Raw genomic sequence first — 288,358 nt, 5'->3', positions numbered from 1 at the left:
GTGACATTTGTAGTCAAACAGCCAAGGCAAGGGTACAAAGTAAAAAAATACAATTTTAAAAAAAGCAACAACAAAAAAAAAAGGCAACCCCCCCCCCCCCCCCCAAATGTTGTTTTGATAAAGACAGGCGGACAGATGGACAGACAGATAGATAGAAAAATTAAATATTTAATATATTTAATATAAATAAAATTAAAAATTTCAACTTTAAAATGTCTCTGACAGCTATCTTCTTTGAGATGGCCCAAACACATGCCTGTACGGCGCAATCATAATTAAGAAACTAAGGGAAAGTGTTTATCTTAGGAAAATCCATAGAACAGATCGGTACAATTAAATTCAAAAGGCAAAAACAGAAAATGGGACCGACAAAAGCTATTTTAATGCTTCTATAAGCCTTTATGACATATAAATAATTACGGGCAACAAAGAACTGCTAGAGATGGTGACCCAAATGGTATTCCATGAACCATTAATTACATTTAATAAAAGAAGTTAGAAGAACAGGAAAAAACTACACCTAATTTTCTTATTTCTTATAATACATCTCTTCATACATTCAGGCTCTGTGAATATAACAGGTGTGATGTAAGACCTTTATAGCTCTACTTCTACATTTGCTATAAATATTCTGTGTAACGCCATCACATTTACATAGGCCCAGTGTTGTTTTTTATATAAATAAATAAATAAATAAACAAACAAACAAACAAACAAACAAATAAATAAATAAGTAAAACAAACGGAGGGAAAAAAAGGAAAAGTCACAATATAAGATAATGGTATCCTGTCACACTCTTCTGCCAACACATTTATTACTTTATTTATTATACAATACAACTAACATTTATTTTTGTGTTAATAATGAACATGAACAATTCGCGCATTTAAAATGTCTCTGAGTGCTACCTTGAGTTGTCCCTGTGTTGGTAAGAAACTGTACCGTCACAGATGAGAGCATTTTTACATTTACATTTATGGCATTCGGTAGAAGCCCTCATCCAGAGCGACTCATAGAACTGCTTTAACGTTTCTATCAATAAATACATCCTGGTACTGGTTTACTAGGTCACTGACTAAGAATACTATCCGTTATAAAAAACCGTTGGTGAGGTAATAATGTATATGGTGCATTTGTCCAAAAACCCTAACAAATCAATTCATCAGCTCTGACCATGAATTATTATTTACGCTTCACCAGAGAGATGAGTAGCAACTTGTATTAGAGGGTATTTTTTCCCCCACAATATTTAACAACACTGCAGAGTTAAATATAACCCAAAGAGAGATGAACTGCATAACTCTATGGAGAATTTATAGACTCCCAAGATCATTTATGTGGAATTCATAAATGTTATAAACAGTAATTAAATAATTTCTGCTTTTTTCATTTTTTTTTTTAAGCAGTGCTGAGTTTGGTGAAAATAGTGCCAGGAGCCAGAAAATAAGATTAATTATTATAAAGACTGGTACTATAGTAGTAATATTGCTATTACTTGTTGATTATTTAACCAACTGTAGTTGGTAATTTAGATAATAGTGTTACACTGGCAAGGAATAACAAGTAGAGTGAAATATGTTAATGCATTCATAGATGCATCAATAGAGTTTTATCCTTTCTGCAAGTAGGATTGGTGGGAAACAAAGATTTTGTTTACCTGGGTAATTTTAGCAACCATTTGGCAGAGCCATGTGGAGAAAAAAAAAAAAAAAGCATATGGTTGCACCAGATTGAGGGCAAGTACCACCTAGTCATCAAGAGTTCATGAATAATTCAACAAATTCACCCCATGATATCATGAGAAAAATGAGGACAGAGAGAGGGAAAGTAGTACTACCTAGGCATAGCATTGTTTATTTTCAGCAGCAAGGTTTACAACCAGCAGTACCCAGCAGTTCAGAGGATATTGTTTAAAGTGTACAGTAATAAAGCAACCCATCAATACAGGATTAAGGCCATAAAAAGCATGGGTAATCCAAGAGCTCTCGCCATGTTAATGCCCTGGCAAATCTAAAGACCTTATGCAAAATGGCCCTATCAGCTTTATACGTAGGCAAACAAAAATCTCTCTGAGGTGCATCTGAATGCTGCAGAGGTATTTCATAGGTATTTTCATGTTTTAAGATTCCAAATTTGGATTTAAACCATGCACATTGCTGTGCTGGGCTGAGAGTAAATCATTAGGTTGGTTGCCATGGCAACAATATAGTCTTTCCTTCTCCTCACACATATTTTAATTTATTATTTATATATTTTTATTTTTAGCTTAATTTAACAATATCTCCTGCCATCTGGTGGCCATCTTAGACAGTACAACAGAAATAACCACCACTGGACCACATTAAACATGGGATTTTATATTGTATAAGGCACAACATTCAAAATCTGCTAAAAGGTCTGTGACTGTGCATGAAATGACAGAGGACAAGTCATAGCTTGAGACTTAAACATTTTACAGGATCCACTTTATCTGGCCTCTCAAGAAACATGTGAGGAAATAATGCATGTGCGACCCAGCCTTGATAAAACCACCAATTTATAGGTTCGGCCATTTAAGGAAATAGTTATTCTTATGAGCACATTATGGTGAGCACGTAATAATTTTATTTTGTTGACAGTGGAGTCGCTGGCCGCTTTTTGTCCCAGGGCACCCTCATGTCTGTGTTACCTTCTGGCGCTCCATTTTAGTTACGTTGTCTTAGTCTCTGTTGCACTCTGCACGTAATGTACACTGTCCTTAACCATTACATGACAATTAGCATACCTAGTAATCTCTCTCTCACAAGCTACACATGCTACTCCTGAGATACCAGTGATCCTGACCCCTCCTGTTCTCCAGACCTGCCTAATCCATCCTGATGCCCACTTGGAAATCACTCACGTCTGCTGTGGATATTCCCACATGGAGAGAACCATGAAGATAGCTTTGGACTGCAACTGTTATGAACAGTTTTGTTATGAGGACTACAATTGCTATGATAGTCTCCATCAGTGAACAACAAAACAAGACTTCATGTGAAAACTATAATGAAATTCCTGGTCACACAATTGCACTTTTTGACCATGTAGTGCACAGTTATAGAATGGAATTATTTATCATTGTAATCTATTGGCACCCAGATGAGGATGGGTTCCTTCTTAATAAGTCTGGTTCCATTCAAGGTTTTTTTTTTCTCATATTGTCTCAGGGAGTTTTTCCTTGCTACAGTCACCTCTGGCTTGTTCATTACGGATAAATATATCAATTAAAATTTTATATCCTGAATTTATATATTTCTGTAAATCTGCTTTGTGACAATATCCATTGTTAAAAGCGCTATACAAATCAAATTGGTTTGAAACTGAATTGAATTGTTTTCTTATTTTAATGGGCCATTAACACTTTGATATCTCTGGGTTAAGTGTTAAGTGATGTGTGCAATAGACCTTCTCATTTATAGCCACCTTCAAGCCGTAATGTTTTATGATTACAACATCAAGGAAGTCAAGGCACAGAAAACTGAGATGCTGCCCAGCCAGATGGGCATCAGTATAGGCAACTCCTCAGTAAGAATGTGACCTAGCTAAGTAGCTTTACCTAGCTATATATAGCTAGCTTGATGTAGATTTTAAGCGAGCTACATAGGTTTGTTAAAGCAATAGAAACGATATATTTCGGGTACCTAGCAAGCTAATTCTTAATTAGCACGCCAACTTCACTGTTAGCTACTGAGCTGAGATGAAATGGGCATTGCAAAGACAGAGCTCCTCAGACCAGTTATCCTTCCTAACTGCCTGTAAGCACAAGCGTGTTCTGTTGGCTTAGAAAAGTGCCCAATTCAATAGTGTGGGATAAACAATGTGTTTATGGACACATAAATGTTTAAGGGCCTTTAAGACAAAATGTCTTCAGTTTAGATCAAGAACAAAAAAAAATGGCTTTGTCGTGCCAATATTTTCAGAGGGGACTATATATGTAGAAGCAGAAAAATGCTAGATTAATTCTCTTTGTTGTTCTATTAAGACTGTAAATATTGCTATTTTCTAATTCTGGTCTGTGTACATCAGATCAACAACTAAAACGTCTAATATCAACATCTAAGCCTGATCACCAAGAATGGAGAGGCAGTCCCAGTGGTGCCAGGCCATCGACCTGTTCATAAACATCAACAAGACTAAGGAACTTGTTGCGGAGTTCAGAAGGAAGCCACGGACGACATACACAGATCTCACAATCAATGGGACACCGAGGGAGAGAGTAAGCAGCTTCAGGTACCACGATGTACATCAGCAAGGAGCCTTCATGGACTCTGCAAACTTCGACTATAATATTGAATTTGAGACAGCGTCTTTACCATCTACATCAGCTGAGGAAGTTAAACATCTACTCAGCTATCCAGAAGTCCTTCTACACTGCCACTACAGAGAACATCTTCACTGGGAACATCACCTGGTATGGGAACTGCAGTGCTAAGGACTGCAAAGCCCTGCAGAGTGTGATGAGGTCTGCTGAATAGATCACCAGGTCAGTCTTTGCTTCAATGAGAAACTATTTTGAAATCATATACAACTGACATGCAATTTGCTGCTTTGAGACAACGCCCATTGTTAAAAGCGCTATACAAATAAAATTTAAGTGAATTGAACATGCAAATTACACATTCATTTTAAAAATTATTCTTTGAGAATTACATACCGTATACTGATATTCACAGAGCACTATACTATATGATACATTTTTAAAGGACCAAATAGACTAAGGTTGAGCTACAGATGTAAATGAGCACCAATGCATAATGCTTAATTGAATGAACAGCCCATGCAAGAGCATGCTCACGAGCCCATTTAGTCCCATAGATTTGTTATTGTGTTTAAATATCAAATATGGCAATTGCAACAAGGTGCAGGAATTTCACTGCCCCAAGGACGAAAGGAAATATGCCTCATGTACACTGTCAAAAATCCACTTGAACATCTCGAATTGCAGGATAAATTATTAAGTTAGCATGGACCTGACAGGCCAGACACCACAATAATACAACAAACTAAGGACATAGGGAAAACTACTTTTTATCGCAGGCTGATGACATCATGGCTATTTCAACACACTTGAAGCTTGTTGTCTTTTTTTGTTGTATTTCATTACATTTTTTCCTTACAGCTAATACTGTTCAGGAGAGTTTTTTGCTATTGCTAGAGCACAACTGCAGGACAAGATTGTTACCAGCAGGTTTCCACACGTATCACATATACGATTGAATTTCCAACAGAGCTGTTAACACAGTTTACGAGATTTTCATGGACTGCTTCAATTCCATTCAGACCTGACAAGATTTTGATTCAATCACAATAATGGAAGTTAAAGGATTTTGCCATACAACAAATTTTTCCTTAATTTGTTCCATGAGATAAGGCCCCATGTAGACAGACATCCTCTATGCACAGCTCCAAAAGAGAGATACTTATGTTATACAGTACAAGGTCTTAAAATCACGACTGGCTTTCCCAATGGCTTTTTAAAAGTTGGTGACTCTCTCTCTTGCTATTAAGATGTGTGACACCATAATTACTAATGCAAATGATTGACTTTACAGTTTGTCTTTAGTGGATTTCTGGCTGACATCACATTATTTGACAGTCAGCAGTTGTATGAATTCTAGAGGCCAACCGATAACCGATTAATCAAACGATAACTTTTTAAAATAGATACTAAATGAAAACATAACACTCAAAGTAAAATATTGCTGAACTTTATTACAAAAATAAACAGTACTGACTATACCATTAAAATGTATTGTACTTTTTTATGAAGTAAATATAATATATATATTAACTATTAAAAATTATTAAAGTAAATAAAACGTATAAATCCAAACACCACTGTATAAATCCAAAGTAATACTGCAAATAAATAAAAATAGAGACATCCTAAATGAATCAATAAAGATTTTAATGTTAGAAAAAAACACGTCAGTGATTTTTTATTTCGCCTCTAGAGGCCGCCCTCGTACTGTATGATGACTGCGGACCCTTCTCAGCTGCTCCCAACAACTGGGAAAAACTATAGGTGTGGATTTTTGCCCTGTAGAGGTTGTTGGTGAGGTCAGTGAGTGTTGTTTTGGGTTTTTCTTTCCAGCTCTCACAATGTCGCTCAGTACACCAGTGGTTTCTTTCTTTTTCATGACATTCCAAACTGTTGTACTGGCTATGCCCAACATTTATGCAATGCCTCGGATTGATTTTCCTTCTTTTCTCCCAGAGACAGCTCTCTGATCTGCAGTTTTCATAAATGAATCTGAAGGCTAAACCAAAAGTAGATGTTCAGAGCTATTTATTGTTTAAACAATCGATGTAACAGGACACACCAGGGTCACAGGAAACACTAGTCAATCACATGTTCCAATATTTTTGCTTGCCTACAAATAGGGTGGTCTGATACAAAATGTGCTATGTTCTATGTCATTTAACACCACTACATATAAATATCGGGAAATAAAAGCTGAAATTCTAAACTCTCTTCATATTCATATTCGGATCTCAAACCCAAATGTCTTGAGTCTACAGCAAAAACAAAAAATGAATTGGTCTTGCCATTCCAGCAGTTTTGGAGGGGACTGTACATTCAGAAATTATCATTATTCTTATTCTATAGTAACTATATTACTGCTAAAAATAAAGTGTCCTTACACTGTACAATGTCCATACTACTAAAATTTGTCTGAAGAAAAGGGGAAAGTGCAAGAGAAGGATGAACTGAAAGCAAATAAATATTTTGGTACTTACCGCCACTTTGCTCCCAGTTATCTGCATGCACCGGTCAGCAAAGGTAGTTAATGTGCAAAGGAAACAGCAAACACAAAGAGTACATCATGAGTAGGCCAGAGTATCATCTGTACTAGTCAGCTGAAGTAGTCGTGAACTATACTGAGCAACAAAATGATTCATACACTCTCTATACCCAAGGTTATGCACAAAAAAATTATGGAATCTAAGAAAGAAAAAAAATAAAGAAAGAAGACACACCCAGAAATTTAAGACAGTGTCTGAAATTGTGATGCCAAAAAATTGTTCTCAGAGCAATACCCATTTTTTACCCAAACATTTTACATTTTAGCACATAGCCTTTTGTGGGACTACATGTTTGAAGAAACCACACAATATGTTCCTCGGAAGTGCTATATCGTGTGTGCATATACATACACACATACGTGTGTGCGTGTGTGCAGTCAGGTCCATAAGTATTTGGACAATGATCATTTTCATAATTTTGCCACTACAATGGATTTGAAATGAATCAGTCAAGATGGGATTAAAGTGTAGACTGTCAACTTTAGGTCAAGGGGTTTAACAAAAAATATTGCATTAACCATTTAGGAATTACAGCTTTTTTTTCTTTCTTTCTTTCTTTCTTTTTTTTTTTTTTTTTTTTTAACCAGAGTCCCTCCATTTTCACAGGTTCAAAAATAATTGGACAATCATGAATATTAGGATTATTTTATTTTTTTTATTTGGATGCAAGTCCTTTGTGGTGAATGCCTGCTTAAATTCTGGAAACCATGGACATCACCATATGCTGAGTTTCCTCCCTTGAGCTGCTTTGCCAGGCCTTTACTGCAGCTTCCTTCAGGTGATGCTTGTTTGTTTGTATTTCTGCCATAAGTTTTGTGTTCTGCTACTTCTATCAGAAATCACATCATAAATAAACACCAGTGACCTAAAGTTTCTGCTATCTCTCTGAAAGGTCTGTTTTGTTTTTTTCAGCCTAATGATGGTCTCCTTCGCTTGCATCAACACCTCGATGAACTGCATATTGAGAGTTCCCATGAACAGCTACCAAATGCAAATTCAATGCTTTGAATCAAATCCAGACCTTTTATCTCCTTAATCTGTTATGAAATAAGGAGGAAACAGGCCAAATCTGGCCATGAAACTGCTTATCAGTCAATTGTAAAAATATTTTTAAGCCTGTGACAATGGAGAGTTTCTTAAAAAAAAAAAAAAGGCTGCAATTCATAAAGGTTTAATGCAATATTTTTGTTAAACCACTTGAATTAAAGCTGAAAGTCTCCATTGTGCTTTTTTCATATCCACTGTGGTAGTGTACAGTGGCAAAATTCTGAAAATTGTGTCACTGTCCAAATACTTATGGACCTGTTTATATATACATACAGTGCCCTCCACTAATATGGCACCCTTGGTAAATATGAGCAAAGAAGGCTGTGAAAAATTTAATGTTTAACCTTCTGATTAAAAAAAATCATAAAAATACTCTGCTCTCATGGATATCAAACAATCGCAGACATATGTTTATACACACACACACACACACACACACACACACACACACACACACACACACAGTGAGGGGAAAAAGTATTTGATCCCCTGCTGATTTTGTACGTTTGCCCACTGACAAAGAAATGATCAGTCTATAATTTTAATGGTAGATTTATTTGAACAGTGAGAGACAGAATAACAACAAAAGAAATCCAGAAAAACGCATGTTAAAAATGTTATAAATTGATTTGCATTTTAATGAGGGAAATATGTATTTGACCCCTCTGCAAAACATGACTTAGTACTTGGTGGCAAAACCCTTGTTGGCAATCACAGAGGTCATACGTTTCTTGTAGTTGGCCACCAGGTTTGCACACATCTCAGGAGGGATTTTGTCCCACTCCTCTTTGCAGATCTTCTCCAAGTCATTAAGGTTTCGAGGCTGACGTTTGGCAACTCAAACCTTCAGCTGCCTCCACAGATTTTCTATGGGATTAAGGTCTGGAGACTGGCTAGGCCACTCCAGGACCTTAATGTGCTTCTTCTTGAGCCACTCCTTTGTTGCCTTGGCCGTGTGTTTTGGGTCATTGTCATGCTAGAATACCCATCCACGACCCATTTTCAATGCCCTGGCCGAGGGAAGGAGGTTCTCACCCAAGATTTGACGGTATATGGCCCCGTCCATCGTCCCTTTGATGCGGTGAAGTTGTCCTGTCCCATTAGCAGAAAAACACCCCCAAAGCATAATGTTTCCACCTCCATGTTTGACGGTGGGGATGGTGTTCTTGGGATCATAGGCAGCATTCCTCCTCCTCCAAACACTTCGAGTTGAGTTGATGCCAAAGAGCTCCATTTTGGTCTCATCTGACCACAACACTTTCACCCAGTTGTCCTCTGAATCATACAGATGTTCATTGGCAAACTTCAGACGGGCATGTATATTTGCTTTCTTGAGCAGGGGGACCTTGCGGGCGCTGCAGGATTTCAGTCCTTCACGGCGTAGTGTGTTACCAATTGTTTTCTTGGTGACTATGGTCCCAGCTGCCTTGAGATCATTGACAACATCCTCCCGTGTAGTTCTGGGCTGATTCCTCACTGTTCTCATGATCATTGCAACTCCACGAGGTGAGATCTTGCATGGAGCCCCAGGCCGAGGGAGATTGACAGTTCTTTTGTGTTTCTTCCATTTGCGAATAATCGCACCAACTGTTGTCACCTTCTCACCAAGCTGCTTGGCAATGGTCTTGTAGCCCATTCCAGACTTGTGTAGGTCTACAATCTTATCCCTGACATCCTTGGAGAGCTGTTTGGTCTTGGCCATGGTGGAGAGTTTGGAATCTGATTGATTGATTGCTTCTGTGGACAGGTGTCTTTTATACAGGTAACAAGCTGAGATTAGGAGATTGGAGAATACATGGCAATGTATCTGAGACCATTCCTCCATACAGAATCTCACCAGATCCTTCAAATTTCGAGGTCCACGCTGGTGGACTCTCCTCTTCAGTTCACCACACAGGTTTTCTACTGGTCTCAAGTCAGGGGATTGGGATGGCCATGGCAGGACCTTGATTTTGTATTTTTGTATTCTATACTATATATACACACACACACACACACACACACACACACACACACACACACACACACACACACAGTGCAAAAGTTTTGTGCAAAAGTTTTGCACACTGTGCAAAAGTTTTGTTTTAGGCACCCTATTTTGTTATAGATTTTTTATTTGATGACTTCTACATTATCAAGTCAGTTCAAAAAACTTTAGATTCCCAAACATTAGTTTTCTGGCATAAAATTAAATGTTACAGAAAAATGTTTGTATGACATCAAAGAAAGCAGCATATTACATAAGCAACCACTTTTCAGACAACACCACAATAAAGGCTGTTGGGTTTTGCTTCAAAAATAAGAAGCGAGCACAAACGTCAAAGTCTCCAGAAGAACTGTGGCTGGTTCTGCAAGATGCTCAATAAAACTTACCGGCTAATTTCCTTATAAAACTGCACAAATTGAACTGGAGACCACTATTTTCATTCTTAGTCACACCAAATATTGACTTTGTTTCATTTACTACTGTTTACAGCACTTTCTAGTATTTTTTTAAAATGTAGAAACGTTAAATTGTATTATTTTGAAGCCATCTTTGCTCTACAGCATTTCTTTGCATGTGCCTAAAACTTTTGCACAGTACTGTGTGTGTATATTATATACACACACAGGGGGGGAAATAAGTACTGGACGCATCAACATTTTTTTCAGTAAAAATATTTCCAATGAGGCTATTCACATGAAATTTTCACCAGACATCGGTATTGACTCAAGAAATCTGGAAATATAAAGAATTCACAACAATAAAGTCCATAAATGAAGTTATGCGTAATAAAGTGGAATGACACGGGGAAAAAAGTATTGAACACGCTAACTGAAATGTATTTAATACTTAGTGGAGAAGGCTTTGTTTGTAATGACAGCGTCAAGATGCTTCCTGAATGAAGAAATTAATGGGCCGCAGTATTCAGGTGTGATTTTGGCCCGTTCTAAATATATCGTCTTTAAATCTTGTTCAATTGGATTCGAGTCAGGTGATTGACTGGGCCATTCTAACACCTTGATTTTTTGCTCTGAAACCAACTGAGAGTTTCCTTTGCTGTATGATTTGGATGGTGGAAGGTCCACCCACGTCTCATCTTCATCATCCTGGTGGACGGCAGCAGTTTCTTCTCAAGAATCTCCCGGTAAAGGGCTCCATTCATCGTTCCTTCAATTACTTGAAGTCTGCCAGTATCATGCGAGGAAAAACAGCCCCACACCATGATGCTTCCACCTCCAAACTTCACTGATGGTATAGTGTTTTTAGAGTGATTTGCATTGCCGTTTCTTCTCCAAACATGGTGTGTAGTAGGACAGCCAAAACGTTCAATTTTGCTTTCGTCTGTCCAGACTACACTCTCCTTTCTCTCTCATTTCATAGGCTTGTCCAAATGAGTTGTAGCAAACTTTAAACGAGCTTCAACATGCCTTTTCTTTTCTAATGGAGTCTTGTGGGGTGAGCGTGGCCGGTTGATGACGGAGTGATGTTGCTTCCACTTGCGGATAATGGCCCCAATGGTGCTTACTGGAAGATTCAGAAGTTTTGAAATACATCTGTATCTAACTCCATCAATATGTTTCACAACAATAAGGTTGCAACGGTCTTGGGAGAGCTCTTTGCTTTTACCCATCATGAGACGTTTCTTGTGTGACACCTTGGTAATGAAAGCCTTTTTATAGACCATCAATTTACTAACCCAGCTGATATTAATTTTCACAGATAGGGGGTATAATTACTTACGGATTTCAGCTGGTTCCTTGCCTTAGAGAACAGCTTTCAATATTTTTTTCCTGTCATTCCACTTTTCTTTATATTTCCAGATTTCTTGAGTTAATACTGATGTCTGGTGAAAATTTCATGTGAATAACCTCATTAGAAATATACTTACTGAAAAAAATGTTGACACGTCCAATACTTATTTCCCCCACTGTGTGTGTACGTGTGTGTGTATGTGTGTATAATGTGTATGTGTGTGTATATATATATATATATATATATATATATATATATATATATATAAATATATATAAATATATATATATATATCTATATATATATATATATATATATATATATATATATACACACACACACACACACATATATACATATATGTTATGTGTGTTATACACACACACTTGATCTGAAGGTGCATGATTCAATGTTAGAAATCGGTGTTGTAGACAAAAATATAATTGTGCAAACATTCATTTCTTTCATTAGAAAACTAATATTTTATTTACACATATATATATATATATACACACACACACACACACACACACACACACACACATACATACATACATACATACATACACACACACGCATTTAGTGTCAGTGTCATAGTATTTTAGCATCTTCAAAGTAGACCCCCTTTTTGCCTAGAATATCCAGAAATGTATTCTTGGCATTTTCTCAACCGATTTCTTGAGAAATTTCCCTGAGATGTTTTTTAAACAGTATTCAACGAGTTCCCACCTACACTGGACAATTATTGGCTGCTTTTTGGAATATTTCACTCCGAGTCATCCATTAAAAAAAATAAAATGTTAGTTTTCTAATGAAAGAAATAAATATATTGGCACAATTATATTTTTGTCTACAACACCGATTTCAAACATTTAAATCATACACCAGATCAAAAGATTTTTAAGATCATGAGAAACATTTCAGTTTCCAAACTTTTGACAGGTAGTGTGTATATATATAGAGGCCTTGCCAATTCATTTGTTTTTGCTGTTGACTGAAGACATTTGGGTTTGGGATCAAAAGATGAATACGAGAAGAGAGTTTAGAGCCAGTCACGTGTTCCAATATTTTTGCTCGCCTACAAACTGGGTGGTCTGATATAAAACGTGTTGTTCTATGTCATTTAACACATCTACATCTAAATACCAGAAAACAAAAGCTGAAATTCTAAACTCTTCTCATATTCATATTTTGATCTCAAACCCAAATATCTTCAGTGTACCACAAAAACAACAGTTTTGGAAGGGACTGTATAACGCAGTAGTGGGTTTAGAAAGCTACTAGTCTTGACAGCTGTGTTTGCATTCCAGGCATTTCTATACATATACAGGGTATGGAATTTTACCATTGTTCGCCAACATATAGCTATGAAATCGTTTATTATCAAAGTCTAAATGGAAAAATGGATTAAAGTACAGGAATGTGAACACCTTATGTTGGGGCCTTTGGAAGTACTGGAAGACATCTTAAACTTGCCTGGTGGTGCACCAGAAAGGCTGACTCATGCAATGCATGTGAATTAGCCACTTAACAACTTACTTACTGTTCCACAACATTTTGCTTATAGTTGCAACACAAAAGGATAATGCAGTGGGCTGTAAATAATTAACAAAAGTAGTAAACTGGAACACTCACACTGCTCTGCCTGTGCAATAATTAAACCCCCAAAAGACAAGTGTTTTAGGCAATTTTTCTAACATGGCGGTGTTCTGTCACATAATCCTGGCCTCTATAACATTCACTAAATTATACTTGTAGTGTCAACACCAGCAAGATAACCTCTTTCATCACCAAACGACCTCTTGAATTGACAGAAAGATGACCCACAACATCCAGAGATGGCCATCATGCTAGAGTTACTGCATACCAATCTAATCGGTACAACCAAAAAAAAGCTAGAATGCAATGAAAATGACTACCACCACCATGAGAAAATTCCCAAGGTGAAAAAAGATCTGTGCACAGGGCAAAATTTGGTAAAACATTATTTGGATAACCCAGGTTAGATCCTCTGCAATCAGAAAAACATTGGTGGCAGGGGTTCCTGAACTTTTGGGGGGCAAATGATGCTAAATGGACATTATGAAGTTTCTGTGACCCCAAGCTTTGATCACCCTACACTATTTAAATTCCAGAGCTATAAAAATCACGTTACAATTTGAACATTTTATTATGTTAGTAACATACAGCAATCAGCCTCAACATTAAAACTGCTGACAGGTCAAGGGAAAAACATTGAATATCTCGTTATAATGTCAAGGGATGTGATATATTAGGCAGCAAGTGAACAGTCAGTTCTCCAAGTTGATGTGTAGGAAGCAGGAAAAATGGGCAAGTGTAAGCAGTTACTTTGACAAGGGCCAAATTGAGATGGCTAGACGATTGGGTCAGAGCATCTCCAAAAGGGCAGGTTTTGTGGAGTGTTCCCGGTATGCAGTGGTTAGTACCTACCAAAAGTGGTCCAAGGAAGGACAAACAGTGAATCAGTGAGTCATGGACACCTAAAACTCACTGTTGTGCATGGGGAACAAAGGATACCCCGTCTGGTCTGAGGCGGTGTGATGTTCCTGGTCATTGTGATGTTCTGCTGGGAAGCCCTGGGCCTGGTATTCATGTGGACGTTACTTTGACAGGTACCACCTACCTAAACACTGTTGAAGATCAAGTACACCCCTTCATGGCAACAGTATTCCTTCATGGCAGTGACCTCTTTCAGCAGGATAATGTGCCCTGGTACACTGCAAAAATTGTTCAGGAATGGTTTGCGGAAAATAACTTCAAAAGGTGTTGACTTGGTCTCCAAATTCCCCAAATCTCAAAGCAATCAAGTATCTGTGGGATGTGCAGGACAAACAAGTCCAATCCATGGGGGCCCCACCTTGCAACTTACAGGACCTAAAGGATCTGCTGCTAACGTCTTGGTGCCAGAAACCACAGCACACCTTCAGAGGTCTTAGAGTCCATGCCTCGATGGGTGAGAGCTGTTTAGGCAGCACAAAGGGGACCTACACAATATTAGGCAGGTGGTTTTAATGTTATGGCTGATTGGTGTACATGTCTGTAATAAGTGATTAAAAACAGTAATTAATCAGTTGAATTGTTAGCGATTTTATTTTATGCTTAACAATTTTATGTACAGTGACATTAAACACACTGACAATCTCGGTCTCATAAAAAATGAAGGGAAAAAAAAAAACTTTCAGCCATGGTTGTGTTTATTATCATGGACTGCATCTCAAATAAAGAATTCTGACCTTACATTCAAAAGTATTTTATTACTCATCTAGACAATCCCGAAGACTGGTATTCAAAATAGACCTTTCAGTAGGTTTAAAGGCAAAATGGGAGTATTTTAAAATTCAAACACTAACTGTAATAGGAAAACTAATTCGTTTTAGTTAATATTGTTCTAAAACGGTACACAAGTATGTGATTTGAGACAGTTAGCAATGCTAGTTTGCTTAGTAAAGGTAACCAGACAGGGGTTAAATTCCTTCACTAGTTCAGCTTGTCAAGATTGCAAAAAAGACCAACAACATTCATTATTAAAGCACAAACTATTATATAACATATATTCTAAATATTAGCACAAAATTCATCTTCGATATGTCTGGTGTTACTTGGTAAATTAAATAAATGAATATATTAAAAGAAGAGATTATGAGTTTCTAGTTTTTGGTAGCTCTGATTTATGTCAACAATCTTGACTATCATGAACAACTATCAACTAATTCAAAAAACAGGTCAACAATTTATGGTTAATAATGCTTAACAGATAAATCAATACACAGTCTGTAAACTGTAGACTATCCTGCTTTTCTTTTACTTTATTTAAATATTCCAGTTAAAGTTGTGTAATAGATAATACTGACTATCAAATTATCCCTTGTGATTTCTCTTTATTTGGACTGTCCAGTTATTAGTACATATCTAGCAGATACAGTTCTATAACATTTTCAAATCCAGTCAATGTGTACTTAACTAAAATCATGTATTGCATTATTGAAAGATGGATGATAATGTGAAATGTTGAGAATTGGTTGAGAGGCTGGTTCATGACAGCCTATAGATGGTTGGTACCATGTCTACAGTAGATTCAAATAAAGTTTCTATTTTATCTCCTGTAGAAACAAGGATAAGATCTCAAGGATGATATTAGCATGTTGGCAATGGCTACTGATATGATACTGCCGAGTGGGGCTGCAGAGTATGAACAAAATATAATACAAAAATATCTGGCATCATAAAATGCCAGACAATAAAATAAAACAAACCAGTGTCAAAGTTAAAGGTTGCCGGCAGAATTTAGTCAGAATGCTCACAGTCCATTCAAAGGCTCCAAGGCCACTCTTTAGCCACAATTAATGTATATTTACAAAGGTACAATTAAGGGGCTTGATTTTTTCACTGTGTTGTATAATATGTGCATCAATTTCATAGTTTAATTAGGGTGGCAACAACTACTCGACATAACTGATTAAAAAATGGTAACCATACAGCACACATGGCAAGCAAAATCAATTTAGTGTTGGGTATTTCAGTTAGTAAGACAGCCTGCAGATATTTATTTTGCCTATTTTTAATTAGACTGGGCAGAATTGAACAAATCAGTGCTTGAAATGCAGTTAGGACATAGTTGCAAAAAGTGTGTGGAGCCAGTAAATAATGTAGCCACAAGGGGATAAAATGTATACATTTTAATGATAAAGTTAAACTAATAAAAACGTTAAAGTAAAATAAAGTTAAAATCAATATATATTAGTTAGAGATGTGTGGCTTTAACAGAAGAAGAAGAAATAAGGAGATCAGGTAAATCCAATTTTCTTGTACGGCCATGCTACTGCTGTGTGTTCTCTAAACAGTCTAGCTCTCTAAAACAAGGCGCAAAAAATATAACACACTTACAGATTTAGCTGTGGCAGAGATGTACTGGACAACCATCTCTCGTTTAGTGCTCAGGTCCTTTTCACGTAGAGGGGCTTTACGGTCTTCATTCAGGTTCATATCCTCCTACAGATGAATAAACACACAGACAAACACAAGTGGATTTAATAGATAGAAAAAAAATAGTAACACAAGCAAAGAAACTGGAAGTGAAAGCATCATAACCATCAGCAACTAGAATAACCTAGGAATGTGAGAGAGCGTATACAATTCATACCAAGCATTAGAGCAGGAAGCATTTCATTCCAATCAATGCTGCAACAATTATTATGAATAATCATTAAGGTTGATGATGAAAATTTATAGACATAGATTTTTTTTTTAAAATATATTTAACAACAGAAACATGTTATAATGGAACAGTGCTTAGTCCTTTAATCCTGTGTAGAATGTAATGCAAAGCTGAGATGCCTTTCATAGCAGCACATCAGTGAGGTGCACAAACATTAAAAATGAAAGAAGCCGAAAACACTTGCTTGGTGAGTGAAATATACAAAAGAGTTGACATTATAGCATCAGATCACATTCATTCATTTAAGGGACTTCATATTTTTGCAGTGTAGTATAATATATATATAGTAATTGCATAGTTTAATTAGGGCGGCAACAACTAATGGACAAAAATAGATAAAACAGGTGATCACACAGCACACATAGCAAGCAAAATTAATTTATAGTGGATACAAAATCTACACACCCCTGTTAAAAATGGCAGGTTTTTGTGATGTAAAAAAATTAAACTAAGTTAAATCATGTCAGAACTTTTTTCACCTTTATTGTGAAATTGCAACAAATAAATATCAAGGTACAAACACCCAGAAATGTTATGGGGGGAAAAAACAAAAACAAAAAAATTCCACTACCCGGCTTGCACAAGTCTGCACACCCTTTTATAATTGGGAATGTGGCAGGGTTTAGAATCAACCAATCACATTCACACACATGTTAAATACCAATTAGTATACATCTGCAATCAATTAAAGTGAATAAATATCCCCAAATAAAGTACAGCTGTTCCTATAAGATTTTCCTGGCACCTTCATGATAATATTAACTGGAAAAGCCATGGCCCGCAACAAGCTTACAAAGCAGGTATGGGATCTCATTGTTTAAAAATATCAGACAGGAAAGGGTTGCAAAAATTTCCAAGGCACTGGATATACCATGGAACACTTTAAAAACAATAATCGATAAGTGGAAAAAATATGGCACAACAGTGACACTACTAAGAACAGGATGTCCCTCTAAAATGGATGAGATGATCAGGAGAAAACTGGCCAGGGAGGCTGCCAAGAGGTCTACAGCAACATTAAAAGAATTGCAGCAATTTCTAGCAAGTACTGGTTGCTCCTTACATGTGACAACAATCTCCCAAATTCTTCATATCTCAGGGCCGTGGGACAGGGTGGCAAGATGAAAGACTTTTTTAACCAAAAAATAAATAAAACATACATGGTTACGGTGGCCACCTTTGAGCATGTCACATTATGTGTTCTAAGACCACCGATCTCAACTCTTAACCAAAGATTGCATAAGTGTCCTTCCTGAAGAGCGATTGTGTCTGTGACAGCAAAATCAGACCAAGTATCGTACAATGTACTGGCTTTAGATATCACACTAATGCTTGAACATCATGGCCAGTTAAAGTGTACTTTATACCACAGTTTTCAGCACTATTTTATTGATGTCGATCCCACAGATCTAAATGTAAATATAGCTGCAAGCAGAAATAATGGGGCCAAGCACGACAGTAATGATCTAAACAAGCATCAGAGCATGATTGACAGTTCATGATTGACACAAAATCCGTAACTTATTGTTGGCATGGACTGAAGATGATCGGAGTTGATTTTGGTGAAAATCAGACAAACGGTACGAAAAGCAAAAAAAAAAAAAAAAAAAAAAAAAAAAAAAAAAAAAAAAAACTTTTTTCCATCTTGTGAACAGTAGGTGGTGCTGCTCTGAAACTGTGCAGGTCCCCTCAAGTCATTATGGCTATGAGAAACACCAAGTTTGGTCTGAATATGCTGAAGCATTATGGCAATATAGCCTCATTGAATTCAATAAATTTCTCTTGGCATGATCTGAAGGTGATATGGTTCAAGTTTCATAAAAATCGGATGAACAGTCTAGGAGGAATTCAAAAAAGTAGGTTTTTAAGCATTTCAAAAAGGCAGACAGCAAGTTCGGCCGACCATTGCATAACTGGTAAAACTGGTCTCGGCATGACCAAAGGAATCTATTAAGACCAGTCTCATGACAATAGGCAAAAGTAATCGAAAGATATTTGCATTTTTTTAAATTCTGTTAGAATTTGACAACAGTGTGGCGCTGTCCTGAAACTTTTTAAGTACCTTCAGGGTAAAGTGCCAAAGATGCATGTATGTATGTATGCATAATGTATGTGTGCCAAATAAAGGCTTCTTCAAATGTCTGTGTGCGCTCATGCATATGGGTTCAGACTGTATCGCTTAAAGTGTATGGGAAAATGTGGTTCCTTCCATAATTATTGGCACCCTATATGGGAACTGGTGGAAAAATAGTATACCAGCTCAAACATACAGGGATTCAAAATTGTCAGCACCCTTAGAATTAATATATTGTAATGTTTGCCCTTGAGAGAATTTTAGCAGTGAGCCTCTTCTGATAATGTCTAACAAAGTTGGAGACATTTGTAGCAGGATCTTGGTCAACCTCTCCATGAAGAACATTTTAAGCGGGTTTGTGTTCTCAGATTTGTTCATGTGGACACAGGTTTCTAGCAGGGGTCAAATCTGACTAAGATTTTGAGTTTCTTTAACCATTCAGTGTTGATTTGGAAATGTGTTGTTGAAAGAAACATCATCTTGTTGAAAGCTCCATCTATGGCCCTGTCTGAACCTCCTGGCAGCGAGAACCAAGTTTTGGGCTGAAATATCCTACTACTTAGCAGATTTCATGATGTCATCAATCTTTACAAGTGTCCATCAACCAACAGCCACAAAACAGACATGAAGCATCAATGATCCACCTCCATAATTTACAGTGAGAATAACGTGCTTTTCCATCTAAGCGGGCCCTCTTGAAAATATTACATTTACAGCATTTAGCACATGGATAAAGAGCAACCTGGATAAAGGTTCCAAGAGCTCTGGGCAAACTCTTCAGTTTTATCAGATCATCAGCTCAAAACGAACTTTGAGAGCAATTTGCATTCAAGTTCGAGTGGCAGCAGCCCCTTTGCTGTGTATCTGCCTCTTTGCTTACATTCACATCGGTGTAGGAGGAAAAGGTGCTTCCACTATTCTATGTATTCTACTCGCAAATGTATAGTCACTGGTTAACAAAATGGACAAACTTAATGTTCTGATTAAGTTCCAGTGGGATCCTCAATAAAATCCAGTTATTACTTATTCTCCCACTCTTTCACTCATGACTCCAATTCCTCCCATACATTGTTAAACTCACTGACAGTTCACAAACACCCATGGACAATTTCTTCACAGGTTTCTGTCACATTTGGGCATGTTGCAATATTTCAAAGGGCACTATTACCACTTTACTGCCGCAAAGGACACAGTCCAGTCCTTGTGCAATATACTGATTATATTTATTGCACACTACAAACACTACTACATCTACTACACACACTACTACTTAGGGTAGTACTACTTCTCCTCCCCCCTTATCTTCTTATGTATATTTTTTGTATTGCAAAGCTGTAGAGTACCTGAGTCTCACAACAAGCATTTCAATGTACAACAGTCCCTGCCATTTTGTGCACACTTGACAATTGAAGTGCTCTGTAGTCTCCATCAAAAACATATACTCAGGGCAGTTCAATAGGTCAGGGACCAAGAAAATCAGCAAGATAAAACCCTGTTGGAATACGCTAGTACAACATGAAAGAAATCACACAAGACAAGGGATTTTTTTAATAAGTACACATGTTAATTCAAGTGGTTGATAAAGAGGTAGGTCTTTAGTCTTCCTTTGAAGATAGCCAGTGACTCAGATCTTTCAGGAGCCAGGGCAAGTTCTGTCCACCACCTGGATGCCAGAACAGAGAAAAAAATTGACGCATGTCTTCCTCGTACCCTAAGAGATGTTTGGTCCAGTTAAGCTGTGATAGAGGCTCAGAGGGAGCATTGTGTAGAGTGGGGTGTGACAAGGCTTTAAGGTAGGAGGACGTTAATCTGCTTTTAGCTTTGTAGGCGAGCATCAGTGTTTTATATCTGATGCGGGCAGCTACAGGAAGCCAGTGAAGGGAAAACAACAACAGGGTTAGGGTGGGAGAGACTTGGGGAGATTGAAAGCATCATGCAGCTGAATTCTGGGTAAGCTGCAGGAGCCGGATGGCATGCAGAGGCAGGCCTGCCAGGGCTGAGATGTACTCCAATCTGAAAATACCAAGGGAATGAAAAAGCACCTGAGTGGCCTCTGTAGATAGAAATGGTCAGATCCTCCTGATGATGTAAAGGAAACCTACATGAAAGTCATTTTAGCAATTTGAGTCAAGAAAGTAAGTTGGTGGCTCAGGACTCAAGGACTACCCGAAGATTGCATGCAGTGTCAGACGGTGTGATCTGAGAAATGTCCAGGGAGATCACAAGAGGTTGATGTGGAGATGCAGTCTTGCTGGCATCTCCAAGGAAATATACTGCAACTCAGACTTGATGGGAATTAGTTTCAGCTGATGAGCTGCCACCCAGGAGGATGTCTGCCAGACACGCTGAGATCAGTGCAGTGCAGAAACATGTGTGTTTGAAGGAGGAAAGGCAAGGATGAGTTAAGTGTCATCAGCACTGAGCCTTGTGAGACACCAGTGGAGAGTGTGTGGAGCAGATATGGCTCCCCTCCATGTGACCTGATATGATCTTCCCTCCAGGTAGAAAGCAATGTTGTTGGAGTTGTTGATTTTCATCAGGCTGGAAAAGTGAAAAAACCATCTCTAACTTTCAAGCACCACTGTATGCCATGAATTCAAAGACTCAAGTCAAGTAGATCATCACAACCATACACAATGAGCAGTACACAGTGAGATGAAAACGTTTCTCCTGGACCCAAGGTGCAATATGACATACACAGTACTTACAGGATGTAAATAAAGTGTAACAGGATTAAGAAGCATGTAGGGAGGGGGTGAATACACAAAGAGGCAGATCACCAAAAAAACATTTAAACTTGACAATTAGACATTACAGTAACTATAAAATCCATAGCTGCAAGAATGGACATAGAATGGAAATAAAGTGTCAGTGCAGTAATCTCTATGATAATAACCTGAAAGGAATGGAGTTTAAGGGACAGTGTAGTACTGTAATGAGTTTGTACAATCATAGCATCTGTTTGCCATAAACAGTATGTCAATGCAGTAAATGAACACCTGTGTCATTATTGATTTAAAGCATTCGTTCAGTGGGGTGGAGGGTGTTACTTGGATCAAGGGGAAATGTATGTGGAGGCAGGCAGCACAGTGTTCAGGAGTCTGACAGCCTGGCATTAGAAGCTGTTACCCAGTCTGGCAGTCCTTGAGCGGATACTGCAGAACTTTCTTCTGGATGACAGCAGAGCAAATAGATTGTTGGGAAGGAGGGATATGCACAATGCTGGAAAAGCTGCGGATACTGCGTGAGTGAACAAATTGTCCTAAACTAACTTAGTCCTGAATAGGCCTTTCGATTTTGTTTGAATACATCTTAAATGTTATATGTTATAGCTGATAGAGCAAATTAAGCTCAGCCATTCAAGAACTGATTAGCATGTGGTGGCAATGATGTTTACAAATCTAAACATGGTTTTGATCATTATTGAGAATCAGACATTCAAGCAATTTAGAGATGTTTTTTAGTTGATTGAAACCGAGAGCTCAATCTGAATAAAAAAATCATTAACATGAACAGCATTTGGCAGACGCCCTAATCCAGAGCAACTTACATTTATATAATTTATAAAACTGAGCAGCTGAGGGTTAAGGGACTTGTTCAAGGGTCCAGCAGTGATGGGATTTGAACTCACAAAATTCAAAGCAATAAACCACTGTTTTAACCACTAAGCTACTATTTTCACCAATCAGGATGAAAACATTCTGAAATGAAATGTGTCCCAAATTGGACATAATATCTGGGTTTATCTGTAAATTTTTTACTTTTTTATTTTAATTAATTAACTTAATTTTTTACTTAAAAAAAATAATTTTAATTTTAAATTATAAATAATTTCCCATATCATTATAGTTGTAAGGGAACTGACTCTGTTTATACAGGAAGCACTGGAAATACAAAAGGTACATACCAGCATACCATGAGTCATGAACCCTAGCTTTGGGCTACTGATTGGAAGGTCGTGAGTTCAAGCCACCAAGCACAGCCAAGCTGCTCAGATGTATGAAAGAAATAAATGTAAGTAGCTCTGGATAAGGGCATCTGCCAAATGCCATAAGTGTAAATAAAATCAGTCTCATAAAAACAATTACTCTCTTACAACCCCAAGTCCAAAAAAAGTTGGGACAGTATGGAAAATGTTAATAAAAACAAAGAGGGGTGATTTGTAAATGTACTTTGACTTGTATTTAAACAAAAAACATAAAGGCCTAGTCCTTCAAGAGCAAGGATGGGTCAGGGCTCGCCAATCTGCCAACAGATGCGTCAGCGAATAATCCAACACTTTGAGAACAACGTTCCCCAAAGACAAATCAGTAGGATTTTGGCCATTTCACCTTTTACAGTGCACAATATAATTAAAAGATCCAAGGAATCTGGTGAAATCTGGGTGCGTAAAGGGCAAGACCAAAAACAACTTCTGAATGTGCATGATCTCTGATCCCTCAGACATCACGGTCTTAAAAACTGTCATGAGTCTATAACGGATATCCTGACATGGGCTCGGGAATACTTTGGTAAACCTTTTGACAATGGTCAACACCATTCGCCGCTGCATCCACAGATGTAAGTTAAAGCTTTACCATGCAAAGCTGAAGCCATACATCAACACTGTCCAGTTGCGCCGCTGACTTCTATGGGCTCAGTCTCATCTGAGATGGACAGTAGCAAAGTGGAATCGTGTTTTGTGGTCCGACAAGTTAACGTTTTTGGACAAAACAGCCGTAGTGTTCCCCGGGCCAAAAAGGAAAAGGACCATCCAAGCTGTTATCAGTGTCAGGTCCAAAAGCCAGCATCTGTCATGGTATGGGTGTGTGTCAGTGCCCATGGCATGGGTAACTTTCATATCTGTGAGGGCACAATTAACGCACAAAGATATGTACATATTTTGGAGCAACATATGCTGCCATCCAGAGCAGGACAACGCCAAACCACATTCTGCCTGTATTACAAGCGCATGGTTGCATGAGCAGAGAGTGCAGGTGCTAGTATGGTCTGCCTGCAGTCCTGACCTGTCTAGGATTGAGAATGTGTGGCGTGTTATGAAGCGCAAATAAGGCAATGAAGACCCTGTACAGTTGCTCAGCTGAAGAAATGCAGAATAGATGAATGGGGGAAAATTCCGCTTGCTAAACTTAACCAACTGGTATCTTCACTCAATGCCCAAATGCTTAATAAGTGTTATTAAAAGAAAAAGTGATGTTACACAGTGGTAAACAGCCGACTGTCCCAACTTTTTTGGAGTGTGTTGCAGTCACTGGATTTGAAATGAGTGTATATTTTCAAAAATAAATTAAATTCACAAAGTAAAACATCAAATAATGTGTCAACAATGTGTTTTCAATATAGTACAGAGTGAATAGAATTTTCAAATGACTCTTTTTGTTTGTTTTTTTGCATTATCCATGCTGTCCCAACTTTTTCAGAATTGGGGTTGTACAATATCTTTTAAGTTTAGAACCTTAATTTTAGCTGAGAACAATAATAATCAATGACTTGGTTTCTGAAGGATTAGCACTGAACAGTTTGTTTTTTTGCAATATCAAAATAATAACCACATGAACCTTAAAAGATTTGCACATGGTGGATGGCCTGCAATAGAAACTGACAAAATATTTCCAATGATAAAAGTTTCAAAGTGCTGTAACGTTAATGGGAATAATGCTCCCGAGTTTGAATCTTATTTCTCCTCAACATAAGCAGAGATCGCTGACTGAGTGTCTGTTTTAGTAAGTACAGAATTAGATCACATGTAAATATAAGAGAGACCAAAGACAGAACGAAGGAGATGTAGCATGTTTTTGTTGGTCTTCAAGTTTACAATTTGCAGGTTCATCCGTCCACGGATTCTCTCCCTGATGAAATTCAGCTTCACAACTCACGGGAGGTCCAACAGTCAACAAAGCTGAAAGTAGCTGTTTCACTTACCTTCAAAAGTGAAAGTAAACTTGCACAAGTTTACAAGCATTTCTCTCATTACAAACTCAGATAAGAGAAAAGTAGGCACCCTCTTTGCACATGTCTATTAGCTTAAGAGAGATTTTTTTTATTATTATTATTAAAAAACAGTCCATCCCGGTTGCCTGTTGGACCCAGAGAGAGCGAACAAAGTCCTTTGGATGGTCTGAGGGGGTGACATTTCTTCTGTACTTCCTGTTGCTGTAAAAATACTTTAATAAAGATGCATCCCCTATATGTGGATCCATGGTAGCTAGATAGTCAGTAATGCTGCGAGAGACTTGTAGTGCGCATGCGCAGTGCATGTGACTGAACAGCAGGCAAGGACGAAATGTGACATTTTGTTGACGGCCCGCTTTTTGTGTTTTATGTTAAAATGTCAGCGCTGGGGAGGACAGTGAGTGTCCTCAGAGCAGGAGCTCAGGTCATCAGACGCGGACCTCAGCACAGTGTTATCAGGAAGTAAGTGTTAAGGTGGAAATTTTATACGAGGCTAGGCTAACTATGCTAACAGGCTGACACAAACCAGAGCACCCTGAGTCACATTCTGTGTTATAATGCGATGTTGACCTCAAAGTTTGCCTTGATTGTTCTAGGTTTTCACTTTTACATTGCACACATTTTATAACATTTTATTTTTTAAATTCAAGAGTGTCTTTAACAGTTATTTATTTAAACTTCATATAAGATATAAGAGAAGATTTCTATTTAAATTCTATTCTGTTTTTGACTGTTAAAACTAAAATTATTTGTTGTTTGCCTTAATAAAGTCAGTAAATTAAAAATACAGTGGTTACAGTCAAACCTTTTTTCCTACTGGTCTTCATTTAAAAGGTTATTAAAATGTATCACCAATTCTCGATACCGAATAATATGAAACATTATATCGGGATAAACATTATATCGGGATAAACATTATATTGTGACAATATATCGTGAGGCCTGAAGGTTCACATGCTGTCCAATTCATGCCAAAGATATTCAGTGGAGTGCAGGCCACTTGAGTTCTTCCACTCCAACCTTGACAAACCTTGTCTTTGAGGACATTGCTTTGTGTACAGAGGCACTGTCATGCTTGAACATGTTTGGACTAGGCACCTTAGTTCCAGTGAAGGGAAACTATAATGGTACAGCATACAAACAATTGTGTGCTTCCAATTGTGTGCAGCTGCAAGATGCAGACACATCTCATTAATGCTCAGCATTTTCGGTAGATGTATTATGAGGTTGCAGAAATAGTTAAAGAAGAGACTTAAAAGGGGAACTTTGATAAAGCCTTTATTTCATGTGCAGTTATTCCTAAACTGTGTCCTTTGAAATTGGTAACACTAGAAGTTGAGTAAAAGTAGCATATTTGTATTTAACAAATGGAAATGTGTGCATTTTGTGTTATTTTAATCAAACACAACATTAGGCCTGAATGTCAAGCAAATATGAATTAATTAATGAAATGCTGATTAACCCTACTGTGGTCACAAACCCTTCTCCTTGCTGTACATTTAATATTGGCTATTAATATTAATAAGGGCTAACAGAGTCTATTCTGTATAACCTATTTAAGGATTAACACATGATGGACAGTGAGGTTATATAAAAGTAATGTAAACCAGGGTGATGGCACAATGCAAAGTGCATTGAGTACGTATAATACACTGTCAGGAGTGTGTTACTCAATGCAAACCATAGTGATTTGCTAACGATTACAATGTTTACTTTAATGTTTTGCATTAACAGTTTATAGTTATATTTAATGTTATGAAAGTTAGTTACTTCCTGTTATCACTCACATAATAGCCACGATAAACAGTCCGTCACCAGTACCACTCTCTCCTTCTCAAAAAATGCAGCTTGTCATTTTACAGAGAAAGTGTAAACTCTTGGTTCTGAAGATTTCCCCAGGCTGGGAAACTTTACAAAGCACCCTGAGTGTTAAAAGTGATTTAGAATTTAGAAGACTCCTTCCCACGTGTTTGGGAAAAAATAAGTACACCCTCTAATTCAATTACAGGTAGAACTACCTTTTAGCAACAATAATGTGAAGGAAACGTTTTCTGTAGGAGTTCTATTTCATTTCTACTGACCGCCAGAGGTGGTGCTTTCAGCACTTGGATGTCCATCACATGTTCGTGCAGGTCAAGTGTTCATATCAACAAAGTCACCTTTTTTGTGATTATTTAACTTCAGATAGTACGCTATCCTGCAAGAGGTAAGTGACTCCACTATCAATGCCGTTTAGGAGTGGGCACGCTCTAATTCGGCAAGCGGCAGTTTACGGTTCGTGATCAGTTTGGTGTTACTCACCTTAACGCTAATATAACGCTAAACACTTGCGGTCGGGGTGGAATCCCCTCCCGTAGTTTTCTGTTTATACGTATCGTGGAGTTATTCCCCACGATTTTTGGTTGTTTCATTTTTTGAAAGCACGCTGTTGGTAAGCAACGCACCCCGATTGGGCTTCAATGAATTGTTTTTCATCCCCGTGATTTAGTTCGTGAATTTATTTAATTATTGGCTACAGTGTGAGCATGTTCGCTCTTAACTGCACCATATCACATCACAGTGCATAGTGATCATAGAGGGATCATTCCCCAATATTGTTTAATTCTCATAAGTGACTCGTTGTCAGTAGGACAGGCTACACAACGCACCCTGAAGGGGGTGATCAAAACGGGTGATTGTTTTTCATCCCCGTGATTTAGTTTGTGGATTTCTTTAATTATTTGCAGAGATAAGGCAAAGTGCATATATTTCTCTCTTCGTGTTCAATTACCACCTGGCAAAATGGTCAGACGCAGAAAACCAGGTGGATAGTAATTACTGCTGGTACCCATGTTTATAACATGCATTGATTGACTGGCCCCTCTGGAACTAGAGTATGGCCATGAGAGATGTCCCTCGTGCTTGGGGGTTGACCAGTGAAGAGAGGGATTGATGGAGATGGCATGCCTGAACTGCAGCTCCATGAGCTTAGCAGCACAGGCAGCCAGGCTGGCCCAGCTAGAGGGCAAGTTGGGCACTGAACCACATCCTAAACAGTCCATGTCTCCCAGCTCTCATAAGCGCCATAAGACCAAATCGCGGGGGGACCCTGGTAAGGGGAAACGCAGAAAGGTAGATCCCCTAGCCCAGAAGGTAGACAAATTGGCTTCTGAGTTTGCAGAGATTAATTCTCTCCTCCTTAATCTGCAACCACCCAGTGCACAGCCTGCTAGTGGTCCTCCTGCAGCTGCACCGCAGTCTCCTCCCAGGGTGCTGCCTCCAATACTGTCACCAGCCTTTGAGACCCAGGAGGAGGATGCACTCTCCTCTAGGGCCTCAGAGAGCCTAGTTATTATGGGAGGTTATGACAAGGAGGGGGCAGATGAGAGCCCCCATTCATCTCATCCCAATTCGCAGGGGACGAGTCACAGTACACTGAAGGGCTCGGAGACCAGTCAGGCCTGTGGTAAAAAAAAATGGCCTTGGCATGTCTAGGGTTGGATGCAGCACCTGTCCTGGTGACTCCTCAGAGCGCCTTTTTCAGGAAGACCTCTCAGTCCACAGCTCTCTGTGCCCCACCCTCAGCTCCAGATATCGAGGAGCTGCAGAGGTGCTGGGCAGACCCCAGACGTTTCTCTCATCTACCGATAGACTGTAGAGCACTAGCTAATATGCAGGATGCATCCGACCATGGCCTTGACCGCATGCCCAATATAGAGCCGGCTGTTGGCACCCTTATGCAACGACCTGATGAAGCACTTCGGCCAAATGCACGCTGCCCCCAGCCACAGTGTCGGTTGACAGAGGACTTGATTGTGAGAAGCTATGACACAGCAGCACGTATGGGACGTATTGGGAATTCCATGTCACACCTTATGCTGGCCCTGTCCCAGACACTGCAGGCTTCGGAGGTTGACCCTTCTGCCCAGAGCCTGAGTAAAGCCTCTTTGTAGGCATCCGCCTATATGACCAGGGAGTTGGGGAGGCTAATGTCTTCTTTAACCCTCGCCTGACACCAAATATGGCTGGCCCTATGGCTGGACCACTTTTGGAACCCTACAGGAGAGCCCTCCGGTCTATCCCTGTTATTCCTGGGGAACTATTCGGCCCGGCTGCACAGCAAGCCCTGGAGCGCAGCCTACAGCTTACATAGGCCAGACAACAGTTTGCTAGTCTGCGTCGTGAACACCCCGCTAGACAGAGATCCTCCAAGGCAACAAATTCGGCCCAGTACATACCACAGCCGATTACCCAGCCAAGAGCACAACGCCCAGAAAGGTTTCGTCAGTGCCTCGCTTGGCACAGAGAGGCCAGATTTTGGGCCGTCGCACCTCAAGAAATTAAAAGGGGCGAAGGGGTAGACAATGACTGTACCACTCCCGCAGTCAGGTGCTTCACCAGCCAGTAGCTCAGATGCTGGGAAGCGGTTACATCAGACCCCTGGGTTGTATCAACCCTGTCACAGGGCTACAACATTCAATTCAGACGTCGACCGCCGAGGTTCCATGGAGTCAAAATGACCAGAGTCAAGGACCAAAACAAGGCTTTGGCCCTACGCCAGGAGGTCTGGTCTCTCCTGAAGAAGGGTGCCATCGAGCAATTAGACAGAGCTTTACAGAACAGTGCATTCTATTCCACTTATTTTATTATCGCAAAGAAAGACGGAGGCCAGGGGGATTCGAATTTTCCCATACCTGGACAACTGGTTGATCTGTTCCCAGTCAAGGGTGTCACTGTCCCATACTGATAATCCTCAGCTTTCTCCAGTCCCGTCTTGATGGAGGTCTTGCAGCCTCAACCATCAAGGTATACATAGCTGCCATCTCAGCCATGCATAAGAGAGAAGATGGCATGACGATTGGGTCCCACACCCTTGTGACCCGCTTCCTTAAATGTGCTCAATGACTGAAACCTCCTCGACGAAACCCAGTATCCTCTTGGGACTTGCCTCTCGTGTTAGAGGCACTGTGTCAGCCTCCATTTGAACCTCTAGAGAGGTCAGACTTGAGGTGGCTGTCTATGAAAACAGCTTTCCTCTTAGCCACGGCATCGGCTAGACGAGTAGGTGAGTTGCACACCTTATCAGTAAGGCGAGAGTGCCTACACTGGAGTTCGGGGAACACAGGGGTAACTTAATTTCTTAACCTTTAATTTCTCCCAAAAACCTTTTCTTCGTCTTATACAAACCAGCCCCTCAGTCTGTCAGCTTTTGAGCCCCCAACTCAAGAGGATGAGCAGGGGTCGAGTGCGAGTCTGTTGTGCCCAGTGCGAGCACTAAAGTGTTATATGCAAAGGACTGCTGAATTCCAGCAGTCAGATTCACTGTTTGTCTGCCATACAGGGCATAGGTGAGGTCACGCTTTGTCCAAGCAGCGTCTGTCAAAATGGATTGTAAAGGCTATCGTTTATGCCTATAAGGGCAGGGGTCTCCGGATGCCTCCTCAGGTTCGAAGTCACTCAACCAGGAGTGTGTCTACTTCATGTGCAGCCCTACGAGGGGTCCCTCTTTCAGATATTTGTATAGTTGCGTCATGGGCATCAACCTGCAAATTTGCAAGATTTTATAGGGTGTATGTGATCTCGCACAACCCAGTGGCTACAGCTATTTTTTTCCCATTGTTAAGGGGCACGTAAAACTTCCTCGTCATCTTCTTGGTATTAGTTATCAAGGTGCTGAAAGCACTGCCTCTGGCGATCAGTAGAAATAAATTAGAATAATGGTTACGTATGTAACCGCGGTTCTATGAATTTCAGATGACCGCCAGAGCTTGGCAGTCACTCGGAAGACTCGCGAGAAGATTGCCAAGAGATTGTTGCTGGGGTGAACATGCCTTTAGTACCGGCGCAAAAGGCACGTGTCACCCAGGTCACAGGGTGATATAAACACTCGAACTGCACATACACGTGATGGACATTCAGGTGTTGAAAGCACCGCCTCTGGTGGTCATCCGAAATTCATAGAACCGTGGTTACATACATAACCATCGTTTCTCAGTCTCTCACATCATTATGTCTATCACTTCTTTATATCATTGCTTCAGTTTATTGATATTTGAGGGAATTCGTTTATTCACAGCTTTCTTAAGATCCTGCCACAGCATCTCAATTGGGTTAAGATCTGGACTTAGATCTGGGGTTAAAGTTGGCCATTCCAACACCTTTTCTTCTTATTAAGCCATTAAGACATCCATTTGCTGGTGTGCTGGGGATCATTGTCCAGTTTCAGGACCTAATTTTGGCTCAGCTTAAGTGTAAGACAGCTTAAGACAGATGGCCTCAAATTTTTCTCAAGAATATTCAGTGTTTCCCATTAATTACCTAGACTGTAGCAGCCCACCACAGTCTAATGTGTCCTGCCAGCATTTCAAAATGAACCAAAAATTTTTTTACACTCATTATAATAACATAAAAGATCTCTGTTTTGCACTGTTGCTTCGGCAAAGCAATTGCTTCGCTCACTCCAAGTCAGTCAGACCCTCCCCCAGTCAGTCAGACCGCTCCCCTTGAAAAACTATGTATAACAATGTTATATCTAGCTAGCTAATGTTAGCTAATTATCAAACATAACGTAACTATTTCAGCATCTGAGAAGCAAGCTGGCATGTAAGGTTAGACTATCTGTAATGTTAACTTGCATGATAAACTGCATACTCTTCTTAACTAAAAGAAGAGTACAAACAGTGTGCTCGAAATGCACCTTTTATTTTCATTCATTTGGCTAATTGTAGTTACCTTCATCATCAGGTCAAATCAGACCTTTGTAACAGGCTGCAAGGAGAGCACCTGGCTGCCTGTCTGAGGGTCTCCATCAATGGGCCAAGCCCAGAGGAAGTCAACTACAAAAGTGCATTACAATGTAGAAGGAAAATTAAATGTCCAAATTCAAAGTGAAGTTTGCCACCAGGGATGTAGGAAAAGTTGATAAATACCATGTGCTCTTCATCCAGTATATGATTTTATTTTCTCAAAAATAAACAAGTTCAACACAGGTAACCACTTTTGCTTCATTTCTTGATGGCTCACATGTATGTTCTAGCCAATCTGGTGCAGAAGACCACTTGCCAGCATATTGGAGGCAGGAAAGCCCCTCCCTTCTTCCTCTCTCTCTCTCATCTCTCCCCCTCCTCCATCCCTGCACCATGGAAATGGGGGCCAATTCCTCTGAAACCAGCTGCCCGAACCCATGCTTTCCCTCCCCCTCCCTCTGTGTACGTCTATTCTCTCCCCTAGGTGGGTGAATCCAGGGCCACACCAGGGTGCCTTGAAAGAGAGAGCAACCAGTACCGAGCTGTCTGTGTGTGTGCATGTGTGTGTGAGAGAATGAAAGCACTAAAAGTGAAAGTTAAAAAAATAGAGCGCATTTTGAGTTGTCCCAAGCCTGCCTCCAGCTTCCTCATTCCCTTCCCAAACCTGGAAAGCGTTACAGTCGTGAAGTAAGAGCAGTTGGAACCAGAATGCTATAAGCAGTTAATCGGTTCACACTTGACTTTCAGAAAAAGAGGGAGAGAGAGGGGAGGGAGAGAAGCACCTCAGACTAACAGAACAGACGCCATAACACCACTGAGAACTGAAGTGTTTCTTCGCCGCCATGAATGAATGACTGCAGCCAGGTACAATGCTTCCAGCTAGATCAGTAAAACATAGGCCCACACTTAGCTTTGTATATGTATCATTAGTTGTTAAAAGAGAGAAAAGAAAAAAAGGAATGGACGATGGAATTATTATAGCGAAGCACTGCTACCGCTAACAGTGAGAGTACTTGAAACAATAACAGTGAGTGCTGGTGAAGACAACAGAGGTAAAAGCACTTGAGCAAAAGAGGTTGAGCACTACTTTTTACCTTATTTAGATGACTGTACTTCGTACTGTGTTGAGATATAAACACAGACTGTACAACAAGAGTATAATATAGCCTTGAAAACGGTAACTTACCATCATCTTTTCAAACAAGTCAACAATCTCTTTTTCAGAGAGGTTCAATGAACGCTCATCAAAAAGTGGCTGCGGTACAGGTAGCTCAGAAGGCGTGGAGACGGGGTCTGTTGGGTGCTGGATAACGGGCTTCTCCTTCTTTGTGCCCTGCTTTCGAAAGCTTGTAATCCTGTCACGCTGTAGGGAAGAGTTATATCAAAATTTAACAAACAGAAATTGTGCATCATTTTGATTTCTTTTTCATGTCATGTTTCTCTGAAAGACAATGGTAATATACCAAGTACAATGCAGTCATTATTGGAAACTATATGTTATACTAAAAAGAGCACACACCTACCAATTTATTAGGAAGACCTGTAGACCTGCTAAGTTATCCAATTAGCCAATGTGGCAGCAGCACAATACAGATACAGGACATGGGTTTCAGTTAACGTTCAAACATCATAAATCAGAAGAGGCAAAAATTGTGATCTAAGTGACTTTGACTATGGCATGGTTTTAGTGCTAGACAGGGTTGGTTTGAGTATTTCAGAAACATCCTTGGCTCAGGTATGTGATTTTCTGGATCCAACAGTCTCTAGAGTTTACAGAACATTGCATGAAAAACAAAAAAAAACATCCAGTGAGTTCTGTAGGTAGTTTTGTGGGCAGAAACACTGTTGATGAGAGAGGTCAGAAGAGAGTGTGCAGACTGTTTTAAGCCAGCCCGTCTGGCACAAACCACCATGGCACGGTCACTGAGATCCCATTTTTCCCAACTCTGAAGTCCAATGTGAATATTAACTGAAGTTCTTGACCATGCTGTTATGGACTTTTATGCATGATTTATTGCATTGCTGCTACAAGATTGGCTGATTGGATAATAGCATGAATGAGCAGATAAAAAGCTGTTGCTAATAAAATGTCTCATGAGTGGATTATTTTCAATACAATGTCTACTTAAACTATATTACTTAAATTGAGGCTTTGTTTTAAACAACTACAATTCATGTCAAACTACAGAGAGACATTGTTAGTATGGGGGAGGGATTTTAAAGATGTAAAAATTCTCAACATTTCCTTACAGTAAGGTCCATAAGTATTTGGACATTGACAAAGTTGTTATTTAGTGCTCTAATTCCTACATACTCACCCGATTTTGATCATTTCAACTCAAATCTACTGTAAAAATAAAATAAAAATAAAAAAAACCCTGACTGTACCTGCATCCTTACCATTGTACAGGACAATAGCATGTTCATCATATTTGGCTCAAGTATAACAAAACACTGAATTTGGCATAGGAGCAGTAACAATACACAGCAAACATGTCAACACTACATGGAAGAGCAAGGCATAACTATTAGAACTAGAAAGTAGGAAGTAGGAAGAAAGTCTAAGCATTAAGATGTGTCTGCCAGTGTTTTAGTCCTGGAAAAATAGACCATGCAGTTAGTTTGTCATGTGCAACTTTGTTTTGAAGATGAGCATGGTTGTATGGTTAAAATAATAATTAAATAAATGGGTAAATAAAAAACAAACAAACAAACAAACAAACAAACAAACAATCAAAACCATCACAGCACACACTGATGCAAAAATGAAACTGAAATTGGGAGATCAAAGTCTGTGTCTGTCTGTATACAGTGGTGCTGGAAAGTGTGGAGAAACCTTCAGAATTTTGTTTTATATATTTGCCTAAACATGATCTAAAACATCATCAGATTTTCAGTCCTAAAAGTACACCAAGAGAAACCAATTAAACAAATGCGACAAAAGTGTTATACTTGGTCATTTATTTATTAAGGAAAATGATCCAATATTACATATCTGTGAGTGGCAAAAGTACGGAGCCCTCCACTAATATTGGCACCCTTGGTAAATATGAGCAAAGAATATCATCTCATATTTATCTGTATGGCAAAAACAAAAGAATTGGCTTCAGAGGGTGCAGTACACACACACACACACACACACACACACGACGATAAAGATTGCTTAAACAAAAAGATTATCATGATATTATTAGATTACAACATCATATTACCCAGCATTAACCTGGATCAAGTGACAAGTGCTAATCAAATAATAAAACTGTTTATCTATATGTGCTTTGATCTCTCCAATTTCTCAGGTTCATAACTGCATGTGCAAGTATATGAAGATGGAAAAACAAATAAAATGTAAATGAACAAAATAACATAAAATCAAAGAACACCTTACCATGTCATCAGCCAATGTTTTAATTTGTATATTCTGTTGAAGGGAAGGGACAACACAGAAATGAGACCAAAGTAATCACTCATTTTAATGTGCCCAAAGGAAGTGGCTCCTTTTGACAGACACATATATAATTTCTTTACAGCTTTCCTTAAACAAATATTTTCCAAAAATTTTATGAGATATTTGGACTTTTTGCAGTATAATACAGATTAACATTTGAATGCATGTGTCACATGGTTTGGGAGAAAATTCATATAACCTGTGTTAATCACTGATCAAGCTCCGTAAAGTTGGCACCCCATGAAATTAAATAATCCTCAAAACTATGCCATTCGTTTGTGCTGATTTGTGCAGCAAATATGAACATTTGTGCCGTATTTTTTTTTTTTTTTTTTAAACAGCGCATCAGTCACTTATGCATTAAAAACTGCCGTTATCTCACGTCACTTTATCTCATGCACTCTCTCTCACACACACACACACACACACACACACACACACACACAGAGACAGACAATTGCGCATACCCAGGTCGTTACCATGGAGATATAAACAAACCAAGTAGCGAGTGACTGATCTAGATTGTCACATTAGTAATCAGAGTTGGGGGTAATGCGTTACTGTATTCTAATGACTTTTTCTGATAACGCAGTAATGAAACGCATTACATTTTAAATTTACGTAATTTCATTACAGTTACTGATGTTAATAAAATTATGTTACTTGCCGTACAAATTTATTGTTAAGAAAACAATATTAAGTAAAATTCTTTAGCCCCGGATAATTCTCCACATTTGTCACTACGTAACTGAACAACAGTAAAAGAAGACCACCTGTAATTTTATATCTTCAGTCAACGGAGGCGAGACCAATCAGACAGTGTTTACAGGAAAATACATGGAAAACTGAGTTCCAGTTTACATGAACATGATATGAGCAGAGCAGAAGGAAGGATAAATGTACTTTGCATGGCTCTGAGCAGCTAAACCCATACAATGATAGCTTAGCTGTGCCTCCCCTTAGCTAGCGATACCAAACTAGCCTAGTTAGAAAAATTTTAATTTTATCGGTCTGGTAATCCTACAAACAGTTACAACACTGGAGGCAAATTTTATGATAAATCTGACTTTTTCTGATCATGTCCCACATTGACACGTGCGGAAATTACTGAAAGCGCTGAGTTTCACTTTGTAGTGTATTTTTGTAGGTTTGATAGGTTTTGAAAGTAACGTGAAAGTAAAGTAATTAGTAATCTGATTACTTTTTACATACATAATCAGATTACAATTTTAAAGTAGTAATTAGTATTCTGTAGTGGATTAAATTTTTTGAGTAATTTATCAAACACTGTTAGTAATACTAAGATAATTGCTGGAAGGTTTGAAAAGGAGAGGATGGACGGTAAAAAAAAAAAAGTAAAAAGAGGCTGCCCAAGACCAGCCCTTTTAAACAAACAAACAAACAAACAAACAAACAAATAAATAAATAAATAAATAGATGACTCACATGACATGACTGCGCTCTGATTTTTGACACAGATTTGTCACCATAAGCATGCCCCCGGACCCCCTAGAGGGTCGGAGGTCCAACCACCACAGTCTCTTAAAATCGTGTGGCAAACACTGATTGTTTTTTAAAATTGGATCTGGGTTACCCCCAGGGATCCATGACGCATACATAGGGGGCCAAAGATTTTGTTGTTGTTGTTACAGTATAGAAATCACAACCTATCCTTGCCAATGTGAACTATATATATATTTCACTTATTGGTCATTTGAATTATATGGTTTTATTTCCAAACCTTAATGACTATAAATAATGTCACTTGTACCTAATGTGTTGTATCAGTGGAAATTTCAGGAATAAAAAGCTTAGTGGCTACAACAAATAATCAGAATATTTTGGCACACATTTAAATAAGGAGCTTAAAATGTAAATGTTAACAATTTACCTTTAACAATGTATTTTTAGTTAAAGGCAGCAGAAAGGATTTGAAAACCTTTGTAGTAAATAACCCTTTTGGTAGCTCCAGTTAAAAGAAAAATAATTGGATTGTACCACACATAGCCCTTAAAAACTGGCCGAATACAGTATCTCGATTTTCATCTCAACACACCAATAAACCACATCTTCACTGACTCACTCTCATGCTTTCATACAGCTCTTCCTAAGCTATGGTTTCTTTCTAGCCACCTTCCCATGCATACCCCCATGGAGAGCTCTTGAAATGGTTGTCTGGTCCACCTTCACTCCACTCTCAGCCACTGTACTCTTTCAGCCACACTGTGGCTTCCCTCATCAGTCTCTGTCTTGTTTTTGCACTAAGTATTGGTGGATGGCCTTGTCTAGGTAGTGCTTGGGTGTGATGCAGCATTCACTTTCTTACTACTGATATAACATTGCATACTGGGATGTCCAACCTTAGCTTGCTGCGATAACCGGTTTTCGGGCCGCACACTGATTACATCACTTGCCCACCGCAGCACTGCCCCCACTGTCTACGTTTACTATACTGTTCTATGTTTAATATAAGCGAGTTTGTCATTGTACTGTTTTGTAATTGTTGTGTTTTTCCATTAAGAATAATAATGAACCCACCATTCTAGCAATTTCCACCCCCAAATTGCCGCCAATTCAAAAGCGAAAGTGAAATGTGCACAGCCACAGGAATTCATACGCGAGTGACCTGTTTTAATATTTTACATTTGAAGTGAAACCTGGGGGGTTGAGTACTTATACAAGAAGAATCTTTCAGTTTTTGATTTTCTTTGAAATACTTGCTGACCAAGAATTCATTTTGACTTTAACTATGAATAAAAATACTGACAGGTAGAATATATGTATTTATCATTTGTTATTCAGACAAATCTGATCAACTCCAGAAGGGTTGAATTCTTTTGCAAGCCACTGTATATGCAACTTGGTATGTCGTAACAAGGTTTGACTTTTTTTAGAATTCACTTAAAACCCCCGTTTTCAATGGTTTTGATGGGTACTTTATCCTTTGCAAAGTAAAATGTCCTGGCATCAGTGATGTCTTTTCAGCACTTACCTGCTTTTGCATTTTTCAGCTAATCTGTAAACTCATTTGTTTATTTCATGTGAGCTTCCTGTGCTATCTATCTTTAACCAAGTCATCTGTGCTATTGTGTTGCCAAGGGAAATGAGGAAGGAAATTAAGCTAAGGTTCTGCCTACTTCTGGCTATTACTGTTTATAATATGAAAGGGAAAACACGAGCTGAACTAGTGAATAAAGCAAAGATTGGTTCATAAAACAACATGGGATGCCATGTCTGAGCGTTTTCAATGCAACTGACAAAATGTGTTTAATATCACAATACACACAATCTCTCTGTGAAAACAGATTGTGGAGATATTTTAATTGTTCATTATCTAAGATTGTTATATTGGCCACCCCTAGATAGAAGGCAAATGTCTGAAGGATAAGGACTGCAAGTCTAACCTAACAAGCTACACACAAGGCCAATTCCAGTTTCTAAATAATTATTTTAGAGCATACACTGGGCAAAATAAATGTTGTACATCCCTTCTATGGTTCTAATTTAGATACAGGCCTTTACTCTAGGGTCAAGGCTTGCTTGATTATGTTTCATCTCTAGCTGATTATCACAGAACAAAATATTTTGATGCAAGTACAAATTCTGTTGAAGTATGTGTATATGTCTAATTCTGTTGAAGTATGTGGTATACAGCATTTTTCTTGTGGTTTACAGGCTGCTCTTGTGCAGTTCATGGGGTTAGCAGATTCCAACTCCAAAGGGTATAGACACTCCCCAATGCCCCTTCACTCTGCCCCCATTTGAGTCTATTCAGTAGGGATGGGCGATATCTTATCGTTTGCGATATACCGGTAGAAATTCTGCCCAAAATTAAGAATGTATTCCCATGATAATAATGATAAAGCTTAGTTGATGATGTATTTCTGTGTGCAACCATGTGTGACCAATTCACAGCTCATGTGCAGAGCAAAAACAAGTATGGTGGAAGCAGAGGAGGAGTTTATCGCTAAATGAAGATTTACCTCGTAATTTAATTTTAAAAGTACAAAACAATAAAAAAATCTATCTATCTATCTATCTATCTATCTATCTATCTATCAAATAAAGATTATAGATTAGGTTATATAGAAATCATTATATCTGGTCTCCTCCAATATGGGGGGGGGGGGGTGCTTTAGTTACAAAAGGTTGAGACCTCTGTTTTAGTTCAATGTTTGTGTTTCTAAGGCTCTTAAGACTGCATGCAGCAGTCACTTGTAGACAAAAACAGTGGTGAATGGTACTATATTTATATTGTCACTGATATCGTTATCGCAATAAATACCAGAAAATATCGTGATATAGTTTTAAGTCCATATCGCCCATGCCTACTATTCAGAAAGAAAAATATGGCTGAAATTGAAAAACACATTGTGCTTACAAAAAATAATAAACTACTGAAAGAAATGCAGTAAAACCTAAATAAAGTAAAGTATGGCATCGGTTTTCCAAGATATTCCAAGAACAATATTTTCACTGGTGCGGGGGAGGAAGCTGCACGTGGAATCAGCTTTGTTGCTCTTAGACAGGTATGTAAATTCAATCCGCAGAAAGCTTTGAATTGTTTAAATGGCCGACGTTGCATAGCTAATCAAGTAAATAAATTTTTATCACAGAGAGCAAAAGGTAAGGCAATGCTCTGGATGAACCACCTTCATACAAATGTTATGTTAGCTAAATCCCATGCAGCTCATTACAAAGAAAAACAGGACAGCAAAGTCACTCTTGACTAGGGCTGCAACTAACGATTATTTTCATAATCGATTAATCGGCCTATAAATATTATATTTAAATTAAATAAGTTTATAAGTGGTGTATATATATATGCTTTCTTGAGCAGGGGGACCTTGCGGGCGCTGCAGGATTTCAGTCCTTCACGGCGTAGTGTGTTACCAATTGTTTTCTTGGTAACTATGGTCCGAGCTGCCTTGAGATCATTGACAAGATCCTCCCGTGTAGTTCTGGGCTGATTCCTCACTGTTCTCATGATCATTGCAACTCCACGAGGTGAGATCTTGCATGGAGCCCCAGGCCGAGGGAGATTGACAGTTCTTTTGTGTTTCTTCCATTTGCGAATAATCGCACCAACTGTTGTCACCTTCTCACCAAGCTGCTTGGCAATGGTCTTGTAGCCCATTCCAGACTTGTGTAGGTCTACAATCTTGTCCCTGACATCCTTGGAGAGCTGTTTGGTCTTGGCCATGGTGGAGAGTTTGGAATCTGATTGATTGATTGCTTCTGTGGACAGGTGTCTTTTATACAGGTAACAAGCTGAGATTAGGAGCACTCCCTTTAAGAGTGTGCTCCTAATCTCAGCTCGTTACCTGTATAAAAGACACCTGGGAGCCAGAAATCTTTCTGATTGAGAGGGGGTCAAATACTTATTTCCCTCATTAAAATGCAAATCAATTTATAACATTTTTGACATGCATTTTTCTGGATTTTCTTGTTGTTATTCTGTCTCTCACTGTTCAAATAAACCTACCATTAAAATTATAGAATGATCATTTCTTTGTCAGTGGGCAAACGTACAAAATCAGCAGGGGATCAAATACTTCTTTCCCTCACTGTAAGTATTTATGCATTATTTTTTTATGGATGCACAAAAAAGCACTGATAATTAAAGGAGACCTATTATGCACAATTCACTTCTACATGCTGTTTTTTTACTTTTACATAAATCTGCATCGGAGGATGTGTACACAACCACCCTACAATGGTAAAAATCCACCTACTACTTCTTTTAATATTCCCAATAAATCATAAACAGTGTCTCAAAATGAGTCGTTCACGTTTTCTATCCAATGTGACGTCACGTTAGAACAGGCCCCGCCCAGGGACTCTGACCCTGAGTGAGCTGCACACAGTCCACCATGTTCTCCCCGCTGGAGCAGTTAAAATGATGAGAAGAATGTCTCAGCTTTGTAAGCACTGGAAGTTGTTGGCTGTAATAATGAACGGAATTCTTCATGTACTCCTGGCATCAGAGCCACTTAAGATACAGTGGAGTAGTTTTATTTTTGAAGGAAATGTGCCCCAAAAAATACCTAAATTCGTATATGTTTGTGCGAATCGTTTTACACCAGACTGCTTTGTGAATGAGGGTCAATATAAAGCAGGATTTGCTAAAAATTTGATTCTCAAGCATGGATCAGTACTAACCGTTCGTGATCCAGAAAACACAAGTATCGCACTTTATATATTGTGAATGTTTGCAAATCGCCTTTTCAAATAAACTTGTTTGCAGATTCGACGGCTAATGCGGCTAAAGCTATCACTGTCTCCGATTGTATTCATGACCAGAGATATGTTGTCATTTTTATTTTTAACCCGAAAACCCTTACTGTATAATTCATAACCGCACAATATTATAACATTATCTGGGCTGAAACAAAAAATTCAGGATGTACTTGGCCAAAAACCGAAAAAAAATATAGATATTTTTAAACCCATTTAAAAAAATTTTTTTTAAATAATTGCGTTAATGTTAGACTTTTTAATTCATTTCATGAATTTAATGAATCTGAATTGAAAAACTACAAACCAATAAAATGATCACATTTCTATTGAAATTAACACACCAAAACAAGAACAATAATATTCTTCATTCAGTTCTGTAACAATCAAATGTAACAGATTTTTTTTTTTTTATCCAATTATCCAAATAATGTAATGTTAACTATTATGATATGCAAAACAGCAGTCAAGTAATGAGCAGCATTTGGTCAATGTTTGAAAACTGACTGTTTTGAAAAGTATTGGCAGTACTTAAATTATTTTTATAAAAGACTTGTTGTTCTTGTTTTTATGTTAACATTGGTACTAAATCTGATTCCTTGCATGTGCCATGTTTGGATTTTATGCAACAGACACTTACGAAATGGACACTCATTACTGGATCTACAACTAGTAATCCATATTACTAGTAAAGCACTGGCTATGTTTAATTAATTAACTATTATTGAATTCCCTATGTAGTTAGCTGCTCGATTTTTTTTTTTTTAACTATATGCCTCTTCAACAGTTTCTGTCTTAATCTTGCCTAAAAAGGACAAAAACGGTCCAGCATCTGGGCTGTCTCTGTATTATTGCTGACTTCCTCCCTTGTGCATAAAATTGTTTCACAACAGCCAGAGCTCAAATATGTGCAGCAAATTTCAGCAACAGGGAATATTCCTGGCCTGGAAACAGAACGCCTACCTCATTAGCTCATTATGGAGGAAATGAGAAAGAATGCCTGAATGACATCAGCACTCTCAATAAGGTAGCACAAGAGAGGAAGTTGAAAACACTTGTTTAGACTTTAAGGTTTAACTGAAGTCAGGGGGTTCTACATAAAAAATAATAAGAAAAAGCACTGACATCAGAGACTATTTCTATAAATTTTAAAGTGCACCTATTATTCTTTTTAAACATGCATTCAAGTTCAAAAAACACTTTTTCTCATAATTCACATTGCAGCATCTCCTCTTTTTCTCAGGGTCACAAATGACTCGTTCAAGGATCCGGTCACTCTAAACTCCTCCTTTCAGAGTCTACTCTGCTCTGACTGGTCAGATGTCCCAGTCTGTTGTGATTGGTCCACCGCTTACAGCACGTGTCGGAAAGGAAAGGCCCATTACCATATCTGAATTTCAGGTCAGTAATAATGTCACTTTTACCTTTTCGATTTGAGCCCGAGTCCGACAGTGATACATCGGACGATCCACGCTTCACAGTGGATGGTATTCTTCAGATTAAAAGGCTCACTCTTTTTCAACATGTAGAACACTGATCATTATGGGGAAACAGTTCAATTTGTGTTTTATATGATAGAACACTCCAGCAAAATGCTAGGTCTTCATCCTGGTGAACACCTGCAAACCTATGGCTTTTTTTCAGGCTTTTTGTGTCGTTCTAGTAGGGGATTCTATCTTGCACAACAGCCTTTCTGTCCATTATAATTTAGGATAGCCTTACAGTGCACTCCACTAATATTCGCACCCTTGGTAAATATGAGCAAAGGCGGCTGTGAAAAATTGTTTTTATTGCTTAACCTTTTGATCTTTTCTTCAAAAATACTCTGCTCTCATGGATATCAAACAATTGCAAACAAAACAGGTTTATAAAAAAAAATTAGGTGTGCAACAATTATAGGCACCCTTTTAGTAATACTTTGTGCTACCTCCCTTTGCCAAGATAACAGTTCCGAGTCTTCTGCTATAATGCCTGATTAGGTTGGAGAATACATGGCGAGGGATCCGAGACCATTCCTCCATACAGAATATCTCCAGATCCTTCACATTTCGAGGTCCACACTGGTGGACTCTACTCTTCAGTTCACCCCACAGGTTTTCTATGGGTTTAAAGTCAGGGGACTGGGATGGTCATGGCAGGACCTTGATTTTGTGGTCAGTAAACCATTTTTGTGTTGATTTTGATGTATGTTTTGGATCATTGTCCTGCTAGAGGATCCAACCACGGCCCATTTGAAGCTTTCTGGCAGAGGCAGTCAGGTTTTCATTTAATATCTGTTGATATTTGATCATGTTTGATACATGATACCATGTATCCTAAAAAAATGTAAAGGTCCGCTGGCAGAAAAACAGTTGAGTTTGTTTTTGGAGGAGAGTAGAGGCTTTTTTCTTGAAACCCATCCAAACAACTTGTGGTGATGTAGGTGACTTCGGATTGTAGTTTTTGAGACTTTCTGACCCCAAGACACAACTAACTTCTGCAGTTCACCAGCTGTGATCCTTGGAAATTTTTTGGCCACTCGAACCGTCCTCTTCACAATGCATTGAGACAATATATACACACGTCCAATTCCAGGTTGATTCAAAACATTTCCAGTTGACTGGAACTTCTTAATTATTGCCCTGATGGTGGAAATGGGCATTTTCAATGCTTGTGCTATTTTCTTATAGCCACTTCCCATTTTGTGAAGCTCAACAACCTTTTCCCATAGATAACAGCTATATTCCTTGGTTTTACCCATTGTTATGAATGACTAAGGGAATTTGGCCTATGTGTTACCTTATATTTATACCCCTGTGAAACAGGAAGTCATGGTTGAACAATTTCCTGTTCCTAGTCACCCAGGTGTACTAAAACAATTTTAAATATCAATGGGAATATACTTCAAATATATTTTTCTCATATGAATTCATAATTGTTGCACACCTATATTTAACAATTTTTTTTTTTTTGGATAAACCTGTGTTGTGTTTGCAATTATTTGATATCCATGAGAGCAGAGTATTTTTTAACAAGATCAGTTAAACAATAAAGACAGTTTTTTACAAAGGAGGTACCTGATGCCTCCAACTCATTCACCAGTTCCATTGTTGTTGTATTGGGGTTCAGGTAAACTTTTGGACAAAAGTTAATTTATCCATGGGAGTTAAACTGAGTGATACAGTGTCTCTTTCTGGTCTCAAGACTTTTATATTTGTATACATTTGTTTGTACAGATGCTCGTCGAACCTTCAGTTGGAAAATGCTCCTAAAAAGGAATCAGACTTGTGGAGGACCACAATTTTTTTCTGAGGTCTTGACTGAGTTGCTAACCTCTAATTAATTCCTAATTATGACAATTGGCCAAACAGACGCATCTAAAATTCACTGCATCCATCACATTTCAGGGAAGCTCATGTTTGCCCAAAATTACTTTCTGAATACAGTTCAAAAGAATAAGAGCTTTCAGGTAAGCATAATGGTACTAACTAACAATACCACTAATGTAGATATTGCACATTTACATGTATGCATCATATGTACATACTAATTTGAATCTTTAAAAAGGGACACACTGGCCAAAATCTAAAATTTACCCATCAACACAGTCGATGATATCGTGCCTACTTGCACTTTACCATGATGACACTCTGTAGCAACATTTCCATGTTTGAATACTGGGGAAACCCCCTCCTGATTACGTATCTTGGAGGCTGACGGAAAATAAATTAAAAACTACATTATAGTGTAGAGGAGGGGGAAGGGGGTGCAGTGAACACTATATAACAGTATGTTCAGGCATTAGAGAAAGCTGGATGGCTACTGCTTATAAGCAAATGGTTTACTCAAGCAACAGAAATGACTCAGTGGTTGAGTATTTTTTGAGTTACTGTTACACAGTGGCATCCAACTATATATGTTTTAGGTAGACTATATAGAAAATGAACTGCACCAGCGAGAAGAGGCAAAGAGAAATTGTAGGACTTTCACAATTATAATGAGCCAAATAACTGATCAGCCATAATGTTAGCTAGTAATGTTACATGATTATATACCTTTGTGTTAGTGATCTTACTTGCCATCTACTAGTGTCTACAAGGGTAAAGACAAGCCTTTTCTCTAGATTATCTAGTTCTTCTACCTCAGTTCAGCTCAGTTTGTTCTGGGCATGGAGGTTCTCTGATCTCCATTTGGTTCTAAAACCAGACAGAATCTCTGTTTCCTTTAGCATCTTTTTCAGACTCAGTAACTCCACTTTTAAATCTCTTTTATAGTCCTCCGGTTTGTGGTGTGCTGACTGGTTGCAAACTGACTGAAGCACCTATCGAGAATTTTATTTAGGAATCAGACTCAAATTAGCTAAAAAGTTCTCCACTTATTATTATGGATTAGCCCTAAATGACAAGGAGTGCTATTCAAGTGCACTAAAACCTGTTAGTCTTAATGGTAGAAGATTCTTATGGATTGGCATCCTATGAGTGGCTAAATGATGCTTGCGGTGCCCTAGCCTGCAGTGACAGGTCATATATACACACATCTCATAGAATGAGTGTTTATCCTAAAGAGTGTTTATTAATTTTATGATTAAAACATCGGTTACACCAAGGTGCTGCCCAAACAGATGCAATAAACTCTTTTGTAAGCTAAGCAAAGTTAAATAACCAAGTCTTTTACAGGCAGCTCCTTAACTTTCACTGCGTTTACATGGACAAAAATGATCCACTCTTAACCCGATTAAGACCATACTCTAAAAGAAACTACCATGTAAACAGCAATTTTTAATTACCTTAATCTAATTAAGGTCATACTCGAAGTAAGCAATAATCGAATTAAGACATGTGGAGTATTCCTGTTTTAGTCGCATTATGGACGTGTATTACAGACATGTAAACACCTTAATAACATTATGAACGTCGTGTGAGAGTTTTCACCGCATTTTGCAACAGGACACGATCACACACGGCAGTTTTACGTTTTACGGCGCACAAGAGAGTTTGGCTGCGTCCCAAACCGTGTACTTGCCTACTATAGGCCTGTAGTGGGGAAAAATACATGTATCTCGGCTACTATATAGACGGTGAGTACGCGGTTTGGGACGCAGACCACAGCTTCAAGCAGTTGTCTATTTGCACGTACAGCATGACAAATAATTAACTGCACTTAAAGCGTTAAAAACTGTATACGGTACCATAACGAAGACGAACTGTATGTTGATACGTGAAATTCTGGAGGGACGTTGGACGGCGTGGCGCGGTGACGTAATGACGCGGGCTGTTAATCTAATTATGTTCTAAAACCTGTAAAACGGGAACATGACAGGAGTATTCTAAAAGCGACTCATGTAAACACCTTAATCACATTATTATCTTACTCAGAGTAAGGTCAATAATTAGATTACTGTTGTCCATGTAAACGTAGTCAATGACGCATTGATGTAGAGCTACATAGGTTTGTTAAATCAACATAAACTAGGCATGTTTGTTAACTAGTAAGATAAGACTGTTAAATTCTTCTCTACCTACTACAAAATCACACAAGCATATCCGGCATTGAAGGAACCTTAAAATAAATAATAACTGAGGTTAGTGAAATGACATGAATCCAATTGACAAAAAAAAAAAAGAAGAAATATGGAGGAGCACTGCTACATGATGGAAACCTCTGAGGCCTAAAACAAAAGAGATCACGGCACTGAGTCTAATCCAAAGTCTATGCCATGTGGGGAAAAAAGCAAAAAAAAAAAAAAAAAAAAAAAAAGGAAACCTTCTGAGCCGGAGTGTAAATCTGAGTTATCCATCTCGACAATCCTCAATCCAAGCACCTGGTGCCAAAGCTGACGAGCGACACGAGGAGTTAAGCACACAAATGAAACAGCAGAGTGCCATGATCAAAGGCGTAGACAAAACTGTCAAAATAAATTTGGAAGAAATAAAAGAATGCAAAGAAAAGCTCAAAGTGTTTGATAAAGAAATGGAAACTCTCATTAAAGAAAACATTGAGTTGAAAAGTCGCATATTGGACCAGGAAAGATACAAAAGAAGATGGTGTCTTCATATAAAAGGGTTGAAAGAAAAGCCGGACAAACGGGTAAGGAAAGAAGTCATTCAACTTCTCACAATAATAACCCTAGATTATGCTGCCATCGTGGGTGAGGCCATGGATATCATGCACAAAGTGGGAAGATGGCTTTCTGGTTGTCACAAGGAAGTGATCGTACTCTTTGCTCGCAGATCTGTACGGGATGAGGTGTGGAAAAGACCCCAGAGGTCAGGGGTGTGTAAAGAGGCCGGCATCAGATTCGGACATGCTGACGAGATGTGAACTATGGCCAAAAATTAAGCAGGCAAGAAAGGGGGGGGGAAACAGCAGGCTTCCAAGGGCCGTTTGGTTACATAGACGGTGAATGTATTACATGATTAACAGTATTAACCAGTATTATCAAGTTCCATGTGTGATCACGTGAGATGGGGAACTGATGTTACGGGACACTGAAACTGCACTTTTCTTTTTATTCTCTTTTGCACTACCTGCTGAGTTGTAGGTAACAGAATTTTGTTGCACTAGTTATATCTTGTGTTTTAATTGTTCAACAGGTTTAATGTTCTCATTGGATTTAAAATATTTCTTTTTCTTTGTTAAATTGAAGGGGTCTAAAAGAAAGGACGGCAATTTTTCTGTTTGGCAAAAAATCTAAAGTCACAGATCCTTTTTGTTTTACAAGAAACTCATACAGAGGTTTCTGATACCATTTTTTGGCAAAGACAATGGTGAGATTGCTCTCTGTTTAAACAAATGTCCAGGGAAAAAGATAACACAGAGTGGATAAAGATGGGCATTAGACTGCTATGGTTCCTAACTTAGATGGAATTTTCCTAATTTTGGTAGATGTTTACGGCTTTAATAACCGTTTGCGGAATAAGAATTTATTGTTGACAATAAATGAGGTTATCAAACACTTTAAAACTAACTTTCCCACCAATCATGTTTTGGTAGAAGGAGATTTCAATATAATGCCTGATGAATATTTAAATAGACTTCTGTCCAAATATAGTAATTTGCAAGTGAGATATTTTACAAATTTCTGTCTCTCAAATTTACTGGTAGATATTTGGAGAGAACTAAATCCCACTTCCAGACAGTTCTCATGGATTAAACCAAATGGAAACGCTAGATCAAGAATCGATTATTGGTTAGGTACAAGTGAGATCTCCAATTTGGCTACCAATTGTATTATTTCTAACGCTCCTTTAACACACCATTGTGTGATTAATCTTGATTTAAAACCAAGGGAAAAACCTTCAAGAACAAAAGGCTACTGGAAGTTTAACACTGAGCTGCTAAATCAAAAAGACTATTGTTCCTATATTAATGATTACTGAGATTAGATATAAAGATATGTCAGGTGGCAGTAAATGGGAATATATTAAATACAAAATTAGAGAACACTCAATTACATTTAGAGGGAAAAATAATTAAAATTAATTCAGGATATGAATTACTGTTGTTGCAAACTGTTCTTAACTGATAGAGACAAGGGAAAAACTCATTTATTTACAATCTGAGCTAGATCAAATATATATTAGGAAAGCAAAAGTTGCATGTGTAAGATCCAGAGCTAAACGGATGAACAAGGGAAAAAAGAACAGTTCATATTTCATCAGGCTGGAAAAAAAGGAGACACGAAAGAAATATGATTGGTAGCTTAATAGTAAATCTGGTAGAAAACTCTAATCAGAGAACAATTACTAAAGATTTGTTTCAGTTCTATTCTAATTTATACTCTTCTTCGCAAGCGGCTGAAGATTCTTATGCTTTTTTTAAGGACGTGAAGAAGGCTATCCCAACAGTTGACCGTACTTTTAAAGATCTATGTGAAGCGGATATTACAGTATAAGAGCTAGAGCTTGCTTTCAAAAAAAACGAAAGCTGATAAGTCACCGGGACCTGACGGGCTAACCACAAATTTAAAAGAAAAAGAAAAATTTGGGAGGAGCTGAAATTTCTCCTATTAGAACCTAAACAGATGTGCATAAAGCAAAACAAACTATTACCCATCATGAAAAAGACCTTATTATTTTGATTCCAAAATCAAATAAATATAAGAGGGTGTAAAGACGATCTGCGTCCCATAATACTACTTAACAGAGATTATAAATTATTTACAGGAGCTCTAGCATCAAGATTAAAAGAAGGTTTACAACAAATAATAAGTTTCTTAAAGGGAAGGTCAATTCATAGTAATATCTGATTAGTTCTTGATATATTAGAGTATAGTCATTTAACTGAAGAGGATGGTTTCATATTATTTTTAGATTTTTATAAGGCCTTGGATATGGTGGAACACCATTTTATGTTTCAATCGCTTCACCATTTTGGTTTTGGAATCAAATTTATAAATATCATTAAAATGCTTTATAAGGACATAAATAGTTCAGTGGCACTTATGCATGGGACAAGTCCAAGATTTCAAATCAAAAGAGGAATCAGGCAAGGCTGTGGCAGCTCACCCCTGCTGTTTATTATGGTAGCAGAATTATTAGACATCTTATTAAAAATGGGTAGAGTAGCAGGGTTTAACATGGCAGGAAATTACTTCATTATTAGTCAGCATGCTGATGATGCAACTCATGTTTTAAGAGACAAATTGCAAATCCCCATAGTAATTAATTTTAAAAAATTTCACAAAAGCTTCTGGGTTAAATCTACATGCATCCAAACTAATGTCTACCCATAATCATCCTTGGAGCACATTATACAACATTCCAATTAAGGATGAGGTGAAATGTCTGGGCATCTCGATCTCTAAGAATTTAGAAAATGTAGAAAATCTAAATACTGATAGTAATTTAAATAAATGTAAATTAATTAGGAATAATTGGCTCCAAAGAGACGTTACAGTATTTGGAAGAATTTTACTCTCTAAAGTTGGAGAGTTTTTCAAGAGTTATTTATCCAAGTTTTTCCACTAGCAATTTCGGCACAAAAAAAAAGTTAATCAATGAGATGAATTTATTTGGAAAAACAAATACTATATACGGAAAAGTGACACGTTAAAAGATTATGAAGATGGTGGACTAAACACAATTGACTTTGATTTTATGAATGGAGTGCTTAAACTAAAATAGTTGCAAAACTTTATTAAAAATGAATCGTCATATTGGTATAAAATTCCTTGTTCATTATTTAAAAAATGTAGGGGTATAAAAATTTCTTTTACAATGGTGATTTTGACATTTCTAAGCTACTTTTGAAACTCTCAGCTTTTCACCAACAGGTCCTTCTATATTGGAAATTCATTTTCAAACACAATTTTAGCCCACATATGTCATGTCAATTTGGAACAATAGATGTATATTAACAAATAGAAAATGCTTATTTATAGAAGAATGGTGGGATAAAGGAATCTGGTCAATACTACATATTATGGACATAGAGGGAATATCTTGGATTATAAGGACCTCTGTAGAAAATTTTAACTAAACTAGACCAAAATTATTAAAGGTATCCCTTTACCAAAAATCACATCAATAAGAGAACATGTAAAATACACAGTGGTAAGTCCTAAGCTTCATGACCTAGGATAAACCAAGTTTATTTTATAGACAAACATTGCACTAATAAATTTCTGAGGAAATGTCTGGTACAAGAATGATATCTGAGTCCTAGAAGACAAACTTACATTCCTAATCATCACAATAGAAAAGACAGATGTGAAATAAGGAGGAAATATATTTCTTATCCCATAGCCCCCAAATGCAAAGGAGTGCACTTTAAAATTATAATTTAAAATCTAACCCACTAAAGAATTTCTAAGAGTTTAATTTAACATGGAAATCTCGAATGTATGCTTATTCTGTAATTCTGATAAAGAAACAATGGAACGTTTGTTTTTTTATTGCAAGTCTGTTCAAGGTTTTTGGGGTGATGTGTACAACTGGTTGAAACAAAAGATTACTGTTATACCCTATTTCTACTTGAGATGTTGTTAAATGTGGAATAATATTCGATGACAAAAATCTCTTTTTTGATAAATAATAATTTTCTCAAAAACTGTTTTAACCCATAAATGTAGGTACCTAAAAAAAAAACCTCACTCAAACTACACATTTTCAAAAAAAAAAAAAAAAAAAGAAGTATCTAAATATGTCGACTTGCTGAAAATAATGACTATCCCTCAAGCTAAAAAAACTGTTTTCATTGTGCGAAAAGTTTGAATTCATATAACAAACCCCTACAAATGTTATCTTATGTTTATATATATATATATATATATATATATATATATATATATATATATATATATATATATACACACACACACATACTTTTGCTTTGAATTATGCTAATGTGATTGTGACCTCAGTCTGTTATGTAAAGGAGTTCATGAATAAGTTGCCAGTTTTGTTGTATCGCAAACATTGAATCATCCAATAATAAAAAACTTCCAAAAAAGACCCTCCTCACATCAACTATATGCAATGTCACAATGAGGACTAACTTGACAAGCAGTAGGGAAAGTTCTGTGCTGTATAGACAAGTGCTAAAGAAGGAGAAGGAGTAGAAGGCAGATTTCTTATAATAACACAATCAAAATAATAATAATAATAATAATAATAATAATATAGTTATTATTATATATCATTACTGTAATTTACATCTAAATGGCCAGTACAGAAAGCTAAAGCTGAAGCAAGCTATCCAGCTGCCTAACCCCTACAATTTACAGTAAAATACATTCTAAGACCACAAAAAAATGCAAGATATGTACATACCAGCTTTTTGTTCTTACTATCATCATCATTTGATTTCTTTTTCGGTTGCTTATTGGGGTCCTCCGCACCAGCTGCTTGCTGATCCATTTTTATTTTTTTAGGAAAAGCACCCCTTCGAACGTTAAGGTGTCTTGTACAACTTACAAAGTTCCCAGTTTCTTGGAGTTTAGAAGAAAATCAAGTTCTTCAAAAGCCATGCCATAGGACAGGTGGAATCGGACAACTATTCCACAGAATTTCCCACGTTATTAACCGATCCAAATGTTGATCATGCACGTTGTAAGGTTTGGCTCCAACTTCAGCCTTGACCAGTTCAGTTCAGCGCTCCAGCTTCAGTGTTGGGAAATCTGTCCGAGAACAATTTAGATGATTTCATTAGTGGGTAGATCTACATGTTTTCCTAAATCACTGTCACAACAAAGCTGTAGGCTAAGATTAATTTTGGTCACAGAAGATACAGTATGTTGGTCAACCTGTGGAGTGTGTACAAATACAGCACACACATAAGGATTACAGTACACAAAAGTCTGGTCAGGTGATCAAGCAGCTCTTCAATAGAAGAACCAGTTATCATATGAACAGTTAAACGAGTTACGAATCCGGTTCTACACGAGATGGCTTAGTTCATTTGTAATTAGCTAGTTCGTCATTTTTATCGGTTAGTTATTTAATAATTTGCATTTGTTTGTTTATTTCTTATCGTAACCGAATTTAGTTGAGAGAATTCCAAGTGTGTTTCCGAAGGGTTATTTTGAACACAGGAAACTGTTTATATATATATATATATATATTCCATACACCTCCAAGTACGACCAGGAAGGTTTAGCCAGTATTCATGGGTTAATGCGTAACCAAAGGAAAATAATTAATAAAAGTAATAAAACAAAACAAATCAAAATGTTAACAACTCATAAAATATCATCCAAAGCTTACCATAATAGTCGAACAAGGCCCATAATTGTTCCGCCTGCTGGCGTTTCTGATTCGCCCCATGATTCAGAGTCGCCCCACAGACCGGAAGTAGGTGTTTTCAATAGGCTCTTTCCCAAGAAAAGAACGGAAGTACGTAGAAAAAACGCCAGACCCTAAACTTACATTTAAAGTTACATCACCACAAATGATTGACTGGGAGTATTGTTCTTACTTAAAATTGTTTTTACACTTTCGGTTGAAATTGATATTTCCCCCAATATCTTTCCTTACGATAAAGGAGTTATCTGTTGAAAAATAAATAAATGCCCGTGGTTGATGAGGTGATTGACAGTTCGGGGTTTTGCTAGAAATGACAGTCAAGTAGCCTCATAAAGCATGGAGGCTTTACCCTGACTGCCCCGGGAAAAGATTAAAAGCTTACAGAGTGTCGAAAACAACGCCATCTGATGGTTAATAAAAAAAAAAATAATAAAGCAGCCTAAGCCTGTGGAAGAAGCTCCAACTGATGAAGCAGCCACCACACACTCCATAGATAGTTTCAATGTTATGTGCACAAATAAAAGCCTAACACGTGTGTGTGTTTGTGTGTGTGTAATTTCTCCCTCTTCATTTACCAATGAATACCAGTATGAACTAATATAATGTACCCGTATAGAGCTAACAGAATTGCTTGCAGCAAGTATTTTGCCTGAAATTATTTGTTTTCTTCATATTACGTATATGACTGAGTATTTTAAATTGTAATTGAATAAGTATGACTGAAGGGCACAAGGTGACTTAGTGGTTAGCACGTTCGCCTCACCCCTCCAGGGTCGGGGGTTCAATCCCCACCATGGCCCTGTGTGTGGAGTTTGGATTTATTCCGGTTTCCTCCATGAGTCCAAAGACAAAAATGGTATAGAAGATGGATGGATGAAAATCATTCGTTTCGACATGAACAAAATGTGGGACTAAAATGTGAATATAAATAATAAATTTATAAAATAAATGTGCCTATGAGACTTGCTTGTGGGAATGATGGAAAGGTGACAAAGAAGTTTGAAATCATAATGATGCAACCAAAATCATGAATAAACTTGTTAGGGAAGAAGCAATCCTTGCATGCATGTAGGATTATTCTTGCTCTGTGCATTCTCATGAAAAGCTCAGAAATGCCTTACCATGGATGAAGTGTTGTTTCCATACACAAGTTTCTTGTCACACACCAAGCATATCACCTTCTGAATAAAGTTTTAAAAAATGAAGATATTAAATATAATAATGAAATTAATTATTGAAAGCAAAGACATGACAAAAATTGTGATATGTAAATTATTTTTTCTTTGAAAATACCATACATACATTGGGACATTGTAAGATGAAAATGTTCCCAAACAGGGAAAATCTTTATTTATTTATTTTTTGGCTGATGCCATTGTAATATACTGTAAGTAAATAGTGAATGTTAAACTTTTGTGAAAACTTAACATTCACCCCTTCACCCAAGCCCAGCACCAATCTCTAACCCTTAACCCCCACCCTATCCCAAATACCAACCCCAAATGACCAAAACAAAACCAAAAGTGCACAATTTCCCCAAGAAAACAAAACAAAAAAACAACAACAAATAATTATTGATGATTTAAATGTAACATATTGATTATACAACTTTCAAAGTACAACATGAACATTCTGACACACAAAGCAAACCGTGCACATGATTGGACAGAAAATGAGGTTGTCGATGATCACGTGAATCTGTGAAACCAATACACACCCTGATTCAGGGCTTCACTGGAGATTGTGTTGCATGCTCAATACGTACATTGAAGCTTCAGTGTAATATACATCACAACAGTCAAGCCTCATGAATGCTCACGTACCTCCCAATATGGATCTGAAGCTCTTACTGAGTTTACAGCACAGCAGAACTTAATTTATCATCTTTAAAACTCTTTGAGGTTTTTGATGTCTAAGCTAGTTTCTTGTATTGATACACAATGCAAACCAATGAGAGAACGAACTGATGGCAAAATACTAGAGTTGGGGTACTTGATCCCAGACTCGAGTGCAATTATGAGCGAACTCAGAATTGGCATGTACTCTGGTAAATTTGTACTCGAACTTGACACGGACCGGGACATTTTGGACTCTGAAATTTTTCCGAGTACAGTCTTCTGCATCATGTGTAATTTTACATTGCATTTGGAAATCAAGGTCCCAGAGTCTGGAGGAAGAGTGGAGAGGAACAGAATCCAAGTTGCTTGAAGTCCAGTGTGAAGTTTCCACAGTCAGTGATGATTTGAGGTGCCATGTCATCTGCTGGTGTTGGTCCACTGTGTTTTCTCAAGTCGAGAGTCGATGCAGTGTCTACCAGGAGATTTTAGAGAACTTCATGCGTCCATCTGCTGACGAGCTTTACGGAGATGCTGATTTCCTTTTCCAGCAGGACTTGGTACCTGCCCACAATGCCAAAACTCCTAGTAACTGGTTTACTGACCATGGTATTACGTGCTTGATTGGCCAGCCAACTCGCCTGGTTGTTGCATTGACATTTATTGTCAAGGGGAAAATGAGAGACACCAAACCAAACAATAAAGATGAGCTGAAGGCTACTATCATAACACTTCCATAACACCTCAGCAGTGCCACAGGCTGATTACCTCCATGCCACGCCGCATTGATGCGGTAATTCATGCAAAAGGAGCCCTGACCAAGTAAATTAACATACTTTTCTGAAGGTCGACATTCCTGTATTATAAATTCTTTATTGTAATATTTTGAGTAATGACAGATTCAATAATGCTGAGATTAGGAAAATTATTCCTCAGTCACTAATGTCAATAACTTTGCAGAATTTTATGTTTTAGAGATTTTAAACAGTTTGATAAATATGGCGAAAGAAATTATTTTGTCAAAAGACGCTGTCACAGTTGAAATTAGACTTGTCATCGCGCATTCAATTGTTCAATGGGGCCATCGAATTGCAGTCTTTTCTAATCATGCCTTAAAATACCATTCAGAATAAACGTGAAATGTTTACGGACAATAAGCTTGAAATATTAATCCAAATAGAATGAACACCTTGCTGTGGTGCATCTATAAGGAAAGTAGGTAAAATGTTCAGTTCAGGAGCTGTTCAGAAAAAAATGAGGCATCTATACATCTTCCACAACCGAGACAACATGTGCTTTGCATTATGCGTTACCTAACTTTTGAACCCTGAAAAAAAACATTTTCAAATTGAAAAGATCGCTAAACAAATCAAACATGATGTGGGATTACCTGAAAACGCAGCAGTCACCTTTGTTGATGTATCGAAATTTGAGAAACATTTGAACTGTAAAATCGTAATCATATACTGTTCTAACAACAAAGCTGGATACTCATTCTTTCAAACCTGCAAGACTCCCCATAAAATAAAATAAAAATTTACTTGTTTTTGTATGACAACCACTATTATGGGGTTAAAAGCATCACTGGTCTTTTGGGGTCTAGTTATGTCTGTCGTTTCTATCACTCAGGGTTTGATGATTCACAGAAACACATGCGAATTTAGCTTTAATGTTTGTCGTGATCCTGACTGTTACAAACACCCTAAAAATGTATCTAAGTGTCCAGATTGCCAGAGATTATGTAGATCACAATATTGTTTTGAGAAGCATAAAGCAAAGCTTCAGTCGAGTGAAGGTGAATATTCTATGTGTGAATCGGGATTCTACTGCGCTAAATGCAATTGTGTGATAGTACAGAACCCTTTGAACCATCAGAAACACGTGTGCTCTAAGGGAAAGTGTTAACTCTATGGTGAAAAAGTCAATATAGACACTGAACATAGTTGTTTTATACAACGGTTAAGAAAGAAGCAATGGATGTGAAATGCATATTTCATAATTTCGAGACTAGACAGGAAACAGGAACTCATATAGCTAATTTCTTATACTGTATTGATTTTCACGGAAAGATGTGGGTGTTTGAATGGGATGGGTGCGTTGCTTACTTTTTAAATAAGTTCCGTCGTAACAAATACAAAGGCTATACTTTTATTGCACATAATGCCAGAGAGTTCAATTCATACCTTTTGTTAAATCATTTAGTGAAAGAAGGAATGACGCAAAAAATGTGTTTCACCGATTCTGAGTTTCCGCAGTCCTACATTGATAGCCTGTCTTTCTTACCCATGAAGCTAAGCAGCCTCCCAAAAGCCATGGGATTTTCAGAAAAAAATAAAGGTTATTTTCCCCATTTCTAGAACATCTTAGAACACCAGGACCACATAGGCCCTTATCCTGAACCTGTTTTACGGTGCAGATAACATGATGCCTAAAGAAAATCAGAATTTTTCAAGCGGTACAGAATGGTTTCTGACAACGTCTTTGATTTTAAGAAAGAGATGGCACTCAATACTGTGTAAACAACGTCAACATTTTGAGAAAGAGCTGCTTAACTTTCTTAAATGAAATTCTGAGTACTAACATTGATCCTTTTAAATGCATAACAATCAGTTCTGTCTGTATGAAAATCTTTAGAACCATGTTCCTTCCCAAACATACTCTAGCTATTCCACCGCTTGACAATTACATCAATAGACAGAAATCTTTCTCAACACCATCCATTCAATGGCTCAAATACATTTCTGCCACACAAAACTCAGCACACGCTGAAGGAAGGCCAAGCCAGGTTTGATGACTATTTTGTAGATGGTTACTGTAAAGTTGATCAGACACATAAGGCTTTTTATTTTCTTGGGTATTTTAATCATGGCTTTTTTTTTTTATCAGCCTCGTAGTTAGTTAATAAGAAAAAAATCAGAATTTGCAAGAGACCCACAATTTGCAAATCACAATGATGTGGGAGCATGAGTGGGATGAAATGGAGAAAAGCAACAACCGTGTAATTTCTAAAAGAGTTTCATTTTCCTGAGCGTTTAAACCCAGGAGATGCTCTTTACACCAGTCGAACAAATGCATTACATTTACATTATCGATTATTTCCATTTTACCTCTCTTTACCTGTATGTAAACAAGACAAAGACATACCCGATCAGTCACCCGATCATCATTTATCGTGACTTTGAGCCTCTGGAAAATGACTTTGGCATAATCAGAGCAAAAGTATTACCACCTAGGGGTCTGTGGGCACCCATTCTCCTGTTTCGTGTATAAAGCAAACTCCTCTTTCCCCTACGTAGAACATGCTGCGAGCAACAACAAAAGCATTGCGATCATGCAGATCAGAAGAGAACTCTTACATGAACATGGGTTTCTATTGAAATTGAAATTGCAAAAGCTGTCTAAAAAGGTTACAAAATTTTTAACGTGTTTGAAGTCTGGCACTTTCCGAATAGGTCTGACAATCTTTTTTCCGATTATATAAAAAGGTCTGACAATCTTTTTTCCGATTATATAAAAATGTTCTTAAAGACCAAATAGGGGCATTCAGGATATCCATCCTGGGTAGTTGCTGAAGCCATTAAACGCAAGCACATTCACAAATATGAGGAGAACGAGGGGATCAAGTTGAATCCAAACCGCATTATCATCAATCCTGCCAAAAGATCTGTGGCTAAACTCGTGCTAAATTCATTGTGGGGTAAGATGTGTCAAAGACCGAACAGATCAAGCACAACTTTGATCATCGATCCTACTGAGTTTTTACAGTTCATGTTCTCGAATATTTACGACATAAACCAGTTCTCTTTTTTAAATGACCAGGTTGCAGTGGCGTTATGCAGACAATAGACTGATTAAACCTGTGAATGCTAATATATTCATCTGTATTTTCATTACACCATATGCTAGATTTGAACTGTACAAATTGATGGATCGATTGCATCAACGTTGTTTGTACACCAACACTGACAGTGTCATTTTTCAAAGTAAGGAATGCGACTGTTTGCTGCCTTTGAACGATTACTTGGGTGGACTTTGCAGTGAACTAGATGATGGTGATCAAATTTTAGAGTTTATAAGTGCAGGCCCTAAAACCAATGGTTACAAAACTATAAAAGGAAAAACAACAATGAAAGCTAAAAGCATTACTTTAAATTATACAAGTTCTGAAGTTAATTTGAAATCTCTGACAGAGCTGGTGGATGAACGAGTGAAAAATCCAGATCAAACCAGTTGACTTATAACCTCGCATAACCAAATCACGTGAGAAAAAATGAGTTTCATTTGAGAAACCGTTCACAGTTAAAAAGGTTCAGGGTTGTGTACGATAAGCGTGTTTTATTACCTGATTTCACAACTCTCCCTTACGGTTATTAAGACTTCTCATGTTTATGTGTATATATGTATGTATATAGTTTATTTTGTTTGTTTCTGTTGATGTGTTTTGTAATAGAAAATATGAATGTAACTGCTTTTGATGCGAGGATGCAACTGCCCTTTTCATGTATCTTTTGTGGACCTAGTAATAGCAGTAAATCATATTTTATCAAAATGTTGCTGGAAATCTGTAAAGAGGCAATGTCAATAGTCCCCGAAAACATTGTCTGGTGTTATACATGTTGGCAACCTCTGTAAGATGAATTGATGACAAGAATAAAGATACAATTTCTTCAAGGAATCCCTGATTCTTTGTGTGATGACTAACTATTTCCATCCAGCAAAACAAAGTGACTTGATGGAATCTGCCAGTAAGAACGATGAAGTAGAAAAGGCTTTTACAAAATACACCCACCACAGAAATCTGAGCGTCATTTATATTGTTCAAAATTTGTTTTTTCAAGGCAAGACTAGTAGAACAATCAACCTGAACACCAACTACCTGGTTCTTTTTTTTAAAAAAAAACCTAGAGACAAATTACAGATCAGCATACTACCTCGTCAAATGTATCCGGGTAACAGCAAGTATTTTTTAGAATGTTTTCAAGATGCCACCGCTAGGCCAAACAGATGTTTATTTGTTGAAAGCACAAACACCAAAAGAACTCTGGCTATGGTCAGGGCTGTTTCCACGAGAAAAGCCAGTTATGTATGTATTGTGTATTGAAAACAATGTCTATTCAATTGAAAAAATCCCCTCCCGTTGCTAAATACATTATCCCTATGGAGAAAGAATATATTACGTAATGCACCCGCAGATCTCATTCTGAGCATATGTAAACTAGCCTTAAACGTCTTGAATATACCACTGACGACCAAACAGTACCAGGTTTTTTTTTTTAAAAACCCAGAAAAAATAGATCAAACTATTTGTGGATAAAAGAGAATCTGTCGAAACAAAAAGGAAAGTTACTAATCAATCTGGAGGATTTCTTCTGCCTTTGCTCGGTGTAGCCGTTCCTTTTATAAGCAGCTTAATCGCATCCCGTAACAATTAACATGGAGACCACATTGGCCCTGCAAAAATTTTAAAACTTGGTTAAACTAGGAGAGCAGGAAACCGCTTAACTGACCGTGTCCCTACCTAAAACACCAGAAAGCAAAACAGAAGCAACAGTGACTGAATGTCCAGATCCTCCCAAAGACAAACTCGTACAAGAGGTGCTTGCTAACATTTCTGTGAGGAACAAAAGAAATGCTTTGTACAATATGGAAAAATGTTTCAAATCGGGCGAAGTTGCTTCATGGAATGATAACAGGGAATTAATTTTAATGGAAACACTATCAAAGGATCTCACATGGTGGATTTACTTAAGAATCTCACGGCTCCTCATAATGTAGGCTATCTGACGATCGGAGACCTTTAGGATGGAAACAATTATTACACCATGTAGCTAGCCTAAATATACCCTTTGTAGCAATACCTAATGTTGGTCTTCGGCGCAAAACATCTGACATAAAAAGATCTAATGATCCGTACCCTTTGACAACCTCCTCTCAATTTGTTTCCACTTCTTCACCCCCTAAAACCAAAGACTATGATTCTTTTAACCCTGAGCCCATTTTTAAATCTCCTGCTCTTAGCCGTTCTATCTGGTTTGATTTTTGACAGCAAATGTTATATTTTGTTACTGTTTATTTCAATAAATAACTTTGCATCAACAAATTTCTTGTGAAGCGTTGTAATTTAATATTCCACTACACATGCAATTGAAACATATCTAGACAGTTAACACATTGTACACAAGTAAATTAATGCTTTTTATTTACTCTAGGGTACATTTTTTTAACAAAAGACACAACCACATTATCATTTCTATTTAAATCTTTGCTATACATAGACATAATACTGTTAAACGACTAACCTTTAGCTCTGTGACACAGAATCAACACACGATGTTGCCGACAGCCAACTGAAGTAAAATCTTCAACTTGTACGGAGTTACATTTTATTTTGCAACAGTTCTTTGTCAAAAAATAATTAATCGAATGAGGATAGAGTTCGCAGTCTGGCAGGTTTCCGTACGAGTCAAAAATGAATGCGTATTTACAATGAACAAAGCAGGACACTGACTCAGTGAATGTATTCATAGGTAGCTCGGCACAGGCCATCACACTGCAAAATATTTTATCTATTTCAGGACAAATATAACGTCCCTTAATTCTCTGGAATCCATGTGTTACTGGTAATCGATAAGCACGTTTCTTCAATTGTTTATTTCTAGAATACTGTCGAAAAAGGTGTACACAATTAGATTCACTGTTCCCTGATGAGTTCCATTTGCATATTTCATGACATTATTAATAACAAATGTTGTCCACAATCATCGTCGGGATTCAGGTTGATGCAAATAAAGTATATCCGTTCAGGTACTCTCTTTATTCTGTTTATTGCCAATGCCTCATCTTTTAGCTGTTTTCCTGATGCTAAAATTAAAGAATGGAATTCACGGACATTACCGGACTGAAAAACAGTCTGAAACGTTTTTGCAGGATATTTAGTTCCATCTACATAGAATGCAATAAACTCTATATCGTAATGTTTCAAATGAAAAGGGTTATTATTATATGTTCCACTGAACATCGTTGTCTACCATCCCACAGATAATGGTTTCAGGTAACATTCCGAGGAAAAGATTCTCTTTTGAACAAATGTGGCTCCCTGCAGCTAGACTGAAGGTCTTCATACAGAATCTTTCGATAGGGTACTAGGCGGTGGCAGTAAGGAGCACTTGCGCATGACCGAGTTTTACTGAAGGAGAGACAGTTACTTTCTTTGTCTTTGTAGAATAGCCTGGTGCATGCTTGGAGATTTTTTGGCCACTAGAACCATCCTCTTCACAGTGCATTGAGACAATATAGACACGTCGTCTTCCAGGTTGATTCATAACATTTCCAGTTTACTGGAACTTCTTAACTATTGTCCTGATGGTGGAAATGGGCATTTTCAATGCTTGTGCTATTTTCATATAATCACTTCTCATTTTGTGAAGCTCAACAACCTTTTGCTGCACATCACAGCTATATTCCTTGGTCTTACCCAGTGTTATGAATGACTAAGGGAATTTGGCCTATGTGTTACCTCATATTTATACCCCTGTGAAACAGGAAGTCATGGTTGAACAATTTCGTGTTCCTAGTCACCCAGGTGTACTAAAAAAAATTTCAAATATCAATGTGAATATACTTCAAATATATTTTCTCATATGAATTCATAGGGGTGCCAATAATTGTTGAACACCTATATTTAACAATTTTTTTTATAAACCTGTGTTGTGTTTGCAGTTGTTTGATATCCATAAGAGCAGAGTATTGTTGGTATTATTGTGATTTTTTTTTTTAACAAAAATCAAAAGGTTAAACAATAAAGACAATTTTTTCACAGCATTCTTTGCTCATATTTACTGAGGGTGCCAATATTAGTGGAGGGCACTGTATGTCAAAAAAGCCAACAATTTCCAAGGGTTGTACTTATTTTTTCACATGACTATGTATTTGATACATTCCAAAAAATCTTTGTAGATCATATTCTACAACACTTAAACTGATAAATTTAATTCTCTCACTAAACGTGCACTAACATTCTCTCATTAAACTTTAGTTTAATAATAGTCTAATGTTTCCTTAATTCCATGTATATTACTGACCTCTTATATTTCATTATTTTCCATTTTATTATTTCTAGATTGCATTTTGTACAGTCGTAAAGTTTGAAAACAACACTCTTACTGAACACTTAGTGAACTTCCAGTAATGTTTTGCATTTATAAGCATTGAAAAACATTGAGAGAACGTTTATATAACAAGAGCATGGAACATAAGGTTGCAAAGAACATTCCTATAAACTAGGACAGGGGTTCCCAAACTTTTCCAGGGCAAGGCCCCTCAAATGGCATTAACATTTGACCGAGGCCCCCCTTTTGCAAGATGTCTTTAAAACACATTAAAAATACAGACTTCTGAATATATCCCCCTTTTTTTATTAATAGTTACATCTTACATCTTTACATTACATTAGGAATTGATTGTGTGTGTGTGTGTATGTGGTTGTCTGAGAGTGAGAAAGAGAAAACACACTAGTGGGAGGGATGGGCTTGGTGGCTCCGACCCTGGCGGCCCCCACTTTGAAAACCACTGACGTAGGAAGAATGCTGAGAAAACGTTTGCATATAGTGAAAATTAAATGTGACAATAATGTTTTATATAACGTTTTCTTAACCATACAAAAACATTGAGCAAACATTTATATAACAAGGGAATGGAACGTTCTAATAACTTTTTGAAGAATGTTTTTATAACCTTAGAAAACATTAAGAGAATGTTTATATAACGACGGAATGGAACGTTCTAATAACATTTTGAAGAACGCTTTTTTAACCTTAGAAAAACATTAAGAGAACGTTTATATATTGAGGGAATGGAATGTTCTAATAACGTTTTGAAGAATGATCTTATAACCTTAGAAAAACATTAAAAGAACGTTTATATAAAGAGGGAATGGAACATTCTAACAACGTTTTGAAGAACGTTCTTATAACCTTAGAAATACATTAAGAGAACGTTTATATAACGAGGGTATGGAATATTCTAACGTTTTGAAGAAAGTTCTTATAACCTTAGAAAAACATCAAAAGAATGTTTATATAACGAGGAAATGGAACGTTCTATTAACATTTTGAAGAACGTTATTATTACCTTAGAAAAAAATTGAGAACGTTTATATAACGAGGGAATGGAACATTTTAATAACGTTTTGAAGAATGTTTTTATAACAGAAAAAAATTAAGAACGTTTATATAATGAGGGAATGGAACGTTCCAATAACGTTTTAAAGAACGTTCTTATAACCTTAGAAAAACATTAAGAGAACGTTTGTATAACAAGGGAATGGAACGTTCTAATAATGTTTTGAAGAACGTTCTTATAACCTTAGAAAAACATTAAGAGAACGTTTATATAATGAGGAAATGGAACGTTCCAATAATGTTTTGAAGAACGTTCTTATAACCTTAGAAAAACATTAAGAGAACGTTTATATAACGAGGAAATGGAACGTTCCAATAATGTTTTGAAGAACGTTCTTATAACCTTAGAAAAACATTAAGAGACGTTTATATAACGAGGGAATGGAACGTTCTAATAACGTTTTGAAGAACGTTCTTATAACCAAGAACGTAATACAAGGTCTAAAAATCTGGACGTTTTTGAACTTTCCTAGAGCATTCAGAAATAACGTTTTTTATAACTTAACAGGAACGTTAGGTTAATATTCTTGTAACATAAAATTGTTAGCCTGGTATAAACTTGACATTTCAAATCCTTGATGCCACTCATATCAGTACACAGTAAGGTACTCTATGCACCAAATAAAAGTTTATTAATTTTATTCTAGAAAGTTAGCATATTTCAACTTCATGTTTAAAAGATGTAAAAGAATTGCAATGAGCCAGGAGAAGTTTAACCTCCTGCAGACTGTTCATTTCAAATTATAAACACTTTAGCGTGTATTCCCGTCGATACTGTGAATTGCTGTGTGTTGGTTTTGTTATTTATTTATTTATTTAAAATGAACATTATGTAGAACGTTAAATTGCTTTGTTTGTGTAGGAGCTCGTGGACGCTCCTGTTCCGCTTTCTGAAGTGTCTAAAAGTGTCTAAAAGTATCTAAAAGCCGCGCCCCTAAACTTTACACGCTGCTAATAACTGTGGATTCAGGAAGAGTGACTGGTTTAACCGCAGTTAATGTTTCTGCAGTCCTCTCTGAAGGTTGCACCTTTGGCTCCTTTAAATAGCACGAAACTCTCCATACTCTTCAGCAAAAAAAGACCTTTATCCAGCACAACACGTGAAGAAATAAATAACTTCCGGGTCAGCGCCATCCGAAAAAAATAACATGTTACAATGAAACCGGACATTTGACCCATTTTCTAATTTTTTATGAGATTGAAAGAACGGAAAACAACCTGTTATTCGTTTCTTTATTCATGTTCTGGATTTCTAAATGAATAATAAAATAACAAGCATTTTTTTTCATTTTCTGATATATGGTTCTTTATTGAATATGAAAAGAACGAATGATACACGGATTATTAATAAGAAAGGCGGTCAGGGTGTACTTCCTCTGTTTAGTAGAGTGGACTATCAGTTACATTAAGTATGTTTTATTTATGTTTTTAATTCCTATGATTTTCCATTGTCTCTTTTTTCAAATCATTTTTTTTCCTTAACCGGGGTTTTACTTTAATGCCGTTTTTATGATTAATTAATTCATCAGCGTATGATGATACCTCGTACATAATATTTAGTGCACTACGCGAACAGTATTTATTCCCTTCCCCCTGGACTTCCTGCGAATTCGAATGTTTAACACGTGATCGGAACTTCGGTTGGTTGTGACGTCATTCCTGCGACAGCGTAAAGTGCGCCAGTGTTCTCGAAGACGACGTTGTACGCTCGCAAGAATGGATCAGCTTTGCAAACTTTTTGTTGGCGGATTAAATGTTCAAACTACCAGCGAAGGACTCCGCTCACATTTCGAGCAATACGGGCAGCTAAACGACTGCGTTGTCGTTCAAAACGACCAGCTTCAGCGCTCACGCTGTTTTGGCTTTGTAACCTACTCCAGCGTTGAAGAGGCTGATGCTGCCATGGCAGCTAGGCCACACATTGTCGACGGTAAAAACGTGGACTTGAAAAGAGCGGTGGCTCGTGAAGATGCGGGCAGACCTGAAGCTCTTGCCAAAGTAAAGAAAATATTTGTCGGGGGCCTGAAGGAAGACATCGAAGAAAAGGACCTAAATGAATACTTTGGTCAGTTTGGTGTAATCGAGAAAGCGGAAGTCATCACGGATAAAGATACCGGCAAGAAGCGTGGCTTTGGTTTTGTACACTTTGAAGACAACGACTCTGCGGATAAAGCAGTTGTGCTCAAGTTTCATACGATAAACGGGCACAAAGTAGAAGTGAAAAAGGCGCTCACTAAACAAGAAATACAGGCTGCTGGTGGAGCCCGGGGCAGCAGGGGAAGAAGAGGCGGCGGCGGAATGGGAAGAAATCAAAATGGCTTCGGTGGAGGACGAGGTGGTTACAACAGCTACGCTGGTGGCTACGATGGCGGTTATGGCGGCGTGTATGGCGGTAACTACGGAGGAGGTTATGAAAGTGCATACAGCGACCAGATGGGAGAATATGGTGGTGGTGGTAATGGCTACGGTGACTTCGGTAGTGGATACAGTCAACAGTCGTCTGGTTACGGGCCTATTAAAGGCGGAAACACTTACCGGAGCGTTGCCCCTTATGCTCGCGGTGGTGCCTCTGGCTATGGTAGAGGTGGATACGGAGGCCCTTGTTAGAACCAACCGCTCGGTGAAAGTCGTCAGGCTGTCCACACATTTCGTCAAAGCCTTACGGGACACAACGCGCTATTTGGTCGCTACTAAATACTACAACAATGGCGGACATTACCCCCACTTATCGGGTAGGCACATGGCTTCCATGCGAGCCTGACTTGTCCGCTCAGATTTTGTTGGAGGACTCGTTTCTGTTCTATTGGAATCAGCGCAACTAGGCGCACATACATGAGCTACATCATACCGTTTTAGTAGTTTAGCTTTCTGATCTGCTTCCTGCTTTTTTCCCCCCCATTATTTGTTAATCATATTTCGTTGTTTTCCATCCTACATGGTGTTTTCCAATAGGAAATTTGTTCAAGTTTTTTCCTCCCCTGCCTGAAACGCCAACATCGACCATGTAGCGCGCCTTTATATTCAGAGTGTGTCTCTCTTTTTGCGGTCAACCTGTAAGACCACCATAACTTCATTCAAATGAACATGGATTTCTTTAATACAGCTTCACTTTGTAGAATAACGTCTTTTTATTTACAATGTGGACGTGTAGTTTAGTTAAATGCTCTGTATGGATATAGTCTAACGTGTTTTATCCCTTTGTCATGTAAAATCTTGTTAAACACTGAAGCAAATGTATGGGAGTATTTTTGTTTTTTTGTTTTTTAATAAAAAAAAAAAGACCGCTAAACCTTGTTTGCTGTGGTGTATGTTTGTGTAGTAAGTGGATAGAGAAAGTAATGAAATTAATCGATTAACTTAAAGGACAATGTTTGTGATGGAATGCATGTACAGTAGCCATTAAATTAAACCACACAAGGGTGTCAGTGAAAGGTTGATTCAGAGATACCCAGACCTTTTAGGCAAACAACCCAAAATGGTCTTTATTGTTACCTCAAGCCTTGACCACCCTACATTTTAAAAATAAATAAACACAGTGAATCTATATATAATCTCTATTGTTATAATTTATTACCATGGTAACAGAATTTTTATTACGTTTATAGCATGTGTAACAAGTGATGTAAAAACCAAAGGAATATACCTTGCACTGGTTTACCTGTGTGAAATATTGTGGTATTAAAAGAAAAATAATCCACGCTGGGGTGGTGTGATGCAGCCCTACATGAAACAAAGGGATCTGGTTTATACTTGAGGGATGATTTTTGTGTGTGTGCAGAATCAGTGGCAATGCGAGCAGTATTGTACACGAACTCGTCTGGGAATCTTGTGTATCTGGAGAAATGGCCCACATCCACTATACCTGGCACAGCAGAGCCACAACATCCCCATCGAACTGCAAATCTAAATGTTTAGTGATTATATGTACAGGGACACTACTGATGAGCTCTGTCTTAAAAAAAAAAAAATTTCCACTGCTGATATGAATGTCATGGGCTGAGTCTCGAATAGAAAACCTTGCCCTTAAATTTAAAAGTACTCATGTAGAAAATCCAGAAGATTGGTACTCTAACCTTTAGGCAAGTTTGAAGATGATGTGAGAGGATCTTAAAATTCAATTCCATAGGGGGAAAAAAAATTTTGCACTCAATAATGGTCTAAAATAGTACACAAGTATGTGATTTGAGACCTAGTGCTAGTTTGTTTAATGACGGTAAATGGACAAGGACTGAATTCCTATGCTAGTGCATTGTATCAAGTATAAATAATATGGGAAGGTTATAAAAGGAAAACACAGGTAGACCAAGGAAGATGTCAAAGCATCAAGACAGAAAACTCAAAGCAATATGCCTTGAAAATAGAAAATGCATGACAAAATAAATGAAAAACTAATGGGCTGAATGAAATGGGATTTACACTGATCAGCCATAACATTAAAACTTAATATTGCCTAATATTGTCTAGGTCCCCCTTGTGCCACCGAAACATCTCTGATCCATCGAGGCATGGACTTCACAAGACCTCTGAAAGGGTGCTATGGTATCTGGCACCAAAACATTATCAGCAGATTCTTTAAGTTCTGTAAGTTACAAGATGGGGCCTCCATGGATCAGACTTGCTTGTCCAGCACATTCCACATGGAATTTGGAGGCCAAGTCACCACCTTGAACTCTGTCATGTTCCTCAAACCATTTGTGAACAATTTTTGCAGGGTGCGTTATCCTGCTGAAAGAGGCCACTGGCATTTGGGACTACCATTGCCATGAAGGGGTGTACTTGGTTTGTAACAATGTTTAAGTTGGTGGTACTTGTCAATATAACATCCACATGAATGCCAGGACCCAAGGTTTTCCAGCAGAACATTGCCCAGAGCATCACATTTCCTCCACCGGCTTGCCTTCTTCCCATGGTGCATTCTGGTGTCATCCTGGTGCCATCTCTTCCCCAGGTAAGTGATGCATGAAGGACATTTTAAAGGGGGTCATATGATGCTTTAAAAAAAAAAAAAAAACTTTGTTTATTGGGTATAATAGAATAGGTTAACATGCTTTGATGGTTAAAAAAAAACATTATTGCAGTACCTCTATTCCCAGGCTGCCTGAAATGCCCCAATTGAGTTCCAGTTTCTCCAAAGCCCTTCCTTCCGAAAAGTCCAGAGTGCTCTGGTTGGCCAGCTGACCTACTGCGTTGTGATTGGCCAAAAACCTCAAGCGTGTGTCAGAAATGCAAGGCCCCTTACCATAATGCCAAGCTTCAGCTTCCAAGGCTTCTAAAGCAATTCTAAGAAAATGCAGATAATCAAGCAGCTCAATCGAAACCAACATTCCAAGCGTGACTTGATCAGAACGTTTCACAGTAGGAAGTTTTTATTTTGTAACTCTTACCTTTCAGATACGATGTTATGACAGTTTAATTTGGCTTATGAAATCGACAGACAAAAAGACACAAAATACAGACAGGTAACTGTGTCACGGGAATGTGCATTACTGCGCATGTTCCTACAGCTGAATATCAAAACTACTTCAACACAATAACTTTAGCTGGCATGTTCTCAGAGATCTACAACTGAGCCCTGAGCCACATAACAAAACTCCGTATTTGAACAGTCAATAACAGATACTTCATAAAATAATCAAACATAATTACAGGTTCTGATTCAGAAGTGCAAGATTGTCCGAGCAAAGTGGGAATTGCCCAATCTTTCAGGAGTAGCCTTCATGTATAACCTGTGGTGTTCTCTCCCAGGTTCAGGAAGTTGTCCTCCGTTAAATGTGCTGTGCACAAGCAAATGTTTGGCTTGTACTGCTCAGGAACAGCATTATAAATAAATGTTAACAACTGATTCCTAAGTTCGTCTGTTTTCAGAAGGCCAAACAAAGGGGTTTTGCTTTCGCATTGAAACACAGCGTCTCTACAACATGGTGCCGGCAGAATTCACTGAAGCGTCGCCTTATTTTTCGTGCCTGCCTTTGGGCAGGATTATGGTAATATTTCAAATAGTGACCTATGACGTTTGCAGAAGTAATATCTGCACTTCAATCGAGGCCTTTTAGGCAAGTATGGAGCAGTGTTCTCTTAGATATAATAAATCCCTTTGTGGGAGACTATGAGCTCTGTAACTTTGCAAATCTTATACATGCACGAACAGATACATTACACACTAAAGGAAAACATTAAAAAGAATCACATGACCCCTTTAAGTTATTTTAATTTTTTTTATGTTGTTTTTGACCATTATCCTTAACATATTTGTAAAGGAAAGCTGGCAACACTTATTGTACTCTCAGTCAAAAGTATATTCATTTCACCAAATAACATGTTTGAGATTTAATGGGAATATACAGTATCTCACAAAAGTGAGTACACCCCTCACATTTTTGTAAATATTTGATTATATCTTTTCATGTGACAACACTGAAGAAATGACACTTTGCTACAATGTAAAGTAGTGAGTGTATAGCTTATATAACAGTGTAAATTTGCTGTCCCCTCAAAATAACTCAACACACAGCCATTAATGTCTAAACCACTGGTAACAAAAGTGAGTACACCCCTAAGTGAAAATGTCCAAATTGGGCCCAATTAGCCATTTTCCCTCTGTGGTGTCATGTGACTTGTTAGTGTTACAAGGTCTCAGGTGTGGAGAAGGTGTGTTAAATTTGCTGTCATCGCTCTCACACTCCCTCATACTGGTCACTGGAAGTTCAACTTGGCAGTTCATGGCAAAAAACTCTCTGAGGATCTGAAAAAAAAAATTGTTGCTCTACATAAAGATGGCCTAGGCTATAAGAAGATTGCTAAGACCCTGACACTGAGCTACAGCACAGTGGCCAAGACCATACAGCGGTTTAATAGGACAGGTTCCACTCAGAACAGGCCTCACCATGGTCGACCAAAGAAGTTGAGTACATGTGCTCAGCGTCATATCCAGAGGTTGTCTTTGGGAAATAGACGTATGAGTGCTGCCAGCATTGCTGCAGAGGTTGAAGGGGTGGCGGTGGGGGGGGGGTCAGCCTGTCAGTGCTCAGACCATAGGCTGCACACTGCATCAAATTTGTCTGCATGGCTCTCGTCCCAGAAGGATGCCTCTTCTGAAGATGATGCACAAGAAAGCCCACAAACAGTTTGCTGAAGACAAGCAGACTAAGGACATGGATTACTGGAACCATGTCCTGTGGTCTGATGAGACCAAGATAAACTTATTTGGTTCAGATGGTGTCAAGCGTGTGTGGCAGCAACCAGGTGAGGAGTACAAAGACAAGTGTGTCTTGCCTACAGTCAAGCATGGTGGTGGGAGTGTCATGGTCTGGGGCTGCATGAGTGTTGCCGGCACTGGGGAGCTACAGTTCATTTCATTGAGGGAACCATGAATGCCAACAGGTACTGTGACATACTGAAGCAGAGCATGATCCCCTCCCTTCGGAGACTGGGCCGCAGGGCAGTATTCCAGCATGATAACGACCCCAAACACACCTCCAAGACGACCACTGCCTTGCTAAAGAAGCTGACAGTGAAGGTGAAAGACTGGACCCTATTGAGCATCTGTGCGGCATCCTCAAACGGAAGGTGGAGGAGCACAAGGTCTCTAACATCCACCAGCTCCATGATGTCGTCATGGAGGAGTGGAAGAGGACTCCAGTGGCAACCTGTGAAGCTCTGGTGAACTACATGCCCAAGAGGGTTAAGGCAGTGCTGGATAATAATGGTGGCCACACAAAATATTGACACTTTGGGCCCAATTTGGACATTTTCACTTAGGGGTATACTCACTTTTGTTGCCAGTGGTTTAGACATTAATGGCTGTGTTGAGTTATTTTGAGGGGACAGCAAATTTACACTGTTACACAAGCTGTACACTCACTACTTGACATTGTAGCAAAGTGTCATTTCTTCAGTGTTGTCACATGAAAAGATATCATCAAATATTTACAAAAAAGTGAGGGGTGTACTCACTTTTGTGAGATACGGTATGTGGACCCATTAAAATATGTATCACCTTTAAATGATGTTTCAACCTTTTTGGAAGCGGTCAGCACCTGTTTTACATAATAGTCCTAGCATTTTTTTTATTTGAAAACACTTTGATAGGGGTTTTCATCAGAAAAAGATGTTACGTGTGAACACAGCATAACTTTGTTTAACTACAAAGCCACCTTAGATACTAACGTTAGTTCGGTCAAGGTATATTTATCTAACATCAACTAACTAGCTTCGCTATCTCATGTCACTTAATTCAGTACATGAATACCTATGTAAATGATCTATGTTAGTGATTTCTTTAGTTGTATTATAACATTCATTAAATCTTTTGCTATGCTATCTCTGCTATCACAAAAATTACTCCGTAACAAAAAAGTTTATACTTCATTTATTCTTTGTTGAGGCTTACCTTATCGATGGTTTGTAACTTGCTTATCCTAGTCGAGGGTTGTAACTCCTATCGTGAGGTGACGGTACAGAGAAATATCCCATCAGTTGTTTGATTAGCTTGGCGATGAGCATGTCACACACCAATCACACAAACACACATCCAAACACTGATTGCTCATTCTTGTTGCCAGCTTACCTTTTAGTTAAAGATTAAGCCATCTCTCCATTTTTTTTTGTCAGCGCATTGAACTATCACAGTTGTTTTTACATTCATTCTGATATGTCACCTAAATGCCTTTTTACTTTCATTCAGCTTAAGACGCTCCACAAAAACACTTAGGCGCTGTACCTAAGCCTGTGTATGTTAGGGAAAACTCTGGTACCAACTACTGCATACAGGGAACACCCCACAAGACCTTCCATTTTGGAGATGCTCTGGCCCAGTTGTCTAGCCATCACAAACTGGTCCTTGTCAAAGTTGCTCAGATCCGTAGGCTTGCCCATTTTACCTGCTTCCAACACATCAACTTAGGCAGCAAGTGAACAGTCAGTTCTCTAATATATCCCACCACTTGAGAGGTGCCATTGTAACAAGATAATCAATGTTAATCACTTCACCTGACAGTGGATTTTATGTTATGGCTGATCAGTGTACATAAATCACAAATCTGCATTGGCAAAGGAGATGATGCTAGAACTTTTGTCTGGTGCTGTTCCAATGAAACATATAAAGATCACTGCCTGTAGAAAAAAAATACGATTTCTCCATTCATTTATGATATGCTTGCATGTCAGGTAAACAGGGCTGGGCTGTGGTATAGGTGACATAGGCAGTTGCCTAGGGAAGTGCGGCCTCCATGTCCGCCCTGCTATCCATACATTAACCCAAAAAATTAATTGTGCCACTTAACATCCTTTCAGTACTCATTAAATTTAAACGGTTACAATAACATTGAGTTGACTTCAACGAAAAAAATGTATGAGTTGACAACATGTCATGTTGCACTGCCTGCATCATGATGTGATAATAATGTGATAATGATGTGATAATGATGATGATACACGTTAGTTATGTATGCTGGCACTGTTAGCATACGTATTAGTTATTCTGTTAGCGCTATGTGATTATATGCTATGCATAATCGTATCATCATCATCATCATCATATGTTGAAAAAATTTGTGAAAAAACCCCAAAATTATTAGGTGCACAACGCAGAAAATGACACAAAAAGGAGCAGGAAAAAAGAGCTATATAGAGGTAAGAATCACAAGTTAACAACTGTTCATTTTAGCCATTAGGTTTATTTACTGTTTGGAAATAGTTTATTCAGAATCTCTTAAATGGCACGGACAATGTGGGCCATTTTGTTTAGGTTTAGTGCAAGTTACGTGCAGTTATTTTCTTTAAAATAAACTTAAGCTTCTATAATGCTGTAATTTCAGTTATATTTCTGCTTGTTTTCACATTACCAAAATACTCCTAAGAGTCTTCTTTTAAAAGATACCATGATTAGATTTGTAGTCTAAAGTATTCAAGAATTGCAATCATTTAAGTTTAGGTATGTCATTTTACAGTCTAGGCTCAAAAACTGGGATGACAGGTAAGAGGCTAAATTGACTCAGAATATTGTTTTTCATTAGTGAAGTCCATGCCTCAAACAATTCTGAGGTGGAACGAACTGTGATTTTTTTTTTTTTTTTTTTTTTTTTTGCTGTTGCTGATAATTCCATAATTTTTTCCTCAACACTGAGTGATTCCAAAAGTTTTCCTCTATTTGATCTGACAAAAAATATGCCATTAATTAAAATTATTTAATTTAATTTGTTGAGCTATGTTTCATGAAGCCAAAATGTTGAGCTATTAAACAATATATTTTTTGTTTCACATATGTGATTTGTTTATTTGCTACAAAATAAAAAACCTAGATGAACATCCTCTAAGTGTGGGGATTCTCAAATTTTTGCCAGGGGTATGCAGTTTGATATGCAGGCCAAGGCTTGTTGACTTTCCATGGACCGTTTGCAAATTTTCCCAGTGAATAGAGTGGAAGTCTTAAACTGCCCAGAACGCAAAACATCATTTCATTACCATAGACTTGCATTTCAAAATGGAAAATTTAGTTCATAATAACATCTTAGATGCAGTGCCCTCCACTAATATTTGCACCCTTGGTAAATATGAGCAAAGAAGGCTGTGAAAAATTGTCTTTATTGCTTAACATTTTGATATTTTGTTTAAAAAAAAAAATCACAAAAATACTCTGCTCTCATGGATATCAAACAATTGCAAAAACAACACAGGTTTATAAAAAATATATATTTGAAGTATATTCCCATTAATATTTTATGTTTTTTTAGTACACCTGGGTGACTAGGAACAAGAAATTGTTCAACCATGACTTCCTGTTTCACAGGGGTATAAATATGAGGTAACACATAGGCCAAATTCCCATAGTCATTCATAACAATGGGTAAGACCAAGGAATATAGCTGTGATGTGCGGCAAAAGGTTGTTGAGCTTCACAAAATAGCACAAACATTGAAAATGCCCATTTCCACCATCAGGGCAATAATTAAAAAGTTCCAGTCAACTGGAAATGTTATGAATCTACCGTGAATTGGATGTATGTGTATATTGTCTCAAATCTCAAAAAATTTCCAAAGATCACAGCTGGAGAATTACAAAAGTTAGTTGCGTCTTGGGGTCAGAAAGTCTCTAAAACAACAATCCGAAGTCACCTACATCACAATTTGTTTGAAAGGGTTTCAAGAAAATGCCTCTAATCTCATCCAAAAACAAACTCAAGCATCTTCAGTTTTCCAGACACTACTGGAACTTCAAATGGGATCGGGTTCTATGGTCAGATGAAACCAAAATAGAGCTTTTTGGTAATAAACACCAGAGGTGGTTTTGGCGCACACACAGAGCAGTAGCTATATGGAAAAGTACCTCATGCCCACGGTTAAATATTGTGGTGGCTCTTTAATGTTTTGGGGCTGTTCTTCTGCCAGAGGACCTGGACGTTTTGTTAGGATACATGGCATCATGGACTATCAAATATCAACAGATATTAAATGAAAACCTGACTGCCTCTGCCAGAAAGCTTCAAATGGGCCATGGTTGGATCTTCCAGCAGGACAATGATCCAAAACATACATCAAAATCAACACAAAAATGGTTTACTGACCACAAAATCAAGGTCTTGCCATGGCCATCCCAGTCCCCTGACTTGAAACCCATAGAAAACCTGTGGGGTGAACTGAAGAGTAGAGTCCACTAGCGTGGACCTTGAAATTGGAAGGATCTGGAGAGATTCTGTAAAGAAGAATGGTCTCAGATCCCTTGTCATCTATTCTCCAACCTCATCAGGTATTATAGGAGAAGACTCAAAGCTGTTATCTTGGCAAAAGTATTGACTGAAAGGGTGCCAATAATTGTTGCACACCTATATTTAACAAAGATATTTTTTGATAAACCTGTGTTGTGTTTGCAATTGTTTGATATCCATGAGAGCAGAGTATTTTTGTGAATTTTTTGAAGAAAAGATCAAAAGGTTAAACAATAAAGACAATTTTTCACAGGATCAAACCATAGACCTGCAGTTATAGCTATAACGGTCCCCACACCCTATTAGTGCTGTTTTGTTTGTTGCTTTGATTTAAATTAGTCAGTTGCTCAGTGGTAGGTAGCTCAGGGGTTAGGACATCGGACTTCTGATCAGGCGGTTGTGAGTTCCACTCCTTGCACCAGCAATCTGCCACTGCTGGGTCCTTGAGCAAGGCACTTATTGTTCAGTTATATAAAAAAAAGAGATAATTGTAAATTGCTCTGGGTAAGAGCATCTGCCAAATGCCATACATGTAATTATTCAGTTGTTCAATAACTCATGGTAACTGTTTTATCTCAGTTGTGTTTGAAGTGCTTGACTGCAAGCCACTAATTTGGTAGAAAACACAAATGCTTTTGGTAAGAATTTACTTTTACGTTTACAATCGAACATCCAAGGTTTATGTCTCAGATGCCTGGAATTTGCTGGCATCCCCATGACTGACAGGGGAGAGAGAGTATGCCCCTCCTACCCAGAGAGCTCAACCATTTTGCTCCCTTAGCTCATGGCCAAGGATGGCTGTGGCGTCGTCTGTATTTAAACTCACCATCTCCCATTGATGGGGCGAAATGCTTTTCTGTTGAGCCTCCCAAAAGCCACAACTATTTCACTGTGTGTGCATGACGTCTGTGCACAACGTTTTGACACGCTTTAATATACATGCTCGCAGAAGTATAAACCAGCCCTCAAGATGCATCGCATACCGCCTTCAGTCCATTCACATCAATAAGGAGCTGTGTTTCTGCGTGCACTCCTGGCAGCAAAAAGAGCAATGGTACACTTTGATTTAATCTGTTTTTTAGCAACTCCAACGGTGTTGCAGCCTGTCTTTTTCAGGTAATTGGAAACACATTGAAACATTGAGAGGTTGGTCCTCACAAATCTAGAATCCTATCTGCCTTCAAAGCTGGTCCCCTACCAGATCACCCATCTTCCTAACGTTACAGGACGAGACTTGGACAGGAAGTAAGCGCAGGAGGGAAGTCTTTATTTGATACTTAAGCAGAGGACATGGAACGGAAACACTAATTGAACTAAGGCCTGAACACTCCTTAAACTAAGACATGAACATTCTTTAATCCAAGACATGAACCCTCCTTAAACTAAGACATGAACATTCTTTAATCCAAGACATGAACCCTCCTTAAACTAAGACATGAACATTCTTTAAACTAAGACATGAACATTCCTTAAATTAAAACATGAACATTCCTTCAACTAAGTCATAAACACTCCTTAAACTATGGTAGGAAACACTCATCTAACTTAGGCATGGCATGAACACTCCTGACTAAGGCATGGCATGAACACTCAACTATGGCATGGCATAAACACTCAACTATGGCATGGCATAAACACACAACTAGGGCATGACATGAACACTCAACTATGGCATGGCATGAATACTCAACTATGGCATGGCATAAACACACAACTTGCTTGGCTTGGTGTTGCTTAGTTGCAACTCTTTAGCTTTGTCTCTCTTAGTCCAGTCCCGATTCGTATGGGTAGATTCAGTTGCGTTCAGGTTAATGCCGCGCGACGTGCGCAGCAACACGAGGGGTTTAAATAACTAGTCACCACTCTCTTAATTGCTGACAGCCAACAGAGCCAACAGGTCAACAGAGGATGCCATCATCACTGCGCTCCACTCTGCCCTGATGTGAGGATGCTATTTATCGATTTCAGCTCAGCATTTAACACCATCACACCAGCCAAGTTGATAAATAAGCTTGGCATCTAAGCACCTTGGCATCAGTACCTCCCTCTGCAATTGGATAATAATGGATTTTCTCACAGACAGACCACAGTTTGTGAAACTCAGCTACGCTATGTAACATGACTTCCTCTACCCTCTCTCTGAGCACTGGTGTTCCACAGGGCTGTGGGCTCAGCCCTCTCCTCTACTCTACTCACACCCACGACTGTGTTCCTACTTATGGTCTAACACCATAATCAAATTTGCAGATGACACCACAGTGGTTGGACTTATCAGCAATGACAATGAAATGGCCTACAAGGACGAGATCCAGCACCTGTCAGAGTGGGGTGCCAATAACAACCTGGCTCTCAATACCCAAAAAACTGTGGAATTTATTGTGGATTTATGATGGACCAAGAAGAGTCATGCACACCTCTATTCACATAAATGGAGAAGAGGTAGAACGTGTGACTTACTTCAAGTTCTTGGGAGTACACATCTCCGATGATCTGACCTGGAGCATTAACTCCACTGCCATGGTCAAGACAGAACAACAGTGCCTTTTTTCCTGAGGAGACTGAGGAAAGCTCATCTATCTCAACAGATAATGGTGAACTTTTATCACCATACCACTGAGAGCATTCTGAATCACAGTGTGGTATGGCAACTGCTCAGTTGCCGGCAAGGATCTCCAGCGAGTGGTGAAAACTGCTCAACATATCATCAGTGTCCAGCTCCCAAGAATTACAGAACTCCATAATAAACGCTGCCTGTGGAGGGTGAGAGGCATCATCAAGGACCCCTCTCATCCCAATCATAGACTGTTTACCCTTAGGAAGGCACTACAAGAGCCTGTACTGTCACACCAGCAGGTTTTGGAATAGCTTCCTTCCCTCTGCTGTCATACTTCTGAACTCTGCACTAATGTACTAACCCACCCCTAAACCCCAAAAGACTTGCACAATTTGCACGAGGACTATATCCTATTTTATCAAAGACTATTTGCACAATGGCTGTTTATATTATTTTGCACATAGAGTACTTACACTATTTGCACAAGGATTATTTATTACTATTGCACTTTCTGCATGACTGTTACATTTTACAACTGCTACTGCTGTCCATAATTTTGCACCTTACTTCTATTGTAAATACTTTATTTAAATTGTCATTTACTGCTATTTGCATTTCTGGTCAGAGGCTAACAACAAAATACATCCCTATAAGTCTAAATTTGGTTGCAAAGTGAATGTTGAAAAGAAACTTCATTCAACCTAATTTCAACCATGAATTCATGATTATATATTTATATTCATTATATTATTATATTATCATATTATATTCATAATTACTGTCAAAAAAGACATCTGACAAAAAAAGTACCAATGAAATATTTATTGACATATCAGATACATCCTCCAGACCATCCAGGAGCATGTTATTGTGTGTACAATAAAAAACACTTCAAAATTACTGAGCACGTCTTGAGTAGTAAAAGCCAGATAATGTCAGCAGACTTACACACCACTCCACCATAGATCCACGAGGAACTTCAGTCTGTGGAAACAAAAGGAGAGAATTTCATACTTAACAGGCTGTAACGTTAAGTTAATTAAAATTAACTTAAAATTAATAAAATGCGGGCACACGGTGGCTTAGTGGTTAGCACGTTCACCTCACACCTCCAGGGTCGGGGGTTTGATTCCCACTGTGGCCGTGTGTGTGCAGGGTTTGCATGTTCTCCCCGTGCTGCGGGGGTTTCCTCCGGGTATTCTGGTTTCCTCCCCCAGTCCAAAGACATGCATGGTAGGCTGATTGGCATGTCCAAAGTGTCCGTAGTGTATGAATGGGTGTGTGAATGTGTATGTGATTGTGCCCTACAATGGACTGGTACCCTGTCCTGGGTGTACCCCGCCTTGTGCCTGTTGCTCCCTGGGATAGGCTACAGGTTCTCTGTGACCCTGAAGAAAGGATAAGTGGTATAAAATTAATTCCAAATAAATTACCCTGTGTGTCTCTGACGCTCTTGGTTTTGATCTAACGTATGTACTTTGGCCTGCCTTTTTTCACTACCCCGCCCTTCTCCTCCTCCATGCCCACCTGCAACTATTTTGACGTTTGAATTTTGAATGACCAATCAGTCAAAACAAGCCACGCTGGTGTTCTGTACTGCTATCACCTGAGGTTCGTATCCTTTGCTTGTGTGTGTGCGCATGTGTGTCATGAAGCAGCAGGAAAATACATTCTTATAGATAGATTTTATATTAAAGAGCAGTAACGTCAAGTTATTTGTATGACATTTTTTGAACATATTTATATAAATATATTTATGGGTAAGTTCTGGAACAGCAGTGATTATGTTAAAAAATGTTCAGAAAGACTCATTTAGGTTTAGTGTACACACCACATTTTCATCAAGATATAATTCCCCACTTGGTGCAATGTGACCTTATTTTTCATGGATTTATTAGAGCTATACTGTATGTTGTCCAAAACAGAAGTCCATCTTTGGATAAACTGGGAATTGGGATAAATTTGGACCAAATCAGATGGTCTAAACAAAGCCCAATTTTCAATGACTATTTTTTGGCTAAATCAAGGCCATGATGGGCTGACTGGATTTATCCCCAAAACATAGTGCGTGTTTAATAAGTAATGGAACAAGTCTAGTTTGAGAACTACCAGAATCCCCTGCCAATTTCCATGCCCCCTCTCAGTCCCCCTCACATAAAATCTATACTCAGCAAATTTATTTTAAAAAGAAAAAGAACAAAAATCTTTCTGGTCTCCTGTGCCACATTTCACAATTTCTATGAAGGAACAGTAAAAGAATAATACAAAAAACGTACTGTTTTTTTTTTTTTTTTTAAACTGTTTACTGCTAGGGCAATTCTTGAAGAAATCAGTTCCAGACTGCAAGAGACTTGAGCCCGTGGCAGGGGTGCAAAAAGAGGAGTACATGTGGTTTAAGCGCAAGCTCAACTGATGTTGCCGGTAGCAGGACATGAACCAAGGTGCTTGTGCACCCCACACAGGCACACTAACCACTGGGCTATTTGCTGGGTTAGCAAGCTATGAGCAGCGCGTGCTAAAGACACCACCAAGCCCCGGTTCATGCTCTGGATGCACTGGCTGAATAAATGGGCAAACTAACACAAGCCACTGAGACAAGAGATGGAACTCAAACTTGATTGGATTTCACGAGGAGAAGCTCTCGCTGAATTGGGGTAAATAAGCCCATTTTAAATAAATGCCTCAGTACTAAGTCCTCTAGTCCTGAACCTCAATAAATATTTAACTCTGATCTAGCTTGTAGAAAATATACCTCTCTGAGAAATTACCACTCCAATACATGGCACAGACTTCATGTCCACACGCCGAGTGACAAAACCTGAGGGTTTAAGTAGCCCACAGCCCGGTCCATACAGTAGTCCCTGATGAACTCTGTGTCCAGGATGTGCCGTGATGGGACCCATGAGCGCTCCTCTGTACTGTACCCCTCCAAATTGACCAGGTACTGGGTGCCATCTATAATACAGGGAAGGGGCAGGGCAGGCACGGTGGGAGCCCCTAAGGGACTACAAAGGACTGGCTTAAGTCTGGAGACGCGGAACATCGGGCTTGAGAAAGCTAACATACTGTTCTGAGGCCTGTTTCATGAAGCCAGTTTCGGTGGTTACCCAGGTAAGTTTGAGCAAACTCTGGTTTTTAGGTTTCAAGAAGGTGGATTGGTGTTTAGCAGGTTTCAGTGCCATAGTAACTTATGCTACCCTGCTCCGGACCAGGTTTTATTTGGGTAAGAAAACTCTAACCCAAATTGGACCGATCAGCTGCTAGCAAAGTGAAATAAATCTGACACATCAAAGTTAACCCTTTAGTGTTTGTAGTGAAAGCTTCACTATTTGTGGGGAATCCTGTGGAGCTCGGAGTGCAAATAATGACACTTCAAAGGAAAATAATTTTTAGGGACAGACTCAATGACCATCTGTAAAAAAGATATCGATTTTAGGCAGATGGTATAGTTTATCTATGATGGTTATTTGAGCTGCACATTAAAGGCCGAAACTACATTCTTACTGTACCACAAACTGTATGTAATTCTTTGCGGTTCTTTTCGAGTGGTACATTTCAATCAGTGGCATTATTCCTGTCCTAATATATTTTCACGAATTTATAAAGATTTTATTAATGTATTTATATTAATACCTGTATCAGAGACTCTCACTTCATCTCTATCTATCTATCTATCTATCGCTTCCTAACAAACACCCAGAAAACCCTTGCAACCACTTAGCAAAAAACCCATAACACCCTAGCAACCACCTACCAACCACCCATAACACCGTAGCAACGACCTAGCAACACCCTAGCAACCACCCAGAACACCCTATCCACACATCTCCTAACCAAGCGATTTGAGGTATGATTAGTGTCTGTGAACAGTGCAGGAATAGCCAAATATTTCCTATGGAAATAGTAAATCTTAAACAGTGTCTCTGTTTGCTAATCTAGACTCGTTTTACATTAGTATATGGTAAATGGTCTGCACTTATATAGTGCCTTTTAACCTTAGAGGTTCTACAAACCGCTTTACACTGTTTACACACACCAGTGGCAGCAGAGCTACCATGCACCTGACATGGGATCAATTCCCATGCGATTTCGTGATTCTCTGGACGAAGCCGAACAATTGGACATGTCATTCATGTCTGTGTCACTGACGGTGTAGGTTTTAGGGGGGGAGGGAGGGTGATTCAGTACTTCTCAATATTCTCTAAAGGGCTGGAATAATGCCATTTTCTGGACTTTCGGAATTCGGAAACACGATGTGTATATGCCAGGTCTACTCAATAAGATGTATGAGAGGATATGTGATACGAGGACATCAGTCAAACAATGTCCGAGCTGTGACACCTGTGTTTTATTCCCCATTCATTCTCAATGGGCTGAAAACGCACATGAAAAGTGCACATAGGAAATAAGAAAGTACAACTCCTGAAATAACTAAATCCTTGTCTGCATCCGCTCCTCCACAACTGGGCAAACAATTAGCTTAATCTCAATAACATTAAACCTAATTTACATGCCGTTTAAATTACATTTATATGCTAATATCCTCCTGACAATAGCCCTCTCTGAGCTTTTACCCAGAGCACTGGAGCCCATGGTACTCCTCCATAGGCCTTCTCTCCACAAATTGAAAAAAGAGCAACCGTACAGTTGCTTGAGTGGTTTTTGTAGATTCAAACTTTTAACCAAAGCCAAAGAGCATCTTCATGTTTAGGGGATGGCTGGGGATCCTTTGTCATCTCACATCCACATTCAACTCTGATGGCCAAAACACAACGGGTCTAAGAAAACTTTTTTTTCTTTTGTAACAGTTGTTATGGCATCCCCTTACTGTGCTACAATAACAGTTTTCATTGAATCCATAACTAATAACATTAATGAGACATTATATGTAGAAATGCACCGATGTATCGGCCAATAATCAGTATCGGACGATAAAGGCAATTAAAAACGTCCGATGATCAGGGCCGATTATATCCTGTCAAACAAAAGAGGGCGGGAAAACACACATCGATTTCGTCCTGTGTGTAAAGATGATGTCTCTTGTGTGGAATGATGACAAAACTGCAGTTTATAATCGCTGTAATCTCTGCACTGATAAAATTTTACACCTGACGCTGCAGCAGTGAAGCGGGAGTTTTGGCATCGAGTCAAAAAATGTTTTTTTTCCACGCTGCTCGCCCTGAATTAATGTGCTAGTACACTGTTGAAAAATTTAAATGAAGATGAGTTGACAAAAAAGTATATATTGCACAGAAAATATATATTTGTAGAGTAGTATATTTCATATCCAGTTAATGTCAATATATAAAAAAAAGTTGATATTATATATTACCAGTTTGATGTTCAATGATGAAGTAGAAATGCTTTTGTTTGTGGTGAGTGAGTGTGAAGCCTAACAGGAGGTTTTTTAGAATTCAGTCAATTAATACTGTTAATATGAATTAATATCATTCAATAAGTTAAGAAATCGTACTTTAATCTTCAGAATTTAGTTAATGTGTTAATGTTAATTTGAGTAATGTGTTTGCTGTTTATGAGACCAGTTACTGTGAAACAACTTGTTGAAATGGAGAGAATAAAGTTTTTATATGCATTTTTTTAAGAATTGTGGAATTAATTAGGCTATTATTAATTTAAATGAAGGTATAAAAGACAGAACTATCAGTATCGACTGATATCACTTTGAATAATCGGTATCAGCTGAGATCGGTCGATACTGATAGTTCTGTCACTATCGGTGCATCTCTAATTATATGTGATAAGTTTACTGTGAACACTCCCCCCTTTCTGTGAACACATTCCCCCCTCCCTCTCTGTTTCCTGGTTCCTGTGTTGGCACCTTTCTTCTCTATGTGCTCAGGTACAGACAGATAAAGCCCCTCACCATTTGTGCATTCCTTTGTCTCACTGAATACCATTTATGTGCATTTATATATCTTCCTGAATAGCATTTGCCCATATTCCAATGACTTAAAACCTGAAAACCATATATGGAGATCCTCTATTCACAAATCCTAACAGTTTTCTGGGGGCTCGTTCCGGGATATGGCAATATGGCAGTGTCAGTGGATGCTGTGATGAATGTAAGTTAGCCAGCTAAAATAACTGGAAATTGCCAAACAGAAGTCTTACACAAAAACCTTTGGACACACCGAGTCCATCTGGATGCAGTTAATAAGTTGGATACTTCTGCATTAACACATATTTGAGTCTTTGTGAGGTAGAAAGGGGGACTGACGTACTAATGCACAGCCCTGCCATTAGCTAACCCCAAGTTTTATGTATCTCTGGTTCTCTTCATTCACCAGTAAGCAGAGAGTCTGGCAGAGAGGCGTGTACCTGAAAATTTTAAAGTTCATGTTACAGCCAGAACTACCTGTGCTATTATATGACAATAATGTACACTTTCTGACCAATCAGATTCAAGCATTCACCTGCACTGTATAAAAAAATCTTTATTATGTGAGGCCATGCATTTATGGCTCAACTGCTGTACTGAGCGCATCAGAATTTTCTCCTTCTGTGATTTCTCCTTCAACATATGAGACAATTTCAAATTCATCTTGTCCTTCCTTAAGCGCAGTTTTATTTTTTATGCACAGTCATACATTGCTTTATGTAACATTTTGTCACAGTATTGTGTTTTAAAAAATACTAATTATTTAAACATTATTCTCAATATTACGACTTCAGGGACTTTATTCTCGAAATACTGCATTTTCCCCTCATAATATCATAGATGACTTTATTCTCGATATGTTACGCCTTTATTCTTGAAATATTGTATTTTGAATTTTTACAACAATGACCCTAAAACGCCACCGTACCTCTTCCGCATTGTTGTTGCCGCGTTACCGTACACACTCCATTACAGTAGATGGCAGTATCAACTTCTTCAGTTCCTTTGCAATCCGCCAATAAAATCACGAAAGGGGGCTGCTTGCTCGTCTTTTTGCTTGTCAGTGAGCCTGCAGTTTGTTTTAGACAAAATGTTGCCTAAAGAAGAAAAATCTGCTGACTAATTTGAGCTGTATTAATGCTTTATTATTGATCAAGCCGGTGCGCGTTTCCATAACAACTTACAACCAGGAGCGTTTGGAGTCTGCCCGAAAACAGGTGAGATATTCCAAATTCTCTCTGTACCAAATTCTTTCTGTGGCATTGTTGTCACAGCTTTCATCTTTGAATTTCGATATCTCCATGAAAGCAAACTGTACCTGCTGCATGTATCTAACATGTCAACATGTAATTTGACTTTGATGTCTTCGTCGCTATTGTCTTCGCTAACTAACGTTAGCAGTTCGAATCTTTCTTCGGTAACTGTTTTGTTTTGTTTTGGGGTTGTTTATTTTTTTTTGGTGATTTGCGTGATGCAATTATTTGGAAATTATCCAAGTTAACTGTTTGAAGAATCTTGTTCGGTTGGTTGGTAGCTGTCCACCCAGCGGATGTAATGATTCTGTTGCTCGGTGCAATCGTATATTAAAGTGCGCGTATATACAGTGTTTTACGGTAAGAGTTAGAAAAATGCAGCTAAAATTCATAAAAAGTACAAACACTAGAGAAGTTCATGTGCACACTTTATTATTCATTTCTGTCCGTAATCTAAAATGTTAAGTAAATGATAGAAAACAATAAAGATCTCAGTTCACTAATTTACAGTAAGTAGGTAAAATACACCTCACAGAGAGTAGGCCCAGCAGCCCTATGGAGAGACCTCATTTCCACCAAATGTACTCTTTTAATTTTTCTCTCAGTATCCACAGCTAATGGCTGTAGGTGAGGATAGGGATCTGGTTTGACCTGTACACAGACAGTCTCATCTGCAGACTGGTACAGTGATTGTAACATTGCAGTACTGTTTCTCTTTACAGTGATGGTGTAGGCGATTTAACAAAACCTCAAGTAAGCAAAAGCAGAGTAATGACACAGCAGGTTTACTGAATTGTAGGTGCCGGTCATGTAAACGTTTCACGCGTACAAAGCCCATTTTACACCAAAAGCTTCAGTGCATGTTGTGAATTGGAGCATTCGTTTCTGTTCTTTCTTGCACTAGTTTAGTAAAAATACCTTACAGAAATAGAAACATCAGTAATGACAGCCAGATTATGACAAACATGTATTATCACTGTAAATGATCACATTATATTCATTCATCTCATAAGATTTTCACTCGTTCACAAAGTTTGGATTTTAACTGATGCCGGAGAGCGAACTGTTACACAAGGCTGAAATATCACCCACGTGCTGTTTAGATTATAGGCATGCACTACAAAATATTGTGTGAATACACAGCTGTACACAGCAAAAATATTTGTTTTTATTTTAAATAGATGCTCTGAATGCTGAAAGTTTCCAGTGTTAAGTCCGCTTTGATTAACATGACCGTTTTTTGTCCTCTCTGACATTGCTGTCTGGTCTAAATTGGCATTCAGGAGGTGTTTTTTAGTATATTGTGATGTACTAGTCTGAAGTCGTATTCCGACGGTGCCAAAGAAATAACAATTTGCAAATAATACGGATGTTGGCTCTAGCTGTAGTCCTTTGCGGTAATATAAACTATATGGCTCAGGGTATGTGGACACCTGAACATCCCTTTGTAAAACCATAGGTGTTAATAGGGAGCTAGTCCATCTCCCCCGGCTGTTATAACAGCCTCCACTCATCAGAGAAATCTTTTCACTAGATTGTGGAACGTGTCTTTGGAGATTTGTGCCCATTCATCCATGAGAGCATTAGTGAGTTTGGGGATTTATGTTGGACAGGAAGACCTGGCATACAGTTGGTGTTCAATTTACCCCAAAGGTGTTTAGTGGGGTTGAGGGCAAGACCCCATGCAGATTTCTTCACTCAATTTCTTCCCTCAATTTCTTCCACTCCAGCTTTGACAAACCATGTCTTTGTGGACCTTGCTTTGTGTACAGGGGCATTGTCATCCTGAAACAGATTTGGCTTAGGCTGCTTAGTTCTAGTGAAGGAAAATATTAATGCTACAGCATACAAAGACTTTATAGACCAGCGGTTCGTAAACCTGGGGGGTTGCAAAGCAGTAGCAGGGGGGTTGTGGGGAAAACTTTTACTTTGAACGAGTGTTCACATAGAAGCCACTGACAGATTTTTGAATATCCGTGTATGCCGAATACAGAGAATTGAGTGGCAGGGCAGTGAAAAAAAACTTTTGCCATATCACATTTACCGTCTCTATGAGGCTGGTTTTTCAGCTCTTGTGTACCTGAAGAACAATTATAGAGCCAGGCTCCTGGGTGAAGATAGTTTGTGTCTTTTCTTCAGCCCTACTAAGCAATGACTGGACTGCCTTGCATCCTCTATACAAGCCAACCATCCCACTGAGTCAGTAGTCTGAAACATTGACGTTGTTTTATGTTATGTTTACAGCTGCAACAACTAATCGATACGCACGTAATTTGACGCCGCTAGCTTTAGCCTAATACCCAGAGTCACTGACAGTGACTTTCTTCAGTTTACTGTTTGTCAGCCTTACCTTTTATTCCCAACATGACCTCAGTCACCATCAGACGGAGGCGAAATCCTCAAGTGACTGAGGAAGAAAGTCCTCTAAGGCAGGGGGGCATTTTATATTAAACACCGCGGAGATCAAACAGTGCTGCACAAGCACAAAGTTATGTTTATATCCAAAATGCTGTGCAAATCCAATGTGCAAGAGGAAGGGAAAACTGGTGCAAGTTGCTTAAAAGGTTTAGTTTAATTTAAGTTTGCTGTCATTATATCCTGTATTTGCACGCTTGCAATGTAAATTCTGTAGTTTATTATAACTGAAGTGATGTGTTAGTAACGAGGCCGTGCAGTGTAGACGCGGTGTTGCAGAGTGGGAGTGCAAGTAAGATCTGTAATGCTAATTAAAACACTATGATCAAACACAAATAAAATATGTCTAAAGGCAGTGAGTAACAGAAACCACAAGGTGCAGTGAAAGTGAGTTTTTATTATTAATTTAGGACTGGAGTTTAATTCTGGGTTTTTTTGTGCATCCATAAAAAATAATGCAACATACCTGTATTGTATGTTTACTCAGGTTGCCTTTGTTTTATGTTGTATTTTGTTTGAAGATCTAAAACTATTTACTATGAGACACAAAAACAGAAGACAACAGTGTGTTTTTATATATAACAAATGTACAATGTGGATCATAACATTTGGAAAATCGCATTAAAACAGTATTTTGAATTAACCACATTACTCATGGAAATTGACCAGCACTAATTCCAGCATAAGAAAGGAAACAAAAATGGAATGAAAACCTGCACCCCCACCAGCCCTTTCTGGATAAGTTTGGACACCCCTGCCTTAGGCCAGTAAAAATGTTGTGGAAGGATCTGAAGCAAGCAGTTTATCTGAGGAAACCCACCAATATCCGAGTTGAAGCTGTTCTGCACTGAGGAGCGAGCTAGAATTCCTCCACACCGATGTGAGGGATTGATCAACACTTACAGGAAATGCTTTGTTGCAGTTATTACCACACAAGGGGTCACATCAGATACTTAATGCAAAGGTTCATATACTTCTGCCACTCACAGATATGTAATATTGGTTCATTTTTCTCAGTAAATGAATTACAAAGTATAATATTTTTGTCACGTTTGTTTAACTGGGTTCTCTTTATCTACTTTGAGGACTTGGGTGAAAATCTGATGTTGGGTCATATTTATGCAGAAATATTAAATTCTAAATGATTCACAAACTTTCAAGTGTGTGTGTACATATTTATATACAGTCATCTGATAAAAATAAGTACACCCCATGGAAATTTTTTTTTACGTTTGGATAAGCAAACATTTCATCCTCGTAGAAACGATGGTGATGGAGTATATCAAATTACACACAATTTATATTTTGTAGTCATTTTCACAATTAAATTTAACAAAAAGCAGATAAGTCACATGGAAAAAGTAAGTACACCCCTACATTTTTCACACCTTCACATCCAAAAAATTGAGGTCAGGTGTTGAAGATTGGGGGCCAGTGATAAGAACCTGCTTAGGGAGTGCAGGTGGAACTTGTCTTATTTATAACCCTCTCATATCTAGTGTCTGGTGTTCCCTTTGTTATTGAGGTGTGTGTTGTCATGCCAGGATGTAAAGAGTTCTATAAGGCCAGAAAAAGGTTGTGGATGCCTGAGTCTGGCAAGGGATTTAAAAAGATCTCCAAATTATTTGAAATACATCATTCCACTGTAAGGAAAATAATCTACAAATGGCACAGATTCAAATGACTGCCAATTTGTCCAGGACTGGCCGTCCCAGCAAATACAGTCTTCAACAACCCCAAAATTTCATCACAGGATCTGCTAGCAAGTCTTGCAGCTGTTGGTATCAAGGGGCATGCTTCTACAATCAGAGAGACTGCACAAATTTGACCTGCATGGGATGTGTGCCAGGAAAAAGCCTTTGCAAGACAACAGTTTGCCAATGAGCATATAGACAAAGACCAGAACTTTAGGAATAATGTGCTGTGGACATATGAATCAAAGATGTTTGTATGCATATCTATTGTTTGGCTACAGTAATAGCAGACATGTTTGGTGCAGACCAAAGACAGCTTTTGAGGAGAAGCACCTCATACCAACTGTGAAGCACGGTGGTGGAAATGTTATGGTTTGGGGTTGCTTCACTGCCTTGGAGACTGGACAACTTGCATTCATTGATTTGAACTATGAATTCTACATGATATCAAAGAATGCTTAAAGATAATGTGAGGGCCATCTGTCTGAAAGTTGAAGCTGAATCGAAATGGACCATTCAACAGGATAATGATCCTAAACACGTAAGCAAATCCACCAAGGAATGGCTCAAAAAGAAGAAATTGGGTGCTATGTAATGGCCTAGACAAAGCCAAGATTTGAATCACATTGAAATGTTGTGGGGGCAGTACATTTGAAACAGGCAGTACATACTAGAAAACCCTCAAACTTCTTGCAACTGAAAGAATATTGCATGGAAGAGTGGTCAAAAATTCCCTCGAGACTGGTGGACAATTATGTGAAATGCTTACAAGAAGTTATTTCTGCTAAAGAGGGCAATACTTGCTTCTGAGCCCAAGGGTGTACTTACTTTTTCCAAAGATTGATATTATATCTATTGATATTTCTGTTGAATACATGGTTGAAAAGCTACTTTTCTTTGTGGTTTTGTTCAAGTATATCGATTTCACTAATAGACACTGTTTCAAAGATGATCAAATGTTTGCTTGTTCAGATATGTCAAAAACAAAGGCAACAATTTCCCTCTGGTGTCCTTATTTTTTCACATGACTATGTGTATGTTTATATAATGAGAAAGTGTCCATTAGCCGGTTAATACCGGTTTATTACCTTTTTAAAAATTCAATATCTAATAAAATAAAAAACAAGGGAAGCAAATGGAAATCGTATGACAGTGTTATGGCTCTTGTAAATCCAGCATACCTGGGAATTAGGGATGTCACGAGAACCGATACTTCGGTACCAAGTCGGTACCAACATTCTTAAAACGTGACGGTACTTGTTTTTCTGGAATAGCGTAGGTACCTATGGTAATGAAGTACAGAGAATGCAATTCTTCCGGAACTGAAGGGGGCAGCAAATACGCGCAAGTGTTTGTCGGTCCACAAGTGGTGAAGAAGAAGAAGAACGCCTACAAGCGCACAGGAAACACTACAGAAGTTTAGATCCGTCCTGACTCGTTGGCAGGAAACGTGGTATGGAATATGGAAATACTTTGCATTCGAGGCGGATGACAACAAACATATAGTTGATGCTCTGAAGCCGGTGTGCAACCGATGCTGTTGTTCATTTCAAACAAAGCGAGAAAACACCTGGAATTTGGCGAAGCCAAAAAAAGATGAAAGATGGTCCTATATTACGTTTGTTTGAGGCAGCTGGCATTGTAGCCGTGAAACCAGCTAACGTTATGCTCCATGTCATGTTTGTGATAGCCAGTTATTTGTTAACGACGCTAACGCATTGCAGTGTTATAAACTACCTCCTAATGGTCCACCATGCATCTCCATTCAGTTAAATGTAGCCTAACGTCACTAATAATTATTCAAATGTTAATGGTTTTAATAAATCTTTTTGGCCTGCCACCATATCAGTGAATTTAAACTAATTCTTGCATTCAGAGTATAAGGTGTGTGTGTATATGTGTGTGTATATGTGTGTGTATGTCAGTGCGTTTAGGAGTGCACCTCCACTGTAGCCACCACGCATTGTCAGTGATTGATAACTAAAATATCCCCCCCCCTCTTTTTTTTGGCAGTATCACCCAGTGGAGGATGTTCTCCAGGAGAGTTTTTAATTTAATTTTATACGACTTTGGTATCGAGTACCGGTATCCAATAAAATTGGTACTTTTGGTGGTATCGGTACCGACTACTAGATTTTTGGTATCGTGACATCCCTACTGGGAACTGGATACAACATGTATGTGGGCAACTTTTATACTAATCCCAGGTTTTTCACAGACTTGTCACAGGCACACTTTGGCACTTGTTAGCCATATGGGTCAACCAGAATGGCTGCCCCCAAACCAGTCAAAATGCTCTGCACCACAAATCCCTTGGGGATCAATCAGATGGAGCAGAGAGATCCCTCTTCTGTTTGTGAAGTGGATGCTCTCGAGAGGTGTCCACAATGCTCCACAATTCACTGGACCTTCTCAGGGAATACTGTCTGAAGGCTGGTGAAAACCAGAGACGAGAACTGGACTATGGAAAATGTTCCATGCAGTTCTGCAGTTATTGCATATAACAGATATGAGTGGAGCTGGCTTGTCTGCAGTATTGTACCACACAAAAGACATTTCGTTGGTACTGGACGTTCCTTTATTAACTTTCTGGACATTGCCACCACAAATGCTTACTGTACTTTCTGCACTGGGAGATCACCCAAGCAAGAGATCAGAACCCGTGACACACAAAGTGTTTATGGGACAGAGATTACTGGGTGTCCAAGCAGAAATGTCAGGCAGACAGTGCAGCACTTGCCTGTGGCCATTTCCAACCCAACATGCACAAGCATGAAGGGTTAGGGTCAGGTCCTGTGAGCACTGCCAAAAGGTGGTTAAAAAGATGATGTGGAGTCCATGGCAGTGCACAGCCTGTGATGTGACACGGTGAAACTGCTTTGAAAAATGGCACAGCAAAAAGGGCACAGACATGGGAGGACTCGCATTGCTTGTGACTGATCTGTTTTAATTGTAAATACTTCACTAGAGATTCTTGTTTCTCATGTTTAAAGTTTATATTTTGAATTTGTGGTAGACTGACCAGACTGAAAAAATGGCTGTGACAGTTTTATTTGTAAGTAGTTCACTAATGTTTTTGACTTCTAAACTTTTAATATTGTAATATTTAACTTTTAAGAACATTTTGTAATTATGGTACTAAAAATACTTTTTTTTTTTTTTAGTAAAAAAAAAAAAAAAAAGTATTTTTAGTACCATAATTACAAAATGTTCTTAAAAGTTAAATATTTAAGTTAATACTTTTTTTTTTCCCCTCTTGCTGATTAGTTCATTTTCTTAAAGGGAACCCTGACTATGAAGACTTGTATGGCTTAGTAGATTAACGCTGACATCTATGGCATATGAATCCGCTATACAAAAACATTCTAGATGTCAGTTTAAAACAAACAAACAAACAAACAAAAAAACCACAACCTTGCACGTGTAGGCTGCCATTGCTGTTTATGCTGCAATGCATTCTGGGTAGTGATGTCAAATGGTTGCAACAATCTTGATTCTCCAGCGACCCTACAGCGATATAAACATGTCTTCAGCCTTTTCAATTTGAACCCGAGCGTAACATAAGCGAGGAGGCTAATATAGAAGACATTACTCAAAATGTACAGCAAAATGAAGACTATCAGAGAGGTGAGGAGGCGAGAGTGGGGCAAAATCAATGGTGTGTAGAAAAATGCACATCTATGCCACCCGAGAGCATTTGTTGTTCAAGGTAAGCATATGGATTAAACTATCGTTTTATGACAAAACGCATTCTGATATCAATAATTTGAGATTATCAGCCATCTCACCATCGTATACCTTATGCTGTTAATATTCCGACGGCCCGCCAGCGCCATGTTATGAGCAAATCTATGCTATCTACACAGCTTCTGTTTGTACAAAGGTACTCGTATCTTTGGAAAGCTAAAATTCTTGTGATTTGGTTGATATAAACCGTTTTGAGATAGAATCACGACAGCAGCTACAATCCATGTCTCTGTCAGACCACCAACATACAAGGCAACTCACCTCATATGAAGCCTCATAGTAATCCACTGATCCATAACATCCTGACAGTGTGGCATTCATTTCCTGCTGCGGGGGCTAGTAGCTAATTCTTTTGAGTGCTCAAGTGCAGCCATTTTACGTCCTCGACTCAAAGTGCATTTCACATGTCAGGTAATGGCAGCCTCCGTGGGTTATAATATGTATTAAAAATTAAGGATGTTTAAAGTAATGAAGGTATTTCATGTTTTTCTAACAGCGTGTTTTAGTAGGAGAGGGCAATTACTACGTGTTAAGGCTTACAGGTCTTTCAGTAAGGTGAGGTGATCTTTATCACTATGGTTAAGTCGATCAAAAGATCTTTTTAATTGTTTATCCTTATTGTTGTACATTTTTTACTAACAGCACATTCAACACACTGAGAAACATAAAGGAGGTAGACACTGTGCTTCTTATCAGTATTATAAGTTCAAATTTGATTACAACCATCTAGAGCATTCTCTTCCACTTCATGACCGTGCAATATGCCAGCTGCACAGTTGCTGAGCGGAAGGATCTATACCATGTGGTGAGGGCAGCTCAGCTGATAATCAGGCCTGGTCTCCCAAACATTCCTACCTCGATAGCATTTGTCTGTTACTTCATTCAATAACTAGGGCACCCGCAAAGCCATCAGTATTGCGGACAACCCCTCTCATGGACTCTTCATCTTCCTGCCGGCTGGCAGAAGGTACAGGACTATCTGTGCCATCACCAGCAGACTCCAACAGTTTCTTCCCTGAGGCAGATTACTCAACAACTTGCTGCCTCCCAATTCTCACCTGGGCTAGTCAAACACTTAACCCTGTATGACACATGTAAGACCTTAAGGCAGCCAGGCAGCCAATAAAGTCATAAACAGCTTGAGCCACATTATACGGAGCGCAATCCAAACACATCCCTTCAGACATTCAAACAATAAATCGCAGATTCACTCACAGAAAAGGGATACAGGCTCTGCAGACACCATTCTGGACTTTCTCTGATCATCTGCTGGAAATATGTGCTATCTCTTGAGATCAACCACCTGGCCTTCTTAATGCTGGCTCCACTCGGATGAGCAAGGACAAAAGCATGGGCGTAGGTTTGGTCTCAATATTGGTAGGGACACCCAAAAAAGGACTGTTTTTAATGTTGACAACCAACTGGTTTATTAAAATATAACATCTATATTTACATTAAGATCTGTATTTACATTTAAATACAAATTATACAAAGCAACAGATCAAAGACTAAAAGAAAGTAAACTATGGAATTACTTGTTAATGGAAAAGAGGAAAAAAAACAAAAAATGTTTTGCATCCAACAACATTCTTCATGATGGTCCTTGGTGTCTATTTAAACAATCCAAACAGATGCCTACGTCGGTCATTGACGGATACAAACTGTTAGCAAATATCTTTAAGATCTACTTGGTCAAGGGCCTCTTGATGTACATGACATACAGCTACATTATTAATGCGCTGCTGAGACATGGTAGATCTCAGCCAAGTTTTCAGTCTTTTGAGTGCACTAAAGCTTCGTTCTGCTTCAGCTGAGGCCACAGGGACGACTAACAACAACCTAACAAGCTTCTCAACCTCATCGAATAAGCCTCTTGCCTCATTTGGCATTCCTCTTAGGGTATCTGCAGCTTTGCTAACAAATAACCTTTTTCAGTGTTGGACTGAAGTGAAGCTATGAATATTGACTGTACCAGTTTGCCTGATACTGGAGTTGCTGTACTTCAATGAATTTTGGATCAGGCTGGTATGGCTTACTCCCCATGTCCATGACACTGCTACACTGACTTGCTTCAGGATCATCCTAACTCACACTGACTGTCTCCTAAAGAGAAAACTAAACTTAACCTGGTCTATATCAACATGCTTCTCCCTCATTCTGCCCCACGGCACAGTGAACCCGCTGGCTTGCAATGAGGAAGATTCCTTAGTTAGTCCTGTCTGTTTCATCTTCTGTTTTTCAGACCTTTGCTTTTTCTTTTGTTCAGTATTACTGGTAACTTTAACCTAAGAAACTCTTAAGCCGAAACCAACCTGCGACCATGATGGACTCCATCCAGTTGCCATCGGATACAAACAGTGAAAAACAATCAGAAGCTTTTTAGGGAATACAAATAAAAAATTTACAATAACCTAGTTGCAGAAGTGTGAACACCCCTAAATGAATATGTTTTTGAAGCACCTTTTGATTTTATTACACCAGTTAGTTTTTTTTTGGTAAGAGTCTGTCAGCATGGCACATCTTGACTTGTCAGTATTTTCCCAGGCTTTCTTGCAACAACGTTCTGGATATGTCAAATTGTGAGGGCATCTCCTGTGTACAGCCCGCTTCAGGCCAACCCTCAGATTTTTAGTTGGATTCAGGTCTGAGCTCTGGCTAGGTCATTAAAAAACATTATTTAACTTTTGTTTAAGACTTTCCTTGAGTGGATGTACGCCTTGCGTCACTGTTGTACTGAAAGAACAGGAGACTGTCCTTTGCGTCTTCAGCTTACGAGCAGACACCTGAATGTTTTGTACTAAAATCGGCTGGTATTTTTAGCTCTTCGTGATTTCCTCCACATTGATAAAAGCCCCAGTTCTGGCTGAAGAAAAGCAGCCCTAAAGCATGATGCTGCCACCATCATGCTTCACCAGATATAGCGTTCGTTTGTTGATGTGCTTTTTTTGTGCCAAAAATACCTTTTTGGTATTCTGCAGTTTTTATACATGTTATGAATTGGTCTCATCAGAACATTACAGGTTTTGCCACATAGTTTGGGGTGATTTTAGTTGGGCTTGGATATTTTTTGTGAGAAAGGGCTTCCATCTAGCCACCCTACCCCATAGCCCAGACATGTGAAGAATACAAGAGATCATCACATGCAGAGAGTAATCAGTACTTGTCAGATATTCCCGCAGCTCCTTTGATGTTGCAGTTGGTCTCTTGGCAGACTTTTGGTAAGCTTTTTGTCTTGTCCTTTTGTAAATTTTGGAGGGACGCCTAGGCCCGTCACGATAACTAATTTTATTGGACCATATATTGTCCTAGAAATTATTGCGATAAATGATAGTCATTTTAAGACCATTTTATGCCACTGATATAATTGTAATATAATAGCATAGTTTTTGTCTTTTAACGAAAATATCCTTTAAATTTAGTCTATTTTGTCGTCATGTCAGATTTATTCATTTTAGTCAACTTTATTCTGACTAATATGGCATCGTATATTAGTCAGTGGCATTTTAGTTGATGAGAAAATGCAAAAATAAACCAAATATTCAAAAATTTTATAGATTAACCTAAACATCTTAAAACATGTGAAAACTGCCCTTGTGAAAACCTGCTCTCCTGAAATATTCCAATGAGTACGCTATTGTAATACAATATTGTGAGTTCTTTATGCTTTAGTTATTCATTTTCTGTGTTTTACTGCATTGTTACGGAAAGAGCGTATTCATAACGTGACTCCATTCTACCTATTGCCTTAATTAAGTTCAAGTTCACTTGTGCATTCACATCATTTTGTTCAGACGCAAGTTGTAATATTACATTTATGTTGTTTATTTCTGATTAACCTTATGTATAGGATGCATTTTGGGTGAGGTTAATTAACCTGCTAGTAAAGTGCTTCAGTTTAGCAGTGTTCATTCACTATTCAGCTTCAGCTCACACGGTTTAGGAGGCTCAATCTCTGACATTAATGGATTATTTGAAACATGAGAATTATTCTTTTTAGATTTTTCTTCAAAAAACATTTAGTGTATTGTTAATATCTTGTGTTTTTTTATTTATTAAACAGTATGTTTTTATGTTTTAATTGGTGCTTGTGCTTTCTACACATCTTAAATTCAAATGCACAGTTTTTGCATTCAAATGTGCATTTTTATCTTAAATTCGACAAAAAGGATGTCCTGCGATTTTCCGCCAAAATAAAAGCCACAAGGTTTAACACATAAAAGTGAACCAAGTCAGAAATATATTACTATTGTTATATTACTGTTTGTACCCCAAATAAAATTTTATTATTAAGTATTATTCAGTGCAACAGTAATATTACAAAATAACAAAGGTTTTTTAAGATATTTATACATATTCTTCTTTACAAAAATGTATGTACATTTATAACACTACTCATTACATTATCCTGGCATTACATTACAAAAAAACTAGTAAACATTCCTGCGAGGGGGTTTCTGAGGAGCTGCTGAGGGAGTGATGGTAAATTTGACATCTTTTTCTCTTCTGACTGCCATAATCAATCACTCTATATATTTTTATACACCTCTTTCATATATCTATATAGATTTTTATCCTGTAAATTTATAACTTACCTAAACCCAGAAATGGATGTATATGCATGTACACAATCCTTTATAGCTGATGTGTCGTGTAGCATGTTTGAAGTGACATGCAGGTCTTAAAATGTTTTGTTAATGTCTTGAATATGGTATTAAAAAGTATTCAATTTGAAGTGCAGATACCCTGAGTATGTACAGATTCACAGAAATGGGATAATTGAAGGGAAAAAAAAAAAAGATGTAGTGTGTTTCCGATCTTCAAATGCCCATTTTCCTGAGCTGTTGGCCACTGTGGCCTCAGATTCCTGTTCTTGGCCGACATGAATTAGGGATGGGTACCGAAACCCAGTATTAAACTGGCCCCGGTGCTAAATTATGAAAGACCATAGTATCGATAATCTCTGATGCTATCGGTTCTCCTTTCGGTACTGGAGAAATGAAGAAAATATATATTTCCTATTTATTATTGCTAAATTAACGTTTGGTTGCACATTTTATCTCACCAACCATTTCTAATTTGCGATAATTTTAAGACATTGATCTGCATTTTCGTTTTTGGCAATCCAGAAATGAGATCTCTCGTGCATGGAGGCTGTCTGTCACGTGCAACAGCGAGTGCGCACACAACACGAAAGCTCCCGCTTAATACATGGTGACGATGGTGGAGAGAACCAAACGTTCAAAAGTGTTGTTACACTTCACTAGACTTGATGTAGACAACACTCATTGCCAAAAGTGCAACAGGATTTTTGCTTGTAAGGACGGAAACACGAGCAGTCTGTCAAAGCATCTTTCAAAAGTGCATTATGCTGCCTAGCTAGCTCGTCTCTGGTTGCCCTATCTATGTCAGGTATGTATACTGGCAGCCTTCCCCAAATAACAATGACATATAATCATCGCATAATCGAGGTCTCTTGTGGCACGGAAACTATGTCCATCTCCGACATTGATCCAACGGCTTTTTGCTCATTAAAGGCCTGTTGAATCAACATTGTTCACGCCATTTAAAAAAAAAACTGGTTTGCATACCTTATGATGTTTATTTCATTTGAGTGAAAGGACATCATGCAGTCATCAAATTTAAAATCCCAAATAAAGAAATAAATCAGTATGTAAACATTTAGGCTATTAAATGCACATTACTTTCAGTTACTTTACAAATAGCCTACATATAAATCTGCAATATTTTTTTCTGCAGTATATACATATCTCACAAAAGTGAGTACACCCCTCACATTTTTGTAAATATTTGATTATAACTTTTCATGTGACAACACTGAAGAAATGACACTTTGCTACAATGTAAAGTAGTGAGTGTACAGCTTGTGTAACAGTGTAAATTTGCTGTCCCGTCAAAATAACCCAACCCACAGCCATTAATGTCTAAACCGCTGGCAACAAAAGTGAGTGCACCCCTAAGTGAAAATGTCCAAATTGGGCCCAATTAGCCATTTTCCTTCCCCGGTGTCATGTGACTTGTTAGTGTTACGAGGTGTCAGGTGTGAATGGGGAGCAGGTGTGTTAAATTTGGTGTCATCGCTCTCACACTCTCTCATACTGGTCACTGGAAGTTCAACATGGCCCCTCATGACAAAGAACTCTCTGAGGATCTGAAAAAAAAGAATTGTTGCTCTACATAAAGATGGCCTAGGCGATAAGAAGATTGCCAAGACCCTGACACTGAGCTGCAGCACGGTGGCCAAGACCATACAGCGGTTTAACAGGACAGGTTCCACTCAGAACAGGCCTCGCCATGGTCGACCAAAGAAGTTGAGTGCACGTGCTCAGCGTCATATCCAGAGGTTGTCTTTGGGAAATAGACGTACGAGTGCTGCCAGCATTGCTGCAGAGGTTGAAGGGGTGGGGGGTCAGCCTGTCATTGCTCAGACCATATGCTGCACACTGCATCAAATTTGTCTGCATGGCCGTCATCCCAGAAGGAAGCCTCTTCTTAAGATGATGCACAAGAAAGCCCGCAAACTGTTTGCTGAAGACAAGCAGACTAAGTACATGGATTACTGGAACCATGTCCTGTGGTCTGATGAGACCAAAATAAACTTATTTGGTTCAGATGGTGTCAAGCGTGTTTGGCGGCAACCAGGTGAGGAGTACAAAGACAAGTGTGTCTTGCCTACAGTCAAGCATGGTGGTGGGAGTGTCATGGTCTGGGGCTGCATGAGTGCTGCCGGCACTGGGGAGCTACAGTTCATTGAGGGAACCATGAATGCCAACATGTACTGTGACATACTGAAGCAGAACATGATCCCCTCCCTTCAGAGACTGGGCCACAGGGCAGTATTCCAGCATGATAACGAACCCAAACACACCTTCAAGATGACCACTGCCTTGCTAATGAAGCCGACGGTGTCGGTGATGGACTGGCCATGCATTTCTCCAGACCTAAACCCTATTGAGCATCTGTGGGGCATCCTCAAACGGAAGGGGGAGGAGCACAAGGTCTCTAACATCCACCAGCTCCGTGATGTCGTCATGGAGGAGTGGAAGAGGACACCAGTGGCAACCTGTGAAGCTCTGGTGAACTCCATGCCCAAGAGGGTTAAGGCAGTGCTGGAAAATAATGTCCACACAAAATATTGACACTTTGGGCCCAATTTGGACATTTTCACTTAGGGGTGTACTCACTTTTGTTGCCAGTGGTTTAGACATTAATGGCTGTATGTTGAGTTATTTTGAGGGGACAGCAAATTTACACTGTTACACAAGCTGTACACTCACTACTTTACATTGTAGCAAAGTGTCATTTCTTCAGTGTTGTCACATGAAAAGATGTAATCAAATATTTGCAAAAATGTGAGGGGTGTACTCACTTTCGTGAGATACTGTAAGTCTTAAACACTAAAAAATGCCTTCACACTGGTGCATTTACAAATAGATGTATAATAATAAATTCTTTTATAAAAAAAAAAATAAAGCAATGTTAATTCTGTTCTCAATTTGTTTCTTTCTAAAAAAAAAAAAAATCACAACACAAAATACAGATAAGAATACCGTTAAGTACAGGATCGATAAGCAGTATCGGTAAGAGTAGTAATACAGTTAAAACCTTAACGATGCACATCCCTAGACAGGAGTGGAACCAGATGTGATTCCAGATCCATGTAAAGCTTCAACCTATTGTGCTTTTGCAGATGATTTTCTACTCACCACAGTTAACTGCTGCTCACTGGATGTTTTTACCCCATGCAAACTGTATAGAGTGTGTGAGACAGTTCCAGAAGATCAGCAGTATTATGCAATGCTCAAACTAGTCCATATGGCACCAACAACCCTACCTCAGTCAAAGAGACTGATCAATGAGTCAGACTTTTTCCCCACTCTGATGTTATGTGACCATTAACTGGAATTATTTACTCTAAACTTCCTCTTCTGTTACTAGTTTTATTTACTAGTTACAGGTCACTGTGCTTGATTTTTGTAAAGTAGTATAGTTTATGAATGCAAACAAATACACAAACTCTTATCTGACGTAGTGATGAGATCACCGAGAACTTATGTTCCACAGCACTACTGTCTGCTGTTTTATTCCTTTTAGTTACAATTTATTCTTTCAAATGTTGCGTTTTTTTATCAAACATGAGCAGTGTCTATTAATTCTTCCTTTAAAAGTACTTTTATGTATTTTGTTGGTTTATATATTTTCTTTTCTCTCTCATTTTTTCAGAGAAACCATAGCAGATGTGAATACCTAAAGAGGCTTGCCTTTGATGAATTGAGTAGCTTGCCGTTCTTGACTGACTGCACCACTCTCCAGGACATGATGGGCCCTAGGCGAAAATCCACTAAGACAAGTGTGGTTGGAGGAACAAATTGTACTTCTTTGCAAAAAGTGGAATCAAAAGATTACATAAATGAGCTTTCACATGAGGTGCTCTGCCATATATTCCGGTTAGTAATGTATACATATTACACCACTTATTCACTCTAATCATCTACAGTACAGTATTTTTCTGATTGTAAAGAATTACAGTAGTGAGCTTGAGAAAAGAATGTTTACACCATCCATCACAGAGATTGGAGCAAATGAAAATATAAGTTGGGTCCATATTGTTTCATTCAAACTAACTTGAAAAAGGACTTGCTAATTTCAATTGTATATGGTCTTGTGGAACTGATTTTTTTTTTTTTTAATTATTATTATTATTTCCCCATCAACAACTCAGTGCAAGCTTATAGCTTGTTTGAAACAGATTGTGAAAAAAATATACATATACTAGCTGATCATATTTATGGATTCCAGCCTGCTATCTAAATTTTCTGCTCTCTTAAGCTATCTGCCTATGCCAGACATTATGTGCATGGAATGTCTATCACGAAAGCTACAAGAGGCAGTAAGTCTGTATTTGCGGGTGGTGAAAATGGTGGACCTGTGTGCCAGCCGGTGGTGGGAGTACATGCCTTCAGGTTAGTAGAACTTCTTATGCAAGGTGGGTTTGCTTATAAGCATATTTGTTTTCTTATGGTCATTGTTGATCAACTAATGAACATGGTTTCATGTGTGTTTCATGCATGGCTCCCAGTGGATGCTATTGTTGGGTCACAAATTTGAATCTCATTGTCATCCAATGATGCCGTTGCAATCCATGGTCAAAAATCCAAGAGCCTGTACTGTAATTGGCCCTGCTCTTCTGTGTTGTTCAGGACCCTGCCAATTGTAGGGGTCCATTAACTATTCTATGTGCAAGTGGGAATTTCGCAGCATGTTCAGCTGCCTTGAGATATTGCAAGGGCAGCAGTTATGGTAAAGTAGCTGGCTTGGTTCATCTTGCTGGGGGAATGTGCGATTTGCCCTTCCAGGCTGGTAACTGAGTAGACAGGAATTAACAATGACTAAATTGAGAGCACATGTGTTCAGGTTTATAGATGTTTTGTGTTAGGCCTGTCATGATAATTACATTATTGACTTATTTTAAGATATATGGACATGACCTTGATCATCTTTCTGACCTCGATATTGCCCGTTATGTTTATGTGCATGTTTTATTTACATAAGAATGTATGCCAGCAACATTTTAGCTATTCGCTGATTTTGTCCTTTCATCTGCTCTAGGGTTGTGGAATTAAAATTTAAACTTCAAATATTCCTCAAATTTAAGATAAAAATGCACATTTGAATCCCAAAACTGCAAAAGCACAAGTGAACTTGAACTTAACATGCTAGGTAGAATGGTAAGTCACGTCGTGAATATGCTCTTTCTGTAACAATGCACTAAAACGCGGACAATGAATAACTAAAGCATAAAGAATTCAGCGTTGTATTGCAGTAGTGTACTTATTGTAATATTATTTCAGGAGATCAGGTTTTCACAACTAGGGCGGTTTTCACATGTATTTGTTGATGTATGTTTAAGTTAATATAGAAATATAAAATGCTGTTGATTTTAATATTCAATGCCATTTTAGTCAGAGTACAATTGACTAAAATTAATAAATATGACACGATGAAATATTTACCAAATTTAAAGCATATTTTCATCAGAAGACAAAAATTATGACTAAAAACTGAAAATTAACACTGGAACTGGCCAGATTTGATAATTTTACGCACTTTAGTTTAAAGGGGGTCATATGATGATTTAAAAAAAAAGTTTTTAAAAGTTCATTATTTTGTTTATTGGGTGTAATAGAATAGGTTAACATGTTTTAATGGTCAAAAAACACATTGTTTTTCAAATACTGTACATTAAATGCATTCTGCTGCCTGAAACGCATGGATTGTGTTCCAGTTTCTCCAAACCCCTCCTTCCGAAAAGCCCAGAGTGTTCTGATTGGCCAGCTGACACACTACGTTGTGATTGGCCAAAAACCTCAAGCGTGTGTCGGAAATGGCTTCTAAAGCAATTCTGAACTTCTAAGCAACACAGTTCATAAAGTCGTCGGCTTTACTGTATCAGTTTGAGCCTGAGTCAGATTCAGAAAATGTAGATGATCAAACAGATAAATCGGAACCAACCTTGCAAGCACGAATTGAGCAGAACATTTCACATTGGTAAGTTTTTATTTTGTAACTCCGTTACGTTTCAGATACAGTGTTATAACGGTTTAATTTGGATTATGAAATCGACAGACAAAAAGACACAAAATACAGACGGGTAACTGTGCCGTGGGAATGTGTGTTATAGGTAACACATTTATAGGTAAAAAAATCCCGAAGCTGAATATCAAAACTACAACACAATAACTTTAGCTGGCATGTTCACAGAGATCTACAACTGAGCCCTGAGCCACATCACAAAACTCCGCATTTGAACAGTCAATAGCAGATACTTCATAAAATAATCAAATATAATTACAGGTTCTGATTCTGGAGTGCAAGATTGTCTGAGCAAAGTGGGAATTGCCAATTTTTCAGGAGTAGCCTTCATGTATAACCTGTGGTGTTCTCTCCCAGGTTCAGGAAGTTGTCCTCCGTAAAATGCGCTGTGCACAAGCAAACATTTTGGGTTGTACTGCTCAGGAACAGAGTTATGAATAAATGTTAACAACTGATTCCTAAGTTCATCTGTTTTCGGAAGGCCAAACAAAGGGGTTTTGCTTTCACATTGAAACACAGCGTCTCCACAACATGGCGCCGGCACAATTCACTGAAGCCTCGCCTTCTTTCTTTGCGCCTGCCTTTGGGTGGGATTATGCTAATATTTCAAATAGCGATGTAGACATTTACGGAAGTAATTTCGAGGTGTTTTAGGCAGGTCTGGAGCAGTGTTCTCTTAGATATAATAAATCCCTTTGTGGGAGACTATGAGCTTTGTAACTTTGCAGATCTTATACATGCACGAACAGATACATTACACACTAAAGGAAAACATTAAAAAGCATCATATGACCCATTTAAAAATAAATGCACTGTGTTAATAGCCAGATTTGTTCTTTGCAGTAGACATTATAACACGGCGCTGTTGGGTTTGTATTTATTCTTTGCATCATGTGGACTGTTGATTTGAAAAATCTGGTCTTCACTAGTATTTTCCATAACTCAAAGAATGTCTATTTTTATCCCAGTTATATCTGGGACAATATATTTTCCAACTAAAGTGGTTATCGTGACAGGCCTAGTCTTTGGTCCAGTCGGGTTGCCTTTACAAGCATATTTTTGTGTCCATTTTTGTGCAATTTTGACATATTTTTTCAGATGGTTTCTTCATAATGGCATATTGAGAAGCCCAAAAAATACAGTTTTAAAATATTTTCTGGTATGTGCATTTCACATAGGATTTACAGACACAAATTTCCTCACACTGCTGAAGAAGATGCCTGATTTGGAGCAGTTGTATGGTTTGCACCCACGTTATTTAGAGCGTAGGAGGGTCAGGGGATATGAAGCTTTCAGTATTCCTGGTGTTTTGGAGGCTCTCCAGGCTTGTCCCAGTCTTTTGGTGAGTGTAGGATATGCAAGTAAATCAAAATGATCAGTTGTTGTTTTTTTTCCCCCCATGCCTTTCTTTTGTTTGCTCAAGTTAAGTTTTTTTTTTTTTTTTTAAAGGGTGTGGAGACATCTCATTTGGAGCTGGTGGAAGCAATATGGAACTACATGCCTCAGGTTCACATCCTTGGAAAGTTCAGGAACCGCAATGGAGCATTTCCTATTCCCCCAGAAAACAAACTTACAATTCCAGCTGCAGCTAAAATTCAGACCCTTCATCTTGTTGGTAGGGTTAAAACTGTTACAAACTGTTTACAATGTAAAATTTGAATGGTTTAGAAGCATTGAGTAAACTTAAATATGTGGTTCTATAAATGCCTAAAATAATTTAATTCCTCAGGTGTCAATGTCCCAGAAATTCCTTGTGTGTCCATGCTCAGACACTTGTATCTGAAGTGGGTTCGTCTTACAAAACCTCAGCCATTCAAGGATTTTTTGTGTGTGAATCTGCGTACATTTGTCATGAGGAACTGTGCTGGTCCCACCAACTCCTTGAAGTATGTCCCACTGGTGACAGGTTTGGCCTCTGCACGCAACTTGGAGCAGCTAGAACTTGTAAGGGTTCCTTTCTTAGGAGGACTAATACAACATGTGGTGGAGGACAGCTGGAGGTCAGGTGAGGACAACTGCCCATCACCTGTTCTGTTTTGATCACAGTAGTTCAGTGCATATACAGTGTAGTGTAATAATGTAGTGGGCTGGGCAATTTGGCAGAAATATCTTTGTACAGTTTTTCAGGCTGGATCATGATCCACAGGGTTTGTTTTTTAATGTTGTTTTTTGTGTTATTGTGACTACTGTGTTACTGAACAGACAAACCAAATTAATTTCCCTACTCATGACAATATTGCTCTAAAAGGAAATATACCCTTAAAGAAAAAGAATAACAGACACCTTAGGCCACAATCCCTTTTCAGACAAATTTGAATGAAGTGCACTTCTCAGGAAAATGTAAACAATTATGTCTGTAATGTAAACATGGATACTATATTTAAAAATGTTAAATAACGAAATACTCTTCTGCCAATGTATTCAGTACTTAAAGCATCATGAAACACTAAACTACATTTTCTGAGATTTTAACAGAGGTATTCTTATCGTGCATCATAAGACAACTTTAGCATCTGTTAATTTTAATTGTAGGAGAAAGCTGGATAATTTTGAGCTTTTGTGTGCTGTTTTTGTCTTCCTGCTTTAAAATCTCGGTCACAGGCAGTGACGTGGCAATGTACTATAGTACTTTGACTTGTCGGGGTCTGATAATAATTCATGAGCCTGTGTGTTCTTATCCTAAGAGAAGATGCTGTCTCTTAATTATTCATGACAGCACGTGGTGCTTTCCTAAAGATGTAGAAGATGAGAGAGGCATTCAAATGGGTCAGAGGTGTTTTTCAGTGCTGTAAGAGTTCGAGTGTGTTTTCTTGGGAGAGCTATGAGAATTGGAGAAAGGTGGACTTTGGACTTGCTCATGAAAGCAGTTTGCATCTGCACAATGATGTGGTACTCAGTCCCGAGGACTTTTCTATCCCTTCAAATGAGGTATGTGTCTAATTTTAACCATGACCGTTTTACTTGCCTTTTGAGCTAATTAAACCGCTTAAAGCTCGGCAGGCCGTCGCGTGCAAAACTATATAACGAGAGTCCGCATTGAAGGGAAGATCATTTTGCCTTTTTATTCACAAAAAGCTTGAGCCTTTTAGCTAGCTACCATTCAGACACTGCCTCCGAGCAGGTGCTGCCTCCGGTTTTATTTGATGATTTCCTCCATAGTCACCCTAGGGGCTAATGGTTCAAATACATAGGGCAGAGGACTTATACTGCTATCTATTGTCTCCATTTAGCCCTGGAGATTCAGGAGGAGAGAAGTCCTGTGTCTCATCTGCAAACTTTTTCTCACTATCCATCCATCTCGCCCCCCTCTTCCTCTCCTGCCTTTCCCTGCCACGCCCACACCCCCTCCCTTCTTGCACAGCCATCCACGCCCATTTAAGCTGCATTTTTCAAAAACATAGAGAGGTAGACTTTCATGACCCTTTAAAAGTGCAATACACGGAAAGGTGATTGACGGGTGAGTTATTTTATTAAGCAATATTGAATGAGCAAGAATGCTGTTATACTGAAGATCACCTGACTTCACCTGTAGGCACAAGGCTTCAGGTAATCACAGCCATGCTGATATTCAGTACACAAGAACATGATTGTGAGAATGTGATATTGCTTTTATAACTACAAAGAAATTAATATGAAGTAACTGACATTTCGGACATATGACCAAATATTTTGTTTATTCCTGCTCCATCAAATGAAATAGTTGTCAAAGAGGCATAGTGTTTTGTTATGCAGTGCACAGCCTGTAGTAATGGCTTCAATGTAACGAATTATTGCTAGAATTGGAATTTATGTAGTAAACACAGACAGGCAGAGTGATACAAACAGTGAAATGTCCCAGTGCTGTTATAGTAAATATCAGCACTCTTGGAAAAGTGCTTGACCAATCAAAATCAGTAGATCGGAACTAACTGTTGTATAGATATTTTTAAATACTGAATACATTAGCTGAGTTGGTTTACATTTTGTTTAACATTTTTAAAATAAGCTATTCATGTCTAATTGGCTGTTCTTTGTTTTTTTTGCACTTCTCTTATCATTCTGTGTACACCTAATGAATGGCGGTGTTAGAAATTTTTTTTCGTCTCAGTAAGTCATAAGGATAATTTATTTTTAGAAGTCACTTTAAAACCCTTGTTTTTGACTTTTGATGGATATTATATACTTGACCGGGTAAATTATGACAGTATCAGATGTCTTTTAAGTGTTTACTTGTTTTCTAATAAGTAGTGCTTTTTCAAACACTTGTTTATTTCAGCTCTGTTTCTGGCTGTGGTGCTGTTCACGTACACTCCTTATGTCATCTGGATTTTAGCCTACTCTTTTGGCTGCTGTCTTGGTGGTTTATGTTTCCTTGGTCTGCCAATCCTGCCTTTGGATATTTTGCAAACAACTGTTATTTGCACCGTGTCCAGTGTGTAAAACCAAGTAGTTCCATATAACTGATGTGGAAATTTTAGGCACCAACTCCTCAATGTTGTCCACTGTGCTACCCATTAAAAACAAACTGAATAGGAAGTGTAAGATGAGGAACCGCCTAATCTTGGCTACTTTTGGCAAGCTGGACTAACAAATCTCACTCATAAATCAATTTGGAATTATTGCTTGCCGATTTTCGAACTCGGTTAATTCGAATGACCTTTTTAATGAGATTTTTCAAAATGTTCTAATAAAATGTACGGTTGTTGAGATATATATATATATATATATATATATATATATATATATATATATATATATATATATATATATGTATATATATATATATATATATATATACACATTTAAAAAATATATATATTTTTCGAGATGCACCGATGTATGAGATACAGATTATCGGCCGATTAAAGGCTATTTTTCACGCACATCAATTTCGTGCTGTGTGTTAAGATGATGACAAAACTGCAGTTTGTAAACTCTGTACTGCTAAAATTTTACACCTGAAGTGAGCAGCAGTGAAGCGGGAGTTTTGGCGTTGAGTCAGTTTATTTATTTATTTTTTGCCGCACTTCTTGCGCTGAATTAAAGGGCCAGTACCCCGCTGAAAGATTTAAAGATTATACAAAAATATGAGCAGAGTTTACTTAGCTGTAGTTAAACCCATAAATGGATGTATATGCATGAACACAATCCATTATAGCTGATGTATCGTGTAGCATAATTGTAGTGACGTGCAGGTCTTACTTTTTTTTTTTTTTTGGAAGTGTCTTGAATATGGTATTAAAAAGTATTGCATTTGAAGTGCTGATACCTGCAGATGCTCTGTATACAGTTTTGTATTCAGCAGCTTTCTTACACCTTTAGAGTCATGGGGGGAAAAAAGAAAGTACGCCCTCCTTCAAGTCTATGTTTTTATTTATGAGGGCCTAAATAATTGTGGTCCTTATCAACTTGTATAAACAAATAACCTCAGATAAGAGCAAAAAACAAACAAACAAAAAAAAAATGCTGCAGATTTCAATATGGTGTCATTTTCAAGTATGATGCCCAGACTGGTCTCTGAAGCATCCATCTGCAAGGTCAAGGGAAGTCTGGGTTCCTTTGCACCAGCAGGCTTGTGAGCACTTGCTTCAGGGTCTGGAACACTTGATGGGGAGGCTAGAGAAGAGAAGGGGAAATGCTTTTTGTAATACCCTGCCAACCCCAAGAAGTCTTTGAATGCCTCAATTTTCTTCACCTGTTTCAGCAGGCCCCAGGTGATGCGGTAGCCCAGGTACTGTGTATCGGTCAGCCCCGGATGACAGTTTTGTGGGTTTGTTGTTGGCCCTTTCGAGCTCATTCAGGACCTCCCTCAGATGGTATAGGTGCGTATATCCGTCCATGGGCGTCCATGGTATATCCGTCCATGTGCGTGAGTGGATCATGACATCGTTTAGGTAGGCTGCTGTGAACTGGTGGTGTGGTTTAGGATGACATCCATGAATCGCTGGAATGTCGCAGGCACTTCAAAGGGGAGAACCAGGTTCTGCCAGTGGTCACTGGAGGTGCTGAACACAGTCTTGGGTTTTGAATTGGGGGCTAAGGCTACCTGCCTTTTTATGGGGTCGGGGTTGAGCTCCGGTCTCTCCCAAGGTGCTCCACCAAGTCATCCACCCATGGAAGGGCATAGCTGTCAAACTCTCACACCTGATTTAGTCTCCAGAAGTCATTACAAACCCTGAGGCTTCCATCAGGTTTCAGTTCAACCACAATGTGGCTGGAACAGGGGTTGGTAGACTCTTCAATAGTGCTGTCATGTAGCATCTTGACACCTTCCTCTTCAAAAGCCTGCCAGTGGGCTCCTGGGACTTGGTAGCATCACTGTCAGACCACCACTCGATGGTTGGGGTGGGGTCTCAATGTCATGTTGCACCAAATGTGTCAGCCCTGGCTCTGATGGAAAAACAACCAAGAACCGATTGACCAATTCCCCTAGCTGTTGCTGCTACGAGGGGGTGAGGTCTTCATCATTTTGGACTAAGCTGACGAGACAGGAGAAGGTTTAGTCAATGTCTTTATTAGATTGATACGATTCAGTTAAGCATTTTTTCTCTCACCTGGCTGCTGTAGGCAATAGATCACTGGGCCCACCAGTTTGAGGATCATGTACAGGCCCTGCCAGTGGGCCAAGAACAATTCGCACTTGACAGCAGGAAAAGCACACGGTCACTTGGCTGGAACTCTGTTTCTGTTCTGCTTGTGCTTCCTCCATGTTGCTTCAAGATGGTAGCTACCCATTCTATCCGATCATTCTTTGGAGACTTACTTTGCATACTTTGGACACAATTATGGGTGGAATGTGGATGGCTGCTCCTCCCAGGCTTCCTTGACCACATCTAGTAGTTCTTGGGGTCTCCTCGAAAAGAGGAGCTTGAACAGGGTGAGGCCTGTGATTGCCTGTGGGGTTTTGCAGAGTGCAAACGGGACACAAGTTTCTCTCTTCCTTGTCTACTACCTGCATTCTCTTCAGTGTTTGGTTGAACCTGTTGACCAGACCATCTGTTTGTGGTTGCTAGATAGACGTCCTGATTTGCTTAACCTTCAACAACTGACAGAGACCAGACAATTACTTGGAAACAAGGTGCGTACCTTGGCCAGTTAAGAGGTCCTTGGGGTTCCCTACTCGGCTGAAGAGCAGGATGAATTCCCCGGTCATGTTATGGTGGGTGGCCTTTCTCAGTGGGACTGCCTTATGGTACTGGGTGACATAGTTCAGTCACTAGTATATACTCATGTCCCCAGGCAGATTTTGGGAGTGGCCCTACAGGGTCCCTGTCCACTCTTTTGAAGGGCATGCCAATAATGGGTAGTGGAATGGGTGAGGCAGTTGCAGACTTCTTGGGGGAGGTGTACTGGCATTGAGGGTACTGCTGGCAGATGTTCTGTACTTCTGTGTTCATGCCTGGCCAGTGGAAAAGGTTCTGTTTGTTTTCCATGGGTGCTGTTGGCCCCCAGATGGCCGCCTAGTGGGTAAGAGTGGGCTAGGGCATCAGCAGATTTATATAGGACTAGGAACCACCTGGAGGTTGCATGCTTGCCCACGATGCTCAGTGTGATGGTACAGCAGGCCATCCCTTATCGGGAAATATGAGGTGGGCACCCGTGCATGCTGGAGACCAAAATGTTCCCACACACCCTAACAGCCTGGGGTAGGAATGACAGGTGGACCAAAGTGACACTGGTCCCTGAATTTAGCAGGACTGGATTGTGTGCACCATCTAGTTTAAGGATGATAGTGGGGGCTTGGGGCTTAGAGCTAGTATGGACAGCTTTCAGCTACCCTGATAGCAAAACTACTCTGGCCCTGATCTGGATTAAAAATTTCCCAAGATCTGTAACAAATTTGGCAAACAGATTTTTTTTTGGCCAAAACCTGCACAGATATGTTCTGTACATCTGATCTGAATTTAGGTCAGATCTGGCCCAGTTCAGCCTTTGATTTTATTATATTCATTTTAGATCAGACACAGACCCATGACTCATTTTCATGTCTGGTCCAAATATGGCACAGACCCAGTTACAGTTAGACCAACACTAGTCCAACTCTGCATCTTAAACCCCTGCTTATCCAAGGCAGATGTGGCTTAATGCATGCTACTTTTTAAACATATTTTAGTTTTGTTTGTTTTTTTTTTTTATCTTCCAAATACTTAAAATGCCATTTTAATTCTTATTACAGACACATGGCTTAGTCAAGATAAACATAAAAATACAAAAAAAACCAAACCCCAGTTCATTCACACTCTGAGGCTTATTTTCTAGCCGGAAAAAAGTTTTTGACAACAAGCTTAAACATACAGTAATATTAGTAACATTTAATTTTTTGCACAGTTATTTGTTACAGATTGATAATGGAGGTGGAAGCAGAGCTTGGTCAGAAGGCATTGGGTGTCCCAACAACTGTTGGGGAAAGAGGTGGCTGCGGCCATGTTCAGGTTGTAGTGGAGGAGCAGTTCCTCTGTGGCTGCTTGTAGCCAGTTTCTGGGTGACCCTCTGCTTGTCCAAGTTGGTCTCAAGCAGGTGGGTCCACAGTGAGGTTGAGGTCTGGGACTGTGCTCATGCCTTCATTTTCCACCAGTGTAGTGACTCACAGCAGTGGCAAGCAGAACACAGACAGAAGCAGGGCTGGTGTTTAGGGAGCATTTTATTTTCTTAAGTGAGAGGGGGGAAAGACAAATGGGAATGCAGAGTATGGGATGCTGTGCAGAAGGCTATGGAATGCCATCCCGAAGTGCAGAGGGAAGTGAGGGCATGTGTCGAAATGGAGTGTGGTGGCGGTCACTGCTGTCTGGGCAGTGTGAAGGTACAGCTATGGGAGGACCAGGACTCTTCCGGGGGTGAAGGGTCTCACCTGTGGCACAAAGCAGAGGGAGAGTGTCGCAGTCATCGCTGTCTGCAAAGTAATGAACAGAGTGTCAGTATCAGCACATTGAAAAATGCTGTCTTGTGCCAGGCATCCTTTAGTCCCCCCACTCTGCCCCCTGGCCATGTGCTGTCCTGTGGTCCACAACAGTATTGCTGAAACTATGCTGTCAATTCAGCTCAAGGGCCCAGCAGTGGCAGCTTGGTGGTGTTGGGATTTGAAATCACAACATTCCGATCAGTAGTCCTTAACATCTTAACCACTGACTTCCTCTATTAGTGGTTCATTCATTCACATGTTATGTAGAGTGTTTCACGTTAGCCCTAGCTCTATTATTTAGCTTCGTTTCCCTGTATGAGGGTATGCATGTATTGTGTCTATTGTTTTATAGATATAGCTTGCATAATAACAGAACAACCTTTGTAGCTGTGTTGATTGCATGTCAGTGTAACACTGTTTATGTTCTAGGAGGATTTCGCAATTTGCACACTATTGTCTTTGGAGCCTGTAAGAATGCTCTTGAAGTGGATTTAGGCTACCTCATCATTACTGCTGCACATGGGTAAGAGTGGCTCAGTCATGAAAATATGCTCTTGATTTTTGTTAGTGTTTTAATATAGTTTCAGAATTAACAAATTTTGTTGGACTTCAGATTGCACGAAGTTCGAATCCAGCCTTCCTTAACCAAAGATGGTGTCTTCTCAGCGCTAAAAATGGCAGAACTTGAGTTTCCACAATTTGAAACTTTGCATCTTGGATATGTTGATGAGTTCCTATTACAGTGTAAGTATGAGACTGGGACATTGAGTATGAGAGAGGATATTAAATCAGTTGCTATAATGTGTTAGAGTGTCAGAATTCACAATTATTCTTGCCTTTTGTACTTGATTGCCTTGATTCACGAGCAGTCTGATAATTGGACAATTGAGAATCCATACTGTGATTGAGACAAGTGAGATTAGCTGTGAATTGATCACACAGAACAGTATTTGCAAGCATGGGGCCCTGAAGTGAGCACACAGATAATTCCACACACAAAAGTACTACCATTTGGTGAGGGGTAAAGGCTGTGAACTTTGTTCTTCTTATCCTGGGCCAACACTGCAAAATGACATTCACCTTTTCAGGGATGCTGAAGTCTCAGAAAATGTCCGAAATGAAAGTGACCACTATTGATGATTGAAAGGCCAAAAGGGGTTAGACCAGATCCGGCCTGGCACACACTGGTCTCAACTGGTAACACAATTTTTTAAATTTACAGACTTGTGTGGATGTTGTTATTTCTGAAGCAGACTGGATATCTGTTTAAGATCTCAAAATTCAGATATGCCGAGCTTGTAGCATCATACCCGTGAAGGCTGAAGACTGTAAACACTGCCAAGGGTGCTTCAGGACTTGTGTAAATGTTATAACTGTGTAGGGGGAAAATGGGTCTATTCTAGGAATGTATCCAAATACATTACTCGAATTGAACAAATAATACATTCTAAATATATACAAATACAGACACAATTAGGAAGCACAATATTTTTTTATGGGTCCCCCCCCCAGAAAGGTTCACAGGGCATTTGGTTGAGACTAGAGGTGCACATAAGGACTGGGATCCCACAGGGCACTGCATCCTAGCTTTGTAGTAGATTCTGATGGAGAGTCCATCAAAAAAGCAAGTTTTTCAGATCTTTCTGGAATGTAACAAACACAAAAAAGAAAATAATTCTGATAAAATATTATATGCATTTTTAAGCACATTAGCATTGATGGGAACAACATTACAAATTTCTGAATGATTTCCTGATGTAAAAATGCAGATCACTAACTCAGTGATTGCTAGTAAGCAGAGAGTGAGAGATTTTGAGAGAGATTAACAAGTGAGAGATGTACATGTGAAATTTACATGGGAATCCCTTTGTTTAACAGAATGCTAGTAGTGCAATGTGCTTTTCTTACAATCAGATTACACAAAGCAGTAAAACTATATACAAATAATAGTAAATAATTCTATTTTTACCTGACCAGTCATACTGAGCCTTAATTGGAGTTGTATTCAATTTATATTCCATGAGAGGAATGTGGCCTTCCAATCCTCGTCCTTTGTGCACATTGAATGAATGGTCATGCAGCATGTTTAGAAGCTTTATCTCAGTGTGTCTAGAGTTTGTGGGTTAATCTCTTTTGAATTTGCACCTAGGGATGTTCAATTGTCTTTATATTTAGCAACAAGTTTTAAATGCCAGCTGTTTCACCTATGGTTGAACATGAACGCACACTTGAGAAAAACAAATGAACAACCAAAGTGTTTGTTGAATGGAATTTTTTGATTCTCAACCAGTAAGAGTTGTATACTCTTTGAGATCTGTTTGTGAGATGGTTGGACAAGAGAACGCATGAGGCAGTGGCTTGGAGGGGCATTTCAGTTGTTACTAGTTTGATTTACTGAGTTGCATCCTTCTGGGTTGATGTAACAGTACTATAAAGGAATGTAACTGTCTATCTGTGGATGCATAGTACCTACACAGTGCATGTTTTTCATTGAGAAAATTGAAGGCATCACCATAAAGGTGAAGGCATTGGCTATTCTAATAGAAGCAGATTCCTGTTTTACTGGCCAAGTATACTTTTGCAGATGAGGACTCTGACTCAGGTGTTGAGCACTTAGTTTGTAGGCATTACAAGGTACCAAGAACAAGGATGCATACAAGATGGGTAATATAACACACTTACCCACAACCAAAGTATCAAACATTTTAAGTTGATTTGTGAACAGTGTTGACCCTAATGAGAAAGCACAAATCTAAGTTTGTACATCATGTCTGTCAGTGCTTATCAAATGGAGGTACCTCATGTAAGAAAGCTTCTGTGTGCTTGTCACAATTCCATAATTAATGGATGCTATTACTCTCTTTAATGACCATGCAGAATGACTTCTCCAATATTATTGGTACACTGTTACACTGCCTGTTCTTGTTTCCAATAATATTAACAATAATTATATGAAAATAAATAAACAAATAAAAAATTTGTGCATTTACATGTGCATTTACAGTCAGGCCTATAAGTATTTGGACAGTGACACAATTTTTGTAACATCACCACAATGGATTTGAAATGAAGCAATCAGACGTGATCGAAGTGTAGACTTTCAGGGGGTTTAATAAAAATATTGCATTATCCGTTTAGGAATTACAACCATTTTTTTATATGGTCACACTCTCTTTACAGGCTCAAAAGTAATTGGACAAACTAGCATATTAATAAATATTAGGATTATTTTTGATACTTGGAAGAAAATTATTTGCAGTCAATGACTGCCTGAACTCTGGAACCCATGGACATCACCAAATGCTAATTTTCCTCCCTTGAGATGCTTTGCCAGATCTTTACTGCAGCCACCTTCAATTGCTGCTTGTTTGTGGATCTTCCTGCCTTCTGTATGTCTTCAGTAAGTGAAAAGCATGCTCAGTTGGGTTGAGGTCAGGTGACTGACTCTGCCATTTAACAGCATTCCATTTCTTTGCCTTAAGAAGCTTTTTGGTTGCTTTAACTGTATGTTTTGGGTCATTATCCATCTGTAATGTGAAGCACTGTCAGTTTTGCAGCATTTGACTGAATCTGAGCAGAAAGTATAGCTCTATACACTTCAGGTTTCATCCTGCTACTTCTATCAGCAGTCACATAATCCATAAACATCAGTGACCCAGTTCCATTGGCAGCCATATACTTATGCCTATGTCTTAACACTTCCTCCCCCATGTTTGACAGATGAAGTGGTATGCTCTTACCTTCCTTTCTCCATATTCTTCTCTTCCCATCATTCTGGTACAAGTTAATCTTGGTTTCATGTGTCCAAAGAGTCTTGTTTCAGAACTGGCACCAGTTTATATATATATATATATATATATATATATATATATATATATATATATATATATATATATATATATATATATATATATATATATAAGTTATTATTTTAGATGTTTTGCATCTTCAGGTAAACCCTCTGTATCTACATTCATGAAGGCATCTCTTGATTGTAGAATTTGACAGTGATATGCGTACCTCCTTGAGTGTTCTTGACTTGGATAGATGTTGTAAAGGGGTTGTGTCTTGTGTGATCTTCCAGCTTTTGGTGTTGCTGAGCTCACCAGTGCATTCCTTCTTTTTTAAGAATGTACCAAATTGTTGATTTGGCCTCTCTTAATATTTCTGCTATCTTTCTTATGGGTCTGTTTTGTTTTTCAGCCTAATGATGGCCTCCTTCACTTGCATCGACATCTCTTTGGACCACATATGGACAGGTCCCATAAACCGCTACCAAATGCAAATTCAACACTTGGAATCAACTCCAAACCTTTTATCTCCTTAAATTTTCATGAAATAATGAGGAAACATTTCATAGATGGCCATGAAATTGTCAATTGTCCAATTACTTTTGAGCCTGTGAAAATGGAGGGACAATGTAAAACTGGCTGTAATTTCTAAACGGTTAATGCAAATATATATATATATATAAAGCTGAAAGTCTACACTTCAGTCACATTTTGATTGCTTCATTTCAAATGCATTGTGGTGGTGTACAGAGGCAAAATTCTGAAAATTGTCACTGTCCAAATACTTATGGACCCAACGGTACATTTTTACATGTATTTTTATGCAGAAATATTTATCCAGAGCAGCTACCAAGTGAAGCTCAACACGGCAAGAATATTTAATGTAGCTGTCATTCACGAGGGATGGCCAGCAGTTAAACTGACTTCCTAAAAGTTGTGGCTTTTTGTACTAACTGGGGGAAACAAAAAAAAAAAAAGGGTAACGCGTAAGATTGCTATAAAAGTTGTGGAATGTTCTGGGGTTGCTTGTTTAGTGTACTATGTTAAATGAAATTCACTTTTGATTTTACTGGATTATGCATCGTCACATTATTTGACCTTCATTTTATACATTTGTGTAAAAACGTTTTCTACATAGAACAATGTGTACTGATCTCTTCACATATACTCCTGATAAATAGTTGGTTAAAATATGGTAAATATTTCCCAGTTTTGTATTTTAATTAAAGACCGGTAGTCCTCCTGTATACTCTAGTTGAGATCGGAAATTGTGTACGACCCCCCCAAAAAAGGTAGTCAAATGGCTTTCAAATTGTTGAATTGAGAACAGCATAGATTCTGCGCTATTTTAACTCAGCCAATCATTGCATAAAAACATCACCATAATCTCCTTTTCATTTCTGGTATCATGTATCCTCATTCATGCATCTGAAAAAGGTACAGTTCTGTCCTAAACAAATGTCTAATATTGCATACTGAGCATTAAGTTCTCAAAGAAACAGCATCTCAATATATGAAATTAATGAATGTAGTGACTGAGTCAAGGCTTTATGCACCAACTCACTCAAAACCTACCAGCAACACATTTATCAAGGCTGATATTCAAGGCTGATGGTTAATAGGTTGCTGCTAAGTTTACTGATAACTGATTACTGGTGTGTGTGTGTGTGTGTGTACACGCACAGTTGTGCCCAAAAGTTTGCATACCCCTTGCAGAATCTGTTAATACTGTTAACAAAATAAGAGGGATCATAAAAATCTCATGTTGTTTATTTAGTTCTGTCAGATGTTTACATATAGTCCACAAGACAATATTATAGCTAAATTTATAAAAATTAGCCCGTTCAAAAGTTTACATACCCTTGATTCTTAATACTGTGTGTCGTTACCTGGATGATCCACGACTGTTTTTTTTGTTTTGTTTTGTTTTGTGATAGTTGTTCATGAGTCCCTTGTTTGTCCTGAGCAGTCAAACTGCCCACTGTTCTTCAGAAAAATCCTCCTGTTCCTGCACATTCTTTGCTTTTCCAGCATATTCTGCATATTTGACCTCTTTCCAGCAGTGGCTATATGATGATGAGATCCATCTTTTCACACTGAGGGCAACTGAGGGACTCACACACAACTATTACATAAGGTGCAACACATTCACTGATGCTCAAGAAGGTAACACGAAATATTAAGAGCCAGGGGGATGTAAACCTTTGAGCAGGATGATCGGTGTGAATAGTTAGAATTTTGTCTTTTGGGAGATATGTAAATATTTAATTTAGCGTCCGAAGGGCAGTACTAAATGGGGGACAAAAAAGATCTTTAAACAAAATAACAATTTACACTGATCATCCTGTTCAAAAGCGGCATGTACTAGCAGAAAAACTCTTTCATATGATTGATTTTACAATGATTAAAGCAAGTATCAACAGCGGCAAGACAGTAGTTCGGTCAAACATTGTTCCGTTATATGAGGCCTCCTCAAAGTTAAACTCTTAGTCTTCCATGTTTAAATGCATCTTTATATTTTTTTTACTCTGCAACTGTGATTAAAATGAAATGTAATGAAGGTTTTATTTAAATATATATATAAACTGAAGTAAAAGTATTATGATTTAACTATACTCAAAAAGGTACCATTACAGTGAGTGAGTACAATGTACTCAAGTTGTCATGGACTGGAGCAGGATGTGGATGCAAGTGCCGATAATTTATTGTATCAAGTACATTTTAATTAGATAAATAAATACAAATAATGCAAAGACTGGTATGAACGGTCAAGCGGAGACTTGGCTAGCTTCCGGCATAGCACTGGATGTAACTGAGCTGGCTGAGACCATCGCGGAAGCGGTCGTGCATAGTCCATTCGGTACTTGCACGAAAGCCCCCTGGTCAGACAGGGAGACATTCATTAATTTCTTATCTTAATTTTGTTATTTATATTTTATCTTTCTTTTCATGTTACACATGAACATACGCAAACTTGACTGTACTCTGAAAAATTTCAGAGTCCAAAATGTCCGAGTCCATATCAAGTATAAATTTATTCGAGTCCGGGATCGAGTACCCCAACTCTAATATATAGTCTCCGCTCTCATGCATATCAATCAACTGCAAACAAAACACAGGCTTATCAAAACAAATAAATAAATAAAAAAAACCTTTTTTAAATATGTGCCACAATTATTGACACCCTTTTAGTCAATAATTTACTACCTCCCTTTGCCAAGATAACAGCTCTGAGTCTTCTTCTATAATACCTGATGATGTTTGAGAATACATGGCAAGGGATCTGAGACCATTCGTCCATACAGAGTCTCTCCAGATCCTTCAAATTTCGAGGTCCACGCTGGTGGACTCCTTTTCAGTTCACTTTTTTTTTCAATGGGTTTCAAGTCAGGGGACTGGGATGGTCATGGCAGGACCTTGACTTTGTGGTCAGTAAACCATTTTTGTGTTGATTTTGATTTATGTTTTGGATCATTGTCCTGCTGGAAGATCCAACCACGGCCCATTTTAAGCTTTCTGGCAGAGGCAGTCAGATTTTCATTTAAAGTGTTGACATTTGATGGAGTCCATCTGGTAAACTAAAGATGCTTGAGTTTGTTTTTGGATGAGAGTAGAGGCTTTTTTCTTGAAACCCTTCCAAACAGCTTGTGGTGATGTAGATGACTTCCGATTGTAGTTTTTGAGACTTTCTGACCTCAAGACACAACTAACTTCTGCAATTCTCCAGCTGTGATCCTTGGATATTTTTTTTGACCATTTTCTTCACAGTGTGTTGAGACTATATAGACACACATCCTCTTCCAGGTTGATTCATAACATTTCCAGTTGACTAGAACTTCTTAATTATTGTCCTGATGGTGGAAATGGGCATTTTCAATGCTTGTGCTATTTTCGTATAGCCACTTCCCATTTTGTGAAGCTCAACAACCTTTTGCCGCACATCACAGCTATATTCCTTGGTCTTACCCATTGTTGTGAATGACTAAGGGAATTTGTGTTACCTCATATTTATACCCCTGTGAAACAGGAACTCGTGGTTGAACAATTTCCTGTTCCTAATCACCCCAGTATACTGAAAAAATTATCAGGGAATATATTTTTCCTCATATGAATTCCTAGGGGTGCCAATAATTGGCGCACACACATTTAAATTTTTTTTAATAAACCTGTTGTTTGCAATTGTTTGATATCCATGAGAGTATTTTTGTTAATTCTTTTGAACAAAATATCATAAAGTTAAACATTAGACATTTTTTCACAGCCTTTTGCTCATACCAAGGGTGCCAATATTAGTGAATGGCTCTGTGTGTTTATGTATGTATATGTATACATACACAGTCATGGCCAAAAGTATGTGCCCCCCCCCCCCAGATTTGGAAAAAAAAGCCAAATCTGAGACATTCCACACAGAACTCCAAAAATTGGCTGGACAAAATTATTGGCACCTTCATTTTAATATTTAGTAGCACACCCTTTAGAAAAAAAACAACTGAAATCAATCGCTTCCTGTAACCATCAGTACGTTTCTTTCACCTCTCAACTGGAATTTTGGACCACTCTTCTTTTTCCAACTGCTCCAGGTCTTTCAGATTTGAAGGGTTCCTTCTCCCAACTCCCAACTGCTCTATGGGATTTAGATCTGGACTTATTGCTGGCCACCTCAGAACTGTCCCGCATTTTTGTCTTAACCCATTTTTGGATGCTGTTTGAAGTATGCTTTGCATCATTGTCCTGCTGTAAGACATTTGACGGAGACCTAGCTTTCTGACACTGGACCCTACGTTGCACTTCACAATTCTTTGGTAATCTTCAGATTTCATAATGCCATGCACACAGTCAAGACATCCAGTGCCTGAAGCAGCAAAGCAACCCCAAAACATCAGTGAACCGCCTCCACGTTTGATTGTAAGGACAGTGTTCGTTCTTTGAAGGCCTCATTTTGTTGTCTGAAAACGGTAAAATGATGTGCTTTCCCAAAAAGCTCTATTTTAGTCTCCTCTGTCCACAGGACATTCTCCCAGAAGGATTTTTGCTTCCTCGGGTAAGGCTTGGCGAACTCCAATCTGGCTTTTTTATGTTTCTATGTCAGCAGTGGTTTCCTCCTGGGTCTCCTACCATAGCGTTCCTTTTCGTTCGGATGGCGACACTGTTGCACCCTCTGTCTGCACGTCAGCTTGAATTTGTTTGGAAGTTGATTGAGGTTCTTTATCCATTATTCGAACAATCCTTCATTACAATCTTTCATCAATTTTTCTCTTTTGTCCACGTCCAGGGAAATTAGCTACAGTGCCATGGACTGTAAACTTCTTGACAATGTTGTGCAAAGTATACACAGGAACATTACGATCTCTGGAGGTTGATCTGTAGCCTTGAGCTTGTCCATGCTTTTCCAAAATTTTGGTTCTCAAATCTTCAGCCAAGTCTTTGCTCTTATTTCTTTTGTCCAGGCTCAGTCGGTACACACACTCAACACAAAGGTTGAGTAAACTTTTCTCCATTTTAACTGGTTGCAAGTGTGATTTCTATATTGCCAGCACCTGTAATTTGCTACAGGTGAGTTTATTACAGAAGCATTACATTCTTGAAATACAGTTATTTTGGAAGATTTTGAAAAGGTGCCAATAATTCTGTCCAGTCCGTTTTTGGAGTTCTGTGTGGAACATCTCAGATTTGGCTTTTCTTGTTGTTCCAATGCAAACTCAGCAAAAAAAAAAAAGAATTGTCCTCTCACATTCAACTGCTTTTATATCCAGCAAATTTCTTAATGTGTAAATATTTGTTTTAACATAACACGATTCAATAACAGAGACATAAACTGAACAAGTTTCACAGACATTTGATGAACAGAATTGGAATAATAATTCCCTGAACAAAGGAGGCGGGAGGGTGGTGCAATATCAAAAGTAACAGTCAGCATCTGGTGGCTACCAGCTGCTTTAAGTACTACAGTGCATCTCATTCTCATGGACTGCACCAGATTTGTCAGTTCTTGCTGTCAGATGTTACCCCACTCTTCCACCAAGGCATTTGCAAGTTCTCCATCATGTCTGGGGGACACATGATTACATGTAATTGTCCACTGCAAGGACAATCAGCTGGTTTCTTACATTGCAGTTTATTGCTCTGGCCACATCTGCAGTCCTCATGCCTCCCTGCAGCAGGCCTATGGCATGTTCACGCAGGTGAGCAGGAACCCTAGGCATCTTTCTTGTGGTGTTTTTCAGTCAATAGAAAGGTCTCTTTAGTGTCCTAGGTTATTGTATCTGTGGTTTTATTTGCCTATCACCTGTGTTCATTGAACAAGCATGAAAAACATTGTTGAAACCCTTTCCAATAAAGATCTGTAAAGCTTATTTGTATTTTACAAAAATTATCTTTAAAATACAGTCTCCTGAAAAAGGGACATTTCTGTTACGTTCTTTGTCCGATACCAGTCACAGAACCAGAATTTGGACCCTGCACTTGCTGATTTCCTCTCGTCCGAGCTCGGGAAGAAGTCACACGGACACCATCATTCAGTGAACGCTTCTTAATTTAATGATTCAGAAAGTTTAGTGTGTATATATACACAGAAATTTTGATATAGAATGATGAACATCAATGGGAACAAGTCATACATAAAATCAAAACATCTATTACGCATGTTCAAGTGACATATGAACTACAAGATGTCTAGTCTACCATATAATAAGAGAAGAAAAAGAAGAACCGAGAGAGTGAGTGAGTGAGGACGAAAGGTGGTGTGATTAGGAATGCTAAAAACACATTCCATGAACACACAACAATTTGGTTCCGGTACATCGTGACAAACTAGAGACCTTCGGAATTGTAAGACCGAGATCATGTCTGAAACTTATTGCTTTCATATATAATATTGTGAAAAAAAATTCTTAGAAAATGAAAATGTGGCAGAAGAGGAAAGTGAAAAATACAACAAAGAAAATGATGGAGCAAAATTATTTGTGAAAAAGGTTTTTTAAATGGGGTAGTTTAAATGCCAACACAGACAAGAAGCTCCCAGCAAATGATTTGAAAACAGGAACCATGTCACAGGAACTGCCCACGAAAGTTACAGTGACAAGAAAAAGTATGTGAACCTTTTGGAATTTCATGGTTTTCTGAATAAATTTGTCATAAAATGTGATCTGATCTTCATCTAAGTCAAGGGTATTGACAAATATAATGTGTCTAAAATAATAACACAAAAAAATCTGATCATTCATGTCTTTATTGAACACACTCATTCAACATTCAAAATGGCAGTAAGTGAACCCTTAGAATTAATAACCGGTTGACCTCCCCTTGGCAGCAATAGTCTCAACCAGGCGCTTCCTGTAGCTGAGGATCAGACCTGCACATCGTTCAGGAAGAATTTTAACCCATTCTTCCTGGCAGAACTGCTTTAGCGCTGTCATATTCTTTGGACGTCTCATGTGTATGGCTCTCTTCAAGTCATTCCATAGCATCTCTATTGGGTTGAGGTCTGTGCTCTGACTTGTCCACTCCAAAAGGCGGATTTTGTTTTTCTGAAGCCATTCTGTTGTGGACTTGCTCCGGAGTTTTGGGTCGTTGTCCTGTTACATCACCCAACTTCTACACAGTTTCCGTTGACGTACAGATATTCTCACATTATCCTGAAGAATTGTTTGATATACTTGGGAATTCATTTTCCCCTCAATGATTGCAAGCTGGCCAGGCCCTGATGCAGCAAAGCAGGCCCAAATCATGATGTTTCCTTCACCATACTTTACGGTTGGGATGATGTTTTCATGATGATATGCCGTGCCCTTTCTACGCCATATGTAGTGCTGTGTGCTTTTTCCAAATAGTTCAATCTTAGTTTCATCAGTCCACAAAACATTTTCCAATACCGCTGTGAAGTGTCAATGTGCTCTTTTGCAAACTTCAGGCGTGCAGCAATGTTCTTTTTAGTAAGCAGTGACTTCCTTCGTGGTGTCCTGCCATAGATACCCTGCTTGTTTAATGTTTTACGTATTGTAGACTCATGAACAGAGATGTTAGCCAGTTCCAATGATGCCTTCAAATATTTGGCTGTCATTCGGGGTTGTTTCTTTACCTCATTGATGAGTCTTCGTTGTGCTCTTGGTGTCATTTTGACTGGGCGCCCACTTCTTGGTAGAATAGCAACAGTCCCAAAGTGTCTCCCTTTGTAAAATGTTTGCCTAACTGTTTCTAAAGTCTTTGAAATCACTTTGTAACCCTTGCCAGCTTGTGGACACTTGTGCGTAGCAGGATGGCACTGCTAAGGTCACAGACTCCACAGCGATGAGCAACGACTAGAAACTAGCACCAAGTTCTTGCTTCATTCTGTGTTGCTTTAAACACACAAGCCACCACTGTGAGCCTCACTGCACAGAGCTGCATGAAACAAGGCGAACCCGTCTAGCTGAATGGTGGTATCCAGAACTCTGAGCCATGTCTCCATGAAAACAAAAACACAGCAGTGTTTAAACTCACACCATGTAGTCTGCTACAGTTAAATGTGGTCCAACTTATTGTCCAGGGAGCAGACTTTGGAGAGCAGGGTGGACAGGAAAGCCGGCCAGCTAGGCTTTGTTTTTAGTTTAGCATGGTCCCCCACCCTCCTGCTACGCTTGTGACCGTAAACATGGAATGAATAGCTGCTGTATGAGGAAAGTGTCTTTATAAACATTCTGATTTTGACTTTTGATAGACAATACAGGGTAGTGAACTTAATGTAAATGCTAATAATCCTGATTTTGCATATGTTCAGCTTTAATTTACTGAGATTTACATCCAGATTTACATCCAAATTTACATCCGGTTTATGATCTAAAGCATACTACCTCATCTTATGGCGTAGCCAGGTATGGCTGCCAATGGAACTGGTTTCTTTGTATTTTTTTTAATGATTTGACTGCTGACCATAACAGCAGGATGAATTCTAAAGTGTGTAGGGTTGTATTATCTGCGCTCAGATTCAGCCAAACACTTCAAAACGTATTGGAGAGTGCTGCACACTGCAGATTGACAATGACCTGACGCATACTTTGAAAACAACCCTAGGCCTTTTTAAGGCAAAGAAATGGAATACTCTACAATGGCCCAGTCAGTCACCTGACCTGAATCCAATTGAGCATGCATCTCACTTGCTGAAGGCAAAACTCCACAAGAACAAGCAACAACTGAAGAAGGCCTGGCAGATCACCAACAGTGAATAAACCCAGTGTCTCAAGTCAAGTGGGTTTATTACCATTTCAACTGTATACAATGGTACAGTAAAATAAGACAATGTTCCTCCAGAACTGTGGTGCTATATAAAACAACAGTGTTGCATAAGACTACACAGACCTACACACAGGACCATGTGTGGAAATGTGTGCAAACAGCACAAGACAGCACAACAATTAGTAAACAGGACAGTAGGCACAGTAAAGGAAAGTGCAGCATTGACCAGTACACAATTCTTGTGTGGAATAGTGTGCAAAGAGATATTACAATATAATAATAAATACTGTAAATGTAAATAGACCATACTAATTGGTAGCAGAAATGCAGGTGGTCAATACAGTATTTTGTTTAAGGTGTTTTAGCAGCAATTTAAGGAGGAAATTTGCAAAAATTGCAGAGGTAGTGGAATGGTGTTCAGGTGTGTGTGTTCGTGCATGTACGCATACGTGTGTGTGTGTCTGGGTTGGTGTAAATCCAGTCTCTGAGTATTGAAGTCTGTTTTCATGGGGGAAGACAGTTACACAGACTGGCCATGAGCACCTGAATGCTTCGGTACCTTTTCCAGATGGCAGGAGGGTGAAGTTTATTTGAGGGGTGTGTGGGGTCATCCACAGTACTGGCAGGTTCGCAGATGCAGCATGTGGTTAAAATGTCTGTGATTGAGGGAAGAGAGACCCAAATGATCTTCTCAGCTGTCCTCACTATTCTCTGCAGGGTCTTGTGATCTGAAACTGTGCAATTTCCAAACCAGCCAGGGATGCAGCTGCTCAGGATGATCTCGATAATTCCTCTGTAGAATGTGGTGAGGGTGGGGGTGGGAGATGGGCTTGTCTCAGTCTTTGCAAAAAGTTGAGATGCCGCTGGGCTTTCTTGGCTATGGAGCTGGTGTTGAGGGAGCTGTTGAGGTTCTCTGCAAGGTGAACACCAAGGAATTTGGTGCTCTCGACAATCTCCTCAGAGAGTTTAACAGAGAGTGGTCACTCCATGCTCTCCTGAAGTCATCAACTAGCTCTGTTCTTTTGTTCATGCTCAGTGACAGGTAGTTGGCTCTGCACCAGCTCATTAGTCATTAGATCTCTGTATGCTGACTCATTGTTCTTGCTGATGAGACCCGCCATTGTTGTGTCATTGGCAAACTTGATATGATTCGAACTGTGCATTGCTGCAAAGGCATGAGTAAGTAGAGTGAACAGCAGTGGACTGAGCACACAGCCCTGGGGGGGCCACAGTGCTCAGTGTGGTGGTGCTGGAGATGCTGTTTCCGAGCCAGATTGACTGAGGTCTCCCAGTCATAAAGTGTAGGATGCAGTTGCAGAGGTAGGTGTTCAAGCTTTCCAATCAGGTGCTGAACAGTGATTTGTATTGAATGCTGAATTGAAGTCCTATGAACAGCATTCAATTGTAAGTGTCCTTTTTGTCCAGCTGGTTGAGGGCCAGATGGAGGGTGGTGGCAATGGTGTCTTCTGTTAAGTGCTTGGAATGATACGCGATCTGCAGGGGGTCCAGTGAGGGGGCAGCAGGGTCTACAAGCTTCTCAAAGCACTTCATGATGATGGGTGTGAGTGCAACAGGAAGGTAGTGGTTGAGGGCAGGACCCTGGTGACTTCTTCTGCACGAGGACGATGGTGGTGGCCTTGATGCATGTTGAAATGATGGCACTGCTAAGGTCACAAACTCCACAGCAATGAGCAACAACTAGAAACTAGCACCAAGTTCTTGCTTCATTCTGTGTTGCTTTAAACACACAAGCCACCACTGTGAGCCTCACTGCGCAGAGCTGCATGAAACAAAGCGAGCCCGTCTAGCTGAATGGTGGTATCCAGAACTCTGAGCCATGTCTCCATGAAAACAAAAACACAGCAGTGTTTAAACTCACACCATGTAGTCTGCTGCAGTTAGATGTGGTCCAACTTATTGTCCAGGGAACAGACATTTGAGAGCAGGATGGACAGGAAAGCCGGCTAGCTAGGCTTTGTTTTTAGTTTAGCATGGTCCCCCATCCTCCTGCTATGCTTTTGCTTCCTTGCACTCCTCTTAACGACATCCCCGGCCACCGGCATCAGGTGACTCAGAGCACTGGAGGCCTGGTCCCCGGAGCAAGCCGAGATCATGTAGCTTCTCCAGCATATCTTCATATCTTCATCCATTATTGAATGATTTCTATACTGTATCAGTATCTGGCGATGGTAGACATTAACGCTGGGTACTCCGATGTCAGTGTACCCTACATTTTTTTTAAAAAGTCGGACTAGGAAACAAAAATGGCACCATTTTGGATCCGGTCAGGCTGCTACTTGTTATTGCCGTGCCACCATCTTGGATAGTGTCTGGTGATGTCTATGGGTTCCAGACTTCAAGCAGTAATCGTAATACAGACTGCAAAAGATGATGGTTCACTCTTTGGTCCCTTAAAGGGTCGGGACCACGTATAAATGATTAGAAAGTCATTGTTTAAATTTCAACTCCAGTATACTGTTGTAGACACCCTAAAATAACGATGACTTTGTGACTCTCCAAGTATTTATGCACTGTATGTATATGTGAATGTTCGTATGTTTGAATGATTCTTTCGTGGCCAATTCAGAGTCTCTAGAATTCAGAATGTAATTAAAATCCTATATATCCTCTGTGGGAGAAGATGGCATTTAGTATCTATTGGAGTCTTCTTTTTTGGCAATCCAAGATGGCAGTGGTGCAGTAGACCAAAGTCAATATCTATAAAAAGTCAATTGTTGTCTTTCCAAATCCATCCATTTTTCTCTTTATATTGGTTCAGATAGTGCTTAGCTGAGAACACTCCGCTGACGAATGCATCGCATGTTACCAATCTGTAATGATGTATCTTATAGTCAAATAGTGGAATGAGAACAATTTCTGTTTGTATGCACTGTGTATGGATATATGTAGATAAATTTTTGCAGAACATTGTGCGCAAATCTTTGAAAACACAATAAATTGCTGTATGTTACCTTTTTTTTTTCAAAGATTATGCTCTGTGTATTGTTCTATTTATTTAAAATCACAGTGATTGGTTTTGATATTGAGATATTGGATCGGAACGGATTTTATAAAATGCTGTTTATTATTATTATTATTATTATTATTATTATTATTATTATTATTATTACAGCTAATCTTCTGCCAAAACTGGTCTCTTATTTTCTTGAAACTCATTGGAACTCATTCTTTCCTAGGTAAATTGAGTCATACTGAGTTGGTCAAATATGGCCTTGCTGATGTAATAGAAAACCCAGGAATCATCACTGATGTTGGAATGAAGGCTGTTAATGAAGTGTTTCCCTCCATCAAGTATCTTGTCATTTACAACTGCCCACATCTTCATAACCCACACAGCTGGATCACAGGTATTTGTTACAAATTTGTAAACGGGATTTCTTTGTTCTTTTAACATTTTAAATCTAAAAAAAAACTGTTTTACACGTAATTATTTTAGTCACTAACTAATTTTTTCAATTCATTAGGTGCACAGTTTGTATTAACTACAAGTTATGTTGTACTTGGCATATTTTAGGGAACAATATTAGTTTAATGTTTGTATTGGTCTTTCACACAATTTTGTTTTTATGTTTTGGCTGTATTCTTCAGCCAAGTGGTTAAACAGTCTGGTTAAACTGGTTGTTACAGTCCTTATGTAGAAGAATGTACAGTGCTGTGAAAGTATTTTTTCACTGAGTTCTTCTGATTTTGTGTACATCTCATACTAAATTGCTTCATAAATTAAAACAAAATCTAAGATAAAACAAAGGCATTCCGAATAAACGCATAATACAGTTTTTAAATGAATGTTATTTATTGACACAAAAAAGTTATCCAGTACCAACTGGGTCTGTTTGAAAATGTATTCCCCCCCCAATTATTACTAATTCCCCCAAATCTATGAAACTGCATTCATTATGGGGTTCAGCTGGACTAGACGCAACCACGCCTGATTACTGCCATTCTTGTTCTATCAACACTTAAATAGAACTTTTTCAACAGAAGTTGGGTAAGAGGTCTTGCCCAGTAAGACACTATGCCAAAGTTGAAAGAAATTCCAGAAAATCCAGAAATTCCTGATGAGGAAGATGATGATGATTGAAATACATCAGTCTGAGAAGGGTTACAAAGCTATTTCAAAGGCTCTGGGACTCCAAAGATCCACAGCAAGAGCCATTATCTCCAAATGGCACAGTAGTGAACCTTCCTAGAAGTGGCCGACCTTCCAAAATTCCTCCAAGAGCACAGTATCTACTCATCCAGGAAGTCACAAAAGAGTTAAGGACCTCAAAGGAACTACAGGCTTCTCTTGTATCAATGAAGGTCACTGTTCATGACTCTACTATCAGAAAGACACTGGGCAAAAATGGCATCAGTGGAAGAGTGGTGAGGTGAAAACCACTGCTAACCCAGAAGAACATTAAGCCTTATCTGCATTTGATGAGCCTGAATTCACACTAACTGTCCCTCAGTGGTGGAGTGAACTTCCAACCTCAATCCAGACAGCAGAATCTGTTACTATCTTCAAAAAACAGCTAAAGACCCACCTCTTCCGTGAGCACTTAACTAACTCCTAAAACGCCAACCCCACATTATCCTTTTAAAAAACAAAAACTTACTCTGGCTCTTTCACCTCTACTCTGCACACTTTGCTTCTAGAACTCAATTAAAAAATCTTGTATGGTAGCACTACTTGTATTGTTCTCCGCTTGATATATCACTTTGCTTGTATTTCCTCATTTGTAAGTCGCTTTGGATAAAAGGGTCTGCTAAATGAATAAATGGAAATGATCCTCAAACCTTTTTGGAGATTATTCTGTGAACTGATGAGTTGAAAGTGGAAATGTTTGGAAGACAGGTGTCCCGTTACATCTGGGGTAAACCAAACACCGAATGCCACAAAAAGAACATCATGGTGGTGTGGGGATGCTTTGCTGCTTCAAGGCTTGTGCGACAATTGAGGGAAACATGAAGTTTGTTCTCTACTAGAAAATTGTAAATTAGAATGTCCGATTTTCAGTCCCTAAGTTGAAACTCAAGCACAACTGGATTATGCAGCAAGAAAATGATCCAAGTAAAATTAAAGTTGTGGAGTGGCCTAGTCAAAGTTCTGACTTGAACCAATTGAGATTCTGTGCAAGGATCTTAGACAGTTAGTTCATGCTCAAAAACCCTTCAATGTGACTGAACTAAAGCAGTTCTGCAAAGAAGAGTGGACCAAAATTCTACCACAGTGCTGTGAAAGACTCCGCACACACAGGGCGGGGTCGGAATCCAAACCTCAACTCTGGAGGTGTGAGGCAAACGCGCTAACCACTAATCCACCGTACCCCCCTGGTTTACTTCAATTCATTTAAATTTTATCTGTATAGCACAAAACAGTTACATGAATCCAGCTGTAATGAGCAAGCTGGATACAAAAATATGGCAAGGGAAAAACGGAGAGATAACAAAGGGTCAACAGCTTTAGATGAACCAGAATCAAAATGGAACCGATCCTCTTCTGTGTGACAGTACTTAATGTGTTGAAAGAATGTCCAGTATGAGCATCATAGTTTTTATGATCACAACAGTAAGTCTTGGGTACAAGTCTACAGTGTCAAGGTGGGATTATCCATTGAAGCAAGGGTATCTGTGTGGTACCATTCACACGAACAGAATGTAAGTCAGAAAAGAGTTACAGCCATGTCAAGGAGATTCTTATAGGCTGATAATGACCTACCAACTTTGGTCTAAACTGTGTCCTAGGGAACGTCTGGCAGGCCCCTGTCAGCTCTTATGTGGCTGTGAAAGTCTCTTGTGATCCTACACTCTTTCACACTGCACCTATTTACAACAGTATTTGCTATGGCAAATCCCCAGCTTGCCCACACTCACATTCTGTGACGCCCTTTCGGGCTAATATCATAAATCTCTAGCAGGTTTGGTTTGTCCGTATGTCTGTCCTTGATTCTTGTGTTGTGTTGTCACTGGTGTTGTCACAAGCTCTTTGCCTACCAAGGTCACTCCTACCACAATAGAAGCTCTGGATAGAAGGGTGCAACTACAATAAATCCTGATAAAATCACAGGGGCAAAAAATGCACCGTTGGCCCTGAGCTTTTTGTGTGTATGGTTTTTTTTGTTTTGTTTTTTTCTTTTTATGTAGTGCTAGCGCTTTTCGTCTTCTCATCAACTTAAAAAAACTAACAAAAAAAAAAACGACCAATCAGTTTGCTACATGTCTGACGTTCAAGTTCCATCTCCAGTTCAAGTGTCTTATATTAAATTTCTTCTGCTTTAGGGTCGTTGTGTTGCTGCATCCAATAATGGTCCTGGACTAGGGGCAGCAAAGAAACACCCCCATGCTTCACAATTAGGATGAGGTTCTTATGTTAGAATTCAGTGTGTGGTTTTCAACAAACACAATGCTTTTCATTTAAACAAAAAAGTTCTATTTTGTATTCATCTGTCCACAGAGCATTCTTCCATTAGGCTTCTGGCTTATCTCTTGAGTAAACGTCAGCAGTGTTCTTTTTGGAGAGTTATGGCTTCATCCTTGTTATCCTGCCATGCACACTGTTTTTGTTCAGTGTTTGCCTGTTGGTGGACTAATGAATTACATTGACATTACTCAATGCAAGAGTGGCCTGCTGGTCCTAAGATGTTACCCTGGGGTTCTTTGACTTTACGTAATATTATTTGCAACACCCTTGGAGTGATTTTTGCTGGACAACCACTCCTTGGGAGAATAACAAGGGTGCTGAATTACCTCCATTTGTATACATCATCTGCCTCACAGTGGATTGGTGGCGGTCAAACTCTTCTAAAATTGTTTTGTGTAGCCTTTTCAAGCCTAGTGAGCATCGATAACCCTTTCTGAGATAATCAGGAATCTCCTTTGAGCAAAGCATGGCACACTAACATAAACCTGTATGGTGAAGACTACACTTTGATAGTGAAGACCCAAGTTTATGTTTTTGAAACATGGGAGGGCCTGTTAAACTCGTGCCTGATTGCCATTTCCTTAATTGAAACACCTGACTTCAATTATATTTTGTGTTCTGCTGTCAAAATGTGAAGCTCCTATGAAAGATGTGTAAAGGTCTGAAATGGTCATTTAAAATTTTGGGGGGACATTTTTCAGTGCCGCTGAACACCCTGCAATTCCTTCCCACAATTTGAATACCTCTGCATTACAGAATAAAAGACAATGAAGAAAAAAATAATTAAGTAAACATTACAGATATTACATGTAGAAATAATCCTGTAGTAAAAATGCATCTTCTGACCAGTAGACAAACCACATTGCTTTTGTCTGAGTAACTCTAGTGACAGATAGATTACTTCAATATCATATTGAGGATAATAAAAGATTTCAAATATTATCGACCAGCCTAGGAATGCAGATGTCCATCTGCTTTTTGCCTTAATGACCGCTGGACATCTGGGTCTAATCAATGACAAAAGAGGGGTAAACAATAGATGCACCATCACAATTAGTTGCCTGTAGAAGTTAGAGATGTATATTTGATTCATTTGCACAGCTTGAATACTTGACAAACAAAATTAGTGAGTCCTTTAATTTCTAAAGCTGATGTCAACTCTACAGCACAGGCCATTTACTCTCTCAGGTCTTAGTTCTCATTTAACATGAGGTGTTTATATGCAAGGCAATAGATTGCTAGCCAAAGTAAAACAAGTTAAAGGAGACCTATTTTGAACATTTTTACAAGATGTAATATAAGTCTCAGGTGTCCCCAGAATGCGCCTGTGAAGTTTCAGCTCAAAATACCCCACGGTTCATTTATTATACCATGCTGAAAATGCCCCTTTTTGGATGGAAGCAAAAGCATGCTGTTCTCCTGTGTGCCTCTTTAAATGCAAATGAGCTGCTGATCCCCACCCCCTTTCTGGAAGAGGGCTGTGCCTTTATGGCTCATGCTTCGGCGACTACGGCAACAAGAAGTCGTCATTCACAAAGCAGTCTGATATAAAATGATTCGCACAAAATGTACAATGTTTTCAGAAAGACAGTCACTTTAGGCTAAGTTCACACTACACGACTTTGAACATCGGCATATCGCTGTGCTGTTCACGCTAGGGATGTCACGATACCAAAAATCTAGTAGTCGGTACCGGTACCACCAAAAGTACACAGTACTCGATACCAAAGTCGATACCACAGTGTGGTTTAAAAATTCAATTAAAAAAATTAAATAAATAAACTCAGAGAGATATTTTAGTTATAAAACACTGTCTGACAATGACTAATAAAACAGTGGAGGCTAGAAGTGCTAAGGTACACACACACGCGCACACACATGCACGCACACAGACGCACACCTTATACTCTGAATGCAAGAATTAGTTTAAATTCACTGATATGGTGGCAGGCTAAAAAGATTTATTAAAAGCATTAACATTTGAATAATTATTTGTGACATTAGGTGACATTTTGCTGACAGGACACAGGCTGAATAGCAATCCAAGGTGGCCCATTAGGAGGTAGTTTATAACATTGCAATGCCTTAGCATCGATAACAAATAACTGGCTATCGCAAACATTACATGGAGCATAACGTTAGCTGGTTTCACAGATACAATGCCAGCTGCCTCAAACAAAAATAATATAGGGGCCGTCTTTCAGGTGCTTCACCAAATTCCAGGTGTTTCCTCGCTTTGTTTAAAATGAATGATGGCATCAGTTGCACACTGGCTTCAGAGCATTATATGTTTGTTGTCATCCGCCTCAAATGCGAAGTATTTCCATATTCCTTACCACCTTTCCTCTCAACAAGTTGGGGCGGAGCTAAACTTGTCAGCATTTCTGTAGTTTTTCCCGTGTGCTTGTAGGCGTTCTTCTTCTTTACCACTTGTGGACCGACTAAAACACTTGTGCGTATTTGCTGCCCCCTTCAGGAAGAATTGCAACCTCGGTACCTTCATTACCAACAGTACCTAAGCTACTGCCGAAAAACAAGCACCGTCACGTTTTAAGAATGTTGGTACCGACTTTGTACCGAAGTATCGGTTCTCGTGACATCCCTAGTTCACACTACAGGACTTGCTCCATTGTAATCGGGAGTCATGAAGTGATTGTGGTGCTCACACTACATGATTGCGTGGCGACTCTGTCACCCAATGACTCTATCTGGTGTCCAAACTACATTTTGTCACAAACACATGCAAGAAGTGACACGGATATGTGACGTGAAAACCACACGGGAAACAGGAGTTGTTTCCCTTCCTCATGGTGACCTCACCCTATGCCTTTCTCTCTCATTGACTGGAGCTCGTTGCCGCAATCACTGCCAGTGGCAACACTTTGCACACCACAGGATGTGGAGTCACCCGACAACTCCAGATATTTAGCATGCCAAATATGTGTGGCGTCGCCGATGCATTGGCGAGCCTCTGTGATGCGTCGTTGGGTAGTTCACACATAACGATTGACTGCCGATTGGCGAGCGCTGATTGCTCACAGAGTTGCCTCCAATCAAAGGGTTTTTGTCAGCAAGCTCGGCGACTTGCAAATCAGGCTTAAAAACCTGTAGTGTGAACTAGGCTTTACTCTATTGTGCATGATAAAGGTGCAGTAATGAATTAAACAGACAGTAAGCGTTTTCGGGTTGAAAATAAAAATGATGAAATAGCTCTAGTCTCCGTGAATACAGTCAGAGACAATGGTAACTAGCCGCATTAGCCGTGGAATCTGCTAACGGGCACGTTTGGATTGGCGATTTGCAAATATTATTGTGTAAAATGAGTCGCACAAACATATACGAGTTTAGGTATTTTTGGGGACACATTTCCTTCAAAGTAAAACGACTCCACTGTATCTTCCATGGCTCTGATGCCGGGAGTACGTGAAGACTCTTACGTTCATTTTTACAACCAACAACAGAACACATACGCTTAACGCTTACAAAGTTAAGACATTCTTCTCATCATTTTAACTGCTTCAGCGTGAAAAACATGGCGGACTGTGTGCAGTTCACTCAGTGGAGGATCTATGTTAATAGGGCAGAGTCCCTGGGTAGGGCTTGTTCAAACGTGACGTCATGTTAGGACGAAAATGAAAACAACTCATTTTGAGACACTGTTTATGATTTATTGGGAATATTTAAAAAAAAAAAAAAAAAAAAAAAGTAGTGGGTGGATTTTTACCATTGTAGGGTGGTTGTATACACACTCTGCTGACCCAGTTATGTTCAAACAACATTTAAAAGTGAATTTTGCATAATAGGTCCCCTTTAAAAGTCAGGATTGTAGTAGTTAACACCCACAGTTGCAGAGCAATGCCGTCAGGGGGGGCGTCAATGCTAATTTCAGCCTCAGCAGTTTGAAGGCTTAAGTCAATCTTGGGAACAAACTTCATTGCATGTGAGATTAGCTCAGTTGTTGATAACTTTGCCTCATGATCCACTTGGGGACTTAAAGGTGGTTGGCATTTCTCCTGCAAAATGGGTACACTGGTAGAGCTTTCTGTAAAAGTTCTCAAACAGGCACCCTCATCATTTAACAATTCCTCAGACTCCACAGGCTCCTTTGAGTATTTGTGACCCCCGTTTCCTACTCGGTTTCTTAGGCTTAGGGACTACAACTGGGATATCTTCCACAGGTAGAAACCCACAGAGTAGATGATGATGATGATGATCTTGAGTGAGAATACATTGGGGTCCTTCACCATTTTCTGGCCCAACCATGTAAGGACTGTCTGCAATCCTCTTTATTACAGTATGAATGCTATGTTGCCATCTATCAGCAGGTTTATGCGTCCCTGTGATGTTGACATTCTTGATTAAAACTCCAGGATAATACTCGGTAGCTGTAACGCATCAAATCTCACTTTGTTCTTTTCTCCCATTTTGTGAGAATTCTTGCCTGCAACAGACTAACTCTCCTGAAGGTGCTCTCATAGCCGCTTAACATACTCTTAAAGGCTTCCGTACCCCATCCCTGCAGGACTGGTACCATGGATGAGGATAACTGGCAACATAGGTTGTCAGCCAAACATGAGCTCATACAGTGAAAATCCAGTGCTGTCATTTCTCAAGCAATCATGTATGTGAACAAGAGGTTTGGCAAAGTCTCGTATATGTCTTTTTCTTCTAGAGTTCCAAGCACACTTAGGAGCATTCTGTTGAACCTCTCAACAGGATTCCCATAGGTAGTAGTTCTCACCTTTTGTGCTCCAATCAATGAACACTGCTCTTGAATGGTCTGTGACTCAAAATCTCTCCCCTGATCACTGTGGAGATGACTAGGAAACCCATAGCACACAGCATAATTCTCTTTGCTTTAGCAACTGTTTTTGGCGGTGGCAGTGCCACAGTGAATTTGGTAAAGTGATCGGTAATGACAAGTACTCCACAAATGTCTCTGCTGTCTGATTTGTGGGAAAGACAGTCCAAGTTCAAGGGCGCAAATGGTGTGTGTTTTCTTTGGGGGCAGCTTTTTGAGGATTTGCCTTTCTCCTGCAACACCATTCAAAAGCAAAGTGAACTTTGTCATTCAGACCATACAACAAGGAGTGCACAGCAGAGTGAAACTGCGTTTCTCCAAGCTCAAATGTGCAGAAATCCAATACATTATTATAATAATAATAATTTAAATAAATAAATTATTGGACATAGTACCTGTAAATTTGACACTAGCAAATATTAATATAAAATTTTCGAGTAATTTGAAATTTAATTATTTCACAGAAAAATAACAGCAGTTTAAGATTTACATTCATGGAATGTGTGTGTGTGTTCAGGAGTTCAAAAGTTTAAGACAGACAGACGTGTTTGTGTAGTGTTAAAAAGAGTTGAGTAGTCTGATGGCCTGTGGAAAAAAAAGCTCTTGTTGAGTCTGGCATTCTTGCACTGCATACTGCAGTAGCGTTTGCCCGATGGCAGACCATGGACAGGGTGAGTGAAGTCCTTGACTATTTTATTGACTCTGCTTATGCAGTGTGACTGGTACAGGACCTGTATAGTCGGGAGGGAAGCTTTGATGGTTTTCTCTGCTGTCCTCAAAACTCTCTGGAGGGCCTTCTGGTCGGAAGCGGTGCAGCTGCTATACCAGACTGAGAGGCTGCTGGTCAGGATGCTTTCTATAGTGCCTCTGTAGAAGGTTGTGAGGACAGACGGGGGAGGTTAGCTCTTTTCATCTGACACAGGAAGTGAAGACGCTGCTGTGCCCTCTTCACAAGAGAGGTGGTATTACTAGTCCATGTCATGTCGTCCTTGATGTGCACCCAGGAACTTAATACCTTTCACAGACTCCACAGCGTTACTGTGGATTGTGATAGGAGTATGTGCTGTATGTTTCATCCTGAAATCAACAATGATCATCTTGGTTTTGTTGACATTCAGTGACAGGTTGTTGTTGTCACACCAGATAATGAGTTGGTTCACCTCCTCTCTGTAGGCGAAATTGTCGTCATGAGGCCAAAATTGTCATGATGAGGTCCACCACTGTCGTGTCATCTGCGAACTTGATATGTTTCGAATTATACTTGGTTCAACAGTCGTGGGTCATCAGGGTAAAAAACAGAGAGCTCAGGACACAGCCCTGGGGGACACCAATGCTGAGTATGATGGTTTCAGAGGTGTTTTTTTCAACTTGTACTGTCTGGGGTCTGTCTGGGAAGAATTCCAATACCCAGTTGTGCAGTGGGGTGTTGATGCCTCGTGAGCCAATGTATAGCATTCACATGTATAGCATTGTTCAATATCGTTAGCATAGCATCATTCATGTGTGTCACAGTCCCACTCAAGCCCAGTTTGCTCATTGTCACCTTGGACACCATACAGGGCGGTCTCTCTATATTGTTGGGGTAGGACAAGTTGATAGCATACATCACCGTTGTGCACTCGCTGTCAGTACAAGACTCCATCCCTGAGCTCAAGCTTATTCCATTCCCTCAAAAAAGTTTGGAGGATTCCATGCATTTTGATTCCGAAGTAGGCTTCTGGTCATTTTCCAGACAACTAATGACATATCTGAAAGAAGGATCTTTTCTTTGTGCTTTATACCAATTATCATGTGACACTCCTGGTACAGGAATCTCCTGCCTAGGGCAGATTAAGCTGTCAAGTATTGCAGAAACATCAAGAGCAAGACACTCAAGAAGAGCAAACACCTCGGAACAATTATCCCTCACAATTGTAACATGGCAGACATCATTGTTTGGTATCTCTTCTCTTGCATCATCCAGTGTGTGTCTTTTAGTTTAATTTCCTGAAGGAATGATTAGTCTTCATGGAGTGGAGCATGTGGGCATCAGGACAACCATCAGCTAGTGATGTCCATCTGCATCGTGCTTTGCTGAACTCAGAATGTAGGTCAACTTTAATCCAAAATACCTAAGATGGTTCAGCACCTTCATTAACCTGGTTCCATGCTCAAGTGTACAAGAAAAGACAATTACTTAGTCCAGGAGCACAAGCACTTCATTCAAGTGGAAGTCTCCAACACGTTTCTCCATTTAAGTGTTGAAAAGTGCTGGAAGAATTTGTAACAGCCTGCGGCAGGCGATATAACCACCAGAAGCCAAGTAAATAAACAGTCTTTTGCTCATCATCTTCTGCAACTTCCATGTGATGGTAGCCAGATTTTAGGTTCGTTATGGAAAACCATTTGGCTCCACTGAGGACAGAGAAAGTTTAATCTTTAAACTTTAAAGTTTAATCTAAGAGACAATTTGGTGAGAGACAATATGACAGGATCTTTACTGTACAGCCTCACAAGTGATGGTTGTGATATGTTTGAACGGTGATGCAATGTCACTAGGAGTGTCGGCTCCCTCTCAGAATGCTGGTCCTTTCTTTGCCAACCCATGCTGATTTGAGCCGATCCAGTACATTGGTACCAAGTAGCAAACGAATTCGGCTGTTGTAGTGACAATTGGGAACTATAAGCACTAATAAAGTGAGTCTCTCTTTTCCACTCCTGTGACTGTTTGAAGGAACAAGATCAAGACTTGAATATATACAAAGTAGGGAATGTGCTGCCCCTATGCACCCTCAACTTAATGGAATTGATTGAATTGGTTGGGGATGACAAGTGGAATGAATAAAAGATTTCTGAATGGTCATCACTTGTGACCCTGTGCCCAGGATCGATTCGCAAGGTATGCCTTCTACATATACTAAAGTCATGCAACGTGGCCCAACTAACCCTTGAGGCAGTGACCTGATATATGCTTGAGCTATAAACCACTTCTCAAGAGTCTTGTGAGCCACACCCATGGGACAAGCTCTTTATGTACTCCCAGCTGCTGGTCATCCCAAAACAGAATCAGCTACAAGTTTAACTATGACTATGACTCATGAGCTGCTCATGTCTTTCCCTAAGCTCTACATTTTTCTTGCAAACAAGGTCAGGGTTGAACATTAGAACAGTGAACCACTATGTGGTCTGCAAACCCCCTTTCAACTCACTGTTCACACTGAAGTTCCTTTTATCACTTCCTTGTTTGAACAATGTGGCCACCTGCTTCCGCAGCTCTGTTATCTCCTGCTCAGAGTATTTTTTTTTTTTCTGGCTGGCTTTCTGTTGTTTGTGGATACCTTACATCATCCACTAGTAAGCTGTGGGCAGACTGAATACATGTAGCGGCCTTTGCACTTCGTACATGGTTTTTCCATCCTATCCATTTTAGCAGACCTCCCATCCCTATCCTTTCTTACTAAAAGGAGCTGCTCTGAAAATGAAGGTTGGCTTATTCTTTTCGTGATCAAGTTATAGTCTTACGATCATGATGTGGTACCAACACCCCCTACAGAATCGTCGGAGTTTGCTAGACTTGCTGTGCCATTGTTACAGACTCTTATTTTCCTTTACCAGACCCTATAGTGAACATCTGTATTTTGGTGCTTAGTGCCATTTGGTGTAAGATTGAAACCGGTATGCTGAAGTGCATCTTGAATTATGCTGAAGAAGCTAGCTCTGCTACCTCCAGCAATAGCATTGAGCTCACCTAGATATTACTTGGATAGCTTTTTCCTCTAGCTCTTCCTGACACATGTCACAGATAGTCTGTCATGCCCTAGGATATTAGGGTCCCTAAGAATCCTTAGGAATTACCGGGTCTAATTTGTTTGACTACCCTGTCCTAGTCATACTGTATTAGAACCCTACCTCTGGGATGTTCAGGCTGATCATCAGGAACTCTAAATATTCTGGAAGCTAGTCCACTTGCCTAAATATTTGATAATCTTATCAGAATAAAACTGTCCAATGTTTGCAACAAGAAGGCAGCTATATACATTAAGTTGTGTTAAACAACTTGGAACATGACCCCTTTGATGACCGGCCACAATTTTTAGGTGAGAAAAAGTAGTGAAACAGATTGTCTTAAAGTAAATTAAAGTAAATAACACTTAGAAAACAACAGCAGTTGATGACAAACATTGTGAGAGCAAAACTATTTGAGTGCTCACATTATGAATAAGCCTGTTTGTCTAGTGTGTTAAATGAGGAGTTTCTCTGCAAAATGGATTATTAGGCAAATGTTTTTAGTGAAGCTCACAATTTCTCACAGCAGAATTAAAACTTCCTGCCTCAAAACTTTACTTATATTATAGCTAACATCCACTTTGACAGCAAAAACTATTTCAACCTTTATTTTAAAATGTTATTTAAATTAAATTTTTTATGAGCACAGGTCTGAGAGTAAAGCATTAAAGAAATGCTTTACCCCATTAATATTCATTACTATGTATTAATTTATTGTGAAGAAAATCCATAGAATTTTTGTTGTTTCTGATGGATGTGTTGTGTTTTTGCTCATACGTTTGTATATACACTATATGGCCAAAGGTTTGTGGACACCTAATAATATTTGAACATAGTGCTGTGTTCTATGTACCCTGTTTGTGCATGTTGACTGACTGATTCATACATTGGTTTTCCATTAGATCATTCTCGCTGGAGCAGATTGCTGGATCTTACACTAGTGCGCTGTCATGCCATTAAGCTTGAGTCCTTTAGCCAGTGTATTGAAATGCTGCCCAATCTGGAGTTCATCTCCTTAGACCAGATGTTCCGAGAGCCCCCAAAGGTGAGTGTGGCCTTCTTTGTGTACATGTACACTACCAGTCAAAAGTTTAGAGACACTTGACTGAAATGTATCTCATGACTTTAAAAATCTTTTGATCTGGTGTATGATTAAATGTTTGAAATCGGGCTTGTAGACAAAAAATATCATTGTGCCAATATATTAATTTCTTTCATTAGAAAACTAACATTTTATTTACAAATAATTTTTTTTTTTATTGGATGACTTGGAGCGAAATATTCCAAAAAGCAGCCAATAATTGTCCAGCATAGGTAGGAACTCTTTTAATACTGTTTAAAAAGCATCTCAGGGTAATTCCTCAAGAAATTGGTTGAGAAAATGCCAAGAATACATTTCTGGAAACTCTAGACAAAAAAGGTGTCTACTTTGAAGATTCTAAAAATATTAAATTATTTTGATTTATTTTGGGTTTTTTTTTAATCACAACATAATTTCCATAGTTCCATTTGTTATTCCACAGTTTTTAGGACTTTTTTTTAAAATTATTATTCCAAAATGTAGGGGGGAGAAATGCAAATAAATGAGTGTCTAAACGTTTTACCTTTAGTGTATAACATCTACATGAGTTATTTCACATATCTGTGAACCGTAAAAGTTTAGCTCATCCAAATAATAAACTCTAGGGATGCCTTTATTATATTGGTCCATTACCTGAGCTTGTAAAAGTCTTGATACTCCATTAATGCTATATGATGTACGACTAGTGTATGTTATCTTGCTTATGAACAGATGACAGGAAATGACCACTATCTGGAGGTATCACATTAAAGCAAAATAGACTACAAACTGTGCTCTGTGAAAATATAAAGTAAATGTATCTTCCCATATTTACTGTATGTTTAAGTAACCTGATAAAAATCTTAAACATACAGTCCACTCCGAAAGTATTCCAATGGCAAGGGCAATAATTTTGTTTGCTATACACTGAAGACATTTGGGTTTGAGATCAAAAGATGAATGAGACGATAGATCAGAATTACAACTTTCATTTCCTGATGTTTACATCTAGATGTGTTAAACAGCTTAGAGCATGGAATCTTAAATTTGAATCCACCCATTTTTGAGGTGATGAAAAATATTGGAATATGTAAATGACAGGTGTTCCTTGTTGCCCAGGTGTGCCCTGTTAGAGTGATTGTTTAAACAATTAATAGCTCTGAATGTCTACTCTTGGTTTGAGCCATGGGTTTTACCTGTGAAGACTGCATTTCTTGTTTAAAAGGATAAACTAACATGAAGTCCAGAGAGCAGTCTATGAATGAATAGCAAGCCATTTTGAAGCTGAGAAAAGAGGGAATATCTGTCTGAGCCATTCAGTAATATGGAATTCAGCATTTTGGAATATCCTGAAAATGAAAGAACCCACCAGTATTCTAACAAACAGACATCACCCAGGTTGGCCAAGGAAAACAACAGGAGTTGATCACAGAACCAGTGTGAGGGCTGCGAAGAAAAACCCAAAAACAAAAGTCAGTGACATCTCCAACAACCTGAACAGGACAGGAGTGGAGGTATCACAATCCACTATTTGAAGACTTCAAGAGCGGAGATGTAGAGGCCATACCACAAGATGCAAACCACTCATAAGAATCGGATGGTATTCACAAAGCAATACAGAGATAAGAAACAAAAGTTTTGAAACCAAGGGTTACTTCTACCATCGTAATGAAAAGGCCAAAGTGTGGAGAAAGATAGGATCTGCTCATGATCCAAAACATACAAGCTCATCTGTGAACCTTGGTGGCAGTAGTGTCATGGCTTGAGCTTACTTGGCTGCTTCTGGAATGGGCTCATAATCTTTATTGATGATGTAACTCATGATGGTAGCAGCAGAATGAATTTTACAGAACCATTATGTCTTCCAATTTACAGAGAAATGCTTTCAGTCTAATTGGGAGGAACTCGACATGCAGCAAGACAATGCCCTGAAACACAGACAGCCGACACATGAAAGGACTTCACCAGGGAGGAGAAAATGGAAGGTGTTCGACTGGCCAAGTCAGTCACTAGACCTCAACCCAAATGAGCTTGCATTTCACCTAGTGAAGAGGAGACTGAAGGGAGAAAACCCCCCAAAACAAACAACAACTGAAATAAGCTGCAGTACAAGTAAATATTAAGTGGTATTTGCTTTAAAATAAATAACACTTATAAAACAACAGCAGTTGATGGCAAACATTGTGAGAGCAGTGAAGAAAAATCTGAAAACAGAGAATTCAGTAAGAATCAGAAGACCAGACTGGAATTTGTAGACGATACACAGATGAGCCGTTAAAGTTCTGAAACCAAGATTAACCTCTACCAAACTGCCACACTGCAAACACAACAAAGGACTTCATCAAGGGAAAAAAGTGGAAGGTTTTTGACTGGCCATGTTAATCACCAACCATTAACTCAAATGAGCATGCATTTGAGCATAGATTTTAATTTTTTCCAAATACTTTGCCAAAGTTGTTAAGATGGCATCTAAGACACAGGACCAAAAATCAGGTATGGCATTTTTGCGGCTAGCTGACTTACATTGGGTTTGAGCCTAATTATTCAGGCATCACCAGCCCTTTGAAGGACCTTACTCAGAAGCAAGCACCTGATCGTGTCTAGTATGCAGAGGTGTGCCAATGGATCTTCAAAGCACTTGCTGTGAGAGAAGCAGTATAGAACAACAGAAATTGAATGCCTGACCACCTCAAATGTGTTTGTATGTCCTGTCTTGTCTGGCCAAACCAACAACTGGAATAATTGTTGGCAAAGATTAAAAAAAATTAAGAAATACCGTGTGTGTGTGTGTGTGTGTGTGTGTGTGTGTGTGTGTGTGTGTGTGTGTGTGTGTATATATGTATGTATGTATGTATGTATGTATACATGACGTGACATGACGTGACGTGACGTTCTCAATGAGAAAGTATGTGATGGGGGACTTAACCAGACAGATTAGGTTTGCAGTGAGAGACGAATTTGAGCAATACAGTTAACAGTGTGCTTGAACGTTAAAGGATCAAATCATCAGAGTAGTCCCAGGAGACTAAATTTAAAAACAAGACACAAAATAAGTGCAATACAGCTATAAGTACAGGATAATTTATTAGAAAGTGTAAATAACAAAACTTACAACATGGACTGAGCCTGATCAGGACCCAGGGTGTCATTTACCTTATAGTTATATTATCCTGACACAGGTTGTTTGTCTTCTACAGGGTTGTGCCCGGGTTGGTCTGAGTGCAGGCACAGGTATTGGTGTATCCTCTGCTCTGGTCAGTAACCAGAATCCTAACCAGAACAACAATAACAATCACCAGAACAATAATAATGCCAATATTCAACCACATAATCGGGACAATGCTGTTGACATGGCACCACACAGAGTTGAGGGTATGCTATACTTTAGGTAATATACAAATTAAAGTCTAACCTGCTGTTATGGAAAGTCTTAAACTGTTGTGTATGTTTCATGCAGAGATCCATGATGTTGAGGGCTTAATGGTGGAGAATATTGAGGTTGAGCCACAGGTAACAGATGCCAGTCCAGAGAAGGAGTCTAAAGGGTCACGTCAGGCACCAGATCAAGATGAAGAACAAGCAGGTATGAAGCTGAAAATGACCATTACATTGTGGGGGACCTACACTACATGGCCAAAATGTTGTGGGGACCTGACCATCACACCCATTTGTGCTTTTTGAACAACGCATTCAAGATTTATACCCCTTTTGCTGTTATAATTACCTCCACTCTTCTGGCAAAGCTTTCTACTAGATTTTGGAAAATGGCTGTGGGCATTGAGCCACAAAAGCATTAGTGATCGCAGGCACTGATGTAGGGTGAGGAGGGCTGGGGTGCAGGCAGGATTCCAGTTTATCCCAAAGCTGTTCAGTGGTGTTGAAGTCAGGGCTTTGTGTGGGCCATTTGCGTTTTTCCACTCCAACCTTGGCAAACCATGTTTTCATGGACCTTTCTTTGTGCACAAGGGGCATTGTCATGCTGGAACATGCTAGGCCTCTTGATTTCAGTGAAGGGAAAGTGTAATGCTTCAGCATACAAAGACATCCAATTGTGTGCTTCCAACTTTGTGGTACTGTTTGGGGAAGGTTTCCATATGGGTGTGATGGTCTGGTGCTCACCTACTTTTGGCCATGTCTTGTATTTGTGTCATAAATGTGTAAATGAACTTGTGATGCACTTCTGTAGGGCCCAGTGGCGTGCAACCTGCCAGTAAGAAAATTCCAGTAGTTGTGTCTGACTCTGACAGTGATGATGATGAAGCTTCAGACAAGTCCCAAGGTGCCTTTTGCTCCTCTCAACATTACCCTAAGGCAGACATGCAGGAGAAGAGGGATGATGCAAAAGAGCTAGCCACAAGAGGTAGTGCATACTCTGAGATCACTACCCTCATTAAATGTGCATATGGAACTTACCCTCAACTAAATATTGCTCTGTTTTACAGACAAAGGGAAAACTCCATTGCGCCGATGGGGAGCGCAGTATACCAGCTATGAGAAAGGCTGCCAGGTGACCAGTGAGCAGATCAAAGCAGACATAAAAGCAGCCAATGAAACAGCAGTGGATGGTAGCCAAGACAGAAGTAATGGGGCATGTGTCTGCTCCGTTGACTGGAGTGTGGAATCGGATAATCTCAGAAGGCCAAGAGATGCAGGAGGAAGGGATGATGACAGTAGACTGAGGGCACATTGCAATTGTAGCAGGACTCACTTAGGCTCAGAGAGAAGTTCTCATGCCACCTTCAATCAGCCAGGAGGAGAGGAGAGCCGATCATCTCACCATGTTCCCAAGCAGAGAGCTAAAGCAGAACCCAGCACAATAGGGCACCAAGGTGGAGTGGTGTCTCATACAACTTCCAGAGGCATGTTTTCCAGTCGACCAATGACCCGTGCATGCAGTAGACTCTGTTCTGTCCCCCTAGCGCCTGACTCGGGTAAGGACAATAGAATAAGATCATCAAGCAACAGAAAACTGCTAAAAAAACAAAAAAAACAACTAATGATACCAACTCTCCTAGAGTTTAAATTACTTTTATGTCCTGCTTAAGTTTTAATTATATTGTTCAATATTAATTGAACTTCAGAAACCCTTTATGCATGAAGCATAGTGTACAGTACACTAACAACCCAGATTCTTGTTATTGACCTTCTCTCATATTATTATACAGTCCCCTCTGAAATTATTGGACCAGCAAGGCCAATTATTTTGTTTTGGGATTAAAAGATGAATATGAGACAGTAGATCAGAATCTGGGCTTTAATTTCCTGATATTTATATTTCCTGATACTGTGTCTAGAGTATGGCACTTTTGGTGGCAGTCCACCCAATTTTTAGATGAACAAAACTACTGGAACAGATAGTATTAAAGTAAAAAACACAATATTTGTTTGCCTATTCCTTGCTTTGCAGAAACTGCATCAAGCTGGCAACCCACTGACATCACCAAACTGTTGCATTCTTCGTTTGTAATGCTTTTCCAGGCTTGTACTGCAGCCTCTTTCAGCTGTTTGTTTTAGGGGATTTTTCCCTTCAGTCATTTCTTTAGGACGTGAAATACATGCTCAGTTGAGTTAAGGTCTGGTGATTGACTCAGTCTTGTGTGTTTGGGGTCATTGTCTTGCTGTATGATGAAGTTCTTTCCAATTAGGTTGGATAGATTTTTCTCTTAATTGTATGTTTCTGTAGACTTTTGAATTCATTCTGCTGCAACAATCATTATCGCATCAATAAATATTAGTGAGCCCATTCCAGAAGCAGCCATGCAAGCCCAAGCCATGACACTATCTCTACCATGTTTGACTCATGAGCTCATATGTTTTGGATCATGAGCAGATCCGTTCTTTCTCCACACTGTGGCCTTTCTGTCACTTTGGTAGAGGTTGATCTTGGTTTTAGAAATTTTTTGGTTCATCCATGTATTTTTTTTGTGAATTGCAATCTGACCTTTCCGATTCTTACTGCTGATAAGTGGTTTGCATTTTGTGGTATGGCCTCTATATTTCTGCTCTTGAAGTCTTCTTCAAACGATGGATTGTGATAACTTCCCACTGCAGGGGTTATGGAGGTTGTTGATGTGGTTGACTGGCGTTTTCCTTGGCCAGCCTGTTCGATGTCTGGTCGTTGGCACACCAGTGGTTTCTTTCTTTTTCAGGACATTCCAAATTGTTATAGTGGCTATGCCCAATACATGTGCAATGGCTCTGATCGATTTTCCCTCTTTTTTCAGCTTCAAAATTGCTTGTTTTTCTCCCATAGACAACTCTATGGTCATGTTGATATCCTTTTTAGCAACACATGAAAACCAGGGCTGAAACCAAGAGTAGACACTCAGAGCTATTAATTGTTCTACAAGGGCACACCTGGGCAACCAGAAACAACTCAGTCACATGTTCCAGTATTTTAATCACTTCAAAAATAGGTGGGTTTTTAGAACAACTTAGAACAAGGCCATGTCATGTTCTAAGTTGTTTAATGCATCTAGATGTAAATGTCAGGAAATTAAGCTGAAATTCTGATCTATAGTCTCATGTTCATCTTTTGATCTCAAACCCGAATGTCTTCAGTGTATAGCAAAAACAAAAGTATGAGTCTTACCATTCTAATACTTTCAAAGGGGACATTATATAGTTGAAAAGGTCAAGAAATTGTTCTGATATATTTTATTTTTCTGAAAACATGGATGTGTTTTAAGCTGGGAAAGAATACCACAGTTGATGATTATTAATAATAATAATAATAATAATTCCTTACATTTATATAGTGCTTTTATTTCTAGACACTCAAAGTGCTTTACATAGTATGTATGGAATCTCCTCAACCACCACTAGTGTGTAGCATCCACCTGGATGATGCGACGGCAGCCGTAGTGCACCAGAACACCAACCACACACCAGCTATTAGTAGAGAGGAGAGCGTGATGTACAGTAGCCAATTCAGAGATGGGGATTATTAAGGGGCCATGATCGAGAAGGTCCAATGGGGGTATACCCCTACTCTTTTACGATAACTGTCCTGGGATTTTTAATGACCACAGAGAGTCAGGACCTCGGTTTAATGTCTCATCTGAAAGACAGTGCTGTTTCTACAGTGTAGTGTCCCCGTCACTATAGTGGGACATTAGGCCCCCACACAGACTACAGGGTGAGCGCTCCCTGCTGGCCTCACTAGTACCACTGCCAGCAGCAACCTTATTTTTCCCCAGGAGATCTCCCATCCAGGTACTGACCAGACTCAATCCTGCTTAGCTTCAGTGGGAAACCAGGCGAGAACTGCAGAGATCTGACTCTGGCTTAAATTTTGAGATGATATGATTTAATTTATTTAATTTGATTACTATGAGTTTGTGTGCTTATCTAGGAGCTTATACCATATTTTCCAATAAGCCAAAATCAGCAACTCAAAAGATGTTAGCTTTTCCAGACTTAAGTACTCCTTCACCAAGATTTTAGATAGAGATGTTTGCCAAATAAACAAGTTAGCAAAAATTACAATCACATGGCATTAAAATATGACTGGTCTATTTACTTACCACCATCCCTTTAGGGCTTTCCAAAGCTATGCCACGGATTGCAGTGCAAAGAAAACACACTGCAGACAAGTCAACCAGCACCAGTGACCCAGTCACTGAGGATGACCATGTACAGGTGGGCTGCCTGAAACTTTAAATTATAAATGTCAGAATTTATTGTACTAGAATACTTGTCTTCTTTTAGGTGCTCACATTGAAATCCCGAAATCTAGTGGGAATCACACTCTCAAACTGTGGCATCACAGACCTGGTCGTGAAGGACTGCCCGAAAATGATGTTTGTCCATGGTGAGTTAGTTAAGTTTACATAAATCATCCTGGAATCTTAGACAAACCTAGTCAATAGCCAGTTCCTCCAACTCTGCTGACTGGATTTTGCTACTTTGATTTGTCTAGCCACTCGCTGTAGGGTGCTGAAGTACCTAAAGGTGCAGAATACTCCCATAGTGAACCGCTTTGATTATGCCCAGTGCAAGAAGCTGGACATAGAACAGATCTTGGATCAGGTGTTACGCATACCTGCCGAAAGAAATCGTATCGTCTACTTGCGTCCTATGAAAAAGGTCAGGTTCTACTGCATTAAATAAGGATGCTTTGTCAGACATGATCAGCTATTTTTATGACACTTGTATCACCAACAGCTGTTTTATTAATAATACATGTTTCTTTTATGTATGAATCAAAAAGCACCTACAGTCCTAATATGAATTACTTCTGTTTTTTACCCTGTTTGCAGAGACTTTTAAAATAGATTGTTATCTTGATGCATATTAGGATTTAAACTGCATTTAAACTAGTGATGTTACATGTGTAAAATTTATTATGGGCTTATTTAAATGTTACTTCTGCTCTCCAGATTGACTCATTGGCCCTGGAGAGAAAGTTGTTCAGTGGTCCCTACCCATACCACATCGCAATTATCCATGAGTTCAGTAACCCCCCCAATGTAAGGAACAAAGTGAGAGTTCGGAGCTGGATGGACACTGTCTCTAACATCAGTCAGTATGTACACCTGTTCACATGTTGTGCAAGTATAGTCTTGGCAAGTATTTTTGATACACACAAGATGAACAGGCATTTGTTCTTCTATTTCTCTGTTATCACTATAATTATTTTTTACTAAAATAGACGGAGCAGACCATATAGCAAGTCAGAAACATGACACGTTGTAGTAAGCTCTCCAAGTACACAGGGAAGTGGGATGGGCCATTTCTTTATAATGAGTGCTCAGGGATGTCGCTAGACCTATTTTGTGGAGGCTAGCCCCCCTAAGCAAACAAATATTTAAGCCAATATATTTTCTTTTTGATTTATTATATTTTTTCATCAATGGTTCGACTTCATCGCATCTTAAACCTGTTCCTAGGCGGGCACTAGGACCTCGGGGAGGCTGCTGTACGCGCTACACACACAGTGGCTACACACCTGTTTGTCCGCGTGTTTTTCGGTTGACAGACACACATACATCGGCTTTACCTTGGGTACCTCCCGTTGGCAGACCTCCAGACAGTAAGCACGTTTACATGCACGTTAAAAGTTCGATTTTAATCAAGCTAAAGCAATAATTCGCCTTTAAAATGTCATGTAAACGCTTTAGTCCGACTGAAATCGAACTTCCGAAATCGGACTCGAGCCACTTTCTTGGTAAGTGAATGGTCCAAACAGGACACAGTTTTTACCTTTTTTTGGATTTTGTATTTTTGCCTTTTTTTTTTTTGTACAGCCATTTTTGCCTTTTCTTAGTGTTGGATGGATGGGGACAAGGTGGACTTTAATTTCTTTATTTTTATATAATTTAAGTAAGTTATATTAGATCAGCCTCTAACACAAATTATGAGACAGGTATACTTTGACCAAAAATAACTGTATTTCTATAGATTTTACACCATTGTTACTCTAAAATATACATGACTAGAAAAATGTTTTGGTCTCTTTAAAAATATTTTGGGGGGAGTATGCCCAGACCCCCTTAAAAGAGGCTTCGCCCACCCCCCTTCAAAAATCTCTAGTGAAGTCTCTGTGAGCGCTCATGAGATTTTAAGCTCTGGTGTTCATATCATGAGCGTTGTTATCTGCATGGGAGTTAGCTAGCATTGCATAAATTTTTATGAAGGTAGTTCATCCAATGCATTGCCTTACCTGGCTCTCAAAGTGGTAAAAATTCAGCTTTAGTGTTCGATATTTTTTTTATTGAAGATAACAATTATTCATATTTTTCTACATTGTAACCAGTTTCCCACCATGAAAATAGCCATGGTAGCTGGCATAGTGTTAAATTATAAACAAACCAACAAACCAACTAAGTGGTAAAACCTATTTACTTGATTCATTATGTAAAGCAACCATTCAAAAAAGCTTGCATTTACATACCTGTCCAGAAAATTTTTGAACTTTCTTGTTTTTGCACTTAAAACCAAACATACAGTCAGGCTTATAAGTATTTGGACACTGACACAATTTTCATAATTTTGCCTCTCTACTCCACCACAATGGATTTGAAATGAAGCAATCGAGATGTGATTGAAGTGTAGACTTTCAGCTTTAATTCAAAGGGTTTAACAGAAATATTGCATTACCCATTTATGAATTACAGCCATTTTTTACAGAGTCCCTCTATTTTCACAGGCTCAAATGTAATTGGCCAAACTAACATAATCATAAATATTAGGATTATTTTTAATACATGGATGCAAATCCTTTGAAGTCAGTGACTGTCTGAAATCTGGAACCCATGGACATCACCAAATGCTGAGTTTCTTCCCTTGAGATGCTTTGCCAGGCCTTTACTGCAGCTGCCTTCAGTTGATGCTTGTTTGTGGCTCTTTCTGCCTTCAGTTTTTTCTTCAGTGAAATGTGAAAAGCATGCTTAATTGTTTGAGGTCATCAGACATTTAAGAACATTTCATTTCTTTGCACTTTGTGTTATTATCCATCTGTACTGTGAAGTGCCATCCTATCAGTTTTGCAGCACTTCACTGAAACTGAGCACAAAGTATAGCTCTTATACACTTCAGAATTCATCCAGCTACAGTTGCAATCAAAATGATTCAACCCCCATTGCAAATCAGGTTTATTGTCAAAATTTACAGACTTTGAGCTGTTTGCAATGATTTAATCAAACAAAAGCAATTAAAATCGTTCAACACAACTTCAAGTGGTTTCCCCAAATTCAACTGAAAATGCAACTTATGATTTCTCCAGTTTCAAAATGATTCAACCCCTGAATAGAATCCCTCACAGCAGCACAAATATGCAAAACAGGTGTTGTCTCAAGCACACCTGATGCAACTAATCAAGGGCTTTATTAGTTGCACCAGGTGTGTTTGAGCTGGAACACATGAAATACCTGAACTGGCCAGGGGAAGAAAATACTTGAAATGCCTGGATGGGGCCGAAAAAGGTAGCTATCAATGGCTGCAACCATATTTCTGAGAAGGCAGGTTGTGAAAAACCCTCGAGTGACCGCAAAAGACCTCCAGCAAGACTTTATGGCAACAGCCACTGAAGTTTCAGTGAGCATAGTATGGCATGTACTAAACACAGAATGTTTCCATGCCAGAACTCCAAGACGTGCATGACTACTGACCCAAAAGCACAAGAAACGTCGGCTCAAAATCATATAAATAAGCCACAGAAGTTTTCGGATTCTCTTTTGTGGAGCGATGAAACAAACTGGAACTTTTCAGCACAATGGATCGGTGGTATGTCTGGAGGAAGAAGACTGAAGGAAGAACACTCTGTACACAGTCAAGCATGGTGGTGAATCGGTGATGCTCTGCAGCTGTTTTGCATCCTCTGGCACTGGAAACCTGCAGCATGTGGAAGGCAAGATGGATTCATTGAAGTTTCAGTAACTCCTATGAAAAAACGTCATGCTATCTACGAGGAAGCTTAAGCTTGGGCATCATTGGACCTTCCAGCAGGACAATGATCCCAAGCAAACCTCAAATTCCACCAAGGATTGGTTGCAGAAGAAGTCCTGGAAAATTCTACAGGACCATCACAGTCACCTGACTTGAACCACATAGAAAATCTCAGGTGGGATTTGAAGAAGGCGGTTGCAGCACGCAAACCCAAGAATATTACTGAACTGGAGGTCATTGCTCATGAGGAATGGGCAAAGATTCCTCAGGAACGCTGCCAGAAGCGCTGCATCTCATTTGCAGCAGGTCATAACAGCACAGGGGTGCTCCACTATGTACTATGTACATATTCCACTCCCTACTCAGACACATGAAATGACACATTCCCACCTGAATTGGGTGCTATAGAGAATGAATTTACCTTTTGGTTATATAGGATAAAGTAAAACATGTTATGTCAGCAGAATTCCTGAGTCCTCCTGCATTTTGTCCTATAAGGTTTTATTACTTTTGGTTTAAATATTTTCCACCATCTTGAATTTTATGAAAATCTTTTTCAAACTTGTTCTAGGTATTTAATTGGCATGAAATATGGAAAGTAGAAAGAGAAAAGCAGCTATATCATCTGCTTCTTCTTCTGATTCTCCAATGATACAAATCATGCAGAACAAACCATAAGTTATACGAATGTGAAACGTGGTCAAAAGGTGCCCCTCCATGCCCCTACTCTAACAAGTGAGTTGGGTTCGGTAGGCATAACTGTGGCACTGTAGTGCAAGTGTTTTGTTCCATATCTCATGAACAGTAATGTCTACAAACAAATTTCTTTTTTCCAATGCATCCTTGGGTGCTCACACACACAAAAAAGCCACATTTTATTTCCACCCGCTTAGATTTTTTTAGCTAATGTCTTCACAAACTTGGTGTCACTGTACTCAGGACTGTGTGAACCTAAATAATCATCAAAAACATGTTGAAATTTGTAATCCGTATGGCTGCCACATGTCAATCAATTCTAATGAGGCAGAGCCTGTCAGACATCTGTAACTCATGATTCCTTGTATGGATTTGGAGGATACTTCATAGGTTTATACAGGACAAGATTCTGAGGTCATATGCAATATTTTGAGATATTATATATATATATATATATATATATATATATATATATATATATATATATATATATATATATATATAAAATTATATCTCAAAATGATCAAGCTGAAATTTTAACTGTCTGAGACCCACTTGTAAAGGATTCAAATTGGCCACTGGGCTAGAAAATTGGAAATTGAAAAGTCTGTGATAAATTATTGGCAAGAGTGTGACCCTTTAAGTTGTCTAAAATATTTTGAAGGTTGCAAACAATATGGCTGCCACAGGTCAAGCACTTAATGGGGCAGAGCCTAACTTACATGAACAGCTATAACTCATGAGGGTTTGCATGGATTTGCAACTTGAAAAGGATATACAGGATACAAGATTCTGAGGTCATAAGCAAAGTTTGGGGCGCAGTCATACATAGGGGTGGAGCTGAGTTCAGCTAACTTTTTTTCCATGTAAGTCCAATTGTGATTAAATTTGGTTGCTCTTCCTTTACAGTCATGGGACAAAGAGAGTACACCCTCCTTTAATTGTGTTTTTATTTATCAGGGTCTAAATAACAATTGTGTGGTCCTCACCAACTAAAACCACAAACTACATTTCAACATGTTGTAGTATTATTTTACCCAAAAATTAAACCAACATTCAGAAATCAGGTGAGGAAAAAGTAAGTACACCCTATAATTTAGTAACTGGTAGAACCACCTTTACCAACAATAACTTGAAGTTTGTCAGTCTCATATCATTCTGGAGAAATTTTGGACAAGTCTTCTTTACAGCATTGCTTCAGTTCATATATCTTTGAGGGCATTTGTTTATGCACAGCTTTCTTAAGATCCTTCCACATCTCAATGGGGTTGTGGTCTGGCCTTTGACTTGACCATTCCAACGCCTTTATTTTTTCTTCTTTAGCCATTCATATGTCAACTTGCTGGTGTGTTTGGGATCATTAGCTGCTGGATTAGGAAATATAGTCAGGTATCAAGTGGAGTTCTCTCAATGACTGCAAGTTTCCCAGGTGCTGTGGCTACAAAACAAGCCCAAACCCAAGCTCCATCATCATGGTTGATAGTTGAAATGAGGTGTTTGTGGTGATACACTGTTTGGTTTTCACCAAACATGGCGCTATGTTTGATGACCACACATCTCCACTTTGATCAGTCCAAAGGATATTGTTCCAGAAATTTGTGGCTGGTCAGATGCAAATTTATGCAAGAGAAAAAGAGCTTTTCCTACCCACCCTTCCATGAAAGCCATACTTAACCAGTCTTTTTCATGTGCAATTCATGTGCTTACAGAGGCCTGTAGGTCACCTGATATAGCTCTTGGGTTTCTCTTTATATCTCTGAGCATTAAATGGTCTGACCTTGGACTGATTGTGCAGCCCACTCCTGGGAGGTTTGGCAGCTGTCTTGAAGGCTCTCCGTTCGTAAACAATCCTTCTCACTGTAGAATGGTGAATTCTTAATTGTTTGGAGATGGCCTTATAACCCTTCCCAGAGTGATGAGGAGCAACAATTGCTTCTCTGAGATCATGGCTGATATCATGTCGAGATCATGCCAAGAAGGAAGACAAGTGCTCCAGAAGACCAAACTGCCAAAAGTTCTGCTTTTATAGAGGTTGTCACACTTCTTGACGATTAATTAATCTTGTGTATTTCATGAGTGGCTATTTACACTTGACTGCTATTTACTCTCTTAATGATTGTGGAAGTAGGAAAGGAAAGTACTTTTTTCCACCTGGTTTCTGAATGTTGGTTTACTTTTGGGGGAAAAATAACTACATATTGAAATCTGTTGGTTTTTTCGTTTGTCGCCTGGGGTTATTTGTTTGTTTATGGAAGTTGGTTAGGACCACACAATTGTTATTTACGCCCTGTGTAGAACCCAGTGTGTGAGGCTATGGAGGAAGACATGGGAGGCAAGTGTAATTTTAGCCAAGTTCCAGGCTTGTGTTTATTCGGTCCGTGCTTTTAAGCGCACTTCCAACAACTCGACAAAAACTGGATACAATCTCTATTTGCATTTTACGTATCAGAGTTGGGTAATTTACAGAATAGGATTATAGGTGAACATTTCATTTAAATAAAATGCAAGTAGTACTTCAAGTAAGTATCAATTATTTCCTCTCTCAAGCTCTTTTTTATTTATCCAACAGGGAACTAATCAAGAATGAATTCTTCCCAGAGGCAAAAAGAACAGAAGCAGACATAAAAAAATATCCTAACTACCCGTGGGGCCGAGACATCTATACTTTAGATGGTGAGAGGAAGCAGGTTTGGAATCCTGCAAGATTTAATTTTTCCCAAAAGGAGTTGTGTATGACCTGAGCTTATTCATACCTTCTAGTAGATTTATGAATTTAGACCTTTTTATTATTATTATTATTTATTTATTTATTTATTTTATGTTGTTATCCATCACCCTTAAACAATTTCATCCATTCTCTACTTTAGGTGTAGTAGATGGAGCACCCTACTCAATGATCTCTGATTTCCCATGGCTTCGTTCTCTGCGTGTAGCAGTACCCAACGGTTATGCTCGTTGTGACTTTGATGATGATGAAAGCAGTAAGTGAAGATCACTGTGGTGTTGTGATTGACCAGGTGGATGATTCTCATGAAATTTGCTAACAATATCAAAATATCTATCTAGCTTTTGAAACCAGTATCAATTCATTTTCTTATGGGTATATTTAAGTGCTGTCTTATCAAACAACTGATTTGAGACAGCATGAAGGCAGCGGCCTTCTTGTTTTAAACACTGATGCTTCCAAAGAAGCAGGACATTCCTTCAACATATGTGCAGGCTGTTGAGGAAAAATTCTTCAATGGTGACATTTTCTACTAGACGACAGACTGAAAACTACAGACTTTCCTGGAAGGAAATATGTTTTAGAAGTATCTCAGCTAGATAGAATATAGAATCTTATGCCATAGCACCAGTACATGAGTACTTGAAACTGATTGGTCAGAAGGTGTTAATTCAGTTTTTATAACAGCACGGTATTGTCTGTGCATGCTGTCTTTTTTGCATTTTGATTATGTTGTGGTTTGACTGATCAGTTGGTTTTTGAGTGAGGCAGTCCATTGGACCATTGAGTTTGCACCCCAAAGCAGTTCTAATTCAGCACGACTATAGTACTCTAATGCCAGGCTGTACTGATGGCAAAAATAATTTCTGGTATCCACTATTCCCAGGAACAATGATTATCTCCCACATAGTTTTCTATAATTCAATTCAGTTAAATTTTATTTTTATGGACATTGTCACAAAGCAGCTTTCCAGAAAAATGTAAGTTTTGCATATAAATGTATCCCTAATGAGCAAGCCAGAGACAACGATGTCGCCGGATAGTGCGATTATAAATATTATTGTATATATTATATATATAAATATTATTTTATATTTTATATTATTTTCCTTACATAACTGTATAGTCGAAAAGTGCAATTGTCTAAGCAGCAACTTATGAATGTGAGAATCAGAGTCATTTCTGAATTCATTATAGTTTTAACTTGAAGTCTATCCTTTTGAAGTTATCTCTTCATTAACAGAGACTTGAGTGCAAAACTGTTCGTAGCAATTGCAGTCCTAAGGCTTTCCAAGGAAGAACGTCCACAACCATCTTTATTGCTTCCACGTGGTACCATCCACAGTAATCACTTGATGACCTTTAGGTTGTCCTTGTGGGGCCATCCTTAGCAAAAGCGAGTGATTCCCAGGTGATGAGAACTCTAAACAGAAGAAGGGCATCGGGATGGATCAAGCAGGTCCGGCGAGCAATGGTTGTGTTTTTTGTGGTTCAGTTGACTCGCCCTGTGGAGTTAGTTTGAGGATGGCCAGCAGTAGTGAGTGTTTGTATTCCTCCCCATCGTGTTTAGCAGTCAAGAAATGAACTGGGGTGCTCTGTCTGAGACTATGTACACTGGCATACACTGGTACACTGTGACCATGCCACTGTGAGTAAATATTTCTCTGGTTAGAATGCTGATTATCTTAGGTGTATGGGATGAGAGTAAGGGGAAACGGCTCCACCCACTTTCTGCAATAGACAACCAACACTAGAAGTTTGTGGACACCTGAGCATCACACCTATATGTGCTTTTTGAACATCTCATTCAAGATATATTCCTGTCTTTGTTGTTATAATAACCTCCAGTCTTCTGGAAAGGCTTGCCACTAGATTTCGAAGGGTGGCTGTGGGGAATTGCCCATTTAGCCACAAGAGCATGACTGAGGTCGGGCACTGATGCCATACGCAAAGGCAGTCAGCATTCTAATTCATCCTGAAGGTGTTAAGTGGGGTTGAGGTCAGGGCTCTCTGAGGTCCATGCCACTGCACTGCATTTCACTGTATGATTTTGTGGTAGATCTAAAAGCAATAAATGTGAGTAAGAGTGAATAAAACATGAAATGCAATACACAAAATATATTCCTTTTCATTTGTGACATGCAGAAAACATAGCACACTGAAAAACAAAATCTTCAGTGCAATGCTCGTCGCTTGAGCACTTCATTGAAAAACAGTCAGCAGGGGATTGCTTTTAAAGAATTAAATTCTAAAGTTGTCTAAGCAGTGAATGTAATCAACTCTTCTTTTTTTCCCTCTATTTAATTATCATCAGTGTGTGGGATCTGTGCCACAATGAAATGCAATCACGCTTCGATCACAACCCTGTCACTGTTCAATTACAACCATAAGCCATTTGCTTATTTAATTTAGTGGTGGGAATATCATGAAGTATTTCAGCATATAATTAATTATGAGCAATGCAATAAAGGTTTTGCTATCTACCTCTCACTAATGAAAAACCTACATCTTGATTCACTATTTGCAGTTTGAAGTTAACACACATTTAGTTGTTTCCAAATGAGCCCAATTTCACATTGGAAAAAAAAGAAAACACAACCCTGATGCTCAGATGGGGTTATGTGAAGCATGGTGTGCTTTAGTAGTACTGCTTGTAATGATTTATAAACCCACACTTGTCACCCAGAAGAATGTGTTTGTTTTTGAGTCTGGGTTCTTTTAAGATATTGCCACTTTAGTATTGATAACTTGTTCATTAGAGATATAAATCTCAATCTGGATTTCTATAAAGCTGCTCTGTGACAGTGTCTGTTATTAAAATTGTCATATGCAAATAAAGTTCAATTAAATCAAATTGCTAACAGCAGACTGGGGTTGGGGCCAGGTTCTTCCAACTAGCCTTCTTTCTGACAAGATTTTTTTATTATTATTATTAATTCATTTTTCATATCTCCTACCATCTAAAAAGTAGTGAATAGCACTTGATTTTGAGGCAAGTCTAAAGAACCTGCTAGTCATTAACTAGTAAGAGTAAGACATAGAGCATAGAGTCCATATAGCTAATTCTCCCTCCAACACCTTATCCAAGCAGCATGGGTATCTTCTGTGTAACCCTGGAGCCAAGAGCTTAGAAGATTAAGTATGTTTGCTATTCGTAGTATGCTATTCACACTTCAATCCCCTCAATGTTCTAACCAAATCTACGCACATGGAGGTAACTATGTGTTGTGCGTATCTTTGGATTATGCATCAGCAAATCCTGATTGGTTGGCTGCGAGGTGTGACTGGTTGCGTATCTGGAAAAGGTTAGATATGTTGTGACATTTCTTCTATGGGTTTAGTCAAATTAATATAGTTTTAAATAAATTAATTAAATAAAAATAAAAACTAAACCATTGTCATTCAGGGATTAAGAGAACTGTAGATTTATAGTAAAGTGCTTCGATAGAAAATTCTCTCACACTGCTGAATATAGATGAGTTGAAATGCTTTCAGTGAGAATACACTTGGTTTATAATTAATCATGCAAGGTTTCCTCAGCATGTTTCAAAACAAATTTATATCTATGCTATCTTGTTTTTATTATTCCTTCAATGAAATATGGAACTTGCATCGATTTTGGCAATTCTTTGCTGTGTAATTCAGTACATTCTGATGTGACGGTGCCTCCTAGAATACACGCTCAAAATTTTAGATCATCATCAACCTGCAACTAAACTTCAAATCAGAAAGAGTGGCATGAGCTCTAGCTGTCTGGAAGCACAAAGCTTTTCTCCTAAAAGGAGTCAGAACTGACAGAAGTGGGTGAGGAAATGTGTGTAGCCCCAGTTACTTGGAAGGCTCAGTGGTGCAGTGGACTCAATCAATGCAACCTATAATGCTTTTGAGAGTGGCATCTAAACTCAGAAGTGATATCCCTGGGATGTTTGGCAAAGTCAAATCAACTCTGTTGACGAAGGTTCTCTCTGCCAATGCTGGACAGTCTGTTAGTTGAAGACACACGGGCCCGTGACTGGCCTTAATGTCTACTGTCTATGCATTTCAGTCTCTACCACTGATTCTATCAACACTACACAGAATTCAGCAATCACTTCACAGAATCCTGCCACCGAAGTGGCCCTGGTTGCCGCTGCTGATCTCACTGATGGATGGAAAGCCTTGGTAGCTTCCTTCATGTAAAGCTTGTCCATGTCTGGGCCATTCGATGCATCACCTTTGCCCACAAACAGCCTGGACACCCATTCCCTGCTGTATCACATTACAAGGAGGCTCTCCTCCCCATGGGCAGTATTTAGAGGCATGCTGCTTCAGAGGAAGTCTGTGCCACTGCTACCTGGGTATCAAAATGCACATTCTAAAGGCTCTACAAGGTTAACATCACCCCTCCCTGCAGAGTGAGAGTGGCAGTCATATTGGAACACCTTTCCTGTCAGTCCAATGGGACATGGATTCTTATGACATTGTGGCATTGTTAGACACCACCATGGCGTTTAGCAGGGGTGAAATAGAATGCTAGTTTCATATTTAACTGTAGTTCTATGAACACTGCATCAAGGTTTCCTGTCATTCAGTCAGACTCAGCAGGAATGGCCACTGACAGTAGCAAATACTGCATCATATGGTCACCTCATGACTTTTTGTTAAGTACTCATAAGGTTATGTTGTGATCCAAAGCCATAATTTTTCTTTTCTTTATGCTCATTAGAAAGATTTATCCTCTTGCTGTATGTATGTTCTTGCTTCCTGAGTACTCTACAGAGCCTTACTCAAAACAAATGCACTCATCAGATTTATTCATCTGCAGAACCAGAGCTCAGATCATTGTCTTGAACATTTCATTATCCAAAGTTAAATTTAGTAATTATATTAATTTACCTTTCATGGTGCAAACTAATGAGTTCACATAAGCAGAAGTTAATATTTTTATTGCACAATTTATGACTAATATACTCCTATATTAGAAACACTTACTTAAAGTACTTTACTCCCAACCTTATTCTTCCTGTCACTGCCCATAGCTAACGAGTATAAGTGAGGATAGGGACAGAGATTGACCGAGAGAGCTTTGTTAAACTGCGAGCGCCTGGTTTCACAACCATTGACCAGTATAGTGACTGTAGCACTGCTGTCACTGACCTGCTGGAACATCCTACTCTTTGGAGAGACCTCTGACCTGGATTTGTTGGTTTTATACTAGTCTTTTCACACTCAGAAGTGAAGCATTCAAGTGCATATCCACTTTGGATAGTGCCAAGAGAACATTGTCATCTGCAAATAACTATATTACCTCTAGCCCTAATACCGAATACGTCTTCAACTCTAGCTGTGTCTTGCTATTCTGTGCCTTTAAACCACACACAGGAGTATGCTTAACAGGTATGCATGGCTACAGGGGTTAAATATTGAGGCACACAATAATATTCCTTCTCTAAAAACACACACAGACTGTATTAGCATACTTCAGTGAGTCCTACAAAACCTGTGCAAGAGTAAAGAGTTGGAGATGTGTGATTCCCCTATGACTGGAACACAACCTCTGGTGAGGAAAAACGGACAGAGTTGACCGCTTGCTATTGTCATTTGATATGCTATAAAGTAACTGTTTATTTGTCTCCAGGTTTGAATGATTTCCGCTGTGTATTTCTTTTTTTGTAACATCCACAAAAATAGAGCTTTAAACCTCTGTTTAGGCTAAATTTATTTTTGTGACATAATGAAAATATTTTAATTTGATCTCCTTATATCCATCAGCTGTATGAGCAGACAACAGCACAAGAGTTTTTTGGGCTGCTTGTGTAATGCACTGAATCATAATCAACTTTGTTATAAACACCATATTCAAAGGCTATGATAAAGGACTATGCAGTATAGGAGATTTGGATAAATTATTACTACTAAATGAAATGTTTTTTAAAAATATTATGAATTCTGTGAAATGGGGCAACAGTCTAGTGGGCAAAATAATCTCAATGATATCTGAAATGAATATCTGAAGGAAATCTGATTGCTAAGTAAGCAAATCTTTTTATAGCATGTAGAATTCATTTGTAGCAAAAATGTTCAAACGCCACTAATAGTCCTATCACTCAGTGATGCAAAGTTCAGCAGAGATTGTGCTGAACATCTAGCTGTTATGTGTGCTTGTCTGGAAATCAGCAAGAAACTCTAATGACTCTATGACAATAGTGCCAAAACTCCAGCTGCTCCAACTGAATTATTTTGCCCAGAGATCATGGATTCAGCCTAGTGACTCAATGAGCACAATTCTACCATGGAGATCAGACTGTGAAGATCCAAAGCTCTCATGCATCTTTGTATTGCACTGGTAGACACTGACTGCGATTGATACAGGATCAGCCAGGATTAGAGTTGAAACCTGACTCTGAAGTTGATCAGAGATCCAGGTGAATGGAAATCCATTGCCAAATTCACGGATGGGTGTCTTTGTTTTATATTGTTGATTGATGAGGGTGGTCTCTCTTTAAAAAAAAATATGAATTTCTTTTCCCGCATCTTACTATCTGGTGTTGCTGATTAGTCATTATGGATTGTCCATCTGTATGGCGATTCTAAGAACAATAAGGCTTTTACCATTTATCTAGAAACATATTAATAACACCTTCCCCTCTCTTCACCAAAAGGTTTCTGTTCCTTCAGCTGTGAAGGCTTGCTTTTGTAAATAAACCTACATTGCTCAGTACGTGTTGAATAATATTATTATTAATAATAATAATAGTAATTCCTTAGATTTATATAGCACTTTTCTAGGCACTCAAAGCGCTTTACATTGTATGAATGCACAATGATGTCTGAAGTAGACACTATGATTTTGTAAAATGTATATCTGCTTTGTACTAAGTTCATGGAAAGGCAAATATCTTTTGCTTAAGCTTTTGAATTTTTGCACCTGTTTCTCCATCAGCTACTATCTATGCTCCACGGCGCAAAGGACAGCTTTCAGCCGATATCTGCATGGAGACCATTGGTGAGGAGATCTCAGAGCGTCGTCAGATGCAGCTAGGTGTGTTCCAGCGGGTGGTTGTTATTTTCATCCATTACTGTGACATGCATGGAGAACCTGTGGATGATGACTATATTTAAAGGAAATTGTTTGAGGACTTGATGATAAATGAAAATCAGAACACACTTTTCTTACTCCTTTTCTGTTTGAACAAATTTATTATTGGAAACAGTGTTCCCAATGATGCCTGTTGGAAAGTGTTGCTTTTATTTTTAGAAAAGTTGTTGTGATATCAGGAAAATTACAGCAGTGTGCCATTCTTTCAAGAGAAATCAGTAAATGCTTCCCCAAGGCTGGTTCGTTCTACGTCCTCACATAAACATCTCTATCTAATTTGTATGTAGAGGTTGAGTGAATTAGTTGCTCATTTTGTAAAATAATTATTGTGCTTGTCTGAATTTCGGCGCATCGTGTATATCAGGTTGATCTGTACTGATATTGTGGAGTAGTAGCTTTGGTAAAAAGAAAGACTTACAATATTGAGAAAGTTTTACAATGCTTGCATTTACAAACTAAAAGTACATTGTTAAAAATGACCTGTATGTCTTTTTTTACTAAGGGATAATTTTAATATAATACCTATATTTTAGATTTGTTCTTTGCAGAATTTTTCTGGGTTGCTTTCATGTGTTACATGCATTGTAAATACGTAATGTTTTTAAAGAGTGCACCCCCCCCCCCCCCCCACATGCTTTCACTATACACAGTTACTAGATATTTTTTATCAGATTTTTCAAAATCATTTTTTATTTACCTCTTTGTGTCTACAGAACTAAAATGCTCTTCATTTAACGATTTGTATGGAAGATTAAAGCATAAACCCCTCTCAAGAAAAGGTTTAAAGTCCTGCTGGCTTATAACTGTTATTAAAGACAATTGAGGTCTCTATTTATTAATTTATTTTTATTATTGTACTATTTGATGTATTTTTATATTTGGCTGAAGATAAAAATGTGCAGTAGTAATATGTGGAGGTATTCAGACCCCTTTACTTATTGCAGACTCTGTGGATTTGACCTTGAATGGATATAATTGGCATTTTTACCCATCAGAAATCAAAAACTGTAGTCTCTTATTCACAAAAATATTCAACAAACCCTTCAAAAGCTTGAGATGTGTCCAGAGCTCAACTGGAGTCCACCTGTTGCAATGTGAATTGATTGGACATAGTATGGAAAGGTACATTTTTGAGTGTCCGCAGGACCACAGTGGCCTCGATTTTGAAATGGAAGAAGCTTGGAACAACCTTGAACCTTCCTAGTGTTGGCTATCTGGCCACATTTGGAATCTGGGAAAGAAGGACCTTGGTCAGGGAGGTAAGAAAGAACCCAACAGTCAGTCTAAAAGAGTTCCAAAGGTCCTGTGCATATGTGGGAGAACTTTTTTGGATGGACAACCATATTTGCAGCACGCCATAAATCAGGCCTTCATGGCAAAGTGGCAAGATGGCAGCTTTGTTGTGGAAAAGGCATATGACCGCATAAGACCTCTAGCAACGTGTGGGAAAAGATCCTCTGGTCTGATGAGACATAATTTGAACAGAACAGCAAGAACATTGTCTGGTGAAAAACAGGCACTGCAAATCAACTGGCTAATACCATCCCTATGGTGAAACATGGTGGTGGCAATATCATGCCATGGGGAGCTACTCAGCGGCAGGGACGGGGAGACTGGTAACAATTGTGGGACAGATGAAGGCAGCCAAATACAGGAACATCCTTGAAGAAAACCTCCTCCAGAGCGCACGCAAACTCAGACTGGGGCAACAGTTCACCTTTAAATGCAGCATACAGCCGAAACAACATCAGAGTGGCTTCGGAGCAAGTCTCTGAATGTCTGGAGTGGCCCAGACGTAAACCCAATTGAACATCTGAGGAGAGACCTGAAGATGGCAGCTCATAGACGCTCGCCATCCAATCTGATGGAGCTTGAGATGTTCTGCTATGAAAAATGGGATGGATAAATTGCCCAAATCCAGATGTGCAAAGCTTGTAGAGACGTATCCAAGAACACTTGTAGCTGTAATTGTTGCCAAGGGGCTGAATACTTTTGTGTATAAGAGATTTCAGTTTTTGATTTTGAATTCATTTGAAAAAAATTTCTAAAAACATGTATTTTACTTCATCATAATGGATGATTTAGTGTAGATTGATGGGTAAAAATGGCAGTTATATCCATTCAAAATAAAATCTACAACAGAATGAAGTGTGCAACAAGAAAAGGGTTCTGAATACTTTCTGAATCCAATGTATATTAAATTTAAAGACAAAACGCCATTGCTGATATTTTTATATGTGAAAAGTTTACAATATACAATAAACACTTATATAAGTGTTTCTGAGACATGCCCTCACTTCCTGTTTAAAAAAATGCATTGCTTTCAAATTCATTTGCAGGTTATGGACAAAATGTCACAAAATCCAAGAAAGTACTTTTTTTTAATTGATCTCATGATGATTAGACAAAATTAGTAGGAGAAAAATCATTTCAAAATGGCTATCTTCCTGTTTGGCAAATCAAAAATTCCTTACATGAGAATCAACAGAAAGAAGATTCATGAATGCAGGTTGATTTTAGAATTACAGTGACCCTAGAGGGTATTTAGACAAACTTTCTTGGAGTCCTTCAGGACAAGGTCATTTACTCATCTTCAGAATTTGGTCAAACTCTGTTGCACTGATGCTGAGAGATGCCCTCACATCCTGTTTGGAGACTTCCCTGTCAAAAATGTATTTGTGTGTTATGGGAAAATCATCCATCCTATACAAAGTCTGAGAAACAATCTTTGTTTGAAGTGGTCTTCTGATGTTCTCTTCCGAATTTGGTGATGATTGGCCAAAATTTGTAGGAGAAGAAGTGAAAAAATTCAAAATGGCAGAAATTAACATTGTGGTGCTTCCTGAACACAGCTTGACTCATTCTCACATGCCTGAAAATGAATATTAACTGTGTTTTTCTTCCTCTTGTCACATACTGTATATAATTTAGTTTATTTATTCTACCCAAAGGTAAGCCTCGACTATTGCACTCTTGATACTATCTGCACATAATTCTTAAGCATCTAATACTGGCACTTTATAGGAATTTCTGACCACACCTCTACTTAAATAAAAACTGCAGGCATACAAATACAATTCCATAAATCCTTTGTTATATTGTCCTATGGTTTTTGTTTAGATTTTTTTTCTTATTATTATTATTAAGGGTCAAAGAACAAAGTGTTGGAACTCTATTGCTTTTGTTCAGATTTTTAGGGGCCTTTCTTTAGTGGTTAGCACGTTTGCTTCTCACCTCCAGGGTTGCGGGTTCGAATCCCACCTCCTCCCTGTGTGCACGGAGTTTGCATTTTCTCCCCATGCTTCAGGGGTTTCCTCCAGGTACTCCGGTTTCCTCCTCTAGTCCAAAGACGTGTTTTAGGCTGATTTGGAATTTCCAAATTGTCGATAGTGTGTGAATGTGCATGCTGTTGTGCCCTGTGATGGGTTGGCACCATGTCCAGGGTGTTCCGTGCCTTGTTCTCCCTGGGATAGCACTAAAAAAAATCTGCCAACATAACCTTGGTTCTGTACTATTTGCACTGCCTTCCGTATTCAGTTTAATCTTCTCGTTTTAACATATAAACCACTGCACGGTCTTGCTCCTGTCTATCTTTCTGAACTTCTCCATACCTACCTCCTGTCTCACTCTCTCCTTTCCTCTGATACTGGTCTTCTCTCTGGTCTGTATGTATATCTATGGGAATTTGTGCATGTACGTTTACTCTCATGGATGTTTGTGTTTATGGGTATAAACGTGTATGTGTGTGTATATACTGTGTAAAGTGACCTTGGGTCTGAGAAAGTGTTGTTGTTATTATTATTATTATTATTATTATTACTATTATATTGTTCTTTGTTTTGGAACCATTGAAGTAGCATCTGACCAGTCCATGCTCAAAACACTCTCATGTACTGCTAATCAGCAAGTAAGTTCTTTCTTTTTCTCACTCTCTGTGTCCCTGTCTCTCTCTGACCCCAGCTATCTCTCTCCCTGCCTCTCTAACTAGATATCTCTCCTCGCATATCTGGCAAACAACCCCATTTCAAGTACAGTTGTGTTTAAAAAAAAAAAAAACAAACAAAAAAAATAGTAGTACATCATCAGTAACCTGATGGACCACTGTTATTAGTAGTAGTGATATTTCTGCACTGCAAATAATTTACGTGTAGATGTAGTAGTGTAATAGAAAAGCACACCCAATTGTCATGAGTAATTGACTCATTGAAAAGAGGCGTGTTCAAATAATAATAGCAGTGTGGAGTTTAATTAGAGAATTCATTTGTTCTGTAAGAAAACAGTTGTCATTAATTGTCCTTTTAGTAAGGAAAAAAGGAAGCAAATGTTTCACACATTGTTATAAAATATATTTCGTTCTGAATTGCTAAGTGAAATGGGCCATTCCAAACATTGCTCAGAAGAATAATGTAATTTGATTCCAAAGTTGATTGGAGAGGGGGAAATGTATAAAGAGGTCTAGCAAATTATTGGATGCTCAGCTAAAATGCTCTCAAATGCTTTAAAATGGCAACAAAATCCCAAAACACAGAAGAAAATGAGCAACTACTGTTAAAACAGATTAAAGAATAGTCAAAATGGCAAAGATTTGGTCAATCATCACCTCCAGAAAGACCAAAGATGATCTAAAACTACCTGTAAGCACTGCAACAGTCAGAAGACGTTTGTTCAAAGCTAAACTATCAGCAAGAAGTCTCCGTAAAGAGACACTGCTGAAAATATGGCATGTGCAGAATCGGTTAAAGTTTGCCAAGGAACACATCGATTAGCCCAAAGAGAAATGGTGTAACATTCTGTGGTCTGATGAGTAAAATTGTTCTTTTCAGGTCTAGTGGTAATCGACAGTACGTCAGGTGACCTCTGGGTACTGTTTAAGCCACAGTACACTGTGAAGACAGTGAAGTATGGTTGCGCAAAAATCATGGTATGGGGATGTTTTTCGTACTACGGTGTTGGGACTATTTATCGTATACTAGGGATCAAGGATCAGTTTGAATACATCAAAATACTTGAAGAGATTATGTTGCCTGATGCCGAAGAGGAAATCCCCCTGAAATGGGTGTTTCAACACAACAACCCCAAACACACAAGTAAGTGAGGAACATCTTGGTTCCAGACAAAAAGGATTGAGGTAATGGACTGGCCAGCTCAATCCCCTGACCTCAACTCCATTGAAAACTTGTGGGGTGACATTAAAAATGCAGTTTCTGAAGCAAAACCCAAAAATTGACAGGAACTGTGGAATCTAGTTTGTTCATCCTGGGCTGAAATATCCATCTCTAGGAGCCATAAGTTGGTTGACTCAATGCAACTCAGATGCACGGCAGTTATCAAAAACAATTAGTTCAGTAATTTAAAGTGAAGTTAAATCTTGAAAAATTTCTTCAGTGTTTGAGTTTGAAGAGAAAAATGTCGACACTGCTACTTTAAAAAAAAAAAAAAAAAAAGATTAATATTCCTTTTCTTTGCTTCCTCTGAAAGAATAACGCAGACTTGATCAAATTTGTTAATGCTTTGATTTGGTATTGAATGTGTAATGTTTCCACTACATTTGAAATATGGAAATAAAAGCTATTAAAAATGAGCATTTTATTCACTTTTATTAATGCACTGCTATTTATCTGAACGCAACTGTATAATGTTAGTGTAACAGTTCTTTTGTTTTACTGCAATGTAAGTATGGTGATGTAATCGTCTGTCATTACTGCTCTTTAACCTTGCCGTTTAAAGTCTGCTCTGAGTCTGTCAGGATGATTGGAGTTCAGTATTTATTCCTCCCTGCTTCACTGGTCATGTCGTCTGGGTAGTGGATCACCAGACTATCTATAGTTGCAAAATGATTCAACCCCCATTGCAAACCAGGTTTATTGTCAAAATGTACAGACTTTCAGCTGTTTGCAATGAACAAATCAAACAAAAGCAATTGAAATAGTTCAACACAACGAATGCTTCAAGTGGTTTCCCCAAATTCAACTGAAAATGCAACTTATAATGACTTCTTATAAAATTATTCAACCTCTTCATGCAAGCATCTTTAGTACTAAGTAGAGCACCCTTTTGCCGTTTTCTCCACTGGTTCATGATGGCCTACATCGTGTTCCATTGTACATCTAATGTTTTGGACATTCTTTTTGTACCTCTCTCCTGATACCTTTGTGGATTGTAGCAATCAGATAAAACCCAGATGTCAAGGAAATCCTATGTAAACAGTTGACCTTTATTGTGGGTTAATCAGAATGACTTCATTGATGGCAGGTGTATGATAATTAATTTTGAACATGAGTTTGAATTTGTATGTTTAGTTCTGAGCACAGTCACATGCCCTATTTTCAAAAAGGGTACACACATGCAACCAGTTTTGCAATATTGTTTTTCTTTATTGTTTACATTACAAAAACCTGCAATTTTAACTGGTAGGATTTTTTTTACTCACTGTATTTAAAGAAAAATCATTATGCTAAACAGTTGACAGCAATATGTCTAAAAATGTGTAATAAAATGTTCAGCCTGGCTACGGCATCATAATTATGTCAATTAAATTATTTTACTAGACGCTAGAACTGAATAGGGTTAATCAAAAACTAAAGTACAACTAAATATTATGCATATAAATAATGCTATCTTGAATCTAATGATTTTAATAGAAAAAAACAAAATGCTTACATTGATCAGAACTTTAGGTTAATTTTGATTATTTCAGTCAGCACATCACGGTTCTGCATTCAACATTAAACTTTCCCACAGTTGCTCACACCATTTTCCAAAGAGGTGCTTGTTGCCCAGGCTGAGGCTTTGCCAGAGAGAGTGGAGCTGACCATCGTTGCCTTAGCCTGTCAGTGGACTTGGTCTGCGGGTCATTAGTCAACATAGAGGGTTTCCATCCATCCATCCATCCATATTCTACCGCTTACTCCTTTTCAGGGTCACAGGGAACCTGGAGCCTATCCCAGGGAGCATTGGGCACAAGGCGGGGTACACCCTGGACAGGGTGCCAGTCCATCTCGACAAAATGTACCATGATAAACCAAGTCTTTTAATAAAAGTCAATGGCAAATAATTTGAAGTTTTGTAGTTTTCACAGATCCTTATTTTAACATCAGGATGATTGGACAGAAAACTTATTGTGGCATTGCTGTTCCTTCATGTAGTAGTTACTGACTTGCATTACTGTGAGCCCCCACAGCTGGCTGCTATTCTACTGTAGTACCTTTGCTGTAATACCTAGTACTGTAATGCCTTTGTTTTATTGGAATATATGCTATTAAAATGAAATTTATTATTGTTGCTGACCAGGCGCACCACTTAATGGCAATTTTAATGGTGTGTGTGTGTGTGCGCGTGTGTGTGTGTATGTATATATGTATTATATTTATATATATATTATATATTATATATTATATATATATATATTATATTTATATTATATATATATTATATATATATAATATGTGTTATGTATATATAATATATAATATATATATTATATTTATATATATTTATATATATATTATATATATAATATATATGTTATGTATATATAATATATATATTATATATATATATATATTTATTTATATATTATATATATTATATTATATATAATATATATTCATATTAAACTACACATATTCACCTATACTTCCACATCCCTATTACAGATAAACATTAACAGCTGACACAGCAATAAAAGATCTTGAAACTCTCACAGTCCTAAACTTTGGAGCTCTGTATCACCTATGTGAACGAGTGTAAGACTTACCAATGTCTATATGTTTATATAAAAAATGTAAGAGAGTAAGAGTGGCATCCTTCACAGTCCTATATGCAAACTGTAGCTGATCTAACCCATGATAAGTATAATTCATAATAAAATCCTTTATAATTCTTTCCAAACCCTTCATTAACAATGATGTGAGAGAGACAGGCCTAAAATAATTCATTTCTTTAGCATTAGTTTTCTTTGGTATAGGAACAATGGTCGCTTTTTTCCCCCACACAGCAGGAACTTTCTGAAGGTGTAGGGAATTTGGAAAATATAATGGCTAATGTCACACAACTGACTTTCACAACGTTTTAAAACTCATCCACTAACTTTGTCTGGTCCTATGCTTTTATTTTGTGGAGTAGTTTGTAATGCTCTAAGAACTAAACCCTTATCAGTCATAACCTGATCTTATGTTTTAACCATAGAACAAATCTGGGAGCACTCATCACCAAAGTTCTGTTTATCAAAATCTCAAATAAAAATAATTCAGCCTATCTGACATTTCACTATTTTCAATCATAGAATTAACAGAACTAATTTCTGCTAATTCCTTACATTTTATCTCTGCCATAGGTCTCATTCCTCTCCAGGCTGACTGAGTACTACCATTGCCCTACCTGCATTACCATACCTTCTCTTCTACTGAAGTCTTATATTTTAGCTTTGCTCTCCAAATTTCATGTTTCACCTCCCTATTTACTTGTTTCTTGTCTAAACTTGTATCTTAATAAATAAATAAATAAATAAATAAAAAAAACTCTGCTTTTTGTTTAAGACTTTTTTTCTTTTTAAAGATTTTCTCACCCAAGGCTTATTGTTCTGGTAAATTTTTATATTACTTCTAGTTATCATTAGTTCTTTACAAAAAATAAAAGCAATTAATTATCAACACTGATGCAATATTATTTAGTATTGAGTCAACGTCTCCTTATGATCTGGGATCATGTCACTATGGACCAAAATCTCGAATCCTTGGTAAGAAGAATTAAAGCTGTTCTGAAAGCAAAGTACGCTCTTTCTAATAAACTGGCCGGTTACTGTATACAATATATAAAGCCTTAAAAAAAAATTCAAGTTTTTCTCAGCCAATTTTATAACCGCATATGCACCTCACAATGAGCAAGTCTGGTATGACCTTCTTCAGGGTCCTTCTCCGTCCTTCACATGTTTATTGTATTTGATGTCCGTAGATCTGCCTGATAACATTGATTCTCAGTTACTCAGGCCTGTTGTATTTGCTAAGCTCGAATAACTAGATCGTTTGCAAAATACATATTATTTGCTAAAAAATAATAATATTGTTCATATAACCACAAAATATTTTTTTTGTTAAAACTTGTTTTAAAAAAAAGTTTTTAATCAGGCAATTTCTTTAGTTTCCACAAAAGGGGTCCGAGTGGTGTTGCCTAGCGGCGTGTCATAAAGCCATGTGGTTTACAGGATAGTTCTAGAAGCATATTACCGTCAAGGTGGAAGTTAGCTACTTGTAGCTACCGTCAGGCGTTTAATAGAAGTAATTTAGTATAAATTATTTGTAGCTGCTTTCTTGGTTTGTTAATAATATATATATACACCGGTGTTTACAAACTAGGGAAAATGTTAAACGTCGCAAAAGCAGTTTCACGGACCCTTTCTCCAAACTGCGTTCAAGGTGTACCCTTTCTAGTGAAAAAGGTGGGTTATTATCTCTGGGTATACATAACAAACTTGAGTTTTCCTTTAAGAAACATTTTCACCTAATGTATAGCGTTACAATGATATCTCTCACTGTGCTAATTTGTAGATTTAGACGTTTGGTTTCTCAATGTCATGTAACTACGTGATGAACAAGCTAACGTTAGCAACATTTCAGAAAAGCACATTTACGTAACTACGTGTTTGTTTTGAAGTTGGTCGTTTTTAGTACTGCGTGTGATGTTTTTATGAGCAGAGTCTGTATTGTGCTAACTAGATTCATTTGGATTTAACTTCTCTCGCTGTTCAGTTTTTCGGTAGAAATTGCCTGTCTACTACAATTGTATATTTGTTCTAGCTGTACAAGTGTCGATATAGAAGTCTGAATAAAGGTATGTAATGGGTATAGTGGTGTCTTTAGTTTTCTCTCCAGTGGTCAGTCTTTTCCTATTCTTTTATTATTATATGATCCATAATTCCATTGTGTGATTATGAAAGACCCACTCAGTAGTTTTTTTTTATTTTTATTTTTAAATATACAAGTCTTGAACTGATGTGGGTCCTAGTTTTGAGTATGTAGCCAACTACAATCAACATGTTAAGTCATTCTGCAGTAAAATTTTGTCTAAAAGCAGTCATTTTCCTAGGCTTGCTGGAACCGGTTGCTGGAAAATGCGGTTCAGACTGCATCCAGACGTGAATATGCGTGAGTAAAGGGCAGCAGTTGTTAGTTTTTAAAAATGTGTCCACTGTCTTTAAGTAATGTCTTAATTGCATTTGTGTATATTTTTCCTGTTGTGGTGTTGAATGGATGTTATTACAGTTCAGACGCAATCAAAGGCGCAGTGATCGGGATTGACTTGGGGACCACAAATTCTTGTGTGGCTGTTATGGATGGAAAACAAGCAAAGGTCAGATGTCTCTTCTATTTCACTAATAAAATTATATTTTTGATGGCTTATATTTTTATGTGTTTTGACCTTTTTAAACATGGGTTATGTCAGTGTATTTTCATTATAAGGGCTGATGGATCAAGAATTCTATGTGTTTGGGAAGAGGAGTATATTAAACTGTTTACTGTTATACAGTTGTTAGGAAAATGCCGTCTGTGATGCCGGTGTTTTGAGAAGGTGCAGAGTGTTACCTAAAAAAAAAGAGGTCTTGGCTTTTTTTTTTTTTTTTTCCCTTCTCCAAGTAACCAACTCTAATATAATTGCAAATGATTGACCTTTCCTTTGTCATCCTCACTCAACACAGCAAAAATGTTATGTTTGGGGCCCAAAAAAAAAAAGATCCACGTGAAGCTATATATATATATATATCACAATAAAGATTATGGAGGTTGTAAAGCGGGGGTCGTCAATCTTATCTACAAAAGGCTAGTGTGACTACATGTTTTCATTCTAACCTAACAGCAGGCATGCCTGATTTCTGACTGAAACAGCTATTAGGTTTGTCTCCTACTTGGCCTGGATGAAAACGTTCTATAAATGTTACAGGTGTAGAATCAGAATATCATTCACAAGTTCAGTCACACCCTAGATCTTATTTTGGCATCAGTGGGCCTCATTTATTATGCTGGATATGAACGGATTTCTTCATAAATAAACCGAAGAAATTTGGTATTCATGAAAGTCTTGTAATTTCTGACATGTTTGTGGCATTCTAGCACATTCTGTCTAACAGTCACTAAGACACTTTGATTTGAATGTAAAAATTGCAGTTTGTCCAACGTATTGAACTTGGTGTTCCTGAAGAGAAAAACTTACCTAGTACAAGTGTACAGATAATGGGATATGTGTCTGCTCAGAATTTACCTAAATAAAGAGCAGCTGTTTCTGTAGGAGTTACCTTCTGGTTTCTTTTGACTGCCGAAGCCATGGTCCACAAAGAGATTACAACACATGTACAGGCTCTCGTTGGGGAAAGGTATTGCTCAGGAGAGGGATTTTGGAATGGAATTTCCAAAATGCCATGTACCATAGAACACTGAAGTCCATCAACAAGAAGTGTAGAAAATGGGGCTCCACAGTGAAATTAACAAGAGCAAGATGTCACGCAGGGGATGCTGGGGGAAAGAGTTTGGGGAGTGAGTTTCAAGGGGACAGTATTCCAGTTCAGACTGCCTACATTGTTTTTGGGAAATAGTGTTTCTTTTTTATACACTCGAAAGCCTAGAAATACATGCATGTATACATACAGGCTGTACCCAACGGGAAAACTTTTCTATCCGCATGCATCCGAACAAGACCGATCAGACCACCTCAGGAAAGTTAAGTGTCTTAACGGAGCTGAAAATCTTAACAGAAACAGTTACTTTAACAGTAAAACTTTACTAGTTGAAAAGTAGTAGAAACTTTTATATGGATAAAGCTGCATGCATGTACCTGAAATGATCCTGGTTTAATCAGTTTTGAACACCTTTATTCATCTTAATTTATTTTCACTATCATAGCTTGCTAAGTATAATATCCACAGTTATGTCAATAGTGACAGATATGTAATGTTTATGAAGTGTATTGGCTGTCATTTATGCAGATTCTCAAGCCATTTTGGGCTTTTACTGTGCCACTTTCGTTATTGCATTAACACAGGCCTGTCACTCTTTCTTTTGTTTATATTCAAAAAAAGGCAAGAAAGAGAGAGGAGAGTCTGAAGGGGAGAGAGAGACAGTCAGTTGGGCAGGATGGAAAAAAATATATAGTAAATTACTTAGGGTCATCAGATTTTTTAAAAAAGCTAGGAGTGAGAGGGCAGAGGGCCGTGATATGGAAGATAAGGATGAATGAATTCCTGCTAAACTTGGATTTCATTTCCAGAATCTCTCATTCCCCTAGAGAAATGGAGTATGATGTGGGAAACAAAGTGTGTACAAGATTTTTATTTGTTGTTTTTGTCTTCTCAACATGGAGCATTAATTTAACAAAATTTTCTGGTGCCTTAAACCAGAGGTTCCAGTCTCTTGGCTGCTGAAAGGGATGACTTTTTAGACATTTGTTGCATTGTGCAAAGGCTAGTTTATTTCCACCTGCATCTATGACATGAGAAAATGATACCCATATATCTGACTTGCCTGAGATTGGCTTCTTAGCACTAAACTGACCATTTTCCAAGCCAACTTCGACATCCTTTGACGACAGCGTACCTGTGCTTTGTCCTGTCATTCATATAACCTGCTCTGAGAACTGTATAATGCACATACTGTGTGCACGGGCGAGTACATTCAGCATCATGCTTTCAATTTGTCAGACCGCCAGCTCCTGCCAAAAATACACCAGAGTTACCGACTGTTACTCACTTTAAAGGGGTCATAACATGATTTTGTGTTTGGGAGTGCAGTCTATCGGCTTGTGCACATATAAGCTCCGCAAAGTCCCAAAACTAATATTTTCCCCCAAAGGGATTTACAGAGAATGCTGCTGCAGACCTGCCCGAAACGCGTCGTTTCGAAATCCATATTTACTTCTGTAATTTGTCTGTCACAGTGTGCGCTATTAGCATAATCCTGCCCAAAGGCAGCCACAAAGAAAGAACACTGTTCCTGAGCGGTACAACCCAAACGGGCGATTATAACACAAGCTACACGCAAAGGCTATTCTTGAAAAGTGGGACAATTGCTCAGACAACTTTGCACTTCTGAATCAGAACCTGAAAGTGTGTTTGATTATTTTATGAAGTATCTGCTTTTGACTGTTCAAATGTGGAGTTTTGTGTTGTGGCTCAGTTGTAGACCTCTGCTAATGTACTAGCTAAAATAACCTGCAAACTTTACAAATGTGTAATTGTATCATTTAAACTACATTTTGAATGAGATGAGGTAATGATCTGTGATAGCTTCAAACTGTGACTGTTTTCTGTATTTAAATTTATGAAATGCATATAAAGCTGACTTCACTTTTGCTCATTATGGAACAAATCATTTCTTTAAAAATTTTTTATCTGGCAACAGGTGCTTGAAAATGCAGAAGGTGCAAGGACAACTCCATCAGTTGTAGCCTTCACAGCTGAAGGGGAGAGACTAGTCGGTATGCCAGCCAAAAGACAAGCGGTCACGAATCCGAACAACACACTCTACGCAACCAAACGCCTCATTGGGAGACGCTTTGATGACCCCGAAGTACAAAAAGATTTGTAAGTTTACACTTTGAGTCTGACCACCTCCTTTTTCTTCTTCTCCTTCTTCATCCTCTTATGGGGGGGAGGGAAAGCACCAAAGGTGTAGAGGTATTCTTTAGTGAATGCATGTTTTATTCTTATTCTTTCTAAGTAGTCTATGGAAGCCCATAGATTACTTTAGGCTTTTTATTAAATTTGGCAAAGTGATCGAGGATTGTCTCATCTACCTTCACAGCGACTTTGGTGTGTGCCACTCAAGCCCTCTAACACCAACAATATGGCATATTTATACATACGTTTACAATAATACCTCCAGAGCAGTGTGTTGTTGAAAAGAGATTGCACTTTACTCTGTTTCTTTGGGTCAAGCCAAATTCAGCAGACATGATGCTAACTTTCGCCATATTAGCAGACATGATGCTAACTTTCTGCCACTTTAAATTTTTTTAAAAATACTTCTTTCTATTCTTCTCCTACAAACTGAATCACAACATTGTGAGACTATCCCGGAAAAAAAAAATTGTTCTTTTGATTGTTTTAAATACATGGGACAGTTTGTCCATAACATGCAAACAAATTTGATGGCTAAGCTGCAGGAAGTAACAGGAAGTGAAGGCATATCTTGGCAATGGTGTGATCTATTCTTATCAAACTTATAGATAACTGAAAAATGTCACCCTCAGGGCTGTGTGTTTTTGTTTTTGTTTTTTGTTTGTTTTTTTTGGGATAATTCACCTTTAGGTAGCTCTGTAATTAGCCAATTTGTAGAACTGCTCATAACTTTTGAACCGCTTAACATAAAATCAAGATTCTTATTTCTCTTGATTGCATTGAAAATGGTGCATGTTGCTGAATTAACGAATATGTCATTTTGCAAGCAGGAAGTTGGCCAGTTTATATTTAAAGAAAGTGTTTTTTGCTGCGTCTCCTGCAAATTTTGTCAAAAAACATGAAATGGGGCGGCACACTAAAAAGGAGATATTTTAATGAAAAATGGAAGATAGAGAGCGGAGAAAGGCAGGACTGAAGGTACTGCATGTAAAGGGAAACAATTGATATGTATGATTGAATAGTTGAGTGTTTTAAACTTATTTGAACTTAATGAATGCATGTGCAGCTGAATTGTTTTTGATTAAAATAAACAAAATTGTAACTTTGATTATATATATCAGTTATATCATTTAAAACGTTCAGAATGTTTACATGGACAACGATAATCCGATATTAACCCGATTAAGACAGTAAGAAACTAGCATGTAAACAGCGATTATTGATTGCCTTAATCTGGCTAAAGTCATACTCGAAGTAAACACAAATCGAATTAAGATGTGGAGTATTCCTATTTTAGTTGCATTATCGATGCGCGTTACAGACATGTACACACCTCTTATCATACTTTTAACGTGGTGTGGGAGTTTCTCCTGAAAAGCTGTCTTTGGTCTGTGCCGAACATGTCTGCTGTTACCGTGGCCAAACAGCTCTATCTTTCATTAGTATATCCAGAGCACATTATTCCAAAAGGTCTGGTCGTTGTCTATGTGCTCATTAGCAAACTGTAGTCTTACAAAGGCTTTTTCCTGGCACGCCTCACATGCAGGTCAAATTTGCGCAATCCCTTTCTGATTGTAGAAGCATGCACTTTCACACCAACGGTTGCAAGACTTCCTAGCAGATCCTGTGATCAGAGCATGATGACACCACACACTTTGATAGCAAAGGGAACATCAGACACTAGATATGAGAGGGGTATAAGTAAGACGGGTTCCACTTGATTCCCTAAGCAGTGTGTAATCACTGGCACCCAGTCTGATTTCTGATTTTATGGATTTGAAGGTGTAATAAATGTAGGGGTGTACTTACTTTTTCCATGCGACTGGTGTGTGTGTGTGTGTGTGTGTGTGTGAGTGAGAGAGAGAGATAGATGGAGAGATAGATATGTGTGTGGTTAATTTAAATCATGGAAATTTCTACAAAATGTCAATTTTATGTGTAGTTTGATATAGTGTATAAACTTTATTAATAGGCACTGTTTCAAAGAGGTTCAAATGTTTCATGTTTTGTAGATGCATTGGTGAGAGACATCCTCGCATCCTGTTTTTTTCATTTACCAGCATGTTACAGGAAAGCAGTTTTGAATATTAATATTCCTTTGATAATGGCTCAGATTTTTTCAGAATGTTCCTTAGACCATCCCCAATCAGTGTGCCAAATGTCACAACTTTTTAACATACAGTTTTATGCGCTGCCATAGACAGCCTAGCTAGAAGAAGAACAGCACCTTTGGTGCTTGGCCCTCTAATAACAGTAAGAAACGGTAAAACAATAGTGTGCCTATGTACCTTTGTGTGCTTGGTCCCCTAATAATAAGTGATGGTTATTAATACTGCCACTAATAAGGAGGGTGTTATGCACAATGATCAAATTAACTGTGTGGTTCTTCATTTACAGAAAGAATGTCCCATATAAGATAGTACGTGCATCCAATGGAGATGCCTGGATAGAGGCTCATGGAAAGCTGTACTCTCCTAGCCAGGCTGGGGCCTTTATTCTTATGAAGATGAAAGAGACTGCAGGTAAGAGTCCCTTAAAACAATTTTTCACGATATGATTTCTAAAAACAATTTCTATAATTGCTAAAAATGAATGCTATAATGACAGGCATGGATGTGTGTTCATTGTGTTAATTATTACTATTTTTCAGAGAATTACTTGGGCCATATGGTGAAGAATGCTGTTGTGACTGTACCTGCCTATTTTAATGATTCTCAGAGACAGGTAAAGACTGCAAAAAAGCCTAATATATTTTTATTTAGAAGTTTTATAGTGAAGAGTGAAAGGTCCATTAAGCCAATAAGTTTGGTACTCTATGCTATTAACTTGTTGAGGCACAGTGAATGTGCAACATTATTAGGCTATACAGTTTAATATATTTTCTAAAAATGTGTCTAAGAAACCTCACTATAAAAATGAAGCCCTTCCAAAGCAGTAGTCACTGTCACATCCCCACACAACCTAAGGCTAGCCGCTATAAATTAATATCAATGGTAGTTGGAAAGATGGTGCGATGTTATTGGTAGCCAATTGCTTCAGCTCTTGTTGCAAGAGACTTTATATCTTAACTGTATTTTCTATATTAGTTTTTTTCTACTTGCTTATCTGTCACTTTTCATTCTTCAGCTCTTTTTCTTATGTTCTAATTTTCAGTCTGTTTAGGCACGCAGTTTTTTTTTGTTTGTTTGTTTGTTATATGCTCTGACTGGAGAACCAAGGCGGTCAGCGCCGGTCACTTCATGTACACACACACGATCAGCTGTTGGCGCTCTGAAGATCTGCACCACACTCCGGGATATGGTTCAGTATTCCTGAAGAACTGTTGAGACAGTACAGAGGATGCAGATAATCAAAGGCAAAGAGGAGACATACTAAGCCCTTTATTCCTTCCATCATCATGGGAAAAAGTTAGGTCTCTTGGCATTAAGCTGGACAATCTCAGCACACTGACCTGGACCCAAGAGGAGTATCAGGAGTGCGGTGTGCTTTGTTTCATTGTGACATGGCTGCACAAGGATATTCTGGACTTGAATGCTTCCATTACCCAGCTTTCAGGCAGTGAGGGCAGACTGAGACACTGGAATGAGTGGTAAGAAGAAATGTGGTCAGGTCGCACCGAGAACAAATGGTGTAACCCGGAACATGATACTGTGAAGGTGGGTCAGTGTTGCCCAATTGTTGAACTGCTGGCTGTTGGTTACGTCCATGTTATCTCCCCAGGGAACTTGTTCGTCATTGTGGTTGGTATTTACATCCCCCTGCCAGCTGATGCATAAGCACTCATACATAAGCATAATCGTGAGACTCCAAACTCGGTGTCTGAACTTTTTCACTGTCATTTCTGGAGATTTTAATTATGTGTCACTCTCCAGTACATTACCAAACTTCCTCCAGTTTGTCAGCTGTGTTACTAGAGAGAACATAACACTGGATCTCTTGAATGCAAGTGTGAAAGCTACCTGCATTTCATTAAATACATGATGACTTGCCATCATTGATGGAACAATAAATTCTGAAGGAAAATGTCAGGACATCTGTCTGTGAACTGAATCTCAAGAGAAAGTGCGGCATGCAGCAAGACAACGACCCTATGCACACAAGTCATTCTACCAAAGAATGCTTAAAGAAGAATAAAGTTAATGTTTTGGAATGGCCAAGTCAAACCTTAATCCAATAGAAATGTTGTGGGAAGACCTGAAAGACAGTTCATGTGAGGAAACCCAACAACATCCCAGAGTTGAAGCTGTTCTGTACTGAGGAATGGGCTAAAAGTGCTGGATTGATCAACGGTTCCTGGAGGTGTTTAGTTGCAGTTATTGCTGCATGAGGTAGTCACACCAGACACTGAAAGCAAAGGCTCACATACTTTTGCCACTCACAGATATGTAATATTGGATCACTTTCCTCAGTAAATAAATGATCAAGTATAATTTCATTTGTTTTAATTGGGTTCTCTTTATCTACTTTGAGAAATCTGATGTTTTAGGTCATATTTATGCAGAAATATAGAAAATTCTATTACAAATTCACAAACTTTCAAGCACCACTGTAGCGTCAATGTTGGCTGCTTTTTGTTAACCTGTAGTGTAGCTAACTACTTTTTTTAAAGGGTAGCTTGACAGTAGCTTAACTTCAAACAGTGAGTAGGTTGCAGCTTGAAAGGTTACAGTTTCAAAGTAGCTTCAACACTGCTACGGACGTCTGTGATATTTATCGTCAATTCACGCAGAATAATCGATTTCTGTAGAAATTGCTGAGATGGACGTGTCTTCGGCGTTTATGTGCTGGCAACCCATCACAGAAACCCTGTGCCTCATACGTAACATCATGATGCATCTTATTGTTTATTGTTATTGTACAAAGTGGCACAGACGAAGCAAAAGATGAGCCACAAACTGAGGACAGCTGAAACTTTATTTAGTTTCAGTTTGGGGAGAACGATGTTATCAAATGTTTGAACAAATGGTATTCTATTTGGGAGGAGATTTTTCAGGATGTATATTATATTTCTCTCTGTCAAAGTGGTGTTTGGCGACTGGCCTAAATTTCGAGAACGAATCAACTACCTAAAAAAAAATAAGTAGTCTGGAAAAAGCTAAGAAGCTGAATTTGTTCCTCAAAAGGTTCAGCATGACCCCACTCAAATTAGCTGCTTATATGTACAGTGTTTACACCCCACTGTACTACCAAATCACATACTTATACTGTATTCTATATATATATATATATAAATAATATGCATGTGTATATGTATGTATGTGTATATTTTTTATATATAATATATATTATACTATACACACACACATACATACATATGTCACAAGGGGCAATTGTAATATTTCAATATTAAGATAATGGATTTGCACTAAAGAAAATCCATGATTTGATGTAGTCATATTGTAGCTTAAGACATTATTTGTGTCTTGTGGCTTCTGTTTTGAGATGTACTCAACAACCAAATTATTACAAACTTTAAAACTATGCATTCAAAAATGCTTTTTTGCTCACAGCTGTTGTAAAGAGTGTTTATTTGGGTTATCATATCCTTTCAGAAAATTTTCGGAAATATTCAAACTACCCTGTCTGGCACCAATGAACATGCCATGTCACAGGCATCATGTTTTATTTACTACTTCTGGTCTTTGATCTTAACATTAGCTGAAGCTCTGGACTCATGCTGCTCCCTCATGATTGGCTAGTTAGATTTTACATGAATCTATAGATGTACAGTATAGGGTTTCCTGCTAAATTGGTTGGTGAATGTACATTACAGTAGGTGGTTAGCAGTCTCAAAATTTGCTGTGGGTATCTCGGTGGGTTTGAGACTTCTGGCCTTTTTTGGTCCTATTTTGGCCCTGCTTTAGCCCACCAGAATACAAATGAATAAATAAAATTAATTGAACAAACAACACAAAATTTATTCAACTTCTGGTCCAGAAAGATTTTTTTTAATTTCCTCATCAGGGTTCCTATCCTGATATTACTGAACCAGTTTGTCACCCTTCAGTGTGTCAATGCCAGTCTTCTTTATAATTTTTTTTTCTTCGCACATCATTTTCTTTTTTTTTGCCTTCCATGAATTTTCTATGACTAGTATCAATAATTGTTTTTTGTAACAATATTTGCTGACCAATATTATGAAGCACTTGTGACCTGTTCACTTTTATTTGTATAAACCACTATGCTACAATGATTACAGGCGACCAAAGATGCTGGCCAGATTGCAGGTCTAAATGTACTCCGAGTCATCAACGAGCCTACAGCAGCTGCTCTGGCATATGGACTTGATAAGACTCAGGACAAGGTGTAAGTGTGTGAAACACACTTGTCAAACAATGATTTACAGTTCGCATTTTGCAACTTATTTAATAATGTCTTCTCATCACTTTGCAGTATTGCAGTGTATGATCTCGGTGGAGGCACATTCGATATCTCGGTCTTGGAGATCCAGAAAGGAGTTTTTGAAGTGAAATCTACCAATGGTGACACATTCTTAGGTGGTGAAGATTTTGATCAGTATCTGCTAAGGCATATAGTGAAGGAGTTCAAGAGAGAGGTTTGTATGCTTTTCTTTGTTTACACAAAACCGCAAGTGTATACCTAGATAGGTAAAGTTTGTCTCGACAAACTGTCAAAGCCAGTCTGAAAGTGTGAAACTGTATCATAAGTTTGAGGATATTTTGAAGTTGAGAGAAAGAAAGAAACTGTGACACACAGTTACTGGTAGAAACATACAGGACAAATGGGGTGATGCATGTAGAATGTTGTATGGCGTGAGAAAGTGACAAGTACTGCAGGTAGATGGAGTGAGCATATTACTAGAAAGACAGAAGGAGTGAGAGTGTGATACATGTAGGTTGATGAAAAGAAATATGGAGTGAGACTTGAAACTAGTCATGTGGTACTCGCTAGCGCTGCTCAGGCAAACGAGTCGTGCCCAATTGGCACGTGTTAATGGTTTGGTCCGTATCTCATGAACTGAGTCCTACAAGCAAATTTCTATTTTCCATAAATCTCTCTGGTTCTTTCAAACAAAAAACCTTAAGAGCCATTTAGAACCACAAAACTTGAAAGATGTATACAGCAGGAGATTCTGTGGTCATCTGCAAATTTTATTTTTTTTATTTTATTATTTTTGCCAATCTTCACAAGTTTGGTGTCAAATTACTCAGGAGCAAGTGGAAGGTAGCAATTTTGAATTTTAAGAAACAGTTTTTTCCACTTTCTTCCTTCCAAATTTCATGCTTATTAGACAATATTTGTAGGACTGCACTGGGAGATGAACCTGAGCAAAACATTTTTGGTAAACTTGAAGGGCACGTCCATAAGGCGCTAAAGAAATTTGACCGTGGAGTTGTAATGAAGTAAGGGCAGCAATGGTGTGGCTGATTTTGAACAAACTTTGTAGATTAGTAAATTATCTTAAGATAATTATCCACCACCTTCTTAAGCTTAAGAACTATGAAAGATTATTGATAAAATTCTGTGCAGTAGCTGTCATAAATGTCTTTTTTAAGCGGTAGCATGTCGAGATGCCTGTATTACTTACGAAGCCACATTTTAAATGAGATGAGAGAATGTTTTGATCTAGCTTCAGACTGTGGAAATGTGACAATTTTCTATATTAAGACCGCAATTATGAGCGTATCCTATTATGTATTGATTAACTCCTACTGAATCTAGAATGGACACAATTGCTGTTCTTCTGGATTATCAAAATGAATGTTGGTCTTATTAATTAATATAAGTCTCCAACAATTCATGCTTTGTCTAAAGAAGCAACTAGATTTTAGCTGAAGTCAGGAAATTTACAAAGAAATTCAGAATGTGGCCCTGGTGGTCTGTAGATAATTATTACCGGGATTGAATTGGTAAACTTATTTTTTGTGGCTATGTATGTTAGTATAACAAACTTCAAACGCATTTATGTCTAGGCTTTTATGTGATGTGTAGATTAAGTTTATAAATAACTGCAACACCTCCTCTGCTAGTTAGATAGGGCTTGTGTATATAACTGTATCTGGGATGACTAGCTTTGTTTAATGCTACGTACTCATTTGGTTTATACAAGTTTCTGTTACGCAGTACATTAAACTCCTCATCAGTAATAGTTTCATTAACAATAAGTGCTTTAGATGTAAGATCTAATATTTAACAGTCCTAGGTTTAGATTAAGTGTTGGCTGTGCATTCAGTATGATGTAATTGTATGTTAATTAGGTTACTCAATGTTCTGATTCGTATTTCTACAATAGACAGTCTCAATCTGAGTGAAGACTCAGTACAGCTATCATACGGTCGGTTTAGCCTGCTTCTCTTCTCCCTGGCCTTGGCTCTGGATTGTCAATGATTAAGCCTGTTCTGAGATTGTGCTATTCTGCAAGAAATGCGAGCAGCGCCTTTCTAAGTGGGATGAATATCGTCCCCTCATCCTCTGTTTCTTTCCATCAAACCAAGTTCAACAGACACCATGATGTTAATTTCCACCATATTGGTTTTTCCACCATTTAGATTTTTTTTAAAACAGATTTTATAACTTCTTATACAAATTTTGTCCAATAATCACCAAAGTCACTGAAAACCTACACAAAACTCGCATCTCCAGTTTTTGATATATTGGCCAAATTTTCCATAACATGCCCCAAACTTTGCTGACCTCCTCAGAACCTTGTACTATACATGTGTCAAGCTAGGTTCAAATCCCATATCACCAATCATGAATTACAGCTATTTAAGTAAACCATCTTGGCCTCCTTAGAATTGATTTGCATGTATGGTGGCCATATTAAATATTTAATAATAAAAATGTTTTTGATGGTTATTAAAGTTCACACTTTCCTGAGTAGTTTCACAACAGTGAAATTGGCAAAAAAAAAAAATCTAAGTGGGTGGAGCTAAATGGTTCTTTTGTTTGGGAGAGCCCAAGAAATCATAGTGAAAAGAATTTTGTTCATAGATGGTTTACCAGATATGGACCAAAACGTAAAACCCTGTGTTATAGCACCACCATTGGGCCAGTTGGACCTCTAAATAGGGTTCCATGCAGTAAGTCAAAGCAATGGCAAAGGTCCAAAATAGTTTTTCTTCAATAGCTTTCTTCCTGTTTTACATACAGAGAAGTTACTTAGATGTTCATGTTTAGGAAATTAGGGCCCAATGTCTCACCACCTATGATCGTCATCTGTCTGTCTGCTGTGATCATACTAAAAAGTATCTCAGATGGACAGACAATGTTAGCAAGGTCAAAAATCTGTTAGTTTTTTTGGAATAGCTTCTTCCCTGTATGAGCTATATTTTAAAGGTTTGTGAGGCATACAAATCAGTAACAAGAAGAACTAGACTTATTGGCAGTGGAGGCACCCACACTAACACCACTGGCATCAAGTTCTGCTTGTTCCTAATTATACACATTTCAAAGTGTGCAACATTTCAACTTGTAATTTCAGTTTTTTTTTTATTATTATCCAATGCTATGTAACGTATTACTTTTGCCCATAATTGCCCATGCTCTGTTTTTCTTTAGTCCGGTGTGGATCTAACCAAAGACAACATGGCATTGCAGAGATTGAGAGAGGCAGCTGAGAAGGCCAAATGTGAACTTTCTTCTTCTCTGCAGGTTGGTTTCGGTTTGTATTTTTTAGTTCATTTGCGGTACATTTACACAACATTGATGTCCTAAAAAAGGAAAAGTTTTTCCTTCACGTTTTTGAAAGCTGCCTCAAACAAATATGATATAGGACCGTCTTTCATGTGCATCGGTTCTCCTGACATCCATATTCAGTGCTACTAAAAATTATTTTCTGTATCAAAGATTTTAGAGTATTTCTTTATTGCATCCCATATTAGCCCTAATTCCTTCCATGTTAATTAGATTTAAAAAAAAATACACCTTGATCTGAAAACTAAGATTGATGGTATTGTCTGACTTTTTCCAAATAAAGAATTAAACTTTCTCTTGCAACACAGACTGACATCAACCTGCCTTATCTAACGATGGACAGCTCTGGACCCAAACACTTGAACATGAAGCTTACCCGTTCCCAGTTTGAGGGTATTGTGGGAGATCTAATTAAAAGGACTGTGGCCCCATGTCAGAAGGCCATGCAAGATGCTGATGTTTCTAAGAGTGACATTGGAGAAGTCCTGCTCGTTGGAGGAATGAGTCGTATGCCGAAGGTAACTACTTCCAGAACTGTCCAGAAAGTACAGGGTGTACAATGAACCATAGGTTTGAGAAAGGTGGTGGCAGCATTCAGTTCCTTGTAAGTACAGTTTGGTCCTATTGGTATAGTTGGAGTAATTTGTGAACATGTTTGTTTATTTATTTATTTATTTATTTATTTATTTATTATCAGATGGCAAATGGTATCAGCTGCATTCTAGGAATCCAATTTTTTTTAGCCAGCTCTTATTTTAGTTACTGGAATCAACTTTATTTTTTTTATTATTTTTTTTTAACTATCGTGAATGTTGAAGCATGGTATATAAATCACATGACTCTCATCAGTGATGGCGCACAAGTAGCGGTCTCATTATATTTACATTTATGGCATTTGCCAGACTCACTTATCCATGACCTTCTGGTCAGAGGTCCAATGTCTTAACCACTGAGCTACTGTAACACATCATTTAGTGTACATTGTGTAACTGCCTAATCCATTGTTAAAATGTAACAACAATTTCAATCTAAATATGAAACTGAAACATTTGATTCTGATAGAATTTGTGCTATTCTGAGTTATACTTCTTGCTATCAAAAGGGAACTGGAGCTATTTACATTGTTGTATTATCTCTATTTTGCTATTTCCATTTTCTAAGTAAAAATGGAAAAAAATTGGTTGTGAAAAGACTATGGGGGGGGGGAAACGTCTTTGATGAGGCTGTGAGCCTCTAAGAGTTTGCAGAATGAAAGCAGAACTGAATTTTTTTTTTTTTTTTTTTTTTTTTTTTTTTTTTTTTTTTTTGGGTACCACATCAACAATGTCATCAGGACCCACTGGTCTGGTAGAATTGCTGCCCGTTGTTTGTGTATATAGTGGTTGTGGGAAATGTTTATAGCCAGACCCACAGGGTAAATGGGGGTGTGCGTGGAACCTGTGTGCATGTTTTTTGGTACTCCTCAATAACTCGTACTAACATACTCCAATTGTTGTCTAGTCTGGTAATATAATTATATTTGACGTAAACATCACATCATTGCAGTGTAAGATTGTGTAGGGAGAATTAAATGCTTATCATACAAGCCTAATCAGTATTGTTGCATCCCTAATTAAGTGTTTAAATGTGATGCAAGTTGTTTCTTTCCACTTTTAGGTTCAGCAAACTGTACAGGATCTGTTTGGTAGGGCCCCCAGTAAATCTGTTAACCCAGATGAAGCTGTGGCTATTGGCGCAGCCATCCAAGGTGGTGTGTTGGCTGGAGATGTGACCGATGTGCTCCTGCTGGATGTCACTCCACTCTCTTTGGGAATTGAGACTCTGGGAGGTGTGTTCACCAAACTTATAAACCGGAATACAACCATTCCCACCAAAAAAAGCCAGGTAATTTTCCTGATAAAATAACAATTCAAGTTAATATTGATAAATAAGTAATTCATTTATATAATGTATAATATTATAATTAATTTCTATAATAACTGTGGTAAAAATATAACCATTTTGAACTTGACTTTGCATTAATTTATGCGATGGAAAACTCACAAAATCCTGAAATTTGCATACACCTAACATTTGACAGTACAAAATTCAAAAGCCCCATGGTGGACAACTTAACCGGAGTGCTAAAATTATATACATCTTCATATTATTGTTGTTGTCCTAGAGTGAAAATGATTTTTATTTCTTTTGTTCAGCTGAGGCCATGTCTGTTAATTTGCACAATTATGTTTTTAGCTGACTTGCTGAATATGGTGAAACCTACAGTTTCCAAAATTGGTGTCACCAAAATTGGTGTCAAAATTCTTAGGAGGAGGCTTTAATAACTATCAAGTTGCATTACCTCTCTCTTGAATTTACTCAGGTGTTTTCTACTGCTGCTGATGGGCAAACACAAGTAGAAATTAAAGTTTGCCAAGGTGAGCGTGAAATGGCAGTGGATAATAAGAACCTTGGACAGTTCACACTGGTAAGTCATAGTATACATATATAAAAACTGAGGTTGTATGCATATAAAAAGACTGAAAAATTATTACAATGGAATGAAATACTATTTTATTCTGATGTATTTATGATAACATATGCAAATCAGAGCTTAGATAAAAGATTACATCAGTGTGGCTTTAATTACATGAGCTCTTAAAGGAGCGCATAGCGTGGCTCTAGTTATTTCTCGCCTTTGTCTGTTTGAGGCATTTAAAATAAATAGTTTGTTAACTTAAGGAAAATTACATTACAAATTGGAGAACTATTACTAATTTAATACATGATCTGTTACTGTTAACAGATTGGCATCCCTCCTGCTCCACGTGGAGTTCCACAGATTGAAGTTACCTTTGATATTGACGCCAATGGAATTGTGCACGTTTCTGCTAAAGACAAAGGCACTGGACGTGAACAGCAAAGTAAGATTTGAGGTTTGCCATACAGGTTATTCTTTTAAAAAAAAAATCCTCAGGAGAACTTATGGAATTGTTTCATTTGTTAATTTTTTTCAGTTATCATCCAGTCCTCTGGAGGTCTTAGTAAAGATGACATTGAGAACATGATTAAGAATGCTGAAAAGTATGCAGAGGAGGACAGAAAGAGGAAGGTACATCGGCCTCTTTATAATATGGTATTAGATATACAGTCCCTTGCGAAAGTATTGGAATGGCAAGGCACATACTTTTTGTTTTTCTGTGCACTGAAGGCATCTGGGTTTGAGATCAAAAGATGACAATAGATCAGAATCTAGTGTGGTTTCTGCTTGGTTGGAATGAAAACCTGCACCTACACCGGCCCTTTCCGGATGAAATTGGACACCCCTGGTGTATAGCAAAAAACAATAAATAAATAAATATTACATTGTCATTCCAATACTTTTGGAGGGCTTTTTTTTGTTTTTGTGTTTTTTTTTTTTTTTTTTTTTTTTTTTTTTTTTTTTTTTTTTTTGGGTAAAGGATTTTAAATTTAATTAATTATTCGAAACTTCTGACCTCTCTTGTAAATATACACTCACTGTCCACTTTAATAGGAACAACTGGATACCTGCTCATTTATGCAGTTACCCATTCAGGCGGTCATGTGGCAGCAGCACAATGCTTAAAATCATTGATGCAGGTCAAGAGCTTCAGTTAATGCTCATGTCAAACATAAGCATGGGGGAAAAGTGTGATCTGTGACTTTAACTGTGGCATGGTTGTTCGTGCCTGGTGGTCCAGTTTGAGTATTTCAGAAACTGCTGAGCTCCTGGGAATTTCACACACAACAGTCTCTAGTGTTTACACAGAATGGTGCAAAAAACAAATTACATTGTGTGAGTAACAGTTCTGTGGGTGGAAATGCTTTGTTGATAAAAGGTTTGAGGAGAATGGCCAAACGTCTGAACTGGTAGTAAGTGTGTAGTAACTCAAATAAGCAGTCTTTACAACTGGGATGAGCAGAAAAGCATCTCAGAACACACATCAAATCTTGAGGTAGATGGACTACAACAGCAGAAGACCACACCAGGTTCTACTCCTCCCACCCAAGAATAAGAATCTGAGGCTATCATGGGCACAGGCTCACTGAAACTGGACAGTTGAAGACTGGAAAAAGACCAGGTTTTATTTTTTTTTTAGCCTCAGATTCCAGTTCTTGGCTGACAGGATTGGAGCCCAATGTGTTCTTCTGCTGCTGTAGCACATACACCTCAAACTTCAATGTTTTGTGCATGCTGAGATGCTTTTTATTTCTCACCACGGTTGTAAAGCGTGATTGTGTGTGTGTATATGTATGTATATGTGTGTGTGTGTGTGTATATATATATATATAAAAAAAAATACACACGTCCCTCGTGGCAGCTTGAACCAATCTGGTCATTTTCCTCTGACCTCTCATCAACAAGGCAATTAGACCCACAGAACTGCCGCTTACTGTTTTTTGTTTTGCACACCATTCTGTATAAACTCTAGAGACTCTGTGTGTGTGAAATTCCCAGGAGCTCAGCAGTTTCTGAAATACACAAACCAGCACACACCTGACACCAACAGTCATTCCACAGTTAAATTCAAGGAGATGACACTTTTTTGGCATTCTGATGTTTGATGTGAGCACTAACTGAAGCTTTTGATCTGTATCTGGGTGATTTTATGCATTTTGCTGCTGCCACATGATTGGCGTAAATGAGCAGGTGTTGCTATTGAAGTGGATGGTGCGTATAGAATTCCACATTGGTTTAAACACTATTTCAGTTAATTATTGCATCATTTAAAGTGGGCCCCCCCCTTCTCTCTAGGATCGCGTTGAGGCTGTTAATATGGCTGAAGGCATTGTCCATGATACTGAGTCAAAGATGGAGGAGTTTAAGGACCAGCTACCTGCTGAGGAGGTGAAGCACAGTTATTTACTATGTACACATTTTTGCACAATAAATAGTTATAACTAATGTAATTGACTGTGGGTTCCTCAGTGCAAGAAGCTTCAGGATGAGATCGCTAAAGTGAGAGATCTTCTTTCACGGAAGGACCTTGAGACTGGTGAAAACATCAAACAGGCTGCCACAGCTCTACAGCAAGCATCTCTGAAGCTCTTTGAGATGGCTTATAAGAAGGTAATGTATAATGTAATTTGTTGATCTTTCTGTTTTACAATATAACAAGGCTAAAACATAATGAAGCTACAGTGAAAGGAATGCTGTGTGCCAAATGGGGGAACCATCAAGAACTTAAAGGTTGTATTCATCATTGAGCCCCTTCTACCACAGAGGGGTGAGATGATGTGGAAATAATTGTGAACAGGATCATTCTTAGCTAGTCCAATTTAAGACTCTTTGTAAGTATATGAACAGTGATGAGCTCTGAGGTTTGATGTATTTCACTTATTTAAAAAGAAAAGCCACAAAGAGCATGAGGTCAGTCCAATACTCACCTTGTCTTGAGACTCAGTGACTGAGTCGGTGTGTAGTATTTGTATGTTTCTGTCTAAGCAGTGCTGAAGGGAATTAATCTTTGCCCATCCATTGTTCTTGGCTTTCAAATCTGTCAACTGGAGTCATAAATCTTGACCAACACTGCCCTCTGGATCGATTCCTCATAGTCAAGATCCCATGCAGAAAATAAATAGCTTCTCTTGGTTCAGCTTTGAGTGTCTTGCACAGATGGGAAGTGAAATAGAATGTTTGAAAGTTTGTAATTATTTTTTTTCACATTTGCCTGTTGTGTTTTGTTTTTGTTTGTTTGTTTGTTTAATTTTTGAAACAAACTTAATTTTTCTTATGTTGTAGATATTCCAATCCCAGTTTATCATTTATAATTGATTGATAATTGACATGGCCACCTCTCAAACCCCATATCTAAACTGTTACTCTGTGCTTGACACATTTATTTATGTAATTTCTTATTTAATGTCATACTATTTTTATGTCAGGTTTTTGTCTTAACAGTGGTCATATTGATCCCAAAAAAATGGATCAGGATTTATAAATAAGGGTGTGTTTTGTTTTTTTGTTTAGTTTTTTTTTTTTAAAAAACAGGTATTTTAATAATTTTCAATGTTATAAATGTATATTTATGGCCAGTCGCAGTAGAACTTTTTAGTTATGGTAACTGGAATAAAAGAATGCCGCTCGTCGGTTTTGGTTAAGCAGTGTGAAATGTGTTCGCATGCTGTACAATAGTGGTCATCACAGATCTGCTGTGAATTCTGGGTGGCATGAAATGATGAACAGTAGTGTAGCTTATACTGTGGTCACTAGTTGGACACACACAATTGTATATAGAATGTCTTTACGCTGTAGTATACATTTACGAACATGTATACTACTTTGTGGCGACAGTTTGGGGAAGGCCCACATATGGATATGATGGTCATGTGTCCAACAATGTTCCAACACTTGGACCTCAACACAACTAACTTACAGCAGTTTTGTACCAGATGGTGCAGTATGGCGTGGATCATCACGTTAGACCCATTTAATAATTCCCACTGCTAAGTGAATTGTACCATGCCAAGCCAACAGTATAACACGACAGTCTTCAGCAGTAGTGTATTGATTTCCTGTCAAACGTCCTTTTTTCTGGGTACATTGAAGATAATTAGTTGAGGGATTTTTTTTAAATCAAACTTAACATTTCAGATACATTTTTATTAATGTAAAGTTTATCACTGATACAGTGGTGCTTGAAAGTTTGTGAGCCCTTTAGAATGTTCTATATTTCTGCATAAATTTTCACAAGTCCGACAAGTAGATAGAGAACCCAATTAAACAAACTAGGTCTATCATACTTGGTCATTTATTTATTATGGAAAATGCTCCAATATTACTTATCTTTAAATGTAAAAAGTATGTGAACCTTTGCTTTCAGTATCTGGTGTAGTATCTAGTATCCCTTTGTGCAGCAATGAGTGCAACTAAACATTTCCAGTAACTGGTGATCAGTCCTGCACATCGGCTTGGAGGAATTTTAGCCCATTCCTCAGTTCTTTAAATAAAACGGGGTGCTCACTCACATCTGATAGTCATCCCATTGATTGAAAACACCCGACCTCGTAATTTCACCTTCAAATTAACTGCTAATCCTTGAGGTCCACGTGCATTTGCTACTCACAGATGTGTAATATTGGATCATTTTCATCAATAAATAAATGACGAAGTATAATATTTTTCTCATTTTATTTTAATTGGGATCACTTTGTCTACTTTTAGGACTTATGTGAAAATCTGACAATGTTTTAGGTCATTTATGCAGAAAAATAAAACAAATTTTAAGCAAACTTTCAAGCACCACTGTTTATTTTTGTTGCTGTTGTAAGAAAATGGTCCGTGTAGGTTTTAAACAAAAACCTTTTAAGAATTTGTTCATTTTACTTAAGAAATTGAGGTAATGTTAAGGAACATTTCAGTTATGAAGATACTTTTCACTGATACATGGTGTTATCACAAGTGTAAAGCTATTTTTAATAGGAGTTTGCACCTATTTTTATTGCTGTGTGTTGAAGTATTTTGTTATTTCTTCTAGCTGTGCCAACAAATAGTAAAATACGACAAAATATTTTTTAACATTTACCTTGCTATTTACATTTTAATCTTTTCTAGATGGCATCAGAGAGAGAAGGCAGCACTGACAGTTCAAGCGGAACGGAGACAGGAGAGAAAAAGGAGGGACAACAGTAGAGCCAGTAGAGTGGTGGTTATCGTGGCACTGAAGTACTTGGAAATGTAAACAGTCTTGATCAACTCTTAGTCTCCAGTTATGCTTACATACTGCTTTATCACAATACCATGCATTTGTTATTGTATTACCATCCTTCGGAAATTAATTTCATATGCAACCTTTTTAAGCTACTTTGGTCAAATTATTGTAATTTTTCTAATTGTGTTGTCTGTTACTGCTTTTGTGACCTTTGTATTCAAATTTGTAAATTAAATGTTTTCCGCCACACTCCCATCAAATCATGGTGGGTTTTTTTTTTGTTTGTTTTTGTTTTTTGGCACTTCAACAGAAGGTTAAGATAAAATCAAATAAATATGCTCTAATGGGCTAAGTGACTTAAGATATCTTCTGTAACTACCTGTATAAAGTGCCTTGGAAAAGTATTTGCTTGAGTGACTGACAGGTATGTCCTGAGTGCCTCTATTTTTGCAATTTGTCACACTAAATGTTTTCAGATCCTCATACAACATGGAGGAAGCCTCCAAAGCAGAACATGCGTGCGCACACAGGGTGGAGTCAGGATTTGAATCCCCAACCCCTGAGGAGCAAGGCAAATGTGCTAACCACAAGACAAGAAATAAAAAGGGCATGGACACACATGATGGGACCCTTAAACTAATATTTTGTTGCACAACCTTTTTAGATTCAGGGTCAGACCATCTCAAGTGGTCCAATAATAGTAAAGGTGGTTGCTTGGCTGTTTATGGAGACCTCCGTATCAAGGCTCAGGGTGGTCTTAGCTCCTTGGAACAAAAACTGATCTCTAAAGCACATTACAAGGTACATGGATATTTTGCACATTATTATTTCTTAGTCTTAGAACTTAAGTCCAAATGTAATGCTCAAGATTGCTCACAGTTCCACATTTAGGGGCAAATTGTAATAGAATTGCTTCAAGTCTCTCTAATTTTTTTTAGGATGTTTTTAGCATAGTGTGCATGCATTACACAAAACAGCTTTTAACTGATCATTTTATTTATTGAAGGAAAAAGTTTATGTAACCTTGATGTCGCCCATCTGGAAAAAAGTAATTTCCCCTTTACTATAACTGGTTGTCCTACACTTGGCAGCAATAACTGCAACCAAACCCTTCCACCAACTAGAGAACAGGCTTTCTCATTATTGTGCAGGAATTTCGGCCCACTCTTCTTTGCAGAATTTTTTTAATTCAACCACACTGTAGGGCTTTTGAACATGACCTCCCTATTGGAAGTCTTGCCACAGCATCTCAGTGGAGTTCAAGTTTGGACTTTGATTAGGCCACTACAAAACTAATTTTGTCTCTTATATGCCATTCAGAGGTGAACTTGCTCGTGTGCTCGGGTCATTGTCTGGCTGCATAACCCAGTAGTGCTTGAGTTTCAGATAACAGAATAAGGACTGGATATTCCCCATTCAGCATTTTCTAGTAGAGGGCAGAATTCATGCGCTTGTGTATGAAGTGGCCTAGGCCCTGAAGCAGCAAAGCATCCCCACACGGTCACACTACTCCCACCATGTTTGATTGTTGGTAAGACCTAAAGATTGCTGCCTCACTGCTCCAGGGTCCCTCCAGAACCACTGCAATCCTGGCCAGGAAATAACATTTACTAAAGAGTGAATTTAAATGGATGTTCTCAGTGGAAGTGGTATTAAATAATTCAGATTGTAGCTTAAGTGTAATAGTAAACAAATTACTAGTTTACTTGCTTTGGTGATGAATTTTTCATAAAAATAAGTATACTTGTATGAGGGTGCACTTCTATTAGCTCATACTACAAACTGGGGTGTGGTTGATTGATGTTGAAGCAACTGTTGTAACGTCATGCTTAAGGTTTATTCAGGATTTTTTGAGACATCTACGGTAAGAAGTAATTAGCTTTTTGCAGCGTTGTGGGTTAATTGTGGCCCATTATTCTTAGTGGGATTTGCCAAATCATCCACAAGTTCTTCACGGAGGTTTGACCCTGATGGTTGATGAGGAGGCCTGGAATGTAGTCAGTATGCTATGTAAATATTTAGACACAATGTAGGCTATTATAACAGAGATTACAGAGATACTAAATTTGCCTCCTTTTAAATTAACACTAAACAGCTTAAAATTAACGTCTGTGTGAAATTTTACGCTGTGATCTTTTTTTTTTCCTTGAGATCTTCCAAAGTCTTTGAATTTTGGTGTTTTTTTTTTTTTTACACACGCAGTGTGTAAACCAGAAAGTTTCATCATACTAGTCTATGTAGAAACCACTAAATAAACTCTGGTAGAATGCCCCGCTATCCATTACCACTCGTGCACACTTGTAAAACAAAGTTTGCTCAAATCCTGCTCCGACATGAAATCTCTCCATAGTATACTTGTTTCTGTTTGTAATACATTGCTTGAAAACATTTTCCTTTAGAATTTGCTGGTATAATTCAGAATTCATTGTTCCATCAATGATGGCAAGCCATCTTGGCCCAGATACAAAACAGGCCCAAACCATGATACTACCAGCACCATATTTTACAGATGGGATAAGGTTCTTATGCTTGAATGCAGTGTATTCCTTTCTCCAAACATAACGCTTCTCATTTAAATGAAAAAGTTACATTTTGGTCTCATCCATCCACAAACTATTTTTCTGATAGCCTTCTGGCTTTTCCACATGATCTTTAGCAAATGTTCTTTTTGGAGAGTAGTGGCTTTCTCCTTCCAACCCAGCCAAGCATACTATTGTTGTTCAGTATTCTGATGGTGGTCTCATGAACATCAATATTATCCACTGTGAGAGATGCCTTTAGTTGCTGAGATGTTACCCTGGGTTCCTTGGTGATCTCATTAACTATTTACATCTTATAACACATCTTGTTCTTGGAGTGATCTTTGTTGGTTGAACACTCCTGGGGACTGTAACAATGGTCTTGAATTTCCTCAATTTGTACACAATCTGTCTGACTGTGGATTGGTGAAGTCCAAACTCAGAGATGGATTTATAACCTTTTCTTACCTAATGAGCATCAACAACTCTGAGGTCTTCAAAAATCTCCTTTGTTCGTGCCATGATAGACTTCCACAAACATGTGTTGTGAGGATTAGACTTTGATAGATCTCTGTTGTTTAAATTAAACAGTATGCTCATTCACCCCGATTGTCATCCCATTTATTGAAAACACCGGTCTCTAAATTCACCTTCAAATTAACTGCTAATACTAGAGGTTCACATACTTTTGCCACTCACAGATACAGTATCTCACAAAAGTGAGTACACCCCTCACATTTTTGTAAATATTTGATTAGATCTTTTCCCGTGACAACACTGAAGAAATGACACTTTGCTACAATGTAAAGTAGTGAGTGTACAGCTTGGTCAACCACGTCATAGTCAAATGCATCAAAAGATTTGATCAGGAGATAACACATTCATAAAAGTCATACATAGAAAACAGTAAACTTTCAATCTCAATGGTTAATATTCAAACAAGAGCTCATAAAGACTGTGGAAAGGTATTTTTGGTATTTTTTATGATACTCACCTATTTAGTACGTGTGTAGTATTGGAAACACATGAAAAACAGGTTTTCTGAATTATACCCCTCAGAATTAACACACTGAGGCACACAGCAATAAAGTGAAGAACTGATTTAATGTCTTTGGTAAGAAAACCTTCTCTGTTAAATGGTTAAAACGCTCAAAACGCTCATTCTGATGACAAACTTAACTATCACATAAAACACTTCTCTCAGAAAGCGGTGCTGAATAGCAGCAGTAACGCACGTGCTCATAGCCCGAGGTAAGGCAGACAGCCATCTTGTTAACTAACCGACTGAACTTCAGCTAGCAGCAAGCTAGTGTTAATATGTTCACTGAGAACTTTAAAAAGCATACAAAAAAATCAGCTATTTACAACTTCAGACAAAATGCTGTGATTTAAAGATGAAATGTCCATTTTAAACTCATGTTAGCTAAAATTCATGCTGTGCTAAACTAAACTAATCTGTTCAGTAACATGTTAGCTAGAAAGCTAACATTTTTGTGGGGGAAATGGTTGGGGAAAAAAAACCAAAAAGGTCCACAGGAAGAAGTAAACCTTGAGCCTTGAACTTTAACATGTTAGATTTTACTCAAAAGAAGTACCTACTCTCTACATCACAGTTTAAATAATTTTTGGTAGATTTAATCTTAGGGCTAAGCACTAGTTAGCTGTCTCCTCTTTAAACTGTAAAGCACTGTTTAACGATTTAATTTAATTAAACTACATAACAGATTTATAACTATGTGTAAAAAATAAGGAGAACAAACATTACTTGCCTTGAGTTGGTGTCCAGCTGTGAACTGTTGCTCCTCCACTCAGATGGAGCTGTGAGAGAGAGAATGAACTCCAGCAGGAAAAGATGTTCAGTTGTTTTCCCTGTGGGGGAGGGGCAACTCTCTCTCAGCTCCTCACCTATCACTTCACATATTTATCTTTATTATTAAAGTCAATACCTAAATTTGATTTTTTTATATGATATTATTAAGAAAGGTGTTCGTCAGCCTCTGCTGGAGCGCCGTGATTTGTGCTCTGGACCTTGCGTTGACTCCATCATCCCATTGTGGGTTGATCAGGCAGGCATCGTTCTCTGGGAATTCACGTGAAACCGTGACCCAGTCCGTGCCAAGTTTTGCCATGAGCAGTCACCGTAGTTCATGAGTGGTGGGTCTGAATTCTCTGCAGAATATCTGAAGTTCATCCGAAAACTTTCATCCTCCTACTTCGTGGAGCGCTGGCAGATGCGTCATGCTGCTCCTGATGTCTTCCAATGTCCAGGGTCTGTGAACTAGCATAGGGCCTCCTTCTCTGTGGCCACATCTAGCATTGGGGCATTTACCACGGCGTGGACTGTATCTTCTCTGTACGATTTTGTTGGTCTGAAGCCCTCAGGCAGCAGTGTTGTTGGTCCCTTCACTTGGGATCTCGTGTCTAACACCACCGGTGAAGTTAGGACGGCTGGAGCATAGTTCGGTGGGGGTTGGTGGCTCAGTTCTGACAGGTTCGGATGGAGTGGTGTAGATTGGGCCGCTTCATTGTGAGGAGGTGCCTCTGAAACTGCAGGTTCCTCCCTCCTTACTGGCTGTAGGCATCGCGGTGGGGCGGCGTCCAGGTCGGGATCGGCTTTCTGCAGTTTAGCACACTGAGAAACAGATGAGGGCCCTGCTTGACATTTTTTTTCTCTTTTATGTGCCTCGCTCTGCCCTTCAGCAAATGCCTTCCAGTCTGCCAAAAACTGCACTTCACTCTTTGTTTTAGGGGTCTCTCTCTCTCCTTTGTCTCCAAATTAAATTTCTGTTGTTCTAACTGTCTGAGACTAAAACTACCTTTTTCTGGGAAAGCCCATTCTTTAACCCATAAATCATATTGCACTGTTAGCCCAGATTTCATATCTACTAAACAATTTAATTACAACCTACTTAAATTATTTAAGTTTGAGTGCATTACTAAAATATTTAAGTAGATTCTACTAATTTGTAGACATATTTCAACGTATGAATCATTTTAAGTTAAATGGATTAAAAGTATAAAATTTTTGTCCTGACCACGCCTCCCCACTGGTTAGCTGTTGCAGAGTCAAGGGAAGCCATTTTTTCTTGTGTTTGTAAGTGAATTCGAGGAGCTGTTGATGAGTGGTTAGAAAGTATGTGTTAGCCAGTTTTTATTGTTTCTATTTTCCATTGAGAGGCTGTTTGTGAGTAATAAAAAATAGAGTTTGAAACAATTTTGGACGTTTTCTCCTGCTTGAACTTGAAGCAGGCGAGTTCAGGGAACATTTTTTCGTCTGTTCATTTTAACTGTAAAAAATATTGTTTGAAACCATTTCGGATGTTTTCTCCCACTTGAATCCCTGACAGGTGAATTCGGCGGACATTTTTTTGTCTGTCAATTTTTATTGTTTTTTTTCCCCCAATCGAGGTGCTGTTTGTGAGCAGTAAAAAAAAAACAAACCCCATTGTTTTCATCTTTTATCTAGCTAGTTTTTCACTTGTGCCGACATTTTTTCGTCTGTTCATTTTTAACAGTGAAAAACATTGTTTTAAACAATTTTGGACGTTTTCTCCCGCATGAACCCCTACCCAGCGAGTTCAGCGGACATTTTTTCATCAATCTGTTTCTTTCTCTGTTAGGATGTAACTGACAAGGACTTGTACAGTCAAACTCCAGTGGGGATCCTCTGCTTCAATCAGAAAGTCCTCAGACCCATTCAAACTGAGCATCGTCTTGAAAAGGAGTTTGATGATGGATGAACTGGCCGACCTGCCTCAGGCCTTCAGTTTTCTTTTTGGACTGATTTATGCCCTGTACTCAAACTATCCTAGGTGTTTGAAAAACAGTTTCCACTTTATTCAGCAGGTAATGCTCAACCTGGGAGGTAAGCTGCTCCCAAAATTCAATCTTTGAAAAATCAGCTAACAGTAAAATGGGCCTCCCAATTGTTCTACTACTGTTCCACTAGCAAGTGTTTCATTTGTAATGTTGAAGTGCATGTTTTATGATATTAGCACTGATTTTGTGGTTTGATTCAATTCTTATTTGCAATGTTCCTATTTGATAGAAATTTGAAATTTATTTTATTTATATATACAGTGGTACAATACTGATGTCTAGTGAACATTTCATGTGAATAGCCTCATTGGAAATATATTTACTGAAACAAATGTTGATGCGTCCAATACTTATTTCCCTCACTGTGTGTGTGTGTATTATATTATATTATATATATATATATATATATATATATATATATATATATATATATATATATATATATATATATATATATATATATATATATATATATATATATTTTTTTTTTTTTTTTTCAGCTACAATGCCAAAAAGAGAAACTTTGTAACGTTGCACTTTTAAAATAACATGTTTACGGACAAGTTTCCTCACAACGATAGTTCAGAAGACCACATCTTTAGGAAGTAAAATTTGGCAAATAATTTCACAGAATTTTCTTGACTGTGTGTGTATTGTATTTTCAAATGAAAATATTTCAGTTGAAATAAAACAATTTTTTTTTTTACTTTTGGTATTTGCTTGCTTTTTTTATGTAATTTAATGAATTTAAAGTTTACTTAATTTAACTGAAGAAACTAAGTTGAGTAATTGGACAGAGCAATTGATATTACAAATGATTTTGAGTTAAATCAACTTGGAATTTAGTGCATTGAACTTAAAAATAATTGTTGGAAGGGCTGGAATGTTTCAATTAAGTTCACTTAAGTTATCGAGTAAACATTACTTAATTTTTTAAGGCAACCACTTTCCTCAAATTTGTGTGTATGGGTTGAAGGGCGAACGGGCGGTGAGGGTCTCAGCCGTCGGCAGTTGCAGCCAAGGGGGCGGGGCGGAGCCGTCACTCGCGTCGGAGTCACCTGAAACCCGAAAAAACACACAACAGCGATTAGCAAACAGGCACGCGTCGGCAAAACTGCATAAAACACGCCAGAAATTCGCGCGCATGCTCGGGGACACTTCTCTCCTTCTGCGAGTGGAATATCGCCCTTTTATACTCTCCCCTCGCTTGTTGGCTGGTGGAATTCTTCCGTAAGGTGCACCATTCACGAGCCGTGGGTGTGTCGGCGGCCCCGCCCCGCCGCCACGTGCTCTCTGGATATCCAAAACATTTGGTGGCGCTGAAGCGGAGCTGTCTCTTCTGCGCCACTGCGGCAGTCGCGTTAGGAGCGATCTTTGTTTCCTGTGCGCCGGATACCGGCCTGGCGCCACTATATATATATATATACACACACATACATATATATATATATATATATATATATATATATATATATATATATATATATATATATTAGTCAATTTCTGAGTAAGACAATATTCTGATTAAGGTGTTTACATGAGTCGCTTTTAGAATACCTCTTTCATGTTCAGGTTTTACATGTTATAGAACATAGATCGATTAACGGCACACATCATTATGTCATCACGCCACGCCGTCTGACATCCCTCCAGAATTTCATGTAATAACATACATTTGGTCTTCGTTATGGTACCGTATTCAGTTTTGGCTGTTTTTATTTAAATTTTTTGCGAAAGCTTCAAGTGCAGTTAATTATTTGTCATGCTGTACGTGCAAATAGATGCCTGCTTGAAGCCGTGGACTGCGTCCCAAACCGCGTACTTACCATCTATATAGTAGCTGAGATACATGTATTTCTCCTACTACAGGCCTATAGTAGGCAAGTACGTGGTTTGGGACACAGCCGTGCTCTCTTGTTTGCCGTCATACGGTTGATCGCTGCTGTGTGTGATCGTGTCCTGTCGCAAAATGCGGTGAAAACTCTCACATGACGTTAATAATGTGATTAAGGTGTTTACATGTCTATAATACATGTCGATAATGCGACTAAAACAGGAGTACTCCACATGTCTTAATTCCATTTGTGTTTACTTTGAGTATGACCTTAATCGGATTAAGGTAATTAAAAATTGCTGTTTACATGGTAGTTTCTTAATCAGAGTATCGTCTTAATCGGGTTAATAGTGGATTATTGTTGTCCATGTAAACGTACTGATTGACCCCCTCCCATACAGACAGCAATACACGATGACAGCAATGACCTATGACATGAAATTCTAAATTCTAAATTCTTGATGATGTGTACCAGTCAGTGGGGAGGCCACTGTTGTCCAGAAAACCTGAGAAGACGCACACAGCCCAGCCAGGAGACCAAATTGTCGTGGAAATTAGCAAGGAAACACTCACAGACCTCTGACGTCCTCTGAAGGTAAAAAAAAAAAAAAAGGTTTATTACAGAAAGATGGTTAATACAGGATAGAATAAAGCAGGATAGATTAATGAGAGCACTCTGAAGCACTTGTGCTGAACCACTACTATAGATATGAAACGCAGAGCACGACACACTTTTATGTACCGATAAGAAGCGGTTTGAGGCAGTTCAAACAGGCTTTGTTTCAGGGTCTTAGAAGATGTGTAGATGAACCTTGAACAGAAGAACATGTTTGTGTCTCAGTATAGCAGATAAACATTCTGTACTGATCTAAGTGACATGACATGGCCTTCTTAGGTGTTATCCTCTGATGAGAATGAAACAGAACAAGAACAAAACTATTACAAAATAAAAATTTGTAATTTCCCTCACAGGTGTACCCCGCCTTGTGCCCGATGCTCCAGGTTTCCCGTCACCCAGTAGTATAAGCAGTATAGAAAATGGATGGATATACATTTTTTATTTCTCAATCAATCATTACAGTCTGTTATGAACTTGGGAATTTCTGTAATATCCATTGAAATGTTAAAAGTGTACGGCACAGCATTGTTTTGTCATAGGTTGATATAATCACACCTGAGTGATGAGCCTACATACATAAAAAGAAAAAGAAAAACAGACTGCAATTCAATCAAAATTTTCCAGATTATGAGTTTACCATATTGTAGTGTTACAACCTGGAACCTGGAACTGACTTTTATATTAAAGTGGGGGATCAATGGACACTAAAATAATATGTAATACAATAAAAACACATTTTGTTCAAATTATTTACAAAACAACAACAAAAACAAAAACATTACAGATGTTATTTCATAAGTATTCATCCCTGTTGCTGTGAAAGCCCTAAGTTCGTTGGAGAGACACAAGGCCACAGCTTCACATTTTTGGTTTGCTAATGAGGAGTTATATATTATCACATTTTGTCATAATTTATGGCCTAAACTTTTTTTCTGCTAGAGGAATAACAAAGACCCCGCGGGCAGTATGTTTGCCACTGCTGACCTAAACGTTCACCGTTTCTCCTACAAAATATGCCGAATAGCGTCATCACTATTTTCCGATACACGTTAATATGCACCAAGACTTTACTTTGGGATTGAACGACATCACAGGCAAGGGTTACTCTGATTGGATAACTCCACGCAAGCTCATTAAATATTCATGATTTTTGTCCGGCGCCTCCACCTGCCCAGTCTCCTAAATTTAAAGGTTTGAGGCCGGTGCGTGCACGTAACGGTTCCTGACCAGTTTTAACGGCTCTGAGAAGTGATAAGGGATCAGAGAACTATCAAAAGGAACCACATAGCAGGTGTATGTGCTCATATATAAGAAATATTTCACACGTGATCATGTAGCTCTTAGAAAGTACTTCGGGTCTGTTTTTGTTTGCCAGGTTGCTTGGCAACTCTAACGGTCAATTTTGATAACATTAATGCTATAGATTGTTATTGTTAGTGATTTTCAGCTGTTACTGAAGATGAATGTGTTATGTGTTAGCTAGCCACCTACTATCTAGTTAGTGCTAGAGAGTAATTGTTACATTCAGTCTCCTATTTTTTCTCCCATCTGCCTACAAATCTTTTTAGCTGGTATGGAAATCGTTGACGCAAATTTTGTCACCTTGATCAACCCCAACTACTTCCCTGGCAAGTTGTGGCGTTTGGTGAACGATCCTCAGATTCGCTCAATCTGGTGGGACGCCAGCGGGGAAGGAATACTTGTCCATCAGCAACCCTTCGAAGCTGAAGTGCTATTGTCCCAACCAAGGCATTTGTCTGAGTACTTCAGAACAACGGACTTCATCAGTTTCGTTCGCCAGCTGAACATGTACGGCTTCAGAAAAGAACGCACAGACCGTGACGTCTCAGACAAGCAACTGCACCACTTTTACAACCCGTACTTCAAACGGGATAAGCCTGAGCTTCTGCTCAAAATAAAGCGACTCACGCCTCACAACAAGGCCAAGCTCGCCGGGATAAAGGTGACCAGCAGTAAGTCAAAAAGTTTCCATCATGTGATGCTGAATTCGCCACAGGAAACCTCTGCCTTAATGAGAACAGGTTGGTAGTGTTTCAACAAGCAGATAAAAAGAATAGACAGAATATATTCATTCATTCATTTCAGTAACAACTTTAACCTAGTCAGGTTAATGACGGATCCAGGGCTGAGAAAACTGGGCACCCTGAATGGGACGCCAGTCCATCGCAAAGCACCGTGCGCACACACACATTCACACACTCGTTCACACAGTGCCAGTTTACCATAAACACTCCACTTATAACCTGGAACCTGGAAGAAACCTACCTCAACCCTAGCCCACAGGTTTCTCCGCCACTGTGCGAATTCTTTAAATCTGGAACCATTTTAGCCCATGTCCTTTGAAAGACTGGATAGAGAAATCCATTAGCCTTAAAAAAAGAGAAAAGATTATGCATATATAGGAATGTGTAGAAAAAAAGAGAAAATAGACAAATATAATGAGAAAGGGTATGTCGTTTTGCTAGTACAGTGCCAGCTAGATAACTTTGTGGCCTCGGTCATCATCTGTAGTTTTAGTTTATTAACACTTGACTTGTCTCTATCTGTTCAGGTTCAATCTTGCTTGAACATCAGGGAACACCTTACCAACATCCCTGTAATGTCCCTCAGCAGGAGAAGAGGTGCAACACACCTCATCACTCACAATACGGGTTTTACACACCAGGTGATGATTTAATACATTTTGTCCCCTTTATAATAGTTGTGAGCTCAGCCTTAATTAGTATAAGCATTTGATTTGCACGCTACTTTAGTAAATACAGTAGTATAGTGCATTATTCTGACGTGTAGTTTAATTGTATGCAATTTAGGATGGAGTCCAGTCCATTGTTTCACAATTTCAGTGTTGGCGTTTCTATCTATCTATCTATCTATCTGTCTATATTTTGTCCCAAATATCCATTTTTAATAGATAAAAATTAAGATAACTGATATCAGTCAATGTAATTCTATGTTTTGATATTAAACCTTCAGTGCATAATTCAATGCCTTGCATAAACTCATTTTTAACATTAATTGAGTGATTATTACCCCGTGGTGCTTGGCAATGTGGTGGGCTTTTTTTAAAAAAAAACAAACAAACAAAAAAACAAAAAACATTCTGTTGCTTTATGCAGCAGATGCAGGCACAGCTTAATGCATTGTTGTTGTTTTTGTATGGCTTATTCATGGTTTATCATTTTACATATCTTCCAGGTTATTTGTACAACTCAGGAATAAAACAAATTGACTTTTTCACCTTTAAATATTGACATTTCAACATGTTATTTAATACAGTAGGCAAAGAATTAACAAAAACTGTTTGCAGAGGAGCTGCAGGAGCTGTAATATCATTCCTGAATAATCTATCTTAGTGATGTGTTGTTTATGTCTTACCAAGAAATGAATCGTTTATTATCCTTCAATGTTTCCCACCCCCAGTGAATCAGCGCTGTAGCCCAGACTTCTTGGATTCAAAAGTGCCAAGCTTTCAACAACCAGCTGCTTCCTACTCTCCTAGTGGCTATTACCCTGTAAGAACTGAGAAATCTTTTTAAGTTTATGTACTGTTCTGATCACTAAAAATTACTAGTGTCGTTATTTTAGCCAGTGTAGGCATGTTAAGGTTTGATGGTACATGTTGGGATGAAGGGAATGCTGAAGCATGAAGGGAATGCTGGGAGGTCAAACAGTTAAAAGTAAAACGTTGATGTGTAAATAATAATATGAATTTTCCCACTCATTCCTCAGGACTACTCAGTCGGATACGCTCATCCAATTGATCAGGATCTATACTGGAAAGCAGGTGATGTTCCAGAGTCCAGGACGAGTGACCTGGACAAAGAGAAAGAGGACCTGGACGCTATATTAAATCTGGCGGAAGAAATACAGGTCAGATTAGATGATTTCCCATAAAGAACAGCCCCGAGTGTGTATCTGTGCTTACAGTGTAGTCAGTGCTGCCATAGTACCATAAGGTCCAATAATCGGAATCCAGGACCAAGATCTGTTTACACGGTTCAAGAACATACAGTGCCCCTCACTAATATTGGCACCCTTGGTAAATATGAGTAAAGGATGATGTGAAAATTTGTCTTTATTGTTTAGCCTTTTGATCTTTTGTTCAGCCTTCTTTGCTTATATTTACCAAGGGTGCCAATATTAGTGGAGGGGACTGTATGTGGTTTAAATCTCACGTTCTCATATCAAACTCATCAGAAATCATACCAAATCATACCATGGGGCGGATGTGGCTCAGGTGGTAGAGTGGGTTATCCGCTAATCGTAGGGTTTGATTCCCGGCCCACGTGACTCCACATGCTGAAGTGTCCTTGGGCAAGACACTGAACCCCAAGATGCTCCCGATGGCAAGTTAGCACCTTGCATGGCAGCTCTGCTACTATTGTTGTATGTGTGTGAACGGGTGAATGGGACACAGTGTAAAGCGCTTTGGATAAAAACGCTATATAATTGCGCCATTTACCATTTTACCATTTACAAATGCTAACATTTAGCATTTCTACCACACACTGTTAAGTTTTGTTGTTTTTTAATACTCAACTGTAGTGATGCACCAAAATCTTTGAGCAGTTAATCTGGATTTTTTCATTTCTTAACCTGTTTATTAGCATAATTTATGCAATTTTGATTGACTTTCAGGAAAACTGAATTAGGTACGGAAAAACACTGACACCATAGTGTAACCATAAAATGTTTGCAGTGTAAATCAGTGTGTAGCCAACATTGTTAATCCATATTATTCATTATATTCATTCCTTATTTCTGTTCTTGCAGCTGTTTTAAAATAATCAGCACATGACTGAACAAAACTTTTTTTTTTGTCATGAATTTGTAATCAGAAGCTTATAGACTCATTTGTGAGGTAATGGATTTGAGTTTATGGGTGCGTCTCAATCAGGTCCATAGTTCAGTAGTCAGGACACTGATCAGGGAGTGGACCATTTGTTGGGCTGTCTCAATTGCGAAATCCTACCCATGTGCACTGGGACGTTCGCTCCCTAAAAAAATCCCACAATGCACCACGAAAACCAAGGAACATAGATGTTCACTATTTTCCCTTACTGAAAATGACGCCATGTTTTCATAAGCCTCTCAGATCGAACAATGTGGCGGACGAATGCTGTTGTTGTAGCTCTCAAATGGTTACGTTAGCGATTTTTTAACTTTATTTGACGTTCTATATATTGTTTATTTGAGTCTAACGACTTTAATGATTTTTTTAAAATCTACTAACTAGTCTACAATCCTACGTGAAGTACCATGACAGACAAATTAATATGACATATAATGTTAGAAAGATGTCCGTCCTGCATGTTGTGGTTAAGTGCCAGTGGTGATGTTTTACAACGCGAGTATGTAGTCATGTTACCGGAAATTGAGTCATCAGTGTCCTAATGTGTAGTGAGTCTGGGTCTTTACCAGTGCCCGAGCTCATGTACACCATATAATGATTCACCACCTAGGGATCTAGGGAGCAGATTGAGACGAACCCTACTGTATTTTTTGTGTAATGTGAAACATTAATGTTGGTGTTTTCTATATATTTTATTTGTTCAGGCTGATGTTGAGTTCTGGAAGTTGCTGCAGCTATCAGTCACCTGTTAAGACAGCTTGAGTGGGGAGCGCATTTTATTTTGAGTGTAATGACTGGAAATATTGCCTTTAATCCCTTTCCTGTCAATGATTCACATGACAGCAACATGAGTTGATTATTATCGCTTTCCAGGTATATTCCTGGATACGATATAACAGGAAATAGGTAGCAAATGATCCTCAATGATCAGTAAATTTCAAAAAATTTTTAGGTATTCTGTTGGCAGATAATTTTTTCTTTAAAAAAAATTTTTTTTTTTCTTAAACGAAGCAAATGCAATAAACAATGTACAACTTGAAATTTATAAAATGTCTAGAAATAGGTTTATAAATCTTATTGATTACTTACAGTATTATTTTTTTAATGTTTTCTTTGTTCTCTTATAATGCACGATATCTTTTATACAGCTGTTTTCTCTGTTCTTTTATTTGCTCATGTGTAAAGCACTTTGACCACTGTTTAATAGTTTATTAAAGTGTTTGACACGTAATTATAAATGATTAAAGCACAGCTTTTAAAATAATTTCTTTTAAAATGGAATGTTTGTATGAATTTAGCATTTGTGCTTGTCTTTTATTTAAGATACCAAACAAAATGCTTGATGTATTTTTTATACTTATTCGATGTAAATATTATTTTTAGCTGTAGTTTGGTTCAATAACATAGTAATGTTTTTAAGGCAAACTTATATTTTTTTATAAATAGTCATATTTTAAAGCTGGTATGTAATAGAGAGACGTGAGTGCACTGAAGCACTTTATTTATTAAAACTGATTTATTCAGTGAAACAATTTCTCTCTTTCTATTTCTATTCACTCATGTGATGAGGTATTGGAAATAAGCTATGAATTATGCTTATACCACTGTCTAAGAATAAATCTAAAAAGAAATAAATACAGTACATGATTTGATTATGCACAGGCATGCATCAGTTCTTTGTGGTGTGATGGTGGCGTAGAGCATCTATAAAAGTTAATACAGTGCCACCCCAGCAAACAATTCGAAGTAGAATAGTCGGCGAAAAGTCACAAAGATTACCGTCAATATGACGTATAATCAAGCCGCTTTCAAGCCGTAAAACGGGGACACTTTTATACGCATTTTATTGTCGAAACCAAGCCTCTAAATGTAACGGCGCTACGCGGATATTCTAGGTCGAATTGTTTGCTGGGATCAGACTAGTATATATTTAGTTTTTAGTAGAATTTAGTTTTTAGTTCACTGTTACACTGCAAGTCAATAAGTTCCATTTGCAACACACTTGGGACACTCTCCATATCAACTGAGAAGGGGTCTGCAAACAGCTGGAAAGTGTCACGGTGTGCCTTGAAATCAGCAAAGTGCTCATCAAATTCCTGCGGTAGGTTGTCAATAGCAGATGTATATTTATCACCACTGAATGATGTGCCCTCCTCCACAAGAGATCTGCATGATGGGAAATGGCTAAGGTTTTTTGCAGAAAGCTGACATTTCCACAATCTCAGTTTTATGGAGAAGGCTTTCACGTTTTCATAAGCTGCTGTGATGAGCTGATCAGGGCCCTGGAGCTTCAGATTAAGGATGTTTAGCTCATGTGTTATGTCCACTAGGAAGGCAAGATCCATCACCCATTTTGGATCATCAAATTCATGAACATCCATTCTGCCATCTTCCATGAAACTCTTCACCTTTGTTCTTAACTCAAAGAATCTCTTCAGGACATTTCCCCTGCTGAGCCAGCGAACCTCAGTAAAGTACATCACCATATGCTGACTCAATTTCTTGCAAAAAGGCCCTGAACTGGCGGTGCTGCAAACCCCTGGATCTGATATAATTAATACATTTCAGGACAACAGACATGACATGTTCATATTTCAGACTTTTGCTGCACAGTGCCTGTTGGTGTATAATGCAGTGCAGAACAACTGCTGGACCTGCTTTTCCCTCTTCTAATTTTCTTTGTACTAGCGGAACCAGTCTGTTTTTTCTGCCTGTCATAGATGGGGCTCCATCAGTTGTAATGCCTACCAGTCGGCTCCATGGTAAACGAGCACGCTCAAACGCGTCACACAGCTCCTGAAAAATATCTTTGGATGTGGTGCGGCCGTGCATTGGACCCAACTTAGCAACACTTCTGTCACTTCGAACTTCTCATTAATACCCCTTATGAAAATTGCGAGCTGAGCATTGTCAGTTTTATCTGTGCTTTCATCAAGCGCCACAGAGTATGCAGTGAAAGCTTTAACTTTATCACGTGACTGATCATAAATGTTACTTGATAACTTGATGATCCGCTCCGCCACCATGTTAGCCGATAGCGCTATATTGTTGAACAAGCTCTTTTTTTCTGGACATAAAATATCCACAACTTTCATCATGCAGTCCTTCAGAAATGGGCCTTCGGTGAATGGCTTTCCGGCTTTGGCGATTAATTCACTCACAACATAACTTGCCTCAACTGCAGTATCAGCATCCTTTTTGGCTTTATGAAAAATACTTTGCTGAGATATAAATCCTCTCTGTAGCTGCATGGCTCGTGTTGCCCTCTCATCTCCCTCGTACTTCTCGTACTGCTCTCCGTGTTTAGTCCAATAATGACACTTGATATTATATTCCTTTAAAACTGCAACTTTTTCGTTGCATATCAGGCAGGTACGTTAGCATGTTCGCCTGACACCTCCAGGGTCCGGGGCTCGATTCCCACCGTGGCCATGTGTGTGCGGAGTTTGCATGTTCTCCCCGTGCTGCGGGGGTTTCCTCCGGGTACTCCGGTTTCCTCCCCCAGTCCAAAGACATGCATGCATGATGACAGGCTGATTGGCGTGTCTAAAGTGTCCGTAGTGTATGAATGGGTGTGTGAGTGTGTATGTGATTGTGCCCTGCGATGGACTGACACCCTTTCCAGGGTGTACCCCGCCTTGTGCCCGATGCTCCCTGGGATAGACTCCAGGTTCCCTGTGACCCTGAAAAGGATAAAGCGGTAGAAGGTGGATGGATGGATCAGGCAAGTAGCACTTCTATTAAACTCCACAAAAAAATACTGAGTAGTCCAACTTTCTTGAAACAGTCTGTGTTCATCATCCACCTTACGTTTTGATTTCGACATCTTTGTTTTTCAGCACCTTTCGTGCATTTTGTCCAACTTTGACCTTTGCCATAACAAACAAAATGCATTTAAAAAAAACAGAATTGTGTTTTTATTTTAATTATTTCAAAAGGGTAGCTTGAATTGGCATGAAAACGCTATAAAATATCATTAGATTTGGCGGGCCAGATTATATATATATTTTTTTACATCCCGTCGCGGGCCGGACTGAGGGGGAAGGCGGGCCTGAAGTGGCCCGCGGGCCGGGAGTTTGAGACCCCTGGTAGTGTGTGGATTTTAGAAAGGTAACATCATCTCAAATAGAACACTAGCGGTATTTTTACTAACCGGAAGTATAAGCCGCTTCCTAGTCGACGGCGCATGACATCACACGCACGCAATGCGACGCCGCTAGCTTTAGCCTAATACCCAGAGTCACCGACAATAACTTTCTTCAGTTTACAGTTTATGTAGCCGTAACCTTTTATTCCCAACATGACCTCAGTCTCCATCACACGGAGGAGAAATCATCACGTGACTGAGGAAGAAAGTCCTCTAAGGCAGGGGGGCATTTTATATTAAACACCGCGGAGATCAAACAGTGCTGCACGAGCACAACGTTATGTTTATATCCACAATGCTCCACTGTGTGGAAGGTGCAGGGGAAACTGGTGCAAGTTGCTTAAAAGGATGTTTAATTCCACTTTATTGTCATTATATGCTGTATTTGCGCGCTTGCAGTGTAAAGTCTGTTGTTTATTATAACGGAAGTGATGTGTTAGTAACGAGGTCGTGTTGTTCCTCACGCGCAGTGTAGACGCGCTGATACACAGCGAGTAACATCTTTAATGCTAATTAAAACACTTTGATCAAAAGTAAACAGAAGTAAAACAATATGTCTAAAGGCAGTGAGTAACAGAAACAACATGGTGCACTGAAAGTGAGTTTTTATTATTAATTTAGGACTGGAGTTTAATTCAGTGCTTTTTGTGCATCCATAAAAAAATAATGCATACATACTTATATAATGTAAACTAAAATAAATAAATTATATAATTGATTTATTTTAGTTTATATTATATATAAGTATTATTCGTAATTTTTTATGGATGCACAAAAAGCACTGAATTAAACTACAGTCCAAAATTAATAATATATATTCTGTTGTGTGTGTGTATTGGGTTCTTTTCTGTTTTGGACAAACAGTTGTGTAAAGTTTTAGTCTGAAGTTTATATTTGTAATACTCAGTTTGTGGATGTTATTTTAAATAAACAAAAAAAATGGTACTGAGAGTTTGCCCCACGCCATCCGATTAATCGAATAAACAATAATGATCGAGCAACTAATCGATTATGAAAATAATCGTTAGTTGCAGCCCTAGATTGGACAATAATTTAACACAACATGTTGAAATAGTAATTACACAAAAAGTGTGTAGGATATTAACACATACTTTCTAAGAGTGTACAGCAGCTTCCAATTACACTAAAGTCCAGTATACAAACGCAAGCTTAGTGTGAAATCCCTGGATCCAGTTCAGAGCGTGGAATACATAAAATGCCATTGTTGTTCTTCTTCGTCTTTTGTGTTTATTGGCGGTTGGCAGACCACATTTTGGTGCATTATCGCCACCAACTGAACTGGAGTGTGGCGCATCGATGGGACCAAATGTTGTGCTAACCACTGAGACTCAAAGAGGAAGCGACCGTGCATAGAGTCCAATGTGCTGAAGCGGCGACGTCATTACTAACCAATGAGACCAATTATGGGCGGAGCGACACATGTAGTCCCGCCCTCTGGCCTCGACAAAAGTGCGGCTCCGCCCCGTTCTGCAGGCTGCAGCCAGGAGACAGGACCTTTTCGTAGTTGCTGGAGCTAGCGACCTACTCTCCAGTCCACTACGTGGCGGTAATACACACTTCAGTTGTCAAAACGCTTCATTTCAACGATTTAATTTTCAAAACGATTTGGCTCTGAACAACAGATTATGGGTAACTATAAGTTTTTTTGTTTTCTTTCATTCGTATTCATATTAATTCCCCATGAAGTTTAATGTCATGCATATTTATTTACCGTGTACTGAAATCGGTCATATAAACCAGTTGAGTTTTGTTTGTCTTATACTATGAACATAACTTTAGGAACTGATTTTGTTAACGTCTTCTGGATTCACTCTCCTGCAGTAGCTAGACAGTTCCTTAACCTCAATCTCAAAACTAGCTAGTACCAAACTTCATATAAAGGTACTTACACATGTTATTATTACTACTACTATTATTATTATTATTATTATTATTATTATTATTTACATTATTTACATTGAGGCTACAACAATTGCTACCTACATTAAACATAGCATTCGACTAAACTGTGCTAACGCGGTGTAAACGGATTAGCGAAACGCTTTACCAGGAGAGAAGATATTCGGTTGACATCATACTGTGCAATTATTAAAACTGTTTCACTCCTATATTAAAGAAAAAACAACAATTTACGTGCAATTTACGAACATGTGAAACATTTAACTAACTTTTGTAAATGGGTTATATATAGGATTACCTGCAGTGGATACAAGTCTAAACACCCCTGTTAAAATTGCAGTTGTTTGTGATGTACAAAAATAAATCATTTTTAAGTATAAATCATATCAGATTTTTTCCACTTTTAATGTGGAACATGTAAAAAAAAATTAAACAGTTTTTTTTGGGGGAGGAGCTTACCATAACCTAATGGCATAAGTGTGCACAGCCTTTTATAATAGGGCCTGTGACTGTGCTCACACTTACATTCAAACTTATCTTCAGAAGTAATCATACACCAGTGATCAGTCAGTACGTTTACATGGACAACAATAATCCGATATTAAGACGATACTCTGATTAAGAACCTACCATTTAAACAGCGATTATGGATTACCTTAATCCGATTAAAGTCATACTCGAAGTAAACACAAATCGAATTAAGACGTGGAGTACTCCTATTTAAGTCGCATTATCGACCTTCATTACAGACATGTACACACCAGACGTTTTCACTGCATTCTGCGACAGGACACACACACACACAGGAGTGGTCAAACAATTGACGGCAAACAAGAGAGCACGGCTGCGTCCGAAACCACGTACTTACCTACTATATTAGGCGAAATACATGTATTTCTGTATACTATATAGTAGGTAAGTATGCAGTTTCGGACACAGCCCACGGCTTCAAGCAGTCGTCTGTTAGCACGTATAGCATGACAAATAATTAACTGTACTTGAAGCTTTTGTTAAATGAAACACCCAAAACTGTATACGGTACCATAACGAAGATGAACTGTATGTCGATACGTGAAATTCTGGAGGGGACATTGGACGGTGTGGTGTGGGGATTAATCGATCTATGTTCTATAACATGTAAAACATGAAAGGAATATTCTAAAAGCAACTCATGTAAACACCTTAATCAGAATATTGTCTTATTCAGAAGGTGGTCAGTAATTTGATTACTGCTGTCCATGTGAAGTGATTCTGATTACCCCAAACTAGAGCTGCTTCTGTTGGATTTTCTTGACATTTTCTTGGTTTCCTCTAACAGCTGAAGCACTAGACCGCAAAGAGCTTACAAAGCATGTATACTATCTCATTGTCAAAAAGTGTCAATCAGGAGAGGGGTGCAAAATCATTTCCAAAATATTAAATGTATTGTGGAATGCAGTGAACACCATCAACAAGTAAAGAAAATGGGGTACCACAGTAACATAAATGAGCACAGGACATCCTTCCAAAACTGACAAAAGGACAAGACAAAAACTTCTCAGGGAGGCTGCCAAGAGACCTACAGCAATATTAAAGAAGCTGCATGTACTGATCACTATTTGCATGTGACAACAGTCTCTTGTACTCTTCACATGTCTGGGCTATGGGGTAGGGTGGCTAGGTAGAACCCCTTTCTCACCAAAAAAACATCCAAGGCCCCCTAAATTTTGCCAATCTATGTGGCAAAATGTGTTATGGTCTGATGAGACCATGGTAGAACCTTTTGGGCATAATTCTAAAAGATATGTGTAGCAAATGAATAAGACCGCTTATCACCCAAAGAGAACCAAACCCACAATTAAGCACGGTGATGGCAGCATAGGGCTTCTTCTCTTCTGCTATGACTGGAGCTCTAGGGAAGATGGAGGGAATCATGCATTTCTTTTGATAACAATCCTGTAGGCCTCTCTTAGACTAATGAACATGAAGAATAGTTTCACCTTCCAGCATGATAACAACCCAAAAACACAAATCTCAGTAAACAAAGGAATGGCTTCAGAAGAAGATCATCATCAACATTTTGGGAATGGCCCACTCAAAGCCCAGATCTAAATCCAATCCAAAACCTGTGGAATGACTTGAAGATAATTTTTTTTTTTTTACATCACAAAAACCTGCAATTTTAACAGGGGAGTGTAGACTATCCATTACCTATTTTGCATTATACCACAATGTTGTTGAATTCTGGATTCTGATTGGCTGACAGATGCTCTAAGGTGTTCAATTATTTTTCAGTTAATGCACAGCTAAAGTAGTTTAGTCAGGTTTTGACCGAATTACAGATCCATATCACTTCGCTGAGTTAACGGAACTAACTGAAAAGTTAGCCTACTGTCCACCACAGCACACAACGAACGCAGCACACAACGAACACAGCACACAACAAACAAGATGACAGACATAAGCAAGGAATATTTGACGACGGGCAGTTGAATTATTAGATAAATAATGCGCACCCGACGTAGTAATGTGGGTACAAGTTGAAGCGGCGGCTTGAGTCATTGATATGCAGTTATTGGAGAGTGAGAGAGCAAGAAAAAAGAAAGAGAGCACATGTGATTGCAATAATGAGACACAAAACCGTGTAAACAAGTAGGCCTATTGATATTTATATATTTTATTTGTTCTATTTTTATATTATCAGCATGAAACAAAAAAAATCTGATCTCTCTCTCTCCAATAACTGCATATCATTAGCCAAGTTTCCATCCACATTTTGTGCATTTCTGTTGTCGACAAAGTGAAAGTGCGTGAAAAAAAGTTGGCGATAATAATTCACCAGACCATCGTCATTGGCTTATAGAAGATTAATAGATCCCATAGTTTGAAAAACACACAAGTCTGAATACATTTGATGTGTTGTTATACAGGACATATACATGACAAATATTATATGAAATGTGTGGATTATATTTTTATATTTAAATTGATTGACTTTTACTTAAGTTTTAAGATTTTGCAGTTTTCCATTATGAATGATGGGTCTGGCTATAGAAACACATGAATTACATGTTGATACAACTAGTGTTTAATTATATATGACACCTTTGATTAATTAGTGAAATATATGGGGGATATATAGTAGCGGGACCCCAGACAGAACCGCTTTTACCTGGCAATTTGTATAGCTCCGTCTACTGGATTGACCCTTTTTACTGAGGTCAGTCCATAAGTTGGTGATGTTTCCATAGAAACCTTTGGGGAAAAAAAATGCAGCCAGCCCCAAGAACTGCCCCACACCTATTTTGATCTTGGCTCTCAGGAAAGCTGCAGTTGCTGCTCTCTTTTCAGTTTGCGGACACACCTGCCCATTGCTGAAGTTTAAACCTAGATACTGTACTTCCACTCATCCAGTTGCTCGCTTCATTGGATTGGCCGAGAGCTGAAATTTGGCTGAGTAAACGATAGGGCCAGCTCCATGCAACCTCAAAAAGGGGTGTCTCAATGTGGTATTCTATGAAATTTGGCTCTTGGGTAGGGGCTAAAACACATTTGAAAATTACTCTTGCTACCCGGCAACCTGTGCTATCTGGGATGGACAGAAGTGGGGTCCACAGTGGACCAGGGTGGATCGAGTCAGGTTTTTCAAGCATATTTCCAGTCCCAGTTCCTTCAGTTCCAGAACCAGCATTGCCAGAGCCACAGGAACTGCCTCTCTCCATGGTTTCAAGAGGTTGAGGTAGTATATTTGTAGTGTATCCAGCATGCAACCTCACTCTGAACCGGAGCTTCCTGTTCCAGCCTTTGTTTGTATCTTTCCATAAGGAAGATGGCGGCATGAATTGGCACTGCACATTTGAGGTTGGCAAAAGTAAAATGAAAATACACACTTCTTAGGACCAATATATCATCCATACAAGGCTCGTGATTCAATAAAAATCTCTATTGAGCAATACATTCAAGACTGTATAATAAAGTAGGATAGTCATCATAAAATATTGTCATGAATACCGTGAGTATAGTTTCTTGTGTAAATGCTACTCGGAATGATTTATTAATAAATCCGTTCATATCTACCTTGATAAATGAGGCCCACTGCTTATTTTAAGAGTTCAAGATAGGACTGAAATGAAGGTAGAGTTCAAGATCAATTTTGTTTTTGGCAACAAAAAGAGTTCAAGATAGGAAAAAATGGAGGGTCTAAATCATGTTCTTCTCTTGCCCTACCCATCTTCTATTTATATTTACAAGAAACTAAACCATCAATGGAAGTCTTTTGGCCTTCTGTTCTTTTACTAGTTACATAAATAGTCTATTGTCTTTACTAGAGAAAGGAGACTGTGTTACAAAATATGCATTACAGTTTCAAGTTTATATGTGCAAAAAATGTCACTAACAGAGCGTGAGATTCAAAGATTGCAACAGAAAGTGGCAGAGTCAGAAGAAGCTCTACAGAAGGCAGCACAGTATGGACTTCAACTCTTGGATGACAAAATGGATCTGCAAAATAAGTTGGAGGATCAGCGGATTGAGATGACTGCTCTAATTGAGGTTAGTCTTTTAAGTATAAAATACAAATACATAGATTTAATTTTAAACACACTTAAAATTTTAATTGTATGTTTTCTAGAATAGCGGGTGTAAGACGTTTGTTGAATTCTCTTTGAACCTTTGTTTGGAAACCTGTAGATTAACCCTTAAAGCTTCCATTCTCTAATGTTACAAGGGTCCCTCTGATGGACATGCAATTTCCCTTCAGTCCCCTCTGAAAGTATTGGAACAGCAAGGCCAATTCTATTGTGTTGCTATACATTGAAGACATTTGAGTGTCTTGGAGGAGCCGTGTTTGGATCTTCCAGCAGGACAATGATCCAAAACATACAACAAAATCAACTGAAAATGGTTTACTGACCACAAAATCAAGGCTCTGCCATGGCCATCCCAGTCCCCTGACCTGAAACCCATAGAAAACCTGTGGTGTGAACTGAAGAGGAGAGTCCACCAGCGTGGACCTCGAAATGTGAAGGATCTGGAGAGATTCTGTATGGAGGAACGGTCTCAGATCCCTCACCATGTATTCTCCAATCTCATCAGGCATTATAGGATAAGACTCAGAGCTGTTATCTTGGCAAAGGGAGGTAGCACAAAGTATTGACTAAAAGGGTGCCAATAATTGTGGCACACATATTTAGCAAAGATGTCTTTTTGCGTAAACCTTTTTGTTTGCAATTGTTTGATATCCATGAGCACAGAGTAAAAAACAATCATTTTTATCAAAAGATTAAACAATAGACAAATTTTCACAGCCCTCTTTGCTCATATTTACCAAGGGTGCCAATATTAGTGGAGGGCACTGTATATGCATGAACACAATCCATTATTGCTGATGTAATGTGTAGCATGATTGAAGTGACATGTAGGTCTTACAATTTTTTGGAAATGTCTTGAATATGGTATTAAAAATATTACATTTGAAGTGCTGATACCTGCAAATACCCTGTGATTGCAGGCAAGGGATATGCAACCAAATATTAAGTGTTATTTACCTTAAGGCTATTTGTTCCTATACTTTTGATCACCTAAAAATTGGGTGGTCTGCCACCAAAGGTGCCACGTTTTCAGTTGATGTAGATATTAGGACATGAAAGATGAAATTCTGATCTATTGTCTCATATTCATCTTTAGATCTCAAACACAAATGTCTACATTTTATAGTGAAAACAATAGAATTGGTCTTGCTGTTCCAATATTTTCAAAGGGGAATGTAAATTGAAAATGTACTTTTATAGGAAGGTGTTCCAGGATGATTAACCTTTGACTTGCTTTTTAGCACATTCTGCTATTCAGCTTTAAACTGGTTAAATTCTGTTTCATTAGATTAATATAAGTTCTTTTGTTTTCCTATTTTTAGTACATTTTCCTGCTTATTCTGTATATTTGATAAATTTGTTAATCTTATTTAGATATTGTGTGTGCATATCTTCTCCTAAACACTGTGGCCAAAAGTATGTGGACAACTGAACATGACACCCACATGTGGGCCTTCCCCAAATTCTTGCTGCAAAATCTAGAATTCCTCTTTTCTGGAACTAAGGGGCCTAGCCCAAACCTGTTCCAGCATGACGGTGCTCCTGTGCACAAAGTGATGTCAATAAGGACATTGTTTGCTAACGTTGGTGTGGACTCCAGTGGTCTGCACAGAGTCCACATCTGAACCCCACTGAACACCTGACTTGAAATGCCTTGGAAGGCTGACTGCACACCAGGCCTTCTCGTCCAACAGTGTCTGACCTCACTAATGCTCTTGTAGCTGAATGGGCGCATCTCCACAGCCATGGTCCAAAATCTAGTGGAAAGCCTTCCCATAAGAGTGGAGGTTATTATAACAGCAAAAGGGTGGCTAAATATATAATGATTCAACAAGCATATATGCCTGTGATTGGTCAGGTGTCAACATACTTTTTGCAATTAGTGTATTTCATGCTCAGTTTTATTAGTGGGCCAAGTGGGCCAAGCGCACCTTCGGTGCACAGGCATCCTATTGTTGTTCTATGTTTTTCTCATTAAGGGCCAAGCACCGCTGGCGCGCTCTTTTTGTGATGGTGCCACCTACTGGTCAAAAGTTACAATAACATGATGAAAATGTTTAAATATATCTGCTATTTTTGCTACTCCTCCTACAAATTATGTCCAATCTTCACCAAATTTGGCTCACATAATCTTGAGACCTGTCTGAGCAAAGGTCATCAAAGGAACTCTGTTCTCCCATAATAGACTGGCAAATTTGTGAAATTGCAAATCATTCTTGAATCTCTTTGCCTATAGTTATGGCTCTGCTTTCCTGTGATTTCTTAGGTAGCAGTTGTAGGACGTTTTTGAATATATGGCTCACCGAATCTGGGTGCTTGGCACCCGAAAATTAATTATTATTATTATTATTATTATTATTATTATTATTATTATTGATACTACTATTACTTTCTATGTGAAAACATGTCAGAGAGTGGCTCTAATTTCCCCCCTAGGTATGAACGTGCATGTGAGTGCGTGTACGTAGTCTCTAGTGTGTGTTCCCGTCTTGTCCCCAGTGTTCTCTGGATAGGCTTTGAATCCACATTGACACTGATCAGAACAAACATCTCCTACCAGTATGGCTTGCTTTAGTGCTCAGTCCTTGTTGTTCATGTAGTAATTTTTGTATGTTGTCTATGCTGATGTACACCGATCCGCCATAACATTAAAATCACATTGCTAATATTGTCTAGGCACCCCATGTGTCGCCAAAACAGCTCTGACCAGTCGAGATATGGTCTCTGCAGGACCTCTGAAGGTGTGCTGTGGTATGTGGTACCAAGACATTAGCAGCAGATCCTTCACGACGTGTAAGTTTTGAGATGGGTCCTCCATGGATTGGACTTGTTTGTCCAGCATATCTCACAGAGATCAATCTTGGGGAATTTGGAGGCCAAGTCAAAACCTTGAACTTATTGTCATGTTTCTCAAACCATTCCTGAACGATTTTTGTAGAGTGACAGGGCACATTATTCTGCTGAAAGAGGCAAGTACCATTAGGGAATACCGATGCCATTAAGGGGTGTACATGGTCTGGAACAACGTTAAGGTATGCGGTACATGTCAATGTAACATCCACATGAATGCCAGCACTCAAGGTTTTCCAGCAGAATATTGCCCAGAGCATTACACTGCCTCCCCCAGCTTGCCTTTTTCTCGTAGTGCATCCCGTAGTGCCATCTCTTCCCTAGGATCCACATGATGTAAAAGAAAACGTGATTCATCACACCAAACCACGTTTTTACATTGCTCCATGGCCCAGTTCTGATGCTCACATGCCCATTGTAGGTGCTTTTGGCAGTGGACAGGGGTCAGCATGGGCGCTCTGACCAATCTGCAGCTATGCAGCCCCATATGCAGCAAGCTGTGATGCACTGTGTGTTCTGACCGCTTTCTGTCATAGACAGCATTAACTTTTTCAGCAATTTGTGCTACTGTAGCTCTTCTACTGATCGGATCTGACCAGACGGGCACCCATGGGCACCCATGTCCCTGTTGCCGGTTCACTGATAGTCCTTCCTTGCACCACTTTTGGTAGGTACTAACCAATGCATACTGGGAACAATCCATAAGACCTGCTGTTTTGGAGTTTCTCTGACCCAGTCATCATTTTGACACAATTTGGCACTTGTCAAAGACGTTCAGATCTTTACACTTACCCATCGTTCCTGCTTCCAACACATCAACTTCGTGAACTGACTGTTCACTTGCTGCCTAATATATCCCACCCCATGACAGGTGCCATTGTAACGAGATTATCAGTGTTATTCACTTCAACTGTCAGAGGTTTTAATATGATGGCTGATCGGTGTTATCGCACTGTGTTTGTGAAATGACATTACATTTTTTATCTTTTTGCAAATTCAGTTTGTTCTTTTCTAGTAAAACATTTGACCTGAATGATACAGAAGAAAACTTTGAAAATTAATAATAAATGTAATGTTAACAGGGCTTGGAGCAAGAAAAATATTCACTGCAGAGAGAAGTGGAACTAAAGATCCGCATGCTGGACAGCCTTAGTTCAGAATTTGATGTTGTTAAAAACCAGCAGAAACATCTATTGGAACAACAGCAAGCAATGTTGGAGAGGAACCATGCAGTGGAATGTGGTGAATTCAAGAACAAGGTATATTCAATAACATAATCTTGCAGCATAATTCTTCATCTTTTTCTAAGTACATTTTCAGTTAAAAAAAAATTAGTACACTTACATGACATAGCACTATTAAGTATTTATCTGTTTAACATCAATGAAATATATAATATATATATATTACCCAGTAGACCACAGGTCAGAAGGAGTAGACACTTCCTTTCAAGCTTTTATTTGTTTTAGGTTTCTACATATTAATTCTCAACCAATACATAATGTCTAGGTCACAGGTGTCAAACTCAGTTTCAGTAGTTGACTCCAGATCCTGAAAATTATTGCCCAGTGTTGAAATGTGCTGATCTTTTGAAAAAGAAAAGTTGATGGAGTGTAAGGTTGTTTTATAAGATTGTTTTATCCATCCAATAAAGTTTAACTTTGTTTTGAATATCTGCATAGTCCACAGAAACATCTGTTGAAAGCAGACAATTTAATGACTTGATATATGTTCATCGTCTTAAACACTTCACTCTCAGAAAAAAGGGTACTAAACTGTACTTTTCCCGTGTCACTAGGATCTTTTTACCTTTAGTGTTTTTTCATGAAAGACATTTGTAATCTATTGCCTAGAAAGGTGCATGTATTAAAGTATTACTCTAAAAGCTAATTAATATGGTCCTTAAGGTCCAGTTGTGTACCTTAAATCATTTTTTAGGTACTTCTAAATTCCTATTACCATGTAGAAGGTAGTGTACACACTAAAGATACAATAGATGTAGCACTCAGTGCATCACCCCAATGACCGTAATGGTACAGTTTAGCACCCGTTTTTTCTGAGTGTTCCATCACTTTATAATTATTTGTCTAGGTAGAAGTTAGCCTCTTATTTGGATTTTCCGTTGTACCTTAAAATCTCCAGGAGTTAGGACCCTGCACCTGTAAATGCCACGTTATAGCCGATTCACTCAATGTAGTACTTAAACAAAACTGATTAAAAGAAGAAGCCTGTTTTAACAAAGTGTAACACAGTGTAATACACTATCATAATACTCAATAAGAAGAAATTTTACTGTAGATTTTTACATAAACTCACGTGCCGTTTTACTGGGTATTGATCGTTGTATTAGTCAAGACGTTTCAAAGTCATTTAAAAAAATAAATATGCCTATGATTATAAATAATAAAATGAGTAAATGCAGCAAAAAATATATATAGGTGAGTCAATATATTGTAAAACAATTCAATAAATAAATAATACTGATACAATATTTTATCAAACTTTTTTCACAATATTGTCCCATTTCAGTTTGTTTTTGTGACAACAGGATTTATTTTCCTTTTGTTTTATTTTTTATTGTCTTGTCTATTTTTATTTCATAATGAAACTTTTATTTCAGATTGAGACTTTTGTTTCCTAATGCCACATTTATTTCATAATGACACTTTTATTTCATTTTGTTATCATCTGTCAGTCAACACTACTGGGGCTGAACCTGTTCAGTGATTTGCCAATCCTTTGTTACTGACTCTTTTTTTCTAGAGTGGGCAGTACATTTCTAGCATGGAACTGCCTGCTAGGAAAGTTGTGCTACCTTTCAGGCAGGTGACATCGATGATCTCAGTGTGCTCAAGCTTTCTTTAGCCGATCAAAGTGATGGACATTATTTCACTGCTTATTCTATTTTGACCTGCACTGAAGTTTTGTTAGAAATGCTCAGGCACAGGGGTGACATATATATGATATACATGTGCCAGCAGGGCTAAGCCCACATCTTTCAATGTATAAAGAAAAAATTCAATAAAATTTTTGGCATCCACATCAAATTATCAGTCGTAATAAAAATACACACAATGGTACAAAAGCGACTGACACAATCAGAATTCGTTTTACGAACAGAGTCATGGGTGTAATGAGCATGAACAAAGTGGATGATTTACTCTTATCACTCTTTTGCCCCATAATGCCTTTGGAGGAGAAACTAAAAGTAGATAGCCTAAACACACATTCTAATTAAAGTACAAATTTACACAAAAGGTCACATGACAGAACCCTATGTTTAGTGTTTTTTTGGTTTGAAAGAGAGGGTTGGAGCTCGTGTGTGCGTGATTGGAGTCTGTCTGTCTCTGTATATGTTGGCGATACTTTGAATATTACTGTTATTATGCCATCAATAAGCCCTTTTGAGAGAATGCATTATTCAGCACTAATCATTTGATTGTCAAGACATTGAAAATATGAGATTTTAGCCTCCCATCAAATATATCATCACTAACCACCACTCCTCATGCGGATAAGTGCAGTTCATGTAGTCAAGCAGCTTTCTACACACTTCAACCTGAAAAGAAAGCAGGCTATATAATGATTGGCATCTGGTGTGTTGTTGCTTTGGCCTGAATGTGTGAGCAGCCAGTGATTATCTCTGACCCTGACCCACTGGTGCTGACTGCCAGATTACAACAGAATGAAATAGAAGTATTGTTATGAAATAATGTCATTATGAAATAAAAGTCTCATTATGAAATGAAAAAGCGTATTATGCACAATAAAAATGTTATTGTGAAAAATGAGTATGATAAAATATTTCAGTATTTATTCATTTGAATGATTTCACTATATATTGATTAATTTAGAAATTGATCGCTGCATTTAATCATTTCATTTTTTTTTATATCATAGGAGCATTGATTGATTTAATTTTAACGGCATTCCATAACTGGGTAGTACAGTTTTGTGCTTTTGGTTGTTTACTTTCCTGTAATTATGTCCTGCTCAAGCAGCACTCAGAATCAAATTGTGTGGCGAAGCGCAAGGCATCAACAATGCACTCATTCTAAATTGGGTGCTTTATTTTAGGGGTCTTTGATCATGCTGGTTTATATTTATTTACATTTTTTTTTTTAGCAAGATGTGTAATATGATTTGCCTAGGGAAAACGACGACACCGTATTTTATACGAACAACCAAAAGTAGTGAAAGTTGTGGAATTGAACCATTTTCACATTTTAGAATAGAAATGTACAGAAACGTCCTATTCTACTTTCAGAGACTACTTTATTAATCACTAGAATAGGTCATTTGTTTAGAAAAAATCAATAGCCTTAATATATGGCGCTTCAATAGGTTATAAAAAATGCTGACCCGGCCCCAGCAGAATACGAGTTTGACACCCTGGTCTTGATTTTTCCAACAGTTATGAAAGATGGAGCTTTTAAGTGAACATCTAAAATGTTCTTTCCCTTTAGTGTAGCATAGTGTTACATAAACTTTGCTTTATATATTCCAATGCAGTAGTTACAAAGTCAATCATACCTTCCCTTCTCCCTCCCAAATTATCTGAAGGTGGATAAATTGAAGGGCGATCTAGATGAGGCTCAGCTTCTTGAGAAACAGCTGAGACATAAGTTGGAGTTTCAGTCTCAAGCTTTAACCAGCAAAACTGAGGAGCTTCGCAAAATGTCAGAACATTCCCATGAAACAATGTCGTCAGAGATCTTGGAGCTACAAATCCAGAAGATGGATCTGGAATCATCTATGGTAAAGTTTGTTTGTTTTTCTTGCAGATTTTTTAGCAAGGTGTTTTCTGTGCATCGCTTTACTGAATGCAATTTGCAAATGCAACTTTACTAAATGGTGAATAGTTCTTGAAAATTCAATGCATGTAATGAAAGGTTGTAATTTACAGTATATAGACATGTAAATACACACACACACTGTTAATCCCATGAGAGAAAAATATGGCTATGATAGCATCTAATGACTGTAATAATAATGATATATTTTACTTATAAGGCACTTTTCTATACCCAAGATTAAAAAAGTAAAAAAAGGAAGAATATCAAAGTATAAAAATAATATAGATTACTTACAAAATAAACATACACATGTCAAAGCAATAGCCCATAACATGACAGATGATGGTAGTAACAGCAACCAGAGTAGACTAACTGCTGATTTTAAACACATTTTTAAGAAGATTAAAAACGGAAGAGACTATACCCCTTGGGGGAAAAAATGGGCCAAGCCCAAATTAGCATGAAGTAAACAAATAGATCAAATAACTTAGTATGTGATAGCATTTCCCTTGGGTTTGTTTAAATGTTTAAACCTTGTGGGTAAACTTGCAGACAGCTTTTTATTTATTTATTTTATTTGTTTTGTTTTTTATTTTTAATTTTAACTTTTTTGTTTTGTTCACCCAGACATGTTCATTTGAATTTTACATCAAACATTTTAATCATTATCATGATTTTACTTTTGTGTTCAAGAAGACTGTGTAAGTGAATTCCCCTGTTTCTAGCTTTTCCCAAAATGGTTCACTGCAGCAAAAGTAAATGAACAAATGGTGGCATAGAAGTGCATTTGATTAATTTTCTCTTTTTTTGCTATTTTTTTTTTTTAAACTCTTCGGGCAGACTGCTCCAAAGTAGGACTGCAACTAATGATTATTTTTATAATCGATTAGTTGGCTGATTATTTTTTCGATTAAGCGGATTGGGGGGGTGGGGGAGGGAAATGCTTTTAATCAAAACGTGTCTTCTTTTTTTTTTTCCCCCTAAGGCTGCCTTAGAGCAGAAGCATCAGGAATTGAAATACAAAGAAGAGCAGCTGGAGCTGGCTAATTGTATCCTTCAGAGGCAACTGGAGACACTTGCAAATACAAAGGAAGAAAAAGAAAACGAGGTCATGTCACTTTACGGTGCTTTGGAGGTAATTCATTAATTTTGCATTCGGTTTTAGAGCTCTTGGGTATTTAGAGCATTGAGCAACCTTATATAAACTAAAGGAAATTACCACAAGATTATTTATTAAAGCTGATTTGTTATTGTGATGTTATTTGCTGTTGTACATGCTAGTAATTGATGTCACATTTAGAAACATAAATTTTTTTGCAAATTTAAAACAGCATATTGAATGTGAAGCAACATTTGTCCATTTTGCCTATAATATCCTGTAGTGCCACATATTTACCATTTGATCATAATACATTTTATTTTTAAAAAGCACCTTTCACAACACTCAAGGTCACTTCACAATTACAACATGCAAATCCAATTCATAAAGCACAATATTTTATATATATATAATTACACATATACAGGTGGCGGCCATGTTCTTTAAATAACCAGTTCTAAAATCTGCTTGCAAATTAGCAAAGAGATATACCAGTGTACCAAGTTTCAACTCGGTTTGGCATACAGTTCTTGAGAAACCTCAGAGTATTGTCCTGGATATATGTTTCAAGTTTGGTGCAAATCCATGCAAACAATCATGAGTTACGTGTGTTTGAGTAAATTAGGCTCCACCTCATTAGAATTGATTCACATGTGGTGGCCATATTGTTTACAAATGTCAACATGTTCTCGATCATTATTGAAGGTAACACTCTGCTGTGCATTTTGGCATGGAACTTGTGAAGACAGAACAAAAAATTCTAGGAAATGTTCTGAAAAAGTAGGTTTTGATTATGAAAATTAGCGAAAAATCTAAGTTGGTGTAGCTAAATGGTTCTTGTGCCATCATTAGGCTGATCAGGCTCATCTCTCTTGCCTGAGTAGCAGGACAGAGTACATTTTGACCAATTTCATGTCTGTAGGACCTACAGTTTGGTCAGCACAATCAGTTTTAGCAGAGAATAATAATAATATGAAGGAAAATTCAATCCAAAACAATAGGAGTACAAATAACTTTGTGCTTGGACCCATAAATATAAAAGTCCTAACAAAAACTACAGAGTTCCAGGATATTTGGTGCTTGGACTCCTAATAAAGAAAGAAAATTTAAATCCTAACAAAACGTGCAAGTAATGTACAGTATCTGAGGGGAATTTAGATGCTTAAGGCCGAAAAGAGAAAAGCATTATTCATAAAGAAATGTGTATTGACATCACTATTGACAGCAGCGGAACTCTCTGCACATGCTAATCTCGTATTTCATAATAGAAATCCAGGGAAGCCAACCAGGAACTTCAAATACAATTGGACCAGGTGTTACAGCATGCGCAGGATCCAAACAGCAAAGGCAATTCATTATTCTCTGAGGTATAGATTTTAATATTACTAAAATATTTATGTTAATGTGATATTAAGGTGCTGGTTTAAATTATATCTTTATTTATTTATTTATTTATTTATTTTAAACAGGTAGAGGACAAGCGTGCTGAAATAGAGAGACAGTTGATCAGTGTAAAAGTACAATACCAGTCTCTTCAAAAGCAGCATGCATTTACCAAACAGCAAATGGTTCGCATGAAGGTAAAAGTCAGCAGCATTATTATTATTGAGAAGGGAGCAAACACTGTGATTTCTTTTTGCCAAAATTTTTGTTCTTTCTTTCATCATAGGTGCAGATATCTAATATGATGCAGCTTCAGGGCATTAGAGCGGACCCAGCCCAGCTTGAGCGATTACGAGTCATGCTGTCAGAGAAGAACAATGAGATAGAAACCTTGATGAAGAAAGTGCAACAGTTGCAGAAGTTGGAGGTAAAGTTTTGCACAAGTAACAGAATTTGATGCGTTGTTTTGATAGTGATCTATTTGATGCAATCAATTGATCATGAAACTCATTTACCAACAGGTGGCACTTGAGAATCAGTCCACTGGTGTCTCCAAGGAAATAGAGTTTGTGGATGAGACGTACTACACTGATCTTTTGAAAATGCAACTCTCAAATTCTAAGTAAGTTTCCAATTAATGAATAATGAAATATAGCGGATTAATGTCATGTGAACTGGAATTTCTTGGGTATGGCCCTTTCCTAGGCTAATCTATTTGGGCATCTAAATGATAAAGAATTGGCAGCTGGAGAGTTTTCATTTCATTAATAAATAGCTTAAATACTGCATCTTTTTGAACTGCTGCTCATGCTGGGTCACAGGGCAGTGTAGCACTCAGGAAAAAAGCACTATCACAGATGCCCATGACTGGCTAGTGTAGCTGTAGCTGTGAGAGGGGAGAAAGAGTAATCCCACTACCACCCAGAGAGAGGACAGCCACTTTTGCTACCTTGGACTCCCAGCCACAGCTAACTGTGGCATCTCAGGATTTGAACTTGCTATATATAGGATGATAAGTCAAACAATTATCTGTTGCCCCATTCGGGAGCCCATAAAAAACTGAATTGAAATTTAAGTAAGGATAACTTATAAGGTATGTTAATTTGCTTATGTACAGTTGCAATCAAAATTATTTAACCCCCATTGCAAATCAGGTTTATTGTAAAAATGTACAGACTTTCAGCTGTTTGCGATGAACAAATAAAACAAAAGCAGTTGAAAGAGTTCAAGACAACGAATGCTTGTTTCCCAAGTGGTTTCCCAAAATTCAACTGGAAATGCAACTTATGTTTTCTCCAGTTTCAAAATGATTAAACCCCTTCATGGCAAGCATCTTTAGTACTTAGTAGAGCACCCTTTTGCTGTTATGACCTGCTGCAAACGAGATGCATAGCCAGACACCAACTTCTGGCAACGTTCCTGAGGAATCTTAGCCCATTCCTCATGAGAAATGGCCTCCAATACCATAGCACCATGGGCCATGTCTGTGTTTGGCACTTGCAGGTGTAGGTGCCAACCATCTGATCCATGGTGTCTACACCTCCTTGGGTCTTATTGTAGAATTTTGTATATTGTTGAAGTGATTGCATCAGGTTTTTTCTTTCTGCTACTTTCATCCACCACTTTGTTGTGGTGCATTATGCTTAGGAGCACAAAAGCCATTCCATTCTTTCTAACATAGCTGACCATGGTAAATGCTGACACTGAATCAAATCTCTGTGCAGTGAAGCTCTCGTGACACATAATAACCCATACTCTCACTAAATAGTTGTGAATCTCTCTCACACACACACACACACACACACACACAATTTGCAAGTATGTTGTTGAAATGCTGTATATCAACCTGTTGACATCAGATATTTGCAGAAGAAAAAATGACATACCTACATGAATGAAATGTAACGCTCTTCTCGTGTCCAGGAGAGTTAAGGGGAAAGATACTCTTCATCCTTAGCTCAATTATTGCACCCAAGCTCTTAGACAAAATTGTAGAAAATGGAGCAAAAGTGGAAGAAAGACAAACTACAGGTCTCTTTTGACATTTTGAAGACATGCTTAGCAAGTGATTAGAGGTCAGTGAAAGACGCAGAATCAAAGTATCTGTCTAAATTTAATTTAATTCGATTGATTCTGTGTTCAGTTCTGACCCTTCTCCTGAGTCCTGTGATGAATTTCTCCATTTTTTCATCAAAAAAATTTAAAACTTTAAAACCGTGTCTCTTCAGGGATCACCTCTGCTCAGTTATTTAACCAACTTTCAACCAGTCTCCTCAGCCCAGCTTTCTGATTTAATCTCACAGAAGTTGTATGATGGATGTTCTCCCCGCATGTCTTTTGAGAGATGTTTTTGTAACCGACAGTTCAATCGTGACAGCCATTATTAATAGCTCTTTAGCTACTGGAGCTGTACCAGCTAGCCTTAAACATGTAATTGTGCAGCCTTTGCTTAAAAAAAAAACTCATCTTGATCCAGCTTTACACAATAATTATAAGCCTGTTTTTCCAAATTGCCTGTTTATCTCAAAGGTGCTGGAGAAAGTTGTTTATTCACAGCTACCCTGTCATTTGAATTCTTTATATATCCTAGACAAGTTCCATTCAGGCTTTAGATCCTTACATAGTACAGAATCTGCCTTTTTAAAGGTCACTAATGATATTTTCATCTCAATTGACTTTGGCATGTGTGCTGTGTTGGGTTATTGGATCTTGGTGCTGATTTTGATACTATAGACCATAGTACTCTTTTAACTTGCCTAGAGTCTGTGGTTGGCATCCAAGGTCTGGCTTTGCAGTTGTTTGCCTCTTACCTGAAAGATAGGACTTTTTCAGTAAACGTAGGGAAATTTTCTTCTTCATTGCCCCCCCTTATCTTGTGGTATTTCTTAAGGTACCATCCAGGGGCGTTAGCTGGGCTGTTAATTATCCGGGGCTAGTAACAAAGCTAGTAAATTTTGTTTTATGGAAGCTGAGATAACTTAGCTGTCAATGTATGACACGATCAGAAAAAGTTGGATTCATCATAAAACTCGCCTCGGGTGTTATCACTGTTTGTAGGACTACCAGACTGATAAAATATAAAAGTTTTTTCTAACTAGGCTAGTTTGGTGTTTCTAGCCAAGGGGAGACACAGCTAAGCTATGTGTTTAGCTTCTACAGTCCCATGCAAAGTACAGTATCTTTCCTTATGCTCTGCTCATATCATGTTCATGTAAACCAGAACTCTTTTACATTTACACACCTTGTTTTCCTGCTCAGCATCAGAGGATGTTACTGTTTCAGTTTCAATCTCTTTACTGGTTTAAAAAAAATGTCATATATCCATTTTTCCTCACAATGACTGTGTGTGCTAGCGTTTGGCAGAATTGAGAGCTTTCAGCCCATAAGACAAGTGTTTCCACGTATTGTCCTGTAAATCCTGTCAGATTGGTCTCACCTCTGTTCACTGAAGACACAAGGCGGAAGGGTATATTTGTATAAAACAAGAAGCATATCAATGTAAAACAGGAACACCACCATATTTGGTTTTCAGGAAGTCATAGGAATATGGGCGAATGTTATTCAGGAAGTTATGTAAATGCACTTAAATGGTATTCGGGGGGAGCCATGCGCAAATGGTGAGAGGCTTTATCTGTCTGTACTTTAGTTAACAGAAGAACAAAGAGGAAAAATGGTGTTAACACTTTCTTTGTTCCTGAGAAAACAGAGAGGGAAGAGTGTTCACAGTGAACTTATCACACCCTTTCCTCTGTCTTTGAGGTCCAGTTAGGTCCTCTTTCCTCTAATACACATAAATGTCAAAAATATTGCAGTAATTTTTGATTCAACTGTACAGTTTGATAAACAAATTAGTGCTGCTGCTAAAGTGGTCATATCATAATTTTTAACCATTTTTAAACGTTCATTATTTTGTTTGTGTGTAATAGAATAGGTTAACATGCTTTAATGTTTAAAAAACGCATTCATTGTCACATACTGTACATTATTGCAGTACCTCTATTCCCAGGCTGCCTGAAACACTCTGATTTCTCCAAAGCCCCTCCTTCTGAAAAGCCCAGAGTGCTCTGATTGGCCAGTTGAGCCATTGCGTTGTGATTGGCCAAATACCTCAAGCATGTGTCGGAAATGTAATGCCCCTTAAGTTAGCTTCAGCCTCCAAGACTTCTAAAGCAATCCTAAGCTCCTAAGCAACATGTCGTCGGTTTTACCGTATCAGTTGGAGCCCGAGTGAGATTCAGAAAATGTGGATCAAACCTTAGCTAGCACGTTAGCAGAGTTCTACAACTGAGCCACAACACAAAACTCCGCATTTCAACAGTCAATAGCAGATACTTTATAAAATAATCAAACATACTTACAGGTTCTGATTCAGAAGCACAAGATTGTCCGAGCAAGAGGGAATCGCCCCACTTTTCAGGAGGAGCCTTTGTGTGTAGCGTGCCTTGTATTCGCCCAGGTTCGGGAAGCTGTCCTCCGTGAAATGAGCTGTGCACAAGCAAACATTTATGATGTACTGCTCAGGAACAGCATTTTAAATTAAATTAACAGTAACCACTGATTCCTTATTTCATTTGTTTTCGGAAGGCTAAACAAAGGGGTTTTGTTTTTGCACAGAAACACACAGCGTCTCTGCGACATGGCGCCTGGAGCCTCGCCTTTTTTCTTCGCGTCTGCCTTTGGGCAGGATTATGCTAACAGCGCATGCTGTGACGTAGGCGTGTTACAGAAGTAATATCTGGACTTCAAACGACGCGTTTTAGGCAGGTCTGGTGCAGTGTTCTCTGTTCGATAAAATAAATCCCTTTGCTGGAACTGAGTTTTGTGACTGCAGATCTTATACATGCACAAACAGATACATTACACCCCCGAAAAAAAAAGAAAACATTAATCATGATATGACTCCTTTACGGGAAGCTTCTTTCATTTAAGGTCTATTACAAAGTTAAAACAGTTTCTCTCTACAAAAGATTTCTAAACTGTTATTCATGCTCATATCACATCACAGTTGGACTACAGTAATTCTCTGTATGTTGGCCTTCCTCAATCTGCCTTGTCTTGCCTTCAGCTTGCAAAATGCAGCAACTAGATTTTTAACAGGGACTAAAAAGAGGGATCATATTTCCCCAATTTTGGCAGCTCTTCAGTGGCTTTCTTTTAAGTTCAAATTTTCTGGTCTTCCTCCACAGTACATTGGTGATCTTTACCCTTACTCTCCTACCAGACTACTAAGATCTTGTAATCAACTTTTTTAAAAAAAAATCTAAAACAGTGATGGCAACATTTATTGTTCTTATAGTTAAAAGTTTATTTATTTCACCGGATAACATGTTCGGGATTTAATGAAAATATATGTGGACTCATTAAAAATATGTATCATCTTTACTTAATGTTTCATCGTGTATATATACAGTGGGGGAAATAAGTATTGAACGCGTCAGCATTTTTTTCAGTAAATATATTTCCAATGAGGCTATTCACGTGAAATTTCTGACTCTTCCCCCATTACACTAACATCTGGCTATTAGTTGATACCTATAAGGGATACTTGCTCCATAAATGTTTTTCTGCTTCTAAGGGTTGGGTTTTTTTGCCTGTATAACCTTGATCAGTTAAATAATTATTATGATTTTTTTTATATGCCATTTGGATAGAAGACGGCCTAAATTATTTGTCTTTTTCTGTGATAATTGTACTTTGTTTTGTTTTGTGTTTTCTAGGAAAGCTGCAGAGAAACTAAAGGAGGAATTATCCATGGCCAGAATGAAAGCTCTTTCTGAGAGCCACAGGGTGCTCGAGTTGGAAAGGAAACTCTTTACTTCCGAGTGTGCTCTAAAGCAAATGCGCATTGACATTGTCAAGCTCCAAGTGAAAATTGAAGAACTCCAGATGAAATATGAGCCTAATGGTAAAATAATACACACACACACAATGTAGTGCTGAAAATTAATTTCAGAACTGTAGTTATTGACTTTTCACATTAAATGATTGCATTAGAACCATAAATAGCATCAGAACACCAGAGAGAAAAGTTTTTTTTTAAAATAGTGTAAACCTTTTTGAGTGACATTATGGTACTTAATATATGTTAACCTTGTTATTGCTCATCATTCAGTCCTTTTTTTGCCATAGATGTCTTCTGCTCTATGTTCTCTTTTATGTTTTGATTTAAATTATCAATTTCAATTTCTGTTACTCTTTATAACATTCGTTCTCGGTTGTCAACCTGGTTATTAAATCTTTTTTTTATTCTTTACTGAGAATACTCAGCAAAGTCAATAACTAAAATTATTAGATTCAGTTAGTAATACAAGAAAATCCAATCCTATGTAGGCTGAAAACAGAGTAAACATGGAGTAAACGTACCCGAAATAGTGTGTGTGTGAGTCAGCACATGCAGCATTAAATCCTTTGAAATTTCTTTCAAAAAATGTCAAATTCATCAAATCCTTTGAATGTTCTGTCAGACTTACAATCCATTTAAGTGCATTGCAGGCTGCTGAACCAGCTTTTAACCTAGAGCATTTCTTGTTGTCAACTCATTTTGTCCACTGTACTTTGTACACTATATAACCAAAAGTATGTGGACACCTGACCATCATACCCATATGTGCTTGTCGTTGGAACATCCCATTCCACCCTTTGTTTGTCCCCCCTTTGCTGCTCTAACACTCTCCACTCTTCTGGGAAGGCTCTTCACTAGATTTTGAAACGTGGCTGTGGGACTTTCTGCAATTCTGCTTCCACAAGAGCATGAGTGAGGTTAGGTACTGATGTTGGGAGAGAAAGCCTGGTGCATAGGAAATCCTTTTCCAAAACCATGGGCATTAATATGCTTTACACCACTCCAGCCGTTGTTTGGCATTGTGCATAGTGATCTTAGGTTTGTGTTCAGCTGCTCGGCCATGGAAACCCATTTCTTAAAGCTCCCAACACATAGTTCTTATGCTGATGTTGCTTCTAGAGGCAGTTTGGAAGTCTGGAGCAAGTGTTGCAAAAGATGCACTTGACTGACCTGTTCTGTGAGTTTGCATGGTTTACCGCTTTGTGGCTGAGTTGTTATTGTTCTTAGACACTTCCATTTCACAATAATAGCAATTACAGTTGACCAAGGCATGTCTAGCAGGGCAAAGGTTTCGCAAACTCACTTGGCATCCTGTGACACTGCCACATTTAAAGTCACTGAGCTCTTCAGTATGACCTGTTCTACTGCCAGTGTTTGTCCATGGAGATGGTTGTGGCTGAAACACCTGAACTGAGTGACCTGAGTGACCACATACTTTTGGTCAAATGTGTGTATTTACACATTTAGACAGCTCACTCAGAATACGTTTTCTCTGCTTTCACTTCCACTACACCTTCTGCTATAAGTGATCTGATTATGAAGTCCAATTCTACATCCTGCCAGCTTGACTCTGCACCTACTACTTTACACAAAATGTGTGTTTCCGAAGTCTCACCTTCCATAACTCGTCTGATAAACTGTAGCCTAGCATCTGGTATTGTTCCAGCAGAACTAAAAACTGCTGCGGTGACCCCCATTCTTAAGAAATCTGCCCTTGATCATCAAAATATGAACAATTATAGGCCAATCTCAAACTTACCATTTTTAAATAAAATTTTGGAAAAAGTAGTGGCTTCACAGTTAAGGTCTTATTTAGATGCCAATGGTCTCTTTAAACCATTCCATCATACAGCACTGAAACTGTTGTTCTTCTTGTGGTTAATGTCCTTCTCCTGTCCATTGATTCTGGGTTAATAAACACTTTAATTCTCCTCAATCTAAGCTCTGCATTTGACACGGTCTGTCATGATGTACTTATCTCTCGTCTTTCTGGAATCAGCATCACTGGTCCAGCTCTCTCCTGGCTCACCTCCTACCTCAATGACAGAAAGTATTTCATCACTATTGAAGGGTACAAATCCGCCACTGCTCCTCTGACACAGGGTGTTCCTCAAGGCTCTGTTCTTGGGCCACTGTTGTTTATCATTTATATGTATCCATGTGGTGACATCATACACATGCATGGACTTCAGTTTCATTGTTATGCTGATGACATCCAAATTTACCTTACCACCAGCTCTGATAAGACAACTTTTTCTGATGCACTCACTGCATGTATTAGGGACATCAAACCCTGGATGTCCCTGATCTTTTTAAAACTGAATGATAATAAAACTGAAATATTGTTTATTGGTTCAACTAATTCACTCAAAAGGATGGATGTCATTTGATATCGATGGGGTTCCTGTTAAATCTTCTTCCTCTGCCTGTAATCTTGGTGTTTTATTTGACACAACTCTCTTTTGATTCCCATATCAACTCTATAGTTAAAAACTCTTTTTACCACCTTCGTAATATTGTCTTCAATCCTCTCTCACTCTGACTGATGCTGAAATCTTAGTTCATGCCCTAATCACTTCATGTCTGGATTATTGTAATGCGCTTTTTATTGGCTTGCCCAAAAATACATTTCAAGATTACAGTATGTTCAAAAGTCAACTGCAAGGGTTCTCACCTCCATCAGGCGCTCTGTTCATATCAGTCCTCTTCTGCATGATCTCCACTGGCTACCTGTAGCTTCACATATTCAATTTAAGATACTACTTCTAACATTCAAACTAAATGGTCTTGCCCCTCCCTAGTTGTCTGACTTTCTTCATACATACTGCCCTACTCGGTCCCTTAGCTCATCAGAACTTGGTCTTTTGTCCATACCTAGATTTCAGCTGTCCACTGCGGGTGGAAGGTCATTTTGTGTTGCTACTCTGAAACTGTCGAACTCACTACCTCTTACTCTCCGTAACATCACTTCTCTGCCTAGTTTAAAGACCCAGCTAAAAACGTATCTGTTTGAAATGTATTTTCAATGATTTTCAATTTATTACATTTGTGTTTTATGTATTTGATATATATACTATGTAAAGTGACCTTGAGCTTTGGAAAGGCGCTATATAAATAAAACTACTTCTTCATTTTGAATTTTGTGAGTTGACCAATTCGCAAACAAAGTATGCTGTTAAGTAACTATAGATTCTTTCCCCAGAGGTGAAGAAGGCACGGACTCAGAAACGCAAGCAAGAAAAATTTCCAGTAAACTTACCTGAGGGGTCTGACTATAGCAGCATGGATACTCCAGACATGAAGACTGAGCCAGGCAAGAGCAAGGCTGTCGACGGAGAAGGCCTCCCTTGTTCAACGGAGAAAGAATTTTTAACCCCAGTACAGTTATCACAAGCCACAGGCAGTAGCTCTGTCTTGCTTTGTGACACCAAATGTGTTCGCATCTGTGAGAATGCCCCAGTCTCTATTCCTGATTCCTCAAGGTAAATACCTCCCTTTGTTTTACAAATGGTGTAAATCATTTCATCACATACGTTTTTAAGAGAATATATTATTATTTAGAAAAAGACAATGATGATAATGATTTTGTTTCGTTGAAAGGTGAGTAGTTTCTCAAATTGTTGAGTAGAAAATTTTAATAATTGTGTGTCATGTTAATTGTAAACACCTCATTAGGTTATTAGTTTAGGTTATTATACATATCGTCTGGTCTTTTTAAATTATTTTATCACTTTATTATGTGACACCAGTCACCTATTTTATCTGGTAAAATGAAAATTTTTATCACATATATTTATTTGCACTGGCACAGCATCATGAGACAACACCTCAGTGTTTGAGTTATAGTCTGTTACAATCATGTAATGAGAAATGACTCATGTAATGAGAAAATGATGTTTTAGTAAGTATATCTTTACTTGTACAGCACATTTCTAAGCCAACTAAATACAAAGTATTTCACAATACCTGAAAAATCATAAAACTTCATTACTTGTTAAAAAAAGACACACTAACCAGTAAAACTACACATCATTCTGATACAAGTTGATCTTAGTTTCATCTGTCCAGATGATGTTGTTCCTTAACTGTACCTATATATATATACAGTGAGGGAAAAAAGTATTTGATCCCCTGCTGATTTTGTACGTTTGCCCACTGACAAAGAAATGACCAGTCTATAATTTTAATGGTAGATTTATTTGAACAGTGAGAGACAGAATAACAACAAGAAAATCCAGAAAAACGCATGTCAAAAATGTTATAAATTGATTTGCATTTTAATGAGGGAAATAAGTATTTGACCCCTCTGCAAAACATGACTTAGTACCTGGTGGCAAAACCCTTGTTGGCAATCACAGAGGTCAGACGTTTCTTGTAGTTGGCCACCAGGTTTGCACACATCTCAGGGGGGATTTTGTCCCACTCCTCTCTGCAGATCTTCTCTAAGTCATTAAGGTTTCGAGGCTGACGTTTGGCAACTCGAACCTTCAGGTCCCTCCACAGATTTTCTATGGGATTAAGGTCTGGAGACTGGCTAGGCCACTCCAGGACCTTAATGTGCTTCTTCTTGAGCCACTCCTTTGTTGCCTTGGCCGTGTGTTTTGGGTCACTGTCATGCTGGAATACCCATCCACGACCCATTTTCAATGCCCTGGCTGAGGGAAGGAGGTTCTCACCCAAGATTTGACGGTACATGGCCCCGTCCATCGTCCCTTTGATGCGGTGAAGTTGTCCTGTCCCCTTAGCACAAAAACACCCCCAAAGCATAATGTTTCCACCTCCATGTTTGACGGCGGGGATGGTGCTCTTGGGGTCATAGGCAGCATTCCTCCTCCTCCAAACGCGGCGAGTTGAGGTGATGTCAAAGAGCTCCATTTTGGTCTCATCTGACCACAACACTTTCACCCAGTTGTCCTCTGAATCATTCAGATGTTCATTGGCAAACTTCAGACGGGCATGTATATGTGCTTTCTTGAGCAGGGGGACCTTGCGGGCGCTACAGGATTTCAGTCCTTCACGGCGTAGTGTGTTACCAATTGTTTTCTTGGTGACTATGGTCCCAGCTGTCTTGAGATCATTGACAAGATCCTCCTGTGTAGTTCTGGGCTGATTCCATACTATTCTCATGATCGTTGCAACTCCACGAGGTGAGATCTTGCATGGAGCCCCAGGCCGAGGGAGATTGACAGTTCTTTTGTGTTTCTTCCATTTGCGAATAATCGCACCAACTGTTGTCACCTTCTCACCAAGCTGCTTGGCAATGGTCTTGTAGCCCATTCCAGACTTGTGTAGGTCTACAATCTTGTCCCTGACATCCTTGGAGAACTCTTTGGTCTTGGCCATGGTGGAGAGTTTGGAATCTGACTGATTGATTGCTTCTGTGGACAGGTGTCTTTTATACAGGTAACAAGCTGAGATTAGGAGCACTCCCTTTAAGAGTGTGCTCCTAATCTCAGCTCGTTACCTGTATAAAAGACACCTGGGAGCCAGAAATCTTTCTGATTGAGAGGGGTCAAATACTTATTTCCCTCATTAAAATGCAAATCAATTTATAACATTTTTGACATGCGTTTTTCTGGATTTTCTTGTTGTTATTCTGTCTCTCACTGTTCAAATAAACCTACCATTAAAATTATAGACTGACCATTTCTTTGTCAGTGGGCAAACGTACAAAATCAGCAGGGGATCAAATACTTTTTTCCCTCATTGTGTATATATATATATATATATATATATATATATATATATAGGTACAGTTAAGGAACAACATCATCTGGACAGGTGAAACTAAGATCAACTTGTATCAGAATGATGTTGTGTAGTTTTACTGGTTAGTGTGTCTTTTATTTATATATATATATATATATATATATATATATATATATATATATATATATATATATATATATATATATATATATATATATATATAATGTGTGTGTATGTGTGTATAGGGTTTTTTTATATAGATGTTTTTGGCAAACTCTAATCTGGTCTTCCAGTTTTTGAGGCTTGCTAAGGGTTCACATTTTGTGCTAAACACACTGTACTTAAGTGAGGGTGTTTTTGAGCTGGCTAACTGTTGTGAAAGTTTTTTTTCACCGTGGAAAGAATTCTTCTGTCATCTACCACAGTTGTTTTCTGGGGTTGTTCAGGCCTTTTGGTGTTCCTCAGCTCACCAGTGCATTCTTTCTAATTAAGAATGTACCGACTAGTCGATTTGGCCATACTTAATGTTTTTTCTATCTCTTTGATGAGTTTATTATGATTTCTTTTGCCTAATAATGGCTTGCTTCACTGGCAGTGACAGCTCTTTTAATTTCATATTGACAGCAACAGATTCCAAATGCAAATGCCACACTTGAAATCAACACTAGACCTTTTAAATGAGGGAATTAGGGAATGGCACACCTGGCCATGGAACAGCTAAGCAGGCAGTTGTCCAATTACTTTTGGTCCCTTAAAAAGGTCTGGGGGGAAGGGGGCGCCACATATACAAAGTGCTGTACACCTTTCACCTGATTTGGATGTAAATACCCTCAAATTAAGGCTGGAAGTATTAATGTATGACAGTTATGGCAAACATAAATCTGTGGGTTCAGTTTATTGGCACTGATTAACCTATTAAAATAAGTAGTTCTTTCCATTAACCAACTATTTTGATCTATTCTTAAAGTGAGCAACATTATCTAGTGTTGCAGAGATTATTAAACCAGCTAACCAAATAACATCAGAAGGCTGAATTATTTCTACCCTTAGTTAAGTGAAATCTGTTGAAATGTTGGCAACTGAATCATCACAAAAAACACAGCAGAATATTGTATGTTTAGACTTAACCATTTTAATGTTAAAAACCGTTTCAAAAACAATACATCTGTGATCAGAAACATAGATGACTTCTAAATGTAGGTTAAGGGACAAGCCTAACATAAAAATCTGATCCAGTGTAAATAAAACTTCTTGTACAACATTAAAAACATGCAGCACTATTTAAGAATTCTGAAACAAATGTATTAGACACGTCATGAACATGAAAATTATACTCACCAGCTAATAGCACTTTGTCAAACTGAAGTACAACTGATTACATTAGATCAGATTTCAGTTGAAAACAGCCATATAGTCTTGGATTATAGTAAATGACAATATACTAAACTGGGTTTCAGAGAAAACTTTATCTCTGGTCTCAGATAATTGCAATGTGAGAACAGCTCACATCTCCTACCCAGCAGCATTGTGATGTTTCTTTCATTTCCATGCAAATGTAGTTTAAGTTTTAATGGTAAGCCAAACTGCTGCTTTTAACTTTGATGGATGGCCAGACCTCTGTGAATTACAAAGCCACTGTATGTAACAAATGTTTGTTTACAAATAGTGACTGATAAAGGGACACATTCATTTGAAATCATTTCCCAGGATATAGAAAATACTAATTAATAGTTACTAGTCAAGTTATTCTTTCTCAGAACCATGTCAAAGAGAACAGACTCCTTATCGGCCAGCAACCTCACGTCAATTGGGCTTCAGTGCTATTTGGCTGATAAAATAGGCTTAATCAGAGATGTCACAATAATGTTTTTTGCAAGTGAAATACAAAACTTTGAGCTGCAAGTCCAAGTCAAGTGTCAATGCCATACCAAGGCCATGCACTTTAGCTAAGCATATTTTGATCAAACTCACATATTCAACATAATTGAATCTATTAGGCCTTCCAGATCAGCTTTCTTGAACTTCCGTCAAAACAGCTTACTGTGTCTAATGAAAATGCATATTTTGGACTTGTAGTGTGTGTGGCCAGAAAGACATACAGTGTATAAAAAGTCTACATACACACCCCTGTTAAAATGGCAGGGTTTTGTGATGTAAAAAAATTTGAACCAAGAGAAATAATGTCAGAAATTTGATGGTAGTTTTGAATTGGATGGCCGCAACTCGTCTCAAAAACAGTTGGGACGTGGGCAACAAAAGGCTGGCAACAGTAATTGTCAACAGGTCAGTAACATGGTTGGGTATAAGAAGAGTATCTTAGAGAGGCAGAGTCTTTCAGAAGTAAAGATGGGCAGAGTTTCACCAACCTGCGAAAAACTGCATATACAATTTGTGGAACAATTTCAGAATAATGTTCCTCAACGTAAATTTGAGAAGACATAAATATCTCATCATCTAGAGTACATGATGTCATCAAAAGATTCTGAGAATCTGGAGGAATCTCTGTGCGCAAGGGACAAGGGTGAAAATAAATATTGCATGCCCATGATCTTCGGGCCCTCAGGTGACACTGCATTAAAAACAGGCATGATTCTGTAATGGAAATCACTGCATGGGCTCAGAAACACCTCCAGAACTCATTGTCTGTGAACACAGTTCGCCGTGCCATCCACAAGCGTCTCTGATGGTATGGTGGTGCATTAGTTCCTAAGGAATGGGCAGCTTGCACATCTGGAAAGGCACCATCAATACTGGAAGGTATATACAGGTTTCAGAGCAAGATATGCTTCCATCCAGATTCCATTCCATCTTTACTTCAGAGAGACTCTGCCTCTCTAAGATACTCTTCTTATACCCAATCATGTTACTGACCTGTTGCCATTTAACCTAATTAGTTGCAAAATGTTCTTCCAGCTGTTTCTTTTTAGTAACACTTACTTTTCCAGCCTTTTGTTGCCCCGTCCCAACTTTTTTGAGACGTGTTGTGGCCATGAAGTTCAAAATGACCTTATTCTTACCATTTTTTTTTTCTTAAAATGGTACATTTATCCTGTTTAAACATTTGATATGTTTTCTATGTTCTATTGTGAATAACATGGGTTTATGAGATTTGCAAATCATTGCATTCTGTTTTTATTTACATTTATTTATGTTTTACACGGTGTCCCAACTTTTTTGGAATTGGGGTTGTATTACTTTATTTACTACTTTTTGACTACTTTATTCAGTAGGGAAATATGTTTATTTCAACATGGCAAAATCCATGGAGACTCTAATGAAATGCCCACTATTGCATGTACCATCCAGCAGCATGCAAAGGCAAAATGCACTTTGGGATACTCTTGTGGGGACCCACCACATTATATTTATCTTTGATGTAAATGTTTTATCTTGTTTTATTTTTGCTTTTAGGTCTTCAGTGAAAGACTGCGTTAGAACAGCCAAGTATAAAATGCCAAAATCGGATGAGGGACAGGACAACTGCAAGAAGTATCAAGCACCTGTTTATGTTGATTCAGAGAACACCATGGAAAGACAGTGTGCTCAACAGTAGTAATTAAGTCTCTACTATTAATTTAGCTAAAATGTTTAGATTTTTAACTCCTATTGGACAATACATGTTAATAGACAATAACTTGTGGTGTGTGTGTGTGTGTGTGTGTGTGTGTGTGTGTGTGTGTATCCTTTACCAGTCAAAAGTTTGTGGACACCTGACTGAAATGTTTCTCATGACTTTAAAAATCTTTTGATCTGGTATATGATTAAATGTTTGAAATCTGTGTTGTAGACAGAAATATATTTGTGGCAGCGAATTCATTTCTTTCATTAGAAAACTAATATTTTATTTACAAACAAATATTTTTTCAAATGCATGCGAAATATTCTGAGAAAGCAGTCAATAATTGTCCAGCATAGGTGGGAACTCCTTTTATTACTGTTTAAAAAGCATCTCGGGGATTCCTCAAGAAATTGGTTGAGAAAATGCCAAGACTACATTTTTCTTTAAATTCTAGGCAAAAAGGGAGTCTACTTTGAAGATGCTAAATGATTTTGATTTATTTTGGATTTATTTATCACAAATATGGAAAAATGGAAAAAAATAAAGAATGAGTGTCTAAACTTTTGACTGGTAGTGTGTGTGTGTGTGTGTGTGTGTGTATTTATATTTATACTTTATATAAAAATGCGTGTGTGTATGTATGTGTATATATATATATATATATATATATATATATATATATATATATATATATATATATATATATATATATATATATATATATATTATATAAAATGTATATGTGGAAGAATGTTAAGGCTCGTCTGAATTTTGCCAAAGCACACCTTGATCATCTTCAAACCTTTTGGGAGAATGTTCTGTGGATTGATGAGTCAAAAGTGGAATTTTGGAAGACGGGTTCGATTACATCTGGCATAAACCAAACAAAGAATTCCACAAAAAGAACATCAAACCTACAATTAAGCATGGTGGTGGAAGTGTTGTATTGTGTGGATGCTTTGCTGCTTCAGGGCCTATGCAACATGCAGTAATCGAGGGACACATGAATTCTGCTCTCTACAAGAAAATCCTAAAGGAGAAAGTCCGGTCTTCAGTCTGTAAGTTGAAAGTCAACACAACTGGATTATGCAGCAAGACAATGATTCAAAGCATAGGAGTAAGACTTGAGTAAGAAAAATGCTGGGTTAAATCTAGTCGAATTTGTTTCAGATCTGTAGCCCAGTGCTGGGTCAATAAATTATAGAGGACATGTTGGTTTAATTTGACACCACACTGTAATGGTTGGGTTGTGTGTAGTACCAAAATTGCTGGCTGGTTGTTGGTTGCTATAACTACCAAAAATTGGTTTATTATGACCCAGCCACTGATCATCTTAATCTGAAATTCTGGAAAACAGTGGATCTGTAGTCTATCCCAGGAACACTGGGCAAAAGTGTTCCTGCTGCATTGGATGCCAGTTGATCACAGGAAACTACACACATACACACACTTATTCTACCTACAGTCCCTATGAAAGTATTAGAATAGCAAGGTCAATTCTTTTGTTTTTGCTATACACTGAAGACATTTGGATTAGAGATAAAAAAGATGAATATGACATTATAGATCAAGATTTCAGCTTCCATTTCCTGTTATTTACACCTAGATGTATTAAAGAACGTAGAAGATGGCACCCTTTCTTTGAACCCACCCACTTTTGAAGAGATCAAAAATATTGGAACATGTGAACGGCAGGTGTTTCTTGTTGCCCATGTGTACTCTGTTAGATTAATGGTTTAAACAATTAACAATCGCCTGTGAAGACTGCATTAGTTGTTTGAACGGATTAACCAACAGGAAGAACAGAGAGCTGCCTATGAGTGAAATCAAGCCAATTTGAAGCTGAGAAAAGAGGTTAAAATCCATCAGAGCCATTGCAAAAGCAATGAATTCATAGGGGTGCCAATAATTGTGGCACACATATTTAACAAAGACACTGTTTTTTTTTTATAAACTTGTGTTTGCAATTGTTTGTTTTCCATAACAGCAGAGTATTTTTGTGAATTTTGTTTTTAGCAAAATATCAAAAGGTTAAACTTTTAAAAATAAAGTTTGAAATTTCTTTAATTCGCAATCTCTGTCTTATATAACAGTAAGAGATGGTCTCCAACTTTCACTGGAGTGGATTCAGTTGTTTTCTGATAAACTCATCTCTCTCTGCCACTGCTGTTGCCAGAGCAACAGGGACCACTTCCCTCAATTGTTTGAGAAGGATAAGGTGGTATATTGGACGTTCATTTACCCTGTCTGTGCACACAACCTCATAGTCCCATAGACTTCTGGGAGCACTTGCCATATGACCTCAAATGGCCCTTGGCACTTGATTAATTTTGAGCTAAAGATGGGAAGCAATGTAATGACTTTATCTCCTGGTGCAAACTATCTGCGCATATTACAAAGCCGGTGCTGTCTCTCCTGCACCTGGAGTAAATTCCTGCGATAAGTGATCCATTGTGTATAGTTTTGCTTACAGGTCCAAAAAGTACTGAACTTCATTTTTACTGGGCATGGGATCATTGTCTTGTTTTCTTTAATGAACTTCAGCATGCCCTGGGGTTTCTACGCGTATAATAATGAAAATGGGGAAAAGCCAGTGGAGGCCTAAGGAACCTCATGGACTGCAAATAATAGGGAGAATTTGATTGGAGAATTTGCATTTATGTATGTAGAATTTTGCCAGCACAACCAACAGATTAACTAAATTAAATTAATTAAATATACATTGTTTTTCTGTTCTATGTTTCCCATGTATAGAATCCAAACAAACCTTATTTCCAGTGTAAACAGAAATCAACATCAATATATTCAATTAAAAAGGACAGACCTTTCCATATGAGCTCAGTATGATGGCAGGAACAAATTAAATGGTCTCTGGCTGTAGTTTACACAGTGAACATTCTGTATTAGTATCTCTTCTAAATTTCTTCATATAAACATTAACTGGGCAGACACGATTAATTGTTATTAAAGCTACTTCTGTAATTTTATTTGTAATTAAATATTTATTGGGATTAACCAGACATTCCTCCAATTAATATCAGAGTCAAAGGAGTTCCAATAAACTGTGATGTTTGGGACTGTTACTACATCATTAAGAAATAAGGAGTGCATTATCCTATTAGAGTTGAAGGAAAAGCATATGGGAGAATTGAGGGATTATGGGGCATTTTTCAACAGTCTAACAACTTCAATTTCAATTAAATTTTCATTTGTATACCACTTTTTACAATGGACATTGTCTCACAGCAGCTTTACAGAAACATGTAAACACAGGATAGAGGTTTCAAGTGTGTGAATTTGTCCCTATTGAGCAAGCCGGTGGTGAGGAAAAACTCCCTAAGATGATATGAGGAAGAAACCTTGAGAGAATCCAGACTCAAAAGGGAACCCGTCCTCATCTGGGTAACAACTGATAGTGTGAAAGTAAAGGAAAGTTCATTATGGTTTTTACATGAAGTCTTTGTTGAACTAGTCCACTGTTCACTAAAGGAGACCTGAGTGCAAAACTGTATGTGGTAATTTCAGTCCCAAGGCCATAGTAACAACCATAGTCCCAGCAACCACAGCGAAAATGTCCATGTGGAATTGAGGTCCAAAACCATTTCATGGTACTTCAAGCTTCCTCAGCAATCTCCAGGCTGTAGCCTCCAGTTGATGAGAGCTCCATCCAGAGGTAGGGTATCTGGATGGATCAGGCAGGTCCAGAGTGCAGAAAGGGTTAGGATCACTGGCATCTCCATAAAATCATGTGTGGCTTGACAGAAGGAGAGAGAGAAAGAGAGAGGTAAAGAGAGGGAGAGATTGTTAGGTATGCTTACTATCCCGTGATGGATAAGACTGTGTACTTTGCATAAAAGAAAGTCCACTCATGGTAAGCTTGAGTAAACAAATACGTTTTCAGCCTAGACTTAAACACCGAGACTGTGTCTGAGCCCTGAACACTAATTGGAAGACTGTTCCATAACTGTGGGGCTTTATAAGAGAAAGCTCTTCCCCCTGCAGTAGCCTTCACTATTCAAGGTACCAACAAATAGTCTGCACTTTTTGATCTGAGTAGGCGTGGCGGATCATAGAAAACCAAAAGGTCGCTTAGATACTGTGGCGCAAGACCGTTTAGTGCTTTATAGGTTAATAATAGTATTTTATAATCAATGCAAGATTTCACTGGGAGCCAATGCAGTGTTGATAAGATTGGGGTGATGTGGTCATATCTTCTGGTTCTAGTTAGGACTCTAGCAGCTGCATTCTGGACTAACTGGAGTTTGTTTATGCTCCTACTGGAACATCCAGACAGTAAGGCATTACAGTAATCTAGTCTAGAGGTGACGAAAGCGTGAACTAATATTTCTGCATCATGTAGTGACATTATATTTGTTAGCAATATTTCTGAGATGAAAGAAGGCTATCCTAGTAATATTACCTACATGAGCATCAAATGAAAGACTGGGGTCAATAATTACTTCAAGGTCTTTTACTGCTGCACATGATGAAACGGAATGTCCACCCAAAGTTACTGTGTGATCAGAAAGCTTACTTCTAGCTACACGTGGTCCTAATACAAGTACTTCTGTCTTATCAGAATTAAGTGAGAGGAAGTTAATAAGCATCCAACGTCTAATGTCCTTTACACAATCCTCAACTTTATTAAGCTGATGTTTGTCATCTGGCTTTGCTGAAACATACAGCTGTGTATCATCAGCATAACAGTGGAAGCTAATTCCATGTTTATGAATAATTTGACCTAGAGGTAGCATATATAATGTAAAAAGTAGTGGGCCTAAAACAGAACCTTGTGGAACACCAAATTTCACCTCGATATGCGTGAAGTCGCCATTTACATCTACGAACTGATCAAATAAGACCTAAGCCAGGAGAGGACCGTTCCCTTAATACCAACAGCATTTTCTAGTCTATCAAGGAGGATAGTATGATCTATAGTATCAAAAGCTGCACTAAGGTCAAGTAACACAAGCAGCGAAACACAACCTTGATCAGAGGCCAGTAGTAGGAATTCGGAATTCGATGGAGTAGGACGCGAAGTTGGAGGCTCCTGCTGATTTAGATTAAAATTGTAATTAATTTGCGCTTTTCGGTCATACAATATATTTTGACTTATTCTACTCTGTTTCCTTGTTTGCAATTTTAACTTTGTGGTACGTTAAAATGTCTGGAAAGAACACGAAATTCCATGGTAGCATTCAGACATGACTGAGGCCAAGTGTGCGCGCCGCGAGCGAGTCTCCTTCTCCCCCTGTATCCACATCGCCGAGCGGTGACTCTGACTTCGCCCCACTCAGGCTCGAGCTGCTGGGGAAGGACATCGCCGATATTTTTAAAAAGGAGCTCCAGGAGACTCTCGGGGGTGCGCTGTCTACTATCCAGCTTGACCTGCAGGCCGTGACAACACAGCTGGCTAGTGATAAAGTTGCTACCGAGGCTACCATATCAACACTGAAAGGTACTGTTGGGGAAATGCAGCACGCGCTCTCTGGTTGCACCGATGACATAGTTCATATGAAGACTACTATCGAGTCTTTCACTGCGACCGTGACTCATTTAGAGATTAAATGTGAGGATTTGGAGTTGAGGTCACGGCACAATAACGTTAGGATAGTCGGAGTTCCAGAGGGCCCTGACACCTGTACAACTGCTGCTGTAGCGGCCTTGTTAAAAGAAGTACTGGAGAAGGAGCCGGTTTTGGACCGGTCCCACCGGACCCTTCAGCCAAAGCTCAAACCTGGTGAACGACCACGAGCTATTGTGTGCAGATTCCACTATCACAGTGACTGTGTTGACATTTTATGCTGTGCGAGAGAGCTCCAGCAGATTAAAGTGAGGGATTTGACCATCTCCGTTTTCCCTGACTACACAGCCAAGACAGCCCGGGGCCGGGCCGCATTTAACGAGGTTCGGCGTCAACTTCGTGGTATTGAGGGCGCTCGCTATGGAATACTTCACCCAGCTCGGCTTCGCATTACATATAACGGTGTTCAGAAGGACTTTATTTCAGCGGAGGAAGCAGGAGACTATGTTAAACTCTTGATATCGGGGTGAACTGCATCACCTACACAGCGGAGTCTTTTTTGCTCTTCTATTATTTTTATTTTTAGCACTCGGCCTTCCAGCTCTACAGAATTCGGATTTTTATTGAAGATATTGTCGTTGCATTACTTCGCCTAGATTTTGTGGACTCACTCCTCTTAAATCTACTTCTGTATAAATGTGCTTCTCTGTTTTGATGCTCTGACCGGGTTAGAGTTTCTGTTTACTTAATTTTATTAGTGTTATCTCCTCGGCTTTACCTGCTACACTGTTATATTATTTGTTACAAGTCTTTAAAAGGTAAGGACATTATATTTATTACTGTGTGCAGACTGTTTATCAGTCTTGGTAATTTTGTTGGTTAGTCCAGTTTACTCTCCGAGTTGTTTTCACATTGTGGACAACATTCAGTTTTTGTAGGATACTCTGCTGTCTCATTTGTTTATGGAGACTTTGGGTGTGTGGGTGTTTGGAGGATTGTGAGAGTAAGCAGAACATGCCAATGCTTTGAAGGATGTAATGTTATTTAATTGCGAATCTGTTTTTAGAGGATTTAAACCTAACATGGTGAACAAATTATATTATAGAATTCAGGCAATTTTACTGGGGTTATCTCATACAGTGTAGCAAGTAACAATCTGGAAAGACCTTTGTAATATCACAGTCTAAAACTGGATTTAAAGAGAAGCAAATTAGTAAATGAATCACATGTAAACGAATCATACGTAAATGAATCACATGAAAATGAATCACATGTAAAGGAATCACATGTAAATGAACCATATGAAAATGAATAAATAAATTAAAGACAAAGGCCAGTAGTAGGTTATTTACTACTTTAACCAGCGCTGTCTCTGTGCTATGATGTGGTTTAAATCCTGACCGATACATTTCATGAATGTTATTCCATGAATGTTATATGTAAGTATAAGCATAACTGCTGTGCTACAACCTTTTCTAAGATCTTGGAGGTGAAGGGGAGATTTGATATAAGTCTATAGCTGGACAGTTGACAGGGGTCAAGGTCAGGTTTTTAAATCAGGTGTTTGATAACAGCTAGTTTAAATGATTTTGGTACATAGCCAGTGCTAAGGGAAGAACTTATTATATTTAGAAGGGGTTCAATTACTCCAGGACAAATCTGTTTAAAGAAGCATGTAGGTAAAGTATCTAGTGTGCAAGTTGATGATTTCGCTGAAGAGATTAATATAGCTAGTTTGGTCTCTCAAAGGGGAGTAAAACATTCTAATCGTTGATCTGATATTGCTATATTATCATTTACAGGGTTATTTATAAAACTGTCTTTATAAAACTGTTTTAATTTAATAGCCTGAATTTCACATCTAATATTTGCAGCTTTACCAATGAAAAAATTTATGAAATCTTCGCTGCTATATAATGATTGTGTGCCTGTTTCTGTAGTGGTTTTATTCCTAGTTAATTTTGCTACCATGTTGAATAAAAAGCTAGAATTTTTTTTGTTTTCTTCTATTAAGGTGGAGAGATAGACTTTTCTAGCAGCACTAAGAGATTTTCTATAGTTCAGTAGGCTCTCCTTCCATGCTGTTTAAAATACTACCAATTTAGTTTGAAGACGTTTCCGTTCTAATTGCCGAGTGGTCTGTTTTAAGGTACGCGTTTGATCGTTATACCAGGGTGCTAGCTTTTTCTCTCTAATTATTTATCTTTTGAGTAGAGCCACTCTATCGAGGGTGTAGCGGAGTGTTGACTCTAAGCATTCAGTCACCTGATCGAGTTCTATGGGATCAGACGGTGATCCAAATCTAATTGATGTCTCTGGGAGGTTATTGATGAACCTCGGTGCAGTATCTGACGTGAATGTACGTTTTACATGGTAGTGTGGCGAGGTACAAATACTATGGTCAATATGCAAATTAAATGAGATGAGATAATGGTCTGAGACAACTTCAGACTGCGGAGGTGTTACTATATTTTCTATATTTAATCTATATGTTAGTATCAGGTCAAGAGTGTGATCACCATTATGAGTAGGTCCTATTACACTTTCATTAACCCCTACTGAATCTAAGATGGACACAACCGCTCTTCTCAGAGGGTCTTCCAGGCTATCAAAATGAATATTAAAATCACCATAAAGCTTTATCTACAGCAACAGCCAGGTTTGAGATAAAATCTGCAAATTCACTTTGAATTCAGTATATGGCCCTGGGGGTCTGTAAATAATAATTAGCAGAATCGACTTGTTTTTTATGGCTACATAAGTTATACTGGTATAAATAACTTCAAAAGAGCTGAATTTATGACTTGGTTTTTGTGTGACGCCTAGATTATGACTATAGATGAGTGCAAAATCTCCTCCTCTACCAGTTAGACGAGGCTGATGTATATAACTGTATCCAGGAGGACTGGCTTCATTTAGTGCTATGTACTCATTTGGTTTAATCCAAGTTTCCATTAAACACATTATATTAAATTCTTGATCATTAATGATTTCGTTAACAATAAGAGCCTTAGAAGTAAGAGATCTAATGTTTAATAGTCCTAACTTCAGATCAAAGGTACTGGCTGTGCATTCAGTATGATCTAATTTTATGGTAGTTAGGTTACTAAAACAAGCTTTCTGAAATTTTTGATGTATTTGTTTAGCCCGTGGAACAGACACAGTCTCTATAGAATATACTACAAGTGCTGAATTATTATTTGAACATTGATTATGATAAATGTTGTTGGTGTTGGAAGTTGTACTTACGGCAGGCAGTCACATGGTGTGTAGCGTCTTGGAGATGTTGTCTGACAGGAATTCCGCTCCGAGGCTGCTGGAGTGCAGGCCATCAGCAGGGAACATCCCAAAACAGATTCCAGTTATTAACAAAGAGCTGTTTGTTGCACCATGATATTAACAACTCATTCAAGGCAAAAAGTCTACTGAACCTTTCAACTCCACGTCTGTATGTGGGGAGAGGTCCAGAGACGATGATATTCATCACAGGCGATCTGCTTCATACAGTCTCGATCAGGCTGCTGAAGTCCCTCTTCAGGATTTCCGTCTGCCCCAGCCTGATGTGTTCACTCCTGCGTGCAGCACAACAGCTCCGATGCTCTCGTCTTTCTTCAGGAACGTGGGTACCTGCGCAGCGACATCAAGAACACGAGCACCAGAGAAACAGTGTGTGCGCACTTTACCTTTAGATGAGGCGACGCGGACGTTCCGAACTATGGAGTCTCCGATGATCACGGCGTTCGGTTTGGTCTTACGGAGAGAGGCGAAGCGGTTCCTGGTGGAGCTCTCGAAGATTGCGGGTGGTGGAGGGGGAGAGGTCCTCGCTCGGGATCTGGCTGCTGGTGCACGGTCCCTTCACAGAGAAACACATGGCATAGAGGGGCTGGGCGTGGTAGTACCACGTTGCATGCTTACTTTGGATTTGTATGCGATAACATAAGATGTTTCCAGTGTGGTTCTTCGCTCATGCAGCTGGGCCTGTTTGTTGAGTAGGTCTCGGATCTGTTTCTCCACGGCCTTCAATTCCAACAGCAGCATGTACAACTCGAGCGAGTCCTCATCTGCACTCAAAGGTGAAGAAACAACTGACATATTCGCCTTTAAAACAGCGGTAGATGAGAGAGATGTGAAATGTAAAACAAGGCTAGTGCTAAGGTGATGCTAGCGGGCTACAAGCTAGTCACGGATGTTTGTAAGATCTGATGAAAACTTAACAACAGCACAATATTACGATTTTTTTTTTAAATCTAAAATAGTATTGGTGATATATGTAAACATAAAAGTAAAGATTATATTGTTAAAGTATAGAAATTTTGAAAAAAATTCAATTCAATTTCAATTTTATTTGTATAGCGCTTTTTACAATAGACATTGTCTCAAAGCAGCTTTACAGAAATATCAACATGGTATACAGATATTAAAGGTGTGAATTTATCCCAACTGAGCAAGCCACTGAGTGGCGACGGTGGCGAGGAAAAACTCCCTAAGATGTTTTAAGAGGAAGAAACCTTGAGAGGAACCCGACTCAGAAGGGAACCCATCCTCATCTGGGTAACAACAGTTAGTGTGAAAAAGTTCATTATGGATTTATATGAAGTCTGTATGGCCTTAGGAGCAGCCATAGTCCCAGCAGTCTGGAATTAGAGAAGATTTGAGCTCCATCCAGAGGCAGAAAGGATCTGGATCTCTAGTATCTCCATAAATTCGTGTGGGGCTCGGCGAAAGGAGAGAGGGAGAAAAAAGATTATTATGACTGCGAAGTAGTAGAACAGAATCTAGTCAGGGTAGGCTTGAGTAAACAAATACGTTTTAAGCCTAGACTTAAACACTGAGACTGTGTCTGAGTCCCGAACACTAATAGGAAGACTGTTCCATAACTGTGGGGCTCTATAAGAGAAAGCTCTTCCCCCTGCTGTAGACTTCACTATTCGAGGTACCGTCAAATAGCCTGCATCTTTTGATCTAAGTAGGCGTGGCGGATTATATAAAACCAAAAGGTCGCTTAGATATTGTGGCGCAAGACCATTTAGTGCTTTATAGGTTAATAAAAGTATTTTATAGTTAATGCGAGATTTTACTGGGAGCCAACGCAGTATTGATAATATCGGTGTGATATGGTCGTATCTTCTAGTTCTAGTTAGGACTCTAGCAGCTGCATTCTGGACTAACTGGAGCTTATTTATATTCCTACTGGAACATCCAGACAGTACGGCATTACAGTAATCTAATCTAGAGGTGACGAATGCAAGAACTAGTATTTCCGCATCATGTAGTGACAATATGTTTCTTATTTTAGAACTATTTCTGAGATGAAAGAAAGCTATCCTAGTAATATTATCTACATGAGCATCAAATGATAGGCTGGAGTCAATAATCACTCCAAGGTCTTTAACTGCTGTACATGATGAAACAGAAAGACCATCCAGAGTAACCATGTGATCAGAAAGATTACTTCTAGCTACATGTGGGCCTAATAAAAGTATTTCTGTTTTATCAGAATTAAGTAGAAGGAAGTTAGTTAACATCCAATGTCTAATGTCCTTTACACAATCCTCAACTTTACTAAGCTTCTGTCTGTCAAAAAAATATACAAAAATAGCGTCAACTCGAGGGACACTGCTCCCTGCAACACTGCTCCATTAGAGGTCTCTATCCACCTTTTTCCTGGTGGTGCTGTTGTAAAAATGATTATGGGTATAACTTCCTGTGGAAGTAGTAGCACAGAGTTGACTGGCTTGCTCTAATGGCAGTAGGTGTTGTTTATGTTGTGATTTGTGTGTGGTCAAAACTATTACTTTTCGTTGCTTCAGGCGGGAATATCATTACGAAGCTCAGGAACAACATGCTGTTCATGGTTGCACTTACAATCAGGTGAAACTTAATTTGTGGTTTAAAGAAAAGTGCTATATGCACAAAGCTAAAGTTAAGGCAGACTGTTCCTGTGAGTGACTGTACAGCCATGCCTGTCTTGCTTGGCCTGACTGCGTTCTCTACCTTTATAAAAAAACAACAAGAAGTCTTTCTTACTCTTTATTAATTTACCTCCCTAGGGCTGTAGCTATAAAACACTAGTAGAGCTCAGGGGTGTATTCCAGAAAGCAAGGTTAACTTAGCGTTATAATAACCATGAACTCTATGTTGATTAACCCAAACAATGATTACTCTGGGTTTTCCAGTGCCAGAACACATGTGAGGAGTAAGTTTAATCAACCTCCTAACTCCTACCTCAGAGTTAATGTGCATGCACGGTGAGTGTATAAAGACATCGTCAATGGATCACCGATTTCAGGAGTCACCATGGAAACCCAGGGTGAGAAAAGGTGAGCAGCATACTTTAGCAAAGGAGAAATAGAGGATTTAATGCATGCTTATGAGGAATATAAACCACTTCTAACAAAAAAAAGTAACACTGCTGTATCTGTCAGAGAGTTGGCTTGAAAAAAGTAATGGATCGAGTACATCCATCCATCCATCCATCTTCTATACCGCTTATCCTTCACTTCAGGGTCATGGGGAAACCTGGAGCCTATCCCAGGGAGCAGATCAAGTACATGCGTGAGTTTATAAGTGGAAAATGGAACATTGATCCTATTAGACCTATGCCGTAACATTTAATAGATATACCTTTACTTGTAGCCCTGGAATGTGAGGGAAGAATGCAAGGATGAGATGTGAGAAGAGAGGAATCGAAGCAAGTCAAATGGAATATCCTCAGTCTCTCAAGCGTCCCTTCAAAGCGACGTCAATTAATGATGACCGTGCTCAGCTTTATTACCTCACTGCGCTTTAGGGATGCTTATTTTTTTATGTGCTGTTATGTTGTTGGAGCTTGGGTAATAACATTCTTAATAAAGCAAAATGTACTGATAGTATGTGAAATTTCTGGGTTATTCATCAATGAATTAATGAACAACACATATTTAATTCAATACAAGAACGAGGACTGAGGAAGCTTCCAAAGGATCTAGGAGCGAGGATACAGAGTTGTATCCTATGCAGAAGTGTTTCTTGTTGAAACATCCTTTACATCTGCCACAATCTCAAACAAAAAGTCCTTTGATGATGTGATGGAATTTCGTGTGATATATAATTAAATAATAATAATGTGCTTACAATGAATATTGTAATTAATTGATCCTTGCATGTTTGTATGTGCAAAGCTGCACAAAAGATGCAATCGTTTATGTATTGTTCATTAATTCATTGTTGAATAATCCAAACATTTCACATACTGTCTAGTGCATTTTGCTCAGATGCAGAGATAAGGCAAGGCAAAAATAAGAAACAATAAACTACAAACAAGTTTAAAACCAGGCTAGCAAACACAGAAAACAGGCTTGGTAATGTCAAGTGTACAGACACAATACAGAGCGTATACTTTACAAACTGTGAGTGAGTGAAAGTCTCTTTTAAAAGGGTGAGTGTGAGAGTGTGTGATTAGCAACAGGTAAGTCTTGTTAAAAGTCCAGTGACTGAGAATGTTGTGCTACAGTTACATTTATATAAGCGCTTTTCTAGACACACAAAGCGCTTTACAAAGTATGGGGGGGGGGGTCTCCTTAACCACCACTATTGTGTAGCATCCACCAGGATGATGCAATGGCAGCCATAGTGTGCCAGAACACCCACCACACACCAGCTATTAGTGGAGAGAAGAGGAGAGTGATGTAGCCAATTCAGAGATGGGGATTATTAGGGGGCCATGATAGAGAAGAGCCAATGGGAGAATTTCACAGGGAAACCCCTACTCTTTTACGATAAGTGTCCTGGGATTTTTAATGACCACAGAGAGTCAGGACCTCGGTTAAACATCTCATCCGAAAGATCTCATGGTTTAGGATGACCTGACACAGTTTCAGGAGACCATGGGCTTTATTCACAAGATTCTCATGAATAAAAGTTACTCCTAACTGGCGGAAAACTGTTTAAAAAAAAATGGGCACATTAGTCTGAAAATTAAGACTCCAGATTTTTGTTTTTTACTCTTAAATGAATGCATTTTATCATTAAAAGCCAGACCTAAGCCTACAAATTTGTAGTCGCTAAGATCTGATCAATCTGAACAATAAATGGCTGCTTGTTTAATAGCACAATCAAAGTTATGTGATTGATATACGTTAAAAGACAAAGCTTTACAAAACGTATTTTACGGGGACTGCATATTTCAATGATTGTGGAATTGTATGGGCAGTCACTTCACCTATTAAATATACAGTACTGGGGCAGCTGGTATAAATGTGCAAGCAGGGCAAAACCTCCTGTGTTTCGAAGATAAAAAGACAGATCTAAATAGCTTTCATTTTTGTCATCCACACCAGTCTTAAAGTGGATTATTTGGCATTATTGGACATTTTTGTGGAACCGAGCACAACAGCACTACAAATACACAGAATGATATGAAGACATGAAGCTGGGGCTGTTACACAGTCCAGATTGTTAGTGACAGTCAATTTAGGTGATCATGCAGGGTGACCCACTCCCTAGATTTTCTGTTTGTTGGAGAAATATTTCTATATGAAATGTAAATATATATTTATTTAATACTTTTATTTAATATTTATATTTGGACCGCTTTGCTGATGCAACGTCACGCATCATCAGCAGTGACTGAGAAGGCACATGTGAAATACAGTAGCATGTGTAATGAACATGAACGAGGTGGATTATTTACTCTATCATCATTTTTCCCCCAAAAAATGCCTTTGGCAGAGAAACTAAAAGTAGATGGACTAAGCATACATTGTCCAATGAAAGTATAAATTATACAGATGGACAGATGACAAAATGGTCCTTGATGACACCTTGTGATATAATGCTTTTCTCAGGACTAATAGTTTATTTGTCAAGCTATTGGTAGATACTGTAAATAATCTTCCAATCTAATATCATGACCAGCTGCCAGTTTATAGTACTGGCAGATCAGTTTATAGAACTCTATTTGCTTATGCAGCAAAACATTCTTTAAATTATCATCCACAAGTAGTCAATTACATGAAACAATAAATGGCTATGCTCACAAATTTTATATACATGAACAATTAGATGATAGTTTTCATTTTTATTTTATTATTCCTGAAATACTCCATTATACGAAACTATCTAAACTATATACGTGCTGGTGGAATTAAGCCTTCCTGGGCACCGAATTCCAGGATACCTCCATATTTTAGCTGTGTAATCTGAAGTTCACTGTTCCATATCAGCTCTTTTCATGCAGTGCAAAGCAATCAAAATACATTTAATTGTGAATGTGTAGGTACAGTCATGTAATAATATCTGGATATGATAACTGACTTTGGAAGCTGAGGAGAATTGTACACAGTAAATATTACAATTTGTAGAAACAAAATACAAAAAGCATTTATATAGAAAGTTAGACAAAATCTTAAATAATCTATTTATGTTTATTAATCTTAAAGTAGCTGCAGTTCAGGACCAAGTCTTTATCCCTTTTGCAGGGCTACCCTCATAATCAGGTATTTGCTGTCATTAGGTCTATGGTCTAGTGCAGATTGTCAAGCAAATCCTGAATGACCATCACAAGATCCTGAAATGTGGGCCGTTCATCTGGTTTCTGAAATGAGAAAGAAAGGCTTGTATCAGTCACCAACTCCTTTGATTTTTATAGATCATCAACCAGGATAACTTCACTGTTTCAAGACAGTCCGGTCTGTACCTCATGCCAACATCTGGTCATTATGGAGTAGATTCTGTCATTGGCCATCTGAGGACGATACAGTCTATAGCCAGCAGTCACTTCATGCACTATCTCATTATTATTCAGACGTTCATATGGCATTCTACCTAGTGTGTAGACTTCCCACATTAAAATACCTGTGGAAAGTATTAATGAATTAATTGTTGTTTTTAAATAAAATATTTTTAAAAAACCCCAAAAAACCCTATTTATTCAAATGTATGTTGAAAGTGTGACACATACTAACCAAATGCCCAGATATCTGACTTGCTGCTGAATTTGTGGTAATTGAGTACTTCAGGAGGTGACCAGCGTACAGGGAACTGAGAGCCAAAAGAGCTAGTATATTCATCATTAAGGACATACCTATAGTAAGAGACAGAACAGTCTTATCAGGTGAAGCTGAAAGCACTATGAAAAGTTGATAGTAAAAGGTGAATTACTATTATTATTATTTAAAAAATATATATATATATATATATATATTTTTTTTTTTTTACCGTGACAGTCCAAAATCAGTCACTTTCACAGTTCCATTTCCATCCACTAAACAATTTCTGGCAGCCTAAAAGACAAATCTACAATTAACAATTTCCATACCATAGTTCACATTTAAATATTTTGGTTTTTCTTATGTTGTGGTGTTTTTTGTGGTAAAACGCACAAGGTCTCTGTGAATGTACTGTTGGGATTCTAGGTAGGCCATTCCTTCGCTCACATCTTTGCACATCTCAAGGAGCTGAACAGCAGTGGGCTGTCGCAGGGACTCCCGTAGGTAGGTCAGTAGGCATCCATTCGGAAGAAACTCGGTGACTATGTAAATGGGTCTTTGTTTTGTGCATACACCATACAGCTGAACTAGATTTTCATGATGAAGTTTCCTAATTTCATAAAGAACAGGTATTAATTGTTGTGTTTTATACACACACACACACACACACACACTCACTCAGCAAGGACTTTATTAAGAACACCTGTATACCTAATCTCAGCCAATCAGGTGACAGCAGTGCAATGCATAAAATCATGCAGATACGGGCCAGCAGCTTCAGGTGATGTTCACATCAGCCTTCAGAATGTGGAAAAATGTGATCTTAATGATTTTGACCATGGCATGATTGTTGGGCTGGTTTGAGTATTTATATATGCAATCATGTTAACTTGGACCAGAATATCAAAAGAATGTTTCCAACGTCTTGTGGAATCTATGCCACAAAGAATTGAGGCTGTTCTGTGAGCAACGGGAAGCCCTACCCAGTATAGTGTTCCTAATAAAGTGCTCAGTGAGTGTTAATTCTACTAATAAAATATGTAACAATTTCAATTCACTCACATCATGACTTTAGCTTCTTCGATGAAATCATCCTCTGACATAGAACCCTCTTTGATCATTTTGATGGCTACATCATGCCGACCCTGCCACTTTCCATACTTAACGACTCCAAATTGTCCATTACCTAATTCTTTAATGAAAGTGAGTTGGCGGGGATCGATCTCCCAGACTCCTAAAGGAGATGAAAGAAACTCTTTCGTAACCTCTTAGAATTTAAACATTTAATAAAAGATTTTTTAAAAATCACACACAAAAAAAAGAACTGAATGGTTATGATTTACAGTGCCCTCCACTAATATTGGCACCCGCTGTAAATATGGGCAAAGAAGGCTGTGAAAATTGTCTTTATTGTTTAACCTTCTGATCTTTTGTTTTGTGTTTGCAATTGTTTGATATCCATGAGTGCAGGGTATTATTGTGAATATTTTTTAACAAAAGATCAAAAGGTTAAACAATAAAGACAAATTTTCACAGCCTTCTTTGCTCATATTTACCAAGGTTGCCAATATTAGTGGAGGGCACTGTATCAGCTGATTTGTGATAGCCGAGAAAAGGCTATTCCAGATAAAATGCAAACTCACCATAACCCAGACCTGCGATGGATGGAGCATTCTGAGCTCGATTTGACACAACGTATTTTAGTCTGCTCACCAGTCCTGAAGCCACAGCAGGAATTAAACAACTGTTCATAAATGAGTCATTTAGGAAACTGCTTTTGTGTATGAGTAGCATGATCAGGGGTTTTACCTGCAGCATTGTGCTGATGGTAATTGATGAGGTCTGGAATATTACTGAAATAATGCTTCTCTGCCAGGTAAAACTGTCCTTGTTGAGTGGTTAATATGTTGTAGTGTCGGCAAGAGCCAACCATTTCTCTGAAGAGAGACCAGAATGACATATGTAATGAGAATATTTTGAGCTGATTTATTTCAACAACCCTTGTTAAAGTTAATATAAATTCTTTTATTACTATAAATTCCTTCATAAATTCTAATGACAGTTTCCTAGTTCACTAATATTTGGTGTACCTAAATGATCAAACTTGTCTGGTTAAAAAGTGTGTGTAAAATTATGCGCACTATTCTAGTATAAGCAATAACAATAAAAATAGCAAATGACATGGATAATCACAATTGCATGTTTTTGTGAAAAATGAATTTTATATTATAACAGGAAATGGGGTTTAGTGTTAAAATGAAATTTTTAAATGTGAATCAGAATGCTCAGACATGGATCTTTATTAGCTCTAGGTAAATTTGCTTCTAAGAAAGGGCTGACATGAAATCAGAGTTTTGGGGAATTTTCTAAGGTTATTAATTCATTTCAACACTAAAACACACAACAGGTAACTTTATTAATTTGGGTAGTCAGTTTTTTAGTGCTTCATTGCTATATAAAATGAGTATTTGTTTGATTATTCAGAATGGAAATTTGGCTATATATAAACCTATATTTACATGTGAAACTTTAAATAAATCTGACCAGTTAAATCGGATGTATTCACGTTCTAAAACGAATAAAAAACTAACTTTAAATATTTACTTTCCTGGTTATGGCCTTGAGCCTTGAGCCTCTGTCATTATAAAACACAGATTATACTTTAATAACTATCTTTTTATTTGCAGAAACTTTGCACAAAAGGACATTTAACTCAGCTTCACTGAAATGTATTTTTTCTCCTCTCCATTTTGGACTTTTAGGGGCCAAGCCTCGAAGGGGGTGCAGCCCCTATTGGATCTGTTAGTTTTCTTCACCCCTTCGGGGCTTGACCCCTATTGTTTTTGTTAGTTTTCCTAATATTATTATTAGGGGTCAAGCCCCGACCCCTATTGTTTTCGTTATTGTTTCGCTAGTACCACCAACTGTCCAAATTTGCACTCGCGTTTATGTTAATAACTTTTGAACCATGAATACTAGAAACGAAATTCTTTTTTCCCCACCAATTCCTTGGCTGAAGACAATTCAAATTTTGATAAACCAGACCATTTTCAAATGGCACTTCAGTGAATTTAATAGTCCAAAATGGACATGAGGGTATATCTCCATAATGCTTTAGCAAATCTAGTAAAACTCTTTAGGGGTCATGAGATATGAAAAAAGCACATTTTTGCTTATAACTTCTAAACAGTTTGCCTTAAAATCATCAAATTGGTCTCATTAGATTCAGTGGGGTATACCGAGTCGAAGGATATGAAAAATTCCTATGTCGGCCATTTTGAATTTAGTCATAAAATGCTGTATTTTATGAACGCCTTGGCTTATTTTTATGGAACTTGGGAAGTGTCTTTGGAAGCATGCTCTGAAAGGCCTAAAAAAGTTTTGGGACAAAACTGTGGCCAAAAATTATAATGGTATTTCTAAAAATACTAATAGCTATTGACTCTGTTTGTCATGTCACGAGTCTGGTCTTTAGAGATTCCGTGTTTCATGCCAAGAGCAATGATACCAAATATGTCAGGATTGAGCAAACTTCCTGTCTGCCATTTTTAAATGTTTTGAAAAGCTACTTTTTCAAACTCCTCTTAGATTGTTTGTCTGATTTGCACAAAAATTGGCCTGCATCATCTAGACCCATTCCCAACAAAAAAGTTATTCACAGAATTTTGATAAACCATAGCCTTTTTGAATGGTGCTTCAATTAATTTGACAAAGAACACACAAAATTGAACTTGAGGCTGTATCTCCGCAACACTTTGAGGGATTGTGACAAAACTTGGTATGTGTCTTCAGCATTAGGCCTTGACGTTACCTGCAGTGTTTCGGCGCACTGCTCCTTACTGGTCAGGAGATAGAAAAAAGGCTATTTTGGCTCATAAGTCTTGAACGCTTTCCTGCATGATAACCATCATGCTCAGATGCTACCTGAGCTGTTTCAGAACAGCGCCACATACTGGACAAATTGTAAGAAGTAGCTGTTTTTAGATATTTTTTAATTAAATGTTTTTTTTTTATGATTGAAAGTTTACATTTTCTAACTTCTCATACACTCTTCGTCAGACTCTAATGTCTGATGTCAAAGCTTCTTCTGCTGCTCATAGTGCCGATAATTGGCTTGACCCCTGGATGGCTGCTTGCAGCTACAGTAGCTATATTTATTATTATTCTGCTTCCACTCTAGGGTCTATGGCAGCCCATAGAACCACTTGCAGGAAAGTTATGAAATTTGGCACACAGATAGGTGTTAATTTTCTGTAGCATCATGGATCTGAATATTTATGACTGTAACAAAAATGATAGGTTTATATGAATCCACTCATTCTAATAACTTATCCTTTCTATATCAACTTATTCACAGGGACTTGTATGGTAGACACTCCAAATAATCTAAGCCTAATATTAAATTGATTAAAATGTGTTGTTCTTTAGCAAAGAAAAGTGTATTATCGTTGATATGGATCTAGTTCCTCTTATTACTTATGGCAACTCTATAAAGACGTTGCTTCACCAGCCTCTCTGTTTTTCTTTCTTGAAGTTAATGAAACAAAAAAAATTTATCAAAAGCTTGTCATGTTACAAAGAAACTAGAAAGCGCAAATTAATCTGTCATGAAGAAATGAGTCTTGCAGATGTAATATTAAATGCAACTTTAAACCATTAAAAAGCACAATATTTCATTCATTAATAATTTCAAAACTGTGTCTGAAGACCTATAGTCACAATTAATAAATTAGAATAAAAATTATAACTCACATGTTTATCTCTGCTAAGAATAAATATGTTCCTTTAGTCTCCCATCTCTCTCAAATTTGTGTTAAATGAACATTTCTTTTTTCAACATATTTGTAGGTCTCTATACCAGATTAATATATATATATTTTTAAATGTGAGATGTGAGCCCACAAAAGCTTTTCAGTGGTGTCTATGGAATGCAGGCAAGCAGCACACTATATGTCTGGTATGAATTGTAGATATTGCTGATCTGTTGTGAAAATGGTGATTAGCAGGTTCTATGGACTATTTCAAAATTATTTTCTGCAAGTTTGCACAGGCCGAACAAAATCTGGCCTCTGGTGTAAGGCGACCTGACAGTCTGACACTTCATTCAGTGGCTGCCTTAGAAAAATTACAATCTTTATTCCAAGTTTCTGTACATTTACGTGTATAATTATGTGAATTCCAGTTTTTATATTAACTTTTTCATATTTTGTACATCATGCTCACCCAAGAATCTTGGTGAAAACGGAGACAGTATATTTTCCAGTGTATTTTCCTGAGTCACGCACCAGAAAGCCACCATCTTTATTCTGTATGTAAAAGAATGTTATAAAACCTTTAGTAAAATGTCTAACAATAGCAATTGAACAATAAGAGTTCTATTTCACCCCTCCTAACCACCAAGAGAAGTGCTTGACACCAGGATATGCTATCATACACATGAGCACCATGCTAAGACCATTTCCAAAGTCATTAAATGAGGGTGTCATAGTTGTGGAATCAGGGGTGTGGTCGAGCATGAGTGGTAGACCTAGAGGAGGCAGGTTGAACCGACAGGTAATGTGTGATGATTCTCACCTGTATGCGATTACTGCAAGGTTACTTATGTGCTTTGTTTGTCTTGCAGTAACTTATTGAGCTAGAGAGATAGAAATCTGGAGGTAGCGCAGTACCCATGCCATATGCACCTTCTACGCAATGTAATTTCTTGTTGAGAAATAGGTCTGAGAGTACTCCTGAGATAGGTCTGAGAAAAGTTCTCCCCTTTTGCGGCTAAATTTTTCATGCCTTGCAGACACAAGACCAGCCAGTTAATCTGTGTAGTACAATTCAATTCAATTTTAATTGTGTAGCACTTTTAACAATGTACATTGTCCCAAAGCAACTTTACAGAAATATATAAACTCAGGATATAAAATGTAGATGTATGAATTTATTCCAAATGAGCAAGCCAGAGGTGATGGTGACAAGGAAAAATTCCAGACTCAAAATGGAACACATCCTCATCTGGGTGACAACGGATAGTGCAATTATAAATAAATCCCTTCTATAACTGTGTACTACATGGTCTATTCAAATGTGTAACCAGGAAATTCATTACAGTTTTCACATGATGTCCGTTTTGTTGAACTTATCCTCTTTCCACTGATGGAGACATGAGTGCAAAACTGTTTGTGGCAATTGCAGTCATAAAGCTATCATTGCAATTGTAGTCCTAAGCCATCATATTGTGAATCGTGAAAAGCCATCTTCATGGTTTTTAGGTACATAACTTCATAACTATCATTGTTGCAGAGATGTCTATCCAGATGTCACAACACTCGCCAGATACAAATGGCTATATCCCAGCTCCTATTGAAGGCTGTAGGAGGCGAGTCATCAACCTGCTGGTGAACCCCAGGCTCAGTTGACAAAGATGCAATCTCAGTGAAAGGAACTCTGACCCAGAGTGATGTTCAGGTGTATAAATCACCGGGGAGGCACAAAGTCAAAGCTTTTGGAAGCTCCTCAAGTGAGCAGACACAGATGTAACTCCTTTGTTAACGCAGAGTCAACTCGTTTTCGAATGTGATTCTCACTAGCGGAGTTGAATGGCCCTCTGGTACAAGACGCATGACCAGCCTCATGGCCTACTGCATGTATTTCCAACTCTTTTGCTTATTCTGTCCTACTCATGGACCCCACAAAAATGACCGGGGAGACCATGATTTCCACGGTTACACTTGTAAGTGGGTTAAACGCCCTGGTGATATTCTTCCTGGGTGGACATATTATCACAGATGAACCGAGAGGTGTGGTATCCCTGTAGCTCTGGCCCCCTAGGAGCAGTGAACAGTTTGATGATGTAGCATTCCTAGAATCCATAGTAAACTAGCTTTACACATCAAGTGGGAAGTTATCCTGCAATGTTTTTTTTTGGTATGGTAATGCAATTTCAAAGGAGCAAGATGCCTCCACCAGCTATGTTCCCCCAAAAGCCCTCTGAGGGCTGAGGGTGAGGAAAGATACTCCCACCAACAACCCCCACAGCTTCTACCATCACACACATTCACCGTCTCCAACACCCCCCATACTGGGAGAATCAGGTTAAGAGAGTTGAGGAGGATTCACCAGAGTAAGGTGGTGGGACCTGATGGCATCTGTCCCAGAGTCTTAAGAACCTGTGCTAATCAAGTGAGTGCTGTACGTCAGTATCTTCAGTCTTGGAGAGAGTGCCAGTGTTCTGGAAAATATCATGTCTGGTCCCAGTATCAAAGAAAGGGTGTCCCACCATTCTTAATGACTACAGACCAGTAGCACTGACATCTCACATTACAAAGATCATGGAGAGGTTGGTCTTGTCATTTTTCCAATGGGTGATGAAGATGCGCCTTCAGATGCGTCACGCATGTATATAATAATGCTGGCTTGGTGTGTTTAGAGATTAATTGTTATGATATATGCTGCTTTAGCACATCCTAGTAGGGAATGAATGAATGAGGAATGAATAGACAAATGTGGTGTTTGATGCTGTCATGTGAGGTAGTAAAGGGAGAACATAATCGGGAATGCCAAACCAAAATGATGTGTTTTTCACAAGCCTCTGTCTTCAAGTCCAAGTCAAGTCCCAAGTCTTTTTTTTGTGACTTAAGTGTGAATCAAGTCGCAGACTCGAGTTTCCATCTCTGCCTTCAGCTGTAGGCTGATTCCACCTTGGTGCTACATGAGATCATTTGAGCCAACTGCCATAAGACCTCTGACTTTTTGCCCATGTCAGCACATCATTAGGGGAAAGCATAATGTTACATAAACACATATAAATATAAACATTTTAACAAAATATTTCATAGGCTCCTACATATAATATATAATTATACAATATACATTTAAAAGTAGGCAAAACACGTCTAACAGAACAAAGTTTTTTTTTTTTTTTTATAGCTTCATGGAGTATTTTACAAATAGGAAATCAATCCTCAGTGAGGAAACAAAATATCCATCTTCAACTAATGTTAACTAATATTAACTAACGTATTAACTTACGTAAAGTATTGATTCACGGGAGCAAGAGACACAATACTCCCTCTAAGTATGTGGGGCCCCAGCCAATTGCCTGCCTTGCCTGCCCTGTAGATACGCCTCTGCATAAAGGGGAGGGAGAATTGCACTTTTTAGTGATGAGCTTGCCCTGCATGTGGTGGTAGAGGGAAAACTCTGGAGTGACCTTATGACTGAACCCTGGGTTCCTCCTTAAAGTCTAAAGTCACCCAAGCCTGTGTACCAGGCAACTGACATTGCAGCAATCTGTGAAGGGCAAAAGATTCACTTATGTATCTAGTCTTATGGTACTATATGACCACATGGCAGCTGTTCCTTTGTCAGACCAATTATACATCTGACAAGCGATTAAGTCATTTGCTGCTCCCTTGTCTGAGCAAGTTTGGCCCACTGCGTCACAGAAGTCATCACTATGGCCAATGTACAGTATGGATGCTCAGCTTCAATCACAAAATTCATCACCATGGCCTATGTATATCTTCTACTGTGAAAGGCCTTCTATTAGGAGAGGAGTACCACTCTTCCTAAGACTATGAGTAGTTCCACTCCAGGAGATCTGTAATGAAGCTACCTCAATATCATTGTATATCTTCTCTAGTCTCAGTAAGGTCCAACAATGAGTTCACTATAAAATTGTACTGTTTACATTCAAAGCCATTCAGAATCTGGCTCCCTCCTACCTCTCAGATCTTCTTCATCCTTATACCCCCACTTGTTCTCTACGATCCTCCTCAGCGTCTCTATTCACTGTTCCAGCTTTTAAGCTCAGCACTATGGGGGCCAGAGCTTTCATTTGCTCTGCACCCAAGCTCTGGAACTCACTCCCACTGCATATTATTCAGCTGGAATATTTTTGCTTCATCTGTTTTATTTTGTGTATCTATTTTAACTATGCTGTTCTTACTGTATGTTGTCTTTCTGTTGTCTTTCAAGGTGACCTTGAATGTATTATTAACAACCGTACGATTAGTGGACAACCTGCTCTACCACCGGAGCCACAGCCGCCCCATGATAACACAGTATGATAGGTATTTATAGCAAACTCTATGTCACTGTCATTTCATGACTTTTTTCAGCATGGTGCACACACAAGAGCAGATCCAGGTAGTATTAAGCACAACCGCAGGTGGTTACGCAGTGTTCACAGATCACATTTTGAAACCTCAGGCTTTCAACAGTCGTTAAGGCTGGCCTGGTCCTATACTCACCTCAGTCTTAAGTAAATTTTCTGCTTGACTGCGGTTCACGTTTTTGCAATACCATCTATATAGAGACAAAAAAAAAATGTATTATACATTCAGTTGTGGCATTGGATAGCATCTATCAAGACTATCATTAAATGAATGAATGAATGAATATCATTAAAACAATGAACACAAACTGACAGAAGCATGATCTTCTGCACATGCTAGACTGTTGATGTACAGTATGAATTTATAATAATGTTTACATAGCAATAGTTTTTAGTAAATATCACAAGAAGCATACTCACTCAAACTTCTCCAATCCATTTAAGGCCTCAACAACATAGTTACTTGGAATATATCCCTCATTGCTGCAAAAGACATTGTAAAAATTCAAACTAATCACATCTAAGAGACAGAATTTTTTCAGACACAAAAACTGGGCTATTTGTGCCATGTCTATTTTAACCTATGGACTTCATGCTATTCTAGCATATGTTTGACAAGCAATGATATTCATTTGTTGGTCACTGTTCCATTTTGTCATCCCAGCCTTACCCATGTTTATCTCTGGCTCTAAACCAGTTGGCGTCACATATTTCCAAAATTGTGTATTCATCATCCTTTTTCAACTCCAGGTCTTGTGGTGCCATGGGAGCATACTCATATTCAGCAATGACTGTCATACCCACTGAGAAGCCATGCTGCTTTGGTGGCTCTAGGTGCGAAGCGGTCATTGACTTTTCCGGAGGCAACTAAGGAAGTAGATAGCTTTGATCAGGAAATATATTAATAGTATCGGATCCTGTGACATGGTGACAGAATGATAAATAACTGACCTCTTCAGGTGTAGGTGGAAGAGGTTTTCTAGATTTACGCCGAGATCCTGTGGAAAATCCTTCAAAGGAGATGGATATTAACATGGTTATTAGAATAGCATTTTACAGTTATTCCATACAAATTTCTTAATACTTTATCTCAATAAATATGTTTAGAAGGTGGCATTCAATAATGCCATCGAAGGTAAACTTCTTTCTTTTTCCTTTACAGACCTCCATTTCTCATTTCCAGCACCTTACAGCCCATAGCCTGCTTGACTTCCTGCTGGCAACACTTCCACACGCCATCCTCCCAAAAACAGGGGTGGTATTTTTGTATTAGGTCTTTGTTGAACCGCACCACTTTAACAGATATGTTATAGGATATTAACATAATGTCTTCACATAATGAATTCAGAGAGCTACAAGACTTGAAAAAAACTGTATCCCATATATGAAGAAGAAACTGACCATTCTTAAGTTTATGAATCCACTGCTTTCGTATATCATCTGTTTTGGCAAATATGTAGAGTGGTCCCTCATCATAGACTATCTGAGATTAAAAAAAGAGACATCTTGCTTGATTTATGAGTTGAGAATCAAAAGTTCATATTGTTTGTAGATGAAAGTTTAACAAACATTATTCTATCTTTAGGTCTTTAAACACCTTCTCAAACATTTGACATATTCTATTCTCTACTCTTATCAGTAATAATTATTTAAATAGGAAAAGAAATAGTAGTGCTTTACGTAAATTTTAATATCACTTAAACATCTACATAATCCTTACATGATTTAGGTGCTTAAATTGTTAAGTTGATATCCTTCATGCTCATTATAAGATAGTCACGTTATTCTATCCTCTTCTGGGGACTCAACACTGACTGCCCAATTTATTTGCCCCAAATAGCATACAGTCATGGGACAAAGAAAGTTCACCCTCCTTCAATTCTCTGTTTTTATTTATGAAGGTAAAATAACAATTGTGTTGTCCTCATTAACTTCTATAAACAGATAAATAACTTAAGGTGACAACAAAAAACAAAATATTTCAATATGTAGCCCACTCATCCATCCATTTTCTGTACCGCTTATCCTACACGGACTTGTGGGGAGCCTGGAGCCTATCCCAGGGTACTTGGGGGATCAAACCATCACAGGGCACAATCACACACACACACACACTATGGACAATTTGGAAATGCCAATCAGCCTACAACACATGTCTTTGGACTTGGGGAGGAAACCACAGTACCCGCAGGAAACCCCTGAGGCACAGGGAGAACATGTAAACTCTTTACACACAGTGTGGTGGCGGGAATCAAACCTCCAAACCTGACAGTGTGAGGCAATCGTGCTAACCACTAAGCCACCGTGCCCCCCTCAATACGTAGTCATTTTCCCCAAAAAGTAAACCAGCATTCAGAAACCAGGTGGGAAAAATAGTACATCTTATCATATCATGTAGAACCACCTTTAGAAACTTGAAGTAATTGTTTTTTGTAGGTGTTTATCAGTCTCGTACATTGTTTTGGAGAAATTTAGGTCCACTCTTCTTTATAACATTACTTCAGTTCATTGATGTTTGAGGGCATTCATTTATGCACAGTTCTCATGTTCAGTTCTCGCTACAGCATCTCAGGGGTTGAGGTCTGGATTTTGACTTGGCCATTCCAACACCTTAATTTATTTCCTTCTTTAGCCACTTAGAAGTCAATTTGCTGGTGTGCTTGAGATCATTGTCCTGTTGCATGACCCAATTTTGGGCCAGCTTAAGCTGCTGGCTCACATTTATCTCAAGAATAGTCTTGTGTAAAGTGGAGTTCATTGTTGTCTGACTGAAAAAGTTTGACATTTCAGACCTTGGACTGAATTTACTGGGATGCCCACTCATGGGAAGATTGAGAACGGTCTTGAAGGCTCTCCATTTGTAAACAATCCTTCTCAGTGTAGAATGCTGAATTTCAAATTGTTTGTTGATGGCCTTATAACCCTTCCCAGATTGATGAGCAGCGACAATTGCTTCTCTGAGGTCCTTTGTTCTTGGCATGATGTAGACACACACCTGAGTGCTCCAAAACTGGCAAAAGTTTTGCTTGTATAGACATAGTCACACTTCTTGATGATTAATTAATCTTGTGCATTTCATTAGTTACACCTGGCTGCTAATTATTTAACACTATTAGGAACACCTGTACACCTACTTATTAATGCAATTATCTAATCAGCAAATCATGTCGCAGTAGTGCAATGCATAAAATCATGCCGATACCGGCCAGCAGCTTTGGTTAATGTTCCCATAAAACAAAAATGAGAAAAAGTGTGATTGCCATGATTTTAACCGTGGCATGATTGTTGGTGCCAGAAGGGCTGGTTTGACTATTTTTAAACTGCTGGGATTTCACACACAACAGCCTCTAGAGTTTATTGTAGACGGAAACACTTAGTTGATGAGTAGGGTCAACGGAGAATGGCCAGACTGGTTTGAGCTGACAGAATGGCTACAGTAACTCAGATAACCACTCCATACAATTATGGTGAGCAGAAGAACCTCTCAGAATGCACAAGATGCCCAAGATAAGGCAGATTGGCTACAAGAGCAGAAGACCAGGTGGGGTTCCACTTCTGTCAGCCGAGAACAGAAAGCTGAGGCTTTAGTGGCGCACAGGCTCACCAAAAATGGACAGTTGAAGACTGGACAAACATAGCCTGGTGTGATGAATTTCAGTTTCTGCTGAGGCACACAGATGGTACTGTCAGAATTTGGCACAGACAGCATGGATATATGGACCCAATCTGCAATGTGTCCAGGCTGGTTGAGGTGGTGTAATGGTGTGGGGAATGTTTTCTTGGCACCCGTTGGGCCTGTTAATGCCGATCAATCATCACTGAATATCATATCCTATTTGAGTATTGTTGCTGACCATGTTGCTGACTCTTCATGGCTACAATTTACCCATCTTCCAATGGCTAATTCCAGCTTGATAATGCACCATGATACAAAGCAAAAGACATCTCAAACTTGACTGATGAGCTTCTATGTTTTGGATCATGAACAGATCCATTCTTGCTCCAAACTTTGGCCTTTCCATCGCTTTTGGTAGAGGTTAATCTTGGTTCCAGAACATTTGCAAATTCCAATCTGGCCTTCTGTTCCTTACTGCTCATGAGTGGTTTGTATCTTGTGGTATGGACTGTATATTTCTGCACTTGAAGTCTTCTTCAAATGGTGATACCTTCATCCCTGCCCTGTGAAGGTTGTTTGTGATGTCATTATCTGTTGTTTTGGAGTTTTTCCTTCACAGCTCTCAATGCTTGTCATGCTGTTCCATGCCTAGTTGTTAGTACGCCAGTGGTTTCTTTCTTTTCCCAGACATTTCAAATTGTTTTATTGGCTATGTCTAATGCTTGTGCAATAGCTCTGATAAATTTCCGCTCTTTTCTCAGCTTCAAAATAGCTTGCTTTTCTCCCATAGACAGCTCTCTGGACTTTAAAGGACGTTTACCCTTTTTAACAACAAATGCAGTCTTCACAGGCAAAACCTAGGTCTCAAAACAACACTAGACATTCAGAGCTATTCATTCTTTTAAACACTCATTTTAACAGGGCACACCAGGGAGGCAAGAAACACCTATAAGTCACATTTTCGGATGTTTTTTATCACTGGAAAAAACAAGTGGGTTCAAACAAAAGGTGCCATGTTCTTAATTGTTTAAAACATCTAGATATAAATATCAGGAAATGAAAGCTGAAATTCTGATCTATCGTCTCACATTCATCTTTTGATCTCAAACCCAAATGTCTTTTTTTTGGTAGCAAAAACAATAGAAATGGCCTTGCCGTTACAATACTTTTGGAAGGAGACTGGATAACAATAGTATTTATTACCAAATACTACTTTGTATGGTCACTTTTTTGGTTCTGGCATGTATGAGCATGTGTACAAACCAGGTGATTCTCACCACCCCTGGTCGTGAGGAAGGGTCACAATAAACGGTATTTTCTCTATATTATATCATCATATCAAGTGGACAGGCTAGTTATAAAGTTTGACTGCTGCTTTTGATTTAGAGAGAAAAGTAAAGCATCATGTCTGTTATAAGAAAGTCCATCACATTAGTTGAAAACCAGTTAGGATAGTTTCAGAGACAGTGGTGCTCTCTGCATCAGTGTAAGAATCTGACAGGCCTGGCTATTTTCTCATTATGCCTTTACCAAGAAGGTGATTGTCCCTTTTCTTTGAAGGGTAGGACTTAGGTTATACAGCTGCCATGCTTACAGTTGTAGTTACTGTTACATGCTGTCCCATTCATATTTCAAGCAATGACCTGTGCTTGGATCTTTTTTTGTATTGGATGTTTGCAAGTTTTTCAGACAGATTATAGTATCTTTGTTATTTTGTCTGAGCAATGTATTTTGTCATGAGATCTTTTAAGTATCCATTTAGCTAATGTTTTAACCAAGGCTGACAAACAGCAGCCCCTCTTCAGAATCTTGATTATGTAGCATAAATCTTCAAAGCACCACAAAAATATTCAATTACACAATAAAATCTTATTTATTTTAGTTGATCACTAGACGGTAAGCTGTTCTTTGACTATGATTATAACACTTATGCTTACTCAAGTCACATTAACAGACAATGATATATTGCAGTTTCCCCCCAGAACATATCTGGATTTTTACTGAAACTTTCAGAATTGCATATAGTATTGGGGCTTTTCAACAGGTAAAAAGGGTGGCACATGCTTTTTGTGTACATTTTAAAGAAACTATATTATACTGTAGTTCAAGGAGCACCAACTAAGGAATTCACCAACGTAGTTCTCTATCTGACACAATATTAATCACAGGATTATCAAGCATCTGTGAAATGAATTCATTATACTGACAAACATCATTACAATCACAAAACTTATTCCAAGGCACTGTGTCTCCTCACCTGAAATGGGAAAATTCGTTCAGGAGGAGCGTTGTCTTCTGGTATCACAATCTCGACACATTTAATCTTTTCAATGTCAACAAATCCCTTTAATCCTTTCTTTTTCTGTATTCAGAAGGATTAACTAAAGTTAGTAATAAAGTAATCGCAATAAAGTAATTAGACTGCACTGGGGTTTGATCATTACATAAAAAAATATACAGATCTCTCCACTCGAATATAAATTATTCTAGTAAACATTTAAAATATTAAAATACATTTCTTACCCCTTTTTCAAAGTCATAGTCGTAGTATGCAATCTTTTCCTGTGTGAGTACAAACAATCTCTCTTTGAAGTTTAAGGGCGAAGTTTTCTTCTTCTGCTGAGAGCGCTTTATGAAGATCTCCTCCAGTATGTTATCTGACATTGTTCATTCAGATATGACGTTATCCTAAAAACAGATATATGCTATTAAACAAAGGAATTAATTAAATAAACCTATATTGAGACTGGCTTCAGGAAAACCAACACACACACACAGACTTGCATCTCTATACCTACATACTTTCTCACACACTCACATTCTCAGTGACTGAATACTAACTGTGCACATAGCACCATGTAACATGGACCACATGGATGGGTCCTTCAACACTAAAAATTTTCAAGAACAAATCATAATAATGAACTGCATTATTTTATGCATTATGCTCCTACCACATGATTGAATGACTGCATAATTCAACTTAATACAATTCAGTTTTATTTGTATAGAGCTTTTAACAATGGACATAGAAGCATATCTAGAAGCAGCTTTATAGAAATATATAAATTCCACACAACTGCATAAATGAGCAGGTGTTCCTATTAAAGTGGACAGTAAGTGTATGTGAACAGTGCTGTATATTTCATTTTTCTTACTCAGTTCAGTTGCATCAATATTTTGCTGTACTATCACACCATCAATAAGGAATGATTCAGCACCACTGTTATTGGTTTGTTCTGGTTCAATGTGATGGACTAACTTTCAATGCCTGTGTTTACTTTGAATTTGAATGAAATGGTTCCACTTTTTAAGTTGTTGCATTGCTGGCCATAAGCAGAGCACGGGTCTCTTTTGTATTGATGACTACCTCTACAATTGCTAGTTTGTGATAGTTGCTGAGACTACAAATTCAGGTCAAAATTTTGGCATGTTGTTTTTGTGTCTTTGCACAGATGTATGATGTATGCTATTGATGTTTGTGGCAGGTTTCTGTTGCACAGACAGAGTTTTGGTATTCCCCTCCATAAGCTCATAGATCTGTCATGTGGCTATAGCTTTGGCTAGTTTGGGGTCCCATAACAGAACCTTTCTTTGATATTGTTCATTGTCGATTCCACACACAAGTCTGTCTTGAATAAGTTCCTCTTGGAAAATACTAAAATTGTAGCTTTTAACTTTCATTCGTATATAACTGAAATAAGATTCAATAGGTTCACCTGGTTTCACTGAACTTGTATTAAATTAAATTCTTTCTTAGTTATGTAGCACTTTTAACTACTTTTAACATTGTTAAAAATGGATATTGTCACTGTTCATGACTCAACTATCAGAAATACATTAGGCAAATATGACGTCCATGGAAGAGTGGTGAGGCAAAACCACTGCTAACCCAAAAGAACATTAAGACTCATTTGAATTTTGCCAAAAACACACCTTGATGATCCTCAAACCTTTTGGGAGAATGTTCTGTGGAATAATGAGTTGGTGAACCGTTAGAAAGACAGGGGTCCCATTACATCTGGCATAAACCAAACATAGAATTCCACAAAAAGAACATCATACCTATGGTCTAGCATGGTGGTGGAAGTGTGATGGTGTGGGGATGCTGTGCTGCTTCTGGGCCTAGGCAACTTGTAATAATTGAGGGAAACATGAATTCTGCTCTCTACCAGAAAATCCTAAAGGAGAATGTCTGGTCTTTAGTCCATAAATTAAAACTCAAGCGCAACTGGATTATGCAACAAGACAATGATCCAAAGCATAGGAGTAAATCCTAGATCTAGAAGTAAGTGAAAGACTGACCTCCAGTTAACAGAAGCATTTGGTTGCAGTTATAGCTGCTAAAGGTTGCACAAACAGATTTTAACTTTTAAGAGACTGTTAGTTTTGTCACATGGGTGATCGGGTTTGGATAACTTTTTTTTCTTCAATAAAAAACTAAATAAATACAAGTTGTATCGTGTGTTTACTCAACTTATCTTTGTTTTATGTTGTATTTCGTTTGAAGATCTGTACTGTAGTGCACTGTACATTGTAGTAGTGTTTGAAAGTTTGTGAACCTTTCTATATTTCTGTATAAATATGACCTAAAACATCATCAGACTTTCACACAAGACCTCAAAGTAGATAAATTAAACAAATGAGACAAAAATATTATACTTAGTAATTTATTTATTGAGGAAAATGATCCAATATTACATGTCTGTGATATATCTGTCTTGCTGCATGACACACTTACTCTTATATACCATGGCCCAGATACAGCAAAACAGGCCCAAACCATGATACAACCACCACCATGTTTCGAAATGGTCTTGTATTTCCTCAATTTGTACACAATCTGTCTGACTGTGGATTGGTGGAGTCCAAACTCTTTAGAGATGGTTTTGTAACCTTTTCCAGTCTGATGAGCATCATCAACTCCTTTGTTCCTGTCATACTTCCACAAACTTGTGTTGTGAAGATCAGACTCTGATAGATCGCTGTTCTTTAAATATAGCAGGGTGCTCACTCATACCTATTGTTTGAAAATCAATCCTATTGATTGAAAACACGTGACTCTAATTTCACCTTCAAATTAACTCCTAATTCTAGAGGTTCACATAATGTTGCCACTCACAGATATGAAACAGTGTTTAACTGGGTTCTCTTTGTCTACTTTTAGGACTTGACTCTAAATCTGATGATGTTTTAGGTCATATTTATGCAGAAATATAGAGAATTCTAAAGGGTTTACAAACCTTCAAGCATCACTGTAAACACTATCAAACATTTCCTGGTGTTGATCATTTCCTGGTTTATCACTACTACTGCCCCAACACACCACAACCATTGCATCTCACAAAGTAGTCAGCCTTTCTTTAATTTTGCCCAAGTTGAAAGTTGGACCTTCACAGTGTTTGGTTATGTTATTAATGGAAATCACAATAAACAAATAATTTGTTTATAGCACAATAAACAGATAGTTTGCTGGTGTAGCATGTTACATACTCATCATCAGTAGTAATCATGATATTGTGATAATTCCTAACCTTGTTTATTTTAAGTATGTGAATTATGTAATGTCTACTTATATATCTATCCTCTGGCAGACATTAGACAAAGCCAGCCTGTACATCTATATTCATAGAAATTAATGAGTGTCTTTTTATGTTAATACAAATATTTACACATGTTAAGAAATGTCATATATATATATATATATATATATATATATATATATATATATATATGACTAAGGGAATTTGGCCTATGTGTTACCTCATATTTATACCCCTGTGAAACAGGAAGTCATGGTTGAACAATTTCCTGTTCCTAGTCAACCTAGGTGTACAAACACAAATTCTAAATATTAATGGGAATATACTTCAAATATATTTTTCTCATATGAATTCATATGAGAGCCAATAACAGTTGCATAACTATATTATTAAAAAAACAAAACAAAAAACAACAACCTTTGTTGTGTTTGCAATTGTTTGATATCCATGAGAGCAGAGTACTTAGGGATTTTTTTAAATCAAAAGATTAAAAAAAAAATTCACAGCCTTCTTTGCTTATATTTACCAAGGGTGCCAATATTAGTGGAGGGCACAGTACACTAACCAAACACTTTATTAGGAACACCTGTACAGTACTCCTTCATGCAATTATCTAATCAGCCAATCATGTGCCAGCAGTGTGTCAAGTAGTGGAGACTGAGAGAGTTGGAGGTTCAGAGTTTTATTATAACAGGCAAACAAATCCAAAATGTAAGGTGAGATCAAGATCAGGATACAGGCAGTAATCAGGTGATGTGCAATCAGAGTAACCAGGGCAAAAGACAAAGACATAAACCAAATAACCAGAACAGGAATCATAACCAAAATGCACTATGGCAAGATAAACACTTGGTATCAACAGGTAAGAAACATTGGAGCGGAAGGAGTTTAGCAGTAGGTAGATCTCTGTGTTCCTTGGACTGTGCACAAATGGTACATGTATCTTTGGATGTCAGAGAGCATGTGGGGCTAGTAGTACTTCCCTGTATAATTTGGTTGGTTTTGTGAGTATCCGGATGTCCAGAATATCCGGGGTGCAGGACACTGACTGGGGATTCTCTGTCATGGGGAGTTCTCAATCTCCTTGTTGAACTCCCAGGTTAGAGCCCCCACAAAACAGGCTGGTGGCAAAGATATGCTCTGCCTTGTTTTCTTTGTGAGCGGCTGGGTACAAGCATGAGAGGTAGTCAGCTTTTGTATTCTTGGATCCTGGGGGGTAGGAGAGAGTGAACCTTGCCAAAAACAGGGCCCATCTTGCTTGTTCTGAGTTGAACTTTTTTGCTGTCTTCATAGAGAACAAACAGATATTGGGCCCCCTAAAACAAGTGATGCCACACCTCCGAGACCTAGTTTTACAGCCAGGAGCTCTCGGTTGCCAATGCTGTAGTTAGGCTCAGCCAGAGACAGTTTCTTTGAGACGAATGCCACTGGGTGAAGCTTAGGTTTCTCTCCAAAACTCTGTGACAACATCACCCCCATACTGGTCTCTGAAGCATCCACTTCCACAATGAATGGCCTGGAAGGGTCTGGGTGTCGGGGCTCATGTGAATGCTTCTTTGAGCCGTTGAAATGCTTGGTGCGCTGAGGGGTTCCATTGTAGCTTTTTGGGCCCTTTCCTGAGTAGGGAAACAAGGAGCACAGTGATGGAATTGAACCCCCCAATGAATCGGCGGTAGAAGTTGGCAAACCCCAGGAACCTCTGTAGCTCCTTTACTGTGGTAGGGGTTGGCCACTTGCTGACAGCGGTGACTTTATCCTGGTCCATGAGGACACCCTCTTGATTGATGAACTCACATGGAACATGGAACTCACATTTCTCCCCTTTTACAAACAGCTGGTTCTCTAAGAGCCATGTAATAACCCACATGATGTAAGGGGAGTAGATTAGGATGTCATCCTTGTATGTGATTAGGAACTTTCCATGCATATCCAGGAGGACATCATTTATGATGCACTGGAACAATGTGGGCATGCAAGATAGACCATTTCTCTCTTGGACCAGGAGATCTATGGGTGTGCATCCAGGGAAAAGCCAACATGATAAGAAAGTTCTTGTGACTGTGACAAAGAGAGAGATTTGTTCCTATTGGATGGTTGGTGATTCTGAGAAGGAGGGGTGTAGTACAATGGGTTATGGAACTCCCTCTGATGGGTCCTCAGTCAAGCATTTGGATATGCAGGAGATTGCAGTGTGGTTGGGTAGGCAGTTTCAGTTTCATAATGAGAGAGCTGTTAATGAAGTTGCCAGCTGCTCCAGAGTCAATCACAGCTGAAACAGTAGAAAAACTCTGAGTCTCCTATCTGCACAGGTATGGCAAGATTTTGGTGAGTAGTAAATGTTGGGGACACCCACCATGAGCAAGAAGACTGGTTTAAATGCTCTGTCCAGTTCAGAGAAGGGCTGGGTTTGGGTCACTAGAAATGAAAACACTGATTGTTGAGGACTGCTACAGTAAAAGCACAACTTGATTATCTGACACCTTTGGTGTTCCACATCCACATGATGCCTTTGGCGTTCCACAGGTTCTGAGAGTTCTGTCATGGAAGTTATCTGGGATTTGCCCCTCTGTTTTTTTAGTAAGTGATCAAGTCAGATGGAGAGATCAATGAGGGAGTCAAGAGATGATTGATCATCATGGCAAGCCAATTCTGTTAGAATGTCAGGGTTCAATCCCTGACAATAGGCTGCCTTTAGTGCTGGCTCGTTCCAGCCACTGCCAGCGGCAAGGATGCGGAATTCCAATGCAAATGATCAAAAAAAAAGTGCTCATAGGAGGTGGCATACTCTCCTCTTTGGATTCAGATGGCAGTAGCCCAGGCAAGGGCTTTTTCTGTGAGCAAGTTGATGAAATTAGCAATTTTAGTCTTCTCGGACACTCTATCTTGACTGGAGAAATACAAGGAGCATTGAAGCATGAACCTTATGCATGAAGGGAGATCACCTGAATGTTTGTTGGGGTGAGTAATCAGTGACATAGCAGATTGAGAGGGTGCCACCATAATAGACATGAATCTCGATATCTGCTGAGGCACACAGATGGTAGAATCCATGGACCCAACGTGTCATGTGTCAACAGTCCAGGCTGGTAGAGTTGGTGTAATGATACACTTTGGGCCCATTAATATCAATCAATCATTACTTGAATGTCAAAGCCTATTTGAATATTGTTGCTAATCATGTGCATCCCTTCATGGCCACAATTTACAATTTATCTTCTAATGGCTACTTCCAGCACCATAATGCACCATGTCACAAAGTAAAAGGTCATCTCAAACTGGTTTCATGAACATGACAACGAGTTCAGTGTTGATCAGTGGCTTTTCCAGTCACCAGATCTGAATCCAACAGAACACCTTTGGGATGTGGTAGAATGGGAGATTTGCAGGATAAACGTGCACCTGAAAAATATGCAGTAATTGCATGATGCAATATGGACCAGAATCTCAAAGGAACGTATTCAACATCTTATGGAATCCATGCCATGAAATATTGAGGTTGTATTGAGAGCAAAAGGAAGCCCTCCCAGTATTAGTTTAATGTTCCTAATAATTAATTCCCAGGATAATCCATTGTAGGAAACCCCTTTCATCCACTTTATGATGAGCTGTTGCAGAAGGAGAGCACCTTCAGCCAAAGGCTCATCCCGCCCAGGTGCAAGACGGAATGCTTCAGATGTTCCGTTGTGTGGACAGCCATCAGACTGTACAACACCTAGCCACCACCTCCCTTGACCTTACTGTACTACACTACATATATGCTGATACATTGTTGTACTATGGGTACCATATTGTACTATTTTCACTGCTTCATAGTTATTGTTCTATGTCTACACTGATTATACCATACAGCTGCAATATGTATATAGTATTGTGTACACTGTACATATGTGATATGTACATGGGCTATATGTATAGTGGGACTGTACATTGTTGTGTGTGTGTATGTATATGTGTGTGTGTGTATATATATATATATATATATATATATATATATATATATATATATATATATATATATATATATATATAGTTTGCACTTACATCTGTACATATTTATACATCTTGTATATATTCTTTATATATCCCTGTATTGTTCTCCGTACTATCTTTTTTTTCTTCACCTGTCTTGCTGCTGCTGTGACATCCTAATTTCTCCATCTGGGGATTAATAAAGTATTAACTTATTTTACCTAATGTTTTCATTGAGTGTAAATGGAGAACTTTCAAGACTGTTACCAAAAGGAGTAGACATCTGATAAAGTTGGTGTCTCAATTCTGTAGGTCTCAATTCTGTGTCACGATGTACTGGAACAGAATTGTTTTCTGTTCTTGGAATGTGTTGTTTTGAGCATTCCTAATCACCCCGCTTTTCGCCCTCACTCTCTCGGTTCTTCTTCTATTATTATCTGGTAGACTAGACATCTTTAGTTCTTATATCACTCGGACCTATGTAATAGATGTTTTGATTTTATCTGTGACCTGCTTCAATTGACATCCATCATTCTTTATCAATATTTCTGTGTGTATATATACTATGCTTACTGTATCACTAAACTAAGACGCTTTCACTGAACAATAGTGTCGGTGCAACTTTTTCCTGGGCCCAGATGAGAGGAAATCAGCCAGAGCAGGGTTCAAATTTTGGTTATGACTGGTATCGTACAAGAACTTAACAAAATCACAGTAGATTTCCCATCAAGGTCAGATGGTTTGATTATCAGAGAAATTGTAAAGAAGCCAAGAGTTACAGCTAGGGATCTGCAGGCTTCAATTAGGATATCAAATTTTGATTAATTCTTTTCTATAAGAAAAAAAAAAACTTAACATGCATGGCTTTAATGAAAGGGCAGTCAGGAGAAAGCCTCCTCTCTCCAGAAAGAACATTCAAGTACAGCTTAGGTATACAATGTTACATCAAAAGAAACCTCAACATTTCTTTAACACTGTGCTTTGGACAGATTAGACAAACATGGTTCGTTACAGTATACTACACAGTATCATGTTTGGTGAAAAACTTGGCATATCACCACAAACACCTCATGCCCAATGTCAAGTATGGTGGTGTTTTGGTGATCGGTTGGGTGTATTTTGCAACCATAGGTCCATGGCACATTAAACTTATTCAGATGACCATGAACTCTTTGTTATACCAAAGCATTCCGGAGGCAAATGTGAGGGCATCTGTCCAGCAGCTAAAGCTTATCTGAAACTGGGTAATGCAATTTACAATCGCATTACCCATATTATTATTATTGTTGTTATTATAAGGCAGTTTACCTGAATGAATGATAACAGGAAAAAAAAATTCTGGGATGGTCATGTCTAGTCCTCAGGTTGTGGGCCATTGCATCCTAACCTAGCAGACTGTCCAGTATCTCCAGAAAGAACCATATTTGACAATTAGTTGATTTGGCATTAATAAGAAGATCCACTAAGGCCCTTCCAAACTTTTCCCAGATCTGGAACAACACTTCTAGATGCAGAGGACACTCTCCTGGGCACAAATCTGCTGTACCGTTATGTCATCCCAGCAACTGAGTGGCTCCTAAAGAGGCTAACCATGGGTAGACCCACCTGAGGGTTTTTTTTTTGTCGAAATGAGAGTGTGCCATCTGACTCTGTGCCTCCCTAATGATTGATGTACAGTATCTGACTTTCAGGACATTGTCTGAACTAATATATGTTACTGCCTCAGAACCAGTAAGAAGCATGTGAGGGCTGGATAGGCGAAATTCGTTTGATGTGCCCCACATTGAGCCAAGATGGCAACATGGTAGCATGCAGTGACCACTTTGGGTCCAGAATAGGTGCTGCGTGTATATTATGTGTAGTCCATACTACTATTCCATACTAATTAGGATACTTTAATAGTGAACATGTCTACCATCGCTACCTTTTTAAACTTTTGCTGATCATTGGAAACCAAATCTCAGGAGAAATAAACAACGGACTGCCGGTGGAGCTAAGAAACCTCAGGCTGTCCTGCAAACCAGGATCCGGAAACGTGGCCTGATGTTGCCAGTCGCGAAGGAGGATACCGGAAATGGTATGAAGAGGAAGGAGAAGCGTGGTACGTAAGAGGGCATGCAGGCTAGTCTAAAGACTAACTCTAGCTGCCTGGCTAAACCAGCCATTCTCCTCTCCAATGTTAGTTTCCTTGACAATAACCTGGACTTCCTCAGACAACAGTTGACTACCCAGTATGAACTCGGGGACTACTGTGTTTTTGTTCATAAAGAAACGTGGCTCAAAGACAGCATTCCGGATGCAGCCATTCAGCTAGCTGGGATAACCACACATCACGAAAACAGAATAGCAGCACTGTCTGATAAGACTCACAGTGGTGATCTGTGTTTTTTCATCAACAATGAATGGTGCAGGAATGCTGTTGTGGTCTTTAGCTACTGTTTGTTGCTGGTGGATTTTATAACTGTAAAGTATGTTATATATAACAGGAAGTTTGCACGATCATGGCATAATTGGTATCAATGTTCTCGGCATTAACAAAGGAATCCATGAAGACCATTCTCAGGACAGTAGTCAAAAGGAATCAATTGCTATTTGCATTTTTACACAATAGCATTATAATATAATTCGTCCTGAAACTTAGTACATTCAGGGCATGGCGCCGATGATACAGACTGATTTTCGTAAATGACATGCCAAGTCATTCATAAAATACAGCATTTCATGACTAAATTCAAAATGGCCAACATCCAAAATGGCGGACATAGGAATATTTCATATCGTTCAACTTGGTATACCCCAGAGAATCTAAAGAGATCATGATTTTATGATAAAGTTTCAGAAGTTGTAAGCAAAAATGTTTTTTATATCTCATGAACACTAGGTGGCACTGTTCTGAAACTGAACAGGCACACTCAAGTCATGATGCCTATGACATATAATAAATTTGGTACAAACATGTTAAAGCATTACAGAGATATAGCCTCACGCCCATTTTGGCATGCTCGCCATCAAGTTCGTTTGTGGGTTATTCAAAAACAGTTGTACTAATCAACTTGAATTCCATAACTTTATGTCTGCATGGTCTGAAGATGGTGTGATTCAGTTTTGGTGAAAATCGGACAAATGGTCTAGGAGGAGTTAGAAAAAGTAGGTTTTTCAGAAAATTCAAAATGGCAGAAAATCTATTCAGGCAGAGATTAAAACCATGGTACACATGGTATGCTATTGTTACTAGCATAAACATGAGGGAAATTTTGACCTGTTGGTGGCGCTAGAGCTTTTGAGATAGAGACTTCAAACTGGCTGTGGGAACATTTCAAATTGTCCTCTATCTGTGCAAAATTCACCCACAGGGGGCAGCTGTGGTTCAGGTGATAGAGCAGGTTGTCCACTAATCGTAGGGTTGGTGGTTCGATTCCTGACTCCACATACCGAAGTGTCCTTGGGCAAGACACTGAACCCCAAGTTGCTCCCGATGGCAAGTTAGCACCTTGCATGGCAGCTCTGCTACCATTGATGTGTGAGTGTGTGTGTGAATGGGTGAATGAGACACGGTGTAAAGCGCTTTGGATAAAAGCGCTATATAAGTGCACCATTTAACATTTACCAAAATTTCACAACTTTTTACCATGTGGTTCTATGGGCTGCCATAGACTTCCATGGTGGAATAATAATAATAAAAAAAAAAATAATAATAATAATAATAGGAAAACTAACAAAAACAATAGGAGCCATTGCCAATTGTGGGCTTGTTGACTAATAATAATTAAATAACAAAACAAAGTCATCAACTAAAAGCAATCCTAAAGAAATAAGTTTTAAGATAAGATTTAAATACGCTAAAAGTCTGGGCTTCTCTAAGATCAGATTGGAGTGAGTTCCACAGTTTTGGAGCATAACAAGAAAATTCCCTATCACCCATAGTACGTAAATGAGTCTGAGGGACAGTTAAGAGACCAGAATTGGAGGAGTGGAAATGGGGTGTAATGAGTTTTTCAGCCAAATACTGGGGAGGAGCCAAACCATGCAAAGCCTTGTACTGTATGTAAGCATATGTAAGCCAGTGTAAGGATTCCATAATAGGAGTGATGTGTTCACTTGTCCTGGACCTAGTAAGGATTCTAGCTGCTGAATTCTGTACATACAGTAGTTTATTTATTGTAGACTTAGAAACCCCACCACAGAGCACATTGTGATAATCACTGCAAGAAAAGATAAGTGCTGATCAACTTTTCAGACACAGAGAAAGTTAACATAGGGTGCAATCTTGCACTATTTCTGAGATGAAAGAAAAATGTTTTAACAGTATTCTGGATCAATATTCTGGAACATGTGGATCAAGAGACAAACTTGCATCAAATAAAACTCCTAGATTTATTATAATGTTTGAAACTCCAAAGCAGAGCCATCCACAGTAGTGAACCTTCCCAGAAGTGGCCGACCTTCCAAAATTCCTCCAAGAGCACAGCAACTACTCATCCAACAAATCACAAAAGAGCCAAGGACATCAAAGGACCTACAGGCATCAATAAAGGTCACTGTTCATGACTGCACTATCAGAAAGACACTGGGCAAAAATGGCATCCATGGAAAAGTGGTGAGGTGAAAACCACTGCTAAATCAGAAGAACATTAAGGTTTGTCTGTATTTTGCCAAAACACACCTTGATCATCCTCAAACCTTTTGGGAGAATGTTCTGTGGTTTGACGAGTCAAAATTGGAACTGTTTGGAAGACAGGGTTCCCGTTACATCTGGCGTAAACCAAACACAGAATTCCACAAAAAGAAGATCACACCTACGATCAAGCATGGTGGTGACAGTGTGATGGTGTGGGGATGCTTTGCTGCTTCAGGGCCTGGGCTACTTGAAATAATTGAGGGAAACATGAATTCTGCTTGCTACCAGAAAATACCAGAAAAGGAGAATGTCTGGTCTTCAGTCTGTAAATTGAAACTCAAGCGCACCTAGATTATGCAGCAAGACAATGATCCAAAGCATAGGATTAAAGGTACATTTACATATACAGTTTTATTGCTGCAAGTCGCCAGTCGCTGTACTATGAAGTCACCCGTAGGCATTCCTACTACTGTTTGCCATAGTAACATGAGTGGCGCAACTAGCAGTCCACTTTTGAAAACAAAGTTTTCTTGCTTAAACATTCTGGAGTGAGAGCGATATAAAATTCACCAGTGTATATATGCATCATATCCTATGAGATGAAGGAGAATCAGTGTGTGCTCTTTGCCATCGCACCCATCTGTCTGCAGCAAAAGCACAAGGACAAGCTTAGCATAGCTTAGCTTATGGCCTTAGCAGGTTTAAAGCAAAAAATAATAATTAAAACACACTCACTTTTTGTTGCAATCGAGCAAAATCCCAGTGTAGCTCATATCTCAGTAAGTGAGCATCACCATCAGGATGTAATTCACTATATATTCAATGGTGACCAGGAACAGGACCACAGCTCTTCAGCTGCAGTCTCCATGTTTCCTGGGTGAACTGTCCAGCTTGGTGCTGCTCGATTCATTATTATTATTATTTTTTATTTTTATATTTGCTTTACACCCAGATGCTAAGCTAAGCTTAGCTAATTGGCTATTGCCACAATGGTGCCACTTCGGCTAGTGAGCACAGGTGACCACGGATCACGTGCACTCTACTGTCTTCACTCCCATTAGTAGTCCCTGCACCAAGTCGCTCCAAATTTGCCTAAAGTTAAATTTTTTTTTAACTTGGACATGCCCATATCTAGTTGCCAATGGATGTTGCTGCTCATCTCACCAGAAGTTGCCAGCTCTCATTGAAAATTAATGTCTCCAGTCGCTTTGTCGCTGTATGTGTGAATGTAACTTTAGTCCTAGTCCTAGAAGTAAGTGAAAGACTGATCTCTAGTTATCTGAAGCATTTGGTTCCACTTACAGTGGCACAAACAAAAGTTTAAGGGGGCAATTAGTTTTTCATATTGGTCATAGATGTTGGATAACTTTTTTTGCTTAAATAATTTTTTATTTTTAAATGTATTGTGTGTTTACTCAGGTTGCCTTTGTTTTATTTTATATTTTGTTTGAAGATCTAAAACTATTTAGTATGAGATATACACAAAAACAGAAGAAATCAGAAATACTTTTTCACAGCACTGTATCCTACTGGCACTGTGTAATTTTATGTTTTTGGAAACACTGAATGTTGAGAACATATTCTGTCCACCAAGTAATGAATTTGGGTCTCAGATAAAACAGTATACAGTATATAACCCCAATTCCAAAAATGTTGGAACAGTATGGAAAGTGCAAAAAAAACAAGCAAAAAGAGTCATTTGAAAATTCAATTCACCCTGTACTATATTGAAAATGCATTATTGACACATTATTTGATGTTTTACTTTGTGAATTTAATTTATTTTTGAAAATATACACTCATTTGAAATCTGATGACTGCAACACACTCCAAAAAATATGGAAAAGTCTACTG

The 288,358-nt window shown here is 38.4% G+C and overlaps 7 protein-coding genes and 2 long non-coding RNA genes across 21 annotated transcripts in view; 5 read left to right on the top strand and 4 right to left on the bottom strand.

Moving 5' to 3' along the window:
* The window catches only part of diaph2 (diaphanous-related formin 2), a 380,814-nt gene extending 327,203 nt beyond the window's left edge, over positions 1-53,611 (bottom strand). The window contains exons 1-6 of one of the 3 annotated variants that reach the window (XM_053630381.1): positions 52,969-53,610; positions 52,036-52,382; positions 34,988-35,020; positions 32,786-32,962; positions 16,518-16,622; positions 6,764-6,784 (exon numbers count right to left, since the gene is read on the bottom strand). In XM_053630381.1, the coding sequence (XP_053486356.1) occupies positions 6,764-6,784; positions 16,518-16,622; positions 32,786-32,962; positions 34,988-35,020; positions 52,036-52,122 (423 nt within the window). In that variant the 5' untranslated portion in view covers positions 52,123-52,382; positions 52,969-53,610. Of the gene's footprint in view, positions 1-6,763; positions 6,785-16,517; positions 16,623-32,785; positions 32,963-34,987; positions 35,021-52,035; positions 52,383-52,968 lie in introns of all 3 variants that reach the window. The other 2 variants (XM_053630382.1, XM_053630383.1) reach the window with 2 other exon arrangements.
* A 12,045-nt stretch (positions 53,612-65,656) lies between these two features.
* On the top strand, positions 65,657-67,310 carry LOC128611252 (heterogeneous nuclear ribonucleoprotein A0; the record flags this gene model as incomplete). The annotated part of the gene is made up of 1 exon (XM_053630630.1): positions 65,657-67,310. A coding segment is annotated over one exon (972 nt), but the record flags the coding sequence as incomplete, so codon positions are not given.
* Positions 67,311-79,107: 11,797 nt separating this feature from the next.
* LOC128611106 (uncharacterized) lies at positions 79,108-85,213 on the bottom strand. The gene is made up of 3 exons (XR_008386503.1): positions 85,104-85,213; positions 79,379-79,664; positions 79,108-79,260 (listed from the first exon to the last, which is right to left on the bottom strand). It is a non-coding gene; the product is annotated as an uncharacterized LOC128611106 (long non-coding RNA).
* Positions 85,189-165,988, top strand: fbxo38 (F-box protein 38). 6 transcript variants are annotated; one of them, XR_008386502.1, is made up of 22 exons: positions 85,189-85,392; positions 101,526-101,749; positions 102,132-102,265; positions 105,074-105,237; positions 105,345-105,510; positions 105,625-105,900; positions 113,203-113,296; positions 113,387-113,517; positions 128,972-129,142; positions 141,667-141,809; positions 145,022-145,196; positions 145,282-145,407; positions 146,011-146,184; positions 146,267-146,755; positions 149,365-149,465; positions 149,535-149,637; positions 149,746-149,912; positions 150,206-150,351; positions 150,716-150,858; positions 150,947-150,993; positions 156,478-156,581; positions 156,776-156,889. XR_008386502.1 is itself a non-coding variant. In XM_053630376.1 (21 exons), exons 2-21 carry the CDS (start codon positions 101,619-101,621, stop codon positions 163,732-163,734), a joined length of 3,288 nt encoding a protein of 1,095 aa, XP_053486351.1. In that variant the 5' UTR covers positions 85,190-85,392; positions 101,526-101,618; the 3' UTR covers positions 163,735-165,988. The 6 variants fall into 6 exon arrangements, 5 of the variants coding, with proteins under 5 accessions (XP_053486352.1, XP_053486351.1, XP_053486354.1 ...); XM_053630376.1 differs by lacking the exons at positions 150,716-150,858; positions 150,947-150,993 and adding an exon at positions 163,556-165,988 and having other exon boundaries at positions 85,190-85,392; XM_053630377.1 differs by lacking the exons at positions 156,478-156,581; positions 156,776-156,889 and having other exon boundaries at positions 150,947-151,159.
* A 6,930-nt stretch (positions 165,989-172,918) lies between these two features.
* On the top strand, positions 172,919-194,984 carry hspa9 (heat shock protein 9). Its single transcript, XM_053630374.1, has 17 exons — positions 172,919-173,147; positions 173,795-173,853; positions 173,971-174,058; positions 177,097-177,278; positions 179,712-179,836; positions 179,965-180,038; positions 183,514-183,620; positions 183,708-183,870; positions 186,837-186,929; positions 187,280-187,489; positions 188,628-188,855; positions 189,334-189,438; positions 189,757-189,874; positions 189,968-190,062; positions 191,728-191,820; positions 191,902-192,042; positions 194,527-194,984. The coding sequence occupies exons 1-17, from the start codon at positions 173,070-173,072 to the stop codon at positions 194,602-194,604; spliced, it is 2,037 nt and encodes a 678-aa protein (XP_053486349.1). The 5' UTR covers positions 172,919-173,069; the 3' UTR covers positions 194,605-194,984.
* LOC128611104 (uncharacterized) lies at positions 188,720-190,707 on the bottom strand. The gene is made up of 2 exons (XR_008386501.1): positions 190,448-190,707; positions 188,720-190,276 (listed from the first exon to the last, which is right to left on the bottom strand). It is a non-coding gene; the product is annotated as an uncharacterized LOC128611104 (long non-coding RNA).
* Positions 194,985-203,254: 8,270 nt separating the features above from the next.
* LOC128611276 (heat shock factor protein 5-like) lies at positions 203,255-209,944 on the top strand. Of its 2 annotated transcripts, none has more exons than XM_053630659.1 (6): positions 203,255-203,390; positions 204,983-205,387; positions 205,987-206,100; positions 206,856-206,947; positions 207,165-207,305; positions 208,992-209,944. In XM_053630659.1, exons 2-6 carry the CDS (start codon positions 204,988-204,990, stop codon positions 209,037-209,039), a joined length of 795 nt encoding a protein of 264 aa, XP_053486634.1. In that variant the 5' UTR covers positions 203,255-203,390; positions 204,983-204,987; the 3' UTR covers positions 209,040-209,944. The 2 variants fall into 2 exon arrangements, with proteins under 2 accessions (XP_053486634.1, XP_053486633.1); XM_053630658.1 differs by having other exon boundaries at positions 203,256-203,390; positions 204,983-205,456.
* A 3,271-nt stretch (positions 209,945-213,215) lies between these two features.
* Positions 213,216-244,779, top strand: spdl1 (spindle apparatus coiled-coil protein 1). Of its 5 annotated transcripts, none has more exons than XM_053630654.1 (12): positions 213,216-214,084; positions 218,733-218,884; positions 222,855-223,031; positions 226,336-226,530; positions 227,554-227,703; positions 228,936-229,034; positions 229,137-229,247; positions 229,337-229,477; positions 229,572-229,672; positions 234,768-234,955; positions 238,095-238,374; positions 244,013-244,779. In XM_053630654.1, the coding sequence occupies exons 1-12, from the start codon at positions 214,081-214,083 to the stop codon at positions 244,152-244,154; spliced, it is 1,740 nt and encodes a 579-aa protein (XP_053486629.1). In that variant the 5' UTR covers positions 213,216-214,080; the 3' UTR covers positions 244,155-244,779. The 5 variants fall into 5 exon arrangements, with proteins under 5 accessions (XP_053486629.1, XP_053486628.1, XP_053486632.1 ...); XM_053630653.1 differs by having other exon boundaries at positions 214,235-218,884; XM_053630657.1 differs by having other exon boundaries at positions 213,897-214,001.
* A 13,642-nt stretch (positions 244,780-258,421) lies between these two features.
* btk (Bruton agammaglobulinemia tyrosine kinase) overlaps positions 258,422-288,358 on the bottom strand; it is a 32,202-nt gene continuing 2,265 nt past the window's right edge. The window contains exons 2-18 of the mRNA XM_053630749.1: positions 274,898-275,062; positions 274,632-274,736; positions 270,160-270,241; positions 269,923-270,051; positions 269,710-269,768; positions 269,429-269,625; positions 269,179-269,241; positions 268,895-268,949; positions 264,876-264,958; positions 261,462-261,589; positions 261,296-261,370; positions 260,715-260,886; positions 260,046-260,262; positions 259,882-259,946; positions 259,629-259,747; positions 259,361-259,518; positions 258,422-259,258 (exon numbers count right to left, since the gene is read on the bottom strand). Coding sequence (XP_053486724.1) covers positions 259,187-259,258; positions 259,361-259,518; positions 259,629-259,747; positions 259,882-259,946; positions 260,046-260,262; positions 260,715-260,886; positions 261,296-261,370; positions 261,462-261,589; positions 264,876-264,958; positions 268,895-268,949; positions 269,179-269,241; positions 269,429-269,625; positions 269,710-269,768; positions 269,923-270,051; positions 270,160-270,241; positions 274,632-274,736; positions 274,898-275,038 — 1,920 coding nt within the window. The 5' untranslated portion in view covers positions 275,039-275,062 and the 3' untranslated portion in view covers positions 258,422-259,186. The remainder of the gene's footprint in view (positions 259,259-259,360; positions 259,519-259,628; positions 259,748-259,881; positions 259,947-260,045; positions 260,263-260,714; positions 260,887-261,295; positions 261,371-261,461; positions 261,590-264,875; positions 264,959-268,894; positions 268,950-269,178; positions 269,242-269,428; positions 269,626-269,709; positions 269,769-269,922; positions 270,052-270,159; positions 270,242-274,631; positions 274,737-274,897; positions 275,063-288,358) is intronic.

The sequence above is a fragment of the Ictalurus furcatus genome, chromosome 8 (genome assembly GCF_023375685.1).
Source record: "Ictalurus furcatus strain D&B chromosome 8, Billie_1.0, whole genome shotgun sequence".
Classification (NCBI taxonomy): domain Eukaryota; kingdom Metazoa; phylum Chordata; class Actinopteri; order Siluriformes; family Ictaluridae; genus Ictalurus; species Ictalurus furcatus.
Note: the sequence above shows the minus strand (reverse complement) of the source record. Positions and strands in the feature narration are given on the sequence as shown.

Coding starts and splice junctions, on each gene's coding strand:
- fbxo38 (XM_053630376.1), top strand. CDS start 101,619: ATGATGGGCCCTAGGCGAAAATCCACTAAGACAAGTGTGGTTGGAGGA. Junction 113,297..113,386: donor ATCATTACTGCTGCACATGG/GTAAGAGTGGCT, acceptor GTTGGACTTCAG/ATTGCACGAAGTTCGAATCC. Junction 150,352..156,477: donor ACTGTCTCTAACATCAGTCA/GTATGTACACCT, acceptor TTTATCCAACAG/GGAACTAATCAAGAATGAAT.
- hspa9 (XM_053630374.1), top strand. CDS start 173,070: ATGTTAAACGTCGCAAAAGCAGTTTCACGGACCCTTTCTCCAAACTGC. Junction 188,856..189,333: donor TTCCCACCAAAAAAAGCCAG/GTAATTTTCCTG, acceptor GAATTTACTCAG/GTGTTTTCTACTGCTGCTGA. Junction 189,439..189,756: donor ACCTTGGACAGTTCACACTG/GTAAGTCATAGT, acceptor TACTGTTAACAG/ATTGGCATCCCTCCTGCTCC.
- LOC128611276 (XM_053630658.1), top strand. CDS start 204,988: ATGGAAATCGTTGACGCAAATTTTGTCACCTTGATCAACCCCAACTAC. Junction 206,101..206,855: donor ATACGGGTTTTACACACCAG/GTGATGATTTAA, acceptor TCCCACCCCCAG/TGAATCAGCGCTGTAGCCCA. Junction 207,306..208,991: donor ATCTGGCGGAAGAAATACAG/GTCAGATTAGAT, acceptor TTATTTGTTCAG/GCTGATGTTGAGTTCTGGAA.
- spdl1 (XM_053630653.1), top strand. CDS start 218,720: ATGTCACTAACAGAGCGTGAGATTCAAAGATTGCAACAGAAAGTGGCA. Junction 218,885..222,854: donor AGATGACTGCTCTAATTGAG/GTTAGTCTTTTA, acceptor TAATGTTAACAG/GGCTTGGAGCAAGAAAAATA. Junction 226,531..227,553: donor TGGATCTGGAATCATCTATG/GTAAAGTTTGTT, acceptor TTTCCCCCTAAG/GCTGCCTTAGAGCAGAAGCA.